This window comes from Mobula birostris, chromosome 4 (assembly GCF_030028105.1).
Source record: "Mobula birostris isolate sMobBir1 chromosome 4, sMobBir1.hap1, whole genome shotgun sequence".
NCBI lineage: Eukaryota > Metazoa > Chordata > Chondrichthyes > Myliobatiformes > Myliobatidae > Mobula > Mobula birostris.
In genome coordinates this window covers 161582436-161870793 of record NC_092373.1, presented here as the reverse complement: position 1 = coordinate 161870793, position 288358 = coordinate 161582436, and the positions used below count along the sequence as shown (strand labels likewise).

The window sequence follows — 288358 nt, the reverse complement described above, 5'->3', positions numbered from 1 at the left end:
TAGACCATTTAAGAGTCAGTCATATCACTGGTGATAAAGTTGGTATCCCATTGAGTTAAAATACTAATCTAGAGTATGGATGAGTGGGAAGTTTAGGCTAAAGAGGGCTAGACCTCAGCATTAAACTAAAGGCTAATAAGGATAAGGATGGAACAATCACAGAGGGCTGAAGAAGGAACTTGGACCACCCAGCGCTGCATCATTGTTTTACTGCGGCATCATTTTTCTTTTGACAAAGCAGAAAGTGAGTCACACGTTGTGACCTTTAGAAAGTATACTGCAAAAAAAGAGTGATTTGACCATCACTGCCCATGAACAGCATTGGCCAAACTTTTATTCAACACTATTTATTTTCATGCATAATATTTATTGTAAAATATTTACACTGCTTAAGTCATGTTTATGCGTTAACAAATTATTGCATATTCTGTTTTTTTTTCCACAGTATTGCGGGAATATGTCTACTTGTTCCATTGCAATCTGTATTTACGTGAATGGATAAATGGTATTAACAAGTTACACACAATACCATGAACTCTCATTGAGATATTATCCTTCAATTCTGAAATGTACTCCTGCCAGAAACCAAGCTTTATCCATACCTTCCACTTCAAACAGTAAACTAAGGAATGTTGTCCTGTTCAAGGAACTCTTCAAACTGTTTATATGACATTATGTAATCAAGGTTTCTGGGAAATGTGCACAACATTGGGAATAATGCACTTTCAATTCTCAAAACTTGCTTCCAACCTAGCTGGGATTTGTTGGACTGAAAATTCCTTCTCTCTACAGCGCCTGCTGGTTCCAAAGTGGAATGAGTTCAGTAATGGTAACTTCAGATTGCCTCTTAGAGAAGACCCAGAGGAAATACACTCGGTGGCCACATTATTAGGTACCTCCTGCACCAAATAAAGAGGCCACTGTCTGTATGTTTGTGGTCTTCTGCTGCTGTACCTGTAACACATCCACTTCAAGGTTCAACATGTCATGCACTTAGAGATGCTGTTCTGCACACCACTGTTGTAACGAGTTGTTATTTGAGTTGCAATTGACTTCCTGTCAGCTTAAACCAGTCTGGCCATTCTCTTCTGATCTATCTCATTAACAAAGCGTTTTCGCCTACAGAACTGCTGCTCACTAGATGTTTTTATTTTGATTCTTGCACCATTTTCTGTAAATTCTAGAGACTGCTGTACATGAAAATTCCAGGAGATCATTCATTTTTGAGATAATCAAACCACCCTGTCTGGCACCAACAATCATTTCACGGTCAAAGTCACTTAGGTCACATTTCTCTGGCCTGAACAACAACTGAACCTCTTGCCCATGCCTTTATACATTGAGTTGCTGCCACATGATTGGCTGATTAGATATATGCATTAACAAGCAGGTGACCTTAAAAAAGTAGCCTCCGACAACATAATGAAGATGTTGGGATGCTGAGTCAACCTGGATACAAGGTGACCAATGCATGAAGTTTTACAGTGCAGAAAAGGCTACTCAGCCAAAAATGAAATATGTTAGCCTTCACCCTCCAATTTTCCAACACTTCTGACACCTTTCCCTTCATCTACAGGTAATCTAATTTTTGACATATTTTCTGCTTTGATCTCTAACCACTGCATAGCCTCCGCTTTCTTCTGCATGAAGAGTTTTTTTTCTGCAGTCCCTTGCAAAATCCTACACCTCATTCTAGACTCCTTACTTACAGGGAAGAGTTCGCATCTACCTATCTTCCCCAGTTCTGATGAAAGGTCTTGATTTAAAATGTTGACTGTCCCATTAGATGCTGCCTGTCCCAATAAGTTCCTTCAGCACCTTGTGTGTTGTGTTCAGATTCTGAGGCTCTTGTGTCTCCACTGTGCAGATTCACTGTGGTATCCTAAAGTCTGGATTGACCTATCAGTATAGTCTTGAAGGACTACTGTGTCAAAAATGTTGCCTTCTAGATGTGATGTTAGATTAATGCTCTGCCGGTATTCTGAGTAATTATTTTATAGTTTAAGGGAGTTATCTTCAGATTCTACCGAATATTTGTTATTCTAAATGTATTTTCCACAAGTTGAGCAAGTTGCCAGATGGGACAATCAAAATGCTTAAAAGATATTTGGACAGATTGGCATAGAGGGATATGGCCTAAAGACAGGCAAATGGACTATCTCAATAAGGAAAACTGGTCAACTGGCCAAAGGGTTTCTTTCTGTGCTGAATAGCTCTATGAATCTGAAAATAATTCTAAAGCGCAGTCTCTGGTCTTTACCTCATTAGTTATGACTTACAAGATATGATGTGTACAAATTATTTGCTGGTTTCCTTCTATTCCAATAGTAAACATTCTCAATATTTCACTGAAAAATGTTTCTGTGCATCTTGAGTTAGAGTATTGTTTTTTCACATTAATGTGCATTTCAAATCCATACATCTGCATTGATGAGAAATGGGGGTTGGATTTATGTCTTCTGAATTGTATTTAGATATATCAATACAAGCAGTTACATGTGCTTCAAAAAATTTTCTCTGCTCCACATGCCTATCTTTAAAAATGACAGGTCTACCCTCCCTTGTATTTGCACCTGTAGTTAGAAATTGGATATGATTGTTTGGCATGTAAAATGGGTGTTGCATTTAGTGGAAATGATCAAAATAGAAAATGGCACAAAACAGGTGAAATTTATCTCTTAAAAAATCACTCATGTGTCTCTTGCTCTGAGTATTTTTAAATTATTGCCCGAACAAGTCTCAACAACAACAGTATGTTGATGCCCCATTACTTCTGCACTGACTGCTGGGAAATGAGTCATTAGCCTTCAAGGACAGAGTCCATGGGAACCAACGTACAGCAGCATGAAAACTTACCTTGGCTGTTGATCTTAAGGGCATATCCTTCTCCAGTATTCTAAGGTGTGAATGTGTGCACGTGCACACATCCTTTGCTACTAGTGCACAAAGGAATTTAAACAGCGCACAAAAGGTTGTCACTTTCTACCTCTCTGGCATGTTAACTATATTTCATGATCATACATAATCACATTTCCTTTTCCGGTTTCTGATTAGTCTGCAGATTTTAGAGCTGGCTTATTTATAATGTTTTTATTGAAGAAATCATTCATTCACTATGTCAAATTCCAAAGAAGCAAAGGGTATGAAGCGCAAAAGAAGTGCTAGTTCATTTAAAATGGAATGGCTTATTATCCATAGAATAGCTTTTGGTTTACTTCCACTTAAAAATTCAGTGCGCACATGTTGTTTTCACTGGGCAAAATGTTGCACAGCTCAAGATTTTTGCATACACAGATCATTACAAATTAGAGGGATCATTGATTCTTATGTCTACAGAAGGTGAAGCCTCAAGTGAGGAACATCCATCACCAAGGGGATCCCCACCATTCAGTCCATGCCATCTTTTTGAAGCTACCATCAAACCGGAGTCCTACACCACCAGATAAAAGATCATTTACTTCCGTTCAGCCATTCATTTGGGTCTTGAACTACTGTGGTTGGCACAACATTAATCTCTACAGTTTAGCAACACTACGACCCCTTTGATCACTTTGCATTGAAATGGGCTTTGTTCTGATTGTGTTCTTTCTTGTCTGTAACTTGTGTTTTCCTTGTGAATGCTGATAATATGATGCTATGTACCTGTGCCTTTACTGTGGCTGCAAATATTCTTTTCATTGCCCCTGTGGATACATACTTGCATACACATGAAAACAAACTTGACTTTGACTTGATCTTGATCTCACAGCCACTTTTGTCATTCTCTCAGATATTGTTTGTTCAGATAAGCAATTTCTCCCTAATTTTCAGAAGATAATTTCTATCCCTTTGTACTTCCACTATCTCCCCAATTGTCTGACCTATGGTGTGTTTCACTATACACCCTCTCTCATACTAACCAGATCACTTCTCCTTGAAGCTCTCATCATGAATATTTTCACTGCTTTCCTTGCCTCCCCTACTCATTCCTTGCAAATTCTGCCTTTTCTATTCATTAACCTTTCAGCAGAGATAAATTCTGTTGTAGAGTGTCGCATTTCCCTATTGCTTAGCTGAAATGCAAAGTCAATGTTTCATTGTAATATCTTACTGGCCTTCCACAATCTATTTATTCAAAACCTTCTTTATATTCAAGTTTACCTTTTCGTTTTTCCAGTTGAAGCTGGGTGGTAAGAGGAAGTGAAATGGTTCTTTGTTCTGCTGCTTTTCATGAATTGTTCAAACCTGAAAGATTTAATCTGCACATTATTTCTTACAACTTTTTCAGGGAGTCCATACGTACCAATGATTGAATTTCACACCTATCTTGCATTCCGTGGTGGAAAATTTCTCTAAATGCTTTACACCCTGCCACTACAAATAGCTGTATATTGCTACTAAGAAAACAGATCAAAGAACACAGAATAGTACAACACAGTACAGGCCCTTCAGCCCACTCTATTATGCTGACTATATAAACTTGTTATAAACATGAGAAAGTCTGCTGATGCTGAAATCCAAAGCAACACACACAAAATGCTAGAGGAACTTAGCAGATCAGGCAGCCTCTATGGAAACAAAGAAACAGTTAATGCTTTGGACTGAGACCCTTCTTCAGGACTGGAAAGAAAGGAGGAAGATGCGAGAATAAAAGGGTGGGGGGAGGGGAAGAAGGAGCAGCAGGAAGGTGATAGGTGAGAACATGGGTAGGAAAGGTAAAGGATTGGAGGAAAATTAATCTGATAGGAGAGCAGAGTGGACCACTGGAGAAAGGGAAGAAGGAGACGACCTGGGGTGAGATGATAGGTAGGAGAGAAGAGTTAAGAGATCAGATTAAGAAATAAGTGAAGAGTGGAGGGGGAGGATTTTTTTACTGGAAGGAAGAATTGATATTCATGCTATCAAGTCAGAGGCTATTCAGATGGAATATAAGGTGTTGCTCCCCCACTCTGAGGGTCTCATCATGGCACAAGAGGAGGGCATGGACCGACATGTCGAAATGGGAATGGGAATCAGAATTAAAATGCTTGGTCACTGGGATGGAGCAGAGGTGCTCAACAAAGTGGTCCCCTGATCTATGACAGGTCTCAGCAATGTAGAGGTGGCTGCATTGGGAACATCAGACGCAATAGATGACCCCAACAGATTCGCAGGTGAAGTGTTGCCTCAACTGGCCGGACTGTTTGGGGCCCTGAATGGAGGTGAAAGAGCAGCAGTTGTAGCACTTTGGCCATCTGCAGAGATAAGTGCCAGGAGAAAGATTAATGGGGAAGGACAGATGGACAAGAGAATCAGAGAGGGAACAATATCTGCAGAAAGTGAAGAGAGGGAAGGAGATAAAGATATGTTTGGTGGTGGGATCCCTGCAGAAAGTGAAAAGAGGGGAGGAGGATAAAGATATGTTTGGTGGTAGGATCCCATTGAAGATGGTGGAAGTTGCAGAGAATGATTTATTGAATGATGGGAACTCTATCACTGTTAAGATGGCGGGAAGAAGGGATGAGTGCCGATGTTTGGGAAATGGAAGAGATGCGCATAAGGTGGAGAAAGGGAAACCCCGTTCTTGAAGGAGGAGGACATCTCTAATATCCCGGAAAGGAAAGCTGTATCCTAGGAACAGACGTGGCGGACACAAAGGAACTGAGAAAAGGAAATGGCAATGTTATAGGGAGGATGGGAGAAAGTCTAGTCAAAATAGCCATGGCAGTCAGTGGGTTTATAAAAGCTATTGGCAGACAGTTTGTCACCAGAGATAGAGTCTGAGAGATTGAGAAATGGGAGAGAGGTGTCCGAAATGGACCGAGTGAATATAAGGGCAGGGTGGAAGTTGGAGGCAAAGTTGATAAAATTGACGAGGTCAGCATAGGCGCATGAAACAGCAGCAATGCAGTTATCAATGTAGTGGAGGAAGTGTTGGAGACCATTACCGGTGGAGGCTTGGAACATTCACTGTTCTATGTAGCCAATGAAAAGGAAGGCATAGTTGAGGCCCTTTGCGGGTGCCCATGGCTGCCCCTCAACTCTGCAGAAAGTGGGAGGGACTGAAGGAGAAATTGTTGAGATTGAGGACCAGTTCTTCCAGATGGAGAAGGGTGGTGGTGGAGGGGAACTGATTGGTTCTTTTATTGAGAAAGAAGCGGAAAGCTTTAAGGCCTTCTTGATAGGGGATAGAAGTGTATAGGGTTTGGACATCCATGATGAAAATGAAGCGGTTAGAGCCAAGGGATTGAAAGTTAGTGAGGAGATTGAGAGCTTGAGGAACGTGGGTATAGTTGGGAAGGGACTGAACCCAGGTGATAAAATGAAGCTGAGGTATTAGGACACAAGTTCAGTGGGGCAAGAGCAATTCTGCAGTTCTGACATAATATGTATCTTCTGGCTCAGACGTTTATATCTTTGTCCTTGCTAATAGTCTAGCTATTGCCTTTATATTTACTACACTGGAGTATTCTACATAGGACTCTCCTGTAATTTCAGTATCGCTACTTGTGTCCCCTCTTTATATAACCCTGCTGCTTAATGGACAATTCATGGTGTCTACAATGAAATGTTTTCATGTCTTTATTTGGACTCATGTATTCATATCTTTATTTGGAATCTGTCTAGCCACGTAATGTAACCATAACATAATTCTTAAAGGGTTGACTGTCTTAACACAAATTATTCACAACCAATATATCTACACGATCTACCTTTGTTAGTCATTTCTCTCTTCTCTCATAGTCTTTATCTTAGTATTTAAAAACTGTTAGATCGACTCTTAAGTATGCAAGGCATGAAAGATGTGGCCCTGTTGCAGGCAAATGGGATAATGTTTCTTGATAAAAGCCCTTTAATGTTCACTAATGTTCTCTAAGGAAGTACATCTGCTCTCCTTATTCAGTTCAGCATTTTGTGGCTCAGAACATAGCATTGAAGTCAATATTTTACTGCCTCTGATACTGGCTTGGTAAAGAGTTCCAGGATGATTGATGCTGCCATTTGTCTACATCCTATGAATACTCCTCAAACTATGAGGTTCACAAGGCCGATTCCAGGAATGAGGGGTTCACGAGGACGATTCCGAGAATGAAAGTGTTAACATATGAGGAGCATTTGACAGCTTTGAGCCTGTACTCACTGGAATTTAGAAGAATGCATGGTGACCTTATTGAAACCTACAGAATGTTGAAAGGACTGGATAAGGTGGATGAGGAGAGGATGTTTCCTCTGGTGGGGATATCCAGAACTAGAGGGCACAGCCTCAAAATTGAGGGACCTTTTAGAACAGAAGGAAGGAGGAATCTTTTCCGACAGAGGGTAGTGAATCTGTGCAATGCCCTGCCACAGACTGTGGTTGAGGCCAAGTCCGAGGGTATGTTTAAAGCTCAAGTTGATAGATTCCTGATTGGTTGGGGCATCAAAGGATATGGTGAGAGGACAAGAGTATGGGGCTGAGTGGGATCCGGGATCAGCCATGATGGAATGGTGTAGTGGACCTAATGAGATGAATGACCTAATTCTGCTCCTATGTCTTATGGTCTTATGTTCTTAATACATTAAAAAAATCTCTTTTAAACTGATCTGAATTACCTTATCTGTTAGTTGAGGGAAGCAACTAGGAACTGTGGTATATAGTATAGTATAACTATGGCACTGCAACACAGCAGGTAGTGTTGTGCGACCAGCTGCTGTAATTCATGCCGACAACTTAGGATCACTGCAGTTATCCCTCAAAGGAAAATATTACTTCCAATGCTGATATGAGTACCTGAGACACACTGGTAGTTTTCTGTATCCATGCTGTATAGTTTTGGCTCTATGACTCAATGAGTTATCTCCTCATTCTATCAAAAGCTTTGCATAATTTTGGCTTTATTTTTCCTCTTCAGTTTAACTTTCTTTGTGTTCTTTATTGCTTTACCTCTTTCTGTCTGTGTTGCACTTCCCTTGCTTTTATTGGTATCAGACCAGGCTTCCCTTTGACTATTACTTTGCAGCAAACTGATTTTTTTTTCCCTTTTTAATGACGAATTTTTTCCATTTTCAACTTCATCCTTGAACTTCTCATGTGCCATTCATCATTTCTATCAAGAAGATGGCTTCATCACCTGTTCTGTTGTTGTTCTGTTTCTCTGCAGCAATCCTACAAATGAATCACTCTCTAGATTTTCATCTGAGAGAACGTTGTTGGCCTGAAAGCACGTGCCATCATACCTTCTATCGTGCTTTTGTAAGACTACTGGAGTTCCTCTAGTATGATAAACTATTGAACTTTCAATCTAGCCCATTGTTGCCCTGTTAGTCTGCATTGCACTGAAACAGTAACACTTAATTCTGTATTATATTATTGTTTTCCCTTGTATTACCTCAATGTACTTGTGTATGGAAAGTTCTGAAAGGACGGTTTTCATAGAAAGGCTTTTCACTGAATTTCCTAAGCCTATTTACCAATTTTTCTGTAGTTGCTCTGAATGGAGTGCGTGGAGAACTGCCTTCAATCTTCTTTTCTATCCTGTTGGTTTCTTCCTATTGCCTTTAACTGCATCCCGCCACCGCATCCCATATTCTGCTGAATGCTAAAATGGTTGAAGATGATTTGCTTCTCCGCTGTCTCTGTGGGTTCTGAGATGTCTGAGAAGTCTGATGAGAGACCCTTAGACTCTGCACAGCTGGGACAGGCAAAGTTTGATGGTGTATTCAGCAAGGTTGCCTGGAATGTAGCGTGCTCACTATACAAATGTCAACAATGCTACAGTGTTGAATTCTGGGACAATCAAAAACTTAGGTGTACTTTGTGAAAAACAAAACATGATTTCTTATGTAATTCCAATAAATTCTTTGATATGCACCATAGAATCCTGAAAGGAATTCCTATCCATAAAAAAAACTGACATTAATTTATGCCAAAGCTTATTACTGCCAATTAAAAACCTTTCGAAGTGTACTGTCTGTGATAATGAAGGAAATTGTGGGGATGAAGTATGAATAATATTAGTTGTAAACATTGATCATCACTTTTAAAACATTTTCCATCACAGGCAAAGCCCGCCCCACTACTCAGTACATCAATATGGATCACCTTCACAAGAAAGCAGCCATCGTCATCAAAGACCCCCTCCCCTCCACCACCACTATCCAGGCCATGCTCCTTTCTCACTACTACCACCGGGCAGGAGGTACAGGAATCTTAGGTCGCAATCCACCAGGATCAGTTAGTCCCCAACAACCATCAGGTCCGGAACCAGAGTGAAGGCTGTTGAGTACCCCCACTTGGAGTACTGTGCTCAGTTCTGGTCGCCTCACTACAGGAAGGATGTGGAAGCCATAGAAAGGGTGCAGAGGAGACTTACAAGGATGTTGCCTGGATTGGGGAGCATGCATTATGAGAATAGGTTGAGTGAGCTCAGCCTTTTCTCCTTGGAGCGACAGAGGATAAGAGGTGACCTGATAGAGATGTATAAGATGATGAGGGTCATTGATCGTTGGGTAGTCAGAGGCTTTTTCCCAGGGCTGAGATGGTTGCCACAAGAGGACACAGGTTTAAGGTGCTGGGGAGTAGGTACAGAGGAGATGCCAGGGGTAAGTTTTTTACTCAGAGATTGCTGAGTGCGTGGAATGGGCTGCCAGCAACAGTGGTGGAGGCGGATACGATAGGGTCTTTTAAGAGACTTTTCAATAGGTACATAGAGCTTAGAAAAGTAGAGGGCTCTAGGTAAGCCTAGTAATTTCTAAGGTTGGGACACGTTTGGTGCAATTTTATGGGCCGAAGGGCCTGCATTGTGCTGTAGGTTTTCTGTGTTTCTATGTAATAAATGTTTATTATCACAACTTACCACAACTCTGAACTGATTCTATGACTTACAGACTCTTTACAACCCATGTTCCCAATATTATCTTTTATTTGCTCTGTTGTCTTTTTTTTCCCACATTGATTGTTTGTTAGTTTTTGTTTATGTACAGTTTTCATAGATTCTATTGCACTCCATTATTTTTCCTGTAAGGATTTGCAAGAAAACAAATCTCAAAGTAGTAAATGTTAACATATACAGAACATGCTTTGATAATACATTTGCTTTGAACATTAAACTTTGATTTTATTAAATGGAATGGATAAATTGGTTTATTGTGGTCAAATTTACTGAGTTACAGTGAAAAACTTTGTTTTGCATGCAATCCATTCAGATCATTTCATTGCACACAAGTACAGAGATGGTACAGGGGAAAACAATGACAAAATGCAGAATGAGTGTCCCAGTTAAAGAGAACGTGCAGTGCAGGCAGATGATAAGGAGCAAGGGATACAGGGCAAATTGTGAGATCAGGATTCCATTTCATCAGACAAGGGGCTGCTCAATGGTCTGATAATAGTAGGATAGGTGTGGTAATTGCATTCAGAATTTTTTATTTTCTGCCAGATGGAAGTGGGGAGAAGAAGGAATGACTGGGTTAGGAGGGGTCTTTGAGTATTTTGACTGCTTTCCCAAGGCAGTGAGATGTATCGACATGGTTTGTGGAGGAGGCTGGTTTCTGAGATGTGCTGAGCTGTGTCCATGTGTCTCTGCTGTTCTTGTGATCTTGGGCAAAGCAGTTGCCATGCCGAAATGTGATGCATCAAGGTAGGATGCTTCTATGAAAATTGGTGATGGTTGGCAGAATATGCTGAACTTCTTTAGCTTCCTAAGGAAGTAGAGATGTCAGTGCTCTTTCTTGGCTTGGTGTTTATGTGTTTGCACCAGGACAGGGTACTCATGATGTTCACTGCTAGGAACTTATAACTCTCAAGCCCCTCAACCTCAACACTCTTGATGTAAATAGGAGCACCCCGGTTTCTGAAGTCGATGAACAGCCTATCATTTTGCTGATATTGAGGGAAAGGTTGTTGTCATAATATGCTGCCACTAGGGTCTCTACCTCCTTCCTATACTCTGATTCATTGTTATTTGAGATTTGACACAGTACAGCGGTGCCACTTTATACTGTATTCACCTGTCTTCACTGCACTTGGGAAAAATGAGTAAAGACTTGGTTAAAATACAGTATATAAGATCTACAAGGTTTTGACAGGATGGATGGCAACATTTGCAAAATCTTACTTATTTTCACCAAGTGGAATAATCATTTTATAAAAATAAGAGTTTGCCCACTTAAGAGAATAATGTAACATTTTTTTCTTTTAAAGGGTCTTTTAAATTCACTTCCACACCTAGGCTATTTTCCAGTACCTCCCACCAAGAAGGAGAAGGACAAGGACATACGAACACCACCCCCTGCAAACTTCAACCAAGTCCCACATCATTGGAACTTAAAAATAAATAGCTATCTCTTCATCCTTGCTGAGTCTAAATCTTGGAAACTGATGCCTGGACCATTGTGGGAGCACCCAGACAACTGTTGCAATTCAAGGAGGCAGCTCACCACCACCTTCTGAAGCACAGAGAAGGATGGACAATAAATCCTGGTATTTGCTTATGATGGCCAAATATCGAAAAGTGAATAAATAAAAAAACTCCCCAAATATGTCCTAAAAATAAAACAGTAAATATTTTTGTTGAAGTGTATTAACATGACATTTTGAAAGCATAACATTTCAACTGAATGTCAACTGCAGGGAAGTATGCCGCACACCTTGAGATGGATTGATAAACTATTTGTATAAAAGGAACAATGTGACAGAGATGTGTAGGAGGGAAGGTGGGAGTTTATCCTCCCTGGATCATTTCATATATGGAGCAATGCAAAATATTGACTACAAAGTACATTTTTTTCATTCTGTAATCACTGGAGAAAATCAGAAAGCACACACAAGCAGAACTCTAAACAGCCTTGTCCTCATCTGTAAAGGGGGTCAATGCTTCATCCATATCTGAAACTAACTGCCACGATCAGAGAATTTAGGTGCACAGAGTTGTCTCTGCAGTTCAAAGGGTTTTCAAAAGCATTTTAAGCTACCACTCAAGAAAGTTTATACTCTGTTATTTTAAGCAGTTCTTAAAATCCTCTAACATAAGCAGTTGTTTCAATTTGCCTCAGATTTTAAATGTCAGTGTATCCCATTTCCTTCTCTCAAATATATACCATACATATGCTTGACTCACCAATAATTTTTAAGCACCAAACTTGAGCTGAAGTAGTTCCTGGACACTTCGCTGTCTCAATAGCATTTCCTGAATCATATGGAGCAGAATGCTGGAAGATATTCAGTGGGTCAAGCAGCATCTATGGAGGCAAAGAGCATAACTTGACATTTCAGGTACAGACCCTCCATTAGGACTGAAAGGAAACAGGAAAGATTGTCTGTATACAGCAGAATGAAGGGGGTGACATAGGTGGAACAACGTGGGGAAAGTACATATCAGCAGACAGGTGGGGAAGGCATGGGGGTGGGACAGAGGTTGGTAGATGATTGGTGAAACCAGAAGGGGAAGGGATGATGGACAAATGGATCCAGGTATGAGAGGGAGGTGAAAGCTGTTGACAGATGATATGTGGAAGCAGATGCGGAAAGGATCTTGGACAAGTAGATCCAGGTGTGAAAGTCAGGTGGAAGAGATTTTGGCAGATGATAGGTGGAAGCAGGTGGGAAGGGATAATGGACAAATGGATCTAGGTGTGAGAGGCAAGTGGTGGAAGAGATGTTGGCAGATGATAGGCAGAAGCAGATGGGGGAAGGGCTGATAGGTGGAGCCAGATGGGGAGATGAACAAAGGGAGACAAAAAGTAGGTGACACGGTAGTGTGTGTGTGTGGGTTACCTGGTGGGAAAACTCAGTGTTCTTACCATTGGGTATTAAGACACCTAGCTGGAATATGAGATGCAATATGAAATTCAGAAGGACTAAACCATATATTCACTACAACAATAAACTATCTGCTAGAGGATCAGCATCTGTGGGAGAAAAGGAACTGTTGACGACTCGAGTCCTGATGCAAGATTTTGACCCAAAATGCTGACAGATGCAGCTCAACCCACTAATTTCCTCCAGCAGATTGTTTGTTCCTCCACATTCCAGCATCTGCAGTCTCTTGCGTCATCATGAAGTCACTCCAGTTCGACCTGTACTACTGTACTCAGCCACTTAGAGCAATCTGTGCTGCACCATACCACCAGTCTAATGGTAGCTGCACGTTGGTACTATTAGCATTGTGGTAACACAGCGTTGTTGCAGTAACTGTACTGACTAGTACCTGTATAGTCTATGCAGCCATACCAACTTAGACCGCAGCAATCACACAGCTGGTGGGTACTCTGCCCACAGTTAATGAGCTATCACATGAATTGCTCTATAATAAGGATGATGATATAGTAACCATTAAATTAATCTGATAATCATGTCTGTGGGTCTAAGGCTGGGAGTATCCGATCCCTGTAGCTGAGGAGACACAAGAGATTACTTCTTGGGTGGGGGATAAAACACGGCAGGATATTACACTCAAAAAACAGTTACTTCCCCTAGTCCATCAGGCTTATCAACACTTCCATCTGTTAATCCACCCAACAACCCACTACCACTACAGATACAGCACTTAACATGCACATACGATGAGTCTATGTATGCAACAGTTACTTGTATGTTGTGTATTATAGGATTGTTTTTAGATTTATATTTATTGTGTTTTTGAGAGGGAGGGGATTTATTGCACTCTTTATGCTTATTGTGTTTTCCTATGCTGCATCCGGAGTATCAATCATTTTATTCTCCTTTTCATGTGTGCGCTGAAGAGAGACAATAAACAACCGTAAATCTCGAATATTGAATGCTGGCTACAGCAGGGTTTAGCTGCAAAGGGTGCAGGTCCTACCAACACAGTCTTCCTGAGAAGTACCAAGGTGAAATCACCAGAGCAGCTCAGGTGGTCAAAACTATTACTGGAACAAGACATACAAAATGCTGGAGGAAGCAGAACCAGGATCAGGTTTCATGTCATCGGCATTTGCCATGAAATATGTTGATGTTTTGAGGCAGCAGTACATTGCAGTACATAATAATAAAACCTGTGAATTACAGTAAGTATATATATTTATTTAAAAAGTTAAATTCAATAAGTAGAGCAAAACAGTTCTGAAATCGAAATGAATTGAATTGAACTGAATTAAATTGAATTGAATTTATTACCTACATCCTTCATATACATGAGGATAAAAATCTTTACGTTACGTCTCCGTTCAAATGTGCAATGTGCAAATATAGTAATTTACAATAAATATTAAGTACAACAGAATAGTCAATATAACATAGAAATATAGTTTCATCAGCATGAATTAATCAGTGTGATGGCCTGGTGGAAGAAGCTGTCCCGGAGCCTGTTGGTCCTGGCTTTTATGCTGCGGTACCGTTTCCCAGATGGTAGCAGCTGGAACAGTTTGTGGTTGGGGTGACTCGGGTCTCCAAAGATCCTACACACCTGTCTTTGTAAATGTCCTGAATGGTGGGAAGTTCACATCTACAGATGCGCTGGGATATCCACAATACTCTCTACAGAGTCCTGCAATTGAGGGAAGGACAGTTCCCATGAACATAGTTCATGGGTTCAAATTCCATTCATACATCTGATGGTGGAGGGGAAGAAACCGTTTCTGAATCATTGAGTGTGTGTCTTTAGGCTCCAGTATCTCCTCCCTGATGGTAGGAATCAGAAGAGGGCATGCCCTGGGTAATGGGTGTCATAAATGATGGATACCATCTTTTTGAGGCATCGCTCCTTAAAGATGTCCAGGATGCCGTGGAGGCTCGTGCCCTTGAGTTTATAACTTTCTGCAGCATATTACGATCCTGTGCAGTGCGCCTCCTCCCATACCAGATGGTGATGCAGGTCAGGTAGCTTCTATGGAAATGAATAAGCAGTCAACTTTTGGGACCAAGACCCTTCTTCAGGACTATTATTGGAGGTGATTTGTCCTTTGAGCGATAACTGTAGTGTTATTAAGTCAGGTGGGTAGTTGGAGCAGAGTAGCTTGCTGAACAACACTACCTGCTGTGTTGCAGTGCTGTTAATGTATTATATTAACTACCATAGTACCTATTTGTTTTCCTCATTTAACAGTTAAGGCAGTTCAGATCAGCTTAAAAGAGATTTGTTTTTATTTAATCAGCAAATGGCGCATTGATTACTCTTGAAATGTATACCAAGCCAGTATCAGAGGGCAGTCATCAATCCCATTGCTTTCTGTTTTGAGTCACTTAAAAGCCAGAATTGACAGAATTCCTTCCCTGGACCAGAAGCACAAGAGATTCTGCAGATTCTGGAAATCCAGAGTAACACACACAAGATGCTAAAGGAACTCATCAGCTCAAGCAGCATCCATGGAAGTGAATAAGCAGTTGATATTTCAGACCGAGACCCTTTATCAGCACTGAAAAGGAAGGGGGAAGAAGCCAGTATGAGGAGGTGGCGGGGTGGGGGGGGAGGTAGGAAGGAGTACAAGCTAAAATGTGATAGGTGAAACCAGGTGCATGTGGGGAGGGTGGGGGAGGGACGAAGTAAGAAGCTGGGAGATGATAGGTGGAAAAGGCAAAGGGCCGAAGAAGAAGGAATCTGATAGGAGGAGAGTGGACCACTGGGGGAAGGTGTTAGGCAGGTGAGGAGACGAGAAAAGATAATAGGAGAGCCTGAGTGGGGAACTGAAGAAGAGGGAAGGGGGAGCAGAAAAATACCAGGAATTAGAAATATCGATGTTCATACCATCAGGCCAGAGGCTACCCAGTCGGAATATGAGGTGTTGCTCCTCCGACTAGAGAGTGGCCTCATAGTGGCAGTAGAAGAGGCCATGGACTGACGTGTTGGATTGGGAATGGGGATTGGAATTAAAATGGTTGGACACCAGGAAATCCTGCTTGTTGCAGGCGGAGCAAAGGTGCTCAACAAAGTGGTCTCCAATCTACGTCAGGTTTGGAGCCAGAAGGGCTGTTTTGCCAGAAGGGTAATTTCATGACCAATGTTTTTAATATTTCACATTAGTTTAATCACATGAATTTCCATAGCTGCTGTATGGGATTCAAACTCATGTACCCTAAATCAAGACACTAAAACACTTAACAAGTTTAAAAAATTATTTAAAAATAATTTAATGAACAAATATAAAATAAGTGATTTAAAATGAATGGGAGTAATGTAAATAAATGATACTTGGATTTGGATTTTGTGTTAAAAGATTTATGAAATTTTTTGTTTTGATATGATGATTGACATCAAATATGTTGTATAAGTGAGAGGGATAGGCGTAATAAGCTGTAGCTTTAGCCTACACCCTTCGGTCTGTTTTAAAGAATATCTATGTTTTTTTGTTGTAATTTTGTCCTAGGTAATCATCATTGAAAATGATGCAACACACACAAAATGTTGAATTCCCAGCATCTGCTGAGTTCCTCGAGTTTGCGTTGAAAATTATGCTTTTTGTTATGTTTGTACTGACCAAAATAAATTTCATTCATTTATTCATTCAAGAGGCCAGGCCATCGGATCACAGTCGACCATGCAATGCATCCTCATATATTCCATTGCCAATGAAAGGCAGCCCATAAAGAGCTGTAATCCTTTGGAGATAATAATGACTCACTAATTGCTGTAGACCTATGCGACGCTTCGATTGTTTCAATGTTTCTAGGTGTGAAAGTTAAAACCAACCCTTAACTTAAAGCTGTCTGGAAACACCCAGTAAAGTGAAGTAGTAGAGCTCATTGTATGTGACTATGGAGTCAAGCCCACAGTGTTTTGTAAGCTAAATTCCTATTTCTCTGCATGAGTATCTGGTTTCTACTATGAAGTCAGCATGTACAGGCAGAGAAAGGTAAAGGTTACTTAAGTAGCTCCATTTTGTAAGGTGATTTCAAGATTACTAAGAAGTTAACGACTCATAGATTTTTATCTTCAGCTGCTGTTACATTATGCTTTGAAGGCACTCAAGATCTCAAAAACATCACAGGCACCAACTGTGATGTTGACTAATGACCGAGACTTGGTGTAAGATGGAGTCCAGCAGACTGACTCAAGCCCTGTGATACCCGATTATAGGTGCAGGGCTCAGGTCACGTTAGACATGTATACTCATAAACAATTCGCAGACAGAAAGAGTCACAGATTCATGCACCACAGAAACAGGTCCTTTGGCCCAAGTGATCCATACTCACTAAGGTTTCCATCTAGGCAAGTTCTATTTGCCCATGTTTGGCCCTTATCCCTCTAAACCTTTCCTATCCAAGTGCCTGTCCAAGTGTCTTCTGAATATTGTCAATGTATCTGTCTCAAATACGTTGTCTGGCACTTCATTCCATGTACTGATCACCAGCACCTGAGTGAAAAAGCTGCTCTCCAGGTTCCTTTTAAATCTTTTACCTCTTACTTAAACCTATGCCCTCTGTTTCTTAATTGCCCAACCCTGAGAAACAGACCGTCATCATCAAAACTGTCTATGCCCCTCATGATTTCATACACCTCAATAAGATCAGCCCTTATTCCTCTCTGCTCCAATCAATAGTCTTAACCTGCTCACTATCTTGCTATAATTCAGTCACCTGAGTCCTGGCAAAATTTTCTACCATCTTTCAGATGAATGACAACTTTCTTACCAAAACAGACCCAATATTCCAAATGTGGCCTCACCGCTGATCAGTTGATCAGTTTTGTGCAAGTTGGTTGGATATGGGTTGGGTCAGGCTCAGTCAGATCTTTTATTTGAGCAGAACAAGATAATATTAGTTTAACATAACCAAAGGTTGCTGAGCAGGATGGTGGAGGGTTGAACGTAGGAAGCTCGATCTACTTCATTATTACTGGGTCTCTTCAGAAAATGAATGCCTTTCAAATCAAGTACCACTGATTATACTAGCAAGTTATTGCTCTTTTATTGGCTCAAAATACAAAGTTGAAGAGTAGAACTGAGCCAGAAAGTTTGCAAACAGCAATGCATTTTCTTAATTAAAGAACAGGAAGATTCAAAAAGTGTAGTGAAATGTCATGGGAAGGTCCGGGGTTTGCAAGTAATGGTACAATCAACCCTCTTGTCTTTGTGCTCGCACCCATTAAGATTCTGAGTTCAACTAGTCACTGCCAAGTTCACTTACCACACAGTTATCATCGCTTCTGTTCAGCTGATCTTTATTTTGTTTTATCCACCCCTGACTTAGACTATACTGGACTGCTTGGGCTTAATTTGCATTTCCCCAAGAGACAATGTGCTGTTTCAGGAGTCTTGCTTATCTTTGCGATAAGAATCTGAAGAATATTTTCTGGGGTCTGGGTTCAAAACGTATGGTTAGGGTTAGGATGGTTTAAACTGAGGTATATATTTGCCAACCTGTCAATCATCAAAACCCCCTCCTGCAGCTATTTTATTGTTTGTTCAAGCCAGCTACTATAAACATGCTGATATAAACAGGCTCAGAATTAAACAAATCCAAAAACAACACAACCCATGACTTAATTAAAGTGACTTTTAAAAACAAACCCAGATACACTCAGTGTAAGTGGATAGAATCAATGATCTAAATTAGTCATGAGATAAATATAATGAAGCCTCCTCCCACTGTAGATCAGTCTTACCTGTGTTCACTGATAGGTAGTAGTGTACTGTGTTGTGCAAAAGGAACCCCATCAGAATCTCACCAAGCAGAACCTTAGCTCTTTCTTTGCCTTCTGGGCTTGGACACATTTTCAGTGAGTGGTCCTTTATAAGGCATTGGTCAGTCTGCATTTGGAATATGGTGAGTGGTTTTGGGCACCTTATCTAGGATAAGATGTGCTGGCATGGAGATGGTCCAGGGTCCAGACCAAGTTCACAAGGATTATTCTAGTATGAAAGGGTTAACATATGAGGATCATTTGATGGCTCTGGGCCTGTATTCGCTGGAGTTTAGAAGAACGGTGGGGGGCGGAGGGGGTGGATCTACTGCAACCTATCGAATATTGAAAGGTTTACATAGAATGGACATGGAGAGGATGGTTCCTGTAGTAGGGGAATACAAGACCAGAGGGCACAGCCTCAGAACATAAGGATGACCCTTTAGGACACAGATCAGGAGGAATTTCTATAGCTAGAGAGTGGTGAATCTGTAGAATTCATTGCCACCGACAGCTGTGGAGGCCAAGTCATTGGGTATATTAAAGATGGAGGTTGATGGGTTCTTGATTAGTAAAGGTATCAAGGTTAGTGGGGAGAAGGAAGGAGAATGAGGCTTAAGGGGATAATTAATGAGCCATGATAAAATGGTGGAGCAGAGCCTCAAATGGCTGACTGGTCTAATTCTGCTCCTACATATGTCTTATGGCCCCAGGCAGGGTTATCATTTGCCTAGTCAGAACTTGATGAGATTTTTCTTCTGTGAGATCTTTTTTTGCACATTCCTGACAATCTTTTTCAGTATGAAGCTGGGATATGGCTGAAATCAGCAAACCTGCAATTTATTGCTCATCCCTGATCACAGTAAGGACATCCAGAACCAACCGCACAGTTTAGAAACCAGATTGGATAGAGAAGGTAGGGAACCATTGACCTTTGACAACAGTCCAGGCACTTTTGTGTTACTTTCTCTCTCTTGAAGCTCACCTGAGCAGCACAGTGGTGTGACCACTTGAGATACTGCCTCACAGTGCCAGAGAGCCAGGTTCAATCCTAATCTCAGATGCTATCGTTGTGGAGTACATACATTCTCCCTGTGACAACATGAGTTAATTTTGAGTGCTGCGGCTTCCTCCCACAATCAAGGATGTAGAGATTGATAGGTTGATTGGCCACTGTGAGTTACCCTAAGTTCAAACAGTAGAGTCTAGGTGAGTTGATATGAATGTGAGAAGAGTAACAAATGGGAAAAATGTAGGATAAGTGTAAGATGGTGAATCATGGCTGAAGTTAATGTGTTTATTATTGCCACATTTGGATGGCATCTAGACAGATGATTCCATACATACTGTAAGTACACTGAGGTAGTACAAGATAAAACAGGAAAAGAATATAGACTATAATGTAACAGCTCCAGAAAAAGTGCAGTGCAGATAGACATATAAAGTGCAAAGGCCATGACAAGGTAGAAAGAGATTTCAAGAGGTCGTCTTTATCATACAAGAGGTCCATTCAAGAATCTTATAACAGCAGGATAGAATCTGTCCTTGAGCATGGTGGTACATTCTCCCTAGTGTTTGTATCTTCTACTCAATGGAAAGCAGAAAGCAAAAATATGGATTGGGAGGGGTCCTTGATTGCATTGGTTGCTTTTGCTGAGGCAATAGGATGCACAGATGGGGTCAATAGGGGTGGGGTGGGGTGGGGGAGGCAGGTGTGTGTGATGGATTGGGATGTGTTCATAGCTCTCTGCAATTTCTTGTGGTTTTTGGTTAAGCAACTGCTTTACGAGCCTGTCCAGTTTGTCTGTCTGAATCTATGGCTCTATAAATATCATGATTCATGGGTCTGAAGTTTAAAAAAAACTGCATTATGGGATCTGAATTCAGAACGACGAGAATGGTAGTCCAGGATCATTAGCAATAAGATATCAGGTTGAACTGTTCTCATTCAAATCCGAACTAATCGGCATCAATAGATGTAAGCATAGGTGGCAGATCTGAATCTTTAGATCCCTGCAAGGAAACTTCCAACAAGGATTTTGAGATGAGGAACAGGTGGAGCAGTGCCTAGACTAATTTCCTCACCTCACCCCAGGCATTGGAGTTAATTGTTTTAGAGTAAAGCCTGATTTATACTCCTGCGTTGCCACAAAGCCGACACGGATCCCTACGCCAGAGCCTGCGTTGCTGCGACGCGCACCTCTCCCAAAATGTAACCACGCGTTGCAGCAATGCAGACTGTAAGAACTGTGATTGGTCTGCTTGGTAGCATCACATTTCCTCCTACGCTGCAATAGCTTCCCATTGGGCGACTGAAGGGCAGGGAAGGAACTCTGGCTGCAATGCTTTCCATAAAGCTTTACAGACCTCCGAAATTATGGAGGACACATTTCGCTTTTATGAAAAAAGACGTTCGCTTCTTGTTTACCCCGAGAAAAGCTACCATGACCATGAAGCCTTGCACGGGCAGATGTGTGCGCATGCGTGACATGCGCGAATTGCAGAGCGATGCAGACACACCAGCGCACAAGTATAAATGCTCACAACACGTGTAGGACACTTGCGTAGGTTATGGCGTCGAGTTGACGCAGAGGTATAAATCAGGCTTTAGTCTTCCAACTCAATGTAGAGCAGTTTCGAAGCAGCACATTTCAGTTTGAACCTCATAGACACAACCGAAACATACTGGGTGAACTTTTTAATTGCTATTAGAGAGCCAGCCATTTAGGGAATGGACTTACAGGCGAATGGAAGAAAAAACCTGGAATCAATTAATTGGTGATAAGCAGAGGGTATCAGGATCTTTCCGTGCAGATGAACTGAATAAGCCAATCAGTATTTTAGCCCATGGAAAATTTCATAGGGTGTTGTAGCCAAGACAGACCTGATAGATAGGTCAGAGAGTGCATAAGGTGCTCAGCTCTAGAGAGAACTATCGTGTAAATACCATCCCGTGCAGTTTCTTCACAACAGTAACCAGATGCTGTTAGTGATTCCCTGAGTAAAACTAGAGCAATTATGAAATTGTCCCAATCCTGTTGCATGACTCACAGGATTTTACCTCACTACAGCGTATACCTGGTACTCTGCCTGCATCAATAAGCTAGTGAGTTGCTTGTTGCGCCATAACATGGGCTTATATCTACCAAAACCACAAGGGGGAGTGTCACTATCACAATCTCCATTGAAGTGTTACACACAAGAAGTGCTGGTGAACACAGCAGGCCAGGCAGCACCTATAGGAAGGTACCTCTTCCTACGGATGCTGCCTGGCCTGCTGTGTTCACCAGCATTTTTGTGTGTGTGTTGCTTGAAATTCCAGCATCTGCAGATTTCCTCGTGTTTGCTCCATTAAGCTATTGTTCCTTCACAAATTCTGCATGCCTTCAATGATTTTAAGCTCTAGATATGAGTAAGATCTCTCTTGAGTAACCTGCTGACGTCCTGAAGTTAGTAGTGTTCACATTGGCAATAAACTGTCGATGCTGGTTAATCTTCTTTTTACGCTCATTGACCTCAGAAATCCCATCCAGTTGGTCAAACTGTGTGCATCCACTGCTGATGCAAAAGTATTGAACAATCAAAATCAATGGAAGCTAAGTAGAGAACACAGAAGTTCACACATAGAATACCCACCACAAAATTGCCCCACACATCTCCTTTACACTTAACCTCTCTAACCTTAAAAGCATGTCTTCTATTAGAGTAGTAAGTGGGGTAAACAAGTATCCGTTTATTCCAAGATGCATTCATATTGGAAACTCAGGTTTACTTTTAGCTTTTATTATCCTCACAGTCACACACACAGAAACAAGACTCTTGGCCCATCAAGTCCATGCCGACCATTAAGCACTTGTTGATACCAATCCTCCACTAATCATATTTTTATTCTCCCCACATTCTTATCACCTCCCCCCAGATTCTACCATTCATCTGCAACAGCGGCAACATACAGAGGCCAATTACCCCAACCTCACGTCTTTAGGGATGTGGATGGAAACTTGGGCAGTGACAAGGAGAACCTGCAGGCTCCACACAGGCAGCACCCGGATTGAATCTGGGTCACTAGAGCTGTGAGGTGGCGGCTGAACAGATTATATTTCATTGATGGTGACACAAGAAATTCTGCATATGTTGCTGATCACAGAGGAGGAACAGTGAGAGAGCGTCTCACAGAACTCCCGTTGAAGGGAGGAGGAAAACTTCATCAGGGTAAGCATAACCATGGGCGTGGAAGGTGCTGAGAGAGAAAGGTTTTATTGACTATGCAAAGTATACCAAATGAGCTTTAGGCATTTTAGATCACTAAGTATGCGTATCACAAGTGCCAAATCAAAAATCACAAAAAAAAAACACAATGAAGATTCATTATCACAGTCTGTTCTCCGTCAGAGTTCCCCATTAAGTACCTCCTGTTGCTGCATCATTCACGTGTGAAGGTGGTCAGGGCACTCAAGGAGATTGCTCCACAGCAGTGCAACAATTAAGCAGAGTTCAGAGAAGAGAGGAGAGTGAGGGTCATGGAACTCTGAATGGAGAGCCTCGTCTTTCTCCTCAGGCCAAAACATGGAGCAAGGCTGACGGTGCCCCTTGATGCAGATGACAACTATTGGGTCTAGATGTCTGAGTGGTCTTTACAGCACTGAAACTTAAGAAATGAGCATGCAACTGGAACCTTGAGCAAAGACGTTAAAACACCAGCAATTTACGATATGCTCCCTATTTTATTGTGAGCTCTATATGAAATTCACTCCACATACCCATTGCATCTAATATCTGCCTCGGAAAAAAAATGAAATGGGTTATTATTGACAAGATAATTACATGTAGGAAGTAAGACAGGAAAATGATGCTTAGTTGCTCAATTTCCCAATGAGTAACAATGGGTCAAGAACTTCAAAACAGGCAAATTTTGTTTCTTACACTTGATTTGCATGCAAATTGGTCCAATTTACAGACAGCAATAACATTTCAGATGTCCACTGCATATTTTGCAATCGCCGTGGAGCTGATTAAAGTCATTGTTATTGATTCAATCAAATGCAAATTAAGACAGTTACATTCACTCACATCATGGGGCAAAATCATCCCTAGTGCTGCCCTTGCACCCTGCAAGTTCTTTCTGCTTGTTACAGAGCACACTCCTCCACAGGGAACCAGACTCCTCGCTCATTAGGAAGGCATAGGATGGCATTAGAGTACAAGGCTTTACTCAGTGGAATGGCTGGGCACACTCACAGAAAAGCTTTGACTGCCAGTGAAAAATTGCTATCAAAAGCATTCACCAAGAAGTATTCATCTGAACATTTGGGAAGTCCTTTGATGTGCACAAACATTTAAAAGCCCTTGTGAATTATTAAAAACAAATCTAATATTAATAGAATTAGTTTTAATTATAAAAACACATGCACATGCTTAAAAACAATTAAGCACCTTCAAATGGAATTAAATCAAATAGAAATTCTACTGACTATTCCCTCAACACTTGTTTCTTCCCTATAACTTTGAGTTACCTCCGTACTTGTGGCAGGTCTGAACTAGCAAAGGTTCAGTGAGATTTCCCAGCATGACAGATGATAGGTAGGCACATGCATAGATAGGAAAGATTTAGAAGGATATGGGCCAAATGTGGCAAATGGGACCATCTTGGATGCACATTTGGTCAGTATGGACTGGTTGGTCAGTTTTGATGTTGTGTTAATCTGTGATCTTTGACCCTAAGTTTGGGGGAGTTTGTACTGTTCCACCTGTGAGGCCACAAGAGAGGTGTTGGACTTTGAGTAAGTCCCAACTAAACTCTAGGTGATACACTAGAGTCATGAAGTCATACAGCAATACAGCATGGATACAGAGCCTTTAGTCTACCAAATCCACACCGACCATGGCGCCCACCCAACTAGTTCCAATTTTCTGCATTCGGCCCATATCTCACAAAGCCCAGTTCCTGCATTTACCTATCTAAGTGCTTCTTAAATGATACTATTTCCCCTGCCTCAACCACTTACTTTGGCAATTCATTCCATATATTCACTACCCTCTGCTTTACTGTGGCTGAAGCATTCGATGTTGCAGCTAACGATTTTCATGATTTCCAGTGGGCCAAGGGTTTATCCTTTTACCACCCACTGGATCACTTGGTCTGGCTTTGCTACAGTGGAGGAACTACCGCACGGAACATCCCCCCAAACATACAGGATTGACCTCTGGCAACAAACAGAAGCCAGAACCCCACCAAACAATACAGTGCAAGACCCCACAGAAATGTTGCCAGACGGGGCACTGCTTGACAGACGGAAGTGGTGCACTCTCAACAGAGCGAGAGCGGGAGTTTGAAGAACGGGAGACAATATGGTGAAGTGGGGTTTAAAGAGCAGCGAATCCTGTGAGTGTGGCGAAAGGATGCAGAACGTTGAACGTGTTCTGCGCAACTGCCCACTCTCACCTGATTTAGCCAACACTGACCTGCTCAACGTCAACCAAACAACACTAGAGTGGCTGGCTGCTGTGACAAGCTATGATGATGACTACCCTCTGAGCCAAGAAGTTGCTCCTCAGGTCCCTTTCATGCACCAGAATTCCATGAGCCAGTACTCATCAGAGGATCAGACGTGGAGAGGGTCAGTAACTTTAAATTCCTGGATGTCACTATCTCAGAGGACCTGTCCTGGACCCATTGTATAAATATAGTTGCAAAGAAAGGACGACAGCGCTTCTGCATCCTCAGGAGTCTGCAGAGATATGGCATGTCATCAGAAACATTGGCAAACTTTTATAGATGTGCGCTAAAAAGTGTGCTGACTGGCTGCATTATGGGCTGGTATGAAAAAAACAATGCCTTTGAGTGGAAAATCCTACAAAAGGTGATGGATTCAGCCCAGTACATCACAGGTAAAGCCCTCCAATCATTGAGCTCATCTAAATGAAACACCGCCATAGAGAAGCAGCATCCATCATCAAAAGATCCTCACCACCCAGGCCATGCCCTTTACTCATTGCTGCCATCAGGTAGAAGGTACAAGAGCCTCAGGACTCTTACCACCAGGTTCAAGAACACTTACTACCCCTCAGCCATCAGGCTTTTGAGCAAAAGGAGATAAATACACTCATTCTTCTTCTGGTGTTCTCACAACCATTGGTCTCACTTTAAAGATTCTTTATCTTGTAATATCATGCTCGTTACTTATTGCTATTTATTTACCATAAATTTGCATTCACACAGCTTGTTATTCATTGAGCCTCTTTACAGTTACTAGTCTATAGATTTCCTGAGGATGCCTGCAGGGAAGAGAAGTTCAGGGTCGTATTTGGTGACATGTATGTACTCTGGTATTAAATTTCACTTTGAACTTTGAACTACATCTATGCTCCCTAGTATATATAAACTTAGTCTCAAGGAGAACATATAAAATCCTTACAGAGAGCAGTGGGAATTGAACCCCCAGTCAATGGCACTGTAAAGTGTTACACTAACTGCCATGCTACCATGCCACACTATTTTTTTTACCAAAAACTTCCTCCGCCACTCCCTGCTTAAACTGCTTTAAGTTTATTAATTGCTACAGACAAACAAGCACATATGCATTCTTGAAATGTGACTATTATTAAGAATGCAAGCATTTATTACCTACTCCTGTTGGCCTGAACCACCTCTTTCAACCTCCATAGCCTTAGCAATATATATTGTTATGATGGGGTTAACTTTGGGTCATTTCAGGTGATAGTTTAGAGTCAACTCAAATATAAAGGAACACACATCAAAGTTGCTGGTGAACGCAGCAGCCCAGGCAGCATCTCTAGGAAGAGGTACAGTCGACGTTTCAGGCCGAGACCCTTCGTCAGGACTAACTGAAGGAAGAGTTAGTAAGAGATTTGAAAGTGGGAGGGGGAGGGGGAGATCCAAAATGATAGGAGAAGACATGAGGGGGACGAATGGAGCCAAGAGCTGGACAGGTGATTGGCAAAGGGGATATGAGAGGATCATGGGACAGGAGGCCCAGGGAGAAAGACAAAGGGGGGGAGGGAACCCAGAGGATGGGCAAGGGGTATAGTCAGAGGGACAGAGGGAGAAAAAGGAGAGAGAGAGAAAGAATGTGTGTATATAAATAAATAACGGATGGGGTACGAGGAGGAGGTGGGGCATTAGCGGAAGTTAGAGAAGTCAATGTTCATGCCATCAGGTTGGAGGCTACCCAGACGGAATATAAGGTGTTGTTCCTCCAACCTGAGTGTGGCTTCATCTTTACAGTAGAGGAGGCCGTGGATAGACATGTCAGAATGGGAATGGGATGTGGAATTAAAATGTGTGGCCACTGGGAGATCCTGCTTTCTCTGGCGGACAGAGCGTAGGTGTTCAGCAAAGCGGTCTCCCAGTCTGCGTCGGGTCTCGCCAATATATAGAAGGCCACATCGGGAGCACCGGACGCAGTATATCACACCAGCCGACTCACAGGTGAAGTGTCGCCTCACCTGGAAGGACTGTCTGGGGCCCTGAATGGTGGTAAGTGGGGGAGTGTAAAGGCATGTATAGCACTCGTTCTGCTTACAAGGATAAGTGCCAGGAGGGAGATCAGTGGGGAGGGATGGGGGAGACGAATGGACAAGGGAGTCGTGTAGGGAGAGATCCCTGTGGAAAGCAGAGGGGGTGGGAGGGAAAGATGTGCTTAGTAGTGGGATCCCGTTGGAGGTGGCGGAAGTTACCGAGAATAATATGTTGGACCCGGAGGCTGGCCAGAGAAAGCAGGATTTCCCAGTGGCCACACATTTTAATTCCACATCCCATTCCCATTCTGACATGTCTATCCACGGCCTCCTCTGCTGTAAAGATGAAGCCACACTCAGGTTGGAGGAACAACACCTTATATTCCGTCTGGGTAGCCTCCAACCTGATGGCATGAACATTGACTTCTCTAACTTCCGCTAATGCCCCACCTTCCCCTCGTACCCCATCCGTTATTTATTTATATACACACATTCTTTCTCTCTCTCTCCTTTTTCTCCCTCTGTCCCTCTGACTATACCCCTTGCCCATCCTCTGGGTTCCGCCCCCCTTGTCTTTCTCCCCAGACCTCCTGTCCCATGATCCTCTCATATCCCCTTTGCCAATCACCTGTCCAGCTCTTGGCTCCATCCCTCCCCCTCCTGTCTTCTCCTATCATTTTGGATCTCCCCCTCCCCCTCCCACTTTCAAATCTCTTACTAACTCTTCCTTCAGTTAGTCCTGACGAAGGGTCTCGGCCTGAAAAGTCGACTGTACCTCTTCCTAGAGATGCTGCCTGGCCTGCTGCATTCACCAGCAACTTTGACATGTGTTGCTTGAATTTCCAGCATCTGCAGAATTCCTGTTGTTTGCGTTTCAAATATAAAGGATCTGGATTCACATGTAGGCCAGAGATTCATCCTTTAAAAGGCATTAATTAATTAAAGCATGTTTATAACAGCTGTAAACCTGAAGTTATACATATGTCAGGCCAGCTAAAGATTGCAAATTCCTTTCTTGAATGAAATTAGGGAACAAGATGGCTTTGACAAGTATTCAGAAATTTCACGATGGCTATTATCGAGACCAGCTGATTATTCCAGATTTATCTAATTAACTGAATGTAAATTCATCAACTACCATCGCGGGATTTGAACTTATGCTGTGTTGAGACAAATCTGGGTGAAAGTGTAAATTGTGAAAAAGATGCAGAGAGGTATTAAGGTCATATTTGTGCTTGAGTGAATGGGCAAGAATAAAGCAACTTGAATACAATGTGAAAAAAAAAAACGTAAAGCCATCCTCAACAAAGAAAATAGAAAAACAAAGTAGTAAGAAGTTCTTGAAAGGCATTTATTTCCAGAGGGAGTTGGTTGCCCTTGAACATGAATCATTGAAAGTTAATATATGGTTAAAATGAGCAATTATGAAAGCAAATATGAAAGCAAATAGTATGCTGGCTTTATTGCAAGAGAACAAGAATGAAGATTTCTATCTGAAATTATACAGAGGCCTGTTAATAACACATCTGGCATATTGTGCAAGGGACTGGTCTCCTTACCCAAGGAAAGATATATACCCATGCTAAAGGAAGTATAACTATACTCTCTGAAACTGAGAAGAATGAATGAGGAGTAAAAGATAAAATTTTTACAGGGGTTGCCAGGATGGATGCAGGAACGATCCTAACCTGCCTAAAACCAGGGAACATAGTCTTAACACAAGGAAATGACTTCAAATTGAGATGAGAAAACTTTTTTTCATCCAGTATACTGAACCTTTGGAATTCTATATCCAAAAGACTCAATTGCTATTTTTAACAAAGAGGTTGATAAATGTGTGAACATTAAAGGAATCTCCTGATATGGGCTAAGTAGTAGAAAGTGACAGCAAGTGAAAAATAAGCCACAATTATACCTGAATGAGTTCCTCCTGCTTCTATTTCTTGGGTTATAATCCTCTTATATTTCTGGATCAATAGTTCAGGCCAGGGAGTATCAATCTATTAATTTATTCCCTAAGGTACCAAGTCCTCTAAAAACGTGTTTTGAGGACAGATATTGAATCCTGGCCTTGTCAACAATGCTAAGGGAATAAAAGAAAGTTCGTACATGTTCTAGTTTATCCATTCGGAAGGGCAGCATATCGCTGTCTCTTATAGCAGTTCCCTGACTTTTAACTCATTTCAAGGTTTTAATCTGCACTGCCCTACCCAAGAACTGATCTTTCATTTCCTGATGCATTTCCTGACAGATGAGCAGAATTCACCTCCCACAAGTTTGAGCCTGCTCTCTTTGTCCTCCTACCAACATGTAAATTGAAAATATGCCTTGGAATGTCAATTCCCCCTTAGTTTATTGCTACATACCCAGTGATGTATTTTCAGTCTACCTGGTATCTCAATGATCAAATCTTTACATTAAGTCAAGATGCAGTTTAAATTCAGATATGTACAAATAAGTATGACGTCATTTAATTAATACGAACCAATTACCTCCTGTACCCAATGAAGTGGCCACTGAGTGTATGTTAGCATACTTCCGCTGCTGTAGTTACTCATTTCTATGTTCAACATGCGGTGCATGCAGAGATGCTCTTCTGCACATCACTGTTGTAATACATGGTGTTATGAGTTACTGTCGCCTTCCCGTCAGCTTGAATCAGTCCGGCGATTCTCCTCTGACCCCTTTCATTAACAAAGTGTTTTCACCCACTGTAATACCACTCACTGGATTTTTTTTTTTTTTTGCCTTTTGCACCATTCTTTGTAAATTCTAGAGACTGTTGTATGTGAAAATCCGAGGAGTAATTTCTGAGATACTCAAAGCACCCACAGTCAAAGTCACTTAGATAACATTTCTTCCCCATTCTGATGTTTGGTCAGAACAACAACTGAACCTCCTGACAATGTCTACATGCTTTTATCTATTGAGTTGCTGCCACATGATTGAATATAGATGATTACAATATCTGCAAAAGTGCACTATTTCATTAACTCTATACCTGTATGTAACATGGCTATATCAGTGAGTAACTATGTTACTTACATGTCTGGTCACCATAGTCAACCCTACCTGCCCCATTGCCCTGGAGAACTGTTTCTCCAGTTTGTGCTGCCGGCTACTTTACACATATCTACATTCAGCCTCTTATTGACCAAATACTGGATTTCATAAACCAAATTACATCATCTGAAATGGGCGCCATGGTGGTGTAGCAATTAGTGTGAACCTTTACAGCTCAGAGTGTTCCAGAGTTCAGAGTTGGATTCCAGCTCCATTCTGTAAGGAGCCTCTGTATGTCCTCCCCTGGAATGCATGGGTTTCTACAGGACCTCTGGTTTCCTCCTACAGGCCAAAAACGTACAGGTAGATTAATTGGTCATTGTAAATTGTCCCATGATTAGGTAAGGATTAATCAGGTTTGTCTGGGGTAGCTTGGCTTGGAGGGCTGGAAGGGTCTACTCCATGTTTTATTGCTAAAATTTAAAAAAAATTAATACAAAATAAATAAAAACTGAAAATGCTGGGAACAGTCAGCAGGTTGGTTAGCATCTGTGGAAAGAAAAACTGTTGCAGTTAGAAGACCCTTCATCAGAAATGGGAAAAAACTTTAAAAACATATTTAGAGATATAACACAGAATAGGCCCTTCTAGCTCTTCGGGCCACACTGCTCAGCAACGCCCAACAAACCCAATTTAACTCTAACTCAATCACAGGACAATTAACGATGACCATTTAACCTACCTGCTACATGTTTGGATTGCGAGGAAACTGGAGGACACAGGGAAAACCCAAACATTCCAAGGGGAGGACGTACTCCTTACAGAGGACATTGGGGTTCAACTCTGAACTCTGAGTTTAATCAGAGCTATAATCGCGTCTTCTCTAGTTTTGTGTGATTTTGATTTAATTTTCCACATATTGGTTGCCTGATCTGATTTAATCCACACTTCCAGTTACTACATTTAGAAGTGAATTCTGAGCATCCTCAAGGCCTAAGAGTTGTTTTGAAAAATGGATTATTTTAAGGAGTGTGATTAATACAGGACATAATTAAAACATTAGTTTGGCTGCACTCTCCTTGTACTAAGAAGTTTTATATTACGAATTTGCAGGTTGTGGATTCCACCTCTAAAGTCTCCATTCATTGTCCATCTCTTGAAAAGTTGGTTGTGAACTGCCTTCTTGGACTTTTGCGATCTGCAGTGAAGATAGTTGTACCATGCTGTTTGAGTGCTCTAGAATTAGACCTAGAGATGAAGAAGACCCAATGATATTTCAATCTAAAGCTCCCTTTAAGGAGGAAAGAGTTGCAAAGTGGACTTTGACAGCTGAAATCATGGCCACTAATTTTCAAAAGGGCTAGAAAGGTAGGGGGTGGGGGACATTAGTCAGGGCAAGAGTACAGGAGTTGGGACAATATTTTGTGTTGTATAAGTTGGTGTGGCTGCACTTGGAATACAATACAGTTTTGATCACCCGGTTAGAGGAAAGACCTGGTTAAACTTCAAAGAGTGCAGAGGCTGAGTTATAGGGAGAGGTTCGCCAGGCTAGGTCCTTATTCCTCGGAATAGAGGAGAATCAGGGATGACCTTATAGAAATGTTTAAAATTATAACAGGCATAGATAAACTATGGTAACAGTTCTTTCCCCAGGATATATGAGCCGAAAACTAGGTGGCATAGATTGAGGGTGAGAGGGAAAAGAGTTAAAAAGGACCTGAGGGTCTACTTTATCAGACAGACGGTGGTGAGTATATGGATCAAGCTGTCAGAGGAAGTGATAGAGACAGGTGTAATAATATCATTTAAGAGACATGATCTTCATGCACTTTAAACCTTCACATAACATCTTACAGGGAATTAGTCACGGGAAAAAGTGGGAGTGAAGGTCGGAGGAGAGGAGGATCACTTACTAATTTGGCAGGACTGTGGGGCTGCTTAAAACAAGATATGGTGCTGAATATGTACTGTGTGCACGTCCTGAGGAGGCAAGGACCAAGCTGACTGGCAGTAATGTAATGGTGCACCAATATATGCATTGAACATATGTATATGTGGCCTTTCGCAATTGATTAATGTCCACTCCCTCAGCCAATTTGACTGCTGAATCTGATTAATTCATTCACTAATGTAATGAATTAAGTGAGCAATGGCAATAGTACAATGTGTTTTCTGTAATGCTGAATTGATGTAGTTATTTCTGGAACTGGCCTATAAGTTATCTCTGAAGGATGCATCAATCCTAAAGCAGTCTCTGACTGTTCTTTTGAAAATTTTGCTTTTGAAATGAATCAATTCCCTGGTCAGTTCTGCTCCTACAGAAAATCTGGGAGCAACTCTGAATAATCGAGCAATCTTTCTAAGTCGTTGGAAATTAACCTTGAAACTAGAATCACAACTGAACCATATTTATTTAATTAAGGAAAGTATCTGAAGTCGTTATGATGTGTGGGTTTGAGAAGGATAATCATGCTATGGGTGAAAACAAATCTGGGTTAACGGGTTGACAATAAAAATTTATCTATATTTATACATGCTAGCATCTCAGGGACATTTACTGGAAATACTTTCAGTTTAAGAGTGTAAGTGAAGGGAAGTAATTCACCGGAGGATCCTTCTTTCTGTAACTGATACAATCTTTGTTGTAACCTACTTTCTCATGTTCAACAAATAACCAATTGTACCCAAGTGATTATTCACATAATCTCATCAGAAGCTCCAGTTCCTGAGAAGTTTGAACAATAGTTCTTCTGAAATTTATTTGACCAAGGAGAAGTAAATTACATTTTTTTGGGATCAGAAGAGGCCCCAGAAAAGGATTCATAGGGACCGATTACATGGTTTTATATTCCCTGGTATGTGGAGTGTGAACTAATCAAAGATTCTTGGATAACAAAGGAATCATGAGAATAGAAAAAGAGAAGTTATTCTCTCTGATCTGGAACAAATCTTTAAATCTGCTATAATCTTAAAATCAGAGTCAGGGTATCACTTCTACAAATGCATCATGGAGAGCATTCTGACTGGCTGTATCACCGTCTGGTATTGGGGGTGGGGGGGTGGAGTGCTATTGCGCAAGACTGAAGTTGCAGAAACTTGTACGATTAGTCAGCTCCATGAAGAGTACAAGCCTCCATAGTATCCAAGACTTCTTCAAGGAGTTGGGACTTAGGAAGGTGGTATCCATCATTAAGAACCCCCGGCACCCAGGACATGCCCTCTTCTCATTGTTACTGTCAGCAAGGAGCTACAGAAGCTGAAGGCACACACTCAGTGATTCAGGAGCAGCCTCTTCCCCTCTGCCATCCAGTTTCTAAATGGACATTGAACCCATGAACATTACCTCGCTACTTTATTTTTTCTGTTCTCGTACACTGCTTATTTTAATTTAACTATTTAATAGACACATATACTTAATGTAATCCAGTTTTTTCATGCAATTCATTGTATTGCTGCCATAAAGTTAACAAATTTCATTTCATATGCCAGTGATATTAAACCTAATTCTGATTCTGATCATGAAATTAGCTTTCTTTGTACCCATACAGTCCTATATGTACCATTGCCAATTTAACCCACTTGCAGCCACTTTCTTCAAGTACACTCTATCAGCCTGTATCAGCTTACTTTCAGCTTTGGGCTTCAAAGTTCTCAGAGAGCAAATCCACAGCAGTAAATAACATTCCTGTACCACGGCATCTATCTATAAGAAAATAGTTCTTTACCTGTGTGTTGTGCCTGGAGCCCAAAAGAAGATTGTACTATATATTCAAAATGTTCTCTTCACTTGATAGTCTTGGATAGCTATATGGATAAAACTGGGTTTTTAGAGCCAGAGAGGTTGACAACAATCATTCAAGATTAAGCTATTTACATGCAAAAGTCCCAAAGCTTCTGTCAATTTCACTGTGTAATAACACCAAACATCAAAACCACGCGAACAGTACAGGTCAATGGATAACTATTAAACATGTGGTGAAATACAGTGGTGGAAATCTTTGCTATTTGAGCTGTTCGGAAAATATCCCTTCTCATCCAATCTCACTATTAAATTGAAAATGACTGTGAAGAAGCTTCCTTTCAAGAAACCCATGAAACCTCCAGTGAAATAAACGAAATAAAGGTGATCAAAGTTAGAAACATAGAAACCCTACAGCACAATACAGGCCCTTCAGCCCACAAAGCTGTGTCGAACATGTCGTTACCTGAGAAATTACCTAGCGTTACCCATAGCCCTCTATTTTTCTTGAACTCCATATACCTGTCCAGGAGTCTCTTAAAAGACCCTACCTTATCCGCTTCCACCACCGTTGCCGGCAGCCCATTCCACGCACTCACCACTCTCTGCGTAAAAAACCCACCCCTGATATCTCCTCTGTACCTACTTCCAAGCACCTTAAAACTGTGCCCTCTTGTGCTAGCCATTCCAGCCCAGGGAAAAAAGCCTCTGACTATCTACACAATCAATGCCTCTCATCATCTTATACACCTCTATCAGGTCACCTGTCATCCTCTGTCACTCCAAGGAAAAAAGGCCGAGTTCACTCAACCTATTCTCATAAGGCATGCTCCCCAATCCCGGCAACATCCTTGTAACTCTCTGCACCCTTTCTATGGATTCCACATCCTTCCTGCAGTGAGGTGACCAGAACTGAGCACAGTTCTCCAAGTGGCGTCTGACCAGGGTCCTATATAGCTGCAGCATTACCTCTCGGCTCTTAAACTCAATCCCACGATTGATGAAGGCCAATGCACCGTATGCCTTCTTAACCACAGAATCAACCTGCGCAGCAGCTTTGAGTGTCCTATGGACTCGGACACCAAGATCTCTCTGATCCTCCACACTGCCATATGTCTTACCATTGATACTTTGTTCTGTCATCATATTTGACCTACCAAAATGAACCACCTCACACTTATCTGGATTGAACTCCATCTGCCACTTCTCAGCCCATTTTTGCATCCTATTAATGACCCGTTGTAACCTCTGACAGCCCTGGACACTATCCTCAACACCTCCAACCTTTGTGTCATCAGCAAATTTACTAACCCATTCCTCCACTTCTTCATCCAGGTCATTTATAAAAATCACAAAGAGCAGGGGTCCCAGAACAGATCCCTGAGGTACGCCACTGATATCTGACCTCCATGCAGAATATGACCCATCTACAACCACTCTTTGCCTTCTGTGGGCAAGCCAGTCCTGGATCCACAAAGCAATTTTCCCCGAATCCCATGTCTCCTTACTTTTTCAATAAGCTTTGCATGGGGTGCCATCTACTGCTCTGCCATCATCAATGTGCTTAGTCACATCCCCAAAAGTTCAAAGTAAATTTGTTGTCAAAGTATGTATATGTCACCATATAAAACCATGAGATTCTTTTTCTTGTGAACAATCACAGTAAGTACAAGAAAAACAATAGAAGTCAATGAAGACTGCCCGAACATCACAGTCAACAGAAAAAGACAACAAAGAATGATGGAGCTTATGCTGTGGATGGGAAGTCCCGATTAAGAAATTCCTCCTCATCTCTGTTCTAAAGGAACATCCTCATATTCTGAGACTGTGCCATCTGGTCCTAGACTCACCCAGTATAGGAAACATCCTCTTCCTCTCTGTCTAGGTCTTGCAATATCTGTTAGGTTTCATGGCCACTTGTAATGAAACCTTGAGCTTACTGTTTCTTTCTTATGGTCTAGCCCCATGCACACCTTTTAGCACCTAATCCAGACTAGTATTTTGCTGGCAGCATTTCTACCCTGGAACATTTCATATGTTGAAGTGAAATGGGAAGAGAAAGGGCGAAGCAGTATTTGTACTAAATAACTCGTGTAGTACTGGGTACTCAATAATGTTACCATAGTTTCCAAATTCATCCATTGATCTGGATTTTGAGGTTCTAATACCTGGAAGTCCCAAAGTTGTCCATTTCATTTTCTAATGACAGCAAAAATCAACAGCTTGGTCTTTATCAAATTTGACAAGAATCCTAGATGTTGGTTTACTTGACCACTCCTGAACATTTAATTTACCTGAGGAAAGAAAGTAGTGGGGATTACAAGGCTGGGATGAGGTAAGGTAGGATGGAAGAGGGAATGGAGTGAGGAAGGAGGAAGAGAGAGGACAAAATGAAAGAAAGGACAGAAGGAGGAAGGAATGAAGAATGGAAGAGAGGCAGAGATGAAAATACAGCATTTCCTAATTGTTCCCAGAGCTTAGAGCAGAAAGGTTCTGGGAGTTGGCTCAAGCCTGAAGACCAAAAGTAAAAAACAATCTGCAGATATGTAAATAGAACAGAAATGCTCAACACAACAAATTGGGCGCAACCTTTACGGAGAGAAGCAGAGTTAGCATTACAAGTCTCATCAGAACTGAAGAGAGTTAGATAAACAATTTTATGTTTCAGTGAAAGTGGTGATGGGTAAAAAGAGCAAAGCAGAGGGAAAGCTTGTGATAATGTTGAGAGCAGGACAAATTAAATTATGATGGAATGTACTGAAAGAAGGAGGTAATAACTAGTGAATGACAAAAGATGCACCTGGGGATAACGCTTTATTTCGGTGATTAGTAGGTCTTTGTCCAGGAAGCAAAAGCAAGCAAATGATTTGAGGTACAGCTCAGCCAGGATAATGTTAATGAATGTGTGTGTTGCACATAATATCAGTGGGTATAACACAACTCTTGAACAGGTACCCAAGACATTATCTACATTGTGAGGATTTCCTTCCTTCATCTGGAGCACAGCCCTGTTAAGCTCAAAGGCTGCATTGATCCTGCCCAAGGGCTCCAGCGGATATTTATTCTAGGATTTTGCTTATCATTGCCATGGCCAGAAATTACTGGGGATACTGAACTGAGTTATATGTAATACACTGTAAGAATGATACACAGGAAAGATTACCGTTCAGAATCACTGGAACCATGCCAAATTCTTAAGGGTTAAATTGGGAAGAGTCTTTGAATTAACCTGATTCTTGGTTCCTTGAGTTTAGAAGAATTGTAGTAAACATAACACAAGGAACTGAAGAATAATAAAATGATTCAATGGAATATTGGCTGAATGAGCACTTCATCTCTACTTTCATGGTTAAACATTTGTTCCCCTTGTTCCAGATTTCTAAAATGAATTGTTCTCACCTAGCTATAATCAGTTAAAACATCCCTTCACAACCTTCTTGGTAAATCAATCCCAGAATATTATGTTTCAAAAGATACCTACCTACCAATTTTCTTTTATCCCACCCACAAGACCATAAGACATAGGAGCAGAATTAGCCCATTTGGCCCATTGAGTCTGCACCACCATTCAATCATGGCTGATCCTTTTTTTCTCCTCCTCAATCCCATTTCCCGACATTCTCCCTGTAACCTTTGATGCCATGTCCAATCAAGAACCTATCAACCTCTGCCTTAAAAACACCCAACAACCTGGCCTCCAGAGCTGTATGTGGCAGCGAATTCCACAAATTCACCACCCTTTGGCTAAAAAAATTTCGCTGCATCTCTGTTTTGAATGGGCGTCCCTCTATCCTGAAGCTCTCCCACCATAGGAAATATCCTTTCCACATCTACTCTGTCTAGGCCCTTCAACATTTGAAAGATTTCAGTGAGATCCCCCCATCCTTCTGAATTCCAGTGAGTATTCTTTTCCTCCTTTCTATCGTTCCTTCCTTCTCTCATCCTTCCATCTTTCTTGCCACTCTCCTAATTTCTTCCTTTCATCATTCCTTCTAGTCCTTGCTTCCTTTATTTCTCACCTTTCCTTTCCTTCATTCCCTCTCTTCCTTCCTTACTTCATCCCTTCTTTTTCCTTTCTTTTTTTCCTGATCTTTCCTTCCCTCCTTCTCCTCCTTATTTCTTCTTTCCTCCGTCCATCACTCATTCTTTCAATCCTTGATTCTTGACAAGTGAGCAAAAAGTTTTATGTCCCAGGGAGACTAGTAAAATTCAGAGACGGAGTAAAAAATCTAACTGTGTGACCAAATAGTGATTACCTGATCATCAGCTTATTCGCTGCCTGTAAATAAGGTGGCTAAGTGTTTGAATCCCAAGCTTATTTGCCTTCATTCATTGTTTACTTCTTTATTTTCTTAGTTTCTGAGTAAACAAGGATGTAATTCTAAAGTTTTATAAGGCATTAGTCAGACAACATTTGGAGTATTGTGAGCAACTTTAGGACCCATATTTTAAAAAGGATATGCTGGCACTGGAGAGAGTCCAGAGGAGATTCACAAGCATTGGCTGGCTTTGGGCCTGCACTTGTCGGAGTTCAGAAGAATGAGGGCGGATCTTATTGAAACCTACCGAATATTGTAAGGCCTAGATAGAGTGGACATGGAGAGGATGATTCCTATAGTTGGAGGAGTATAGGACCAGAGGGAACAGCCTCAGGATATAAGATTATCCCTTTTAGAGATATGGAGGAATTTCTTTTCCAGAGGGTGGTGAATCTATAGAATTAATTCTCACAGGTAGCTGTGGAGGGCAAGTCACTGGGTAATTTAAAATGGAGGTTGATAAGTTCTTGATTAGTAAGGGTGTCAACGATTACGGGGAGAAGGCAGGACAGTCTGGTTGAGTAGGGTGATAAATCCGCCATGATGGAACAGCAGAGCAAACTTGATGGGCCAAATGGTCTAATTTTGCTCCTATGTCTTAGGGTCTTGTAGTTCCAATCTGTGCCATACTTGCAGACGAAAGCAATTGAATGACAATAGAGTTCTGGTACTGAGTGCCTTCGGGACAAAAGCACACCTGACAGCTCCCCAACCATGAGTTTCACATGAGCATCTCATCCAGGAGCCATGGGAAAAAAGTTCCCTTCCTCTGCCACTGTTGCTGCCCTCACCTTTATCTCTTCCTTTACCCAGACATCTGCCCTGACCCCATCTTCCTGCCACCCTAACTGGGATAGAGTTCCTCTTCGCCCTATCTACCACTCAATGATCCTAACCTTCCAGCACACCTATCTCCACAACTTCTTCCACCTTCTACCAACAGGATCCTCAAACAAACACCTCCACTCTCCACTTTCTGCAGGGATCACTCTCTCGGTCATTCCCTTGCCCATTCATCCCTCTGCACTAATCCTCCCCCGCCTTCTGGCACTTATCCCTCCAAGCAGAACAAGTACACCTGCCCATTCAGCTCCTCCTGTTTAGGGCCCCAAACAGTCTTTCCAGGTGAGGCAACACTTCACCTGCGAATCTGTCGGGGGTCATCTACTGTATCCTGGTGTGGTCTCCGCTACTTCGCTGAGACCCGACATGGAGTGGCAGTGTTTTGCCAAGCACCTTCACTCTGTCTACAACTGGCAGGATTTCCCACTGGCAAAACCATTATAACTCCGCTCCCCACTCCAATTCCGACATGTCAGTAAATGGCTTCCTCTGTCACGATGAGTCCACTCTCAGGTTGGAGGAGCAACACCTTATATTTCGTCCGAATACCCTCTGACCTGATGGCACGAACATTGATTTCTCTGACTTCCAGTAATTTCATCCTCCCTCCCCTGTTTTGCCTTCCCCATTTTGACTTGCCTCTTACCTCTTCTCTTCTCCTCATCTGCCCATCATCCCCCTCTGGTGCCCCTCCCCTTCCCTTCCCTTTCTCCTATGGCTCACACTCCGCCCCTTTCAGTTTCCTTCTTCTTCAGCCCTTTACTTCTTTCACCTATCGCCTCCCAACTTCTCACTTCAACCCCTCCCCCACCTACTTTCATTCCCCCTCATCTTGCTTCACCTGCATGTACTCCTTCCTCTCCCTCACCTTCTTATCCTGGTGTCTACCCCTTCCCTTCCAGTCCTGATGAAGGGTCTTGGCCCAAAGCTTTGATACTTCATTCATCTCCATAGATGCTGCCTGACATATTGAGTTCCTCCAGTATTTGTGTGTGTTACTCTGGACTTCCACCATCTACAGAATCCCTTCTGCTTATATTCTTGAAGATATTTGAGGATATTTATGATGCATTATGTTGCATACTTGGACAATACTCCTCTTCTTTTTTGCTCTCTTTCAGATTGCATGACAATCTTTGTACCATTCTGCTGTTTTGAGCTTGCTGTTGTATTTATTATTACTATGAACATTGTTTACTCTGTGAGCTGCATGCAAACAAGAATTTTATTAGCACCCTGATGTAAATGATAATAAACTAATCTAGCTAAATCTAGACTTAAGCATATCTTCCGGTTCTCCTTTCTCCTTTTGTTTCAAGGTTCAAGATTGTTTAATGTCATTTCAGTACACAAATGTAAAGCAGAATGTAATGATTGTTACTCTGATCCAACACAGCATATGAAATACACACTAAGATAAAGAACACAATAATTTAAAAAACATAGTAAATATAAATACATCAGATAACATATACATTGATTATATGTACATAAATATCAAGTTCAAATTTATTGTCCTCTGACTGTACATATATACAACTAAACATACCAGCAATTTTCCAGCGCACAGGGCACCCACAAAACATATAACACACACATAAAAAAATATTGCCATAAATATGTAATAAAATCTGCAGAACTGAAGGGGGGGGCACCTCTTGTGGCTGGCATTGTGTTGCATGCCTCAAAGGTTTGCATAAAAGCTGTTTAGAGCATCACTGGTAAAATCAACCCTGTTTTTCCTTGTACAGTCAGTAAAGCCCTTGATGCCCAGCCACAGATGCCAGGGATCATTATCGTACGTGTGTTCCTGAACTTTGCCCTCTTGATGCTTAAGACAAGGTTTCTCTTGGCTGCTCTGAGAGCTGTTCTGTCACCAAACTTGAAGGCAGCATCCTGGGCTTTTAGTGGGGAGCACACCTCTGTGTTCAGCCAGGGCTTCTGGTTGGCCTGTGAGATAACCATCCCTGAGGTTCCAATGTCATCTACACACTTACAGGTGAGGCACGTTTCTCAAGGACTGTGTCTTCTCTGTTTGTGGCGGCCTCCCTGAACATTTGAGATTTAGTCCATCCTAAACAGTCCTGAAGAGGTTGCCTCATTAAGCTATACAGTGATGGTCCTGTTAATTGTTTTCTCTGTTTTCAGCAGCAGTCAGTATGCTGGAATTAACAATACAGAGATGTGGGCAGAGGGGTCAAGATGAGGGCATGAGGTGACTTTATAACCACCACACCTCTCTTCATAAATGTGGTCCAGTCTGCTGGTTCCCCTAGTGGCCATGATTGCTGTGTTAGTGGAATTTGGGTAAAATACAGGTTAATATGATTGAAGTCTCCTGCAATCACAAAAAAGCCATCCAGATGTCTGTTGTTTTGTACAGAGCCGATGATACCGTAAAGCTCTCCCAGTGCACCCTTGGCATTTGCGCTCGGGTTGGGGGTGTGCGGAGGGTGGGTGAATGTAGACAGCGGTGGTGAACACAAGAATAAACTCCCTAAGTGGCTAATGTGGCCAGCATTTAATTGTAAGATGTATTACTGTTTAGAGGCTTTGGAAATTTTTGGGTGCTCCTTAAGGAATCAGAGGAGGCGTATTTGGACTCAGATTTACGTGTGTTTTTAGAGTTCCACCCTGTTGTTTGACCACAGGGAAGATTGTCCTGACTATTTTTCTGTATAGTCACATACTGTTTGAAGAAACATAAATGAGTTTAATTTGATTGACTGACTGATACCCACAGCCAGGTTCCACTGGAAATGATCAGGAACCTGGGATGAGGGTAATATCATCCATTTAGGGGAATTAAGGGTTATGGGGAAAAGGCAGGTAGATGGAGCTGAGTTTACGGACAGATCAGCCATGATCTTATTGAATGGGCCAGATGGCCCACTCCTGCTCCTATTTCTTATGTTCTTTTTTATGAACAAGGGGTAGTGGTGAAATCTTGCATATTACCAGCTGAGGACATCTGGACTCCCAAGAGTGAAAGAGATACTGTAAATAACTTATCGGTAGGGTTTGACACTACTCCAGTTTCATAAAGCCACTTGGACGTTAAAGAAGCAAATTAAAAGATGTGAAATGACAATGTGCACACTCTGTAATGTAAGATTTGAGTGGAACTGTTGCAATGTTTTCCTTTCCAAGTTTTCTGTCCGTTATGTTAAAATAAATGACCTGTAAGAAATACCAAATTTGAAATACATAGTAGAAATTAAGAGTATCAAAAGGTTGATAGTTCATGCAAGCGATGAACTACAGTTGATGATTTGTCTCCTTGAGCCTGCTACACCATTCTGTATTATAACTGACCTGATCCTGGCCTCAGCTCAGATAATTCTTGATTCAAAATAGTCCATAGCTGTCTTGACTTCTCTCAATGTCATGAAACAAAAATAATAACAGCTTGCATTTATAAAGCACATTTAATGTTGTTTAGCATCCTAAGATACTACTACAATAGTAACTTGATCCTGGGCTTCACGTCCGAAATGTAAAACTTTGAAGGAGCACGGGAGGGAAGTGGTAGAGAGGTTCGGGAAGGCAAATCCAAAGCCCAGAGCCTTACAACTGAAAGCACATTTGCTGATGATGGAATGATTAAAATTGGATAAAATCTTGAGCGGTAGCAGAGTGACAGAGCTAGTAGAACAACTGTCCTACAGATCCAGTTTCCCTGCTTAAATTCTGACCCCAGTGCTGTCTGTGGGGAGTTTGCAAGCTCTTTCTGTGAGAGCATGAATTTCCTCCCAAACTGCAGATCCAGCTGTGTTGGTAGGTTAACTGACACTTTAAATTGTCCCCAGACTCCAGGTGAGTGGTAAAATCTGGGAGGGGGAAGCAATGGGAAAATGGGATTAGTGAAGGATTGATGTAAGTTCATGCTGTATGTATGACTTCTTTGATTCCACAAGTTAGAACTGGAACAGATTTCTTGGTAGTTCTGGGGTTAGAGGAAATTGTGGAGAAAAAATTGTCATCCTTTCAGGATTGAAGAAAAAGTTTAATTTGCATTTCAATCTAATGGAATAAGCCTTCTTGCTAATTTTGTAGGGAAAAGAAAACAGAAAATTGCTGAAATGTAGTAGAACATAGAAATCTACAGCATATTATAGGCACTTCAGCCCAAAATTTTGTGCCGATCGTATAACCTACTCTAGAAACAGCCTAGAGTTTCCCTACCGCATAGCCCTCTATTTTTCTAAGCTCCATGTACCTATCTAAGAGTATTAAATGACCCTATTGACAACAAAACAGACAGAAGAGATGCTTTAATCTTTTATAAGTCCTTATAGCAACAAGCAATATGACATACAATTGGCACCTTTCAGACTTTACACTGTTGTTGACTTTTTGTTGTTTGGAATCTAGTCAGGTCTGGTGAATTTGATCTAAAAGGAACATTGTTCTCATGGATAGGGGCTTAAACAGAACACTCTTTAAAGAAAACAAATTTAACTGATATCACAGATGAGGGATGAAAAGTCGCTTCAGAGCAGCCTTGTCTCCCTAATCATTGTGCATTCAGTTGCATTTTGAGACCTATCAGCATGATAAGGCTAACTATAATTAAATTATTCTATATTGTATTCACCTCTGGGTAAGTCCTGAAGTCTAAACTTAACATTCTTGTATCTAAAATAAATTGAATTGGTTGAGGAATCACAGTGCAAAGGCTATCAGGGAATGTTGGAACTTAATACCTGTTCTGATACCAGATTGGAAATCTAGAGACTTAGACTAATCAAAGTTGCTGGTGAACGCAGCAGGCCAGGCAGCATCTCTAGGAAGAGGTACAGTCGACGTTTCAAGCCAAGACCCTTCATCAGGACGAAGGGTCTCGGCCTGAAACGTTGACTGTACCTCTTCCTAGAGATGCTGCCTGGCCCGCTGCGTTCACCAGCAACTTTGATGTGTGTTGCTTGAATTTCCAGCATCTGCAGAATTCCTGTTGTTTGACTTAGACTAATGTTAAGGAAACATAAGATCAAATCCCATTATGGCACCTGCAGAATTTAAATCCAGTCAATTTAAATTTAAGTATAAGATAATAGCTAGAATCATCAATGGTGGCCATTTATTTCAGTATTCTCCTTTAAGGAAAGAAATTGGTTGTCCTTCCTAGGGTTGTTTGTATGTGACCCCAGACCCCACGATAATGTGCTTTGCTTTTACCTGCTTTCCTGCTGACAGCCAGATATCAATAATTAATGATGAAAGGAAACAGCTCAAAGGAAAAGGTAACAAGAAGAGAAATAAGCATTATGTGTTGTGGCTAATTTCCTTCTCCCATTCCTATAGCAACAGCACCTATTCCATCCCACCCACATTGCCTTGGCTCCTCCACCCCGTCTCCCCAACCCTCATAGTGAAATCGGTTCTTTCTCATGGCCTTGCACAAAATTTTTAAACTCCTGATTATATTCTTTTCTGCCAATTCTTTTTGTTCTATATTCATGGGACCTGAGACTTCTTTGATAAGCAGCACAATACACTGCCACACCTGATGAGACGCTGGCATTTTCAGGGGGTGTAAGGACAATATGAATATTCTTCCCCAAAACTCCGATCTTTATCAAGAAGGGGAAAGATAGCTGCAGGTAACATCCAACGTCTGATCAGAAACTGTGGTGTCATGAAAGTGAAAGTTAAAGCCACCCACGTATACTTGAAAGGAGCGGCCAACCCATCAACCTGAGTTTCGAAAAAAGCAAATAGTGAGATGCCTGTTCAAACGTGCTTGCTGCTTCCTGTACAGTGATCAATGTTATAACATGGGCTGGTACCATCTCCCCTCTTAAAGAGACAGCATTGTCCCTGTTTAAAGCCTTATTACTTTACAGTATAATAATCATTCCAGGAATAAATCTAAATAAGAATCCTACAAAAGAGATTGTAAATTTTACTACCTTCAGGTGGTACTACTGGATTAGATAGTCAGACAGTAATACACAATGGAATCACTTTAGCCAGATTCATCCATACCAACCAAAAGGCTCATCAAAGCAAGTCCTATATGCCTGTGTTTGGCTCATATCTCTCTAACGCTTTCCTATATGGGTATCTGACCAAGTGTCTTTTAAGTATTGTTATCAGGCTGCTGGGTCCCAATGCTCTTGGAGATGTTACCCAAATTCTGAGATTTATAGATTGCACTGTGGTTCATTTTGGCCACTTTCAATTCTATGTTTGTTCTGTGTTCTCGAACAATCTTTCTTGTTGCCAATTGGTGGGCTGGAGGTTTGGGTGATCCATTAGTTTTTAAGTGTGGGAGGGTTTGGAGTGGGCTTGAGGCTTGTGAGTTTTTGTATCTTTTTCTTTTCATCCAGGGGGATTGATGTCTTTCTTTCAGCTAGCTCTATGGTTTTCAGTATTTTATAAATACCTGGAGAAGACAAATCTCAGATTTGTATTCTGTGTACATACTTTGTTAATATAATGAACTTTTGTATCAGTCTCAACTAATTCCAGATTCCTTTCCTTTCTCCATGTTGAAGCAAAATGTGGTAACTTCTACCTTGAAAAAGGCACGCTACAACTTTATCTCGAACGTCAAAACCGTTATGTATACACAGAGGCTTTCACAACCCGTCCGGCATGGCAGGAACACTATATACAAAGCCCACCAGAAGTAAAAAGAACGGAAGTAAACACCCCCCTCCATTATCCTAATTAGTATTAACTTAATTTTAATAATGCTCACATTACAACACTTCTCCCCCTTTAAAATCCAACATTCCCCAAATGTAAAAACTAGGAAATAAAAACTATCATAGTGTTATTAAATAGTGAATAGTGTTATTAACTTGCATACCCCTGAAAACTTATACTAGTATCTCAGCAACAGTTTACCAATACAAAACATCTGGAAAACATGACAGATTCAACATTCACTCTAACAACAACAAAAAAAAACTGTCCTATCAAAGATTCAGTCTGTCAGGAGGTTTACGAGTGCGCTGTGATCTGTGCACTACCCCCAGTGACCCAGCAGGCACCGCTGGTGATGGTGTTTTGGGTGGGTCTGGTGTTGGAGGCATGAGAGGGTCTGTGTGTCTGCGTGAGAATGTCCATCCTCTTCAGGGGACCCTGACCCCTCTGCCATCGTCTCTCCCTCTGGCAAAGTCACTGGTTGACATGCTTCCACAGTAGTCTGTCTCACTTTTGCCTTCATGTCCGGGCGCAGCAGGTCCAATCTTGACTTGGGCCTACGCCCCATCAGCATTTCTGCTGGAGTGCAGGCAGTCGTAGTCTGTGGCGTGAGGCGGTATTTAAACAGGAAACGTGAAAGCCGAATGCTAAGAGAGCCCCCTGTCATCCACTTCAGGCCTTCCTTCACCGTCTGAACAGCCCACTCAGCCAAACCATTTGAGGCTGGGTGGAAAGGGGCCGTCCGAATGTGGTGAATGCCGTTCTGCTGCATGAACTCACTGAACAGCTCAATGGTGAATGTCGGGCCATTATCAGTTACCAGAGTGTCAGGCAACCCTTGGACTGCAAACACTTGCCTGAGTTTGTCTGTGGTTGAGGGGGCTGTGATGTTGCTCATGATGTGAGCTTCGATCCATTTAGAATGCGCATCTACCATTACAAGAAACATCTGCCCCATAAAAGGGCCAGCAAAGTCCAAATGTAGCCTAGACCTTTGGAAAATGGCAGGGTTGAACGCCACTCCAAACACCAGGCAATTGTACTTGAATAATCCCTTGTGCATATTAATTGTGACATACTCCTTTGAATCCTCATCGAGCAGCAGCTTTTGGTAGGCGTGGCTCATGTCCAGCTTTGTGAACAGTTTACCCCCTGACAGGGTTGCAAACAGGTCATCCACCCGTGGCAATGGGTACTCCTCCAGCTTAGAGACCTGATTCACCGTAAGCTTATAATCCCCACATATCCTCACCGTTTTGTCTGCCTTCAAAACTGGAACAATGGGAGCCGCCCACCTTGAAAACTGGACAGGCTCAATAACGCCCAGCCTGTGTAAACGTTCCAGCTCCTCCTCAACTTTGCTCTTCATGGCATAGGGCACCAACCCGGGCTTAAAAAAACATGGAGTAGCTTTAGGGTCGACATGGAGTTTCACTGTCACGCCCTTCAATGTTCCCAGCTCATCCCCAAAAATGTCACTGTAGCGCTGCAGAATGTCCTCCGTCGTGTGTGCATACTTAATTTCATGCCAGTTTAGTCGGATTTTGCAAAGCCAATCACGACCCAAAAGACTGGGCCCCCTGCCCTTAGCTATCACTAGCCTGACTTCAGCCTTCTGACCCCCGGCTGCAATGTCCACATATAGCACCCCTAAATGAGGTATGGGCTGCCCCGTAGAGGTCCTGAGTTTCAGCTTTGATGGTCCAATGGGAGGCAGGTTGGACCCCCATGTCCTCCTGTAGGTCTCCTCACTAATGACCGATGCCGTAGCCCCTGAATCAATCTCAAACTTAATGTCCTTTCCCTGATAGTGACTGTGGCATAATATGGATCAGGTGGCTCCTCATCTGTTTCCACTACGAACATGTTGTAGGCACATGCTGCCTCTTCATTTGCATCTTCTAGATGGTGTGTGGACTGCCTGAGCCTGTTGAGCTTTCCCCTGCCCAGGCTTAATCTTACCCTTTGAACTTCTGCAGTTTTTAGCTAAATGTCCCTTTTTGCTACAAGCATGGCAGACAGTGTCTTTGAATTTGCAATCATTTGCATAGTGCATTCCTGCACACCAGAAGTATTCCACCTGCTTTGCCTGCTTACCAGTATCCCTCCTGACTTGGTGCACTGCTGCCCACTGCGACCCCCCATGTCCTTTCTGGATATCCTTAACGTTATCAGCAGCCATCTCCATGCCTTGGGCAATCTCTAAGGCTTTCTTGAAAGTTAACGGTGGGGTTTCCCCTAACAGGCGGCGTTATATGCCATCATTATTAATGCCACATACTAATCTATCACAGAGCATGTCTTCCAACACACTCCTAAATCACAATGCTCCAACAACTGCCGAAGCTCGGCCACAGACTGACCTGGCTTCCTGAAACGGCTGTGAAACTTACACCATTGGACAATCACAGAAGGTTTCGCATTGTAGTGGTTCCCCACGAGCTTGACCAGTTCGTCATATGAAATGTCCCCCGGTTTCCACAGTGTGCCTAAATTTCTTATTAGTTTGTAAGTCTTCGCCCCACACACACTCAGGAGAATAGAGCACTTCTTAGCCTCCTCAATAATTCCATTAGCACAGAAAAAGTGTCCCAACCTTTCCTCATACTCCGGACAGTCCTCCATTGCCTCCACAAATTCAACGATAGTCTCAAAAGTAGCCATCTGAGCGTGAGGCCCCTTATCGGTGCTGCTGCTCCTGTTTGAAACGTGCCAACACGTCCACAAAACCAGTTTACCTCGCCAAAAATATGTGGTAACTTCTATCTTGAAAAAGGCACACTCGACAACTTCATGCCTGAAAAAACAACTTTAACTCGAACGTCAAAACAGTTATGTATATACAGAGGCTTCCACAACCCATACGGCATGGCAGGAACACTATATACAAAGCACACAGGAAATTAAAAAAAAACATTATCCTAATTAGTATTAGCTTACTTTTAATAACGCTCACATTACAACACAAAAGATAAATCTACCCACGTGCACTTGAAGAGAACAGCCAATTCACCAACTTGAGCAAGGAACCAAGGCCTTTTCCAGTTGTACGCTCAGCTTTTTCATTAGCCCGTGGAATTTATCTGAAATCTATGTTCCCCACTATTAGGGGGCATGTTGCACCTCAACCCCATCAATGAAATTTTGATACAATGCCATTAGTTTTGTATGAAGATAAAACTGCACTTGCTCAAAATCTATACAATAGTATCTCCTCGGCTGGTGAAAATAATCTTTGTTTTATTAGATCCTCTCTGTGCTTATAAACAGAAATGTTTTGGGAAAAGACAATCAGCTGACATCACGTCTACATCACTGGAAAAAGTGACACTTGTTGTCCATACCTATAGTGAGGAGATGAGAGTGAATCACGTTGGTGGGTCTGATGTCTCACATACTGTAGTTAAACTGTGTTTAACAGGGCAGTAGATTTTCCTGTTTGTAGGGTATTACCATAGAAAGCTCCCCAACTGAGATTTAGTTCATTGCTTGATTTAATTGCCCTAGCTGTCATACTGAGATGTGATTTCATGTCTTCAGATCAAAGGTCTAGGTGTCTTAATATTAATTAAGTTAAGTACTATACTCCTCTATCTTGGCCACTCTTTAAGAGAAATGGAGTACTGTGGGAGAAGCAAAGAAAGCTGAAAACACCTCTCTGATGACCTTACCTGAGTCAGATGTTGTTATTTTAATAATTATCAATTGATTCTCTATTCACTCAAGAACAATGCACCTTTTTTTCTCCTATTTTCTATTTACACTTATAGATATGATAGAGGATCAGAATTTTTAATCAGAAGGTTTTGTGGGTTTTAGTTTACTTTCTGCATCTTCAGAGATCTTCCTCCTTGGTGTAGTTTACATTCTCCATGTCCCTGGCCCATGTCTGTGCCAGCATTCAATAAAGATAACTTGCCCTTCATGTCTGTTTATTTCTGCCTCCTGAAAGGAGGAACTACATCCCTGACTGCCACTCTGCCCAAGATGAAATTCTAACTCACCTCTTTGAGAGGTACCAGACACAAGTTCAGCAAACTAGTGGACATGCCATATTGCTGTCACAATGTATGGCAATACTTGCTGGCTGCCCCCAGCACATCGTTAGGTTGTGTTGGTTGTTAATACAAACTATGCATTTCACTGTCAGTTTTGATGTACACGTGATAAATAAATGAATCTGAAGCTTCCATGGTGGAAACATCCAAGTGAAGGGGCTGACCTATTCTTAATACGGATTTGCTCCAGCTTACAGATTCTCTCCAGTATACAGATGGCCAATTGATGTACAGCCTGTAGGTTTCAGGCATTGTCTGATATGCTGGAATACTAATTGGCCACATTTCTGACTTGTGAACTGCTTGGGTTGAGAATATTGCTCTGGAATGGAAACAAGACGTAACCTGGGAATGACGTAAAAACTTCTTCAGAAAAACAGCAGAAAAGCGCAAAAGTTCAAATTTCAAGGGACTGCGTAATTTCAGTAAGCAGTGCAGAGGAAATATCTCATTGCTTTGTGAAAGGTAGCTATTGTATGCATGACCCATATTGTGAGCAATGCTTATGCAAACTAAATTTCATGGAAGTGGTGTCAAAACTTGTGATCTCTGCTCTCTAATGTTCTCGTCCAATGGCTTCTGTACAATAGTATGGCAAGTGTACTTTAAGAGTCCATTTACAGAACAGTATATTGGGTAAATAGAGCATGCTATTTTTTCCTGTTCAATTTTCAACAAAGTAGGAAAACTTCTCTCAGCATAACTGATGTTATCAGGGAGGAAAAATGCTTCGCGGGTTCAAGGTTGTATCATTTCCCTCAATGCAGGCAGATAGATATCAGGGTGGGTAGGCAAAGGAATTTCATCCAAACATTGAACACTTGTTCAGAAACCAGGCAGCACATCACAGAAAGCTGAAGCCACCCAACAAGTGAAATCATTCTTCATAATTCACACCGATGTCAATGACAATTCAGATTGTGAAGTCAAGCTCATAGGTTGCCATTAGTGCTTGGGTTTTTAATGTCAAAAAGTTTCACAATCTGTTTAACTCATCCTGTTATTTTATTTTCCAATTATTCTTTAATTCAGGGCAAGTTACTAAGTGGCTGTGAATTTCTGAACATAATCTTAGTCTAACCATTTGGATTAGTAGTTACACATCTGTGTTCAGATTAGGCACAGAAATAGGTCTCTCATGCCAGCTCCTCTATTTAACAAGATCATGGCTGGTTGTGGCTGACCTGATGTTAACCTCAACCCTGCATTCCTGCCTTCCTGCAAGAAACTTTCACACTCTCATTCATCAAGTATCTATTTGCCTTTACCTTAAATAGATTCAAGTACTCTGCATCCACTAACCTTTCAGGAAAATTATTCCAAAGTCTCACAATCACCTGAGAGGAAAAGTTTGCTTCATTCCTGCCTTTAATAGATAACCACTCATTGTTAAGTGGTTACACCGAGTTCTAGATTGTTCCACAGCAGAAAACATCCTCTCCATATCCACCTTGTTTAGACCCCTTAGGATCTTGTATGGTTCTGCCAGTCCCCTCTCAATTTTCTGGGCTCACTTGGTTGCAAGTGAAGCCTGTCCAATCTCTCCTCATGAGAAAATCTGCCCACTGAGTAACAAACCAAATACCTTCTCGCTGTTCACTGCCTGCCACGTTTCTACATATACAACCCGGAATGTATATGTAGATGAGTTCCTGTTAAATAATATTGATACCATAATTAACTTTGCCAGTTTACTTTTCTGCCCATACCATTGAAGTTCTTACTTTCCAGAGAGGCAGTACAGTATAGGTTTACCAATGCAATCCCTAGGCTGACGGAGCTGGTGTATCTGAACAGATCAGACAGATTGGATCCATACCATCTGAGCATTGAAGGGTGAGAAATGATTACATTCAGACATACATCATTCACAGGAGCCTTTCAGAACAGATGCTCTAAGGATGTTTCCATTAGTGAGCGAGAGGAGGCATGTCTAGAATGAGGGGCACAATCCCAGGATAAGAGGTCAGACTCTTTAGACAAATGAAGTGCAACTTCACTTCTCAGAATGATATAGGCTTCATAAAGGCCCTGGAGAGCTGGAATGATAAAATTTTGGACAATAAGGGAATTAACGTTGTGGGAATCAGCTAGAAAGTGGAGTTAGAATTAATAATCAGATCAACCATGATCATACTTGGTGGTGGGTCAGTGCTGGATGTTGCCTTCTTGAAGCCCCACCTCTTGATGCCAGTAGCTTCAAAGTAAATTTGCAAAAGGATAGGTCTGGTCCATGGGTTAAGATCCTAAATTGGAGCAAGGCCAATTTTGATGGTATCAGAAAAGATCTGGCAAGTGTGGATTGGAACAGGCTGGTTTCTGGCAAAGGTGTACTTGATAAAAGTGAGAGGCCTTCAAAAGTGACATTCAAATATTCTTCTGAAGCCTATGGAGGCTTCTTGACTCATTAAATCAAAGCTGACACACATTCCCATTTCTCAATGACTCGAGAGATTCTGGCAGTTTTGGCAGTTGGTTTGTGCAATCAAGTCAATCAAGATTTGAATAGATCAGCAGAAAGCCGTTGATTAGACCATCAAGATTTGAATAGCTCTGACTCAGCAGAAAGCAGCTGATTGGGCAGTCGAGGTCAGGTGACCAAGCATTTTGCAAAGCTCAAACAGATAAATAGAGGGATAGCTCAAGTGAAGCAGCCTATGGAAAGTGGCCAGAGCGTGAGTGGGCCAGTGAAGGAGTGGCACTTTGAGGCTTTGACAAGAAGAGGCGGAGGACAAGCTTGCCCGCAGTTAGTCTTTACAACGTCTCCTGAGACGGTGATGTGCCTCTCATGTGAGATGTGGCAGTCTTGGGGGAATGCTCCTCTCCTGCAGAGTCACATCTGCCAGAAGTGCATACGGCTGGGTGATCTGGAAGACCGTGTAAGGAATCTGGAACAGCAGCTGGATGACCTTCGACTCATAAGGGAGAATGAGGCAGTCATAGATGAGAGCTACAGGGAGGTAGTCACACCCAGGCTGTCGGAAGCAGGTCGTTGGGTGACAGTCAGAGCAGGGAAAGTAAAGGTGAGCAGACAGGTAGTGCAGAGCACCCTTGTAGCCATTCCTCTGAATAATAAGTTTACCGTCCTGGATACTGTTGGCAGGGACGACCCACCAGGTGTGAGCCACGGTGGCAGGGCCTCCGGCAATGAGTATGACCTGGTGCTGCAGAAGGCTGGGACGGAGAAAAGGAGAGCTGTCGTCATTGGAGACTCTATAGTCAGGGGAGCAGACAGGAGATTTTGTGGACGTGAGAAGGACACCTGCATGGTTTGTTGTCTTCCGGGTGCCAAGGAACAGACAATACACCAGATATGATTAAATGATTTGTAGTTTATAGATATTACTGGAACTATATAATTAAGAGAGAATAAAATATAAAAGGAAAATAAAAGGTGCCACACTTATCAAAGTTCAATCTCTTCGTGCACAAAAACCGTTGGAGCTCAAAACCCTTTTCCTTCACCCTGCAACCCTTTGGACCACCTCGACCGGCCGCCTGGGACCAACAACAGTGGTCGACCAGACGCTCCACACGAGTCCGTCTCCATCTCCTCTCCTTGCCGAACGCTCTCCTCGGGGTCTGACCCCGTTAGTGGACTCACAGCACCTAGTCCATCCTCTGTCTTTCTCTCCCTCCTTCTGCCCCAAAACCCCGTGCATACAGTATCTTCAAATACACCAAAAACATAACAACTATCCCAATTGGTTCATAACATCCTCTTATCAGTAACGTGATTCAACAAACTGCTAGCGGAAAGGATTTTCTCAGTGTTTAACATAACAAAGAAACATTCCCAAGTATAACATAACAAAGAAGCCATTTTAATTAGCCTACACAGTAACATAAGAGATGAAACTCCCTTACACTCTCCCCCCACCAAATAAAGTCATGTCCTCATGACTTCTAAATAGCACACACATACATAGGTACACAGTGACAGTGCTCCCCAAACAGTGGACCTTACGCCCGTTCCATGGGCGCTACATTGGCCAACCTATCTGGGAGCTTCTTAACCCTCCGAGACCTCTGTACCCCCTCACCTAAACCCAAAAGGCTCAGACACTACTAGGGAGACCTCAGGCCTGCTTGCCAACTCCTCTCTCACTCAGGCCACCATACAGCTCGGACCCCCCGTCCCATGTCCAGGGCCCCGCTTCTTTTCCTTCCTCCTGATCCTGCTGTAACTCAGACTGCCCACAGCTAGCCCTCCCAACTACACCTGACTCAGTGGGAGAAGGGCCAAAGGTCTCTTTCTCAATCACGGGGAAGTTAGTGAAAGGCAGCATGTACCACATGTCCAGCACATCATCATTCAAATCCGTATCCTTCCTCATTCCCTCGATCGGTGGCTGCTGTTTAAATTTCTCCAAACTGAAACATTTAGCTGGGGCTACTCCTTCAGCCTCCTGCAGTCAAGACGCCAGCTTCTTCGGGGATTCCTTCAACTCTCGCCACAGCCTCCGCAGTTGTGACTCAGGGTTTTTGGCCATCTCAATCTGGGACGCAGTTACCCCACCAGCTTCTTCCAATCTTTTCTGGATCGATGTCTTGAATTTCTGCTGATCCCTTCGAAGGTGGGTCATTGTTTCTTCTCACCGGATTAATTCATCAGTACATGACCGCAGTGTCAGCTCGGAATTCCATTGTTCCTTCTCCACGTTGACGAGCGTGAATTCCAAGTCTGCAATGGTCGCCCGACAAGTGTGGCATTCCGTCTCCGGCTGGCATTTCTGAGCACTCAGTTCAGCGGTGCAAATCCCCTCTCCCCCCTGTGTCTCATTCAGATTGATGACCTGGGTTTCCATCCCCAGGTCCACCACCGTCTGTCCCAACACCAGGAAGTTCAACTGGTATGTCGGGTCAATTTTCTCACATTGCACCAAATTCCTCCCGCCAAAAACTCCTCCACATTTGACACTTCGCTTCGGTTGCCCGGGCTCAGCCACTTGCCTCGCCTCATGGTCCCCCCAGGCGAATCCAAGCTCTAGGCGGTCATCCACATACGCCAAAACTCCACACGCGTTCACTTCCCCCATGGTCTTCCTCATGCCCCGCGGGAAGGATGCAGGGGCTCCGGATATGCCCTTGGGCGTCTTTTCGGCTCAGAAGAATCCTAGGGAACTAATAATGGCCGTCTTTAGCGCGACAGCTGCACTCCTCGAGATCTGGCAACATCCACTCCTCAGATCCAGCAATTAAACCATGTCGCATAATCCTCACACACGCTGCCTCCATCTTCCACGGCACCAGGGTACAGTTGCCGTGACCTGTCTCTCACTGAGGTGACTTCAGCAGTCAACTCCCCTCCCTCCTGGTAGTTCAAAGCATCTACTAAGAGGGTCTCTCCCTCAGCTATTTTCCCCAGGCCGTACCACTGCTGCGTCTCGCTTAAATTCGGTACCAGCTCAAGGCTGCTACACACGTCCTCAGAAGCAACTTGACACGCTGGGTGCCCAGACAATGCCCCTGTGAACTCCAGGGTCATTAACTGATAATCGTCTTCTGGATAACTACTGGCACTGGTACCCAAAATCTCCGGTGCCCTTGCGGTTGTCAAGGGTAAATGTTTCAGATACCGGTTGTAAAATGAACTATACAACAACTTGACATGTGCCCCGGGGTCGAGGATGGTTTTAGCATCGCTTCCCCCTATCCATAATGACACCCTGGGGCGTGGTCCCTCTAAGCCTTCAGGAATAGGGTCTTTTCCTTTCGGAAGTTCATTGGTACATTGCTGGGAACGTGCTTCCCCAGAGAGCCCAAGCCGTTCCCCCACTGGGCCTCCACGAAGTTTCCCGACACCTCTCTGATCAGCTGAACAACTGAAGGAGGGGCTGATCCCCTGAAATGATCCCCCTGGCACTGCAAGCAATTTAGCTGCCCTCCTAGCCAGAGAAGACATACTGAAAACTTACCCCCTCTTTCAAATAACTGATAGCTGTCACTACGGTGTAAGTGAACCTGCCAGCTCTAACACCGTCACCAGCCCGCCTACTCAAACTTTCAACCAATCCCTGTCGCTCTCCCTCAGCTGAGCACTGCCACTCATCTAACAACTGAGAGATCTGCTCCGCCCGCGTCTCGCACGCCTCCGCCCCTCTTGAGGTGTACACTATCCCAAACGCCAGGTAGAGTCTGCCAGAGCTAGAACATTTATTTGCAGACACTACCTCCAAATCAGACCACTCTTTCCTCTCTCTTCCAACAGCATGGACAGCCCCGAGTTCCACCTCCAACTTGTCAATGCTAGTCTAAACTCGAACAAAGACCTCACCCACCACACATACAGCAATAACCAGCAAATAACCCACAGAGACACACATTACTGATTTAAACAGGGCACCCACACAGCATACCAGTAGACCAATCCCGGACAAAGCCCCCACAATGTAGACCCCCTGGCCACCCTCAGGGTCGCTTGGCTCGCTGTCATCTAGGGAAACAGCCCTTGGCCCCGCCAAACTGGGTAATTAGTTTGTGTGGATGTTGTGTGATGTACTCCACCCTGCCCAATTAACAGACAATACACCAGATACGATTAAATGATTTACAGTTTATGGATATTAATGGAACTATATAATTAATAGAGAATAAAATATAAAAGGAAAATAAAAGGCGCCACACTTATCAAAGTTCAATCTCTTCGTGCACAAAACAGTTAGAACTCAAGACCCTTCTTCTTCACCCTGCAACCCTTTGAAACACCTCAACTGGCCGCCTGGGACCAACAAAAGTGGTCGACCAGATGCTCCACATGAGTCCGTCTCCATCTCCTCTCCTTGTCGAACGCCCTCCTCGGGGTCCGACTCCATTAGTGCACTCACAGCACCTGGTCCATCCTCTGTCTTTCTCTCCCTCCTTCTGCCCCAAAACCCCGCGCATACAGTATCTTCAAATACACCAAAACCATAACAACTATCCCAATTGGTTCATAACCATAGTCATAGTCATAGTCATAGTCATACTTTATTAATCCCGGGGGAAACTGGTTTTCATTACAGTTGCTCCATAAATAATAAATAGTAGTAGAACCATAAATAGTTAAATAGTAATATGTAAATTATGCCAGTAAATTATGAAATAAGTCCAGGACCAGCCTATTGGCTCAGGGTGTCTGAGCCTCCAAGGGAGGAGTTGTAAAGTTTGATGGCCACAGGCAGGAATGACTTCCTATGACGCTCTGTACTGCATCTCAGTGGACTGAGTCTCCGGCTGAATGTACTCCTGTGCCCACCCAGTACATTATGTAGTGGATGGGAGACATTGACCAAGATGGCATGCAACTTAGACAGCATCCTCTTTTCAGACACCACCGTGAAAGAGTCCAGTTCCTTCCCCACAACATCACTGGCCTTACGAATGAGTTTGTTGATTCTGTTGGTGTCTGCCACCCTCAGCCTGCTGCCCCAGCACACAACAGCAAACATGATAGCACTGGCCACCACAGACTCGTAGAACATCTTCAGCATCATCCGGCAGATGTTAAAGGATCTCAGTCTCCTCAGGAAATAGAGATGGCTTTGACCGTTCTTGTAGACAGCCTCAGGATTCTTTGACCAGTCCAGTTTATTGTCAATTCATATCCCCAGGTACTTGTAATCCTCCACCATGTCCACACTGACCCCCTGGATGGACTCCCTGGTCACTGGTACCTTAGCTCGCCTCAGGTCTACCACCAGCTCCTTAGTCTCTTTCACATTAAGCTACAGATAATTCTGCTCACACCATGTGACAAAGTTTCCTACCATAGCCCTGTACTCAGCCTCATCTCCCTTGCTGATGCATCCAACTATGGCAGAGTCATCCGAAAACTTCTGAAGATGACAAGACTCTGTGCAGTAGTTGAAGTCCGAGGTATAAATAACATCCTCTTATCAGTAATGTGATTCAACAAACTGCTAGCGGGAAGGATTTTCTCAGCGTAACATAACAAAGGAACATTCCCAAGTATAACATAACACAGAAGCCATTTTAATTAGCCTACACAGTAACATAAGAGACGAAACCCCCTTACACCTGGTACGAGAGGGAAAGCAACCAGAAGTCATGATACATGTTGGGACCAATGGCATAGGCAGGAAGAGGGATGAGGTCCTGAAGTGTGAGTTTCGGGAACTAGGCAGAAGGCTGAAGAACAGGACCTCAAGGGTGGCGTCCTCAGGATTGGTGCCAGTGCTACGTGACAGTGATAGTAAGAACTGGAGGAGATGTCAGTTGAATGCGTGGCTGAGGAGTTGGTGCAGGGAGCAGGGTTTTAGATTTTTGGATCATTGGGATCTCTTCTGGGGAAGGTGGGACCTGTACAGATTGGATGGATTGCACCTGAACTCGAGGGGGAGCAATATCCTTGCAGGTAGGTTCGCTGGCATGGTTCGGGAGGGTTTAAACTGATTTGCAAGGGGGATGGGACCCAGAGCGATAGAGCAGTGAAAGAAGTGCATGGAGTAAAGCCAGATCTGACATATTGAGAGGCTTTGAGGAAAGAGAAGTAGAATAAACAGTGTAAAGACAGTAAGGTAGAAGGGCTGAAATGTGTGTACCTCAATGCAAGAAGCATCAGGAACAAAGGTGATGAACTGACAGCTTGGATACATACATGGAATTATGATGTAGCGGCCATTACAGAGACTGGGCTGACACCAGGGCAGGAATGGATTCTCAATATTCCTGGTTTTCAGTGCTTTAAAAGGGATAGAGAGGGCAGAAATAGGGGAGGAGGGGTGGCATTACTGGTCAGGGATACTATTACAGCTACAGAAAGGGTGGGTAATGTAGCAGGATCCTCTTTTGAGTCAGTACGGGTAGATGTCAGGAACAGGAAGGGAGCAGTTACTCTATTGGGAGTATTCTATAGGCCCCCTGGTTGCAGCAGAGATACAGAGGAGCAGATTGGGAGGCAGATTTTGGAAAGGTGCAAAAATAACAGGGTTGTTATCATGGGTGACTTTAACTTCCCTAATATTGATTGGCACCTGATTAGTTCCAAGGGTTTAGATGGGGCAGAGTTTGTTAAGTGTGTCCAGGACGGATTCCTGTCACAGTATGTGGACAGGCCGACTAGAGGGAATGCCATACTAGATCTAATACTAGGTAATGAACCGGGTCAGGTCACAGGTCTCTCAGTGGGTGAGCATCTAGGGGACAGTGACCACCGCTCCCTGGCCTTTAGCATTATCATGGAAAAGGTTAGAATCAGAGAGGACAGGAGAATTTTTAATTGGGGAAGGGCAAATTATGGGGCTATAAAGCTAGAACTTGTGGGTGTGAATTGGGATGATGTTTTTGCAGGGAAATGTACCATGGACATGTGGTTGATGTTTAGAGATCTCTTGCGGGATGTTAGGGATAAACTTGTCCCAGTGAGGAAGATTAAGAATGGTAGGGTGAAGGAACCATGGCGAGGTGGAAAATCTAGTCAGGTGGAAGAAGGCAGCATACACAAGGTTTAGGAAGCAAGGATCAGATGGGTCTATTGAGTAATATAGGGAAGCAAGAAAGGAGCTTAAGAAGGGGCTGAGAAGAGCAAGCAGGGGGCACGAGAAGGCCTTGGTGAGCAGGGTAAAGGAAAAACCCAAGGCATTCTTCAATTATGTGAAGAAAAAAAGGGTAACAGGAGTGAAAATAGGACTGATTAGAGATAAAGGTGGGAAGATGTGCCTGGAGGCTGTGGAAGTGAGCGAGGTCCTCAATGAATACTTCTCTTTGGTATTCACCAATGAGAGGGAACTTGGTGATGGTGAGGATAATGAGTGAGGTTGGTGTTCTGGAGCATGTTGTTATTAAGGGAGAGGAGGTGTTGGAGTTGTGAAAATACATTAGGACAGATAAGTCCCCGGGGCCTGACAGAATATTCCCCAGGCTGCTCCACGAGGTGAGGGAAGAGATTGCTGAGCCACTGGCTAGGATCTTTATGTCCTCGTTATCCACGGGAATGGTACTGGAGGATTGAAGGGAGGCGAATGTTGTCCCCTTGTTCAAAAAAGGTAGTAGGGATAGTCCGGGTAATTATAGACCAGTGAGCCTTACGTCTGTGGTGGGAAAGCTGTTGGAAAAGATTCTTAGAGATAGGATCTATGGGCATTTAGAGAATCATGGTCTGATTGGGACAGTCAGCATGGCTTTGTGAAGGGCAGATCGTGTCTAACAAGCCTGATAGAGTTCTTTGAGGAGGTGATCAGGCATATAGATGAGGGTAGTGCAGTGGATGTGATCTATATGGATTTTAGTAAGGCATTTGACAAGGTTCCACACGGTAGGCTTATTCAGTAAGTCAGAAGGCATGGGATCCAGGGAAGTTTGGCCAGGTGGATTCAGAATTGGCTTGTCTGCAGAAGGCAGAGGGTGGTGGTGGAGGGAGTACTTTCAGATTAGAGGATTGTGACTAGTGGTGTCCCACAAGGATCTGTTCTAGGACCTCTACTTTTCGTGATTTTTATTAACGATCTGGATGTGGGGGTAGAAGCGGGGGTTGGCAAGTTTGCAGACAACACAAAGGTCGGTGGTGTTGCAGATAGTGTAGGGGATTGTCAAAGATTGCAGAGAGACGTTGATAGGATGCAGAAGTGGGCTGAGAAGTGGCAGATGGAGTTCAACCTGGAGAAGTGTGAGGTGGTACACTTTGGAAGGACAAACCCCAAGGCAGAGTACAAAATAAATGGCAGGATACTTGGTAGTGTAGAGGAGCAGAGGGATCTGGGGGTACATGTCCACAGATCCCTGAAAGTTGCCTCACAGGTATATAGGGTAATTAAGAAAGCTTATGGGATGTTAGCTTTCATAATTCGACGGATAGAGTTTAAGAGTCGCTATGTAATGATGCAGCTCTATAAAACTCTGGTTAGGCCACACTTGGACTACTGTGTCCAGTTCGAGTCGCCTCACTATAGGAAGGATGCTGCCTGGTTTAGAGAGTATGCATTATGATCAGAGATTAAGGGAGGTAGGGCTTTACTCTTTGGAGAGAAGGAGGATGAGAGGAGACATGTTAGAGGTGTACAAGATAATAAGAGGAATAGATAGAGTGAATAGCCAGCGCCTCTTCCCAAGGGCACCACTGCTCAATACAAGAGGACATGGCTTTAAGGTAAGGGGTGGGAAGGTCAAGGGGGATATTAGAGGAAGGTTTTTTACTCAGAGAGTGGTTGGTGTGTGGAATGCACTGCCTGAGTCAGTGGTGGAGGCAGATACACTAGTGAAGTTTGAGAGACTACTAGACAGATATATGGAGGAATTTAATGTGGGGGCTTATATGGGAGGCAGGGTTTGAGGGTCGGCACAACATTGTGGGCCGAGGGGCCTGTACTGTGCTGTACTATTCTATGATCTATGTTCAATGTATTTTCAGCAATCTGTTTTCTCTCCCAAGCAAACTGACCAACCCCACTGCCTCCTTCTCTCCCTGTCAACCTACACCGCGGGTAATTTACTTTTGTCAATTAACCCCCTAAACAGTACATTGTTAAGATTTGCGAGGAAACCAGTGCATTCTGGATCACAGGGAGAACAGGAAAAGTCCAAGTAGACAGCACCCAAGGTCAGGATGAAACCAATGCTGCTGGTGTTATGTGTCCATTGCAGTAACTGTATACTACTGTGTCAACAATCTGGCACACAAAAACATTGAACCAAAGTTGCAACTGGATTTCAGCACAGATATGTAATTACAGGAGTATGTAAAGCTTTGGTGGAAAGAAAATTAACATAGAAAATACATAACATGACAAAATCATACCAGGGATAAGATTATAAATGTAAGTGATATCTTGAAAAATCAGTATTGTTTACATTGGAACAGATAGAGCTAAAGAATCAGAAATCTGAAGAGCTTTGACAGAATAAAAAAGGTAGGATTATTTTCTGTTCAATGTAAAGTGATCATAAAACAGCACAGAAAACAAGTTTTCAATAATGAAATTTATACCCTGATGTCCTCTCTAAGTTAGACTTAACCGTTTGCTCCATCAGAGTGAAAGGTGACTGAAATACTGCTGAGGGATTCTGAATCAGAGCTTGGGATTAACTCCTTCAGTTTTAATCCTTCAAATTAATACTGTCTGATTTTTTGGTAACAAAATCAATAGACAAAGGAAAAGATTCATCCCTAAGCCCTTTACCACCCACGGCGGACTTTGTCATCAGTTCAACAAACAATCTGCTGGAGGACTTCAATGGGCCGAGCAGCATCTGTGTGAGAAAAGGAATTGTTGACATTTCGGTTCAGAACCACGCGTTAGGATTAAGAGTGGAGAAGGGAGATGGCCAGTATAAAGAGGGGAAGAAGAGTGGTGAAGCAGGAGTCGGAGGTGATCGGAGGACTGAGGTGGGATTTAGGATGACATTCAGGTTTAACAGGTACAGGAGGGAGCAAGGATATAGCTGGGGGTTCATTCTAGACTGAAATTTAGCAGACAGAAGCCAAATTGATGTTGAGAACAAATGACCGATGCAATGTTTGATTAAACAGGACAACTCATCTCCCTTCCTATGAATGCCCAGTAACACAGAGGACGCTCCACAAGATTTCAGTCTCCTGACTGTGCAAAGTCAAAGACTGCAGTCCTTTGTGATCCCTTGCACCCGGATTCATAGTGCACGTTTGGAATCAGAATGTGACACAGATTCACCAGAGGGTATCTTTCATGTTAGATGTCTGAGACATGATCTACCTGAGGTTTTTAGGTAGAGTCAGAGAGTAATAGATGGTATGTAATGGGTAGCTGAGCCCAACAAGTTCATGCTGACTATGATGCCCTCCAGCTAGACCCAATGTCCTCTGTCCAGCCCATCCATCCCTTCAAGGCCTAACCCTCCATGTACTCCCAATGTCCTGTGTCCGGACAATCCATCCCTTCAAGGCCCAACCCTCCACGTACTCCCAATGTCCTGTGTCCAGCCCAAACATCCCTTCAAGGCCTGACCCTCCAGCTAGTCCCAATGTCCTGTGTCCGGCCCACCCATCCCTTCAAGACCCAACCCTCCACGTACTCCCAATGTCCTGTGTCCAGCCCAACCATCCCTTCAAGGCCCAACCCTCCACGTACGTACTCCCAATGTCTTGTGTCCAGTCCAACCACCCCTTCAAGGCACGACCCTCCAGCTAGTCCCAATGTCCTGTGTTCAGCTCACCCATCCCTTCAAGGCCCGATCCTCCATGTACTCCCAACATCCTGTGTCCAACTATCCATCCCTTCTAGGCCCGATCCTCCACGTACTCCTAATGTCCTGTGTCCGGCCCATCCATCCCTCCAAGGCCCAACCCTCCAGCTAGTCCCAATGTCCTGTATCTGGCTCATCCATTCCTTCAAGGCCCGACCCTCCATGTACTCTCAACGTCCTGTATCTGGACAATCCATTCCTTCAAGGCCTGACCCTCCACGTACCTATCCAAGTGCTTCATAAGTGATACTATTGTACCTGCTGAAACAACTTCCTCCGGCAAAAAGGTTCAAGGGGCTAATATCCAGGAGGGAGAGTCGGGCTAGCCCAGGAAATCTTTGCCTATTGTGTTTCTCCTTGTACAGCTCCATTACATCCCTTACAAAGTAAGGGAGAATTTCTCAACAGAAGACCAAAGTGTGATCTTTCAAATGCAGAACTAAATTGTAACAGGATTCACCAGGCACAGAAAATGTACTATATAAAGTGGAACAAGTGTTTCATCTGTCCCTACACCTCCTCCCTCACTACCATCCAGGGCCCTAAACAGTCCTTCGAGGTGGGACGACACTTCATCCGTGAGTCTGTTGGTGTCATTTACTGTGTTCGGTGTTCCTGGTGTGGCCTCCTGTACATCAATGAGACCCGACATAGATTGGGAGTGCTTGACCAAGCATCTATGCTCCAGCCAGAACAAGCAAGATCTCCCAGTGGCCACCCATTTTAATTCCACTTCCCATTCCCATTCCGATATGTCCATCCTTGGCCTCCTCCACTGTCGTGATGAAGTCACACTTAGGTTGGAGGAACAACATGTTCTGTTCCATTTGGGTAGCCTCCAACTTGATGGCATGAGCATCAATTTCTCAAACTTCCAGTAATGCCCTCCCCCCCAACAACCCCCAACTCCTTCTCCATTTCCCATCCCCTTTTCCCTCTCTCACCCCCCTTCACCTCCCTCTGGTGCTCCTCCCCCTTTTCTTTCTTCCATGGCCTTCTGTCTCTTTCACCAATCAACCGCCCAGCTCTTTACTTCACCCCTCCCCCTCCAGGTTTCACCTATCACCTGGTAGTTCTCTCTCCCCTTCCCCCCACGTTTTAAATCTACTCCTCAGTTCTTTTCCTCCAGTCCTGCTGAAGGGTTTCAGCCCAAAATGTCAACTGTACTTTTTTCTATAAATACTGTCTGGCCTGCTGAGTTCCTCCAGCATTGTGTGTGTGTGTGTTGCGTAGATTTCCAGCATCTGCAGATTTTCTCTTGTTTGTGAATAAATAATGCCTGTTTTAAATAAAGAAGCCAGAAGTGCACAGATTGGGAGAAAACATTTCGTTGTTTGTGTGGGGAAACACTTTGCATCTAGCAATCATGATGCAATAAGTTTCAAACTAAATATGCAAAAACATAAACCTGGTCCACTATCTGAGATTCTAAATTGGAGAACTTTGATGGTAACAGAAATGATCTGGCAGGTGTGGTTTGGGATAGACTGTTTTCTGCAAAGTTGTACTTGATAAGTGAGAGGCCTTCAAAAGTGAAATTTTTGAGAGTACAAAGCTTGTATGTGCCTGTCAGAATAAAAGGTAAAGAGAGCCTTGGTTTTCAAAAGATATTGAAGCCCTGGTTAAGAAACAAAAAGCGGGTACATAGCTGGTATAGCCAGGCAGGAACTAATGAGGTGCATTTGGAGTGTAAGGAATGCAAGAGAACACTTAAGAAAGAAATCAGAAGGGCTAAAAGAAGGCATGAGGTTGCCCTAGCAGATAAGGAGATGGAGAATTCTAAGGAATTCTACATTATGTTAAGAGCAAAAGTATTGCTAGAGACAAAATTGGTTCTCTGGAATATCAGGATGGTAATTCATGTCTGGAGCCAAAACAGATGGGAGAGATCCTCAATGATTTTTTTGCATCTGTATTTACTCAGGAGATGGACACAGAATCTATGGATGTGAGGCAAAGAAGCATCAACAGAGGAGGATAGCCAATATCGTTATGCTGTTTAAGAAAGGCTCTAAAAATATACAAGGAAATTATAGGCTGTTGAGCCTGACATCAGTAGTGGTAAGTTATTGAAAGGTATTTTAAGGGACTGGATATATACTGTAAGTAGTTGGATAGACATAGACTGATTTAAGATTTTCAGCACAGCTTCGTGCATGGGAGGTCATGTCTAACTTGAGGAAGTTACCAGGAAAGTGGATGAAGGCAAGGGTGGATGTTGTCTACATGGACCTTAGCAAGGAATTTGACAAGGTCCTGCAAGGGAGATTGGTCAAGCATGTTCATTCGCTCAGCGTTCGATATAAGGTAGTAAATTGGATTAGAAATTGACTTTGAGAGAGAAGCCAGAGAGTGCCTCATTGACTGGAGAACTGTGACTAGTAGAGTACCACAGGGATTGGTGATGGGTTCATTGTTGTTTGTCATCTATATCAATGATCAGGATGATAATGTAGTTAACTGGATCAGAAAATTTGTGGATGACACCAAGACTGAGAGTGTAGTGGACAGCAAGGACGGCTGACATGGCTTGCAGCGGGATCTGGGCAAGCTGAAAAAATGGGCTGAAAAATGGCAGATGCAGTTTAATGCGGACAAGAGCAAATTGATGCAGTTCGGTAGGAGCAACCAGAATAGGCCTTACACAGTGAATGGTGAGGACTCAGGAATCTGGAAATACAGGTATATAGTTCATTGAAAGTAGCATCACAGGTTGATAGGGTCATAAAGAAAGCTTCTGGCATGTTGGCCTTCACAAATCAAAGTACTGAGTACATGATATGAGATGTGATGCTGAAGTTTCATAAGACATTGGTGAAGCCTAATTTGTAGTATTGTGTGCAGTTTTGGTGACGTACCTACAGGAAAGATGTAAGTGAGGTTGAAGGAGTACAGAGAGCATTTACAAGGTTGTTGCTGGGTCTGGAGGACTTGAGTTATAAGGAAAGTTTGAATAGGTTAGGACTTTATTCCTTAGAATGTAGAAGATTGAGAGGAGATTTGAAAAAGGTATACAAAATTATGAAGGGTATAGTACAGTAAATGCAAGCAGGCTTTTTCCACTGAGGTTGGGTGCGACTACAACCAGATGTCATGGGTAAAGGGTGAAAGGTGAAATGTTTAAGGGGAACTTGAGGGGAAACTTCATTACTCAGAAGGTTGTGAGAGTGTAGAATGAGCTGCCAGCACTAGTGGTGCAATGCAAGCTGGATTTCAATGTTTAAAAGAAGTTTGGAAAAGTACATGGATGGTAGTACTATGGTCCCAGTGCAGGTCAATGGGACTAGGCAGTTTAAATGGTTCAGCGTGAACTATATGAACCAAAGGGCCTGTTTCTGTGCTGTACTTTCTTCGACTCTATGAGTGTTTAAATACAAGAATATATATTGGAGAAAAAGGATTGGCAAAAGATAGCCAAGCTTATACTGCATATTGCTGAGTCATATACTTTATACTTTATTGTCGCCAAACAATTGATACTAGAGCGTACAATCATCACAGCGATATTTGATTCTGCGCTTCGTGCACCCTGGAGTACAAATCGATAGTAAATATTAAAAAATTTAAGTTATAAAATCATAAATAGAAAATAGAAAAGGGAAAGTAAGGTACTGCAAAAAAACCGAGAGGCAGGTCTGGATATTTGGAGGGTACGGCCCAGATCCGGGTCAGGATCCGTTCAGCAGTCTTATCACAGTTGGAAAGAAGCTGTTCCCAAATCTGGCCATCCAAGTCTTCAAGCTCCTGAGCCTTCTTCCAGAGGGAAGAGAGACGAAAAGTGTGTTGGCTGGGGGGGTTGTGTCCTTGATTATCCTGGCAGCACTGCTCTGACAGTGTGCGGTGTAAAGTGAGTCCAAGGACGGAAGATCAGTTTGTGTGATGTTCTGGGCACATTCAAAATTTAACCCTTAGGAAGTGGTTACCGAAGAAGGAAGATTACCAAAGATTGCGATCACCAAGACTCTTGACAATAAATTGAAACCAAATATTGGTCTTGTGACTGATTAATGAAGAAGAGGATGCTGAAGTCTGGCACACTGCCTATAAGACTTTTATCTTTTGCAAGAAATGCACAGAAGCCATACAGGAACAGTTCTTGGATACATGACTCTAAATTATGTAGATGCAAATGTAATCATTCACCAAAGGTTAAATACAGATCTTAAAAAGGCAAACAAGATTGCATTATGCAAGTATGATCTGCTCAGGAATGGGTTCTCCAAAAGGAAGACAAATCATTTCAATATATTTTGGCAAGCTCTCTACCTGAAGCAATAGGGTAGTGTAAACCAGAGTAATGGAATACAATCTCAAGTACACCTTGTTTTCAACCCTTTAAACTTTTACTGTCCTCACCGCCACAATATTCTCTGAATTTCCTCAAAGATACTGATGTCTGAAGTCATGGAGTTCAGCACTTTAGCCCAATGGTCTATGCTGACCAAGATTCCCATCTAAGATATTTGCCAGCCTTTAATCCATATCACTCGAAACCTTTCCTATCCAATGTACCTGACCAAGTACATTTTAAACTGGTTAATGTACTTGCCTCAACCTCTTCCTCGATATACAGCACATTCTATATCTGACCACTGGGTGAAAAAGTCACTCCTCAAGTTCCTATATATATATCTCCCCTCTCACCTTAAACCTTGCAAAGGGTTGAAACTAGAGTGGCAGTGGAATGGGAATTTGAGGTTAGAATCAAAAGGGAGAAAATCAAAGCAGGAAGTACCTAAATGACATAGACCCTCCCACCTAACTGATCCCGGGGAGAATCCCTTATCTGTGTGGCTCAGAAACATACCACAGAGTGATAGAGAGTGATGGAGAAATACACCCAAGCCTTCTAGTTTGTGCATGACAAAATTAACCCCATAGACACCAAATGATGAAACTAGCCAGGTCTCTGTTGATTCAATAGATCAAAAACTTGCATTTGGAGTTAGCCGCGCCTGTAGTGAATATCTAATTCCTGAAGAGAGCTTCATGCTGCTGAGAGTACAATTCTCATTCTTTGTGCAAGAATTGTAAAACTGCAACACCTAAAGTGCAATGCGTAGTACCTATGGTTTCAAATGAGCAGCGTTGACAACAATTGCGCCAATGAGTCAGAACTCAGTGAGACCACAGCACTTGATTAGTATAAGGGTCTCATAGCCTTTCTGATCCATAAACACTCTTTTTTCAAACCCAGTTATCACTGGTTTGGGAGTAATTTTGTCCAGAATCTTCTCAGAGTTCACTCCCTGCTCTAAAATGCAAAAATGCAACAGATATCCTATAATCCAGCAATGCTGAGTTCTCTTTTCAATGCTTAATCACTGCCCCCCCCACCATTGAATCTTATTTGTATCATTTCTTTATTGCAATCTTGTTTCTTCTGCAGCTTGAAACACAAGTAGCCTAAGGTCAGTTCACTCATATAAAATTCCGTCATCACAATTGTTTTACATCATGGTTACCATGGTGCTGGTCTTTAGAATGCAGCCTTGCAACAGACTTTATTGAAGTTTGTGTACAATCAAATTCCAAGAATGTGCATTGTCCTCCAGAAAGTCTCCATTTTGACATTAGAAGTTAGCTTAAAGCACATTTCCCCTTTTAGATAGTAGTGAGGGTAAGGGTTCTTCATGGGAGGGCAGCCAGGATCATAGCTCCAGAGAGGGCTCAGCTACAGAAAAGGGATTTTAATAGTCAGGTGTTTCTGAGATAGTGGACATGGCTCCAGGAAAGTGTAATACCTCCCTGGTGCTGAGGTCAATGATGCCATTGAATAGCTGCCGAGAAGCCTGTAAAGGGAGAAGCATCATCAAGAGTCATCATCCATAACAGGACGAAAGTAGAAGGAAGGATGAGGTACTCCAGGCAGAGTTCAGGGAGCTCGGAAAGAGAATAAGCAATTGAAGAACAGAAAAGGTAGCCATCTGCAGATTGCCACAACTGCCATGTTCTAGTGTGAATAAAGAAAGAACAATGGTGATGAATGTGGCGGCCGGTGGTGTTGCGGCATCCACACCGGATTTCAAGGCGCGTGGTCCCTGGTTTCAACCCCGCTGGCTCCTTGCACGCTTTCCATCCGCGCTGTGTTGTGTGTCAAGCTAGCAACCTGGCCTCGTAAAGGTCAGACAAATGCTAAAAAAAAATAATTGCAAGGTTGCTGTCCGATGCACCACAAGGCGCGGAGAGGAGAACAAGTAGTGATGGGTGAATGGGAGGAGAGATGATTTGGAGGAAAGAAGTTAAGCTCCTAAGGGATTTGAATAATTTCTGGGGGAGATGGGACCTATACAAGCCAGAGTTTACAGATTAGCAGGATCAGGGTTTCTGGGGTTCTTGGGGAGAGTTGAACCTAGAGCGGCAGGGATATGGGAACTTAAGGGTAGAACCAAAGGGGGAAAAAAATCAAATCAGGAAATAAAAGTTGGTGGGTCAGGTAAAAGGGTACTTTAGAAGGGCAAGAGAAATGAAAAGCCAAAACAACAGGACGGTAGCGTAGGTATTAAGTGTATCAGGAAAGGACAAGTCATACAAGCATAAGAAGGTAACAGTAAATAGATTCAGAGAAAGGGAAAATGATGAGATTAAAGTAATGGTTGTTTACCCAAATGAATACAGAACTTGTAATAAAATTGATGAGCTGAGAGCACAAATAGATATAAATTGGTACTGATCTGATATTCACTGCAGGTACATGGTTGGAAGCTGATCAAGGATGGAAACTGAATCTTAGGAGTTATTTGATGTTCCCACAGGGGAAGGCAAAAAGGAAAACAGAGTTAGAACATAGCATTTAGAATAGCACAGTACAGACGCTTATTCCTACTTGTCAAGTCCCATTCTTGCTCTCCAAAGTGCCTTCTTAAACTCCTTCCTTGCAGTCTTGTAATACTCTAGAGCTCTCGATGATCTTTGCTTCCTAAGCCCTAAGTATGCTTCTTTCTTCCTCTTGACTAGATATTCCACATCTTTGGCCAACTATGGCTGTTTAACACTACCATTCTTTCCCTATCTCAATGAGACAAACCTCATACAAGTGCTCCCTAAACAACCTTCTCACTTACGGTGTACATTTCTCTGAGTACATTTGTTCCTGACTTACCATCCCAAGTTCCTGCCTAATAGTGTTGCTATCGCCCTTCCAATTAAATACTTTCCCATACTGTTTGCTCTTATCCCTTCCACAGCGATGGGAAAGTCAGGGAGTTGTGTTCGCTGTCTCTGAAATTCTCACCCATCAAGAGATCTGACTCCTGACCAGGTTCATTGCCTAATATAATCAGCCTGTTTATAGATTGTGTCGGGAATCACTCATGGACACTCTAAGAAATTCAGCCCCATCTAAACCTTTTGTACTAAAGATGTACCAGTCAATATTAGTGAAGTTGAAGTCATCCATGTCAACTACCCTGTTATTTTTGCAAACTCTGCCTCTCGATCTGCAATTCAGCATTTCTGTTGCTTTTAGGGAGTCTATAGAATACTCCCAACAGAGTGATATTTCCCTTCCTGTTTCTGACTTCCACCCACACTGATTCAGTAGACCATTCCTCCACAATGTCCTCCCTTCTGCAGCTGTGATACTATCTCTAATTAGCAATGCCACTCCCCACTTCTTTTAACTCCTTGTGCCTTTTGAACCATTCATTAGCCATTCCTGCCCTTGTCACAGGCAAGTCTCTGTAATGGCCACATTGTTGTAAATTCCTGCACTGGTCCATGCTCTATTCCTGATTCCTGATACTTCTCACATTAAAACAGACACATTTCAGCCCATCAAACTCATTGCAATTATACTATTTCCACTCCCTATTCTTCCTCACATTCTCTTTACATGCTGCATCTACTTTTACACCAACTGCCCCATCCTCTGACCTATCACACTTGTTCCTATCCCCCTGGCACACTAGTTTACACCCTCCCCTACAGCTCTCGCAAACCTGCACACGAGGATACTTGTCACCCTTCAGTTCAGGTGTACAGTCTTTTTCTGTTTTCAGTGTCAAAAAAGCCAAATTAAATCCACTGTGATTCAATGTTGTAAAACAATAAAACATGAAACTTCTGTGGGGTGGGGGTGAATACTTTTTATAGGCACTGTAAGCTATCCCTTTTGTACAAGATATACCCCAGAAAAGTTCCACAAATCAGAAGCCCTGACATTACCCGCTCATTAACTTGCTAAATAATCCTTTTTTTTTAACCGTCACTGGGGTATGATACAGACAGAAATCCAGAGATTAGGTCCTGTTTTTCAGCTTCCCTATATTCTCTCTTCAGGACCTCATCCCTTTTCCTACCTATGTTGTTGATACCAATATGTACCATGAATTCAAATGCTTAGAATGTTGTGGAGCTGATCTGAAATGTCCTTGACCCTGGCACCTGGGAGGCAACATACCATCAGGGAGTCTCTTTCATATCCACAGAATCTCCCGTCTGTTCCTCCAACTACTGAATCCCTGTCATCACCCCTCTCCTCTTCTCCATTCCCCCTTCCCTTCTGAACCACAGAGCCAGACTCAGTGCCAGGGACCTACGTGCTTTCCCCTGTAGGTTGTCCCCTACCCCCCCCCCCAACAGTATCCAAAGTCATGTATGTATTATTGAGGGAAACAGCCAAAGGGGTGACTTTCTCTTTCCTGACAATTACCCAGCTACTTGCCTCCTGTAACATAGGGGTGCCTACCTTTCTGTAGTTCCTATCTGTTACCTCTTATCTATCACCTCCGCATTCTCTCAAATGGTTCAAAATCATCCAGCTTGACTGTCAGTTCCTCAACATAGCCTGTGCCCAGATGCATTTCTCAGAGTTCTTTTGATTATGGATGAAAAACCTGAAGAGCTGAGAAATAATATTGGCTCAGAAGCTCGTGATGCACAATGAATTTGGGTAGAGATAGGGAGAGCAGATAAAGGAAATATAAAAATGAGACTGGGGAGTTAATGGGAAATAGAAAAATGTAAACTATTCTCAATAACTGTTTTGAATCAGTTTTCATGGTTTAGATTAAATAATAGAGATTGGTTTAGATTAAAGCAATCTCTATTATAAGAGAAAAAAAAGTACCGGTGTAGAAATGGGCCAAAGGTTTGGGAAGTCCTTTGGACCTCTTGAATGGGAAGGCTGTGACTGTTGTTTTAGTAAATGTGTTGTCAACAATCTTGCAAAATTCACCAGGTTCTCAGCAATCTAGGAAACTTTTAGACACAAAAAAACTCCTTTTTGGAAAATCAGAAAAGTAACATTACTATTCAAGGAAGGAGGGAGGCAACAAAATAAAAGCCTATAAGCCAATTAACCTAACTTCTGTCATTGAGAAAATGCTAGAATCCAATATTACGTAGGCAAATGCATGGGTAGTTAAAAGAAAAATCATAAAACGTTAAAAGAATGTCGGTTGACCAGAGTCAACAAGATTTATGAAAGTTCTGCTCGACAAATTTTCTGGAGCTCTTTGAGAATGTGACAAATGTCATGGTTAAAGAGGAGCCAACAGATGTAGTGAAATTGGATTTTCAGAACTAATTTGGGCAGGGGTGCCATAAAATGTAACCACACAAGAATGCATAAAGTGGGAGTACTATATTGGCATGGAGAGTGACCAGCTAATGGGAAATCTTTCATTATCAGATTTGCAGCTAGCAACTGGTGGTGTGCCACAGGGATTTATGCTGCAGTCTTCAGCAGTTACAGTCTAGGAAGGAATCACAAGATGGGTAATTTGGGAAGTGGTGAGGAGGATTATAAAAACTGAAATAAATAAAGATAATTTGTCAGATAGAGTATAATGCTGAGAAATGTGAAGTTATGCAAGATGGCAGAAAGAATGAGAAAATATTTATATGGTGTGAGACTGCAAAATATTGAAGAACAAATAGGTCGGGGAGTCCTGGTTAACAAATGGTTAACCAGCGTGGGAGAGGGATTTGATGTTTTTGTTGACATTTATGCAAATTGTTTTTTTGTGCATGGGGGAGGGGGTTGATGCTTTTCTTTGAATGGTTTCCATGATTTTCTTTGTTTTGTGACTGTCTGGACTGTCTTAAAGTTGTATACTGCATACATATTTGAATAATAAATGTACCTCAAACCTTATTAGCTTGTAGATACAGAAAGTAGTTTGGAAGGATATTTCAAAATAATCCAGGTTGTTATTGCAAAGGGAACGAAGTGAAAAAGATTTGATGCAACATTACAGAGTGCTGGATAACTGCACCATTGTGTGGAGTTTTGATCTCCTTTGTTAAGGAAGGACGTGCTTGCATAGGAGATGGAATCATTGAGTATATACAAGGTGGAGACTTACAGATCTCAATACTCTCTTCTCATCACAGCCGTCAGGCTCCTGAACCAACATGGAAACTTCACCCAACACTGAACGGTGCTACGGACTCACTTTCAAGGACTCCATAACTTATGTTCTCAGTATTATTTATTTACTTAACAGTACTTATTTATTATGTTATTATTTTGTATTTGCACAGTTTGCCCTTTGCACATTGATTGTTTGTCAGTCTTTGCGTGTAGTTTTTCATTGATTGTGTATTTCTTTGCTCTACTGTGAATGCCTGCATGAAAATGAATCTCAGGGCAGTATATGGTGACATATACATGCTGTGATAAATTTACTTTGAACTTTGAAGAAGTAGTTCTGATAAGCCTACTCTCCTATTCAATGAGATCCTGGCTGATCCAACCTTAGCCTCAACCACCACAGTCTGCAACTGACCAATGTTATGCTATATTCTTTGCCAGCCTTCTACACTGTCCACAACACCACCTATCTTCATATCTCCTGCAAGCTTACCGACCACTCATCTACATTTTCATCTAGCTCATGTATATACATCACAAATCGCAAAGGTCCCAATACAGATTCTTGCAGGACGCCACTACGTCAACTTCTTTATGTACAGTGGCCAATAAAACCAACAACCTATACGCCTTTGGGATGTCGGAGGAAGTCCAAGCAGTTGAAGGAAACCTAAGCTTTCACAGAGAGAACATGCAAACTCCATACAGATAGACAGCACCTAAGGACAGGATTGAACCCTGTCTCTAGTGCCTTGAGCAGCACAACCATGCCATCCCTTAAATAAGTTAATATCTTAAAATATATGCTTCTTGCAAACTTTGAAAACTTATTCTTGAAAATGAAAACTTAAACATAAATGTAAATGGATGCATAGAGGTATTTTTTGTTGTTTATTCCACAAAGGGTTATTATTTATTAATGTTTAATTTACACCCAAACATAGTTTATAGCTTAGGTGAGGAATGTGTAAATGCTTAATGTGCTAATATAAAATTCTCACTAACAGAGACATTAGCATCTTTATTCCATGGAAATTAACACTTTAATGGCAATAACAAGAACTTGGTGCACACACTTAAGATCTTCATGATTACACTTTCCAGCCTTGGATCTGAACAGCAGTAGTGTATAAATGATAGGCTCATCTTCAGCACTATTGATTTCTGTGTGAATAAATAATACACTTTTCAGAGTGGAAGATCCACTCAAATTCTTCTCATGTTCGATCTTGTAGGTAAAATAATGCTGAATTCCTGATAATGGTCAGCATTACTTTACCTACAAGATTGATTATGCGAAGAATTTGAGCGGATCCACTCTGAAAATTGTATTATCTATTCACATAGAAATCGATAGTTCTTGATAATAGTCCATGTTTATCATCACTTATAGAAGTGAAAGGAGACTTACTCCCAAATCATAATATACTTAGGAACTTATGCACTTTTCTGTCGACAGTTTTCCACTATAAATTCTCAACAGCCACATTTGGTCACTGAAAATGCCTATCTAGTTACACTTCCAATGAAGGTCCTATAGCACCAAACAGTGGTATGAAGATGAAATTACAGTATGAAATAAGGATGGGCAAAAAAAAACCCATAGTGAACAAGCCCTGCACTTCACCTCAGACAGAACAGATGTATAAGGGGTATGATTCAGAATATCGCCACAACACTGTCTCGAATGTCAGGACACGAGAGGCAGGAAGTGTGTTATGCTGGAAACGTTGAAAAGAACCAATTGTGCCTCTGCCATTAGACTTCGAATTATATTGGATCAGTGTAGGATGAGGCCGAGGTAAATGGGTTAGATATGTGTACCTAGGGTATACTACCTGGTCACAGAATCAGCCAGATGCCAATGGGATGTGCACTTCATGCTCATCTGTACATAATTCAGTGTGAACAACTTAAAGATGGACATTGAGTAGCTATTTAAAAACAATTTTCCGCATTATTAAATGTAGAAATAAAAACTACTGCCACTTTTACATCTTTACAGAAAGTTCCATTTTAATATCCAATTATATATAAGTATATATTGATTTTATGGCTTTTAGTCGGTAAGTTTTTTTCCCATTCAATATTGGCTATTATTGAGATATAATTACAACGTAGGAATGTTTTTATAATATCATCACCGCAATTAAAACAGGAAAGGGCTCAACTATCACATACAATTTGGTATGAACTGAATAGGCTGTAAGTTCTTTTTCTTGCTATGCGTTCCATGGAATGTAGTTCTTAGTAATTCTTTATCTATAAAAGATCAGTTTTCCGTTAGTTAGTGTTAGTTTTCATTGTGATGAACATTTCATCTAGTAAAATAAGCAACTATAAACAGCTTGCTAAGAGGAATACTGCCACCAGCAATTAGTATGGTCTCCAAAATCCTCCATTCACTACTGAGAGACCAGTTGATGAATTAGCACCACCAAGCTCAAGGAATTTCCTTGTTGAGAACTTCAAGGGTCCTTCAACACCTTCTCATCTCAGTATTTCTTGATCATTCTACTCAATGCCCTCAGATAATTATTATCCATATAATACAATTATTTATAATATTAACATTCAATGCCATGTTAATATTATAAAACATTATCAGCCAATGAATTCTCATTTTGTTGAATGGTCAGGGCAAACTTTATTTACCTTCAACCAGTCCATATTATCTAAATGTACCAAAAGTGCTGGGTTTTGGCTACATCGATTTTTTACATCCAAGACCCAGTCTGGTGGGTTGAATGCATTCTGTATTGGGTACAACACGGATGTCTACTTAAACAACTGAATTTAGTGTGGAGATTACCATGATAATCTCACTCAAGTGGGCCATAAGGATAGTCTTGTTTGAGGTAATGTAAAGAGAATGTTACCCTGTAGACAGCCATTGAACAACAAACCGGGATGGATTAATGCTAATATCAAGCAATAAATTTGGTAAATTATACTATTGTTTATCATTTGCATCCTTTCCTTCAATAAGTATAGAATTGGTCCACCCCTCCAAAAACAGTGTTTTCCGTAATTATAGATCAAGAGCATGCAAGTGTTTGAAAGAAGAGTTAAACATTAAAGGGTAATAGCTCAGATCGGTTGATAGGGTTGTTAAAGTTTGTTGGCCTTCATTAGTTGAGGGATTAAGAGCTGGGAGGTAATATTGCAACTTTATAAAACCTGGTTAGACCGCACTTAGAATATTGTATTCAGTTCCAGCTGTCTCATTACAAGAAGGAAGTGGAAGCTTTAGGGACTGTTCAGAGGAGATTTACCAGGATGCTTCCTGGATGTGAGAGCATGTCTTATGAGGATATATTGAGCGAGCTAGGGCTTTTCTCTTTGGAGAGAAGCATGATGAGAAGTGACTTGATAGAGGTGTACAAGATGATAAAAGGCCTAGATCGAGTGGACAGTAGAAGACATTTTTCCAGGGGCATAATTGCAAGGTGCATGGAGGAATGTATAGGCGGGATGTCAGAGGCAAGTTTTTTTTTACAGAGGGAATGTTAGGTTGTGGTGGAAGTAAGTACATTAGGGACATTTAAGCATCTCTCAGATAGGCACACGGATATTAAAAACATGGAAGGTGTGAAGGGTTGGATTGATTTTAGAGTAGGATAAAGGGTCAGCACAACATCATGGGCCAAAGGGCATGAACTGCGCTGTAATGTTCTAAGTACTATAACACCTTCCACAATGTCAGGTTTCAATGTGGTGTTTTGCTCAGTGGTTAACTTTATTCTCACTTGAATGAAGAATTCATATCTTAAACTAAACCTCTTCTAATTTCCGATCAAGTTGGTAAACTGTTAACTAAGTTGTCTTGCGATTCAGATTGGCACTGCACTGGTCATTACATTTCAGCCCAATGTAAGGAGCAGAGTTTCATCTCATCAGTATGGATCCCAAAGTAACACTGCAGCAATGCAACTCACCTATTCACTCAAACCACACTGACTAATGGTGGCAGAGCGAAAGCAGTCTGTAGAATCTCAATTCCAGTCCTGATAGATAGTATCTGAGAATTACTTTCATCCCAGTGATGATTTGGCAATATGCAATAGTTTCGCTGATAGTCTTATCCATTGATGATAATCAACCATGATAGCTGCCACTACATGTAAAAAGTTGGTTTATAACTTGTTAAAATTTGAATCAAATGAATGGAGCTCTTATTAACCATTAATATTATCCAATTTAATTATTTTGAATATACAAATTAGGAGTAGCTACTCCATGTCCAGTTGCTTCTTAAATGTGAGATTACCTGCCTCCACCCAGCAGTTTAAGCCTAGGTTCACAACAGATCTAGTTATAACCTCAGCTCTGAATTCTTGTTACCACATAACTTTGTATCTTCTTATTTAACAAGAATCTTTCAACACCAGCCTTAAAAAAATATTCAAAGACTTTGCTTCCACCATTGTCCTTTGAGGAAAAGAGTACCAATAAATATAATTCTTTATTTTTAAACAGCGACCCCTCCGCCTCATTCAAGTTTCTCCCTTGAGAAGAAACATCTTCTCCAGATTTTATTTTTCTATCAATTTTCCTCGGACCCTTCTGAATGCAAAAGCCTAATGTATCCAATCTTTCTTCATTTAACAACCCAACCATTCTAGTCTTCCAAGTGTAAACCTTATTTGAATAGTTTCTATTGCATTTAAATCCTTTTTTAAATAAAGAAACCAGTTCTACATGCATTATTCCAGATGTGCTCTACATAGCTGATGCATAACCTCCCTTCTTTTATATGCAATTCCCATTGCAATAAACGATAAGATTCTGTTGGCTTCCCTAATTAGTTGCTTCACATGCCATCTAGCCTTTTTGAATTATACACCAGGACAACTCAACCCCTTTGCATTTTAGAGAACTACAATTTTTTTTCGTAATGTAGAGAATATATTTCTTTCATAGTTTTCTCAACCAAAATGGATAATTAACATTTTGCCATATTTAGAAGATTAAATATCTCTATGTCCTCATATTCTCTTCACAAATTGCTTTCGTTTGTATCATAAATAAATTTAGTAGTCATATACAGTAATTGGTGTCTTCACCTAAATAAAATACATAAATTGTAAAATGTTGAAACCCCAGCAATGATCCAATACATTAGATTACATACTCCCATCCTTAAGAAAATGCATTAATATTTTTCATTTGCCAGATAGTCTTCTTATCTCCTCCATTGTGAATTTGTACTCTGCTGAATAGCCTTTGATGTGGCACATTATCAAATGCCTTCTGGAAACTGAGGTCGCAGATGCCCGTCAGTTCAATTATATTACAGGAAAGGGGGAAATCAAAAAATTACTAGCCAAAGCAATAACTTCAGTACAAGGAGTTAAGTTATGACATTAGAAGGAAAAAGGCTCTAGTGAATTATCCAAAACATTCCCCACTATCCAAATGTGGCTAATTGAGAATCCAGATGTGGCTAATTACATTTCAAACTGGGAATAATATTGTTGGGCACATAATCTCAGTCGAATCCATGGAAAATGTTTTAAACTGTCATGAAGGAAAATAAATTCTCAATCTGCATATCAGTTGTACAATCAGGCAAACTAATCTTGAAAGCCACCTCTTAGGATTAGTCCAGATTCCAACTTCGGAAGTGAGACTGGTTTTGAAGTAATGGGATTTGTCTAATTTTCCTTTAAAATCCATGTTAAGAATTTGATAAGACACAAGCAGGATGTCCTATTCACTTACTTCCATCATCAGCCCCAAGCAGACATTTTGAGCAGATTATATATGAACCGTATTCTTCATTGTCAAGATTTTCACTGAAGAGTCAAAGTGAATGAAGCGAGAGTGGGCACTGAGCAACTAAAATAATGTGTGTAAGAATATCTTCAAAAAGGACAGAGTGGGTGAACAAAACCCATCAAACCAAGGAAGTTATGTTTTGTCGGGAGAAGATACTAGCTCCATCCCGGCTGGAACATTGCACCCCATTATGGACAATGCTTTACAGTAAAGGATTCTGAAATAGTTCCAGGGATGACAGTTTTACGGAGAAGATACAGAAATGAATGCTGTTGTCCTAACAGCAGTGGGGACCGTTCGGTAATTCGATAGCCATGAAGTCATAGAACACAGAAGCATCTTTGGCTCACCGCATTCATCCTGAATATCAAGTGCCTATTTCTAATACAATTGGACCAAACTCTACTATGCCTTGGTGATTCAAGTGCTCATCCAGTTGCTTCTTAAGTGTTGTAAGAGTACCTGCCTCCACCATCTTCTTTCGTCATGAAGTTAACACAGCATGGAAATGAACCATTTGGCCCAATTTGCCCATGCCAGCTAAGGTGCCCACCTAAGATAATTCCACTTACCCACATTTGGCCCACCACTCTAAATCTTCCATATTTATAAACCTATATTCAAATGATGTAGGGCTTAGAGCAGGAGTTCCCAACCTTTTTATGCCATGGACCAATGCTATTAAGCAAGGGGTCTGTGGAGCCCAGGTTGAGAACTGGTGGTTTAGAGGATTCCCCCCCCCCCTGAAGTGGGGCAGTCTGAAGGGGAGCTTAGCCGATGGGACACAGAGCCTCTCAGGGGAAAAAAAGAGCTCAGGAAAATGTAGTCAGTCAGTGTTAGTTGTTGGGATTGGTGAAAATGGTTTCAATAGAAACCATTAAAAGGATAAGTACTTGAATAAACGGTTGTAAAAACAAAGGCAGAGAGATTAATTGGGTTTATTTACAGGGGAGCTGCCTTGGCTGGAAGGGCAGAAGCATGCTGGAAATAAGTTCCACTCTGTATTTATTGGGGAGGCTGCGGGACGCCCGTGTATCCCCTGAAAGTACCTAACTGGAGTGTGGAAACGACATCTCATTGCGTGATCTGCCTCCACTCAGGAAGGAGTCTATGCTAGTGAGTGGGCAGGAGAGTTTATCAGAAGTCACTAATTTTCCTGTTTTATTTCGTGAACATCAAGCTATCTTTAAAAGCAAAACAAAACAAGAGAAATAAAAACAACAGCTGGAGTTTGGTCCTCTTATAAGATAATTTGGAAGCACATCCTCTCTCTGGAATAAGTAATGAAGCGTATACTCAGCCATCACCTCCCCCCCCACCCCACCCCACCCCTATGCGGGGTTTAATAAAAACACTGGCGTAAGTGTTAGTACTGGTGAGGTTTTACTCTAAGGGAGGGGCAATACGTGTTGGGCGCTTGAACAGCAAGACTTGGGAGGGAAAAAAAAACTTCACTCAGTCCGCTCCCGGCTGCTGAGCAAGTTACAGGAGGGACCAGAACAGGACCAGGAGATTCCGGGACCAGAGTCGAACAGTCCAGCGCGACCTCTAAGCCATTTCCTGGCGTACGTTCACCTTGCCGGCGGATTTTAACTCTCATTCCGACATCACTTTTTTTTAACGAAACAAAAAACCAAGAGAAAAATGTCCGAGGGGAAACAGAGGGGAAGAGGTAAAGGAAAAGGCAGAGGGAAAAAGGACAGAAACAGACCAAAAAACAAGGAAGAAGATCTGCCAGGTAAAAGTTTGGTGTTCTTTAAAAAAAACTTTGGGAAACTTTTGCGAGCTGATTTCTGAGCTGTCATTGTGAAAACGCCAGCGCTGGCGATTCCTTCAGTGCGAAAACCCTCTCCCGTCGCGTCTTCTTTGCTCAAACTTTCTCCTGAAACTGCTTATTTTATTTTTTTTGCCTTTGACTATTCGACTGTGGTATTCCTCCTCACCCCGGAGAATGGACTCTTTCTCTTTCGATTTCTTTTAAATTTCTAATCGCTTTATTTCCTAATTCTGTCCAGAGTGAGATACGGAGGTAGCTCTGTTTGAACTTATGCCGGTGAGTTACCTGGTTGCACCTGGGTCTAATGTCAGGGTAGCCCCCGTGTGGCGTGTAGACCTAGTCACTTACAATTGGAAATGCGCCTCACAGCGCGCTGACAGCACCCTCTGGACGTCCCGAGGGCTCCCTCTGCTGGCCTCGTCCGACGTAACCTGGTACTCACTGCTCTCTTTCTACCACCTGGCCCTCTCCTCAGTTTGGTGCATCCTCTTGCTTGCATCTCAGTAACTTTTCAAGGGGAAGCAGTGACTTAAAGAATTTTAACCTTGGAGTTGGCCCGACGCTGATTGCCTTAACCAAAATGTTGAGAAGGAGTAACAAGGGTAGATAGCGGGGTCGTAAATTGTCCAGTCACCCAATTCCTGAAACTTTATAATTGCATATCCCTCTCCACAGATGTTGCCTGATTTGTTGAGTTTCTCTATTATTTCATGAATATAAACTAATTACACTAACTCAAACTATAAAAGGTGTGGATATCAAAATAGCCCTTTAAAGAATGCTAGGGGTAAAGGAGTAGGCAAGGGGAACCCAGGGACTGGTGGATTCCACTGCATGTACACTGATGACCACTCTGAGCTTTGCAGTCCCCTGATCAACCTCAAAGATTTTTTTGGTGATCACAGCCCATAAAAATCCTGCTGTGATCAGAATGAGCTGACTCACTGGATGTTTCAAAGGGTTGAATGAAGGAAAGCCAAATGCAGAGGTAAGTTAGAGATGACGAAGGTGCAGTTGGATGGAATTTATAAAGAAACTAGAACGAGTTCAATAGGCTGAATGGTCTCTTTCCATAATTTCTATTAGTTGAGGAGTCGTACAGTAGAGAAACCAACACTTTGGCTCAACTCAACCTAGGTAACGGTCACCTCAGCTCTGTGCTAATCCCGTTTGCCCACACTAGGCCTGTATTCCAAGTGGAAAGTATTTGTACGAAGTACACTGAAAGAGAATATCAGTATGTGTAAATTGAGGCAATCAGTGCGTGGTATTGTTTTGATTTTTATTATTCAGTACAATCTGGAAGGCTCTGAGGATATATTTAACACCTCATCGTGAGTGACTTCGTTAGAGGGAGGAGATGAAATTACTGCTGGTGCTTCATGAACTGCTGAATAGTTTCCTGATTCCTCGAAACTGAGCTCATTATCATATCATGGTGATAGCTACCTTGATTTAGGGTGGGTCAGCTCTTCCTCGCTTCATAATAATGATCCCTGAGCTGTGCTTAAAAGGCTCCAGAGCACTGCCTGGGATACAAACTGTAATGATATTCCAGTCCAAATTAACCTTTATGGTCTCTTCTGCTGTGAATTACCATCGGCAGGATACACATCAGTTTAAGAATTTTGCTTTCGGCGATTGGTCAAAATAGGAACTTAGAGGACTAAAATTTATTCATTGTTTTCCACAATGCTTTGCTGTAGCCATTGTCATAATGTGATGGCTAGTTTGCACACAACAGGGAGATAACAATAGTAATGTGGTACCGATCAGCGATCTGTGGGTTGAGGGACAGAAGTTATCCAGGTCACTAAGAAAATGTGCCCTGCTGCCTTCAAAATAGTGTCACAAGATATTTTGCACTGAACCCGTGAGTCCTGAAAATAAACCTGATATTTTAATACAAGACCATTTGCTGAACATAGATATGTTAGAATGAGTAGGAAAGTGTGACAGATAACAAGCAAACAATAGATTAGCCAACCCTCAAGTGGAAGAACAACTTGAATCCACACTGGGAGACGAGCTATTTCTAATTAATTTAGTGGTACGAATCTCAGACAGCTAAATTTGCATACTGATCAATACACTGATTCTAGATCAGCAGATTATTTTTACTTTAAATGCTTACACCAGCATAAAAGTTTTTATACTTATGAATGTCAAACCACTGGTAAGAGTACTTACCGTGAAAATGAGCAACTTCAAAACCAATTTTGTATGGGAACATCCGTACTGACAAAAGCTTTCCTGAAAACCAAGGTTGTTTGATATATGTCTCAATGGGGGAATAAAATATTCTCCTGACTGCAAATTTCTTCATATTTAAAAATTGTAGAATAATTCATAAATTGTTGAGTAAAGGTATAGCGGGTTGACCTTCATTAGTCGGGGGAATGAGTTCTAGAGCCCTGAGATAATGTTGCAACACCATAAACCCTGCTTACCCCACACTTGGAATATTGTGTTCAGTTTTTGTCGCCTCAGTATAAGAAGGATATGGAAGCTTTAGAAGATATAGAGGAAATCTACCTGGATGTTACTTGGATTAGAGAACATGTCTTAATGAGGAAAGGCTGAGCAAGCTAAGGCTTTTCTTTTTGGAGTGAATAAAGGTGAGAAACAACTTTAGAGAAGTGTATAATGTTATAAAAGGCATAGATAGAGTGGACAGCCAGCAACTCTTCCCCAGGGTGGCAATAGCCAATACTAGAGGGCATCCATTTAAAGTTGATGGAAGAAAGTTCAGGAGAGATGTCTGAAGAATTTTTTTTATACTGATGGAGGTGGTGGTAGAGGCTGATACATTAGGGACATTTAAGAGACTCTTAGGCACTGAGCTGTTCTATAAAAGTATTTTACTTTGTCTGAATACCTCACTCTTGTGTCTGAGGTCTGTTGTCTCAATTAAATGATGTGCCCACTATTATTGGTTAAGATTGCTGTGCAGAGTCAATTATCTCTTTAACCTAATCACAATCTATCTGAATAAACAGGATTACTGGTTGTTAAATCCTGTTAATTAAATTAAAAGAGGCTTAGAGCCATTCAACTTTCCTTAAAAGAAAACCACATTTTATAAAAGTGTCCTTTAAAAAAATACTCAACTTTTAGTGATATCTGCTTCTTATTTATTTAATTTTAAGGGTTTAGCATTTCACATTAGCTTTTCAATTTTTTTTACTCTTTTTTTAGTTCTGTAATTGGAAATAAGTCAACCAATGAGATTAGGAGTTATTGTGCTTTGAAGACTGCAAGAAGCTTGATCCATAGTAAAAACTAAATTTTGCAGGGAATAAATTTGCCTGGATTACTTTACAAAGAGCTGGCATTAGTAAGATGGGTTAAAAAGCCTTTTTTTCCCCTGCTGTACCAGTTCAGTGATTCTAAATGTATAGCAATGAACATCTTACTGTCGTAGATGACAACTGTTTCTATACCGTCACTGGGTTATGATGAAGTTGTATTTTAATTTTGATATTCTTTAGCTAAATAGTTTTAATAATGAAAGCAAATTTAAACTGCTAATCTCTTGAAGTAACTCAAACTCTGAGAGAAGTTATTTTGGGTTTGCTTCTTTTGCTATCTTGACATCACACAAAATATTTAAGATTATGCTGGATGCTAGTGAGATTTTAAACCATCGTTGGTTTTAAGATGCATAAGTGCACTCAGTGACCACTTTAGTAGCTACCTCCTGTACCTAATAATGTGGCCACTGAATGTAAGTTTGTGGTCTTTTGCTGCTGTAGCCCATCCACTGAGGTTTGATGTGTTGTGCATTCAGAGATGCTGTTCTGCACACCACTGTTGTAACGTTTGGTTATTTGACAGGAAGGTTATTTTACTGTCAGCATCCTGCCAGCTTGAACATGTCTGGCCATCCTCCTCTGACATCTCTCATTAACAAGGTGTTTTCAGCCACAGACCGCCACTCATGGGTATTTTTCATTTTTGCACTATTCTCTGTAAACTCTGGCATGTGAAAACCCCAGGAAATCAGCAGTTTCTGAGACACTCAAGCCACCTCACTGACACCAATAATCTTTCCAAGGTCATAGTCACTTGGATCACATTTCTTCCCCATTTTGGTGTTTTGGGACAACTGAACCTCGTGACCAGGTCTGCATGCTTTTATGCATTGAGTTGCTGCCATGTGATTGGCTGCTTAGATATTTGCATTGATAAGCAGGTGTACAAGTGTACCCAAATGGGTGGCTACTAGGTGTATGTGTGAATCTGTTCGGAACACTTGGAATAAACTAGTGAAGCTGCTGCTCACAGCACCGAACACCTTTGTTTAATTCTGACTTCCAGTCCTATCTGTGTGGTATTGCATGATGTAGCATTTCAGCCCGAAACACCTGCCTCCACAGATGCTGCCTAACCTACTGAGTTCCTGCAGCAGTTTGCTTTTTGCTAGAGTTTGCATGTTCTCCTTGACCATGTGAGTTTCTCGAGGGTACTCTGACTTCATACCACATCTCTAAGACATGCTGGTGGGGAGGTTAGTTGGTCATTTAGGCTGTCCGTGGTGTGAATAAGTAGGAAAATTTGTGGGGAGTTCAATGTGAATTGAGGGAGAATTCTTTCCAGGGGAAAATACTGAGCCAGTATAACCACCTCCTATGCTGTAGGGAAACATGAAAATATGAAATGTGTGTGGGAGGAAAAAAAGACAACCTGCCTATTTACTGTTTCAATCGTTGAGTAGATCTCAGGCTTTGGTCACAAACTAAAAACTTGTCTCTCAGCTGTAACTCAGTACTATGGTGTTCAGCCTGTGGTTCTTGAGCACTGAGACTGCTCCAGGAGGGCTTGAACCAGGGAACTCATCCCCATGTTTGCATGCAGTTTTCACTTTCTGGTTTGTAATGACTGAGTTACACAACTCTGGAAACTGGCAATAGGGCCAATGTTGTGTCACTGGTGAACCGGAATGGGTGATGGTAGTTCTTTTCCAAGGCCAGAGACAAAATTCAAATCTGTAAGCATGAAAGCACTTTGTGGTTTCTAATAGTACTTAAACTACTGAAGTGCCTGTAACTGGAATCCACTCCATCGTTTGACGCTTCCAACCTCAGATGATACCGCCTAGTTATTATATTCCTCAGTTATGTAATAGCAGAGTTGACAATGGCAGTGATGTGTTAATCATTCACCCGCTGTGCAATTACATCTGGATTAACTACTTTTGCAAATTCCTTCCGTACAGAATACTATGAGAACTTCTGACACACTGTAGTATTTGGCCTGATTGCTCAGAAGGTGCGGGACTGTTGATAGCAACAGCACTTGGCTTGTGCACTGCTGTACTTCCTCTGATCAGGTGTTCCAATTGAAGGTCTAATATTCGTCCGATTCTTTGGTTGGTGGTGTAGCACGCTACCTGTTCCACTGCAGTAATTTTGTGGTCACATTTGTAGCTCATAAAATGGTAAGTATGTGAATGATCAGGAGAAGTGACTTCCTGAACAGTGCAGCTTCTAAAGTCTTCAAATCGATTCCAAGATTTTTATTTCACAAGACTATCCAATAATCTATTCCACACAAAGATCATTCTTTGCATGTGCAAGGCACCTTCATAAGTTTACTTTGTTATCTTGAACCCATCGACCTTTCATCTTGGTCTTTCAATTCAAAATACAATCCTGAAATTACCTTTAAGGACCTAAAATGTTAGCTGATGCTGCTTGACCTGTTGAGTGCTTCCAACGTTTTCATTATTCTCTAATTATTTTGAATTGCCTTTCCCATTCCCTTTACATTTGCAAGTACCTGAAAACAACCAACTATCTGGTGTTTCATAACTTCTAACACCAGGAATCTGCTCTTGAACCTCTCTGCCCTCTTCCTGGGTGTCAGGCACCATGCAGGGATGCAGTATGCACCAAAATTCAGAGACTTCTTGTTGACAGCAGTGCCGCACCTGTTTGACACAAAACAAACCACAGCCAAAAGGAGATTAGAAGAAATTCTGACACCCATTAGCTCTCAGTTGAGTAATGCCATGATTTTTAAAACTGTTATCCTTGATTACAGAGCTTTGCTGCTCCTGGTTCTTGTAACTTACTTAAGCCTCACAGTCCTCTTCCCCATTCCTGATCTCATCTCTCTGTCTCTGGAATGTGTGGCCATTAAACTATTAATTCCTCCCTAAGCAAAGACCGGAGCCCTCTTCAAATTGCCTATCACCACAATAGGTCTACAGTGGATGCATTCTCAATGTCTCACTGTTCGGCCTTGGATCACCTGGACAATAGTAATACCCACGTCAGGCTGCTGTTTATTGATTACAGCTCAGTGTTCAACAGCATCATACCCTTAGTACTAATCAACAAGCTCCAAAACCTGGGCCTATGTACCTCCCCCTGCAACTGGATCTTTGATTTCCTCACCTGTGCAGATCAGAAATAATTTCTCCTCACTGACAGTCAACACTGGTGCACCTTAAGGATGCGTGCTTAGCCAACTGCTCTACTCTCTCTACAGCCACGAGTATGTGGATAGGCGCAGCACAAAAGCTGATGATGCAACTATTGTTGGCAGGATTTCACTAGATGACAAGGAGGTGTACAGGAGTGAGATCTATCAGCTTGTTGAGTGGTGTTGCAATAGTAACCTTGCTCTCAAGATCAGTAAGGTCAAGGAATTGATTGTGGACTTCAGGAAAGGGAAGTAGAGGGAGCACACACCAGTCCTCATCGAGGAACCAGCAGTGGAAAGGGTGAGCAACTGCAAGTTCCCAGATCTGAAGATCTATCCTGGGTCCTTCATATTGATGCAATTACAAAGAAGGCATGGAAGTGGCTATATTTCATTAGGAGTTTGAAGAGACATGGTATGTCTCTCACATATCTCTGCAGAGGTACTGTAAAGAGAATTCTAACTGGCTACATTACCATCTGGTATGGAGGGCCACTGCACAGGATTGGAAAAAGCTGCAGAAATTTGTAAACTCAGCCAGCTCCATCATAGCCATTAGCCTCCCTGGCATCAAGGACACCTTCAAAAGGTGATGCCCATCACCCAGGATGTACCCGGTTCTCACTGATACCATCAACGAGGATGTACAGGAGCCTGAAGGTACAGATTCAATGTTTCAAGAATAGCTTCTTCCCCTCCACCATCAGATTTCTGATTGGGCAATGAACCCACAGGCACTCACTATATTTTTTCTAATTTTGGTCTCTTTTTGCCCTACTTATTTAGATGAATTATATATTTCTGATTGTAATTTATATTTTTTCATTATTATGTATTACAACGTACTGCTGCCACAAATCGACAAATTTCACAACATGCGCCAGTGATGTTAAAACTGATTTGGATGTTAAGTCCCTGCCAAGAATTCCCTTCCTTAACCTCCAGGTATCATTCTCCTACTTCAATAAACAAATTAAATAACCTGCCCAATTAAAACTTTGTCAAACTGCTTGGAATAGTCTATTATGTTGAAATGCATGGAAGTTGTCCTATTTTGATGATTTTGTTTATTAAATATGGTCCTGGCATGAAATTAGTTACATTTAAGTTGTATATCAGTTGTCTTATATACATATAAAATATAAGGTACTATTCTTTTAAAATGATTTATTTCTTGAGTTGCATTCTGAAGCAGAAATGACAAAAAAAACTACTCGCTCTACGCTGATTGTGGTAACTGGAATATTAACTTGTTAATCACTGTAATGCCACAGGAAACAATGTGATCATTTTGGAATCAAAGGTTTCTTTGATAGACCAGAGAGTTAGACAATTATAGCATGACTTCAGAATTGCAGAGTACTTCTCTAGATTTGAATTCAACATGAGCTGGAGAGTGAAATCATTTCCATCCTGGACCTGCTGCTGTAATTGAATTACCTACAAGTGCTCCTTGGCTAATTTTGAGGTGTTTCAATTAGTTGCAAATGGGTTCAGTCCACAGTACTTCTTTGAATCAGAGCTTATTGATAGTAGATCAATGGTTTAATAGGAAGCCTTCAGGATTATTTGCATTAGGAAGGGTACTCAAAATGTTGATTCTGGAGTGCTCTGATTGAATCAGAGATTTTAGAGCCAGCTGTGCTGTACTCTTGAGGAGTACTTGATGCAGATCTGCCATTAAAAGAAAGAAGGAAGGTTTTGCTTCAGAGAACTGAATTATTTCACAATGTGCATGCTGTATTTCAGGCCCACTGTTTTGTAATTTGTCAGACAATGGCTTTTGTAAAGAAATATGGTGGGGGGGCTAGCATGGACTGAACATATTGTTGGTACATCTGTTGGTGGGCAGGATACAAGGCAAGGTTAAATACACTTTGTAAGTGCTTTAATCGCAGCAGCAGTGGTGAATACTGAAGTGTAAACTTCCCTGCCCTGCAGCTGCCCTGACCCTCAGCCGCTTTTCTTTTACTATCTGAGCTCGTTTCAGGAATGGGTTCTGCAAACTTCTCCACTGACTTCTTTCAGTCTAAGTTTATGTGGTGTTACCAGTTCTTCAAATTAACTGTGCCAATATTTACACTCCTATTGCATTTGACTTTGAGTTGTCTTTTGGTTTTTTTTTATTCCCATTTCTCTCAAGCATAGAGGTTTTCTTTTCAAAATCACCTGCCTATTTGCCTGAACCAATACCTGTAATAATGAGTTTATGTTAAACCCATTTCCTCTTCCTCCTAACATATAGTTCTAGATGATAAGAACATATTTTAGTAGCTTAATTAAGAGACCATGTCCACACTATTCTCTGTAATATGAGAGGAAGGGTTTCATAAAGAAGTCTCATGTTGACCCAATGTATGGTTCATCCAATAGAGATCAGTGTTTAGGGCTTGTATGTGTACTAAATATACACGTGCATTTGCTCGGAGACATTTCTGAATGGGTGTCAGGGCTTGCTCCACTATTCTGCATGAGAGATGAAAGAACTAGGAATAACATCTCTGGAGGGATGCAGAATTCCTGAGGCTGGACATGGGAAGGCTATGGAGTCATGGGGTCATAGATCATGGAAATTGCCCCTTCAGCCATCAGGTTCCATGTCAGCCATCAAGCACACAATTTGACTCGTCTACAATAATCCTATTTTATTCTCCACATTTCCCATCAACTCCTCCTCTGACTCTCCCCGACAGAAACTTGGACGCAATTACGGTAAGATTAAAACAGTTAAGATTTACGTGATTGGTAGCCTGGAGCCTCAGCAGAGGGACGATGCTGAGTGGTACTTGGGTGCAAATGAGGAAAGGACCCTCAGACTTTGAATAAGTTGAGGCAGAGGTGGAGTCAGATGAAGTTACATGGGGGATAAGTAATCAAAGTAAATGATGTAGTTTCTAACATTACTGACATAAGGTTACACACTAAAGGTGCCAGACATAAAAGGTCTTAGTAACGGAGAAAATATGAAGGTTGGATACTCAGTTCAGGATCATATAGACAGTGAAGTAGTTGTCTTATTATCTGGGGAAGTGTCTGGGGGCAGTGTGTGAAATCAATGTCTGGGACATAACAATTCTCTTCAATGAAATACCACAAAATTATTCAGAGCAGGTTGCTATCCTGAGACTTTAAACTATGTCACCAGTTCAATTCTGAATTCCTCCTCCTTTTGCAACACTGACCAAGGTGTTTCCTGCTCCTCTGTAAAAAGAATGATGGTGAAATAAATAGCAGTTATTGACGTACTCTGCATGACAGAAACAGAATAATCTCTGCAAATAAGTTAAATTGTATAACCTGAACAGTACACAAATCAGAAACGTGGCTGCGGACTGAGTTTCCACCTGTCAGATGATGCCTGCTGCCTACAACAGCCAACAGATCCATTCCGCCAGTCTCCCACTCACCCATTTGTATGGACAAACTGTATATTAGTCAAGTGCTCCTGAGCTGAGGGGGAACTGTACCCTATCACTATTAGAAGTATCCAGTTGATCTCTTGAATTGCAAGGCATAAAAGATCATGGACCAAGTGTTGGTAAGTTGGATTGGAAGAACTGGATAATTGATGGCGTGCATGGATGTGATGGTACAAGGGAGGGGCTGTTTCTTTGCTCAGTGACCCACTCTTCTACATCTACTCTTGGCAGCCCAGGTAGGGGTAGGTGGGATTGTTCAGGAGAGCAGTGTGAAAGGTCCCACTCATGATTACAGCTGCCATAAACTGCCCGAGTTTGTGGACTTCTGCCTCGGATATGTGTTACTTCCTGTAGTTGATCCTGTTTGCCTAGGCTGAGGGAAAGATGTTCTGTAGGGCTGCTAGAATTACTTGGGAGAAGGTCACCTCATCAACAGCAGCAACGAGGAATTTGAGATTAGAGAGGGGAAACGAATCCTTTGGATCCATATTTAGTTGTAACCCCTCCAGTCCGAACAAATGAGAATCTCCGTGTTGTATGTTGCTGGAAGAGTGATAATATCAACACAAAAAAGTTGTTACAGCTCAGGAGCTGAATTACTTGGGTAATGCCTATAGACAGATAACTCGGAGATCTGTAGCTAGTCTACTGGAGAAATAAAGCTTTCAGGTCCTGCATCTGGAGAAAATCCAGTCTTCCATACAAATAAATGGAAACCACAGAATACAGAATCATTCCTTCCACTTATGCTTCTGTCCAGACATTCTGATCTTTGCAGAACCAATTCCATGGCTTTCTAAAACAGCAACATAAAAGAGAATGGAATATTTCTGTATTTACTTTATCTTGCTAACCTATTTTTCTGACAGTTGTGTCATTACTAAAACCATGCAGGAGGATATCATTGCCACTTACACAGGGAACCTCCATGAATCAAAGTCAGATATTTTTCAAAGGACTGAAGAGTATCCTGACAAACAACAACCAATAACTATGATGATTGAGAATGAAAACTGAAACTGTATAGTGCTCGGTCATATATTTTCAGGGCAGTGCACGGAGGGAGCAGCAGTAAGTGGAATTTCCAGCTGTGTCTTCTGAGAAGGTGAAGGCGGACACTTCTTGCAACAAGATATAGAGCATCAAAGTGTGTGAATGAAACATGTCACAAAGTTGTATGTACTTAGGCTGAACACTTACAATTAAAGTCAATCAGAGGTTTCGTAATGTGCTACATTAGGTGGATATCCTCAGCAGAGAAAAAAATCTCTTTGCTCATGAGGCTTTGTAGATTAAATTTCTGCTATTGCCCAAAAAGCTAATTAACAAAATTTCATGCAGTACTATCTTTAGTACTTGTTCTGCTTTGGTCATTTGCAATATGTTATAAATATCTCATGATATTTTTCCCCTTGAGAAACCTTTGTTTGTATCTATATTCCAAGCTATCAGAGTAATCTTCTCGTGCTGCACTATGCCCTTCCACCTATGGCATTGCTGTTGTGTGTCTATTTTACATTTCTGAGCCTGTGCTCCCAGATTTAAGAGAAACTTCTAATTCCAAGTCAGTGCTTCAATTTGTGTTTCTTTTTTCTAACTAACAATGAACCTGAAGTGTATAAGAACATATAACTATATCTGATATGCTGGTAGATAAGGTTACAATTGGAGTTTTCATCATGATGCTAACCTTCTAACTTCACCATATCTCACTTTATTACCATCTTCAGGTTTGCTTAGCCTCTATATCATGAGACATAAACATCAGAGAATATACAAAAAATAAAAATTGTCTTAAAATCGGCAACATATTAATACTTCGGATTGATTATAGTTTTTTTTATATTTAGGACATGTAACTCAACTTTATAAGAAATAAAAACTATCACAGGCTATCTGACCCCTCTCACTCAAGATCATGGATCATCTTCTACCTCCATATTACTCAGCTGTGTGTATACCAATTTTCAAAAATCTATTGTAAAATTAAAACTTGCTGACATCATTTAGAAACTAGACCATACTGATGATCTAAAATTTGTTGAGCATAACTTTTTTTTAAAAAGAAATTCAGTCAAATTAGTTTAATTGGGGTCTTTCTGCTTCCAATTCGACTATTTTAGTGGCTGACTCTGTTGATCGAGGTATAGGTGCCCTGTCTAGAGCTAATACTGATCTCACATTGTCTGGGAGTGGGTGGCAAGTACAAGCCTACTGTAAGTAAATTACATTTAGTTTCATACTTGAAGTGGAATAGCATTGTGAACATGACACAGGGGACACAAGTTCAAAATTGGTTTTTGACATTGAAAATGTGATTAACATTTAAAGTTGATATTAGTAAAGATGAACACGAGCCTGTCAGTTATGCACTGCAATGTGAAGGTTTCAAGGGCTGAATTCAGTTTGAAAATGCCTGGGCATATTCTTCCATGGGGAGAGCTCATTGGAAGCACTCTGAAGCAGGAGTCCCCAACCTTTTTTGCACCGCGGACTGGTTTAATATTGACAATATTCTTGCGGGCCAGCCGACCCGGGGGTGGGGTGGTGTTCAAGTAGGGTTAAACTCACCTCAACATGTCTTTTACTGTTAGGGTTGCCAACTTTCTCACTCCCAAATAAGGGACAAAAGTAGCAGTCAAATCCTGGGACACTTTACCCCAGGAAAGACTATCATAGCCATGAAGCCTTGCACGGGCACCTGTGTGTGCATGCATGACGTGTGCATGTGATGTGCACATGTGCCTACGTGCCGATTTTTTTTTCTCCCTACAAATCGGTTTTGTCTTCATCTTCCCGACTATACTGTACATACATTATTTCTACTTTATATAGGCTGTGTATTTATCATATCATTCCTGCTTTTACTATATGTTTGTATTATTTATTTTCGGTTTTATGTGTTATTTGGTATGATTTGGTAGGTTATTTTTTGGGACTGGGAACGCTCAAAAATTTTTCCCATATAAATTAATGGTAATTGCTTCTTGGCTTTATGCCATTTCGGCACGAAAGGTTTCATAGGAACGCTCTACCTTAGCGGGGAAAATACGGGACAAACCAATTTAGCCCAATATACGGGATGTCCCGGCAAATACGGGACAATTGGCAATCCTATGTTCAAGTTCAACAGTGCGTGACAGGGAACGAGGAAAGGTGCAGCTGACTTGTATCGTTTCCTTGCAGACCGGTAGCACATGCTTTGCGGCCCAGTACCAGTCCGCGGCCCGGTGGTTGGGGACCGCTGCTGTAAAGGACTGAAGGGAAAGAGGAGTGCCAAACATGTTCAGTTCATGAATCATAGGTAGTTGTTGCCCCACCACAATGCTAGGCACTGTACAAACTAAAGTGGAATCACTCCCTTGTTTTAATAGATTTTCACAGCCTCATAAGCTTCAGCAGATGATTTAAAATGGAAACACTGAGAATAAAAATGAAGAAATCCCCTATTGTGACAGGGCTTTAGAACTACACATCCATTCCTGATTTGTGTAAATCTATTTCCTTGTACATCCTATTAGACAGCATGTCTGGTAGAGCAGTAATCGTATACTTCCCATGAACTGAAGGACCAGTAGAGGAGGGAATTGCCGTTACACTGAACATCAATCTCCTTGTAACTTCAACCTTCTCTTAAGATATTTTCAAAGCTTTGTGGATGCAGCTGTGAATTGTGTGCAGCTTCAGGACAAAATGTCTAATTAAATTGCTGGGTTCTGTGGCGCACCTGTACTGGCCTGTACCTTTACCGTAGACAGTGTGGCTCCAGGTCTGACCTTGCATTTGTGTTTTAATTTCTCTTCTCCTCCTTCCCGCCCCTCCCCCCCCCCCACATCACCAGGGAAGATTGGTGAGATTCACAGTTCAGGGAAAAGCTGCATGAGGATTCTGCTGGGTCCTGGAGATGGGCAGTGAGGCATGGTGGAAGAAGAAGGGGCAATGTAATAACTTCAGAATAAATCACTTACAAGTCTCGGCCGCTGGAAGCATTCATACTTTGAGTAGTGCCCAGTGCAGTACTTGAACATTGAATATTGATATTCTCTTGCACTTGTTCAATTGCCCTGTTTTTAATTAACAGGAGAGGTCTCTGATTTGCATGAGCTAGATAATTCCTAGGTAACTCTGTGTTTACTGATTTGAGTGATTTTAACACCAGCTACTCACCAGTGCAGTTTGATCCGTCCAAATAGAAGATATGACAGTCTTTGTTCCTGAACAAAGATGACTCAATTTTTTTTTACCCACTTTGGATATTGTGTTAGATCCCCCGACGTAGTACAGTGTGATCTAATACATCAGCTACATCTGGCAAATGCAAATCCAGATGCGATTATATTCATGATTTATCAGTTAACTAGGGAGTAAAAGGCAGTCAAGGAGAGATTTGTGGAAGAATTGATTGCTGGTTATCCAAGCATTCATTTCAGCTTGGGGGTCCAATCAACTCATCAAATCTGTGGTATCTGCATGATTGGTTCTATGTTCCCTTTCCTCTCTCCAGAGATGAATGTTGGTGAACACGTGGACTGTGCACAGAGCCACTTATCTGAGAACTTAATATATTAAATAGAATCATACAGTTGCCATGTGGTGAAGAACTGTACACAAGTGGGAAATATTAGCCTCATGGTTAGTAATCAAACCTTCCAGGTTGAAGGATCATGGGGTTATGAATTTCACCCCTTCCCACAGATTATCTAGTGGCTCTCAAGGGAAATGGGATTCTTAAAACTGGGTGTCTTGACTTTCATCACCAATATAGAATGAGGTCTACACAGCTTCTGGCCACTTTCTGCCTAAAACTGCAACTGAGGTCTTAATTAACTTCAGCATCTGCCGATTCTACATTTAAAGGGGTGCATTTCCTTAATGAGATAGGCATGTTGAACACACGGCAACTGGCCTTAATAAGTTGTTAGTCAGGTGGTGAGGTTGTTACTCCCATTTTAAGGAGCTCATCCTTTTTATCACAAAGTTTTGAACCAGAGACTTCGGATCTGGAGATGAGACCTCTCCATAATTCCCTCCGAATGGATTCATAAATAGTGTTGCAGAACCCTGACTGCAGATCAGGCTGGTGACTTGAATTCTATCATCATTGCAGATTCCTTCAACAAAAGAAATAAATTCCTTTCAGAAGAGCAAAGGTATATTGGCATTCCTAAACTACAGTTGGCAGTCACTCACTCCAGTGCTTCTATTCTCCATATTGAAATGGACCTACGAGCTGGGAGAATCTGACGTGCTCATCCTTCTGAGGAATGAAAGCCTGATTGAATAGCAGCACTGAGGACTAAACTATAAGTGTCCTGCTTATTATAGGAGTCATAATGAAAGATGTGATTTCTGACTGGAGTACCAAGTGCATGATCACCTTTGATTATAAATGTGCAGTGTATCCCTGGCACTGCTAAGCTTTCAGCATGACTTTGCTAAATGTCAATTGATTTCAGAGCTTGCTGTTGTCAGGCCTTCCTGCATCTCTACAGCCTGTGTTCAGGTTACTCACAACAGCGAAGAACTGTTACAGTGCTTACCTGCCATTGTTGATTTGATCATCTTGTCTTCAATGAAGCAAAATAGGTCAAATGTATTCCTGTCACTGTACTCCCTCAGACTTGTACTTTGCTTATGTGATATACTCCACCCCAGAGGTGACATTGATAGTATGAGATACATTCTTTCTTGAAGTGAAGTTTCCCTTTGAGGGGTGCAATGTACAGTACTGAGCTACGAAAATAACAGATCTTCATCCCACTAGCTGGGGCTTAATTCAGAGGCTTGGTCCCAACAATCACGACATACTGCATCTCCTAGTTAGTTCCCAACTTGATGCATCTTTTTTTCACCCTGGTGCTGTTTGGATTAATTCAATATTTGTCATCGTCAACAGAAACCAGCTCATCATTTATTTGAAGTGTATGGATATTCTCACAATGTCAGAAGGACTATTATTGATCTCCATTAGATGCAGCAAACCCATTGGCACATAGCCATTCTGCTGCCCTTTGTCTTATTTCAATGCTAATGTTCTGTGACTCCTTCCTTCAGTTCCCCTCTGTTGGACAGGTGTTATCTTTCTACTATGACCCGGATATTAGGTTGACACAACCAAGCTGGTTCTCAGCTACCAGTCCCCAACATGTATTTCCCACAGGCAAACCCTTTCCATTTCACATGATGGAGAACAGTATGACACTTAATGCACTTCTGAACAGCAAAGTGGAAATGAGGTACTTCTTGCAGCAGATTGTCACAGGCTTGTTAATATGAGGTATTCCATGGGTCTTGTATCCTCAGTCATGTTTTAGATCATCAACCACTTTCCATTGGTGGAGCTTCTGGCCACATTGTGCATGGTCTGTGTGGATTCTGCTGTGGTAGTGACCTGATGCAATAGGCTGTTTAATCAAGAACTTGGAAAACCCTGAGCTGAGTCTTCAATGTTCCTGAAGAGAAAACTAAGTTGTGGGTTCAATCCTGAATAAACTTTCAGTGCCAGTGTATGGATACAGATGGAGTTGCAGCAGCTTTGCACTCTATTAACAAACAGCTTGTCATCTCACTGTAATCAAGTGGTCAACAGCCCAGATGTGTTCTACAACTGGCTGGGGCATGGAAGGAAGCTAACTAGGCAAACTTTGATTGTGAAGGTGACCTTCTGTTCAATACTTTGTCAGTGTTTCCGCAAAAACCAGTACATGAATATCTGGAAAACACAAGTAGTATGTGAGGAGCTGTTGGGATGGTGATGATGAGAGAGCAGATTATTCTGAAGAATAGAGGTGGTCCTTGGGCAATGAATGGTTTCTGTTCTTTTCAACTGTCCATCAGTCAATTTTGTCCTATGTTAGAAAGTACTGGAAAAAATACACACTCACACAATGTATTAACCACACCTCCAAATTATTGTAATGAATGACATTAAAAGCATATAAGGCTATCAATAAATGATTGGTCTTCATTTAATTGGTATTAAGTGGTGGCATTGGTGTATCATCAAGTCGTTGAAGCTTTCTCCTCTAGCACGTGCCCATCACAGGTCAAGTGCCCCTTGAGTATTGGGTCTAATTTGGGTCTCCCGGTAGGGCATCCACAAGAACACACAGCAACTCACAGAGAGGCACAGGTTATAGGTCAGCAGTTGAAGGGCACAAAGCACAGCTGTTGAAAGAATCACATTCAGGTTCATCTATTTGTCACAGGTATATTGAAACATACAGTGAAATGAATCATTTGCTCCATCAACCAACACAACATAAGGATGTCTTGGGGACAGGCTGCAGGTGTTGCCACACATTCTGACACCAACATAGTATGCCCACAATGTTCAGAATGATACAAACAGGAACAACGTCTTAGAAAGGACAAATTAAACGAGTTAAGCAAAAGGCACACATTTCACCAGAAGTAAGGTGTGTTTTATTTTTCCATTAGTTTTCAGGATTTGAACATTGGCAAAGCCAGCATTTATTTGAGAGTCAACACATTACTGTGGGCCAGTAGTCACATAGAGTTATAGACTCATAGAGTAGCACAGCACAGAAACAAGCCCTCAGGCCATCTAGCCCATGGTGACCCTAGTCGCATCTACCTGCACCAGGACCATATTCCCTCCAAAACTCACCTGCATACGCACCTATCCAAGCTCCTCTTAAATGTTCCAGTTGAACCTGCATCTACCACTTCCATTGGCACTTACTAGATACTTACACAACCTCTGAGTGAAGAAGTTTCCCTTCAGATTCCCCGGAATATTTCACCTTTCACCCTATGCCCATGATCTCCAGTCTCACCCAAACTCAGTGAGGCGGGGGGAGGACCTACATGCGTTCACCCTATCTACACCCCTCACTTTCATATATCTCCAAGGGATCTAACCTCCTTTCTCCTGTAAGCAAGTCAGACTGAGCCAGACATGCACACAAAAATAATTGAGCAGGTCAAGCAGCATCAGCTGTAGGGAATAAACAGCTGAAGTTTCGGGCCAGGATTTTTCGTGACTGGAACGGAAGGAGGGAGAAACTTGAATTAGAAGGCGGGGGAGGGGAAGGAGGACAAACTGGCAGATGATAGGTGACACTGTCCTCTCCTTTTAGATTCCTCCTTCAGCTCTCTATCTCTTTCTCTCTTTTACTTATCCCATTCTAGTTGCTTACTTCATCCCCCCCCTTCCTTCACCCACCTCCCCCTCCCCCCACCTGGTCTCCCCTATCACCTGCCAGCTTGTACTACTACCCTTTCCCACACACACCTTCTTATTCTGGCTTCTGCTCCTTTCCTTTCCAGTACTGATGAAGGATCTCAGCCTGAAATGTCGACTGTTTGTTCTCCTCTATAGGTGTTGTCTGATTTGCTGAATTCCTCCAGCCTTTTGTGTGTTTTGCTCAAGATTTACAGCATCAGCAGAATCTCTTGAGTTTTTGAGGCAGACATAATAAGCCATACTGAGCAACAATGCAAGACCTTGTGCCCTGAAGAACATTGGTGAACCAGATTGATTGTGACAACAACCCAGTAATTTTATCATTGCTATTGCTAAGATGGGCTGTTTCTGTTTAAATTCCAGCTAATTAACTGAATTTAAATTCCATGGCTCGCCTGGTGGGATTTGAACCTAGGACCTCTGGTTTCCTGTGCAGGTGACTAGGTTACTGATTAAGTGATCTAACTTTGTCAAGTCACTATCATCAGAATTATGTGTAATGAGGGAAAGGAACAATGCAGATGCACTCTTGTGGATTTCTAGAGGATCCAGGGATCCTATTCCAAAGACTTCACCAGGAGTACACAGTAGATTTGGATGTGTGCTTTCAGTTGGTTTGGACCCACTAGACGAGTACCTGCTGGCTGGAGAGTCTATGATAAGGGTTAAAATACTGAGGGTAAAATAATACACTTCACAGAACCCCATTATTGCCCCTCAACTTTCACCCTTCCTCCCCAACATCCTGATTCCTTCCTGACCCTTGAACATATTAGCTGCCCTCTAATATACAAAGGTTCTACTATTTAGATCATCTTTTACAGGCACTAAGTACTCCCAGGTATTCCTGGTGACCACTGATCATCTTTTATCTATTAGCTGCAGTGCTTTACATTAATAGGGTGTGTCGAACCACTGACAGAACTTGATCAGTGTTAGGAGACTTCACACAGGCCTCTCTGTTTATGAGACATGTCAATAAATCGAAATGCAGCATTGTACTGCAGTGGCTTTCAGCACTGGCTGTTAAATTGATAGCCAGTAAACTAAAGGGATGATGGGGTCTCTTGAAATATTGGATGGAATATCTGCAAATTTTTTTCACAGCTACTTAGCACCATCTGACACCTTTGTCTGCTCACCATGGTATAATTCAGACATTGTTTATCTTGTCCAAAAATGATGTCGTGAAGGAGTTAAAATGTGGTCTGTTTGTAAGCAGAAATGACTCACCATTTGTTAATCTCTGTCAACTTTCTTCTACATTCTTGCACAGTGACTATTTGCCGCTACAACTGATGACCCAGTCTACAGCCGAGAGCCGGGCAGTTGTCCGAGAGTCATAGACTGGGTCAGCAGACTTCCTCAGGTGGAATGAATGGGCGGAAAAAGTAGCTGGTTGCACACAATTGCAAAAAGTTCCCTAATTATTTACATTGGCAAAACTAGTCATTCAGCCCTGTCACGCTGAGAGGCTTATCTGGGCTCCAGAATGGTGTCTGGCCACGTGTCTGAACAGCTACCGTTTCCCCTGACCCTGAGAGGATGTTGTGGAATTGACCCGATTGTGTAAACTTGGTTTACGGGAGACAAAATGAAGCAATTTTCAATTTTCTCTGATCCTTCAGCTACTCTGCTCCCAAGCCATAGTGTATATCTCCAAGTGCTAGTATTCCTTCACTTCAAATCCATTTAAGGAATGATGTGGAGGCTTTGGAAAAGGTGTAGAAGGTAGTTAGCAGTATGCTGTCTGGAGTAGAGGGTATCATCTATTAGAGCTGGACAAACTTGGGTTGTTTTCTCTGAAGAGTCAGAGGCTGAGGGGAGACCTGATAGAAGTTTATAAAATTCTGAGAGGCAGATGGGGATATGAATCAGAATCTTTTCTCCCTGACGTAAAATGCCAAATATCAGAATATATGGTGAGGGGGGGAAAATTGAGAGGGATATGCAGAGCAAGTTGTTACGCAGTGGTAGATGCCAGGGGAGGTAATGGAAGCAGATACAACAGTGGCATTCAAGAAATATTTACATAGGCCCATGAATGTGGAGGGAATGGAAGGATCTGGGTCATGTGCAGACAGAAGGGATTAGTTTGCTTTGGCTTCATGCTCGGTACAGACAACATGGGCCAAAAGGCCTGTCCCTGTACCCTACTGTTCTATGTTGTACGTCCTCTGAACTAACTGACATGCTAAGCAGTTATTATTATGGGCCTGGTGTCTGAAATGGACCATGCTGGGTAATGGCGGTACATTTTCTTGCCCTAGGACACCTTTGAGCAGAATGATTTTATAATCTGACTCACAGTTTCACGATCACCCTTGCTGATACCAGCAATAATGGAATTGGGAGATAGCCCAAGTGCAGTGAAATGAGATGTAAGATGTTACTGCTAATGAGAATGACATTTTTCTAGGTTACTTGCATATTTTCTTATTCCCACTACTTTCAGGGCAGTTCAGTTAATGTAAGAGGCTGTATTTCTTTGACTTTCCAGTGAAACAACTTGCACACTTTGTGTCCTCAGGAAATTCCAATATCTATTAATTTCTTCTGTGGTGCTTTGCTGTCACAATGTAGGAAGAGCTGGCAGCAATGTATGCAGAGCAAGATCCCATGAAAGCAAAGGTTAATTAGTAAGTCTTCGCCAGCCTCAAAGGATGAGTGTTGGCCAGGATGCTTGGAGGAGCCTTTCCCCTTATTGAAGTAGGTTTTCATAGCCTACTTCACATAAATAATGAAACATTTAACATTCACCAGAGCAGGTGAATGGAGTTAACCTATTATCACACTGAAATAACACTGTTTCCAAACATGCATCATTCCCTCTGACAAACAAAAGAGAATCTGCAGATGCTGGAAATCCACACAAACTGCAGGAGGAACTCATTCGGCCAGGCAGCATCTATGGTAAAGAGTAGTCGATATTACAGGTCTCGGTCCGAAATATTCCCTCTGAAGTCCTTGCCTGGACTTCCACAGTGGTTCCACAGCTTGTGGTGTAACTCTGAGTTGTACTTGAATCAGTAATACTGCCAGAGCGTTTGGCTTCTCCATTCACAAATGACTGAGGGTTGATTTACTGCATGTTTGAAAGACTCTTAAAAGTCTCTATGGACTCACCTTGCCAGTGTTGATGTATTTCAACAGCGCATATGCCCACCTGTAGGGCCTTCACCTGGTTTACCTTGATGGTAAGCATGATGTTTACACAAAGGACGCTGAACTCCACAGTGATTGAAAATCTACTTAATTATGCATGGTGTAATTATTTTAATTATCTTTTAATTCTCATTTAAAATTCTGACACATAGTAACTGAATGTTAATGTGCAATTTGCCAACTAACAAACTATTACAATTTCACAAATGACCCCTTGTCCAGACATGGCACTCTGAATAATATTTGCTAATTTCTCCAGAACATTTTGCATAGTATTGTTTGCATACTGATGTAGTCCCTGGTTTCAGAAGGTTTTCCACTCTTGTGTTAACTTTGCACATCTTTTGCCTCTGGATATTCAGAACCATACATGTTGCTTTCAAAATTTATTCACTCCAACTCAAAAGGAAGTTAATCCATCTTTATTCTATTGGGTCCATAATAGAGTAATATTGAAGGCATTAAGGATATTGGGAAATATTAACATTTCAGATCCAGGAGGTTTCATCAGAAGTCGAAAGAGAGGAAACAAAGTGGGTGAGCAGGGTAGAGTGGATAAGGTGAGATCAGTTGGGTTGATGAGGACAGTGAGGATTTCAGATACAAGCACATCATGTTTCTCTGCTTATTATCAGTGGGGCTGTGGGCCATGCTTAGCAGGCCAAACTGTACTAATAGGAAAAAAAAACTCAGAGAGAGAGTCATGATGGATAGAAATGTCCAATTCTGATACAGAGAGAACGAAAGAGGCCACAAAAAATACAGACAAAAGATGAGATGTCGTTCTTTAAACTTGCATTGTGCCTTGTGGCAATCCAAGAGACCACAGACAAGAATACTGGAGTGGTTTGGTGAATTGTAGTTTTTGAAATAATTTCCTGGTTGATTTTTGTTTAATGAAGATAGTGCGTAACTAAATGTGCCTTACATTGATTAGACATGCTTCACAAGGACAGGAATGAAAAATGGAAGATGTTTCTCCAGTTTGGACAAAATAAATGCTCAAGTGGAAGGAAACTGTGGAATTAGAGGAAGAGAGTCAGCAAGAGGATGCACAAGATGCTGATCTATAGCAACAAACTGGAAGAAGCTAGTGAGTTGAGCAACATGTGCAGGCAGAAATAAATTGTCAATATTTCAAGTTGAAACCCTGCATTGCTCCGAGAGTGGAGTCATGTCTGGTTCTTGAAAAGTAACGGAACATTTTATAGATGCTGAAACTAGGTAGATGGTACCGTTTAGTGTGGTTAGGCAGAGAAGAAAAGCAAGATCTTTGCCTTCACAAAAACACCCATCAAGGCCTATATTCATAAAGAAACCTTAACATGATAAGAGTGCCCAAGACTCTTCAAAAGAATGCTATCATAAAAATATACCATTTAAGTTTCTGGTACAGGTGAACAAAAGTTGAGTCGTGCAAGTAGGGTTAAAATTCTGTCTAATTAGGGAAGAGGATGAGAAGGGTGGAGAGCATTATCAAGGGAACATCAGAGCTTGGGACTTTGGCAGCAAATGCAAGATGGTGAATCGTAGAGTGATTAGAACTGGTGATTATTAGGAAGCGAAAGCTGAATGAATGCCGAGATTGCAGATGGTTATAGGGCTGGAGGAGGTTTTGGAGATGGGGCCATCAGAAGGAAATGAGTAATTTCACCATTGAGATAAAACTAAAACACAGACACTAATACCTCTGAGAGTAAAGCTGAGAAAGCACTTGAGATTGTGTCTTGATCTCCACAAAGCAATTTCAGTATTCGCAGATTTAATTCATCCTGATGGCACTGCTGGAATTGAGCCTTTTTGAACCCTTTCCAACATGCCTGATCATCTTAAAGGGCGGGGGGGGGGAAAGAAAATGTTTTATTTGAACACTTTAGAACAATTAAGTTCAAATGAGCTGCATCCTTCAGTGCCGTACATTTGACCCAATCATTAATGAGGTAATGAGGAGTGTTTGGGATATTATTGCACAGATGTTAAGGGAGCTCATGGCAGCTGCAACAATAATGAGGATGATGCATGTAATTGGCTTCCAGGTGTCTTCATAATCAAAGTAATTAATGAAAGTTGAGCTTTGGCTTTTGAAAGATTCTAAACATTGACTTCATAGAATTTTAATCCAATATGATAGCTGCCATCTTTTTCCAAACTGTTTTTATTTTCGTACTTATGCACTATTCCAACTAAATACTGTTTATCTGCATTGTGTTTACAAATTGTTAATGTTCAAATTTCAAAAACGCTCCATGTCAAAAACAAAAAGAATGCAAAGGGCATAAACAGCCTATAAATGGTCCATGTGAAAGTCTGCTCTCATTCATCTAATATCAACACCCTCCTGTCTCTTAGACACATCTATTTTCGCTCCAACTATACCCAGTACATGTAAGTTTCACAACTGGACTGACCTCTTAGTAAAGAAATTTCTCCTGCTCTATTAGTAGCTATCTTGTATTTATGACGGGCACTAAAGAGCCAATATTCTTGGGAATTAGAAACACTGGCATCTCAGTTGGAAGTGACTACATTAGTGCCGAGAGAAACAGTTCAAGTTTCTACTTCACTCATTAACCTGGAACACTAATGCTTATTTCTCTCATATCAAATGTATCATTTTCCATGGGTCCTGAGGGGACATATTCCACAAAGGAAATCTAGAGCATAGCTTCAGAATAAGGGGTCATCTTCTTAAGAAATAAAGAGGAATTTCTTCTCTTTGTGAATCATGTTATCTGGAATTCTCAGAGCTGCGAAGGCTGATGCATTAGGGGCTGACAATGGCTATTTTTTTTACCATGGGACCCAACAGGTAATGAGAAGTAGTAATGGGAGCGAAGCTGAGGCGGAAGTAATTTTCTTGGGTATGGGGCCCAAATCTGCTCACAATAACCAAATGTGGTTTGACCAATGCCTTATAAAGTCTCAGTTTTATATCCTTGCTTTTGTTTCCTAGTCCTTTCAGAATAAATGCTAACATTGCATTTGCCTTCATTACTACTCACTCAGCCTGCAAGTTAACCTTCAGGGAATCCTGCATTAGAACTCCCAAGTACCTTTGCATGTCTGATTTCTGAATTTGCTCCCCATTTAGAAAATAGTCTATGCCTTTATTCATTCTACCAAAGTGCATGACCATACACTTCCCTACACTGTATTTTATCTACCACCTTTTTGCCCATTCTCTTAAATTCTCAAAGATTTTACACCACCTTCCTGTTTCCTCAGCACTGCCTGCACCTCCACTTGCCATTGTGTCATCTGCAAACTTGGCCACAAGAAAGTTAATTCCATCATCTAGAGCAGGGGTTCCCAACCCTTTTTATGCCATGGACTAATACCATTAAGCAAGGGGTCTGTGAACCCTAGGTTGGGAATCCCCAATCTAGAACATTAGCAGATAACGTGAACCAGAATTCTGGTCCCAGCATGATTCAAATGGAGCCCATCTCATTGGAACAGCTCCCTCCTTCCCCAATATTGGTGCCAATGTTCCACAAATTCAAACCCACTTCCCTCACACCGATTTTTGAGCCATGCATTTTGCTCTTTGATCTTATTAACACTTTGCCAATTTGCACAGGGCTCATGTAACAATCCAGAGACTAATATCTTTTTGATTCTGTATTTTAATTTAGTCCCTAGCTGCTTAACTTCCCTCATCAGAACCCCTTTCCTTGTTATTCCTATGCTGTTGGTAGCCCCATAGACCATACCAACTTGATCTTTCCCCTCCCACTTCAAATTCCTCTGCAAGCCAGATGAAATGTCCTGAACTGGGCACCAAGCCAAAAACATAGCCTTTAAGATTTTTGATCCTTGCAAGAGAGAATTGCGTCTGTTTCCCTGACTATACTCAAGTCCAGAGGCAGAGTCAACTACAAGGCACCCATTGACTGGATCTCAGCACATTCTGGTCAAAGTCTTTTTCCAAGTGAGTCGGTTCACTAATGAAAATGCAGGTGATTGACAGTTCCTGCCTTGTAGAATGGCACGTGAAGTACAGATAAAGGAACAGTCACCAGATAAAGTCATGTCCTTGTAAATGTGCTACCTTGAAGCATCCTAAAGCAATTCAAGCCCTTGTACTTCTGCCCATTTGATCTTTTATATATTCTTTCGACGCATTCCACACTTGTCTGACATTTGGACTTTACTGAGGGTGAGTTTGTTTTGGGCAGGAGTCAGGATGGGTGTTGTCGAATCAGGTTCCTGATAAAAAGCAGTGAAAAAGAAGATAGAGTGCAAAAAAGGCAGATAATTCACCAGGTTCATTCAGATCTCGGGCTTCCAAGACAAATGGCAAGGTTGATGTTGAGACTTGCTAATCGATGGATTTGAGAAACTTTTTATAAACTGCATTGCCTACTGATGTAAAGTGAAAAAATGATCAGTGAAGGGGATCAGGGTTACTTGGAGAAGGCATAAGAATGGGATTGAAATAGCAATCAGCTGTGATTGAATGGCAGAGCTGTCTCAATGAACTGAATGGCCTAATACTGCTCCTGTATCTTATGGTTTTGTGGTCTAATATCCATATGGCTTGCAGACTTAATCTATGGATATGTAAGACTACAACAGTTGAATATCACCTGAGAATATCGAGACTTCTGCTCTTGCATTAGTTGTATTTTTATATCTTTCTGAAACAGGTGGTTAACTGATAATTCTTCTCTTTCACAGCTTCAGCTCCAAAGATAAAACCACTGAAGAGTGATGTGGTGGTGAATGAGGGGAAGAAGCTTGTTCTGAGATGTGAAGCTATTTCAGGATATCCACAGCCCACCTTCACATGGTATAAGGATGGGAAAGAGCTGACTGTCAAAAAGTCCAAAGAAATCAGGATCAAGAAAAAGAAAAGGTATTTTAAATTCTGCAGGGACTCCTGTCAGGTTTTCAGCAAACTTTGCTCTTTGTGGTTACTTTGAATGATCCTTTCAAACAAAAATTTATATCTACCAGCTCATCGTCACATGGTATAAGGAGAGGTTGTGGTATGAGGCAGTAATTACATTAGACTGCGGTGTATTAGTTTGTTTTAACAAATTTAGAATTAATTATGGTTTTTATAACTTTAGCAGCTTTTTTTTAAAATAATGGTGTGCTCTTTCAAATGAATAATGCCATATCAAGAAAATTATAAATGTTCTACTTTTAGTAACTGCTTTTTAATACACAAGTAAGGACCCAGCAACAAGAGAAATAACTACCTGCATTTTTTCTAGTGTTTGTAATGATAGTAATACATCCAAATGTATTTCACAGGAATGCAACTGGACATAATGTGATATACAGGCTATTAGGCCAGCTATCCAAATGCTTGAAAAAATTTTAAAGTATCTTGAAAGTGTGACACAAGCTCATACATAGTCATCAATTATCTCAGTCCCTCTCTCACTTCAAATTCAATAGTGGGTTAGGTGATGATTTAAAGTCAACTTGCTGTGCTTCCAGCTTTATCTTGTGCAGTTGCTGGGGCTAGAAGCGTAAATGCAGCATTTATCAGTGTTTCCCAGAGTATTGCCTTATGTCTAACCCAATAAATGACTTGCTCCTTGCTGTTCCTTTATGACTCTTAATTAAAATTACTGATCAAAGTGGGGAGAAAGAAGCCTAAGTGTACTGTAGACTGTGCTGTTGAGTAAACAATCAATTGCCCTCTGCCACAACGTTTGTTGTTGAAGTACTTCTAACTACTCAAGAAGGATTAGTCATTACTTATGTCATAACTTAGTCATGTTAGCAGACGCTAAAGACTTGATCTTGTGTGTGTGTGTGTAATATAGTACTGTGTAAAAGTTTTAGGGATATGTATGTACAGGAGCAAGGATACCTCGGATTTTGTACAGTACTGTATTTGTCAATGTGGAGTGGAAAGTGAGTTTATAAATCTGATGGGAGCAAAGGATGTTGGGAAAGGCGACGGTGGAATGCTGCAGGAGGGGCAGAGAAGGAATGCCAGGGGCAGGGGGTGTTGCGGGTGAAGACCCACCCGGACCTTAGACACCAGGCAAAATCATCTGATTACAAACAATTGGTTTATTGATAGTTACAAAATATCTCCCTGGTGCTTCCCGCTCCATCCCCTCTTCCTTCCTCTTTTCCAAAGTATGATTCCCTTCTTGCTGCTTCCTTCTCACTCTTGGTCCACAATAGAGATACCTATCAGAATTGGATTTATTATCACTCTTGTATGTCATGAAATTTGTTTTTTTTTTACCACAGCAGTACAGTGCAATATATAAAATTACTACAGTAATTTACAGTAGATGTTAGGTACATATAGGTAGGATGCCTAAGACTTTTGCACAGTAATGTGTGTGTGTATATATATATATATATATTATTGCTATTGATTATGTTTAGTTTGAGATTATTAAATAAATTTAAATTCTATAGCTGCTATGCAGATTTGAAATTGGATCTCCACATTACCAATATGGTAACTTAAACTCTGCACCACTACTTTGTTTATCATTAAAAAACAGTTTCCCCTTGAGTGAGCAATGAAGTTATGGAATTGTACAGCAGAGAAATAGGACCAGAGCCAAATCTTTTTGGCCATCCACAGAATCAGAACCATGTTTGTTATCACTGGCTTATATTATGTGAAATTTGTTGTTTTGTAGCAGCAGTACAAAGTTGAAAGTAAATTTATTATTAAAGTCGGTATGTGTTACCATATACTACGAGGGGTGATTGATAAGTTTGTGGCCTGGTACAAGGAGATGATTCATTAATTTCAAACTTTCTGCATAATCACTCAAAGAGTTGAACTGCATGTGCATGTAATGACAGCAGTATAAATCATCTCTTTCTACCTTAGACCACGAGCTTATCGATCACCCCTGCAGTGGACACCTTCTGGAGGTCCAAGATCCGTATGCTCCATGACCACTGGACTAAGTGTGTAAATGTAGGAGGGACTATGTTGAAAAATAAATGTGCTAGGTTTTCTAAAATTGACTCCTTCTAGCTTAGGCCACGAGCTTATCAATCACCCCTCGTACCTTGAGGTTCACTTTCTTATAAAGATTTTCAGGAAAAAGAAATACAATAGAATATTATGAAAACTATATATTACTGGAAACAGACTGAAAACCACTGCCATCATGATGTGTTCACATTACCGGTGAGGGTTGTACCTGTGGATCTGGCTGAGTTTACAGTCCCCAGCAGCCTCATGTAACCCTGTGCTTTGGAGCCTGTGATGCAAGCAGCAGAATACTAAACTTATTTCTACTATCGCTCTGATCTCCAAGTGCCCCCACTATTTTCCTGATGCAGAGTCTCTATCGGAAATATCAACTATATGAAATCTCAGCCTTCATAGATGCTGCCCTAGCTATTGACTGCCACCAGCAGCGTATTTGCTCCAGATCCTAGCATCTGCAATCTCTTGCGTGCCCATGATTTTCCTTTTGAATTTCCACCTTTTACCAGTTGCTGGGGTAATGAGTAATAGAACATAGAATAGTACAGCACAGTACAGGCCCTTCAGCCCACAATGTTGTGCTGACCCTCAAACCCTGCCTCCCATATAAGCCCCCACCTTAAATTCCTCCATATACCTGTCTAGTAGTCTCTTAAACTTCACTAGTGTATCTGCCTCCACCACTGACTCAGGCAGTGCATTCCACGCACCAACCACTCTGAGTAAAAAACCTTCCTCTAATATCCTCCTTGAACTTCCCACCCCTTACCTTAAAGCTATGTCCTCTTGTATTGAGCAGTAGTGCCCTGGGGAAGAGGCGCTGGCTATCCACTCTATCTATTCCTCTTATTATCTTGTACACCTCTATCATGTCTCCTGTCATTCTCCTTCTCTCCAAAGAGTAAAGCCCTAGCTCCCTTAATCTCTGATTATAATGCATACTTTCTAAACCAGGCAGCATCCTGGTAAATCTCCTCGGTACGCTTTCCAATGCTTCCACATCCTTCCTATAGTGAGGTGACCAGAACTGGACACAATATTCCAAGTGTGGCCTAACCAGAGTTTCATAGAGCTGCATCATTACATCGTGACTTTTAAACTCTATCCCTTGACTTATGAAAGCTAACACCCCATAAGCTTTCTTAACTACCCTATCCACCTGTGAGGCAACTTTCAGGGATCTGTGGACTTGTACCCCGAGATCCCTCTGCTCCTCCACACTACCAAGTATCCTGCCATTTACTTTGTACTCTGCCTTGGAGTTTGTCCTTCCAAAGTGTACCACCTCACACTTCTCCGGGTTGAACTCCATCTGCCACTTCTCAGCCCACTCCTGCATCCTATCAATGTCTCTCTGCAATCTTTGACAATCCTCTACACTATCTACAATGCCACCAACCTTTGTGTCATCTGCAAACTTGCCAACCCACCTTTCTACCTCCACATCCAGGTCGTTAATAACAATCACGAAAAGTAGAGGTCCCAGAACAGATCCTTGTGGGACACCACTCATCACAATCCTCCAATCTGAATGTACTCCCTCCACCACCACCCTCTGCCTTCTGCAGGCAAGCCAATTCTGAATCCACCTGGCCAAACTTCCCTGGATCCCACGCCTTCTTACTTTCTGAATAAGCCTACCGTATGGAACCTTGTCAAATGCCTTACTAGAATCCATATAGATCACATCCACTGCACAACCCTCATCTAGATGCCTGGTCACCTCCTCAAAGAACTCTATCAGGCTTGTTAGACACGATCTGCCCTTCACAAATCCATGCTGACTGTCCCTGAACAGACCATGATTCTCTAAATGCCTATAGATCCTATCTCTCAGAATCTTTTCCAACAGCTTTCCCACGACAGACGTAAGGCTCACTGGTCTATAATTACCCGGACTATCCCTACTACCTTTTTTGAACAAGGGGACAACATTCGCCTCCCACCAATCCTTTGGTACCATTCCCGTGGACAACGAGGACATAAGGATCCTAGCCAGAGGCTCGGCAATCTCTTCTCTCGCCTCATGGAGCAGCCTGGGGAATATTCCATCAGACCCCGGGGACTTATGTGTCCTAATGTATTTTAACAACTCCAACACCTCCTCTCCCTTAATATCAGCATGCTCCAGAACATCACCCTCACTCATATTGTCCTCACCATCATCAAGTTCCCTCTCATTGGTGAATACCGAAGAGAAGTATTCATTGAGGACCTCGCTCACTTCCACAGCCTCCAGGCACATCTTCCCACCTTTATCTCTAATTGGTCCTACCTTCACTCCTGTCATCCTTTTTTTCTTCACATAATTGAAGAATGCCTTGGGGTTATCCTTTACCCTACTTGCCAAGGCCTTCTCATGCCCCCTTCTTGCTCTTCTCAGCCCCTTCTTAAGCTCCTTTCTTGCTTCCCTATATTCCTCAATAGACCCATCTGATCCTTGCTTAACGACAGTTGATATCGTCCCAGACAGGTGAGAGTGAACCTCAACTGCAATGGATATTGGAATAGCCTAGCTTCCAGTTGGCAGTGGGATGGATGGATCAGTAATGGGTTGGTACTGATGAGTAAACGCTGGCAACATCTACTAACAACAAGTAAATTTTTATTCCCTATGAAACTTACTCTATTGCAAATCCCTCCATCCTGTAAACTTTGCAGAGATGATTAAAACTCAGGTCAAAGGGACAAATTTTAAGAGCTGTCATAGAGGAGGATAGGGAGGCAGAGAGATTTAAGGTTGGAATTCCAGGATTTGGGTTGTAGGTAGGTTGTCAATGATGAGATGAGTATGAGGTTGGATAATACACCAGCTCTAGTAGGGTTGAAAGAGTTTAGAGAATGAGGAAAGTTGCAGGGGTACAGATGGATTGAATTGCAAAGTACAACAATTCAGAATTATGGATTTTGCATTCAAGAATCAAAGATCAGGGACCAACTGAAAGCACTGAAAAGGTGGAATCTTGAGGTGACACCTGGATCAAGAATTCACCAAGTTAGTTGAGGCTTGGCTTTGAAATGGCCATGAATAAATGAATAAAAAACACAAGTGAATAGGTGATCATCCAGATGTTCATTTGAAGTAATAAGTACTAGAAATGCAACTTCTCTATTTGTTATCTGAACCCCAAGGATTTGCTAATGCTTTAAGTCCACCTCTGCCTAATTTGTGAATGCTCATCAAAGCAAACTTTTTAGTAATATGCTATTATAGTGTGTTGTTCTTTCAGCTTGAAGATAGTGCATGAATAACAAAAATTATATTGATTTGCAGTGATGACTGCCCACACCAATTGGTTGTATTTTTCCCTTAATTTGAATTACAGGAACATTGAATACCTTTATAAAAAGTCATTAATATTAACATGCTTTCTTTAAAAAGGAACTTGTCTGGCTATTGATTTTGGAACGTGCTTGTTTGAACAGAGAATGCTGACATCATCACTGCAGGGCCATCAAGGGAGCAGTAGCGGTTAAACATTGCTAAATTTGACAAGGTGTGAAGCTAAATTAATCCACAGAATGCGGTCAATGAGCAAATCAGAGATAAATGATCTTTCTTTCTTTTTCTAATTTTCCATTATATAACTTGATGTTTTAATTCACTCTATCATACTCTGTCATATGGTTTTCTTCCTGAACAATGAAAACTAATGGCCAGTTGGATATTTAAATGTGGAAAAAGTCATTTTATTCCTGGACAATACCCACACACCTGTTCTTCCTGTCAGGTATTACTGGTTTGCATTCATGTGTTTCATTCCTTTGTTAGACGTGCACATTACTGGTGATGCCAGACATCCTTAATTGCCTTGAAAATAGAGTGATTATAGTTGGTGATTTGAATAGTTAGATTGCTCGGTGTGTAGAAGGAGGTTTTGGGATGGCTTTGAGATCCTTGCTACATGCATTGGTAGCAGAGAGAAGCCCTGCAGAAGTGGCAAGAAGAATGCACCATCTCTCGTAAGCCAACCACACACTTGCCTCATCAGACACCAGCTGCCCCTACTATGGAAGTGACTGCACCTCCCACATGTGGCTGCATCAGAACCCACAAAACCAGAAGATAAGCAAGTTGTGCCTAATCCTGAGGAACTTTCAGAAAACAAACCCTGGACTAGCCACAGAGACTCCCTTGTCACAGCTCAATACTGACCAAGGATTAAACTCGTTGCCTACAGTTGGATATTAATTATGAGCCATAATTCAATCAGATAATGAACTAGCAACTATTAATGATTTCAAAAGAGTAACATTTCTGCTGTTAAACAAATAAGAGATGTTTATTAAATGTTTTCCTAAGAGTTTCTCTGAAGTGATTTACACATAGTGCAGTTTGGAACTGTTGCAGCTACTGTGGTGCAGGAAGTGAGTACACAATTTGCAATCAATTCACAACAAGCATTAATGTCAAAATGGCCAAAAAAATTGATTTAAGCTAAAGGATAAATTTTGCCAGGGCACCAGGAAGAACTTCACTCCACCTCATAACCCCTCACTTTGCATCCGTCCTCAACATCACAAGCTTCAAGACATTTGGCCTCAATACATCCTTGCGCAATTAGATCATCAATTTCCTCACTTGCAGACCTCAGTCAGTTTGGATTAGCAACAACATCTCCTCCACGGTCTCGTTCAGCACAGGTGTACCATCAGGCTGTGTGCTTAGCCTCCTGCTCTGCTCACTTTACACTTATGACTGTGTGGTTAAGCACAGCTCCAAAGCCATATTTAAGTTTGCTGACCACACCACTGCCATTGGCTGAATCAAAGGTGGTGACATATCAGCACATAGGAGGGAGATTGAAACTCTAGCTGAGTGGTGCCACAGCAACAATCGCTTAATGTCGGCAAGACCCAAGGACCTGATTATTGACTTCAGGAGGAGGAAATTGGAGAACTATGAGCCAGTTCTTATCAGAGGATCAGAGGTGGAGAGGGTCAGCAACTTTAAATTCCTGTGTTATCAGTTCAGCAGACCTGTCCTGGGCTCAACACGTAAGGGCAATTATGAAGAAATCGTGGCAGTGCCTCTGCTTCCTTAGAAGTTTGCAAATACTTAGCATGGCATCTAAAACTTCGAGAAACTTCTTTAGATGTGTGATGGAGAGTGTATTGACTGCCTGCATCACAGTCTGGTATGGAAACACTAATGCCCTTGCATGGAAAATCCTACAAAACAGTGAATATGGCCCAGTTCATCATGGGTATAGACCTCCCCGCCATTGAGCACATCTACAGAGAGTGTCATTGCAGGAAGCCCACTCATCAACAGGGACACCCCCCCACCACCACCCAGGTCATGCTCCCTCCTCACTGTTGCCATTGGGTGGGAAGTACCAGAGCCTCTGATCCCACATCACCAGGTTCAGGGACAGTTATTACTCCTCAATCATCGGGCTCTTGAACCAAAGAGGATAACTTCACTAAAGCAACACACATAAAAGTTGCTGGTGAATGCAGCAGGCCAGGCAGCATCTCTAGGAAGAGGTGCAGTCAATGTTTCAGGCCGAGACCCTTCACTAACTTCACTAAACGTCACTTTCCCAATCACTGAAATGTTCCCACAACTATAGGCTCACTTGCAAGGGCTCTTCATCTCATGTTCTTGATATTTATTATTATTTCTTTCTTTTTAAATTTGCACAGTTTGTTGTCTTTTGAACACAGGTTGAATGCCCAGTTGGTGTAACCTTCCATTAATTCTATTATGGTTACACTGGACAACAAAGATTTTGCTTCCTGACTACCTTTGGGTGTATCTTATGAATTTTCATCTACTGATCATGAAAATCACCATGAAATTGGCCTATCATGCACCATTTTTTTGGAAATCACTTATGTTTATTATTTCAATTAATAATTCAAGTCAATTAAAATGTTGCCTACAATGTAAGCTGGAAAGTTTCCTATCTGGTACAGGCATGCTTGGGCATGCTTAGGCGGCGCAGCTGCTGCATGGCAGGACAGGTTTTAGTAATAATTATTGGGTTCAGGACTGTAAGGATGGAATTTGCTAACACCAGGCACAAAGAGTTCTATGAAGGATTTTGATATTTGAGACAGATGCTTCCCAGAATAACTGATGCCAAGATTAAGGAAAGCATTTTTGTTGGTCCACGAATCAAACAGGTCATCAATAACAGGGAATTTGAAGAATTTGTAGTGGGACCAGAGAAAATCACATGGAAGACATTCAAGGAAGTTGTTGAAATTTTTCTCGGCATCTACAGAACACTAAACTACATGCAGCTGGTTGAAAGCATGCTTCAAGCATATAAAACCATGAAATGCAACATGTCACTAAAGATTCATTTTCTGCATTCCCATTTAGACCTCTACCCTGCAAATCTTGGTGCTGTTAGTGATGAGCATGGTGAAAGGTTTCACCAGGATATTGCGGTCATGGAGAAAAGATACCAGAGCAACTAGAATCCATCAATGCTGGTGAATTATTGTTGGACACTTAAGCGAGAAGCCTCAGACACTGAGCACAAGTGAAAATCATTAACAAAATATTTTTAACTTAGTTGAACTATTGCAAAGCATCAGCACCATTATGCAATTAAACACATTATATTCAATAAAAGTGAATTTGTTGTTTCTCCAAATTCCTACGTGATACAAGTAGTCTGAATTTATATTTGTGTTCATCTTCAAGCAATCTATCATAAACAAAAAAAATTCTGAGAAAGCAACACTCTTGAAGAAATTTGTTGTCCAGTGTTATTATTCTATTGTGAACTTATTTTGTGTGCCTGCAAGAGAATGAATCACAGGGTTGTATATGGTGACATGTATGTACTTTGATAACAAATTTATTTTGAACATACTAGCTATAGGATCATTTACATCCACTGTACAGGAAAGACTGGAGGGGCTCTAATTCATTATCTTAGATAAAAGAAGACACCCTTCCTAAGAACTACCACCTCAAGACTTCAGATCACTGAACGTGAATGAATTTTTCTGAGATCATGTTCTCTCCTGAGGAGAAATAGCATATTAGATTGAATACTCTCAGTTTTCATTCAGGTCTGGAAAGACTTGGAGAAGTCAGTGGGTTGGTGGTGTCCTTTGTTTCAGATAAGGTATCAAGGATCTCAGTTCTGTCTCATCCAAGAAGAGCATAAATTTGTGGCCATATAGCCAAGAAGCTCTCATTGTTCCACACATTCTCATAGTGCTATTTACCAATGGTGTGAAACAAGATGCATTGATTCCACCAACTGATTTATGTTTCTCCCTATCGATTGAAAAGTTGCTTAATGGACAGACTGGATACCTCACACTATTGGGAATCACAACACAGAACACAGAAGAGATACAACACCTGACATGCAACACACAATTCAGAATACTGTACAGACCGTACTAGCTGTACAGTACACAAGGCCTACCACTAGATCTCCCAACTCGCAAAGCTTCACTCATTAAAGAGACTGCACATCACACCATTTACAACATGCAATACATAACATGTTATGAACACATACACCTGGCAATGTTATTATTGCAAATTACCAGGAAATATGAACTTCAAAGGCTTCAAGAAAGTGGTGAAATAGTGAGACACTCAAAGCCCTTATGACAACTCAGGAATCAGTTTAGGTTTTGCTTTTTTTAAAATTAAATATTATGCAATCATAATGTTTTATTAGTGAAGCTTTGTCCCTCTCCTCCTTATCCCTCAAAGTAATGCCTTTTTCATCTGTCATTCTTTCCATTGACTAAAAGTACCAAAATGATTCGCAAAAAACAATCTTCATTAATATTTCATTTTGCTTGTGGGCCCTTAATGTGTCTCACAGTGAAGTTTCTCACAATGTTTATTGAGCTGGTTCCCAGCATTCTGTCCTAGAGAGAGTGGGATGTGAGTTTGCTCCTGCCATATATTAGTACTTGTGTTTTTAATTGTTATGCACAGTATAGATACATGCAAACAACAGGAATTCTGCAGATGCTGGAAATTCAAGCAACACACATCAAAGTTGCTGGTGAACGCAGCAGGCCAGGCAGCATCTGTAGGAAGAGGTGCAGTCGACATTTCAGGCCGAGACCCTTCGTCAGGACTAACTGAAGGAAGAGTGAGTAAGGGATTTGAAAGTTGGAGGGGGAGATCCAAAATCCAAAATTTTGGATCTCCCCCTCCCCCTCCAACTTAAATATGCATTACCACCGCTGACTGGAGTGTGGTGTACAGAGTTGGGAAGTAAAGCCCCTGCTAGTTCTTTATCAAATGAAAATTCGATTACCCCAAAAAGCCCTGTGGTTTGTAAATAATGAAGGACAATATTGTGAGTTAAATTAATGTCACTTCCATAACTTAAAGTTTTAAAATGAAAACTCTCAACCCCCCAGAGATAGTAGTGCAGCCTGTATTTGCTTTCTTTCAACCTTGTATGCTTCACATTGTAAAAGAATGACAACACCTGCACACCCCAGAGTGATGTTTTTCAGCGAGATATAAGGAATAATTAAGCATAGTATGCCCAACTCTATGTCGAGCCAATGTAATTCCTCCCCTTGTTTTACCTCCTCCTCCCATCAACCTACCAGTTTGATGTATTCTATAAAGGGGTCTCCCCATATGCCCATTACCTCCCAAGTCTTGCCATAATCCCCTCATTTTTAGCCCCACTAAACCCTTAGCTTCTGATTTGCTGAGGTCTATATCCACAGTTCAACTTTCAACAGCTTTCTTGGCCAAGCAATCAACCCCTTCCTTCCCTTCAACACCTCTATGTGCAGGGATCCATAAGAAGTAGACATGTAAACCAATACTTTGAATATGAAATAAAGTTTGGAGAACTTCCAGCAGTAAGTCTGACCTACTGCTAGAATTACCTGTTTTAAGACTAGTCAAAACCGGGGAAGAATCTGAGGAAATTACAACTTTGCAAGGACAAATTTCCTCCACCCACTGTAAGCCCAAAATGATGGCAACCAGTTCTGCAGATTATACTGATAGATGGGTGCGTCTCTGAAGAAGTTATTGCCTTTTCTGGTAAGGAAGGTAAATTGGAAGGCAACCAAAACTTAACTACTTTAATTAACATGGATCTTGGCACTTGCCATGAAGCCACAAGGCTGCTAATGTTTCTTTTTAAACAAAAAGAACAAAACCCTAATGTCTTGGCCTTTGCCAATTTTGGTTACAAAGAAATTGAATATCAGGACTATGGAGCAGAGCATTCTCTACTTTGGCAGACTGTGTCATCTTTAAGCAACTGCTATTTGGTTAGATGTGGAACTTGTTCAGTGCCAACAAAATTCTTACACCTGAATGGTGAAGAGAAGAAAAATTAGAGGTATATTGATCAGCTGAGTAAGTGGGCTGACAAATAGCAAATGGAGTCTACTATGGATAAGTGTAAAGTGTTGTATTTTGGGAAGTCAAATGCAAGTAGGACTTTCAGAATGAAGGGCAGGGCCCTGGGAAGTGTTGTAGAACAGGGGTACCATGGAATATAAGAAAATTGTTTCCTGAAAGTAGAGTCACAAGTAGACGGTGTGATAACGACTTTTGGCACGCTTGCCTTTGTAAATCAGGTCATTGAGTATCAAAGTTGAAAGGCCATGGTGTAGTTGTACAGGATACTGGTGAGGCTGCATGTGGGCTATGTGTTTAATTTTGCCGCTCTCCTATAGGAAAGGTATTACTAAACTGAAGACAGTACAGAAAAGATTTGCAAGGATGCTGCTATGATTTGAGGGACCTAGTTATAGGGAAAAGTTGGGCAGGCTAGCCTTTAATTCCTTAGAATGGAGGAGGCTGAGAGGTGATTTTGCAGGGGTGTACAAGATCATAAGTATCTTTTTCCTTAAAATGGAGTGCCAAGAACTAGAGGGCATAGATTTAAGCTGAGAGAAAAGTAATTTATGAGAAACGTGAGGGGTAACTTTCTCACTCAAAGTGTGGTATCTGTGTAGAATCAGCTGCCAGAGGAAGTGGCTGAGGCAGGTACAATAACAACATTTAAGAGACAGTTGGACTAGTACATGGATTGGAAAGGTTTAGCAGGATGTGGGCAAAATTCTGGCAAATGGGCCACCTTGGATGTGCATCTTGGTCACATGGTACAGGGGTTGAAAGGCCTTTTTCCATGCTGTATGGCTCTATAACTCTAAACCTTATTGCACCAATGTAGTACCTCTCTTTGACCTAGACAAAAAGAGCAAAATAATATTTTAATCACTGCAGAGACATCAGTTCCCTCTACCGGTCAGGCATCATCTATGGAGGGTAAAAGAAAAAGCGGTCCTAGTGAAGGGTCTCAAACTGAAATGTCAATAGTTTATTCCCCTCCATAGATGCTGCTTAACTTGCTGAGTTCCTGCAACATTTTGTGTGTGTGTGTGTTGCTCAAGATTTCTATTAACTGCAAACTTTCTCATGTTTTGAATTCCCTCTGCTTTAGGGACCTCCAACCAGGTTCAGCATTCACTCCTACAGTTAGAACTGCATTCACTTCTACTGCAGGGTCTGCCTTCACCTTTTGCAATTCCCAAATGCTGCAGGAATGTGTGTCATCTCCCTACCATGTGGATGTCTGTTCCCTCAACAACTACAGGGACTATATTCATCTCTATTCCTAACATGTGGATCTATCCCTAATAATCTTCCTAACTCATGTCTGAGGGATAGGGTCTACCAGCATTTTGAAAAGAAGAATCTGATTAGGAGTCAGCAGGTTTTTGAGTATGGAACTTGTGCTTGACGAACCTTTTAGAGTTATTTGAAGAGGTCAAGTGCATGGGTTTTGAAAGAGTCATCACAGGTCGGCAAGGTGGTGAAAAAGTCACTTAGTGCTCTTACCTTCATCAGGCTAGGAGTTGGGACTTTGTGTTGCAGTTGTATGTCATTGGTGAGGCTGCACTTGGAGTACTTACCGCATATAGTTTTGATCAGCCTGTTATAAGAAAAACACGCTGACCTATAAAGAGTGCAGAAAAAAACGTCAAGTATGTTGCCAGGACTAGAGGACCCGAGTTAGAGGGAGAGGTTGACCAGGTTAGGACTTTATTCCTTGGAATTTAGGAGAATAAAGGGTGACTTTACAGAAATGTTTGAAATTATGAAAGGCATAGATGATAAGGTGCATGGTAACAATTTCTCCCCCAGTGTAGAGGCATTTAAAACTAGGAGGCGTAGAATTTATGGAAAGATTTAATAGGGACTTGAGGGGCAAAATTTTCATGCAAAGGATAGTGAATATTTTGGAATGAGCTACCAGAGGAAGTGATTTAGGCAGGTACAGTAGATTAGATTAGATTAGATTCAACTTTATTGTCATTGTGCCGAGTACAGATACAAAGCCAATGAAATGCAGTTAGCATATGACCAGTAATGCAAAGAATAATGTTACTTACAAAATAACTGCGAATGAAAAGTAAGTGCTACGGCACACATATATAAAAGTACTGAGACAGTACAATATGGGTGCAATACTGCTTAGCGCTGTGATGTGAGGTTCAGCAGGGTCACAGCCTCAGGGAAGAAACTCTTCCTGTGCCTGCTGGTACAGGAGCGGAAGCTCCTGTAGCACCTACCGGATGGGAGGAGAGTAAAAAGTCAATGGTTAGGGTGAGATGCATCCTTGATAATGCTTTTCACCCTGCTCAGGCAGCGTTTATGGTAGATGTTCTCAATGGTGGGCAATTGGGTGCTGATAATCCACTGGGCAGTTTTCACCACACGCTGGAGTGTTTTGTGGTCCAATACGGGACAATTGCCATACCACACTGAGGTGCAGTTGGTGAGTATGTTCTCTATGGTACAGTGGTAAAAGTCAGTCAGTATCCTGTGACAGAGGTGAGCTTTCTTGATGCTCCGCTGGAAATAAAGGCGCTGTTTAATTTACAAAACATACGGATAGGTATATGGAGGGGTGGGGCTTAGAAGGATATGGGCTGAATGCTGAGAATTGGGATTAGCTGAATGGGCACTGTAGGCATGGATGCATTGAGCTGAAAGGCCTGTATCCATGATGTACATCTCTATGACTCTATAACATAAGATATGCATTCAACTGTATGTTTGGAGACATAATTCATGACTTTAGTGTAAGGTCATTCTTTCAGTTCCCTACCTCTGGGAGATCCAATCATCTCTGCTCCAGGGCAGCTTAATCTTCTATCCAATTCAGGTGCATCTGTAAACTCAGTTTATTTTCCTCCCATCACCTCTTCAACAAAGTGAAAGTGTCTTTTATTGCTTTTTGCAGGAAGGAATCTGAACTTCTGATAAGGAAAGTGAAGCCATCACATGCTGGAAAATATACGTGTAAAGCTGTCAATCAGCAGGGTGAAGACCAGTCTGTAAGCAACATAGCTGTTACGCCTGGTAAGAGTGATTGAGTGATTCACATTGATGGTGTGTGTCTGTACCAGTTCAATCACCAGTTTGACAACGTACTGATCAGTATTACCTTAAGCAGGTGAATGTAAGCTCGCTGTTGACTCTGTCTTGGCCCAACACACTAATGTTTCCCATGATGGTGAGAAGTCAATGGGAACCAACCATTTTGCAACTGTAAGGAGCAGATGAGAAATAAGTTAAAGGCTGGAGGACAGTTCAAGGAGCTGAGTTGGCAAAATGCCTAAGTTGATGAAATGACTTGTTCAATAGTAGCAACATGCGTAATGCAAACATTTCTGCTGAAATTGTGCTTTTGGAATTTCTGTGAAGAACAAAGAAAGATTATTTGATGATAAATTCAATTTTATGCCTAACTATATAATATATATGAGTTTTAGAAGCCAATTTACTTTACGTTTTTGCCTAATGGTAAAAATATTTTATTGCTTCATTTTGCAACACAAGGCGAATTGCATTGATAGATAATTTTTATATCGTAAGTCATAAGAAAGGATGTAACCAAGGGCTAGCAAAGTGAATTTCTAAGTTAATAGTCATTTAGTATTGGGGCAAACAGAATTGGAGAGTTGTCTATAAGTATCTATAAGTATATTGTTGGTTATGTGCTGTGTTGTATGACATGGGTGATCGTGGTCTTTCTATGACCATGACTGTTGTTGGCAAATACTTCTACAGAAGTGGTTTGCCATTGCATTCTACTGGGCTACGTCTTTACAAGATGGGTAGCCTCTGTCGTAATCAATAGCACTTCAGAGGTTGCCTGGTGTCAGTGGTCACATAACCAGGGCTTTTGATGTGCACCAGCCGCTCATACGACCAGCCATCATCTGCTTCCATGGCTTCTCGTGACACTGACAGCAGCTGGGGGCCAAGCAGGTACTACACATACCCCAATGGTGACCTGTAGGCTACCGGAGGGAAGGGGTGCCTTGGACCTCCATTGGTAGAGACGTATCTCCACCCCATACAAGTATATAGTTATCTATTTTATATACATATGCAATAATTCCCAGCCAATTTACTTATCGGGTTTTCTACTGTGGAATGAAAATTTGACTGGATATGTAATTTGCGGCCAGTATGTTATCATCTGTTTCGTTTGTGCTGAAGTCCAGCTTTGCCAACAACTAGGCTCTTTAGAAATATCTGTGTTCACATCTATAATGATAACTTGTATGTAAACTTATCACATTTTAATGATCCTTCACTCTAAGCTTCCAATGACCTCATGTGAAATAATATGGTGACAAATTTATGCAGGAAGCTTCCAGTATAAATGGAAGGTTGAAAGCAAATATATAAAACAAGATGCTCAATGTTAATACTGGGCATATTATCATTCTGCTCTTTTGTCCAGTTGACCCTTCCTTTTTGACTCCTCTGCACTGAAAGGTAGTAATATCCTAATGGGAAAACAATTGAAGATCAATTAATGTAGACTAAAAGAGAAAAATTTGTTTTTAGTCACTAGAGCTAAATGAGTGTGATTATGTTGGCTAGATATTGAGTCATCTTCGTGCATCTGAATGCAATGAAACAGACAAAGAGACAATATGCTGATTATCAAAAGATGTCTGTTTCTCTAAATGCCAGTACCCAGGTAAATTATTTGCCAACAAGATGCCGTTGCATAGTTTTTGTTTACTTAAAATAGTAATAGGAAAATGATCTTCTACAAAATAGCATTAGTGCTGAGGTCATTTTCCATAGCAGAAGATCATTTTCCTCTTGATAGCACCTCCCTTTTTTTTTAAACTTTCTCAGCATAAATAATACAAAAAATATGGAAAGTCAGAAATTTTTGACCAGAAGTTCTGCACAATGCCTCAACATTAAAGCAGGTTTCATCCTTGCTGTTCAAAATGTCCATTGTCAAGGTTTAATGAAGTTTTTAACTTTTTCATTAAGGACAGAGACATCTGGGCGGAAACTTGCATGATTTCTTCCCAATAATGGAACAGTGAGCATGAATTTGAAGCCTGTCATTGGTGAAGCACAGTGGGACTTTGTAGCTTGTGATTGACAGCATCAACCAAAACTGTCAGTTGACACCCTATCCATGAGGCATAGGAACAGAATTGGGCCATTCAGCCTGTGAGTCTGCTCCACCACTTCATCATGGTTGATCCATTTCACTCTCAACTCCATTCTCCTACATTCTCCCTGTAGCCTTTCACACAACTGACTAATCAAGAAATTTATCGACCTCCACCTTAAATGCACCCAATGCCCTGCCCTCCACAGACACCTGGGGCAATGAATTCCACGTATTGACCACCCTCTGGCTAAAGAAATTCGTCCTTGTCTCCGTTCTAAATGAACATCCCTATATTCTGAGGCTGTGCCCTCTGGTCCTATACTCCCCCACTATAAGAAACATCCTGTCCACATCCATACTATCTAGGCCTTTCAACATTCAGTAGGTTTCAATGAGATCCTCTCTCATTCTTCTAAATTCCATTGAGTTCAGACCCAGAGCTATCAAATGCTATTCATACGATAAACCTTTCTTTCACAGCATCATTCTTGTGAACCTTTACTGAATCCTTTCCAATGTCAGCACATCCTTTATTAGGTAAAGGGCCCAAAACTGCTCATAATACTCCAAGTGAGGCCTCACCAGTTCCTCATAAAGCCTCAGCATTATATCCTTGCCTTCATATTCTAGTCCTCTAAAAATAAATGCTAACGTTGCATTCACCACTGACTTAATCTGCAAATTAATCTTTAGGGAATCCCACACAAGGACTCCCAAGTTCCTTTGCACCTCAGTTTTTTGTATTTTCTCTCCATTTAGAAAATAATACTTTTATTCCTTCTGCCAAGTGCATGACCGTACACTTCCTGACACTGTATTCCATCTGCTACTCCTTTGCCTATTCTCCGAATTTGCCCGAATCCTGCGGTCTCCCTGCTTCCTCAACACTACCTGCCTCTCCAGCTATCTTCATATCATCACCAAGCTTGGCTTCAAAGCCATAATTTCCATCATCGAAATCATTGGCATATAAAGCAATAAGAAGTAGTCCCAACATTGATCCCTCTGGAATAACGCTAGTCACCGACAGCCAATCAGAAAAGGCTCCCTTTATTCCCACTCTTTGCCTAATGCAAATCAGCTAATGTTCTATTCATGCCAGTATCTTTCCTGTAATACCATGGGCTCTTGTCTTGCTAAGCAGCATTTTGTGTAGCACCTTATCAAAGGCCTTCTGAAAATCCAAGTACACAACATCAACCAATTCTTGTTCGTTTATCCTGCTTGTTACTACTTCAAAGAATTCCAACAGATTTGTCAGGCAAGATATTCCTTAAGGGAACCATGCTGACTTTGACTTATTTTATCATGTGCCTTCAAGTACCCCAAAACCTCATCCTTAGAGGTCAGACGAACTGGCTGATAATTTCCTTTCTTTTGCTTCCCTCCCTTATTGAAGAGTGGTGTGACATTTGCAATTGCAATTTGTGTTTGCTATGTACTGATGAATTCTAATTTGTCATGTTCTCTGGCCATTGAATGATAAAAGATGCACGATCTCCAAACGCAAAACCAAAGGTGATTTCAAAATCATCTAAAATCCTGGATTTTTTTAATTGAATCTATTGAATAAAGTTGTGTGTGCTTTTAGAAAATTGGCTGAGCTTTTAAGTATTTTTGGAATTTGTCTGTTACAGTAAGTAATTCCCAATGATCTGGAGTAAGTATTGTATTTGGTGCTCATGTGTAAAGCTGTTTTTAACATCAAAATCCTATAACATTTAACTTCAATAACATTTACAGAAGCTGGCAACAGGTGTTTGGCTTGTGTCAGCAAGTCTGAAAATTGATCTGACTTTTTAAGTTTTGTAGTATTAAATAGATGTTTGGACAAGGTTCTTGTATCTGTAACATAGAAACATAGAAAACCCATAGCACAATACAGGCCCTTCGGCCCACAAAGTTGTGCTGAACATGTCTCTACCTTAGAAATTACTAGGCTTACCTATAGCCCTCTATTTTACTAAACTCCATGAACCTATCTAAAAGTTTCTTAAAAGACCCTATCGTATCCACTTTGGCATGTACTTTGGCAAGTTGAAATCTTTGTATAAATCTGCTGATGTTTCTGTTAAAGAAGCATCTCCTATGTTCTGGAACAGCTGAAACATAGAAAGGAAACTAGCCAGAATGGCACTTAGGTTGGCTGAATATTTCTTTCCTTTTGTAGGTTACCTTGGGCTATTTACATAAGCTTTCAGTCCCATTCCTTTTTAAGATTGAAAAAGTAGGTGTAGGATTAACGTTTAAGAAGACATGCAGGTCACTAATACTGAAGACGTGTTGGAACCCATTCTGTTACAATATGGTCAATAGTGCTTCTTCTGTAGTTAAAGTGGCTGACATCCAGTCAGTTTCGTATACGTGTGAAGTCATTCAGGTAGAAAATCCAAAGCTTTGTGTCGCTTATCTCTAAAGTAAAAAGTTTAATTGAGGCAGAATGTTCTCAATTTAAAACAATTAATATTTTTGTCAATTTTTTAAGAGAAAGTACATTTATATCTATATTCTCATAGAGTACATTGTTTCCATAAAACTTTTTTGTTTGGTAACATTTTTCTTGGCAAGGAGTTCCCAACCTGATATCTGAAGCGTAGAAACGTATCTTCAGTAACTGGACACCACTACGTATTCTCAATCAAGTCATAGTGGTTGTGTTGAAGCATGTCTGGGCTGTTGAGAAAGAAGAAGTCATTTTTTCTACATTATAGAAATTGGTGACCTGCACTTAAAATTGTCTGACAAACATTCGACTGGCTATTAACACCACATTTTCTATTCTTATGCTAGTTCCTGAAAAGGCCCTCTTAATTCTTCTTGCCCCATCTGATTTATTTGAAGTAGGGAATCAGCCAGTCACATCCAAAGTCATTTCAGAGGAGGAGTCTGTGAGATTATTTTAGATTTGGGATTGACCTGCAATTGGTCAATCCCCAGGTTTGAGTAAACTGATTTTGGATGGACCAAAATTGGAATTGTGATCATCAGCTGAGTGGGGGAGGGGGGCTTCCCAATTGTTATGCAAGGAATCCCAGTAAAAGTGGATGTGTTGGTAACTGCTGTGACCAGGAAACTTGCCAAACTCTAACTCTTTCAATATTGGACACTACCTGTTCATGCGAGGACCTAGATACTATACCTGCCCACCCAGGTAGAGAGGTAAAGTCGTTGGGGTGAATGTGAGGGGAATGGCATATTAAATGGACAAAATAACCAAAATCTGGTTCTTTTATGAAGATTAAACATAATCCATGCCTTTGAAGATTAGACCATGAAAGTTTAGGGACAAGTTCCACCTAAAGGCATCAGTTAGTCTTGCGAGACCATGGATCTGCACCTGGAAAGTCTTCACTCTGGGCAAGGTTGTATGGAAGACCGTCAGTTGCCCATGCTGCAAATCTCCCCTCTCCACGACACTGATGTTGTCCAAGGGAAGGTCAAGGGCTGATACAGCTTGGCACCAATGTCATCGCAGAGCACTGTGTGGTTAAGAGCCTTGCTCAGGGACACAACACATCACCTCGGCTGGGGCTCGAACTCACGACCTTCAGATCGCTAGACCAATGCCTTAACCGCTTGGCCAGGTGCCCATGCCTACAGACTCCGAAACTGAATACCAGAGACCCAATCATCAACCACCTCCTCCCCCCTTCATTTTTGACTTAGTTGCTCAACTAATTTAAAAGGAATATTTCTTCAGAAAAAGCGACTCAGGTACTTCCTCGGGATCAGCACTACCCAATGAAAGGCACCATGAATTAGAAAGTTCATTCCACCAAAGGCTATCTCCCACTCTGCCACATTTACTGTTCCTGCATGCTTTGCTACACTGCACTCCTTTAATAAAGTTAATTCTTTTGTATTTTTATCATGCTCAGCTGAGCATTTATATTACATTCATTACTAGTGTAGAGTGGGGCTCATTGGAGGCGGCTCCTTAAAGTGCTTCTGTACAGTTGTTGCAGCAGATTTTTGCCGGAATAAATAAATGGCTCAGATACTGAAAATAAAACAAATAATTGTTTGAGTTCCTAAATGTTCTCTGCAATTCTGAGATTGCAGAATTAGTCTTATTAAAATACAATAAATTGTTATTCATTTGACCAAAAGATTTGTTTTTGCCTGCCTTTAAAGTACATATGGCTGTAATTCGGAAACATGTCCTGACTGGCATCATGTGTGTTAAACATGCCTGAAAAATAGATTCAATAACCCTTTTCTGCTCTGACTTGTAGGCTTTGGACCTTTATGTGGGAACCCATAAAGCACAAATTGTTAATCTAACATGAAGCTGAATTCCTGTGTAGTTTCTTCATCAGAACAGCACATTGGAAAGAGTAACTGAGAGTCATACAATACAGGAGACCCACTGAATCATTGGTATCTGAAAGGCCTTATCCAGACCAGCTTAGATCTCCTTATTTCTTTTGTAGAAGTATAAACTCCAACTCCAAATTTACTTCCACTTCCTCTCACCACCACTTCTGAAGGATGTCTGAGGAAACCTCGCAAATCAAACAGAAAATGCAATATTGTTGGTTTGACTCAGACAAGCACAAACACCGTAATCGTTAAGAAGCAATTGGTTGCTGCATTGGAAATTCTCCAGTCTGGAAAACCTTGTCACCTCTTGCTCGATTCTGAGCATCTGATTCTCATCCTCTTGAAATGTCACTTCAATCATGCAGGAATAAAGAGAAAATGGCAGCACTCTTGTCAATTTTTGTTAACTGTTTTCTTTCCTCTCTACGTCACATGGAGTTGTCATCAGTGGTAATCCCATGCCACTTATCCTCAGCTAATCAGAAACGCCTACCATGTTCTGCAGTGTAAATTGTGGTGTTGGCACATTACTAGACTAGTCTATGCAACATACTGTATTTGAGAAGTGTCATGTGCAAATGACCTACTTCCTCTGGGAAAGGTCAGTAAACAGCAGTGCAAAACCACAGCATCAAATAATGGATGCTAGTGAAATTTGTTTACTGTTTTTTTTAAAGCCATTACCCTTTGGCCACACAAAATGGATGGTATTGTTTTGTATTCTGTTGTTCTTTTGCAATGAAGTAGAAACATAGAGCAATAGAAAGCTGGCAGTCAGGTATAGGGATGGGAGTTACCCTGCGGCCAAAGTACTCATAAAGATATCAGTGAACTTTCTCCTTCATCTCTCATTGCTATTCTTTGAGTATTTGTTATTTTGTATGAAGCATGACACTCTGTCACTTAATGGCTCTATCTCATAGTCAAGTAGGTTAAATGTGAAAGGATCATGCCTTCAGATGGATGCAGAGCATGCGGTTCAGAATCACATTAAATACTGATGACCTAAATCCTCAACTGAAAACCATTTTGAGAAGATGGTCTTGTCTCTCTTGTATTGTCTCATCATAGCACTGACGACCATTCCAAGTAAAATCAAAAGGTTTTAAGTCCATTGACTGGCATTTTATAATCTATCTGCATCCTGCCAACCCTGATGAACTGCATTCAGATTCCAATTCCAATTAGTTTATTTTCATATCCACCCAGGGTGCTATGAAATTCCTCGCTGATGTGAAGCTCACAGAGAGAACAGTATACACGGTAATAACAAATACAGCAATAAATGCCATGATGAATGCAAAGTAGCAGAATGGCGCTGCAAAAAGAAATGCTAAGGTGGTGATAGCTGAGATGAGAACGGATGTGGAATAGAGTCCGAGAATACAGCAGCATCACCAGGAAGGGGATGTGAAAGAGGTGAATAGTTCAGAAGTCTGTGAGCAGTGAGAAAGTCTGATCTTGCAAGCTTTCAAGCCCCTCTATTTTGCATGGCATGATAGTAAATCCACAAAGGATAGAAATATCTAAGTAAACAAATCTGTCTTCTCCTCCCAGCCCCAGCTCGGCAACTTCCTTTCAGCCCAGTACCCCAGCTTCTTTTAAATCTACTCCTCCTGCACAGCCCTGCTTCAAGTGTCTATGTCCTGAGGTGCAGAACTCCCTCATTAAATCCAATTGACTCTCCAAGCGGTCTTCCTCATGTCTGCCATTTTGACCGAAATTGGCTGGCCTCCAGTAATATCTCACATCAAAGTTGCTGGTGAACTCAGCAGACTAGGCAGCATCTCTAGGAAGAGGTGCAGTCGACGTTTCAGGCCGAGACTCTTCGTCAGGACTAATATTTCCTTGCTGTTGTTTGCCAGACAGGTTGGTAGACAATTGGATTTGGTTTCTGGATTTTTACAAGAGTGTGCTAAATGTGAAATAAAGACATGAGTATTACATAAAAAGTGGGTCAGAGAGCATTATCTAGGGAAATGGACAATTGATAATTCACCTGGATTGAAACCAGAGGGGAGATAGAAGAAGCTGAAGGAAATAGATGGAACAAGAGCTAGCAGGGCCAAAATATACTGGCTATCTCCCAGTCAACTTTCAGTCCAGATGAAGGCACTCAACCGAAAATGTCAATTGATGTTGCCTGACTAACTAAGTTCAAGTTTTTTCAATATATTTTTTACTTCGGATTCTGGCATATGCAATTCTTTGTGTCCCCTTAAACACAGAATTTATTGGAAATACTCAATAAGGCAAAAATAAAACTGCAGATGCTGGAAACTTGAAATAAAAGCATGAAATGCTGGAAATGCTTAGCAGGTTGGGTTGCACTTGTTGAGGAAGAAACAGTTTTAATGTTTCAGGCAAATATCTTTCATCAAAGTGCAATGATAATCTCTCTTGTATTTCACATTATGTGGATTTTTTCTCCATTATTTTTTCCTTTGTCAGCATTTTGAAATTAATTTATTCCACAACTATTCCCGTTCTCATGAAAGGGCGTTGACCTTTATTATTAACCCGGCTTCTCCTCTCTGCCAATGCTGCCTAACCTGTTGAACATCTCCAGTATTTTTACAGGTTTTCTATCTCCCATTCCAGATTGCCCATAGGTATGTCAAATATTAGTGTGTGTGTGTGTGTGACAAATGGAGGATTTCTCCCAACTGCCTTGGTAATGTGGGTTAGGTTATAGCTTTAGAAGATTCTAGTTTGTAGCTCCACAGATAATCAATGAACATAATTGGAGTTATTTTTCCAGGACACTAAAATATTTGCAAGGACTTGTGTTTATATTTCTTACATGTTTTATAATATTAAAAATGTAAAGAATGAATAATTACCAGCATTTATACTTCGTTGTCCAGACCATAGGACATCTCGAAGAGCTTTATAACCAGTTATTTACTTTTAAAGCATTTCTTGTCATGCTATGGGAAATGAATCAGCATATGCACACACATCAAACTCTGTAAAGAGCAATCTGATAATGACCAGATAATGTTTTAATGGTATTGCTTGAAAGATAAATACAGGCCAGAACTCCAGGCAGAATTCCCCTGCCATGCATGTTACAGAATGTTAGTTTTCTTTCTGAGAGGACAGACAGAGTCTCACATCTCCTCCAAGGAGCTGCACCTCCGATATTGGAGTTTCAGCCTAGATTATGCAGTCAAGTGCCTCAGTGGGATTTGAGCCCATAACCTCCCGACTCAACAGTTGAGAGAGCTACAGTATATCTGAAGTCCTATTATTATTACTGCCATGAGAGTCATTCAAAACAAGGAGGAAGATGGGAATTAACCTGACTGATGCTGGAAAACAGGGGTTTTTTTCCCCCCTATATTCTTCAGCATTATTTTCTGAAGCATGTACCGTTTGAGCACAAGGGCCCACTACTCTAAGATCAATTACCAAATAAAATGAGGAAAGTAAAACCTTGTGATTGTATAAAACCTGGAAATGTTTCCCATTAATATATGGAATGCCTTCTCAAGCCCATGACTGAAAGGTATTTCCAATGGATACAGGGAGAACATGAATATGACTGAGCAATATACCCAACGGTTATGATAGTGCTAAATGTGATTGGAATATATATTCTGCCCAGGGTAGAGCCTTAATGTCTGAGGGACTTCTTCCAAGATGCGGGCTAAAAGTTCATCTTATAAATTCATAAATTCTGTGTGCTCCCAAATTGTCCAGCATTTGGTAAATTCTTGTGCTAGAATAATTACAGGGTTTTTTTTAAATTGGCTTCTACTGCAGTCCACAAAGATTTAGTCAGCGGGTTATAGTGTTGAACAGCTCAGAAACAGATTCATCAGTCAATCAGGTCCATGTTATTCATTGTATCTATCTGCACTAATCTTAGTGTTAAGATAATATTATGCCTTTAAATCATATAAACTTAATGTAATATTTGAGGACATTTGCTTGACTAACCCCTAGTTAAATAGCCAAGCACAAGGTCAGTCCTACATGCTGCTGACTTTCACTAGCTACGTTGCATAGGCTTGGAACAGTGGATTGTTTTAAACAGTCTGCCACTCCTTACTGTAGCTCGATGTGATGTAATGAGGTGAAATCTCTTTTAGAAATCGTCCATCTACTTTTCAACTAACAGGGAACTAACAGGGCTCATCAGAAATGATCTGTTTGCAGTATTTGCTCCTGGAGTTTCATAGGTAGATGGGGAAATTTCACGAGACCAAGAGGCAAGGAAGTGCAACAGTAAGAGGTCAATCAGTCAAAGTTGAGTTTATTGTCATATACACAACTACATGTACAAATAAAGTTACTCGTGGTTGCAGAGCATCAGATGCACAATGTTCATGAGTAAAACATAAGTAAAATATAAATTATGCAAGAAAGCACACAATTAGACCAAAAAATAACCAATTTCACCATAGTACGAAGTGGTTAAAGTGTCGCTATACTGATGTGATATGGTTCTGCAGGTTGGTTCAAGAACTGAATGGTGGAATGGAAGTAGCTGTTCTTGAATTTGATAATATGGGACTTCAGACTTCTGTACTTTCTGCCCCATGGTAGCATGGTCCGGATGGTGAGGATGTTTGATAGATGTAGCCAAAAGAACAGCTCAGGTACTTCAAATGATGGATTGGCACCTCTCACTCCATTCCATTATGTATTTTGCCCATCACACACCCCTCTAACTTTATAGCCCCTATGATTTTTATCCTGCCTGTTATACATGAAGCACACAAAGAAGTTATTCACCCTATCATTACTTGAACTGTATCTTTCAAAAGGAACATGGATTTCCTATCACATCCTTGCTTTTACATCTATTATGAAGTTTATTTTTCCTAAACATGCTGAATGCACATCTACTCTTAGTTCATACAGAAATCAATCAAAAAGGTGTCTGCCAAAGATCAAAGAGGGGCACAATATAAATTTCCTAAAACACCATGACCCCTGTAGACTGGAGGAAATCAACTCTATACATATAAATATAAAATTGAATGTATTTAGTAGACAAATTATATACATTATTGCATCCCATAAATCTTACCCTTTCAGGAAATTACCCAGTTCCTTTCAAATATTCCTGTGGATCTGCTTTCTTTGCCCTTACAGAGAGTGCATTCACAAAAATAACATCACTATTAAACAGAAATCTACCTCCTCTAATCAAACATCAGTCAATCTTCAAGGAAGTGCTATTGGACATTGGTAGTGTGCAGGGATTTTATTTTGTCTCTCTAAGAAGCATGTTAAATATATCACAACTAGGAGAATCTATTGAGAGAGGAGTACAGAAGGGATTGTCATGTGTAGCTGTAGAAGGAAGTCAATGATAAAGATAAGGGTAGCACAGTCAGATTGTTTAAAGGAGTTGGGTCATTGTGAACTTCAATCCTAATGCTTCTGTGATCCCTGTCAATGGCATGGGTTTGAAAGGTTATTTAAACAATGGCCACAGATCCAGGAAGTACAATGAAAAATTGGCAGGCTTTATCAAAAAGAAAAAAAAGTAAAATAATGATTCTCCCCACAGAGCAGTGGATCTGTGAAATAGATTCTCATCTAAATGGAGTGATGTCTTGCCAGTCAATTGATTTAGAAAGAAGGAAATGACACTCCAGCCATGTAGAGATTTACAGCAGTGTGGTCAAGAGTATTTCAAGAACTAGTGCATGTGACAAATTTAGTTGGAGTTCTGTTTTTAACAAAGAATAGCACTGGCAAGCAAAGCTCTCTAGGATTGAATATTAATGATGTATATTATAATAGTGGGGGATATTTATTCAGTTAAGTTTTTGATTTTGAACAGACATTTCCATGAAGATTTAGCACCAGCACCAGTGTTGTATGGTCCAAGGACTGAGGATTATTCCCAAGTGGAATTTTCATTCTCCATTTTGCTTATTGGTCTCACTTGTAAGGAATATAATGCAAACCTTCATTTATATAGTACCTTTCATTAACTTTTAGATTTCCGATGTGTTATGCAGCTAATGCTGTGCTGAGAAATTGTAGACTATTGTATTTCAGGAGACCTAACGTTAGGGTCTTGCAAAGAACAAAGGGAATCACTATCTGATTTGGGCTAACAAACTAAGCTGCTGGAGGAGCTTTGATTGTTTTCTCTGGAGTGTCGGAAGCTGAGGTGCAACCTCATAGAAGAATATAAAATTATGAGGCATAATAGGGAAATAGTTGGAGTCTTAATCCTCCTGTGGGAATGTTAAGTCCTAAAGGACAAAGCTCTGAGGTGAGAAGGGGAAGGTTTAAAGGAGATTTATGAGACTTCTTTTTAACTCAGAGGCAGGTGCCTGGAATGTACTGCCAGGAGTACTAATGAGGGCAGATACAATAGAAACATGAACGGGCAAGGAATGGAGGGATATAGACTATGTTCGAGCAGATGTGAAGTTTAGATTGGGATCATGGTTGGCATTGATCTCATAAGGTATTGACCCTGTTCCTGTGTTGTATTGTTCTATGTTTTCTGTTAAGTCAATGGGACAAGCATCCATGGGGGCAAATAGTCAATATTTTTGTTTTGGGACCTGGCATCAGGACCATGATCTCAGGACTAGCAATTTTTTTTTTTTGCTCCAAACTGCAGCATCTGCAATCTCTGTGTGACCATCTGTTTGGGCACTGTGGAGGGTTGTTCTTCCTTCAATTGTGTTGTGGAATCATTGACTTTTAATTCAAATACAGTTTATTCTCCCAGATCTCATCAAGTCTTGAACCATCCACAAATTCATGTGTGCTATTTCTGACACCTCTCTCTATTTTTTGGAATTTTCTTGTCTCCATCTCAGGAAACAAACTATCTACAGACATTTGCTGTGAGCTAGCCAACTCTAACAGCTCCCAAGACTACACTTCCTTCCACAAGGTCTACTGCAAGGATACCATCCCTTTCTCCCCTTTTCTCCATCTCTGCCACATTTATTCTCAAGAAGAGGCATTCCACTCTAGGACATTTGAAATGCTCACCTTCTCTTCAGAAAATGTGGCTTCCTCTCTACCGTGACTGATGGAGCCCACACTTGCATATCCTCTATTTCCCACATCCCCCCACTCCAGACAGAATAGAGATAAAGCTCCCTTTTATCCTCATCTTTCACCCTACTAGACTCTACATCCAGAGTATTATCCTGATGCAGTGTCATGATCCAATACATCAGCTACTTGGCTTGCACAGATGCTGTTCAATCTGCTGAGTTTCTTGAACGTGATTCCAGCGTCAGCTGTCATTAGTTTTATCATCTGTGTTGGACACCGTGGATGGTTCCTTTGATTTCAATCATTTTGTAGAAATATTAACTTTCAGTTCATGATAATTTTATTGACCTATCTGAAACATACCCAAGCACATGGTCTTATGGTCTTTGAATTCCCTTGCACTGAAGTATTCTGCATTTGGTGTTCAAATGGGGACTTGAACCAACAACTCTGAGTCATAAGTGAAAATAAAACCAATCTGGGTCAAAGGATTTACAGCCAACAATGAATGGGAATGATCTTTATCTCAGGTCTTCAGGTATATTTATTTTCTTCCTTAATGGTCAGTTTCAAGGTCTTGCTGATACCACATCTTACCCAAGAAGCTGCAGCCTAGGAGCTAACATGGTAACTATTCCCTCCAGCTGAGATCCCCAAAACAATACTAACTATTTCCCTACTCAAAACAGGGAGCACTTTAATGTTATTGGAAGAGAGAATTTCAACATGCCTCTGGTAGCTCTAATTAGGATGAGGTGACTTGCATTGGTATGGGGCCTTTCATGATTCCGTATGTTCCAGAGACCCAGTGAGGTATTTTGAAGTATAATCAACTTAGTGATGTTGGCAACAGCAGTCAAAGTTTGGTATGGGAGGGAGGGGGTGGGTTTGTGCGCCAAGTTCCACAAATATCAAATGGCATAAATGACTCCAGAAAACTCTGTTTCAGGTGTTGGTATACCAACCAGGACACTGGAGACAACTTCAGAAGAGATCTGTGGTTCCTTTACTTTGACCTTAAAAGACCAGATGGGGCCTCAGTTTGATGTCTCATCTGAAAGCCAGTATCTCTGAGAGTGCAGCAGTCACGCAGCACTGCACTGAAGTGTCAGCCTGGATGATATACCTGGCCTGGATCATTTCCCCTATAGTCCCGAATGTCTCGGTTGGCATTGCCTGCAACCAATTACAGAGCAGCAGATGGTCAGGAGCAGGTGTTCAGCTTTAGTCAGTGGACTCCCAGATATAGGGATGAAGGATGAAAAAGGCAGAAAGACTGAGAACCACAGAGGGAGAGAAGGCTGAGGCTGTGTTACTTCAAAACAGCGCAACTCGCTTCCAGTTTCCATTCTTTTTTTGATTTCCTTTTGAAATTGATCCAAAAAAAAAACATAATTTGAAGTGAAAATTCTCAGTTGTTTTTGCCTGGGCATATCTGACAACTTGTGACCAGAAGTCAATTAATAAGGTACCAACTGTATTTATTAGCATCACAATTAATTGTCTTTCCATCACTAACGACATCTTCCAGTTTAAATGATGAACAGCCTGATTTTTTTAAAATCAGAAATATTCAATTCTGCAATCATTAATTAGAAAAGCAAGAAATAAAGGAATTCCAAACTGATAGACCGTAGTTATAAAGTAGCTCCTAACAAATCTATTAATAATTTCAGGAGAAACATCTTTACACAGAGATAAGTTGCTCTAGCTGGCATTATGCAGGGATTCAGAATCAAGTTTATTATCACTGGCATGTGACCTGAAACTTGTCAATTTAGCTGCAGCAGTTCAATGCAATACATAATCTAGCAGAGAAATAATAATAATAATAAATAAATCAATTACGTATATTGAATAGATTTTTTTAAAACATACAAAAACAGAAATACTGTAAATTTTTTTAAAAGTGAGGTAGTGTCCAAAGATTTAATGTCCATTTAGGAATCGGATGGCAGAGGGGAAGAAGCTGTTCCTGAATCGCTGAGTGCGTGCCTTTAGGCTTCTGTATCTCCAACCTGATGGTAACAGTGAGAAAAGGGCATGCCCTGGGTGCTGGAGGTCCTTACTAATGGACGCTGCCTTTCTGAGACACCGCTCCCTAAAGATGTCCTGGGTACTTTGTAGGCTAGTACCCAACATGGAGCTGACTAGATTTACAACCTTCTGCAGCTTCTTTCAGTCCTGTGCAGTAGCCCCTCCATACCAGACAGTGATGCAGCCTGTCAGAATGCTCTCCACGGCACAACTATAGAAGTTTTGAGTGTGTTTGTTGACATGCCAAATCTTTTCAAACTCTGAATAAAGTATAGCCACTGTCTTGCCTCCTTTATAAGTAAATAGATTCAAACGTGAATGCTGGAAAAGTGCACGCGAGAAAAAGAAATAGAAAGTTATGTTGATGTGCAAGATGAAGGAAACCAGCATATTTCTACTTTAGTACATTTGTTTTGAAGTAATATATTTGTATTTGCAATAAATCACAAGTTATTGCTGTTTAGCTTGTTTGCATTCCAGTAAAACAGCCAGCCTGACAGCTAATCATTACAGTTCAAATACCTCTGCAATCTACAACACATTCCAAGGTGTAGATGAGCTATTTGGACATTTTGGACATCGTAATCAAGCAGAACCAGGGATTCCCAGTGGGTTAGTGTGGTGGTGTTGGAATGAGGAAGCAGTGACTCTGCTTCCTTACACTAAACCTGGGTCTGAAGAATGCTTAATATTGTAAGAATGTTATAATGAAGTTCTTTTGTTGCATTTTGAAGACATTATCTTGGAGTGATTGGAGTGATAGGATTTTAGCTCCAGTTATCCTAACTCCTTATCCCACCTGAAATTGCAACAAAAAGTGACCGCAGACTACAGACAAGTGAGAAAATGAGATTGCAAACAGTGCTTCACAAAGAAATTGGTAGGCTAAATTACCTCCTAATGTGCTGCAAAGGTTCAGTTTCCTTGCAGCATGCAAGTTCAGACAGAATGAGGTTCAGCAGCGTGGTGTGGAGGCAGTCACTATTTTGTTCTCCAACTGGAAAAAGTCTGAAACCTCTGCACAACTGGGCAAGGGTGGTCTCACAGGCAACCCCACTGTGATTTGCAACCTCCATTCATACAAAGTGTTTGGCATCACAATGTTTCAAAGTAGGTAAACTGGCTGAAATTGTCACATCAATGAACATACCCAAGCATCTCTTGGAAGGAAATTTATTCATGTTATTTGAGTAGGGTGCCATTTATTGTCCTTAAGTTGAAGGTGATTTCTTACTTTTTTTAAACTTTATTCACTAGATGGGTAAGGATAGCAGTCTCCTACCTTGAAATGTTAGTGAGCCAGCTGTGGTCTTATGGCAATCCAGTTCTTTCATGGTTACCATTAGTTTTATTCCACCACCATCACCAGGTCTCTCCGTAACATTTATAAAGTGATATAAAAAGGAAGCAGGGCATTTGGCCTATTACATACATGCTGACTAATGGACTCTCATCTGTATTAATCCCATTTTCCTGCACTTGTCCTGTAGTCTTCAATGCCTAGGTGATTTAAGTGCTGATCTAAATGCTGTTAGTGGCTCTGCTTCCACCACTCTCAGTGGCAGTACATTTTGGGTACTCACCACTCACTGGGTGACAAAGGACCCCTTAGGTTCCCTCAGAATTGCTTACTCCTTAGTTTATATGTATGTCCTCTTGAATTTAAATTCCCTTGCTGCCATGGTGAGATTCGAACTTGTATCTTCAGAACCAAGCATGCTACTGTACCCATATTGCATCACCATAACCCATGTGTTGGAGGTGATCACATCGCTGAGGAGGGCCTTTTGGAATTTGAAGCCAGCAGGCATAAAAAAACAGCAATTATATTCTTATTTCAGGATGGTATGACTTGAATGGGAATTTAGAGGCAATAGAAATTGAGAAGTCCATTTCTGTCCCAGAAAGTGCTTTTGTAATTTTAGTGACGTCCTGCTCACATGGAGATGCAAGAGACTGCAGGTGAAAGAATCTGGAGCAACAAGCAATCAGGTGGAGGAGCTCAGTGTGTTGAACAGCATCTATGGAAGGAAAGGAATTGTCAATGTTTTGATTTGAAATTCTGCATCAAGACAGATTGAGTGTTTTGTCATTTATACCCTTAATCCTTTCTACACTCTTAAAAGTTTATTCTTCACATGGCTCTATTAAACACCTAAAGGTAATTGCATATGGGAGATGATATCAGGTCAGGATTGAATCCCTTCTGCTGCTTCCTAACTCAGGTTCTGTTGATCCATCCTGGTAACGATAGTTCATTTGCAGGTGCATCTCTATAGTATTGTTATCTCCTGCATGGTAGGAGGTCATTTCAATCAATGTTTTCTTACCAGTGACCACTTCCATTTAAAATGAAGAGCAAATCTGCTATGGGACCACAGTCAACTCCAAATTGCAAAGTAGTCTGTGCCATATATGTAGCTCTTCAACTCTATGACTCTGGTTGGCTGATTGCTCATTCCTCATGTTCATAGAACTAACTCATTGGAGGATTCCTTCTCCACCTCTGCTCAAGTGTTCCTCTCTCCATTTTGGCTACTGAGCATTAACAGACCATCTGACCATGGAGAGTTTAATGACTAATTCCAGTCATTGTTCTCATGCAGCATTTTACAAAGATGGGTCTTCAACCACCTGATATCCTGTCACTCTCGCTGCTCCTGCTATTCCAGCACCGCATGCATCACAGATTCTCCTTTGCATCAGCATTTTCAGTTTTGTCCTCGGCCTTCTATGCTGTAGGTTCATACCTTTCTTTTTCAGATATTGAGAGCTATCTCCTAATCGCAACTGCTCTCTTCCAATTCCAGGTTACTCCAAAATACTCCTTAACTAGTCTTTGGGTGCTATCATAATATGCTGTTATATGCATGGTAACGTGCCTGTAAAATGCCTTGGCTATTTTACCATGTTAAAGACACAATGTTAGTGCATGTTACTCTGTATAGATCAATAGCATGGCAGCATGTGCCCTTTCTGAAAGGACACTTTAGTTTCCATAGTTATATTTAAAAGTAAACTTGTTTTACTTGGTGGTGTACAGCAGATGTAAGACATGGTCTCTGAAACAATTGTTTCAATGACTGAACAAGTATCAGTGCTCCCCGGAGAGTTAGCAGCTTTTATAACTGAGGAAAATAATCAAATTTTACAGGGGATAACTTGGGGATTTTTGGATTAGCCATTGGGCTTTGAGAATAATTAGATGTGGATGGACTCCTGCCTCTTGTTGTGTTCTGACTCACTGACGGGCAGACTGTCACACTGGCTCAGAGTGTCACTCAGGCAAGCAGAATAGACACCTGGGTGATTGACAGGCCACATGGTGAGAGTGAGGCTAACAATGGTATTGCCAGTCAGCTCCTCTTGCACATGGCCAAGCAAGCCTGTGAAATTGTTGCATTACCACCTAGGCATCTCTGTGCCAGGCAAGCAGTGGCCAGAGGCACTAAACTGTTAGGAAGCTGTAAAACAGCAGAAGGCCCCTCAAATTGAAGTGAATTGGCTGCATTTCTCCTACTACATTTAGGACTGTCTCCAAGGCCTTAGGCCTTTCTGTTAATAAATCTTATTGCCGAGTGAACTGTGCCGGCAGGAATACAAGCTCATTTCCTAATGGACTGACAAACTTTCTTCAGCCAATAACTTGATCTTGAGCTGCATCCCCCAGCAACAATGCAAAATGTTATAGATTTTCATCAATATAAATAATACATATAGCTCCGTTTAACCATACATTTAAGGAGTGATTTATGCCACAGCCATTCAATTTAAAAACATCTGTTAGGGGTAATTGTCAGTGATTAGGATCTTGCTTCATCATTTATTTAACATCGGAGGCCTCATGCGGCAAAGCTCCTTTGTTTGGGGTTACATTTTGCAAAGGAAAAGGATGTTACATCATAGGAGGGGAGCAATGTTGGGCTTTCAGTGCCTAGGAGCAATATTTGTGGTAATTCTCTCACCTTCTCCTACTCCTTGAGTTCAGTGCACAATGACCCAGCATTCCCAGAAGATCTCACCAGTTAATTCTTGGTGGATATATGGGGTTGAGATATGGACCAACTGTGTTCTGACTAGCTCATTTCTATGCCTTGCTATGACTCACAAATACATTAGTATTAGGTAGTGTTAGACTCTCTAATGTGGAAATCCTTTGATTAGTATATTATGATATTGGCTGCGTTGTGCTGCTCTTCTGATATTTGGTTCCATCAAACTTAATTTTGTAAATGGAGTAAAATATGCATTTGGAGAAGCATTATGCATTCATTGCTGCCAATCGAGGATGACCTTCTCTCCCTCTTTTCATACCGAAGGGACAACCTATCTGGCATGGTTTTGTGGCTGGTTGAAACACAATCCTAGTGCCATTTGCTAGAGTTAGATTGAACCTTTCTCACATTACTAAGGTATGGACCAGATGGCTGGTCCTCCAACTCCATCCCAATCGTATTGTTTAGATGGTAAAGTGTGGGCTATTTTTTTTTAACCACTGCCCATCGTCCTCTATTGTGGAAACCAGTCTGACATCAGTAGGCAGTATAACTACTCTCTGTGTAGCAGAAGAAATGGAAGAAGTCACTCCGTAGTTTTACTTGGATTCAGCCCATTTTCTTCTCCTCTGGCAAAGCCATTTGAGGCCTTCTGTCACATTGAAGGCCAGTTGAAGAACATCACCATAGGAACGTACCATTTAGTCTCTTAAGCATGTTCCACCATGATCTAACTCCTTTAAGTCTGCCTTTTCCTCAAACACCCTTAATGAGTCTGATTATTGAAAATCTATCAAACTCAGATATACACTGATACAGCATCAAGTATCATTTGGAGAAGTATGCTTCAACCAGATTCCTTCCTCAGTGTGCAGAGTAGGAAGGCATACAAGTGGAATGCTGTTGTTAATCTGTAGCATGAAAAGTGCAGATTGATGACCACATAAAGTATTTCACCGTGATCAATGTTCCTCCAATTAACCAGGATGAAAAATCAATAATTAAATTTCTAAAAACATCTGTATGTATGGGCAGAGAAGCTGACTTCAGCTTATGCAGCCTGCCTCAGGTAGCCATAGAAAATACTCCCATGCAGTTTGACATTTGACCTTTAGATCTCCTGAGAGCAGAAGACATTATCCTCAACATTTCTTTAGGATGCAGCTGGAGCTCCACTCAAAGCTGCTCTCTGCCAAAGTTTTGATTGGTCTCATTAACCTTTTCCTTTTCCTTTCCTTTACCCCCGCTCTTCTATATTAATTCATTAAGATTAATTGACCCACAAGTGAATGGAAACATGTTCATCCACGTTCATTAAGCCACATTCACATTCATGGCATTTGGCCTGATTTGGAAAGAATAATAAACATTCTTTCTCATCTTAAAATGCTGATTGTAAGGAATGAGGCAAGAGCTTACCGTTTCATTGTAACATTTTTGCAGCTTGCACTAATATTCCCATTTAAATATAAATAGAGCCAAAGTTGTCTTTTTTTTAAATGATAGGTGCACCAGACACGCGACATGCCTGTTCTGTCATTCAATGGCATATTGTTCTTGATCCCCTACTCTCTCCACTTGATCCCCTTCTCCCTTTGTACCTACTGATCACAGCCGCAAATATTCTCCATAGGTATTCATCAACAACTCCCACATAAGTAAATTCCTTTTTAGCGTAATTCTCAGTGGCCAATGTCTGTATCTGAAGAACACACCATGATCTCACTTCCTCTGCAGATCCACTTGGTGCTTCACCTCCAACTAATTGCTTTTGAAGCACCACCTTCCATATAGCAAAATCCCACAAACAGCAGTGAGGTGGGGGGTCGAGGTTGCCTTCGTGGTGTAGTCGAGGGTTGAGGATTAGCCAGAGAGACCAATTTTCTCTGCATAGATGGGGTATTTGACACCAATATAAGGCAGCTCCGCTGACAGTGCAGCTCCTCAATACTGCAGTAAGGTGTTGGCCCATATTATATGCTTAAGGCTAGGACTTTGAGCTCATACCTTCTAACTCAAAGATCTGTATGTTATCCACTGAGCCAAACTGGGACTTAAAATAACACACATGCTCACTTCTTACCATTAACATAAGAAGGAGGTTCAGAAGCCTGAAGACACCAACTCAACGTTTTAGAAACAGCCTCCTCCCCTCTGCCAGCAGAATTGTGAACCAGTCTCCATGAACACTGCCTCACTATTTTTGCTCTTTTTTTGTGCTATTTATTTATGTATTTTTTCTTATTGTAATTTGTAGTATATTTTATGTCCTGCATTGTACTGCTACCAGAAAACAACAAATTTCACAACAAACATCAGTGATAAGGAACGTGATTCTGAAACAATTCGGTGAAGGGAATCCGCGGGTGGAGCAGTGTCTGTGAGGGCAATAGGATTGTAGACGTTTTGGGTCAAAACCTTGCATCGGGATTTAAAGTTGAAATAGATATAAAGCAGGTACTTGGCTTTTCTTTCCTCTGAGAGAATTGTTACTCTGGCTCGCAGTAACAGTGGACTTTCATCCTCTTTCTGCACATTAAATTTTGCAGTCCCATCAGAAATTCTAGTCATCACGTCAGCTTGGCACACACATTTAGGGAAAATGCACCTCATTCGACACAGGCTTTTAAACCATTTTCTCTCAAAGGCCTTGGCAGATGACTGATGTACAGTGCTTGAGCCAGCTGCATTGTAATAAGTGATACAACACACCTGGGAGCTTCTGTCTCACCAGCTATTCTGGGGGTCTGAATCAACCTTTCAAAGAACAGTTCACTGGGTGCTCGGGGGCTGCCAGCTGCTTTGATGCAGCTGCCAGTAAGCCAGTCACCCGGTGATGGTAAAACAGGAGGTCTGTCTCGGGGCCTGAAATTGGTTTACATAGGGCAGTCATAGATGGTTAGCATTTCAGAATCGGGTTTATTGTTACTGACATTAGTCATGAAATCTCTTGTTTTGTGGGAGCAGTACAGATCAGGCATAACAAATCAGTTAAGTTACAATAAACATAAATAATTGTACAAAACAGGAATAAGACCATAAGACCACAGACTTTAGGAGCAGAATTAAGCTATTCGGCCCATCAGGTTTGCTCCACCATTTCATCATGTCTGATCCATTTTTCTTCCCAGCCCCAATCTCCTGCCTCCTCATCACCACCCACCCTCCCCCCCCCACACACACACACATATCCCTTCATGCCCTGACCAATCAAGAATCTATCAACCTCTGCCTTAAATATACATTAGGGTTAGGGTTACAGTGAGGTAGTGTTCATGGGTTCATAGACCATTCAGAAATCTGATGGTGGAGTGGAAGAAGCTGTTCGTAAAATGTTGAATGGGTGTTTTCAGGCTCCTCTACCTCCTCCTTGATGGTAGTAATGTGATGAGGGCATATCCCAGATGGAATGGATGGTGAGGCTCCTTAATGATGAATGCCATATTTCCAGTTCATGTTGGACTTAACTATGTGAACATGTCACCTTCTAACCAATTGCCCTGTCCAACAAACTCAGTGTTACTCCAATATATCCATGCTCATAGTCCCACACCAATTAGAGATTATCATCCTTTGCTAGATGGAATGCAAATAGGTTCACAGTTAATTGGTCACTGCTTAAATGTCAATCTTTGCAAATTACATCCACTGCTTCTATAACTAATAAAAGTTTCAGGTAATGACCAGCAGTTTCCTTCAGCATCACCATGATATTTCTCTGGACTTTAATTATTAGGATCTCCAATGCTATTCTACATGGTTTGCAATTGGATTGGATACCAATCTCCTGTCACATTCCAATGAAAGCAACACAAGGATTGCAGCAGCAAACTTCAGAACCCCGCTTGAGACAAAGGGCTGGGGGGTGGGAGAGGGGGAATGAGGGCAACATAATCAATTTGTCAGGCCTGACTTACATAGCAAAATTATACAGTGTAGTAACAAGTACTTAATGCATGCTTGTTAAGACTATGGAAAGAGTGATTCGCAATGATATAACACCTATCTCATTACTTTTAGGATATCCCGAAGACTTTCACAGCAGTAGTTGTTGTGATGTCAGGGAGGATACTGATTCTCACAGGATAAACACAAGATTTAACTAACATGGGCAGTAAAATTGCTGAACATTTCGCTGCTTCTAAAGAAAAGCTTGTGTTAATATTGGTTGTGCACTGACTTCAGAATATCCTAAAATGATTTTATAATAAACCAAGTACTTGATACTGCTAAGCCATTGCTGATGACAGCAGCCAATTTACACAAAGCACTCTCACAAACAGCAGGGTGGTAATGATTAGATAATCTACTGATGTTGGTAGAGGAAGAGATAGTGACTCAGATAGTATTTTCCTTTTCTTCAAACAATTCTATATATTCTGTGAAATTCACCTTAGAGGACCCTCAGTTGATCTGAGCAATAGTGTTTCCCACAGAGCAACAGTCCCTCTGCTCTTCACCGGTGTAGGCTTTGAATTTGACCTTCAAACTTTTAGCTCAGAAGGTGAGAGTCTGACTAACTGAGGCACAATTGACATTTACTGTATATTTAGAGACTGCAGATGCCAGAATCTGGAGCAACACAGAAAGAACACTGCAGGTCTGGCAGCATCTATGGAGGGAAATGGACAGTCAATATTTTGGGTCAAGCCCCTTCATCAGGACTAAAAGAGGAAAGACAGCCAATATAAAGAGATGGTGGGAAGGGATGGAGCAAGAGTTATTAGTTGGATTCAGGTTGGCTGAAAGGTAGATGAGGGAGCGAGAACGAGACTGGGAATCATGTCACAAGCTGGAAGTGACAAAGATGATGGAATCTGATAGATGAGGAAGATGCAGCAAGGAATAAAGGGAAATGATGGGGTCAGAGAACTACTGGGAGGTACCCACTGGCTTACTGCATCCACTTCACCACAGGTTCCTCTGTTTGTTTGTCTCTTTTTTTTAAAGAGCAGATGAATTAAGTACAAAGTTCTTCCTCTTGTGCTTCCAATTTCCAAACTGTTTTCAAGAATAGTGTTGCCTTTGATTTGATTTCTTCCCATTCTGGTCCATACAGCATATTATGAGGGTTTTTAGCCCTGACCCCTCCCCCAAAAGAGAACATGTTTGATTTGCGTCTGGCCTCAGTTCCTGATCTGGAAAGGAAATAAGGAGGTTGCAGGTTTTGCTTGTGACACACTGTGCTTGAAATGAAGCCAGAAGACTGTGGATTCCAACACTTCTACATAGTCTCAGGTACCAGCTCTTCATTTGGAATTGCACTGTGGAAAATCCGGCTGGGAAGATGAGCTCAGCTTGCATCTCAAATGGATAGCAAAGGTCCCACAGTGCCATTTCAAGGAGGCTGGGATGCTCTGCCCGCCCATTATTTTGTCCAGAACCTGAAAAGGCAGATAACCAGGTGACGTTTCAAATGTGCTTAAGGGACAATACCAAACTTGCTACATATCCTTCTTCCACTGAATGTACTTAATTGGCTGTATAGTGTTTAGGATATTGGGAACTTGAGAACAGTTTATTTAAACATAAGCTCCATTTATATATGAACAATTTGTTAAAGGTTCTTATTTCAAAGTGGTTTATAGAAATGTTAGAAAACCCTTGTTTTAAATCCTTTTGCTGCCAAGTATGAAATTAGATTAATAAAATTAGATTAATAAAATTTTTTAGCAGTTGACTATAATGATTGATAGTTTCTAACCATCTCCAACTGTGCCTCAGTATAGGAGGAATCTTTGTCTCTACTCCACCTGTGAAAATGCCCTGTGCACCAACACTTTCAGTGATCACAGGCAGGGAAGCTAACTGTAGGAGATCTGGGTTTTTTCCCATTCAGGAGAAGCTGATGCTGACATCCCATCCAAGATCACTGCAGCAATAAGCGGAAAAATCACACCTGTAAAGGCACCAGCAGAGATTTGGCAGGCAGTTCAATCAAACCTTTTCTGTCATAGATTCACAGGTCTATACACTTTGCTAAATCTTGTAGAAGCAATTGAATGAGATGCCTCAAAAGCTGCCAATGCCTGCCTCAGCCACGTAAGGTGGGAGGTATGTTTATACAGGGAGTTGATTGGGTTAGCATGAGCCATGAATGTAGAGAAATTCATTATGTGGCGCATGTGCGTCCTCACAAGATGGTCAGAGAGTGAGAGGGAGACAGACAGACAGATACGCTACATGGTAGCGGAGCAGTTAATGCAACGTTATCACAACTTGGGATGTCAGAGTTTGGAGTTCAATTCTGGCTCCGTCTGTAAGGATTTTTTTCCGTGACTGCATGGTTTCCTCCAGGTGCTCCAGTTTCCTCCCACAGTTGAAAGACGTACTGGTTAGTAGGTTAATTTGTCATTGTAAATTGTTCTGTGATTAGACTATTGTTAAATAGGTGAGCCGTTGGGCCGCGTGGCTTGTTTGGGCTGGAAGAGCCTGTTCTGTGCTGCATCACTAAATAAAATAAAAATAAAGATATATAGTAAGAGAGGCAGATGCAGATACAGACATAGACAGAGAGACAGAAGCAGACAGACAAAAACAGAATAGCTCCTATTGATGGCTGACACTGTGAAACATGTCCTGTTTCCATGGGAGAACAAAGATGTGCACTGCGACCACCCACTCAGATTAGACTGCCTGTGTAGCACTCACCCGACCTCTAGCCGGAGAGTTGTGCACAGAGTCGACTCACTCAAACCATGATCGCTTCACAGAAAATGCACCCAGGTGGGTATCTTCTGGTCCCCTGAAATCCAGCCTTTTATTTATCTTCTTCTCTTAAGCCCATCGCCCATACTGGGGAATAGCTCACCACAGTTCTCTGCCCTAGGCCAGTCTTTCAATTTTTCCCCAGGTGTAGCTCATCTTCAAAGATCCTTCCTCTCCCATGGAGGTGGTCTTTGGAGCTTCTGTTGGTGTTTCTGTCGCACTGTTAGCCCCATGACCAATCCTCCTCCTTTCACAGCCTGGCTTGGAACCGTCCTTGACCGTAACTGGTTGAAGAAAGGATGCCTTGGAAAAGGACCTCTTCCAAACGTCCCTCATCTTGGAATCAAATAAAGCCTCATTGTATCTGTGGCAAAAAAATAACTGTGGAATGACTGGCCAGCAAAAAGGATAGATTTACAATGAAGCACAATATGGCATTTTGAAAGATAGCCATAATGAAGTTTCATTAAGAGGCATCCTCAAAGAAATCATGTACTGTCATACAGGTGTAGCCAGCATATTGTGGAACCTGATTAAAAGCTCTTCAAGACAATACTTTCAGTTGTCATCCAAAGAACAACATTCTAGAGAGTAAGATGATTTGAGGAGTCTGAATTTAAATACAATTAACTTTCTATAGCATATTAAGTCATCTTCGAGAAAAAGCACATGCAAGAACTTGCATAGGGCTAACTTTTAAAATCTAATATTTGGAGTGTTGATATTTCTTAGCTAGCAGGTGTTTATTGCTCATCTCCAGTTATCTTGAGGTGTTATTGTGAGCCACAGCCAGCATCCCTTCAGAAGCCAAGTGTATTAATGTGGACTGGAGTTACTGTGCATATACCCAAACAGATATCAGTGAACAAGTTTGGATTTTGTGATTTTATTCTGTTGGTATGATGACTGCTAGTGTTTTAGCCTTTAATTTTGTTAAGGCTGAACTCAGATTTTCAGAAGTTGAACTTGTACTCTGGATTATCAGGATAGGCTTCTTCATATAGAATGGTGTCACTGAGACTGGATAATAGAAGATAAAATGGTGCAGAGCATTAAAAGTCCCTTTAGCCCATGATGTCTGTGCAGAGAATTGTGAAAAACTTAAACCAAATCTCTTTTGCCTGTATTTGATCCATATCCCTCAATTGCCTGCATATTTAAGCATCTACTGTATCTAAAAGCTACTGAAATGCCAGTTTTATGTCTGGTTCCATCACTACCCATGGAAGTCTGTGCGGGGAGAAGTAATAAATGGCCCTCGATATCTTTAAACATTTCTCCTTTCACTTTGAATGCATGTTCTCTAGTGTTTGACATTACCAAAGTCAGATTTATTGTTATTTGAATTGAATTGAATTGACTTTATGATGTACATCCTTCACAGACATGAGGAGTAAAAATCTTTACATTTCCATCTAAATGTGCAATGTGCAAATTATAGTAATTTATAATAAATAGTACATACGACAGGATAGTCAGCGTAACATAGACATACACTCAGATCAGTGTAAGTTCATCAGTCTGATGGCCTGGTGGAAGAAGCTGTCCCGGAGCCTGTTGGTCCTGGATTTTATGCTGCGGTACTGCTTCCCATATGGTAGCAGCTGGAACAGTTTGTGCTTGGGATGACTCGGGTCCTCAATGATCCTTCGGGCCCTTTTTACACACCTGTCTTTGTAAATGTCCTGAATAGTGGAAAGTTCAGATTTAAAGATGCTCTGGGCTGTCCTCACCACTCTGCAGAGTCCTGCGATTGCAGTGCACAGGTGCAATGAAAAAAATAATTGCAGCAGCATGACAGGCACATAATGTTAAAGACACAACAATCACAATAAAAACAATAAAAATAAGAAAGAAGACATTTATAACAAAAAGAGTCTATTGTATGCAGCGTGGTCAAATTGGCCATAATACTGCTATACTGAGATTAGGGTTGTGCTGCTTGGTTCAAGAACTGAATGGTTGAAGGTTGAAGTTCTCTGCTGGGATAAAGGTTCTGACTGTCTGTCCTATCTGAGGGCAGCTGTGCTTTGTACAAAGAGAAGCACATTGCATTAAAGTATTTGTTTGAATTTGTACAATCAACTCCCGACAGGATTGCATTCCAATGTGGATATTTAATCATTTTTTTCAGTTACTTCCATATTTTGTTTCAAATCCCTTCAACTGCTGGGACTACATTTGCTTATTTTTCTTGTTGAAGGTGTTGCTCTGAAGCACCAATGATAAGAGTCACTCTTCTCTGACCTACTTTTACGTTGCTACTTTCAGCGCACAGCTGGTTGTGTGGGGCGAGAAGCATGATTTCTTTTATTAATTTGGTGCGGTGAGCAGAGAGTTAGGGTATCCATGTGGTAAATTGCTGCACTATTTATAGACTGGGTCCACTGTGCATACAGCTTCATCTTCCAAAGCTTACTATCCTCGATGGTAGCGGCGGGGATTGGATGATTTGTTAAAATGCTATATTAATAATAGACGTCAGAAGAGTCTCATTGTGCACAGGTGACAGTCCCTAAATGCGCACTTTTATAAAATGGCTTGTCTCTTAAGTGCGCACATTTTCTTACCCTCTCTCTCTCTCTCTCGTGTCTTGACTCTGCCTCTGTCTTTGTCTTCTGTGTCTCTTTTTCCCTCTCTCTGACTCTGCCTGCCTGCTCTATAACTTTCTCTGTGTCTGACTTCTTGTCAGACTGCCTTTCTCTTTCTCTCTCTCTGTCTATTTTAATCAGGCTCTCTTTAACTCAGTCTGAATCTGTCTGATATTCTTCCACTCTCTTAATCTTTCAATTTGACTAAGTGCAACTCAGTCTTTCTCCCACACGCGCTCTTTCTCCCATTCGTGCGCTCTTTCTCCCTCTCATCCTCCCACTCGCGCTGTTGTACCCCCCGTGCTCAGTCTCCCCCCATGCTCTCCTCCTGTGCCCTCTCCTGTTTTCCCCTCCTCCACCCTCTCCTGTTCTCCCCTCCCCTTCGTTACTCTGCCTCCCCATCCCTCCCCTTCACTTTTTCCACCCCTCTTCCTTTCTCCACCCTCTCCCCTCCTTCTCCTTCTCCTTCTCCCTCTCCCTCTCCCTCTCCCTCTCCCTCTCCCTCTCCCTCTCCCTCTCCCTCTCCCTCTCCCTCTCCCTCTCCCTCTATCCCTCAGTTTGCCTCTCTCATTCTTGCCCTCTATGTCTCTATTTCCCCCAAAAGTAGCTCCTCAGTATCCATCACATTCACATTGCACAGAGGGATTCTCACTTTGCTTTCCAGTGTACTTTTGCTCTTTATATGTCTGCAAACTGGGCTGTCACTAGGAGGTTAATTAGTTAAACTGAGGCAGGATTGGAGACTGCAACACTGGAGCAGATTAAGATTGCCTCCTTCAGAACTGTCAATCCTTCGTGGTTAGGTCACCTTACACCTTGCTGGACAGTAGCTCACTTCCAGATGGGCACTTTGACTAAGCAAATAAAAAAATACTAAAGCTTGACAGCCTGTCAGTTGTGAAATATTAGGACTCCTGTCTAGCTACCTGTTTGCTGGTTTTAAACTATTCTTGTTTCTTTACCATGAGAAATGAAACACGATGGTGGGATGAAATCCGATCTCCCAGAGCGTACAAGTAAAATTACTGGAGGAAACCCCATTCCCCTGGGATACTTGCAACGTCTGCCAGTTTCACCAGCCCTCTTCTGCCCCATCACATCCAGCTCCTGTGCATTAGCATAATCAATTGCTGACTCGTCTATATCGAGCCGAGGGAGGGATGAAGCCAGAGAATTTGATGCTGCCTGCCTCCTTCTGATTTGATGGCTCATTCCTCCTAATTGGATCAACTAGGAAGTTGCATGCAGACTCTGCAGTTCTGAATGGTGCGTGTGCGTGTGTGTGTGTGTTGAGTGTGTGTGTGCTGTGTGTAAGCGTGGGTGTGCTCTGATTCAGGAAGTGTGTGTGTGTGTGTGTTTGTGTGTGTGCGTGTGTGTATGTGTGTGTGAGTGCGTGTGTGAATTAGGAGGAGGAAGCTCAGTTTGGCCTCTCCCTCTCTCTACCCCTCCTTCCCTGCCTCCCACCCTCTGAGTTTTGCAGCATCCCGGTAACTAATGACCTCGCTTCCACTGTGCAGAGAAGAGAGGCACCTGCTGCTCCTTAATGACTTCAGCTTTTCTGTGTCGCGAGCAGTGCAGATACACTGAGAACAACAGCATCCCGCTGCTGCCGTGACTGTACTCGTGAAGGTGTTGGGCCAGCAACCCCCGCCCACCCACCCCCCCACGGCTCTGCAGGTGAGAAATTAGAGGAAGCTCCAAAAGGCGTCTGAGTGAGAATAAACACCACTCCCTTCATCCAGGGACTGTGCTGCAGAACCCGGGAATGACTGAACGTTTTGTGCCGAACTCCTTAAATTGACTAGAAGGGAAATGAAGCAGTGAAGAGCTGCCAAGCTGCCTCTAGTCCTTCCCCAAGCAAATGATGCTGTCATCAATGCCCGTCTGATGGCTCGGCTCCCCGCTCCTCCCTGCCCTCAGCCACTTGTTAATTGAAAGGCTTCAGAGAACAGCTAATGCAGTAGAACAATGACCGACGAAGTGGGCTCAAGCTCCCCCGAACTCTCCACCCCTCCTTGTCCGACCCCATCTGGCACGGCGGAGGACAGTTCGACAGCAAGCCAGGTGGATGGGAACGGCGCGCTGGGAATGAGTGGTCTCATTGCTACCTGCTGCATCTGCATGGAGGTGGAGCGTGTGCGAACTTGCTTGAACTCGGAGAAGATCTGCATTGTGCCCATCTTGGCCTGCTTGGTGAGCTTGGGGCTTTGCATTGCCGGCCTCAAGTGGGTTTTCGTGGACAAGATATTTGAGTACGAACCTCTGACACACCTTGATCCCAAGCGCATAGGGCAGGGTCCTATAATCCCTGCTGACCAAGCAACAGTGGCAGAATGGCCCCCATCAGCTGCCTTTACCACCACCATTCCGATATCTGATTTGAGCCAGACACAGAGCACTCCTGATGACTCTTTGGTACTCACCTCAACGCCCTTCACCGCCCCTTCCTCACATCCCCCAACCTCCTCTCCATTCTTCCCGTCCTCCATCGTTTTCGAAGCTTTCTCCCCCGAAACTGTAGTCACCAAAAGTCGTGAGGTGACAGAGTCGACATCTGTATCACCTCCCCAAATGACCGACACAAACCTCGTTATCGCACCAGCGTTTAGTAAGTAACTTAACTTTGTTCATTCTTTTCATTCTTGGAAGAAAATTCTTGCTGCTTTTTTTTAATATAATGTTGTACTTTGATGTTATAGAAACTATAGCTGGGAAAGCTAAGTCAGGCAAATTGAATATTTAACATGTCCATTTGCCCAGCTTTACAAGGTAAAGTATTCAATTATAAAAGGTGAATTTTGGAATTCTACTGAGGCTGTATTTAATTCAGAGCAATTATTGAGTGGTACAATTGTAACTCCCTTTCAGTTCAGTTCTGTGTGTTTTCAAAGAGAATGATTACTTCGGCTTCAATATTTGCATTAACAGAACACATACAATACCTCTTAAAGAAAGCTGAGGAAAAATACCCCTCCAAAAAATTAATGTCAATCAGCATTATTGTGCTGCAGCAAACTACTTTAAATCCCTTCCCCCACCGAAGACCACCTCCCCCACCACTTTTCCCATTCACAGCTCTTTGTGCTTAATGTCATTATAGGACAGAAACTGAGCCAGTGTTGTTGTGTTGTATAACCCCGTGAGTCTTCGTTAGTAGATCTTTTCATTTACCATGAACCATTACGTTGTAACAGGGATCCTCTGCTGATCGTCTGTGCTGGTGAATGAAAACTGTGGCATTTAAAAAGAAATATTTTGTTAACTCATATTCTAGCTTTTCTTTGTATAGGATCCTTTAAATTTGAAATTAGACCCTGTGTTTCATTTCAGATGACAAGAATCTGATACTTTGAAGTGAGTGATTAATCAAGAAGCAGTGTATATATTTAAAACAAATAATCATATCTTTTCTTTATCATTCTGTGTGTGTATGGGTGCCTGTGTATGTGTGCATGTCTCTGTGTGTGCATCCTTGCCCAATGATTTCCTGCTTGGTTTTGAGATGAATTTCAAGGTCATTCACTGCTTTGAGCTAATTAATTCTTGTCTCTTCCAGAGACTTACAGAAAGACAATCTTGTTAATGTTACCTTGTAGGTTACCCATTTGTACAATGACTTTGCAAGATTTTTTTTCCCTGCAAGTTTTTGGCTGCATGCCATGCCTTTGATGTTTCCTATCCCTACTTGTTTAACTGCAGTGGTGATAATCCACTATTATCCACAATTTTTGGACTCTGCATGCACGCACCTTTGATGGGAATTTGTGCGATTCATTAATACTGAGCAAATTACACAAGGCTGTAATTCTGTTCATTCTCAAAATCAATACAGAACAGTTGGTATTAAAGATGATGAAAATCAAGGACAGTTTAAAGACAGCCAAGCTGGTGCTTAGACATTGGTTAAAGATACATGAGAGCAAATTGTGGCTTTGCTGGGGGCGACTACCTCTCAAGTTTGTACAAAGGCATAGAGTTTACAAACACTAATAAACAATAGGAGTATTCAGTTGCCTTAACTGTTTGCAAAAATGTCAATGTTTTGGTGCTTTTCTTTAAAGTTTAAATGTGGGGTTACTAGATAATGATTCAGCTGATATAGGACATGAAATGTCCAATTACGTATTGGATCAGTCTGCGGTAGCTTTTGTCAACCAGATCTTCTCATCCATGACGAAATAGCAACCTCGGGATTCCTACTTATTCAAGATTGCCCCAGAATGTGCCTCAAATCCAACAGGCCACTGTTCAATCCCTTCCACTACAATAGCAAGATATTTGATTTCCTCCTTTTCACCTCAATCAGCTTATTTTCTGTCCCTCATTCCTTTTCTATGTTGCTTCCTGAACACTAGTGGAAGTGTGGGATGTCACAACCTTGTGGGGAAGGGGAAGTGAAATGGGTGAATTTAAACCAGAATTTCAGATAAATATATGAAGGACTAAGGAATGGGTTATATTAAATAGGGTGCAATGAAGAGGGATGGGAAGAATTGTGTGGGACCCAAGCACCACCACTGATCTTTTGGAGTGAATGGCTTATTGCTATGTTGTTAAATTCCATGTAATTCCATGGCCTAGTGTTGCTGAGCCTAATGTTACTTCAATTGAATAAACATGTCCACTGGAAAGTGAAACATTGAGTTAATAATTATACTAAGTAAGCTTCTTCTTACTGGCATATTCAGTACTATTATCCATCACAGCTGAAAGTTGATAGAGAAGTTTGCTTTATTAATACGATGTCCATAAACAATCAGAAATGGAATTTGGCAGCACAATTCCATCCCATAGTTGTTACTCCTGTTCATACTTTTATGACATCACGCTGCCCAAGTAATGCATTGTATCTGTACTCATTCAGCTCTCAATAGTGCATTGAATCAAATGATTTCCTTAAGTGTCATGGTTATACGTAGCAATGTGTCATTTGTAAAACACCAAGCAGTGTAATGAGACAAATGGATTTGTTTGCCAAGTTACTTCAGACTTACAGTGTGAAGAAACAAAGAGCTCATAAATCCTCCAGTCTATTTCTCCCCTTTTTCTGGAGCTGGATCAGGGTCAGGGTGAGTGGGGAAGAAGAACAGCTCATTTACTTGTGGATGCTTTCTGAAGAATACCATTGTTATTCTGATGTACCTGTTCTCCAGAGACTCTACAATACTCTCATGTCCATCGGGGTTCTGTGGTACATATTCATGCGAGCCAGCGATACCACAGTGTATACTAGTATGTCTGAAATGTCTGTATAACCCAGCTATGTTTTACAACTCTTAGCCACTTCTCTGTGAAACATACCTGTCTAATTGGGTAGCATGGTGCATAATCATGTGTTCCAAAATGTATCAAAACAAAGATGGTAAGCGTAGGGCTTTATAGCCAAGATAGATCAAAGGTTCATTGCCGAGCCATGCCAGATTAGTTGACCTTTGTTTGAGTTGTAATTGGGATATGTTGGTTGGTCTTGCTATCCAAAGGCAAACAAGGTCAAAACCTAACTATTTTCTTGCTGTTCATTACTATCCATGATGACCAATGGTGTGATGACAAATGATTTAATTTGAATGTGGTTGAAAGCAAGCATAGGCGTGATACCTTTCACTGAGACTAGTTTATCAGTACAGACTATCTAAGTATATATTTGAGGGCCTGGTTAATAGAGGCCTTGTGTAGTTCAAAAACTAATTTGAATTTTTTTTCTGGAAAGGTACAATGTATTTATGAAAATTCATAATTTGTTTACCAGAAACCAATCCTACAAAGCCTATTCAAAAATTGCAGCACAATTCAACAAATACAGTGTATTAGAGCAGAAGCAACCCTCTCATGCAGCACTGGTGTTTGTCCATCATATGATAAGTTAGACCTAATCACAGTCACTAACTTTATTCCTAAATTCCATCAAGCGTCTTCTTCATTCATGACCAAGCAAGTCTTAAATGCTAATATAATTTCTTGCTCCAATATTAACTTTGGGTGAATTCGGAAATCTTGGTGTGATGGAGATATCTGCAAACTTCTTTTTTTAAATCTGTCATATTCGAGTCTGTAAAGATGAAATTTGACCACAGGAAATATCCTGAGCCATGAATAGATATCGTATTACATTCCTGAAGCATGTCCACCTTTTCACTGACACCGGTGACATGACCAAAGACCTTCCCATCCTGTGTCATTACCTCAATGGACATTGGCACCATTTGACTCCAAAATAGGTTATGCATATTTGAATTTTTAGCTTTACAATGCTATTTTTCCGTTGGTATTGGTTATGTGATCTCATCTATAAAAAGAACCTCCTATATCGATGCATATACAACAGACATTTTCATTTCCTTTTTTTGTGAAGCATGGGCTCTTTAAACTATTCTATATCTATATCTTCCCATGAAAGGTTGATGGAACACTGAAGTTTTACAGGAGGGAATGCTTAATAGACAATTCATTATATTTTCATCCAGAAAAACTGGAGGTGGTTGTAGATACAAGGTGATTTCTCCTTTCAAATGTCTTCATAATTGGTAATTAGTTTATTATCTTCACATGTACTGAGATGGAATGAAAAGCTTGTCTGCAAGCCAATCGGATAGACCATTCCAGGCATGAGGAAATTGAATCACTTGAAAGAGCCCCTGCAGACACAGGAAGAGCAAACTCAGTCCGTTCAGACAGCACCCAAGGACAGCATCAGTGGAGCTATGCAGCACTATTTGCTATGCCACTGTACAGGCCTCAGTGAGGAAAGAACAGTCCAGCACACACTGGATGGCCTTTTCATAGAGAGAACCCATCATCTAATTGTATGATGAACAGATTGTCATGTTTGCAGAAGGCATATCTTTGATATGTTAGCAGTGCATCAGGAAGAAGCAAATAGAGGCATCTGTGAAATAAATCTCCAGTAGTTCAAATTCCCACTGTCTGCTAGTTTTGGTGTGCCAATCATATTCTTTTATGAGTTATACTATTTCAATCTGAGAGTTAAACTGTTTCTACAAATGAGTTAACAGGTTAGGTACAGAAGATCATGACAAATCCCAAAAGTGACAGAAATGGCCCATCACATTTTCAAGTAAACAGCATTTTTTCAATTGTAAAGACTGCATTGCTTGCTGCAGAGAATCAACCTTTTCATCCAGTTTGCATAGGGGTGCCAGTACCATTCCCAGATGCCGTGGTGGATGAGTCATCCATTCTCCCGTGGCAATCTCAGAAATTGCTTCATAATGATGACAAATTGATTTTTGTACTGGCCATATCGCAAGTGCGTAAGAGGACTAATGGACAGCTAGGAATGTGGTCAATAAATATGGTCAGCTTAGAGAATCCAAAGATCTCAGTTCTTACCCATGGAGAAGCAAACAAAACCAAATAATAATTTGCTTTCATAAGGAATTTCTGACATAGTATGTATCCCCATGATGTTCAGAATGATTGGGAAGCAAGATTTGGCAGCTAACTGGACAGATTACTAAGGATTGGTCAGAAAGGTGAGGTTTGAGGGAATCTTTAAGGAGATGAAGTGAGAGAGAGAGAAAAGTAAGTATTATATAGCAATTCCAGACCAAAGGTCAAGAATCTGAAGACATGGGGAGCTGTGGTGGAGTGATTGTAGCAGGCCATATTCAAGAAGATAAGATTAGGTCTTGGAAGAATTTGGGGCTGAAGGGAGTCTCAGAGGCAGTTTGAGGAGAAGCTGAAGAGAAACTGAAAACAGGGATCGAAACTGAGTCTTTGTTCACCCAGTAACTGTTGAGTGTTGTGATTAACATTGATCAGAAAAAAGGATCCAGGATACAGAGAGCTACTTAATTTAAAGACATTTTTCACAAGGCCAGCATTTATTGTCTATTCCTAGTTGCCACAGAATCGAAGAGGCAGTGAAGACTCAACCACAGTGGTGGAGCTGGAGTCACATGTAGGTCAGATTGGGTAACGTAGAAGATTTCCTTCCCTGCCAAACCTAAGATTGAGAGTTTTGAACCATTGATGGGGCACAGGTTATTCTGGAGGAGTTTGCCTGGCAACTATCAATGATCAGGAAATTACCATTCTACCTTGAATCATAGCGTCATACCAAATGCAAACAGATCATTTGGCCCAATTGGTCCAGGCTAACATCAGCCGGCTCTTCGAATCTGCTGAACACAAATGTCTAACTGTAGAGACTGATTTTGCCAAGACTTTCCATACATCTCCATTAATACCAGACCCTCCAATGTCACAGGGCGTGGATAAACAGTTGCTAAGATTGCCATTTGCTTTGTTTCTTTGGGAAGTGTCAATGATGGAATTGCTGAGCTTAATACACCTTTAATAAAGGTGTTAAAAAAAACTATGAAGTTGCAACAGAGCCCACATGTTGTTTACACACGATCCAGTTCCTCATTTGCACATTTTAAACCATCAACAGACTTAGGATTTTTCTTTACTAACACTGTGAAAACAATCCCAAATATAGAAAGGATTTAATGAAGAAAAGAATTGCTAAAGTGTGTAATGTTGCTGGTTAGAAATAAAGACTGGAAGTTTGGAAAAAGCACAAAGCAAGTAAAAGAGAAGTAGAGATCTAAACTTTTTAACACATGGAACAGTACAGCATGAGACAGGACATTTGGCCCATGATGTTGTGCCAATTTATATTACTTGTGTAGTCGCTTTTAGTGAACTATGAAAATGAACCCAGTCTGATCCCTCTGTATGTCAATGCAACAGAGATACAATTTAATTCTCCTTCCATTTGACCACCCAAACCGCAACACTTCATACCTGTCCAGATAAAGTTCATCTGCCACTTCTCTGCCCATATCTGTAACTGATCTATATCCCACTGAATTCTTTGATTGTCCTTCAAACTGCCCTCATCTTCATCAATCTTAGTGTCATCCGCAAACTTACGTTTTCAGCCAAATAATTGATGTATATCACAAACAACTGCAATCCCAGCACCGATCCTTGCAGAACACTATTGATCATTGACTTCCAACTAGAATAACAGCCTTCCATCCTTATTCTCTGTACTCTGTGGTCAAGACAATTCCAAATCCAAACTTGCAATGTACCCTGGCTCCCTTGCATCTCTATCTTCTGAATCAACCTGACATGAGGGATCTTATCAAATGCTTTACTAAAGTCCATCCAGATAATGTTCACTGTCTTATCTGTTTCAACCTCCTTTGTCACCTTTTCAAGAAACTCAATTGAATTTATAAGGCATGACCTGTCCTATACAAATCCATGGTGACTGTCCATAAGCAGGCCATGCTTTTCCAAATGTGCAGAAATCCAACCTTCAGTATCCCCTCTGATAGCTTGCCTACCACTGACATGAGACCCATTGGCCTATAATCACCTGAATTATCCCTATTTCCTTTCTTGAACAAAGGCACAACATGTGCTACTCTACAGTCCTCTGGGAACTTGTCAGTTGCTAGTGAGGACAGAAAGGCCTTTGCCAAACCCCAGCAATTTCCTCATTTGCTTCTTTCAATATTCTGGGATATATGCCACCAGCTCCTGGAGGCCTATCCACCTTAATCTCAAGATGTCCCAGCACATTAGCATGCAGCACTCTGCCTTCACTGTCTTCCAGTTCTTTTCCGTCGGTAAATATCCGGCCTGGATCATTTCCCAAAACTACATAGGTCCAGTATGTTTTCTTCTTTACATTCTGTTTCAAGGACCCCCCCCCCCCGCCACCTTCTGTCATATCCAGAATGAGAAATGCAAAGATATTTCCTTGCTGACTGATTGGCAGTGCAGTTTCAATATATCCTGTGCTAAGATCTAAATGTGTATGTGTCTGTTGTTTATGTGAATATGTGCCCGTGTATCTGTTTGGGTTTGCATTTGTGCCAATAAAAATGTATCCTTTTATATGAATTAATGTAAATTTAAATGCACAAAGGCATGCAAGCATCTGCAAGTCAGTACATGTACATTCATGCAAAGGAGTATGAGTATTTCACTGTGTGCCTGATTATGCAAATATGAATGTATACACATATGAACATAGCAACAGTAAGCCATTCCATGCTCGACTATTTAGGAAGATTAGAGCTGATATAATCATAACATTAACTTTCCATTCATACCCTTCACTTATTAAGTACCTAACTTAAAATTATTCAGATGAATAATCATGGGCATGAATATATTATGTGTACATTACTCTGAGTGTGAGTGTTTCTATGTATGTACATTAGATGTACATTTGCTTTGATTAGGTATCTGTTTGGGTGTCTGTATGCATACAATTATATACACACAGTGACGAATTTATTGAGTATATCCTATACCTAGTAAAGTGGCCACTGAGTGTGTGTTCATTGTCTTCTGCCGCTGAAACCCACACACTTCAAGGTTCACATGTGCATTCAGAGATGCCCTTCTGCATGCCATTATTGTAATGTGTGGTTATTTGAGTTACTGTTGTGTTCCTCTCAGCTCGAACCAATATTGGCCACTCTCCTTTGACCTTTCTCATTATTTGGCATTTTCACCCACAGAAATGCTGCTCAATGGATGCCTTTGTCTTTCTATAAACCCGAGAGACTGCTGTGCATGAAAATCCCAAGAGATTAGCAGTTTCTTAAACCACCCTCTCTGGCACCAACAAACATTCCACGATCAAAGCCACTCAGGTCACATTTCTTCCCCAATGTGATGTTTGGTCTGAACAATAACTAAACCCTCTGACCATGTCTGTATGCTTTTATGCATTGAGTTGCTGTCTCATGAATGGTTGGTTAGATACTTGTATTAATGAGCAGGTTTATCATTGTACCTAACAAAGTAGCCACTGTTTAATTGAATGGGTGTGAAAATAGAATATTGCTACTGAAGAATGGATGATGATGGAAGGGAAGTGTAAGAGGAACATCCAGACATCCCACCTCTCCCAGAAGTTCCGGGAGTCTCCCTCATATAAATAGTGGCTCCCTGATGCCCACAAATTATACACAATATCCCGGAAATATAGAGAGAGAGAGCAAGATATATATATATCTATATATATTATAGATATCTAAAATATGGCAGAGTGCTCTAAAAAAAGAAAATATAAAATGTACGTCACCCCAGACTACACTGAAGTGTACCCCTGCCTAATAGGGGTCAAAAATAATGACAGTGTTGCTCACTGCACTGTTTGCAACAGTCACTTTTCTATTGCCCATGGTGGGTTAAGACTGTAAAAGACATGTTGAGGTGAGTATAACAGGTGTCATTCGTTCATTAGCATAGCTAACATTATTTAAACTAGCTGGCCAGCTGCTAAAGAGCTACTCTATTGAAGACATCCCACCTCTCCCGGAAGTTCCGGAAGTCTCCCACAAATTGATAGTGCTACCTTCCTGAAATGAGTTTTTGCAGGGTGGGATGTCTGGGAACACCTCCAGTGAGGTTTCTGTAATGAAGTGGCCCCAGTGCTAGATAGAGCTCTAAGTACTGATATTCACTTACTCTGCCCTCATCAAACACTCACCCAGATAACTACAGTGGAAACAGTGCAAAGGGAAACCAGAGCAAGTTCATTCATTCAAAGGGCCTTCAATGATTTAGCTTGCAGCTGCTGTTACCTTATTGTGAATAATGTGGTATATGAATCTGATTTTGTTAAGATGAATCTGCGGTCACCTCCCACTCCTGCATCTCTCTCTATCCTTGCTTTTAATCGATATCTGATTTTCACCGATGAGCTCGATGCTCTTGGGAAGGCCTGAGGAATCGAAGCGATTTGTAATGGGGAAGGCCCGGAAACGAGCCAGCTTAATGCCAGACTGCCTTGGGGAATTGATTAACTCACTATCAGGCAGAGTGTGGTGAGCAGGAGGACTGCAGTGAGGGACCAGCAAAAGAAAATGTTTTTTTTTAAAAACAGAGCTAAGATCAAAAAGAGAGTTTATTTGAAAGGAAAAGCTAATTAAAGATGCACCCTTCCTTTAACTTAATCAATGCTGAAATGACTGTAGGGGTAGTGATAACTGAGCAGCCAGTTCCTGCTATTTCTTTCTAACACCCCAGGTTTGACTTTGGGTAAAATTCCTAGGTGAGACTGAGCAGTTAATTAATCTTTCTCCTTTCTTAACTCCTTCACTTTCTCTTCTCCTTCTTTGCTTTGTTTCTTCTTTTTCTGTCACTTCTCCTTTTCTTCTCTATCTCCTTCCCTCCTCTCCTTTAATTTTCTTCTTTCCTCAATGCTCTACCTTTCCTTCCTCCTTTACTTCTCCGTCAACTTTTCCTCATTCCTCTCTTCCTCTTCTTCATGTCCCCCACTGTGTTCTCTGCCTCCACCAGCTTTCCTTTCATTATTCCTCACGTCCTCCTCCTTGCCTCTCGCATCTTCGTTTTCCAATTCTCCACTTCCTTTTCTCCTGATGAAGCATCTCAGTCCACAATGTTGACTCTTTATTCTTCCTGACCTGCTGAATTCCTCCAGCATTTTGTGTGTGTTACACTGGATTTCCAGCATCTGCAGAATCTTTTCGCCCTCCTTCATCCTTCTCCCTTCTCCTCCCTTATCCCCTACCCCACTTCTTCCCCTCCTCACCTTCTCTCTTCTCTTTGTCTACTTCATACTCTCTGCCTACTCCATACCCCACCTTTGTCTACCAATATCTTTTCAAGTTTATGTTTGCTGCCAGGGACATACCAAATGCCCTCTGTGGTTGAGCTGGATAAATGTTACAAGTTTTGCGCAATATAAATGTTCAATGTATTCATCATTGCCCTGAAAGACATTCCTATGATTCTGGAGTGTGCAGTGCTTCCTTTAATGTAACCAGATTGCCTTTTCTTTCAGCCTCTTGAAATTAATCAGCAGACTGATTATTGGCTACCCACCTCCCAGTAAGATTTATAGAGCTGGATACTGGCAGTGAAATAGTGTTGTCTGCTCAGCATCTGGAAAATAACCCAGTTTAGGACAACTTATAGTCTCAGCATCTGGAAAAATTGTGATTGTACTTCAGATTCCTATGTCAATGATCTACCAGCAGAATGCAGGTACTGCATTGCTGACTGTTCAATGAGCTGCAGAATGGTGCTATAGAGCTTGTTCTTGGGTGGCTAGAAGATAAAACAAGACTCTAGATGCAAAATACTCCTCCTTTGAAAGTAGAGGGTTGTAGGGTAGACCTGTACCATATGCCTCGATTGCAAGCATGTTTTTATATGTCCATTGTAAATTCTCGGTTTTCATCTCTATTTCTTTCTTTTGTTAAGTTTTCATTCACTCGGGTTCAAACACAGATCTCTATAGCACACATATAATCACCAGTAGCCAACTGAAAAAGCCTCCTTTATTCCCAATCTGCCTCCTGCAAGTCTGCCGATCTTCTATCCATGCTAATATTTTTCCTGTAATACCATGGGCTCTTATCTTGTTGAGCAGCCTTATGTGCAGCACTTTGTTAAAGGTCTTCAGTAGATCCACGGACTCTCCTTTGTCTATGTCGCCTGTTATTTCCTCAAAGGATTCTAACGGATTTGTCAGGCAAGATTTCCCTTTTAGAAAACTGTGCTGATTGTGGCCTATTTTATCACGTACCTCCAAATACTCTGAAACCTCATCCTTAATAATAGACTTCACCATCTTTCCAACCACTGATGTTAGGCTATCTGACGTACAATTTATTTTCTTCTGCCTCCCTCCCTTCTTAAAGTGTGGAGTAACATTTACAATTTTCCAGTCCTCAGGAACCATTCCAGAATCTAGTGATTCCTGAAAGATCACTACTAATGCCTCAACAATCACCTCAGCTACCTCCTTCAGAACCCTCTAAACCAGGTGACTTATCTACCCTCAAGCTTTTCAGCTTCCTAAACACCTTCTCCTTGGTAATAGCTACAACACTCACTTCTGTTCCCTGACACTCTTGCATTTCTGGCATTCTACTAGTGTGAAGACTGACAGTGAAGACTAATGCAAAATGCACAACTTCCTTCGCCATTTCTTTGTCCCCCATTATTAACTCATCAGCATCATTTTCCAGTGGTCCAATATCCACTCTCACCTCTTTTACTCTTTATATATCTCAAAAATGTATTTTTTTTGTATCTTTTATATTATTAGTTAGCTTACCTTTATATTTCATCTTTCCTCTTTTTATATCTTTTTAGTTGTCTTCTGTTGGTTTTTAAAAGCTTCATAACCCTTGACTTTCTTACTCATTCTTGTTATATTATATGCCCTCTCTTTTGCTTTTATGCTGTCTTTGACTTCCCTTTTCTGCCACAGTTGCCTCATCCTCACTTTAGAATACTACTTCATCTTTGGGATGTACCCTTCCCGCGCCTTCTGAATTTCCCCCAGAAACACCAGCCATTGCTGTTCAGCTGCCAACCCTGATAGTGTACCCCTTACAATCAACTTTGGCCCGCTCCTCTCTCATGCCTCTGTAATTCCCTTCACTCCACCGTAATACTGACACATTCGATTCTACCTTCTACTCAAACTATAGGGTGAGTAGATATTACGATCACAGCCTCCTAAGGATTCCTTTACCTTGAGCTTCCTAATCAAATCTGAGTCATTACACAATTCCCAGTCCAGAATTGCCTTCCCTTAGTGGTCTCAGCTGCAAGCTGCTCAAAAAGCTATCTCATAGGCATTCTTTGAGGTCTCTCTTTTGGAATCCAGTATCCACTGGATTTCCCAATCTACCTGCATATTGAAATCACCCACGATGATCACAACATTTCCCTTTTTACAAATCTTTTCCACCTCCTGCTGTAATTTATAGACCACACCCTGTTTACTGTTTGGAAGTCTGTATTTATCTCCCATTGGGGTCATTTTACCCTTGCAGTTTCTTAACTCTACCCACAAGGATCTTAACTTCATTTATCACTACTTTGAACAGATTCTTTCAAAGATTCTTTATAACTATACAAACTCTGATAATAAACTTACTTTGAATTTTGTACCTTACCTCAGCTACTGTCTGTGTGCAGTTCGCATGCCCTCTGTGCCATTAAGTCGGTTTTATCTAGGTCCTCCTGTTTCCTCCCAGGTGTGGGGATTAGTCGGTTAAGTGAACCACATACATTGCTCCTAGATAAATAGTAGAATATGGGGGAGCTGATGCCATTGTTAAAACAATTAAAACAATAGGTTCATACAGATAGTTGCTATGGATTTGATGGGCTGAATGGCCTGTTATCATGATCTATCTTTCTATAACCATGTAGCATCATTGAACGGTGGCTAAATAGTCCAGTCCTCTTCCTTTGTTTCTATGTTCTTCTGCCTTTAGCTTTTGATTCCCCAGGAGGGTTGGGAGATCTGTTTCAAACATTCACCAAGGCCTCTCAGCAAAAAGGAACAGAATATTTCCACTGAGAGTTACTGACCTCCACTCTGCACCTCAGTCACGACTACATCAGAGGCTTGATGTGGTCTTTGGCACTTCTGCTGTCCTCTCAGTTGGTGGTTGGTACAACGCTTTACTGTCCAGGTGACTTGGGTTCAATTGCTGCCGCTGCCCGCAGGGAGTTTGTACGTCACTCCGGTTTTCTCCCACAGTCCGAGGATGTACCAGTTGGTAGGTTAGTTGGTCATTGGAAATTGTCCTGTGATTATGCCTGCGTTAAATTGGGGGATTGCTGGGTCGTGTGCCTCAATGAGCCAGAGGGGCCCACTCTGTGCTGTATCTCAAAAAATGAAAGGCAAAAGCTCCCAGTTCACTGACAGCCGCTCCTGCCACCATTAGACTGTCAGGCTGATCTGATCCTTTGCAAGTAAGCTGTTCTTCACTCCGACAGTAAGAATCAGCAAGAATAGTCCAACTCATTGGGAATCGGGGATTTAGAATACATGTGCAGGTTGTGTGAAGAAACACATTGCCTTAAACTTTTGACAATCCCAGTTCAAATCCAAGGTTATTATCAAATACATCTGAGGACATTAGGCTAGAAATTCATTCACGCAACTCTGAAAATAACCTGTCGCTGAAAAGTTCAGTTAATTTTGTGGTTCACTCTATTGGTGCCTTAGTACTCATTGTGAAATTGGTCTTCTCATTTATTACAAACAAGAGATAATCTCCGTGATGCTGGAAATCCTAGCAGCACACACAAAATGCTGGAGGAGCTCAGCAGGTCAGGTAGCATCTATGGAAAAGAGTACACAGTCGACCTTTCAGGCCGAGACCTTTCATCAGGACTGTGTCTGTGTACAGTACCAAAAAATTCAGGGTGAAGTTTTGAAATGAGCTTGCACCCATGACCTCTGAACCTGGGCACCACGATAGCTACGATAGCATAGTGGTTCGTGCAACACTATTACGAGTAAGATTTCGGAGTTCAATTCCATGTGTATTTGCCATGGGTGCTCCAGTTTCCTCCACGGTCCAAAGATGTACCAGTTAGTAGGCGAATTGGTCATTGTAATTTGTCCTACCATTAGGCTTGTGTTAAATAGGTAGGTAACTGGGCGGTGTGGCTCAATAGCTGTTTCACTCTGTATCTTTAAATAATAAAGAAAGAACCTGGCTGATGCTCCTGAATCACAGCTTTATATATTATGAATAAAGCTGACCCATAGTATTAAGAACTTTCTTAACTGGTATAGATTTCCCTCAAAGTATAGTCTAAATTATATCCAGAATCCCAGCAAGTGTCTGTTTTTTTAAGTTAATTGACTAGTTTTAATTCATATATTACCATAACCACAAAGCAGGTTCAATTGAAATGCCAGGGTTTCAGTTGATTAATTACTGTTGTTTCTCCATAGGACTTTGAAGGCAGCTAATTCACTTCAATTACTTAAGACAAGAAAGGGTGAGAGGTGGAAATTAATTGAAACTTGGCCCCAACTAATATGGTGTTTCATTAAACTGTTACATCTCACACAGTTGAGTAATCAAGTATGACATTCTCCATATTAATAAACTATGACAAAAAAATCCATTGTCACAATGCAGATGCTTCAGATTTCAGCCCTTAGTCATGCTGAAAATTTATCTTAGAATGACATTACAAATATGTTCCCTATAATTACTGAATTAAAATGTAAGGAATTAATTTTAAGGAGTTTTCACACTTATAACAGTTCCTGAATTTTAACCTGGTAATCGACATAAATTAGCTGCCTTCAAAGTCCTCTCTTCAGACTGTCTTAGTGGATCAATGGAAATGTTGACATCTCTATTCAAGGGCGGTTGATGGTACACTGCAGATTCTGCAAGATATTTACCTGGCCTACCCCTTCTAACAGCATGTTTGCACTGTGTCCTGTCTACTTAACCTCCTGATAGTCACACAGAGGGAAAACTTCCGTGATTTCACCATGTCCTTGAAGATAAAGTAAATCTCTTAAAATTTAATTTGGTAAGAAACCACCTGCTTCTGATGTAATTTAATCTCTGTTCCTTCTGTTTAATTCAGCATCATCAAAACTTTCTACTTATTTTCCAACATTTTGAAACATCACTGCACATATCTTTGTTTTCCAAGATTGCAAAATATTACGTCAAGGATAGTACGAAGGGGAAAGAGTTAGGAACCATGTGTTTCTACAGCAATCTACGTGTGTCTTAACTGGCTGGCTGGTTCTGTATTGTCACTGACTTTTAAAAAGCTGCATGTGTGTCTCCTGTAATCAGTGCTTAAAATTCTAGAGCGATTGAGCTTTCTACTTTTTGTCTGTTAATCCCTGAATACAGAGTTGCTGCATGCCCTGACTATCCTTCTGAACTTCCTTGTTATTTTATTTCATCAACATCACCTGCGATGAGATGGGACAAGACAATCGAGCCTCTGTTTTGTTGGATAGTCTAGTTATAAATAAGGAAAAAGAAAGTATTAAGTTTTCTGGCAAGGGAAGAGTTTCTATAACACCTGGTGAAATAAATTCTTCCATATTTCTCCTTTAACCTTCCTACTCCGTGCCCTAAAACATTAAACTCAAGTTTTAAGTGCCTCTAAAATGAGAGTTTTTTTCTACCTACACTATCCTCTGCCCCTTTATAATATGTAAATATTAACAACATCTTGTGGCCTCCGGTTCTCCCGCTATCCCTGCCTCCTATGCTTATCATGTTGGACTTTAACTTCAAATTCTACAGCTTTGTAGAATTGCCTTGAATTCCCCCAAAACACTATTGGTTGTTTTGGGACTTGCTTCTCCTGAGCCCAGTTTCCTCTCCCCAGTGAGTTCTTGCATGAAATTTATAAATATCTCTGAAATGACTCATGATTGGAATGTTAAAGATGATACTGGCCATTAACTTATCTATGACTGTAACGTAATAATAAAGCCAATCGGAATGACTGATGTAACCTATTCTGGTTATTGTTTAAACATAGCTGTTTGATACTGCGTAATCATCAGACATTCTGCTTAACATTTAATCTTTTTTTATTCATTCACCAAGATATGATCAGCAGTTTTTTTTTTCTGTACTTCAAACTGCAAAGTCTTGTCCAATAACTGATTATCAGTTTCTTGGCCCCTTTTCCCTGGACACTAGGTCCTGTATCCAGATCATAGCTTTCACTTTTCCCTGAAAATATACTGTATTCATAAAATATACGTTAATACAATCCATATCTCTTTTACTACCATCACCTCTTACAGATAGGTCAATGCACCCATGGTTTTACCTTAAATAATGCATCCAGGCAGTATTTGAGAGGCTGTTACGTAAGGCCCTGCCTCCCAGTATCCTTCATGTCAGAGCCTTTGTAGTAGCTGCACAGAGTTTCGTTGCATTATTCAGCACTTGCTCCTGCACCTTCAGATCGTGAGTCTCCATCCCTTTAGCACTTCACTGAGACATCTGGAGACGGTACATGCCAACGTTGGTAGTGGTCAGTAACCACCCTTGAAGTGAGGTTGGAAGGACTGTCTATCAGTTTCTACCTTAAATACACCCAGTGACTTTGCCTTCGCTGCCCTCTGCAGCAACAAAATCCACAGATTCACCACACTCTGGCTGAAGAAATTCCTCCTCATCTCAGTTCAAAAAGGGATATCTCTTTATTCCGAGGATGTGCCCATGGATCCTCAAGTCTCCCATTAATGGAATCATCCTCTCCATGTCACTCAATCCAGGCCTTTCAGTAAGTTTTAATAAGATCACCTCTCCGTCCTTCTGAACTCCATTTCGGACATGCCCCGAGATATCAGACATTTCTCATACATTAAACCCAAGTAGTGCCTAGTCTCTGGCCTATACTCAATTTGCTTACTTGACGGGTGTGTAGGTCACCTTGGAGTGCACTGAGGAATTTCATGGGAGCACCACATTGTGGATTTTCCAAGGCCCACACTCCCCTATCCAGGCCTGATCCTCTTGTTTGAATTGGAGTCCAATGTGGGCCAAGCCAAGGCTCTTGCCAAAACTCCATCTGGTCCAATTTAAACCAAAAACATCCCAGATGCTCTCTAGCTGAACAAGTATAAAGTACCTTGGATGCTGAGTTCCTAATTTTAGTGCGAAGATCAGAGGGACAACTCGAAAGCCCAGCCCCTCTACATAATGTTCCATGTTGTACTGCTTCTGAAGGCAGGCCATAAGATATCGATCTAGGCCATTCAGCCCACCAGGTTTTCTCCACCATTTGATCATGACTGATTTATTATTCCCTCTCAACACTATTCTCTTGCCTCCCCCACCCCACCCCATAACTTTTGACACCCTGACTAATCAAGAATTGAACAATCTCTGCTTTATATATACTGAAGCTTGTGAATTTTGTTCCATTGGGAAAGAGCTTGATGAGTGATATGCATGGAGATTACTGTCACCATTTAATTATCTCCACTACCATTAAATAAAAGCCACATGCAAAGGCCAAAGCCTGTGCCTGAAGGGTTAACTTGTCCCTTCATTATTAAATGGGTAACTAGACTTGAGCATAATTATTGTCACTGCACATGGACTGTTGATAAATATATTCAAAATCCACAATTATGCTTCTCAAACATGTATTGTGCATGCAAACTGTCCTTGAGCAGAAAAAAAAAGCTTTGCATCACCCAGGGAATTTTAAAAAAAAGCTTGGAGAAATGTTGGAAATTGTTATGACTGAATGAACAGCTGCAGAGGAATATCTTCAGGGGATTCTGAGAGATTTTTTTGGCCAACTGTATAACAGGGAGAGAAGGGGAAAGACTTCCCAGTGTTTTGTTTGAGTTTGAGACTCTCTACAGGGAAACTAAGAGGCGTCCCTCAACAGAAGTGGAAATATTGTTTTTATTTATAACTGTCTATTTAAATAGGAAACTAATGGGTGCCCAAACTAGCACTATCTTATTTAATCAAGGGGTTTTGATTGGAATTTGCTTAAGTGCCATTGCTGCTGAGCTAATTTTCTGGAAATTGCTACACAATGATTACAACAGATCTGAACGTGTGGCAAATTGAGCCTTTTAGTCAGTAAAGCCACGGTCTATTGAGGATCAAGTGTAAATGGAGTGCTTTACTACATGCTGAAGCTATCTGCATTCAGATGAGATTGGCAGAAGGCTTTGAAATTGGGTCTGTGTGATCAGTCACCACTTTAATACCTAAACTGCCCAGTTAATATAATCTCTGTAACAATCCATTGCATTTCCGAGCAAAGTCTGAGGGTACATTTACTTGAATTTATATGCCATGTAACAGTATATGGGTATGGAAATGATGACCTCATATTCCAGTACTGGATAAATTTATAAACCAAGAGAAATGTTGGCTAATTCAAGACACAATAAGCATTTCCAGTGGTGTGTATTAAATTATCCAAATGTTGTGAAACTGAAATCACGTCCCACTATGCATTGCTAAACCAAGCTGGTGTCCGGAGGGAGCAAAGTAGATCTTAGTAAGTTTAGACTCTTGAATAATGAGAAAAAAGTATTTTAGTTTTTTTTGAGAACTTTATTAACATATTCAGGCAAAGACATTATAGCCCTGCCACTGTGTTGTGTAATTAACGGGACAGAGAGAATAGGTAAACTTCCCTTTCCAATCACCCATCCATCATTCTCTGACCTGAAGGGCTGGTGACCTGTTCCAAAGCCATTTTACAGAGGGGTGTGAACACTCTTATTAGTAATATCAGCAACACTATAAGAGGGGGTCAGAGAGGGTGGGATGACATGGGGGTAGGGTTACGGCAGGTGTTGTTAAACAAAATATTGCCCAAGCAGTTATAGAAACAGACATAGGTCTCCCAAAAATACTTTGAATCACTTTAGGTGTAGCAAGTAGCCTTTATTAGAGAGAAATGCTGAGAAAGAGAGGGAATACAGCAGGTACATACTCATTCTGCAGACAAGATTACCAGCTGAATCATGGCCAGAATTGCTCAGAATGGAAAGTGTGATATGTTGTAGAGAAAAGCCTAGTTTTGGATAACGTTGCATTGGAGTAAATGCTGATTGATAAGTGCTAACTGTGCTGTGTAGCAATGACTAAGTGTTGCACATGCCCTTCGTAATTCACTCCCTCAATGTCAGTGTGATAAACCTCAGAGTACAAAATACTGGCACCCTTAGATGTGAACCACTGATTGAGAATGAGAACTGAGTCATGTGTGGGACTAGAAGGGATGTGCTAAGAGTAAATCTGTCTCTCTTCCCAGTTGCAAAACTCACACATCCCACTGAAACAAAGGGGAAGAGCAAAAGGATGGCATATTGGTGCAGCTGGTAGAGCTGCAACCTCACAGCCTGAGCAGCTCGGGTTCAATCCTGACTTAGCTGAGTTTGCATGCTCTTCAAAGATTCAAAATACACTTATTATCGAAGTATGTATATATTATACAACCTTGAGATTTGTCACCAAATAAAGAAACCCAAAAGAACCTATATTAAAAGACCATCGAACACTGAATGGACAGGGTGGGGGAGAAACCACAAGCAAGTAGCGTTCTGAAGAGAACTCTGCAAGAAAGTCTCATAGTTCAGCGCAGAGCCGAGTAAGCCTGAGCAATCTGAACCCCTCTCTGCCTCACCTCGAGCCCCACAACTCTGACCTTTTCAGTCTGGCTTGGCGCCTAACCCAACATCCAAACATCAGATTCAATTGTCTCAATATGCCCTGGGGCCTGGATCCTACCACCTCGATTCAGCATGTAACCGACACTTCCGATTTGATGTGGCACTTAAATCTCCATACAAACACCAAGTTCAGATGAATCGGTACACCCTGGTGCCTGGAGCCCACTGCTTCAATTCGGCCCACACCTGATCTTTCTGATTCGGCGCTGCACTTAAGTATCCGTCCAAACATCAAGTTTCATTGAATCAGTGTGCTCGGCTGCCCAAACCTCGCCGCCTTGATTCAGCCTTCGGCATGGTGCATATATCGATCGAACGTTGGGTTCTCCTCGCGCGCAGCGATGGACCCGTTGCCTCGCCTCGCCTCGGTTCTGTCACATAGAGCTGCCTTCAAGTCCAAAGGGAAGTTTACAGACTATTACTTGTGATGATTGTTAGCCAGAAAAAGTGTGATTAACAAAGTATTTAGTTGTTCTCTTTGTTTTGTTAGCCACCAACCAGAAGTCACTGAAGTTCCCCAGTGCCATCTTAAACTGGAAGACCTCGTAACCACATGGGTCTCCTCTGGAAGCTCCAAGATCCTCCCACATCCCTAAGATGTGGGTCAATAGATTAGTCAGCCACTCTAAATTGTCCCTTGTGTGGAAGTGGATGGTAAAATATCTGTGGAAATGTTGAGAAAGTAAAATGGGATTAGTGTAAGTGGGTGCTTAATGGTCTAAGCAGACTATAAAAGACATTTGGACAGGTACATAGGGAGGTATAGAGTGATATTGGTCAACCATGGGCAACTGGAACTAGTCTAGATGGGCATCTTGGTCATCATGCATGTGCTTGGCCAAAGTGCCTGTTCGGTGTTGTATTGCTCTGGAGGTTCTCTACAACCTTCGTGATCACTCTATGGCCGTATAAATAGAAGGTGTTAGGGACTAAGCTGACAGAATTCCAATAAAGGCGCAAAGAAGATTATGCTTCATGTGAAAATAGGTGCAGGGGTAGGCTGTTGGCTCCTCAAGCCTGTTCCTCCATTCAGTATGACCATGGCTGATCAACCCCGGATGTCAAATCCTCCTTTTGATCATAGAAGCTGACCATCTGTATGCTTCAGTCCTCCCATCGCCACGGTGAAACTCTTGGTTACTGCCTGTTGGCACTAGATCAGTAGTATGGGGCAAAGTGAGGGAATGAACCAACCCTATTATAACATGACTGTACCTGGAAGCAGTCCGTTCAGTTCATTGTTTCTGTGACATTCATTTTCCTTTTAATGGATTAGGACAGCTGCAGGCAAGACCAGTCATTAATTGCCTTTGAGCGTTTGATAGAGAATTACTTTCAGTGCTATGGTCTTCATGGTGAAGACTCCAATGATATTGTTGTTTGATAATTCTAGGATTTGGGCCCCAGAATGATGAAGGGCATACGACATTTTTCTAGGTCAGAATGACATGTGATTGTAGGTTCCCTTAATCCCAGGCTTTGCACTTGGCAGTACTGTTGAAATAGCCTCGGTAAGGTACTGCTACCATGGTCCTCAGGGCTGCAGTAAGCAGTGTCCACAGCCACTGACCTGTAAAATGTTCCACTGCTAAAGTGCATCCAGTCCCTTGTTAAAATGGAAGCATGGTAGCATAGCAGTTAGCACGCTGCGATTACAGCTCGGAACTTGGAGCTCAATCCCGGCATCGTCGAAGGAGCTTGCACATCCTCCCTGTTCAATGCGTGGGTCTCCTCCTGGTGCTCCGGTTTCCTCCCACAGTTAGTTGGTTAATTGGTCATTGTGAATAGTGCCCATGCTTAGTCTGAGGTTAACTTGGTGGGTTGCCAGTAGTGCGGCTCGCAGGCCAGAAGGGCCTATTCTGCACTGGATCGCTAAATAAATAGAAGTAAAATTAACAGTTGAATCTGCATCTTCCACCCTTCCAGCTCATCGCTCTTTGCTGGCAGTCAAGTCAAAGGAGACAGATAGAACGTGCACTGACACACAGACAGAATCGGAGGTCCAGATTAAACCCTGGTGAGGTAGTAGTTCCTTTAGCTGAACCACTCTGTCAACCCTCCATTATTCTGCTACCTCACTGGGTTTTATGACTGGAAGGGCAGCCAAATTTGCTGACACTCTTCTCTTCCAATCCCACATCTGACTCATTTATCATTCTCATTCATCAGTGCCTGCAGTTTTCTAAAACAACGAAAGTCCTTAAATCTGTCACAACCCTGTTGTGCGTCGGTGACTCTTACACGTTAGTCTCAGGATTACTGAGATACTCTCGAGCCCCTCCTTTATATCAGGGATGCGATATTTGTCCTGGCTGGCAAGGTTTTCTTTTTCAAAATAAGGAATATGAAACTGGTCCTGATAAAGAAAACAATGTTTTGTTCTGGCTAGGTCTGCTATTCAATTAAAAAACTCTTCTGAAATACCATACCATTAGTAATAGTCCTAATCCTTATTCCATTTAATGTTCTGAAAGCACAATGCAGTGACTTACAGGGACCTTGGAGGTTTCAGTGTTCTTCAGGAGGGTTTCGGGTTGGCTTGCCTCCTGACCGGCATCTGCATATTGCATCTTCGTGCTTTAATAAGCATGCTGAGTATTGATAAATGTGTGTGAGCTTTATTGCATATGAGCTATTCTCAGCAAAAATACTGCTGTAAGTGTCCTGGGCTGGAGAATCTGCAATAAACTGGCTCTGGACCTGTCAGCCTGCTGCATGCAGTTAAATTTACGAAGAGCTGGACTCCAGCCAGGGACTTAATGGATCGTGAGAGAGTTTTTTTTTCATTCACCCTCTTAGGAAAGTCAATAAGTGAGACAGCATAAAATTTACTTTCACTTGGAAAATTCTTTCAGCATTACCTTTGAGTACTGCTTTCATCTCTCCATCTGAACAGACAGACTGCATGGAGAGGAGTATTGTGTTCAGCTGTTTATTTTTACCACTTGAATTTGTTTATTGAAAAAAGCCACACATGGCAGTGTTAGCAATATACTGAAGTACCAGCAGAATAAAGTCAGTGCTGTAAAACATTGGTAGGCTAGAGTCAGCACAATGCAGTAGCTAGATTAAAGATCAATGCTATTCAATATCATAGACTGAAGTCAGCACAATGCAGTATTGGTTGATTAAAGATCACTGCTGTTCAGAATTTAATCAGTGATGAGTGGTTTTGCAACATTTTAGTCAGTGCTGTTCACTGATGATAGATTAAATTCATGATGTACCGTATTGGTAGATTAAAGATCAATGCTATGTAATGCTCATGCAATAAATATTAATGCTGTGCAATGTTAGTAGAACAAGGAATAATACTGTGTATCATCTGCAGAATAAAATCACTGTTGGTAGGTTAAATTCATGTTGTGCAGTTTTGCTAGATAAAGTAAATGCTATGCTGTGTTGGTAGATTAAAATCAATCCTGTGTAAATTTGGTGAATTGAGGATCATTTCTGTGCATTATTGATAGATTAAGATCAGCTCTGTGCAATTTGTAGATTAGAATCAATGCTGTATGGTCTAGGTGCATTAAAGATCAGTGCTGTGCAATATTGTTAATCTGAAGGTCAGTACTGTGCACTTTTGATAAAGTGAGAACTGTGTGGTGTTGATCAATTAGAGTCAATACTGTTCAGTATTAGAAGATTTTAGTCAGTGTAATGTTTGTAGACTAACATCAATTTTGTACTGTATTGGAGGATTTTAAGCAGTGCTGATAGATAAAGTCAGTACAATGCAGTCTTTATTGATTAAACTCAATGCTGTACCATGGCAGCAATCTCACTGCTGTTTAGGGCATAAAGTCAATTCTCCGCAGTGCTGGTAAAATTTAATTGGTGATAGAATAAAGTAAATACAATATGGAATTTGCAGATTAATGGCAGGACTGCTCGATGATGGAAGAATAAAGTTAATGATGTGCTCTGTGATTAAATACTCCACTCTGTTTGGTAGATTAAAGTTAATCAAATGCAATGCTTTTGGAATACTTTCTGTACTCTGCAGTGTTGATCAATTAGAATAAAATACATTATTGATAGAATATTGCAAGTGCTCTGAAGGAAGAATAAAGCTGGTGCTGTGCAGTGTGTTAGATTAAAGTCATTGCTCTGCGGTATTGGATTAAAGTTAATTGTGTGTAATATTCACACATTAATGTTACGCTATCCGTTGGCTGATTAAATTCACTTTTATGCAATGCTAGAAGATTAAATTTATTGGTAGATAAAATTCATTTCAGTACAGCTCTGGTAGTTTAGAATTAATTTTTGCCGTGTTCCTTAATATAGTCAGTGTAGTGCAATATTAGTTTATTAAAGTAAATTCTTTATAATTTTCATAGATTTGTCAATTCTGTATAAGGATGATGGATTAAAGTGAGTCCTGAGCTTTGGGAATAGAATAAAATCCAATGTGCAGTGTTAGAGTCAGTGTTGTGGAATGTTGGAATGAGTAAAGCCAATACTGCACTGGTTGTAGGGTGAAGTTTTACCAAGAAGTAACATACAAGATGCTGGTGAGACTTAGTTGGTCAGGAGAAAATGGGCAGTCAATGTTTTGGGTTAAAATCCTCCTCCTTGGTTGTTGCTCCAGATTCCAGCATCTGCAGTTTCCTCTATCTCCTGTATACCTTTTACTGTTAAGAGGACAGGGCTGTCCATTGTTGGTAGATTACAGTCAATAATGGGCTGTGATAAGAGTAGAGTCAATAATGTGTAGTTTGTGTACATTGAATTCAGTGCACTGGAGTGTTAGTTGTTTAGTGTTATGCAAAATTTTTAAATTATTGTCAATGCTGTGCAATGGTGGTAGATTACCCTCAGTGTTGTGCAATGTTGATAAAGTAATACTGCTCCCTGTTCGCAAATTTGCAGCTTGTGCCTGCATTAGTGAATCATATCTTCAGAATAATGCAGCTCTTTAGCACAGAATATGGTCGTCCAGCTCTTTTAATGGCTTCTTTCCAAGATGGCTCTAATTCAAGTCCTGCACTTCTGTGTATTTGGAAGTATAAGGTTCGGGTACGTAATCTAAAAGTTATTCAGAGCTTTTAATAATGTGGTGGGGTGCTGAATTTTGGGCTGTCTTCTGCAAACAGCTATAGAGGTTTGCCCAATGGCAGCATGTTGGCACAGCAGTTAGTGCTGCTGATCTCTTCTCCAGTGATCCAAGTTCAGTCATTATGTCAGATGCTGTCTAGTTGCAGTTTGCACGTTCTCCCTGTGTTTATCGGTGGGTTTCCATTGGGTGCTTCAGCTTCCTTACGTGATAGGTTACTTATCCACTGAAAATTACTCCTTTGTATAGGTAACTGATAAAACAAATACAGAGTAAGGAGGAAAGAGTAAATGGCAGCTGTAATAAACTCAGTGGACCAAATATCCTCCTCCTATGTCATCATAAATATGTAAGTGAATTGTTAAAGTTTAAATCTGAAATTGATGTTTTTTTTAAATCAAGGTATTAACTAATGTGGGGAACAGGCAGATGTGTGTATTCTGCAGAACTGTGTGATCACAGTCAATGGCATAAGAAACTAGAAGTCTAGATAGCCGAGTCTTGGCCCTATACTATGCCACTCCGAAATTTTCTATAAAATCTGATTCTGACATCCCGTTCAATGAGAATGATTGCCCTTAGAAATTTATCCTCTTTTCTCTTTCATTCATTTTACAGTTTAATTTAAATTGTGTCCCACTTACACTTGCTAGAGGGTCCAATTTCTCTTTGTACTTTGCACTTGACCTTAAACCTGAATTCTTTCTCTGTGAATCTTGTCTATTGAACTGTTATCTCCTGCTTTCTTCTTCATAGAGAGTGTTAGGCTGTTGATCAATATTTGCTACTATTTATCCCTTCCAATGGGACCAACAACGTACAGACCCTGTTGGCTACACAGGAACAGGACTATGTGACAGAGAGAAGCTTAGGCGCAAAATGAAATTACATTTCTAGGCATAACACTCAAAATGCTGGAGGACAGCACCTATGGAAAGATATTAGGAGTTGACATTTTGGGCCAAGTCCATCATGTGTATTAACATTCATCCAAGTGTATTATTCCATTCCCCAAAGAATCTTCACTCTAAGTTATTGAGCTTCACTGAGGATAGTTCCAGTCATTGATTATGCAAAATAGCTGAACAGCCAATTCCTGTTATACTGAGAGAACAAAATCTTAATTGAAGAACAGGGTATCTCTTAGCTCATGCCTGGACAATGTTGGCACCACCAGAAATTGAAGTCAGGGACCCTTCAAAAACCAGATGCCATCAAATCCTGTCAAGGAAAATGTAGAACAAGCTTCAAGTTATTTAGTAGCCTTTAAGTAAAGGAACAACAGAGTCTCATGAGGTTTTCATTTCAGCTAATAATAACGAAAGTTAAGTGGGTCTGTATTGATTGTGATACTCTCTTGCTGGTAAACATATGGTGGCTGTTACTGGGGAAGAGGATGAGAATAATCCATTATCTTAAGGCAATTTTAACAAAACTTTTATTGAGAGATGGTCATCCAACTTCAGTCTCAAGATAAACAAATATCACCAGCATAGTGTCACTGCAGTGGAAGCCAAGCCTGTGCCTGTATTTAAAGTGGAAGTTGATCATTTCTTGATCAGTTAGGGCATCAAAGGATATATGAAAAGGCAGGTGTATGGGATCAACCATGATGGCATGGTGGAGCACACTCGATGGGCTGAACGGCCTAATTCTGCTCCTATGTCTTATGGTCGTATAATATTAAGAAGTGCTGTGCTTTTGCTTGCTCATCCTATATGTAATCTGTCTATTTTTTTAACTGCATCACTGCCTTGAATGAGTTTCCAGATGCTATGTGTGTTCATTAGGTTACAGGGGAGTTATGCTCCTCAATATGAATGAAGCTCATCACGGGTTTTTCACCTCTAGTTTTCCCTAATTTCACATCTACAATCTTTCACATCTGTACATCTTTATAGTTTACTCTCGGTTGCTTACAGCATTCCCTCTCTTTCCTCTGGCAATGTGGTACTCTCCACTAAAGGCTGCCTGTCTATGTCTGGAAAGCCTCAGCTCAGTATATTGCTGGAGGAAAAAAATTGAACCTTTTGTTGAAGAGGTGCAAAGGAGATGGGGTGGAAGAACACTTGATACAATAACTACACTGGCCAAGTGACCTACCACATGGTTTAAACAACATTTGCATCCAGGACCAGCAGTAGAAATGAGAATATGAGTTGGTATCAGGGGAGGAAGGAATAAATATCGAACACATCCCGAGCAAAACTATGGCAAAATTGAGTCCAGTCCATGTAGCAATGCCTACACTGGATACCAAAAATCCAGGGTCTTTAATGACCTATTAAAGAGTCCAATATTCCTGTAGTTCTTTATGTTATAAAAATAGGAACCAGTGATTAAAAACTCAGGCAGTTCAGGTAATTATAGTTGATGTTTCAGGTTTCATCAATTGTTTTTGTTTGTTTCTGGACTGTGACACTGCTGTCAAAGCCAGAACATTGTCCTTCCTTTCTGCCAACTTGAAATGCAACAGACTTCATCATGAAGATACTCCCACAATGCTATCAAATAGGATTTCCAGGAGTTTGAGCCAATGACAATGAAGGAAATGCATTACGTTTCCATTTCAGATTGTGTGTGTACTGGAGGAGGCCTTCGTGTCTCTTTAACCTTTCTGGGTGACAAAGTTTGTAAATCTGGAAGCCAATGCAGCTGGGCGTTATGTACATGGTGAACAGCAGCACACGGTGAGACAGTCGTGCTGTTTAGTGCGGTAGATCAGAGTGCCAGTCAACCAGGCCATTAGATTCAGGATGAGGATAAGCTGGAGCTGTGCTCATCCAGGCTTTGGAATCCCATCTTGAGCCTTTGAGTAGTGAAAAGAGTTTGAGGAGTAATTATGTGAGCCACTCAATAAGAATTTCCAGCCATTGACCAGCTATTGTAGCCACAATGTTTATGTGGATGGTCCAGTTAAATTTCCATTTGATTGTGAATCACAGGATATTGGATGAATTGGTGAGAATTCCATTAATTATTAGGGAGTATGCAGTCTCTAGTTGGAATTGGTCATTGCGTGGCACATGTGGCACCAATGCTATGTAAGCTATGAGCCCATGCCTGGATGTCATCTGGGCCTTGTTGCATACAGGTGTGGGCTGCTTTAACAATGAGGAATTGTGAAGGAACAGGATATTATCCAGACAGCAGCAGAACTATTTAGAATGATGAACAAGGTGGTTTGAGCAAGATGATTGATTCCCTCAATAATCACAAGCTTTTTCCTATGGACTACATATAAATGGAGAGCCATCCTGCAGGAGGGCAGAGGAATCAGCCTGGAGATCTTTAACAAAGGCTGTATTCAACACAAATAGCTCATCAAAACACTTTGACCCTGTCAGTCTTAAGGTGATAAGGTAAACAAACACTGACAATGTGGCTGGCCAATGTCACAATCTTTAGATTTATTCTCCATTATAAAGTACTGGAAATGACATGCACTTGCTTTTGATATCAAGTGTTCAAAAATGCAACAGACTAATCAAACCTGTCCTGGAATAAATGATGCTAGGAAATTCGAGGTCCAATTTCCTGATTGGAAGGCCTTCAATAGCAAATGAGCTCAAACATTTCAATGAGCACAGTGATTTAAATACGATTTATGCATCAGATGTGGGTGTAAACAGGTGCAAACTCTAGTCAAATCTGTTTCTCCTAGTCACCTGTGAAGTTAATCTTTACTGCATGGAATAAAAATGTGAGGAAATGTAACTGCAGTTATACAAATTCTGGTGACATCAAACCTCAAGCAGTGTGTGGAGTCTTAGTCTGATCAAAGAAAGGGCATGCTTACCATAAAATCAACACTGTGTAGTTTCAGTTGATTGATTCCTGGGATGAAGGGATTGCCCTATAAGGAGAGATGCATGATGAAGTGATCTCAGTAACAAGTCCAAGATTCTGAGTGGGATTGCGAAGGCTGTGTCTTGTGACTTGACTCTCTAGAGACGGTAGTCATTGTTCCAGAGCAAGAGGTTGAGAACTGAGGTGAGGAGAACATTCTTCTCTCAAAAGACATGAATCTACAGCATTCTGTGCCCAGTGGGCAGTGGAAGTGGAGGTATCGAACGTATTCAAGACTGAGTTTGATAGACTGTTAGATACTAAGAACGGATGTGGCTTAGTAACTATATTTGTTGCTAACAAAGCGCACTTGTTAAATGGTGCAAAAACAGGAGGGGCCGAATGGCATACTGCTACTGTTTAGTGTCTTTAATACCTATAACCTCTGGATTCTTGACTAAATAAAACATGACCAAATTAATAGAAACATAGAAAACATACAGCACAATACAGGGCCTTCGGCCCACAAAGCTCTGATGAACGTGTCCTTACCTTAGAAATGGCCTAGGGTTACCCATAGCCCTCTAGTTTTCTGAGCTCCATATACCTGTCCAGGAGTCTCTTAAAAGACCCTTTCGTATCTGCCTCCACCACCGTCGCCGGCAGCCCATTCCATGCACTCACCACTCTCTGCGTAAAAAAAACTTACCCCAGATATCTCCTCTGTACTTACTTCTAAGCACCTTAAAACTGTGCCCTCTCGTGCTAGCCATTTCAGCCCTGGGAAAAAGCCTCTGACTACCCACACAATTAATGCCTCTCATCATCTTATACACCTCGATCAGGTCTCCTCTCATCTTCCGTCGCTCCAAGGAGAAAAGGCCGAGTTCACTCAACCTATTCTCAAAAGGCATGCTCCCCAATCCAGGCAACATCCTTGTAATGACTGTTTTAAAGAAAAATGTCAGAAAGAAGGATGCTAGTGAGGATGTAGAATTACTAACAGGAATTTATAGACCTTTTTAAAAAGTTTGAAATGAGATTTGCCTTGGAATATTTCTGTTTATTTAAAATCACCTTAACAAGTAAAGCTGAGGGATGAGCTGTCAATGTATCCTTACAATGTGTGCCTGGAGGTTGTTGTACCCTTGTAAAACTGAATAGGACATAATAGCCTGGCCAACACCTGCAGGTCGCAGGTCAATGACTATAAGCACCCCCATCCCCCAACCTTTTACCTCAGCTGCAAGAGCAGGACAAGAGATTACATCCTGCCAGTGAATGATGGATTGGGGTTACCTTCTGCCCTCATTATCCGCCAGGACGTCGGTCAACAGAAACAATGTGTTTACTTACAATATATGGAGAGGAAGTGATAGAAGTGAGCAAGTTTGCTTTGAAAGAACCTTACTGGTCAGGAGAATGAAGCTTCGGTAATATTGACAGTGATTTGCTTGTAAGCCAGCCAACCTGGTCACAGTGCAGATGAGAGTCAATTTGTCATAATTTTGGTGGTGAGGGTAAGTAGTTCTGCAAGCAATACCTTTGGATATCGAATATCATATCATCCTTTAATGACACTAGCAATATGTGACTAAAGCCGGCTTCTTTTGGTGCTCTCCATGGGTGCTCATTTCGTCCCAGTTTTAGTTTGCTGAAAATACAGTTTTCTACATATTTGCACTTATTGATGGAGAATTTTAATAAAAAAAATTAAGGGGTGGTCTGCCCCAATAACTGGCCATGCCAGTGAGTAACCTAGTCAGAAGCAATGGCAAGTGTGGTCACAAGTATTAGCTGGGCACTGATCCCAGGAATGAGTGGGGTAGGCAAGTGATGCAGAGAAGGTCCCAGTAAAATTCCAGGCAAGAATTATCCCAGTGCCAATCTCTTGATTACTGTAGCTGAAGTTCCATTCATTGAATAGACTGATGTTCATTTACTAAGCTTGTGAATGAGGCTGGAAATTACCTGAAATTTGTTGAAACAACGTGGAATCTATGAGAGAAAATAACAAACAGAAGCAAAAAATACTGAACCCTCAGCAGTTAATTCTCCATTTGTAGAAAGAGAGGCAGAATTAATGTTTCAGATTTGTTTCTCTTTCCACAGTTGCTGCCTGACTTGCTGAGTATCTTCAGCATTATCTGTTTTTTAATTTCAGATTTTATACTTTTTTTTTATTTTCAGGAAAATATATTTTAACATTACTGAAAGAAGCTATTAGTGCTGGTATTTAGCTTTATGTGTTATATCACAAAACTCTTTGATTTTGCTTATAAGTAACATTAATATATTGTGACCATTAGAAATGGGGATTATTGTGACTGTCAATGGTGCTGAAAGGAAGATCTTAATACAATTCAATAGTGGAGAATCTGAATATTTCCATAACTCTGTTAAAATCAAATGCAAAGTGTGAATGAAGACTTACACAGATGCCTAATCCCCCTGATGAGCAGCTCCTGTGGAGTGTTGGCATAGACTTTCTCTGCTACAAACAGGCCATTCAGCTATGCCTGTCTGTACCAAAGTTTATACTCAGCTGAAAATCCATACTCTAGACCACTTCAGTCTTACATCTATTAATAAACTTTATTTGTGATGGTATTGGGTTTGCTGACCGTGAAGTTCTAAACTCAAAGAAAGATCTCAAGCCCTATCTGATACAGATAACTAAGAGGGAGGGTATACTGTAACCACCCACTCCTCAAAGACTAGTTCAGTTCCCTGTTTATCCTCCATGGTAAGCTTAGCTGCCAGTACCAACTATTTGAATGGTAGGCTTCCCCCTCCCAAACCACCAAGGAGGAGATTCTTCCAGCTAACAAAGTAGCTTAAACACTGTTCATTTATTTTCAATGATACACGTTTAAATCCAGAAGGAATTCTTAAAACACATTCACAACACAGAGGATTTCTATCTTATAAAACATTTCCAAATTACAAACAATTTCTAAAACACAAAAAGTTTCCCAAACATAAGTACAATTTTAATAATCTAAAAAAAACTTACTAATGAGTTTTGTACAAATGAAGCATCCATCGCAAAAACGAAAGGCAGAGGAATGGATTCTAGTCCACCAAATCTCTGTCATTCTCTTGATGTTCTTTACCATTCCCAACAAGCCCGACTATTCCCTACATTTATACTGTTTTTTATCATTTGGGTGACCTCACATACATGATATTTTTCCGAATACCTTTTCACATGGGTGGTCTAAAAGCTTCTGGGAACAGAGATTCCCAGATACCCACAATTAATATTGTACAGCTGACTCTTTCAGCACACAAACCTTCCAACTATTAATAGATAAGCTATTTGATGTACTAATTGATAGTGTCAATCTGGTCTGCAAGCTTCCTTGAACTAAATATCTTGGACTGTGTTCGAATAAACTCATTTTGGACTACCAGCCAGGTATAGGTATCGATTTTAACTGACAAACTCTGTTTATTAATGACAAACTCTGCCACCATCATCAGGGATTCTATTTTTAGCCTATGTTGTCTGGTTTGATAAAAGCCCAAATAGCATAACACCATTCTCTTATGCTGCCTCTCTTGAGCAATTAGCCGCGTGCTCTGGGCCAGCAGTCTATCATATATGGACAGTGTGTTTGTTTGAAAAGCTATGAAGACTGATTATTGCTTGCCATTTACATTAAGAACTGAAGACTGGCTCCCATTTACAACAAGAAGCTAAACAAAGAATATTAGTTGGAACTTTAACATATAAGCAGCACTTTGATCTCTAGAAGCTCACCGCTGCTGTGTTTAATTAGATGAGATTGACAACAAAAGGCCCCCTGGTCTTTGACGGTAAATATCCATCACTTATTTATCTACCTGTGTTGTACTTTGTCTGTATTACTATATCCTGCAATTTGTTTACTTTTTTTTTTCCTTTTTATACTACCTCAATATACCTCATGTAACAAATTCTGTCCGGTTGGTACACAAATGAAAGCTTTTCTCTGTACCTTGGTACATGTGACAATGATAAATCAATTGTGAATTACCAATCACCTTTACTATCTTTGCTTCAAGAAGAATAACACAATCTTCTGCAGCATTTTGCTGTAGCTACATTGCAATAATCTTGACTACATTTTCTCAGACTTGGACACCCTTCCCAATATTAGTGCACCAAAATTACAGATTATACTCCACTTGTTCCTTTTGGGTAGGTTCATGTAACCTAACTGCTTTTTACTCTATGGCACTACTTATGAATACTCATAATCCTAGCCCTGCGCTTAACAGTTCCTCAGTGTTATGTTGGTGGTACTGAGAAGCTGGGTGGCCATGAATAACTCACATGAGAAAGAGAGAGGAGCAGCTGTTTATTTTGTTTGTAAGTCATCTACCCAGAACGCTCTCTCTCATTACATTCAGTACATAACACACAGGGAAGCCTGACAATCACCTGTAAGGGTCAAAATATATATGAACATATAACATATCCCTCCCCCCTTAACATAGTGGTTTCTCCCCCTTCCTGTACACAGAGCAGCTGCTGAAGTATTAACATTCAGTGGAGTAATCATCAAATTCAACCACAAACAAAAAAACATTTTTTTCTAAACTAGGGAAAGAGCGTAGACTGCCTCTATTTCCAGACATAACCCTGGGGATTGTTCTGCCCCATGTGCTGAGGGTTAGTCACTAAACTAGAGGTTCAATCTGTCTGGAGGCCATCTAGTCCTCTGAGGGTACCAGTGACCTGGATGATGCCAAAGTCATTTTATCTTGTGGTGGTGTATGTATAGATCTTGGCTTGGGTACTGTATTGTCAGTAGCAGTCACCTCAGAAGGCACAGGTGATGGGAGAGCACTGGCAACACACACAAAATGCTCACCTCAGGGGTGTGTGCTTAGCCCACTGCTCTGCTCTCTATATACACGTTGTGTGGCTAGGCAAAGCTCAAATACCATCTATAAATTTGCTGACGATACAGCCATTGTTGGTAGAATCTCAGGTGGTGATGAGAGGGCGTACAGGAGTGAGATATGCTAACCAGTAGAATGGTGCCACAGCAACAACCTGGAACTCAACGTCAGTAAGACAAAAGAGCTCATTGTGGACTTCAAGAGGAGTAAGACGACGGAACACATGCCAATCCTCATAGAGGGATCAGAAGTAGAGAGAACAGCTCCAAGTTCCTGGGTGTTAAGATCTCTGAGGATCTAACCTGTTCTCAACATATCAATGTAGTTATAAAGAAGGCAAGACAGTGGCTATGCTTTATTAGGAGTTTGAAGAGATTTAGCACGTCAACAAATACACACTCCAAACCTTCTACAGATGTACCCTGGAGAGCATTCTGACAGGCTGCTGCATCATTGTCTGGTATGGAGGGGCACGGGACTGAAAAAAGCTGCAGAAGGTTGTAAATTTAGTCAGCTCCATCTTGGGCACTATCCTACAAAGTACCCAGGACAAATTTAGGGAGCGGTGTCTCAGAAAGGCAGCATCCATTATGAAGGACCTCCAGCACCCAGGGCATGCCCTTTTCTCACTGTTACCATCAGGTAGGAGGTATAGAAGCCTGAAAGCGCACACTCAGTGATTTAGGAACAGCTTCTTCCTGTCTGCTATCTGATTCCTAAATGGACATTGAAGCTTTGGACACTACCTCACTTCTTTTAATATACAGTATTTCTGTTTTTGCACATTTGTTTAATCTATTCAATATGCGTAATTGATTTACTTGTTTATTTATTGTTATTATGTTTTATTTTATTTTATTTATTATTATCATTATTTCTCTCTGCTAGATTATGTATTGCTTTGAACTGCTGCTACTAAGTTAACAAATTTCACATCACAAGAGGTGATAATAAACCTGATTCTGATTCTGATTCTGAAAAAGCTGGATGAACTCAGCAAGCCAGGCATCATCTATGGAAAAAAAAAGTTCTGTCAACATCTTGGGCCGAAACCCTTTAACGGGGCTGGAGAGAAAATGCCGAGGAATAGATTTGAAAGGTGGAGGAAGGGCAGAGAGAAATGGCAGGCAATAGGTGAAACTTGGAGGGGAAGGGATGAAGCGAAGAGCTGGGACAGGAACAAGGGTGTCAGAAATGGTAAAGGGGGGAGAAGGGATTACTGGAAGTTTGAGAAATCAAAGTTCATTCCATCAGGTTGGAGGCTAGCCAAACGGAATATACGGTGTTATTCCTCCAACCTAGGTGTGGCCTTATCCCAACAGTGGAGGAGCCCATGGACAGACACATCGGAATGGGAACTGGAATTCCCACTAGTTCTGGCAGATGAAGCTTAGGTGCTCAGCATAGCGGTCTCCCAATCTACGCTGGGTCTCACCAATATATAAGAGGCCACACTGGGAGCACTGAACACAGTATATGACCCCAACAGACCCACAGGTGAAGTGTTACCTCACCTGGAAGGATTGTTTGGAGTCCTGAATGGTAGTGACCCACAATGGTCACCAATGAGAGACAGACCTTTTCGCTGAGACCAGTTACAGATTTACATCTCATACAGTGCACTGTCTCCTTGACCTCAGCATCAGTTGGCTCCGGATCAACCAGAAACCGGCACAGTAAGGATTTCTGAGCAACTTTATTCTTTCCAGTAATTGTACCTGATGCAGACATCTGCAGAATATTTCTGCTTGTGGCAGCTCACCCCACAGCAATTCATGGGTCTCATCGATCTCACTGCCAAACGTAGTTTAATGAATCCTTCCAAGTTATTAATTGTCTGCACAGGAATGTGATCCTGATATTGAGCAGGATGACACTGATCCTGCTACATTTTTTTTAACGGAAGTGAACCGGTGCTGTGGATGGATTTTAAAGTAAATCAGAAAAACCAGTTACGCAAATGTGAAAAGAAGGGTGTTTGCTCCGTAAGCACATACTCAGTAGCACTGCTGCTTTTGCAAGGCAGCCATTTTCATCCTTATCCTGTTTGTGCTGTGTGTTTAAGTAACAATACATGACTTGCCATTAACCAAGGGAGTTGTGAGATGACACAGTGTAAATCTCAACCATCATTCCTTCATGCTTACTTTGTCTGATTCCCTAGAGATATTTGAAATATTTTACTTCATGTCTTAGAAATTAGTTTTCATTTATCAGCACTTCAAGCATTGGTCAATGACTAAACGTACACACCATCTAAGCCCTCTTCTCCACCATCCATCAACACATTTGAAGTGCCTCATGTGATAATTACTGCTGGAGGTGACTAGCCTATCACTTTGAGTTGCAACTTGCTGATTCTTTGAAAGTATGAGAGGGCTTTTATGGTTATTGGTTAGAGTAGAATCCAATTGGATATTTACAGTAGAAACACCCTTGCTGTATGTAGGCTTTTCATAGACTTAGTGAAAAGATGGGTATAATTATTTTTTGTTTCAAAATCAATGCCAAGTGCCAGTCGAACTGCTGGAATTCCCACCCTGCAAAGCAGAAATTTCTGATGCTCAGTCTTTTCCTCACCTGCGGGTAAAAAATGCATTATCAGAAGGAATCTATGCTGTTTCTCTAGCTTTGAAAGGAAGTTCTTCTCAGAAGTTCCCATCTGGCACCAATCCCACTGCTGTTCCTTGTCCCACTGAGGTAAGACCGGGTCACATTATTCATCCTGAGTGAGAGTATCAGACAGCCAATTAAACATGTTGGCTGCAGATCACTTAAAAAAAAATCTTGCAGCATTCTGTAAGAGTTGGCTTGTGCAGATTTTCATCACGTGTGGATCGAAGACTAATAGGGACAATGTTCAAGGTCACAGCACAAGTAAAGATGCAGCTTATCTCCAACCCACAGACATGCAAGGACAGCGCGGTGTGATGCAAAGACTTGGTTTTGCCTCTGATCTTGCAAAATCTGTTTTTGACTCACAGCCATTCAGTTGTACCTCAATTTCCCCAATTTGGACTATTTTAAAAAATAAGCTTGCTGTTGAGCCTATTTATGTTTATACTGTTGAGCTTTTCCTCAAAGTAGAGACTGTATGTCTGTGAATACTGTCACTATATATCATATGTAGAAGCACCCAGCCAGGAATGAGGCCATTTGGCCCATTGTACTGGGTCTGTCTGTAAAGCAGCTATCTAAATGGTTCTGACCCATGTGTAAAAATTCAGTTCTCTTGAACATGATTTAAATTGTACTTTTTCTGTTAATGCTCTGGATAAAAAGCATTCTCCTCAGATCTTTCCAATTATCACTTGCCTTCATTGTCAATAATTTTAGGTCTGTCTCCTCTTGCTTCTGATCCAGCTGCCAATGGAAATGCTCCTAATATTTACTAGAAATTTCCCTCCTTATTTTGAATTGAATTGAATTGATTTCTTGCATCCTTCACATACGTGAGGAGTGAAAATCTTTACGTTACAACTCCGTCTGAATGTGTAATGTGCAAATTATAGTAATTTGTAATAGTATGTACAGTAAGATATACAAAATAGTCAATATAGCTTAGAAATATGATTGTGTCAGCATGAATTAATTAGTCTTGTGGCCTGGTGGAAGAAGCTGTCCCGGAGCCTGTTGGTCCTGGCTTAAATGCTGCGGTACCGTTTCCTGGATGGTAGCAGCTGGGACAGTTTGTGGTTGGAGTGACTCAGGTCCCCAATGATTCTCTGGACCCTTTTCACACATCTGTCACTGTAAACATGTTGAACAGTGGGAAGTTCACATGTACACTACACGGAGTCCTGCGATTGAGGGGAGTACAGTTCTCATACCAGGCAGTGATACAGCCAGTCAGGATGCTCACAATTGTATCCCTGTAGAAAGTCCTTAGGATTTGGGGACTCATGCCAAACTTCTTCAACTGTCTGAGGTGAAAAAGGCGCTGTTGTGCTTTTTTCACCACACAGTCAATATGTACAGGCCAAGTGAGGTCCTTGGACACCCCTTGGTAAAATAGTGCTGGACAACGGAATAAAATTATAATCATGAAGGTATACTGCAGTAGCCCATGCCAACCACCAACTACCCAATTACACCAATCCTATATTAATATTCCCATCAAATCCCCCCTGATTCCATCACTAACCTGCATTTTGGGGCATTTTGCAGTGGTCAATTAACCCACCAACCTGCACATCTTTGGGATTTGGGAGGTCACCGAAAGAACATGCAAACTCCACGCAGACAGCATCTGAGGGCAGGACTGAAGCCAGGTCACAGAAAGTACATGACAGTGGTTCTATTTACTGCAACACTGTATTACCCACAAAAATCAAAGCGAAAGATATTGGAAGCACTTGGCCACATCTGCGGAATGAAGAATGTTACAAATTTCTTCAGATTGGTAGAGATAATTAGAGAGGTGGAGTTGCATTTTGCAGAGGTTATGGTGTAGGTGGTCACATCCATCTGTGAGTTCATTGTATCAAATGATAACTGACCATACTTGTTTAGATCACACATTGAAACTTCAAGAGGAAACCTGTAAAATTTAACACTGGAAAATTTACCTTTTTCAATGTGATGATCATTGCAAACAGCAACAGTGTTCTTGCTGTTCCATTTCACACAAGGCCCAGTATTTCAATGGGTAGTTCAATTTACCTTTTGGAGAATTTCATATTTTGAATTCGTCCTTCAATGAACTGAATTAGAACTGTCCAGGACAATTTAATTCATGTCCATCTACCAGCATCAAGAGGTGACTTTTATCTTCATTCCAAGTTCACATTAAATTCAAAATGACAGTTTGTTACTTGGCTTTTTGTGTGATCAAAAGCTCTGCTGTCAAAGAATTTCAACGACCTTGTTTTGTTTGCCAGATGACATTTTAAAAATAGGAAATCTGACTGGAAGATTTTTTTCGTGACTGGCCTTCAGAAACTGAATTAAACCAAAACTCAGGGAGTAAATTAATGCCTGGAAGATTACAAAACAGTTGGTGACTATTTGGCCCTTTGTGTATCTCCATTGTAAGAAACCAAACCTAACACAATACTCCATCTTCTCACAGCCTCTCAACCCTCTTCAGTCCCAAATAGATGCCTCTTAAAACTTCCCTTCGTCTGTCTAATGTCTATTATATGCCATGACCTCTTAAAGGGTATTTTCCCTACCTCCTCTCCTTGTTCTTGTATCACTTTTACATTGATTGAGACACAAAATAACTGGGATCTGGAAGAAAACAAAATCCTGCAGGAACTCATTTTGCCAAGTAGTACATGTTTGGGGGACTGGCAGCAGAGGAGGAATTGATGACGTTTTGAATTTTAAACAGAAACACCAACATTCCTACTCTCCCATAAACCTACTGAGTCCTAGCACTCATTTGTTTTTCAAAATGATGTTCCCCATCTTGCTGAAATACAGCATTCACTCTATCAAAACACTTTGTAGTTATCAAATCCTTGTTAATTATTCACTTACCCTGTATCTGAGCTTTCTCCTACTACACAGTGACCTGTACTATGTAACATGATTCCACACAGTATCAGGAGACTGCTAAATGTAACCTATGCCCTGCATATCCTGTCATCTAGTTATCTTGCGTATCACCAAATGTATCACACAAGCTGCATCATTCCAAGCTCTGCATTCAGTTCTCTACTTTACTGCATCCTGAATTTTATTCATTAATGTGCACATTATGTCTCATCTTTGTAGCTGCTTTAACAATGTAAATCATGTCCTGAAAACATTTAATGAAATGCACATTCCCTTCAACAAACGCTCACATTAGCAAGCATTTGCTTTTTATTTCAGGCAAGTTCAGCATTTATTGCCCATTGAGGAGGTAGTGGTGAATTGTTTTCTTTTCTTAGATATTACCAGGAGATCTACACTTTGCTTATGTAAATACATCAATCTCAATTTCCAAAGGGGCAATTATCCTGGGCATCCATACCATTTTTTTTTGTAGGGGAGGTGTGCTGGAAAAACAAAAGAATTTCCAAAGACGGCCAGAACATTGTTTTGTAAGGGTTCCTTGTTGTGATTTTATATAACTGAGGCGCTTTGAGTCTTGTAAGGCTACAGTGCAGTTAAAAGTCATACCATAATGCTGAAATCTGGAGTGAGCTGAAGACCAGACTGGGTAAGGATAGTGAAGAACATTAATAAACCGGGTGGTTGTTACAGAAGTCCAGTAGTTTCATTGTCATCATTGCTGATAATTTAAAAAAATTATTCCAATTTTACATAATTAACTGAATTTAAATTAAGTTGTTTTGGTGTGATTTGAACCTTTGACTCTGGATCAGTAGGATGGAAATGCCGATGACTCCTAATGCTGGAACCTGACACAAAAAAATAAACTGCTGGAAGAACTCAGCTGGTTGCAAAGGGATGGTCAACATTTTGGGATTGAGGGTATGGAGAGAAGATTGCCAGTATATAAAAGTGGGAAGCAAGAGTGAGGCAGGGGCCGGTAGGTGATAGGTGGAACCAGGTAACAGAGGATGAAGGGCAGGTGGAGGCAGGTAGGGGAGGGGACTGTTGAGACAAAGACTGGTAGGTAGCAACGTAAGTAAAAAGTAGATTGAGCCAGATGAGGGAGAGGAGAGGGAAGGGAGGGGAGAGAGAGGGACTGGTAGATGATCTGGTGATCATTCAATTTCTGCACTGAACTTATCACCATGTACTTACATAAATGAGGTCAAAGTGCATGAGGGCAAGATCACATGTTGATTGCATTCCCAAGTCCAGTAAAATAATTTCATGACACTGAGAAAGAGAGCAGTGAAGCTTTCATCTTGTTCTTATAATGCAGCTGTACTTCAGTGTAGATTCTGCAACAGGCCCTGTGATTTTTGGTGTAGTACACGTGACCCTATGACACATTTCACTGTACATTTATACGTGAGACATCAAGGGTTATCAAGCTCCTTGATGTTTCTTAATTGGATTTGTTTGAGTGAATATTGCAGCCTACAATCCTGCAATGAACTAAATTTTAAAAAATAATATACTGTTGGCCAGAGAATTGGACAATCATTGTTTTATTAAGAATGAAAAATAAATACAAATATGTGGCATCTTTTAGGCTTTGCTATGGGTTCCCACCAGGGAGGCTGGTCCAAAAGATTAGACCCTGTGGATCGTGGGCAATTTGTCATATTGGAGCCAAAGTTCGCTTCCTGATAGAAGGCAGTGGGAGATGGTGGATGGTTGTTTACATATTTGAAAGCTGTGGCCAATGAAGGACTACTAGGATCGATTCAGGTTATCAAAAAAGCAAATCAAATGCCCTCCGTACACATCCAGATATTAATAACCTGGATGTGAATGCAGTGCATAATGCTAATTTGCTGATAAATTGAGGGGGATGGTCTTTGGCTACTGAATGATATTGACGAGTTGGTAAGATCGGCAGAGATATGGCTGATGTGATTCGATCCAGGAAAATGTTCTACAGTTAGGTACATGACTCTGCAGAGCATTGAGGGATAAGGACATTGTGTAGACAGAAGGGATTAGTTTAGTTAGGTATTTTTAAAATAGTTTAATCAGCCTGGCACACCATCAAGGGCCAAAGGGCCTTTTCCTGTACTATATGTTCTATTGTGACGTGATGCATTTGTAAGGCTAGGATACAGACAATGAATGATAAGACCATAAGAAGTACCAAGGAACAGAGGAATCTTGGTCTACTGACGGAGGATGCCTGAAGGCAGAAGCACAGTAGACAAACTAGTTAAAACTGAGTGTTTCAGTTACAATGAGATACTGGGTATGCTGTTTTTTTTTCTTTGAAGCAGAGATGCTTGCAGTGTTTGCTATTTGAGGTATATACAATTATGAGGGATATAGATGGTGAGAAGCATTCCTTTATAGGGAAGCACTTAAGGTAAGGGGTAGGAGATATAGAAGGGGTTGATTTAGTGTGTATGGAAATCTAGAGTGCATTTCCTGAGGGGGAGGTGGAGACAGGTACTTTCATATCATTTAAGAAGTATTTAGAAGGCCACTCTAAATAACATGGTATACAAGACTTAAGATCAAGTGCTAGGAAATGGGTTTAGAATGAATAAGTATTTGATGGCCAACACAGAGCGACATGCAATTTGAATATGTAACTCTATCCTTTATTGTAGGCAAACAGAGCTCAATAAACCACAGAGGCTGATATTATATCAAAACTCAAGCTGCATGATACACCCAGTTCTTCAATATAGAGGACAAACTAGGAGAGAGACAGTAAATAGAAATTAATAAGTAAAATAGATTTATTATTGTCATATGTCCTGAGGTACAATAGAAATACTTAGTTTTAAATAGCTTTTTATTACAACAGTGCATTGAGCATGGACAATGGAAGACAATAATAGAATGCATAAAACGGTGTTACTGTTACAGAGAAAAGACAGTGCACACAAACAATAAGATAACAAGGTAATAATGAGGTAGATTGTGAGGTCAAGAGTCTATCGTAGTAGGGGACCGTTCAATAGTCTTCGAAAAGTGGAACAGAAGTTATCTCTGAGCCTGGTGGTACATACTTTGAAGTTTCTGTACCTTCTGCAGCATAGGAGGGAGAAGAGAGAGCATGTTAGATGGGTGGATCTTTTTTATCGTGTTGGCTGCTTTGATGAGTTTACAAGAAGTGAATGAGACCATAATAAGGAAATATCAGTCGTATACATCTGCCAAGTCACCTTTGAATCTTCTGCCTAAACAGCAGAAATTGAGGGATAGCAGTGTCTAGCGGTTCCTCCTCAGCGGGAGATGTAAAAGATACTATATCATGGAGTCAGCATTTTAAACTCTGCCTCTGAGATTCATTTACAGTGCCTTGAAAAAGTATTCAGCCCCCCAAGCTTTGTTCACATAAATATTATAACCAGAGATATTGATCAATTTAACTGAGAATTTTTATTTGTGAATCACATGCTCTTTTTTTCACAGCAGAACCTCCCAAAAAAAGGAAAAATTTTAAAGCATGTACAACTAAAAATTCAAGAACTGAAATGTCAGCAACTCAAAAGTATTCACCACACTTTGCCCAGTACTTAATTGAACCAATTGACCACCTCTCACAGCTATTACAGCCAGTAGTCGTTTTGAATAAGTCTCTATTTGCTTTGCACAATGTGATAGAGCAAATTTTGCCCATTAAACCTACAATATTGTTCAAGATATGACAGGTTAGTTGGGGAGCAGAGGTGAACAGCAATCTTGAGGTCTTTCCACAGATGCTTGATCAGGTTAAGGTCAGGACTCTTACTGGGCCACTCAAGGACATCAATTTTCTTCATTTGAAACCATTCCATGGTTGCCCTGGCAGAGTGCTCTGGGTCGTTGTCCTGCTGGAAAATGAACTTCTTCCCCAGTTTAAACTTTCTGGCAGAGGCAAGCAAGTTTTTATCCAGGATCTCAATGTATTTAGCAGCACTAATCTTCCCATGAATTCTGACTAGATTTCCATTCCCTACTGCTGAAAAGCATGATACTACCTCCACCATACTTTGCAGTAGGGATGGTGTTAGGTTTACGCAGTGTTAGAGTTGCAGCCACTGACTTCTGCAGCTCTCTGAGTGACCACTGGCATCACAGTAGCTTCTCTTACAAGTGCCATTCTTCTCCAGCGACTAAGCTGAGGCAGTGACTATGCAGTGTGGCTGTGGTTTCGTATTTTCACACCTTTTCACGATGGACTGCACTGAGTTCCGTGGTATGTTCGGTGCCTTTGAGATGGTCCTGTAACCTTCCCCAGATCTGTGCTCCTCTATTATCATTTCCCTGACTTGTCTTGAATGCTCTTTATTTTGGTTTGGTCTGTTGATAATCTACAATACTATTTGACCTTATAGAGAGATAGGGTATTTTCTACATCAACAAATTTGTTGAGTTGGTAAAGTAACATTTCACCTCAGGAAAGTTAGCGTAGTAATTACAAAGGGATATACCTTTTCAGCCTCACAATTTGGGTTTATAATTTTTAGTAAATTGTTGACGGGTTTTGTAATTTTTCTTTTGATTTGACTTGATGCACAATGTTTTGTAGATTAGCTCAAAAATCCTACTTCAATATACTTTAAATATATTTGAAAATGGCACAGTAACATGTCAGAATCAGGCTTACTATCACCGGCGTGTGTGTTGTGAAAGTTGTTAACTTAGCAGCAGCAGTTCAGTGCAGTACATGATAATATAGAAAGACAAATAAGTAAATCAATTACAGTGTGTGTGTATGTATATATATGATCAAAGATAGTGCAAACACAGAAATAATATATATTTATAAAAAAAAATGTGATGCAGTGTTGATGGGTTCAATGTCCATTTAGGAATCATACGCCAGAGGGAAAAAGCTGTTCCAGACTTGCTCAGTGTATGCCTTCAGGCTTCTGTACGTCCTTCCCCTGATGGTAACAATGAGAAGAGGGCATGCCCTGGGTGATGGGGGTCCTTAATGATGGACGTCACCTTTCTGAGGCACTGCTTCTTGAAGGTGTCTTGGATACTAGGGAGGCTAGTACCCAAGATGCAGCTGACTAACTTTATGACCCTCTGTAGCTTCTTTCAGTCCAGTACAGTAGCCTCACCACCGCGCCCCCCCCCATACCAGACAGTGATACAACCTGCCAGAATGCTCTATAGAAGTTTTTGAGTACCTTAGCTGACAAACCAAATCTCTTCAGACTCCAAATGAAATATAGTTACTGTCTTGCCTTTTTTTAGCTGCATCAATATGTTGGGACCAGGTTTGATCCCCAGAGATCTTGACACCCAGGAAATTGAAATTGCTCACATTGTAGTTGTCGGGGCTGAGTACGTTTCCAAGGCACTGTATTAACTTCAGTGGAGGAAGATTACAAGTTATTGAAATGGAAAAATAGAAATGTAGAAAAATTAAGCCTGCTCCACCATTCAATGTGACAGTGGCCATTTGTCTATCTTATTCCCCCTGGTCTCCTATACTCCTTGATGCCTCCAACATCTAGAAGCCTTACTTAAATACTCAGCAACTTAGCCTCCACTGCCTTTTGTATCAGAGTGCTACAGGTTCATCTTTTTCTGTGGGAAGGAATTTCTTCACATCTTTGTCCCAAGCATGCTCAGTTGCATCCTGGCACCATGTCCTCCTAGTTCCAGATTCCATGGCTGCCAAGCCTGGTAAGAATTTCTTTATTTTTTTAAAAGTTCAAAATACTATGTACGACCCTGAGATTCATTTACTTGCAGAAACCACTCATTTCTTCCACTTGTAGCCAATAATCAGCTCTTTGGTTTTGCTGACGTTGAGTGAGTTGTTGTTGTTGTGGCACCATTCAACCAGATATGCATTCTCCATCCTAGATGCCTATATTTCTGTGTGTTCTGTGCTACCAGCTCCCAATTTTTTAGCTGCATAGTTTCCCCATCTGTTTGTTAAGCTTCTGCTCACCTCTGCTCGAATGTTTATGTGGCTCATTGTCAGTTTTTGGATGATAAACTCTTTTGAAGCACCATGGGACATCTTTCTCCAATAAACACAAGTTGTTTTCTGTTTCCCGCCTCGGTGCTCTGAGCTCTGTAGGAGATGCGTTTTGCAAGAAGCAGCGCAGTTCGAAGCTCCTGGAAATACCCTTCCAGATGGCAAACAGCCTTGTTTTCACTGGACACCCACAAGGTGGGAAAGTTTCCAATGAGCTCATCGACCAACACCTTTTCAGTAGACTTCACAGTTCTCCGTGGGAAGCTTGATGAGCAATTTTTTAAATAGATCCTCAACTCCTGAGATGTGTTGTGAGTTAAACACTGCTTTCAGAAACACTATAATCACAAATGGGTTGATTAAAACTTTCTCAAATTTCTTTCTCTTTCTCGCTCCAATCTTCAGCCTATCTCTTTGCTAAGAGTATAGCCAATTGCCTGACCTGGGATTCAACAGCCAGAATAAAACACAAGAATTGGTGGGAAAATTCAGCAAGTCCGGCAGCAGCTGAGGAAAGAGAAATGGTTGATGTTTTGGCCTTGGGACCCTTCTTTAGAACTGAGAAAGAGGAACAAGTTTTGGTATTGGGATGGAAATTGGTTTAGTATTGTCACATGTACCAAGATACAGTGAAAAGCTTCTGCTTGCAGCCATCCAGGCAGATTGTGTCATACATATATCGAGGTAGTAAAAAGATAAACAGAATGCAGAATATACTGTTGCAGCTACAGAGAAGGTGCAAAGAACCTCGGCAAATTCAGTACCACTCTGCACCATTTTACAACTGAGCCTGTACAGAAACGATACTAAATCCTTGGGTGGCCCAACATGTGCAAGCTGTGTGAGTAGCCATTGTTATTTCTATTGATAGTGTTCTGCATGTTAGAATGGTATTCCAAATGCAATAATATCTTACAGTGTAAGTACGAGAGCGCACACAGGTTTGCATTACTCTGAGGTTACCACAGACTTTCCTTAGTGTTACCTCATTGGCTAGCTGAGATCAGGAATTCAGCACAACGACAGAGTGTTCATCTCGCTGCACAGAAATACACCTCCACCCCTACCACCATCTGTACCTCTCTAAATGTAGAATCGAAAAGTATTAATTCAGTACAAAATTAACCTGTCCTTATTACAATTTATTTCTGAAAGTTTAATGTCACTTAAGGGGAACTTGAAACTTTAAAGTATAAGACAGACAAAATCACATTGGAGATCTGTTAGGCAACTCTTCTAATTTTCATATGTAGAGGAAGCTTATGAGAGGCATAGTTTGATCAAGACCATTTTAAATGTTCAGCATGTTAAGTCATCCCAGATGCCCTGTGTAAGAGTATTCTATGTCCTATTTGATTATTTTGTATTTTGGGGAACAACAGGTTAAATGTGTTGAAACAACAAGACTTATTCTTTTCTCTTCCGCTACTTTGGATTTCATTCTGCCTTGGGAAAGAGTGCTCAAAGTGCATCACAGCCTAGGTGAGCAGGGCTGCTCCATACCTCCTGCTGTTTTGTTTACTGGTACCCTTTATTGCATTGCCTAAAATCTGTCAGCCACTTCAGTCTTCTGCAAATCCCAGTGAGAGTTTTGCTTTAGGGCAGGAAGAAGCAATAGGGCCGGAAAAAAAGATCTGCAACAGCAGCCAGAGCCACAATTGACTCTTGAGAGGAATGTATTGCCAAAGGCAACAACATGTGCCCAAGGACCGGCACACCAACTTCTGTCCATCTGTACTTAATCTGTTGGAAAGTGGCAGTCTTGTTAGAAGTGGGCCAGCTCAGAACTCGGGTCAGAGCAGGTCAGTAGGTACACTACAGATGTTGCTCAGTAGAGAGTGGCTCTTTTCAGGTCATCTCTAAATCCTTAAAGAATTTTACTTCTGTAGGTTCTCAGCAAAGGCACCTTCTAAACAAAGTATAGCTTATAGTGAAACCCTTAATGGTGTTTGGAAATCATTGATCCAATAGAGAATTTGATACGTGTATTGAGGGCAGTTCAATAGTTCCATTTAATATCGGAGAATGTATACAATATACAACCTGAAATTCTTGTCCTTCTCAGACATCCACAAAAACAGAGTGCCCCAAAGAATGGGTGACAGTAAAAACAGTAGAACCCCAAAGCCCCCCCTACTCCCCCTTCCCATGCACAAGCAGCAGCAAAGCATTGACCATCACCCTCCTCCACTTCAGCAAGAACCATTGGCACCCTCCACCTACCAAGCAAGCAATAACAAAGCCCCCCAAAAAGACGACAATCTGCTGTACAACAAAAGCTAATTGTTCGCCTGAAAATTGATGTACCAGAGGTGTGCCCTCACCCTCGCCCTCTCCTCTCCCCTCTCCCCTCTCCCCTCTCCCCTCTCCCCTCTCCCCTCTCCCCTCTCCCCTCTCCCCTCTCCCCTCTCCCCTCTCCCCTCTCCCCTCTCCCCTCTCCTCTCCCCTCTCCCCTCTCCTCTCTCCTCTCTCCTCTCCCCTCTCCCCTCTCCCCTCTCCCCTCTCCCCTCTCCCCTCTCCCCTCTCCCCTCTCCCCTCTCCCCTCTCCCCTCTCCCCTCTCCCCTCTCCCCTCTCCCTCCCTCTCCCCCCCTCTCCCCAGTTTAAGATAATAAGTAAAAGAATCAAAGCAATGATCCAGTAATTTTTTTTCATAATGTTGATGAAAAAGCCTTATAGAAGCAGATTAATGAGCAACCTTCCAAAAGGGATTGGATATATATTTAAATACAGGTGCTCCTTTGAGTTCCATTCCTAAGAACTGTAATCCAAAGTTTCCAAGTCAGAAATGCAACCACCTAGCATTATATTTAGGTAAAAACATAGGCCAACGGAAGGCAAAGTGTAGTTCAACCAGGGCGTCTAACTTGGCCATTCAGATTTCTCTACAAGATGCAATGATATTGCTGCAGTCCGAATTCTCAGATGGCAGCAGCCAGCACATCCATCTCAAGCACTCGTTCATTCGTCAGGTTTGGAACCTGGGGAGGATCTGTTGGACAAAAATTACTTTTGGGAAAGAGCATGGAAGTAGAACTAATAGGAAAGCTTTTTCAATCAGCTGGCACAGGTTTGTTAACTGGAGTAGCCCTCCAATGCTGGCGGATCCAAGGTCCATTTTACAACAACTGCTAGAATCACGGCTACATCAGAGAAATGAGCACCTTTCAGAATAAATTTAATGCTAAAAGGGGAAAATCTAGCATTGCCTGAAAATTGCTGTTTGCCTGTCCCTGAGCTACTGTGTCTGTAATGGAGAGCTCTCCAGGGCAGTTTTCTGCTGACAGACTGGTTTCTGGCATTTTGGCATGGTGGAGAAGAGCCTAGGAACTGTATCAGCACAGATGCCACTAACCAGATGCACAAACAGAACGGCTTCGACAGCTGGTGAGGCCCTGTTCCTGCCGACAGACAGAGTTGTCACTGTTGTTTGTGAAAAGTTGTTGACATTCGCTCAAAAATAACTTTGGATTGTCTAAAACTAATCCAGGCTGTAACATACCTGATTAAGGATTATATAGCGGCAGACAGGAGAGTGAGAAGGCCTGCTGTATGTAGGATACACAAAATAATTCTGTTAGAATGTTTTAAAAATATACAGCCTTAGAAACAAATTAAACATTCTCTTTCTCCCCCTCTAATTGGGCAGACGATACAACAGCTTGAGAACACATACGACCAGGCCAAGGACAGCTTACATCCTGTTGTTATAACACTCTTAAGTGGACTTCTTATACATAAAGCTGAAGTCTTGATCTCTCAGTCTACCTCGCCATGGCTGATGCATTTGATTTGTCTGCACTGCACTTTCTCTAACTGTAACACTATATTCTGCACTCTGCTTTTCTTTCTTTTGTAATTGCCTCAGTGTTTTTATGGAAGGGATCATCTTTCTGATGACACGCAAACAAAGCTTTTCATTTTGTCTTCAGTGCATGTGACAATAATAAACCAATTACCAATTAACTAACCTAATATTTATAAAAGAAACTCCACTTTTACCCCAGTTACTCATTTCTGCCACTTATGCAAAGAAATAGAGCTGTATAACTAAGTGCTTGTTGATTGGGCAGAGTTCCCAGTCTGATAATTGTAAATTCTGGAGGTTTGTACTGCCCCATTGAGCTCATTGAAGAACACTGAGAGACATCACAGGCATTAAGGTGGAAGATGCTGGCATCAGCTCAAGGCCCATGCCAATGCTAGAAACCTGGACCTCAGTGGAGAAACAGTGCAGGCCTCAGCATTAGCCCTGATGTTCAATCAAATAATGTAGCTCACTAATAAATTTGACTCATTGAATAATTAAAAATCATTAGCTCATTAAAGTATGCTCCATATATAGAAGGAGCTCTAATTTAAATTTGAATATCTATTATTACATTAGATATTTGACATCATTTACTCATCAGTCTCATTGCAGCCTCATTTATGGAATCAGTTGACCTCAGATTAGTGGAACTGAAGCAGAGAAGGAAAAATTAATCTTATGACAGGAACGTGGAATGAGAAAAGTGCCACCGTTTCACACTTCAGTAGCATTGCCCCTCAAACCAACTTGGGACATATATGTTTTAATGTACCTCATCATTTATGACTGTATGCAAGGTGGGACATTATTTCCTACAGAACTACTTACAACACATTTCAGCAGGCTCAAAGAGAGTATTGAGAATTTGTGCTGTGTTTGCACTTTATTCATTTTGCTGTGTGTGTGTGTGTATTTTCTAGAATCCATAGCTGGTATTATAATGTGATTCCATAATATGCCATGCAGTCTTAGTTTGATTTTATCAGGATCTCTTTTGGCAGATAGACGTTTAACAGCTCTGTTTCATAATTTAAATATGCATAGCCACAAGCCCTAAAGAACAAAATTGAATCTCTACTGGAGACAGGAAAAGGTTCCCATAAATGATTGAGACAGACGGATACAAATCTCACTGGCATCAGTGTCATGCAGTGCAGGTCTGTCCTAGGAAAGAATACTCCATCTTGCAGTCCATCTGCTCATTTGTGCAAATGGAATTTGAAATTGCCATCTTGGAGGCACTCAGCAAACAAGAAACCAATATTCTGCAGGATATCACAGTATCTAGTTAAATCTAGTTAAGCTAAAGGAATATTTGAAATTGGGTGTTCAATTTGGCATGGGCAGTGAATCCCAGTCACTGTGTTGATGAGTAGAGTGTTGGTGGTCTCCCAGTCACCCACCACATTCCCAGGAGCAGTTCAAACATTGTTTCTGCCAGTGTGGCCGCTCAGCTTATATTTGGTTTGGATCAAGGCAAAAATCCTGTTTGTCATTAAGGAAATACTTTGACTTCGGGTAGGAAAGATGCTTTTGGTCTTGGAGGAGACCCAGCACAGTTTCATCAGAAAGACATGAGGGCAGAATGGGTTAAATTTTGCAAACAGGTTGTGTAAGTGTGGAAATGAGATTCTGTAGCTGCTGGAAATCCAGAGCAACAGACAAAATGCTGCAGGAATTCAGCATCTATGGAGGGAAATAAACAGTCAACATTTCTAGTCGAGACCCTTCGTCAGTTCCGGCCCAAAACATCGACTGTTAGTTACCATCCATAGATGCTGGCTGGCCTGCTGATCTCCTCCAGGATTTTGTTGTTGCATAGCTTTGGATTGCATTGCTTTCCACTAAGAAGGAGGACGTAGTTATGCAGCATTCATTTTTAAATGGCAAAGGATTTGATAAGATCAATATGGAGATAACCTTTTCTTTCCTGTGAGAATCAGGACTGAAATCTCAGACTAGATGTAGGCCATCAAGAAGAGAAATTGGCAAATACTTTTCTGTATGAATATAGAATTACTTCCTTTGAAAGGCTCCAGATGCTATGACAAGGGAAGCTTTTAAGACTTGAGGTCAATAGATTTATATTGGTAACAAAGGTGAGGTACACCTAAATAACAGGTGCTGAATGACTTGACCCTGGTCCAATGTCCACTATTCCATGCACTGTGAAGAAAGTAGTGAACATGGCAATGTTCTCTAATGTCCAGCTGCTGCATTAGTTGTGAACACAGTTGTCGTCATCTTTCTAAACACTCACTCAGGATGAAGGATGACATATCTTCACTTTTATACACAAGAAGTTCTGCAGATGCTCGAAATCTTGAACACACAAAATGCTGGAGGAACTCAGTAAGACAGTATCTGCAGAGAGGAATAACCAGTCAGTGCTATGGGCTGAGTCCCTTCATCAGTACTGGAAAGGAAGGAGGCAGAATCCAGGATCCATTCCTATTCTAAAGGTTCTCAATTGGTTGATAAGGCCGGTGTGGGATCTTTAGACTGGATTCGTATTTATAAAGCACGGGAACGGGTACTTCAGCCCAGACTGCGAACAAGGCATCCATTTACACTAAGTCCATACACATTCCATTTTACTTTTCTGTTAGTCCCATCAACAGATCCCAATTCCACCACTCAATCAACAAAGTGGGCAATTTACAGTGGCCAATTAGCCTACCAATTAATGCACATGTCTTTGGGATGAAACCAGCATACCTGGAGGAAATCCACACAGCCACATACTCCATGTGGAAAGCTTCACAGGTGATACCAAAAAGTAAGATCGCACCTAGGTCACTGGAGCTGTAAGGCAACTGCTCTAAAGCTGTGCAGCTGTGATGCACCATGTGCAGTGAATGCCTAGATTATGATAGCCTGTCACTGTTGGTGCTCTTTAAATTTAAGATGGTTTATTATTGTCACATGTACTGAGGTACAGTGAAAAACCTGTCTTGCATATCATTCCTACAGAGCAATTCATTACGACAGTGGACTGAGGTAGTACAAGGTAAAACAATTACAGAATGCAAATAAAGTGGTACAGTTACAGAGAAATTGCAATGCAGGTTGACAATAAGGTTCAAGTTCGTAGCTACCATGTTCATGAATGTCCTGAGTTTCCAGGTCCCAAATTTACTTTATGACTGAACATGTCTTGAGGTGGCCATTGTTTATCAGCTCCTGTACATGTGAACACATGGCCCAAGAGGCAACATCTTTAAGACTCAGGGCTCAGTGGGGAAGTGCATGATTTTCTTTAAAATTTAATGCAATAAAGTCTAGCGACCAAAAGTAAAAGAAAACCTTTATCTTAAAAAAAAAGGAAATCCTCATTTGATCTCTGTGCTAGTAGTTGTGGAAATGTGATGCCTTGATGAGCCTTGGCAGGAGGCAGACTTCAAGTGCAGCCTCATCAAACAGTTAGCTTCACTGCTTAGACACAGTCTAAGGATATATAACCGGTTTTTCCCCAAATCCCTTCCTATTTCTGATTAACAATCTGATCAATTGACCTGCAATCAGTGGAAGAGAATTCCTGACTCTCATGTTCCTTTTAGGTGTAGAAATGTTTTTCAACTCTTGAAAGACTTGCCTGTGATATTGAGTCCTACTCTGAGACTCTCCAGTTAGTAGAAATAGTTCTTATCTCCACTCATTCTACTCCCATCATTTCCATCTGTGATGAAGACAAGTCTTCTTTTTCTAAATCCCATGGAATGCAAACCCAAATTTTTTGCAGGCTCCTTGAAACTTAGCTCGTACTTTTACTTGGACATCTCGATGCTTTACTGTCCTGGGTCACTACAACAGCAATGAGATCTGCTGCTTGATGGCACAATGTAACTGTGCCCTGCTAACTTGCGTGAAGAATACAGTTCCTATTCATGACTGTGAAGGACCATCTTGGACCATAGGCCACAATACCATCTCCAGCAAATTCGCTGAGTTTAACCAACTCAAATTAATTGAATGAGCAAGTCTTTTCAGTGGAGTGCACTCCTTGAAAAGTCATCCACAGCTTGTGGAGTCAAATGACCTGCAAACCCCAATGAAATGAGAAAAGGGCAAAGGGCCATTTAATTTTGTAACCTGCCTGCTTTATTTCGTGGAGCATCTGGCAATATTGATAATGGCTGTGCAGTGTGCAGACCTTCTGTGTACACATCACTGTTTTCTATATTTAGCAAGCAGTCTATTAAAACTGGCCTGAAGGCCTACACAGGCTCACTTAATCGCAGCACAAACCTTTACACCCAAAGGCCCAGAGCTGCCAAGAAATACTGGGTATCAGAATCAACACAGTTGGTTATTTTGTGTGCTCTTGCTGCAGTATAACCAGTCATCTATTTAAAAATAGCTCAGATATTGTTGAATATTAAGTAATTTGAATCCCTAGAAAATTATTGATGGCTTCTAACTCAAGTGAAATTATCCTAGTAATATAGTTTAAGGGCAACAAGTATTTATATCTTTTGTCTTTCCTTCATACTGTCAGCAGAGACTTGGGCAGAAGAGTAATTCTTGAGTAGTTACAAATGATTCTGCACAATGCTGGCAAGAGATCTGATTTCTCTGTTACACTTTCAGGAAAGTATTGGTTGTCATTGGTAAGACAGAATTTTTCCATGTCCTTGTCCTCTTCAGTAAGACAGCAAGTGATAAATTCCATATCGATTGATAGCTGCGTTATATTCCATGACTATATATTCAGAGTGAGTATGAGAATCACATAATACTTTAAATAATTATTACTTTTTTTCCAAACAGAAATAGACTCTCCAATCCACCAGGTACTTGTTGGTGGTTATGTTGGCCTTTACTTTGAGATGATTTGAGCACAGGAGTAAAGATGTCTAAGTCCTATTAAATGGGGCCTTAGTGAGATTGCATCTGGAGTATTATGTGTGGTTTTAATGCCCTTACCCAAACATAAGAAATACTTGTCATAGCGGAGTACAAGGTAGATTCACTAGCCTCGATCCAGGATGATAGGACACTGAGTAGACTTGGCTTTCATTCTTTAGAGTTTAACAAAATGAGGGGGGATCTCACTGAAGCTTGCAAAATTTCTGCAGAAATTAGCAGGCTGGATGCAAGAAAGATGCTTCCCCTTTCTAAGGAGTCTTGGACTTAGGGACTCACTACCTGAAAACAAGGAGTTGGCCATTTGGATCTGAGATAAGAAATTTCTTCACATGATTTGTAGTGAAATTCTGGAATTTTTTGTTTCACCAAAGGACTCTGGACGTTGAGATACTGAGTTCATTCAAAATGGAGATCAATAGATTTCTTTATGTTAAGTGAATTAGGAACATGTGGATTTTGCAGTAAAATGGCGATGGGGCTGGAGATCAGCCATGATTACAATGAATAAGAAATCAGATCTGCTCCTCCTCCAGTTGCTTATGCTCCATGTAAGACTTCTCCTATCTTACCCCGTGCCACCTTTCAAATGACCCTTCTACAAACGTTTGTATTTCCGTTTATTATACTTATGCATTTAGAAAAGGAACATTTTCCTTCTCTACTGAGCCATTGAACATGAAGATATTATTGAACTGTATAAAACTTGTTCTTTCCACGCCTTCTTGCTCTCCTATTGCAGCTGTTTCTGTGATCCTCTCCCAACACTGTTTTTGTTCGGTTCCTGCTTGCAAACTGTTCGGGTTACAGATAGTTCTCAGGAGAGGAACCCTGTCGTAACCGCGGGAGCACCTGTACTGCTGACAGATATCTATATCAATGCGACTGACTCTGGGTTATATTCAATGTTTAACAGTTCCCATATTAATGACAGTGCTGGGAAATACCCACACTGTGAGCTTTCATCATGTATGTTTACAATACACTGTTGTGTGGGGCAACTGAAATATAAACATTCATCCTCCTCTAAAGTAGGAAAACATGCTAATAACCTTTGCAGAGTCTTGATTGAAACTGGATAAAAACCATGGGGAAGACAGATTGGATAATGATCTGAACTTTGAGAAGGGTCTTCAGCTGAAGTCAAGTTTATTGTTGTTATAGCAATAGGGGAAGGTGGAGAGGGTTAGGGAGAGTATTTCAAAGATGGGGACTCACCATTTGAGACTGAAAATACAACTGAATGATAGATTTTGCATAAAACCTTTAATAGCCTCAGAGCATTCAAAAGCACTTTACAGCCAGTGAAGGGTATTTCATTTAAAGAAACTTTCTGTTTGTGTTAACCCTTACAGACAGATCCAGAGTATTTGTGAATTTTCACTCTTAGAGAGCAGCATATGAAACTAAAATCCCTAGATCAATTAGTGAAATCTGTGAAGCATCCCAGTTGGTAGGGTATTAGGCTTGTAACGTTAATATACTGTATAATCTCAGAAAGGGAATATTAAAGTTGTTTTCCTTGTTCATTGTGACTTAAGTACTTTTACTCTCTGTTTGCCTGTGACATTTTCACTCTTTTTTTCAATAATTTTTTGCTTACTTGCAAATGATCAAAATACAGGAAATAGCAAGTTAGGAACTTATCTATATAATTCCCCCCAAAAAAACGCAGATGAATTTTGCATGAAAGTGGACTTAAAATTTTAATGGTTGATGAGGATGATTTTATTAGCATGGAAAATTTGTGTGGCTTAATACTGTTTTGACATCAAAAGATCTCCAATACAAAGATTAATTTGTGGTAATAGAAATGAAATTGGAGCTGGTCATTTAAAAAATGCTTTTACCAATGCTGAATATTCCAAAGCAATGCAATTTGAAGGAGAAAACACATTTCTTCTGCAATTATATGCTACAGTGCTCAAGTAAACTGACCCAAAATGGGTCACCAAATCCCCTAGGTGTTTTTAGCAGATTACACTTAAAATGTTAGTGGCCGGAGATGCCAGAAGAAATTCCATAAGGATAGAAGTGGTCCCAACTTCACAGATCAGAAATAGGCTGCAAAGAGAGAAGAAAGATATCTGACCAAATTAGTAGCACTAAGAACCTTGACCACTTTTCCTCACAGTTCCTTGGAGGTGGCAGAGTTTGCCCAAGAGAGAAGAGGAGCTTGCAAAGTGTAAAGTGCAGTCATGCAGGAGATACCCGGCAGATGCCTCAGCTGTATGCACTCTCCATGAATGGCTGAACTTTTAAGAGCCCACCGCCCCCCCACCGCCCCAGACACACAATTCTCCAGAAGCCAATACAAGACCCTCTACCCCCGGAATGACTCTGTCTTTCTCTTTCATCAGCAAGGCATGCAAATATCCTGTGGCAACATTCTTCAGTGTTTGGAACAGTGCTGGCTATGTTGTAGGTTGACCCTTTAAGTCTGTTTCTTCAGCTTAGGACTGTGAGAAAACAGCCGACTAACATCAGAAATACATCCAGTAATACCCAGTATTGGTGAAACAGAGTGGCATTGCTGGAGGATTACAGCAGCACTGATCTCAAATAAGCACCAAGGAATTAGAGCTTTTCAAATGGCATTAGTCAGGTTGCTAATACTGTTTCAACACTGGAAAAACGCATGGAAGAATTTCTCAGTCATAAACTCGATTTTTAAAGGATTTAGAAAGCATCGAAAGACTGTAGAATTACCTCATGGCAAAAGGAGGATTTGATATTTTCTTTTTAATCAAATGAAGCATATGGACAATAATTTTGCATTGAGTATAAGATTATTGGAATACACAAAAAAAAACCAGAGTTGGGGCTCGGATCTCTACATGGTGGCTGCAGAATTTTCAGTGATATTGCCTAGTGTGTGACAGATGTTGGCTGCGTTTATCTTCTAGAGTTTTTGGCCAACTATTGAGTAATTTAACAATTACCCTTGAGTAGCTGCACTCTAATTAAGAGGGGCTTTTGCTCTTTCTCCTCTTATGAGGTTGGCTTAGTGTTTGGAAGTTTGTCCAGCTGACTGAGCATAGAGGCTGTGTCTGCTGAGCTTAATGTGCACTGGTTATGTAGATCTGCGTCTCAATTCCTCCACAAGGAAAGCAGGCTGCAGATCCCTCCACGTGCATTTGAAGACAACTGCTGATAATCACTGCTGTGATCGTTTCTTTTAGTGAACATTCTGAGGTCTAGAGTATTGATTTAATCCACATAACAGAGAGATGAGATCTCTTGCCACTCCCCCACTTCCAGGTTTTTTTTTTCTGATCGGCTGAGAAAGTCATGAGGGGTAATTTATTATTCCTTTTTGAACTTGAGTCTCTCATTTCATACAAATGCTATTTCCCGGGAAGGTATAATTTCAGCTTGAGCACTGCTACGGGATCTAAGAATTTCAATCACCTCAGGAACTATTTCCTACATAACACAATGTGCGTATCTAAAATTAAAAACCTTTTGTCCATCTATTAAGCTGCATCTGCTTCAGTGGACACCAAAACATGCCATTGAAATATGGAACAGTTGGGATATTGTACGTGGGGGAAAGAAATGTCCTGCATTTACATGTATATTTACATAGCTCATTTGACTGTCAGATGAGGACCAGTGGTTAGCATTTTTGTCTTTGCCAAGAGTTCAAGACTTACTCCAGAGATCAGAGCTCATTTTCCAGACCAATGTTGTCACTACAGTATTGAAGGAGTGTTGGCCTGTCAGAGGGAAACCAAACATTCAAACTGACCTCCCCAGTGTCTTTATTCTAAACAGCCATGTCACAATCAAAAACTGGTTCCCCATCTCTCTCACCAAATAACGTTCCTTAATCTCATTCCTCAGGAGGATAAGAAGTGACCTTACAGAAGTTTCAAAATCATGAGGAACATAGATTAGTGGATGGTCATAGTCTTTTCCCTAGGTAAAGCAGTCTAAATCTAGGGGGATGAAAGTAGAAAGTTTTAAGAGATCTAAGAGGCAAGATTTTTTTCCCCACTCAGTGGGATTTGGGTGTATGGAACAATTTGCAAGAGGTAGTGATAGAGGTGAGTATAGTTACAATATTTAAAAGGCAGTTGGATAGGTTTCAATTACAGGGAGGAATCAGAACCATTGCGACAAGCTCAGGATTGGCATGAATGAGTCGGGCTGAAGGGCCTTCTACCATGCTGTATAAACCTGAGACTTCGTAATCAACATAATTGAAACAGATAATCTTGTGCCTTTCACCGTGCTGTTGATGGAAACGTGCTGTGTCCAGATGTCTGGTTGCTCTTTTCATTATATCAATGACTACATTGAATACAAGACATTACCTACTGGGTTCCCTGCTAACTGCACACAATCCTAAATTAGAGCTGTTCCTTAATTGTTGCTGGGTCTAAGTCCTGGAGTGCCCTGTTCAGTCATGCTGTGGGATAAAAAGGACTATCGTGATGAAGGAGGTGGTTCAGTGCCACCTCTTCAAGGGCATTTAAGGATAGAAGAGAAGTGATTGCTTTGGCAATGATATCTGCTTTCTAAATGATCAGTTAAAAAAAAATGGAATAAAAGTTCAGAGTTCATGACAGAGACCTATATGAATACATATTGTGGTTCTTTACTGATTTTATGCTGTTTGATATATGCATGTTTAATTGCCACATACAGTATATGTAACTTAAAAAAAAGCTACTAACTTACCTTTTGTGCTGCCTGGGCTGATGCACTGCTCTGGGTATAATCTACTTCACACAACAAGCTCTGGCTCTGATTACAACTACAATGGTATCTCACTTGTGTAAACTAACAATATTCCCTAACAGGAAGTGTAAGCCAATGGTGAGCCAGTGATTAATCAAATGGATGTCGCAATGAGGAAAATTAGCCCAAAAGAAGATTGAAACAAGTGTTACAAAAAATAATTCATGAGTTCCATTTAAATCTGTCCTAAAATTCCCTCCTAAAATTCTGAAATCTAGATGAAAGGGATGTTATTCACAAATTAACATCATCTCCCACAGTTGGGAAGAGCAGGACACATCAAGCATGACTTTGGGGAGATCAGGGAGATCAAAGTCATGACCATCTTTACAAATCCATTTGTAGTAATCACAGAAGGACTTCCTCTTGTCTGCCAGAAGGAAAATTACCATCATGGTCCTCCTAAATTAAGTGTTCCCAACATAGGGTTCATGGACCCCTTTCTTAATGATATTGGTCCATGGCATAAAAAGGTTGGAATCTCCTGTCCTAAACCATCTTATCTAAGAGACCAAAGTACTGCTCCCTGAATCAGTGTGTGGTTATCATCCAGCTAGAGCACAATAGGCTTCACTATGCATCAACTGCAAGAAATGCAAAAAGCCACAACACTGGGTTTTTATACTTCAAACCACGTTTGAACTTATCAGATGAGAGGGACGGTGGAGCATCTTTCTCAAGCTTGATTATCCTCAGAAACTGCTCTTCAGGTCCCATCTGCTACATACTTTCATGCAAGACCATGATCTTTACCAACAGTCCACTTAGACCATGAGATATAGGAGCAGAATTAGGCCATTTGGCCCATCAAGTCTGCTCCACCATTTCATCATGGTTAACTCAATTTTCCTCTCAGCTCCAATTTCCTCCCTTCATGTCCTGACCAATCAGGAATATATCACCCTCTGCGGTAAATATACATAAATACTTGGCCTTCACAGCTGCCTGTGGCAAAGAATTCCACAGATTCACCACTCTCTGGCTAAAGAAATTCCTCCTTGGCTCTTCTGCAAGGACACCCCTCTATTCTGAGGCTGTCCTCTGGTGTTAGACTCTCCCCGTAGGAAACATCCTCTCCACATCCAATCTATCAAGGCCTTTCACTATTCGATGGGTTTCAATGAGGTCACCCCCCCCCCCCATTCTTCTGAGTTCCAGTGAATACAGGCCCAGAGCCATCAGCAACTCTTCATATGACAAGCCATTCAATCCTGGAATCATTTTCATGAACTTACATTGAACCCTCTCCAATTTCAGCACATCCTTTCTTAGATAAGGGGCCCATACCTGCTCACAATACTCTTAAGTGAGGCCTCACCAGTGCTTTATAAGTTTTCAACATAACATCCTTGCATTTATGTTCTAGCCTTCTTGAAATGAATGCTAACATTGCATTTACCTTCCTCACCACAGATTCAACCTGCTAACTAACCTTTAGGGAACCCTGCACAAGGACTCCCATGTCCCTTTGTGTCTCAGTTTTTTGTATTTTCTCTCCATTTACAAAATAGTCCACCCTTACATTTCTTCTACCAAAGAGCATGACTATAAACTTCCCAACACTTCCATTTGCCATTTCTTTGCCCATTCTCCTAAGTCCTTCGGTTCCCTCTCTACTTCCTCAAAACTACCTATCCTCGTATCGTCTACAAACTTACGGCTCAACCTCAGTCAGAATGATGTCAGTCACGGCTATTTCATCATTCCAGTGAGGCTCCTCAGTTCCCACATGCTTCTTGCTGTTCAACCTACATCTGAGACACAAGTGCTGCTAGCTGATTCCAGGTTATTGCCATGCTGTATCTAGCAAGGGTGAGCCAGAATGTAAATGCACTGCTCTCCTCCATACCATTTCTCAGTGATCAGCTGGCGCAGGGAATGTTTTAAGTCCCTGTAAATCTCTGGTCTTCTGCACGTGCTCTGGACAATACCCCTATACGTCCACAGCGACAGACATTAAAGAGGCCTGCCCCTCCCCACCATTCGTCCCTCATTCCTTTCTCAGTAAAAGCCAGCATGCGGGCTCACATGAAAGATGAAACTGTGTACATCATGTGCTGCTTCATTGTCAGGCTAAACGAGCAGAGAAAGCCACCCAGCCTGCAATAAAGGCCGAAGCTCATGGGTTGAAAATCAGTTCCAGAGTACAATCATTTTAAGTGCAGGAACTCCAGCTGGGAGACAAGGGAGATTAATAATTTTAACTTCCAGCCCCTCACAGGTGTCTTGGGCCCTGTGGGTTTCAGTATCTCACAGCTGTCTGTGGTCTGCTGCTCCAGGCAGCTGCCGATTTGAAGTGACTGATTGAGTAACAGCTCAATGGAGAGGAGGGAGAGTGGTAAAAAAATAAATATGGTGATCTGTTTAGTTAAAGCTATCCTGATTGGCGTGTGTGCATGTGTGTGTGTATTTATATGTACATGTGCGCGTGCAGCTATCTGTATGTGTTTCAATGTATGTGCACCTATCGGCATGTCCCTTTGTCCGCACTTGCACGTGTCTGTGTGTGTCTATGTAGGTATGCTCATGTTTTTCTGCGTGTGTGGCTGTGTTTGTATGGACACGTGTGTGTGCATTCATCTGGGTTGCATATTTGCACATGGTGTCAGTGTGTGTGTGTGTGTGCACAACTGTGTTTCTATGTACGTGTGTGTGTATATGTGTGCCCCCTCCTGGGCTATCTGTAGCAATCTCCACCATTGTGGATGCTTCTCACTGTGGTTGCTATATCGTCCACAAAACCAGAACCTCGTCTCTCAAGGTCATTCTAATGACCAACATGTTTTATGCCTATGTTGCTACCCACAGACCCTAATCTCAACTCCACTAACTGGATTTAATACTTGACAGTAAGGTGCGTGTGACTCAGGTTGTTTCCCTTCCAGTTCAAGCTTTGTGTTTTGCTGTCTGCCAAGCCCACAGCAAGATTCACATCAATTACTGCTGGAAAGATGATGAGCTCAGTGAAAGACTCTGTGATTCATCCAAAATCTGCAGGTTTTCCAGCAGAAGGAACTATCTGCAGCCTCCTGTATCAATCCAAGAGTTTGAGCTGCAGAATGCACTCAGGCGAAGTATGCAGAGAAAAGCCCCCTGCCCCACCCCACACATACATTTCCTTGGCACTCACAGTGTGAAGGAAAAAGCCATGTGGTATTTCCATAACAAAATAAAAATCCTTAATGTACTGAATCTGTTGACACTAAATGTATCTGAACTGAGTATGTACTTTTTATTGAAAATATTTTCGAAGAAATGAAATACGCTTGTAAGTTTTAAAATATTGCTGCAACATGTAAAGCTAATGCTGAACAGGTCCCTCAGCTGGAATAACCGAAAGTCTTGCTGAGAGTAGAACCTGAGGCTTCAAGTGTTAAATACATAAAATAGAGTCATAACAGCACAGAACGGATCATTTCTGAGTTACAGTGAACTGTTCGTAAGCTGGACTATTCGCAAGTCAGAAATGCAGTCATGAACCAAGTTTTCACTGGCAGAAGACACCTACAGCCCTTCAACATTTGGACGATCCATCTGCTAGTCTCCCAAACACTTTTTCATATGTACAGAATGACTTCCATTTGTAACCTGGGCAAGACCTGTAACATACAGTTGCACGTTCAATACTATAATGTACATACAGTATATCGAGGTACAAGGTTTATACGCTATATCTGAACATGTACATCTCAGTCTGAAACATCGACTGCTTATTTCCCTCCATACGTACTGCCTGGCTTGTTGAATTTTTCTGGTATTTTGTGTGTGTGTTGTGCAGGGTTTATACTTCCGAGATTTTGAGTACCATACCAGCATGACTTTGATAGAGGAGTGGCCCAGCCTCTAAATTCCTCCTACCCGCTGTACCTGTGTTGTCCTCGTTCAGAGTTTAGGCTTGGGTGAAGAATTTCATTTGTGGCAACAGCCTAAATCAATCTTCTAGGTGTGAGAAGTGGGAAAGGAAATTTTGCCTCTGAATGCCAGCGTAGCAGAAGAGAAAGGAAGTATTAGTTTTTCCCACACTAACTGCTAGATTATCTAGCAAGTCCCTGCCTCTTCAACAGAGGGGTGACATCGAACATAGCTCATTAATGGTGCTTGGAGATGACTTGTGTTCTGCTGAGTCATTAAGTCATATTGTCTTATAGCATGGAAATGGGCCATTCTGACCAAATTGGTCCATCCAAGTTAGTCCCATTTACCTACATTTGGCACATGACCTTCTAAACCTTTCCTATGCATGTGCCCCTTCAAATAGTTTTTAGAAGTCATTATTGTACCTGCCTGAAACACTTCCTCTGGTGGCTCATTCCACATACTGACTAACCCCAGTGTTTTTTTTAAAGCATTGTCTCTCAAGTTCATATTAAATCTTTCCCCTGTCACCTTAAACCTATGCCCTATAGTCTCGATGCCCAATGCTGGGAAAAAGACTGAGTACGTCACTCTATCTATGGCCCTCATGATTTCTTATATTACAATAAGATCATCTGCTGTGAAAGAGAGTGGGTGGAGAAAGAGGGTGCTGGGGGTAGCAGAGAGGGAGTGGATCTAACTGTAAATATTTACTTCTGTTGCAGTCTTTGGTTGATCGCCCTATAAGGCACCCTACTTACAGTCTAGACTTTATTACAGCCTTCCAAATCTTAAAGTTGCAACAAAACTTAGTGCACTATGAGGTTTAGATGAGTCACAGAACTCATTCTAAACTGTCCTTCCAGCAGCTAGTTGATAGATCAATCTGTTTGTATTTTACTTTCAATCTTGAAAGCCTGAAGTAAGGAGAGCAGCTTCTGCCTTTGCTGATTCACTTCAGCTGTAAGCAAGTGAAGCTGATAGGATCTTACTGGGTCTGTGCTCAGCACACTGGATTGAATTCAGGCATCAGTGGGCTGCTGGTAAAAGAGCCAAAACAATGCTACCACACCCTCAGATTTATTTCAATAGGATATCCTGAAAAGACAATAAAGGCAAAATGTTTAGCAATCAATGCACTGTATAAATCAATATATGTTGTATCATTTTCTGGGAATGTATTAACACAGTGGTTTTTCTGCAGCTGGGTATCTAAACCAAAGAAAAAAGTAATAAGATAGTTATGAGGGGCTGCATCATTATGGAGCCCTCGTTTTCTCCTAGCCCTCTCCATCCAGTTCCATTTGGGTGTGACTCCATTTCCAACACTTTAGTGCTTTCAAGAAACACCTTAGTGCATCGTTTACAGATGATCTATTAGAACCTTTTGCGAGTGCTACCCATACCTCATGATCATTTTTTCGTTCAATTTGTTCAACATTAATGACCTTTTGAATCAAGGTTTCATTACGTTCTTGCCAAGCAAACTATCAAGAACAAATCCAAAATTACAGAGTGGAAAATATGTGCATTTTGTTGTCTCCAGTTATCACCTCTCGGCCTCACTAGCTTCAACCTTTCCTCCCCACCTAGCTCCATCTGCCAACTGAGCTCCGGTCACCTGGATCCACCTGTCAGTTGCCAGCTCCTGCCTCACCTGTTTATGCTGGCTAGCTCCCCTTTATACTCAGTACTGACGCAGGATTTCCACCTGTAATGCCAACTATCCCTTTGCTTCCACGGATGCTGTCTGACTCACTGAGCTCCTTAGTAGCTTATTCTTTGCTCCAGATTTCAGCATCTGCACTTTCTTTTGTTGACGTCCCCTCTGTTGTGTGGTAACCACGTAGCATCTACAGAATGCTTCAGCATTCTCTGCTTGTATTTACATTCACAATTGGATTAGATTCTGAGGGAGTAAGGAAGCTGGCAGGGCTGTTGTGACAGGGTAGAGGCAATAGGACGAGTTTTGTAACTTGTTCAGAAAACTGGCATGGACGCATTGGACCGAGTGTCCCCCTTCTGCACTCTTTGGTTCTTTTCTCTCCTGTCCTCTTTCAGCCACGGTATTTCTTTCAACAGGGATGCAAAATGCATAATAGAAATAGCTAATCATTTCCTTTGGGCTCTGTGGGAATCCCATGATGTGGTGATATATAGTGTGAAAATTGCTCCAAATGCATTCAAACTAATGAAGGTTTTATTATACTGGTGGGAGCAAGGGAATTGTTGTCTCTATTTTATTCCTCTTTTTTTATTGTGCTCCCAGTCCACAGTTGAACACTTATCTTTGCTCTGTGGGTAATGAGCAAGTGAATCAATTTTAGAATATCATGCTCTCTGGATAGCATTACTCAGAGCAGAAAATGTAGTGTTAAGTAGGTGGCCCATTCATGCAATGTGCCTGAGTGTCTTGCTGTCCAGTGTGTTTGGTCTTTCACTAACTACATTCAGTGATTTTTCAATGCTCAGTGCAGAGAAACAGTAATGAGATGATTATACAGAGCCATCAGTTATTAATTGTCTTTAAACTCTGCTCACAGCCTCCCCTGCTTCCTGCTTTCTCCTCCTTCTTCCTGTCACAATCCTGTTTTAAATATTGAGAAATAAATCAGCACAAGCCTAAACAGGAACAGAGATTCTTCACTGAATGGATCTAATTGTTGACTGGCATGGTTGTGTAGAGAAATCCCTTTCTCATAATAATATACAACTATGACTGTCATATTACAGCAAGGCTTTGATAGCACTAGTGTAAATGGGTGCTTGATGGTCAGTAGGACTCAGTAGTCTCTATAGTATTGCATATAATACTCTTGCACTATGGCTCAATCTGTGGCACTTACTGTAAGGAAGGCGATTTACAGGAATATTTAGCAATGAAGGAAGTTTTGCTTTGGCAATGATTGTTTTCATTGTAACAGGGAAAGCTGAGGGGAGGTTAATCAAGCTGATTAATGAGAAAGGCCTATGTTATGTGTCTTGACAAGATATTTCCCATATAGACAGTCAATAAGCAAGGGCCACTAAGGAACTTGAGGAAGTAATAAGCAGGAATTGAAGTGAAACCTATGGAGTTATTGTGTGAGTCATAATATAACACACCAAGAGAACAGCCCTTTCATCAATACCAAGTCTTTGCTCACCACCAAGCACTATTATACTACTCTCCCCCACATTCCCATCAACATGCTCCAGATTCAAATTCACACCGACACACAAAGGGCAATTTGCAATGGCCATTTAGTCTACCAATGATGGCTCTTTGGGTTGTGGGAGGAAATCAAGGAAGCCACGGGAAACTCACCTGATCACAGGGACAACATGCAAACTCCACACAGAGAGCACCGAAGGCCAGGATTGAACCTGGGTCGCTGGAGCTGTGAGACAGCAGTGCTACCAGCTGCACCACTTCACAACCCTCATCGAGAAGCTGCTGGGCCCTGGTGTGAGATGGTGGAAAGAGCAGTTACAAGAGGGGAGAGCTCTTGATACGCCTTAATGTACAAATTATTCTGCACAGAAGGGCGAGAAGAGGTTGTAAACCGAGTACTATTGCTCAGCACAAGGGCTGCAAGGCCTCCTGTTCATTCATGGATTTCCTCAATTTCTATAAGTAATCATCTTTGTGAATAGCAGAGTATTTGATTTTATTGATAACAGCTGTGAGTTTGCAAATGTTTAATTTGCCAAGCTAGCAATGCTTTCTGAGAGGCCTTGACAGTGAGCATAGAACAGTACTACACAGGAACAGACCCTTTGGCCCATCGTGTCTGTACCAGCTGTCATGACAAACAAATCTAATCCCATCTGCCTGCATATAATCCACATCACTTCATTCCTTGCATGTTCAGTTCCTGTTTAAATATCTCTTAAATGCCACTACCTTATCTGCTTCCACTACATACCCTGGCAGCACGTTCCAGGCACTTAACACTTTATACAAAAAACTCACATACAGTATTTCCTTTATGTGTCTCCCACTACCCCCCCCCCCCACAACATTAAATGCATATCCTCAAGTATTTGATATTCCTGCTCTGGGGGAAAAAGACTCTGACTATATTTTGTATCTATGCTTCTCATAATTTTATAAGTGTGAGAGATGAGGAGAAATCTTATACTGTACTTTAGGAGATTTGTTAAATGTTTAAAAATTTCAACCCAGCACACTGTGGATGCACAGTTAGTTTATTTTAAATGAACCTTAGGAGAGTTCAAGGATTCAGGCAAGAAAAGGTGTGGGATTAGTCAGCAATTTCTGAAGGCTGTTGAACCCTCACAAGACCCTGTAGCCAATTCTTGCTTCTATTTTTTTATGCCCTTATTTTTGTTTTAAATGCACCAGAGTGACAACTCCTTACCACAAGCCTTACAGCCACTTCCCTCACTGCCAAGTCCCCCAGACAGTCTGATCTATGTCCAACCTTGGCTTCACATACCTCCCTGCCCCCACCGCCAGCCCATCTCATTTTCCCGCAGGAGGATAACTGCAGTGTCACGACAGACCTTGTTGCTTTTCCTGGATGTGTGTTCTATTCTCCATCTATCGATTGCCATTTACTTTACTCCAAAAACAGCACTAGAAAGTCAATGTCAGCTTATCCGAGCTGTAATATAATAGTGCGGTCAGAATTCTGGAAGCCAAGTCCTTCTCAAGATCATTTGTGGTTTGGGGGGGGGGGAAGGGAGGGAGTTGTGGGGAGGAGGGACGAGCTGTTGGTAGAGGAAATAGCTATGACCTTCCTCACTCTAGTGCCCTGTCAATGGGATGATCTGTTGTCTGGCCCACTGAGATGTTATCCTGCAGCTCGGCAGATTATTCCATTTGCCTAAATGGGGGTTCTTTCCTCTTTGCAGTTACAGTAAATTTAAAGAGGTGATTTTACCAGCTGGACATTGCATTCTGTGTTTAAATACTGAATTTCCCTGTCAAGGAAGTGATGTTGAACCCTGTTACCGGGATCATGGAGACACAAGCGACTGCAGATGCCAGAATCTTGAGCGATATATTTCAGTGAGCAAAAAAACAAACCGCAGGAGGGACTCAGGGCACCGGACAGCATCAGTGGAGAAAAATGGACAGTCCGGGTGAATGGTCTGAACTCAAAATGTTGACCGTCCATATCCCACCACATACGCTACCTGATGCTCTGAGTCCCCCTAGCTGTTTATTTTTCCCCACTGGATATTCTCAGTAGATACTTGGGGAGAGGTGATGCCACAAGTGACAGTTAAAGCCGTTGCCTCACACTTACAGTGACCCTGGTTTGATTCTGACCTTGGGTGTTATGTGTTGTGTGCATGGAGCTACCTTGTTTTCCCTATAATTACTTTGGTTTTCCCCAGTTGCTCCAGTTTCTTCCAACATCCCAAACATCTCTGTGTTGGTAGTTTAACAGGTCATTGGAAATTTCCTCGTCCACGAGGTTAGGCAAGGAATGGGGAGTTGACAGGCACGTGGGTGAGAACAGGTGGGTCAGTAGGACTGATTGGAATGCATTGAGAACCAGCATTGAATTGATAGACACAATGACCTCATTCTATGATGTGAGGAAGTGTCTCTGTTTTAAATATTAAAAGGAGAACTTTTTGTATTGTGCAGAGCGCAGACATGGAGTTGGCATCAAAGCTCAAATGCTAGACAGCAGGTAATCCTGAAGAAAGGTCTCGGCCCAAAATGCCAACTGTTTATTCATTTCCAAAGATGCTGCCGGACCTGCTCAGAATCCCTCCAGAGTTTTGTGTTTGTTGTTTAGGATTTCCAGCGTCTGCAGACTTTCTCATGTTAATGATATAGCTGTTGCTCTGTGTCCTAAAGCCAGCTTGGCTGAACACTAAGCGTCCAGCTGACGAGAGGAAATGGGTGGCAGGGGTTGGGGGGGGGAGTAATGGTGGAGGATATGGTACCAAGAGGGGAGGGCTTGTCTTCTAGTTATTATAAAATTAAGTAATCCAGCCAGCTCTCCAATTCAATGGGAATGTGGTGCCACTGGGGACTTCACAGGCTTGGAGATATTGGCTAAACTTACCTCACCCGTGCTCTAGTCCTTCTTGGCATTTTGGCGGTTAACTATAGAAAAACTGAAATTGCTATTGTTTCTAATGTGATTTATATGGATTTAGTTTGGGTTGGCTCCATCCATACTTCAGGCTGCAGTACCACAGAAAATCCATAAATATTATATTTGAACTGGGATAGAGAATTCCACTTTAAACCGAGTCGTGAAGTCACCCACCGCTGTTGAAAGCTTCACTGTGGTTACTGTGTAAATCAAAATGTTTCCTCGGAGAACCTGCAGTGTGAGACAGAATGGATAATCATGCCATTGGCAGTGTCCATACTACCAGCCAAAGATAAAATTGTGCCTCTGCAGTGGACAGCCACTGATAAAATATTCTAGGCAAGAGGATACCTTAGCAATTCAATAGCAGTGCCCCCAGGGTTGTCCTCTGGATATTGTGAAACATTTGTCAAACACCTGAGTAATGATTTGCCATTCTCAAAGATGGGAGAAGATCAGCCCCATGCCGAGAGCACCCAACTCACACGGCAGACGCTTGCTGGATCTTATAAATGGGATATTACAGGCCTCTGCCTGACCAGTAAAGCTAGACCTTCTTGAAAGCAATAAAACCAGGATGCTGGAAGCACTCAACAGGTCAGGCAGCAATCTTGGAAAGAGAAACAGTTAATGTTTCAGGACCTGAAATGTTAACTTTGTTTCTCACTCCACAGACACTGCCTGATCTATGGTTTCCAGCATTATCAGTTTTCCAGCGTCTCTACTTCCTGCATTCACTATTTGTAGCAAAGCACCACAAGCGGCTTTGGAGCGCAGTTGCACGTGAAAGAAGTGTTGAAATGGAGTGATTAGAAACTGAGCTATGGGGTGGGATGAATATTCTGGTCAGCGATAAGTATCAGATGGTGAATCGCTGTTTTCAGTTGGCAGTGTTGTTCTGCCCATTCACACTGAAGGCCAGAATTTGGAATTATTTTACATCGGAGGAGGTTTCAGTCAAGAAGTGAATAAGGATCTTGGCAATTACCCTCTCAGAGATGGTCGCTGGAGGGATTAGCCTTTTTGAAGCAACCACAATAAATTCTGGGATGGAGGGATTAACTGTATGAAACAGTGATCATGGTGTCAGCTTTGGCTCAGTGGGCAGCATTCTTGCATTGACCCCCAAGGTTGTACAGTTGAGCTACAGTCACAGATGACTGCAAAATGTAGCCTGGTACTAAGTACTGCATTGCCAGATAAATCTGTTTTTGGAGGCCAGCTATTTCCTTTTACAATGCTTTGCACAGAACTGGGGAGTTCTCTCTGATGCCTTGATACAGGTGTAGGCTTTAATCAGCATTGTAAAACAGGTTCTGTTGAGTATATCTGGTTCCTTTATGCCCCTTTACTGGAACAAGAATGGTGGTGTTACACAGCACTGAAGCAAGCCCTTTAGCCCTGCTCATGCCTCCTATCAAGCACCTATCTTGCCTATTCCCACTGACCAGTTCATAGCGTTTCTTGGCTATTTAGTTGCCCGTTTAGATACAATTGGTCTGATCGTGCAGCTGCCTGCATTCCTTGTCACAGTTCTCATGCTGTGGCCTGGCATGAAATTTCCCAACATAATGTGGGAGAGGGCTTTGTGTTCTGTGCAGAGCTCTGTACTTGGAGTGAGCTGGAAGAGATCAATGCCATAACTCTGCGTGGCAGTATCTAATATAACAGGGCATGAACTCCTCTGTTGAATCATTGCATGAGAAGATCCCAAACTTGGCCCTGGTGATGGAATACACTGATCAGCTGATTCTGTCAATGGACAGGGAAAGGTATTTCAGGGAAAGGATCCACCCACCTTTCCATTGGCCAAAAGTGCAGGGGAGCAAGCAGAGGGAGTAAATTCCATTGATTGGAGATCAGTAGATAAATTGAAAGCCAAGTGTTATATTGCAATGTACAATGTAAAAAGCTCAGGCACGGATTAATATCTGCTGCTGGAACCATCTGTCAAAAGTACACGACTCCAACTATACCTGCAGACGCATTAATCTGGCTTCTTTTATTTAGCACCTATTGAGAAAATAAATCCTACCTAAAGCAGCTTTCTCTTTAAAGCGAATGCCTGGCAAAATACGTGTTTTGCAATTTGCTTACAAATGCAACATATGTGTCTCTGTGAGGGTCGATTTCCTGCCTGTACCCACGTACATTTTCAGTTTCTAACTGATTTCCAATATTTTTAATCGAACCGACGATTTTCCCGCAGAGAAAGTGTAACGTTTCCCCGCCAAATCGCAAGCACAACTTCGGGTTAATGATAGATGTATAGGATGTGTGGGCAGAATGGCCTCATCTTGCTCAGCCTCTGGGCGAGGAGGATTTATTGATATTACCTCCATAATCCTGTTGTTGACGGCTCAATAGAGTTGATGCCTCATTTGTGTAACAGACTCTAATGACTTCCTTGTAAACGTGTCGCCCTTGTGAGAGAGCTGTGCCTCCAACTCCCCAGCGTGCCGTATCCTACCTCTGTAGTCACAGCTCTGTGTGTAAGTGTGTGTGTGAGCGAGAGAGAGAGTGGGTGGCTGGGCAATGCCACTAGCCCTGCTTGGCGTGCGTTTTCACGGGCAAACTGCTTCCTTTTAAAATTCATCTGGAATTAAATCAGCGAAGTAAAATAAAGGCGCGCAGTTAAAAAAAGAATTCTATCAATTTAATGATCCTGAACTCCCAATTAAACCCGGCCATCTGTTCATCCTACAAAGATCTTTTCCTGTTGGATGCGATCAGTAGCACTTACGAACACAAATCTGGCTTATTGCTTTAAAGTTCGCTTTACGTCGATCAGGCTGCCATTCACGAGAGCGAAAGAGGGCTGGTATAAAGTACGGTCTCTGTGCTGGACAATTGTTCAATGTAAGCGGAAAATAATTCGTAGTGCCAGCAAGACTAGCATCATCACTCACATTTCTTCCCACCTCCACCCCACACACCCCCACCCCCCTCATCCACCACGGCATGGGATTGCTTCAAACTCTGTAGCTTCTGATGAGTGAATGTCACTTTGTGGTTGGTGTCCTTAAGCTGTTTTAAGTGTTTCGTGTAATTACGCCAGTGATCCTGCCTCGCTGAGCCCAGGAGGCGGTACGGTTTACAAAGGTGACATTTGTAAGAACGACCAGCCGGCAGCTCGCTGCTCCGTCTTTTGAACTGGCTTCTCCGCATTGGAGGGGAGGGAACCCCTATAGAGCCCGGAGCTCAGTGACAAGCTCGAAAGAAAAGGCAAGAGTTGTCCTTGGTACTGAAATATCCAACTGAATAAACGAGCCTTTGTGTTAAAAAGCAGGTCACCCCACAGTGAGTGTTTGGCCCAGCCACTGTTGGGAATGAGACTTGTGTTGCTATATAAGTGTAAGCTCTCTGACATAATTTGTTATTAACCCTTAGAATGCCAGAAAATCCAGGGAATCCTTTGCTCTGCATCAACTGATCAACATTCTAATTCAAACAAATGATTCGTTTCACATGACAATGATAAAAATGTCTCTAAGTCATATGTACCCTTACAACTAAATTAAATACTCAGAAGTCAGTTTATGATAAAAATATTTTATTTTCCTTTTGGTTCAATGTTCTCTTCCTTTTTGCAAGCTGTCAGGTTTAAGTTATGTTAACGGAGAAATCCAAGCACATAATATGCTTTTGTTTAGCATTATGTAAAGATTAATTTTACTTGGAGTGAAATATATGAACACTTTCCCGGATGATTAACCCTCGTGTACCTGATACAATCTCTTCATTATCTGTGGATGACATTGTTCAGTGGAACTTTCTGGGGGGAAATTGGACCAAATTGGACATTATTGTGCAAACATGGCGCATGTTTCAACATTGCAGTGTGGCATTGTTATTCCTATAAATCCCACATTGGTTTATATTCCTTTAGATCCTTCCCACCTTCCCCATTTTCCAGGTCCTCCCTACCTCCCCATTTCTCCTTGTCCTCCCCTCCCCCACCTTCCAGCTCCCAATAATCTAACACTCAGGTCACCTAAAGTTCCAATGTCCCTTTCAATAACTCACAAACCATGAGCACTTACCAACCTTACCACCCCCCCCCACCACCCCTTTGCGTCCTGATCCTTAGCTGCTCTGTTTCCTTTAGCACAATGACATATCCCATTTCTTTCACTGATTGTAAAGCATGTCGGATTTCTTGGAGAAGGTATCAAATGTGTGTCTACATGCATCTTTGTTTTTTACACTGAAAGGATTGGTAAATATGCCTAAGGATAATCTATGCTTTATAAATGAGACAATGCATCTGGGTCACTTTTTAAATTTCGATGTATTAGTATTTGTAAATTGCTCCAACTTAGAATTTGAATTTTGTTTTTTTCTAATTGTTCTGTGCTAGTTTCATCAAATTTTCATTCACGTAGTTAACTGGAGTGGATCAGCACTAAGTATCACATCCCACAATAAACATCTAATACTTCAACACCTAAAACTGATCATCTAAGAAAGCAAACAAATACACCTTCATATTGTTTAAAGTTTGTCACTATAAATAGATTTAAGCAACTTCAAACAACAGCCTATTCAAATTTAAAATGAAAGTTCAATTAGCAATGTTAAAGGATGGTGTGAGTGTTTTAGGCCTGGATTTGCAAATAATCGCATACGATCCTCCTGAGGCATGAAAACAGGATGAATAAAGAATAAAGATGCAGTTGAGGAACACTTAATTCCATAAAGTGCATCCATTTAATTTTTGCTGAGCCCACTTAATTCCAAAACATGCATTTGTTTGGCATTAGTCGGTGATAAAGTCACAGAAGCTGAATATAAAAATCTATGCAGTTGGGAATACGAGACATGTTCATTTACACTTACTACTGATTGAAAACTGTTTCAGACTACAAACTTTAAAATGGTCTCTAAATGCTGCCAACTGGTTTGCTGGGAAATTGAAACAATCTTTCCAGCCAACTCACCTCAGTATTCTGCTGAGTTTTTTATGTATTTCTATTATTAATTCAACTTCCATCTGGTAGCATGATTCAGCATTAGAGTGGCCTGGTGTAATAAACAGCTGACAGTGAGATATGGACAGTAATTTAATCGAGCTTTGAGAGCTCAAAGGTGAACCTTATGGAATGTCAGCAGATTTTGGAGAGTGAGCCTCTTGCTTCGCCAGCCGTTTGCTACCCTGACTGATGGACAAGCCACTCGTCCTCTTAGTGCATCAGTGCTGACTCCACCAGTTGTGCTGAAGCAGAATTTAGTTTGGCACAGCTTCACTCTGCTGAATTAATATTCCTGAAGCTCTTTGGACCATGTCCCACTGTCCTCTTGTCATGAATTATGCAGACTTTCTGCCAGTCCTTTCAATTCCATAAATTATGGGACTATGAGAAGGTACAGGGAGGAAATGATCACATAAGGTGCAAAAGTACTCAAAACAGCGTTGACCTTCTCTGCAACCAACACTAAGATTAATGTGTGAATTAATTATGCGCTCATTGAGACAGACAGCATTTTGAAAGGGATTGGCAGTATATAGATATTGAGAAAATGTTTTCTTAGATTGGTAATTCTAGAACTAGAAAGAGTATCAAGATGTCAGGTGGGGGCACAATCATTCAGTATGGAGATGTAGAAAAAATTATATGCTAGATTTTGTAGATTTTGGTAGTGGCAAACTAGAGGATATGGGTGTTGAAACACTGAGCATATTCAAAGCTTGATATGGTGAATATTTGGACACCATGGGTGGATGAGGCGTGGATTTACAGTATTTCAATGGCAGAGCAATCTTGAGAGGTGGCATGACCTAGTTCTATTTTCTATGGTTTTATTCAGCACTTAGAATAATCTGGATATTTTAAACTGTAGAAATAAGTGGGATAAGATCAAGAAAGCTCTGGATCTTTCACTGCTGGTCAATGAATTCATGGCTAGTCTGTTCCCTGACCACACTTATTTGCCTTTGATCTACGTTCCTTAATTCTTCATGGATTCCTACAACATAAAAGGCCATTCAGACTATCACACCAGTGCTGGCTCTTATCTCACTCTCCAGCTTCTCCCCATAAGCCTAGAAATTTATTATAAGAGGCTATCCATTTGATATTGAAAGTTGTTTTTTCTTTTCGTCCCAGGATCCAGAGCTTTATAGATGTAAGTTTCGAGATACATCTATACTTTGCATGGAAAAGTGAGGTTAAGATTATTTGTTCTCAGGTGTGACATGGGTATTGGGTACAAACCTAGCATCTAATGTCTGTTACTTATTACCTTTGAGAGGTGCTCATTGTCTGTTCTCTTAAACTTCTGCGGGCCAGATTACATGGGAACTGTCATGGTGTTGCTCAATATAGAGTACCAGGTATGGTGATGTTACTCTAAATCAAGATGGTATGTAACTTGCAAACAGATTTGAAGTAGGTCCCATTCTCATACATCTATTGTCTTTGACCTCCTTGATGTTAGGAATCATTGAAACCATCTCAGTGAGTAACTGGAGTATGTTGCATGGATCAGTGGTGGTGGACAGAGTGACTGTTCTGCACTATGAATTGTGTCCTAACCAAGCTGGTCACTTTGCTCTGGACAGTTGCTTGAGTGTTATTGGACTTGCACTCATTCAGAAGAGGCGAGATTATTTCATCAAGTTCAAGGTGGCAAGGCTTTCAAGAGCCTGGAATTTAGGAAGTTGCTGCTAAATGCAACATTGAAAGTTGAAAGGCCTAGACAGGGTAGAAGTGGAAAAGATGTTTCCCACACTGGGGGAGTCTGGGACAAGAGGGCTCAGCCTCTGGATAGAGGGGCGTCCATTTAAAACAAAGGTGCAGAGAAATTCCTTTAACCAGAGGGTGGTGAGTTTGTGGAACTTATTACCACAGGCAGCTGTGGAAGCCATGTTGTTAGGTATATTTAAGGCAGAGCTTGATAGGTTCTTGATTAGATGTGGCATTAAAGGTTATGGGGAGAAGGCCAGGGAGTGGGGTTGAGGAGGGGAAAAAAAGTATCGGCCATGATTGAATGGCAGAGCAGACACGATGGGCCAAATGGCCTAATTCTGCTCCTATGTCTTATGGTTTAATGGTCTAAATACCCATCCTCTCTCCAGCTTTGTTCTGGTCAAAAGAGGAGCCCAGAGTGTTGATGGTCAGGACTATGGCAAGGTGGCTGTACTCTCCCTTATAGGAGATAGTGTTGTCTTACTGTCATGTGATATAAAAACTCATGGTGTAGATTTATGAGTATATTTTACCTTAAAATAAATAATTTATCTGCTATTTTTTATCAGTTATTTATCTCTCTTTTCTGGTCTAATGAGTGCAGCAATTAAGGGCACTACAAATAATATTGACATTGATGTGAATAATTAGTCTCTTAATTATATTTTCTCATGATGCATCAAAAGCATGTATTTAATAGCTGAAGCATCATTAAAGCTCTGATGAAGAATGTAATGTAAGCACCAAAGTCAAACTGCACCTACGTTTTTATCAGTGTTGGTTTTGAAAGAGCTTAGCTTTCATTTGGGAACCTACATGCTGAGCTTAACAGACAGCTGTTCAGATTGTTAATGGAATTATCACTTGGTTTCCGTGACAAATTAATCAGGACTTGGTGTCAATTATATTATTCCAACTTAGTACAGTCTTCCGCCAATTGTCCTAACTGTGGACTCAGTGTAGAATGAATTTTGGAAAGTTGAGTGTCCAGCAGGGTCATTGCCTTCTTCTCTGACAGGCTTCGCTATGAAGGATAGAAACATGCTGACCTGTTTAAGGATCGATTGCACTCAGTCTAGTCTCACACACGATGCTGTACTGATAAGTTGGCAGAGCTTCTGGTCTGTGTCCTGTTGTTTAAGCAACAGACCCCAAGGAAACATTGAAATATCTCGTGCCTCATCTCAGATGGCATGAGAATTCCTGATAAGTGTGTTGAGCAAATAAGAAGTCAAAAGAGACAGTGTTGAAGCCATGGCTTTTGTGCAGTTAGAATGCCAATAGACTGGCACTGTGAAGTGCCAGTGTGAAATAGCTTTGAGGGAATTGGATAGCTCTGAAATGAATATGCTGCCTTCTCCTGTTGTAAAATGGTCTAATTTGCATGAGCAGTCTCATTTTGTGTTCTCTTTCACATGAGTCAGGAGGTCTCCTGCTTGGTTTGATGGTTGGATCTACTATGACAAGGTTTAATGTCAGATTTTTTAAAATTTTTAAAATCCATGTTCCTTATGGAGAAAAGGAAAGAGGAGCGTTTTGATGCAGTGTGTGTATGTGCTTCGTGGTTGAAATTTATTTGAAGACAAATGTGTCTTTTTTTTCTAAGCTAAGCTCCGCCGCATTGCTCTGGTATTGGTGCTGGGGTCACTGAGAGCTGACGCCTCACCTGCCAGCCTGTGCCAACGTATGATAATTGACAGTGCAATGACGTGGACAAAGAAGCATATTTAAACCCAAAAAAAAGAGAAGGAGCCTTGATATTGTTTTAGAAACTACAAGAGCAGCTTCTGACTGCAGCAAAATTAGCGCAAGGTATTCTGTTCGCGAGTGAAAGATATCTTCATATCTCAAGGCTTTTTAAAAATGCGCACCTTCCCAGGTAAGGTTGATACAATGAGGTGGGCTGTGCTCTTTTACTGGTATTGAGCAAATGTAGCAAGTTTAATATCACTGAAATATTGAAGTTGTTCTGTCTGGGTGGATGAGCTCTGATGTTGACGTGGAATCCTGGTGTTTGCTTGCTGCAGATCCTGTTGGGAAATGAATCACTGTTTTCATCTGTGCAGTTAGCTATCGGTGTGTTAGAAAATAAAACAAACTTTTGAGTATATTCCGAGAATTGATTTGTGCTTCAAGAAGTAATGCGAAGGATTTATGCCTTATGGCATGTGTAATATTGTAATATCTTCAAGTAACAATTTTCAAAGCTGAAATCACAATAGTTGAAGTCCACTATTAACCGTGAAAGTAATGAAGGAACGGCTTATTGCTACAGTGCAGCACAAATGTATTTTAGAACCATAGGACGCTTTTTTAAAAAAGCCATGAGGACAATTCCTTTCAGTTCTTTTGCATCGTGACTTCATTACAATCTCTATCCAGATTGCTAATGCATGCTTTGGTCTTTGTGTGAGTGCTTGCGTGTGCACACACCTTTTACCAATACTTTATATCGGTGTGAAAGCCACTTATAGAGTGACATAAAAGAAGATTCTGGAGCTCAAAGCAATGCTTCCAGCAGAGGCTCCAGTTCAATTAGAAAAGTTAATGGAGTTCCTGGACCTGAAGCAAAGGGATCACAGTGCATTGAAAAAAGATAGTGGGGTAAAGGTCAATATTTAGTTTCAAGCTGATTAAAGGTGGCAATCTATTTCCTGGGACTAACTGATTTAAATATATTGAAGATTCTCTTGCCTGTAGGTGAGATTCTCTTCACCTTGGTTCTTGCCTTCCCCCAACCTTTATCCTCCCCATCAGTGACTGCACTGTGGGCACTTCAACCCACTTTTATAATGCTGTTTACAGTGTAAATATACACAATGCTGTTTTTTATCTATTTTACTCCATATCCATACTTAAACCTCGAAATAAATTTTAATAATATTCTTCTGTATAATTATTGAATGGTATTGTTTTTCATTGAATTTTAAAAGAGAAATAGATAACGAATCCTAGTACAAAATATTCCATGATGCAACTATAACGCATTCTGTGGTGTATTTCTCATTACACTAATTTAGCTATACACTGAGTACTAATATGGTAGGATAATGAGAGCATCCTAGTGCATGACACAATTGCTACCACCTCTATCTCAAGTACCATTTTTCCTCCTGTTTGTTAGGTCTTCAGGACAGAAACCATAATTTAACAGAGTAAGGTTCAAAGTAAATTTCTTTTCAAAGTAGGTAAATGTTGCCATATACTACCTTGAGACTCATTTTATTCAAGCATTTACAAGGAAAAAATAAATACAACAGAACTTATGAAAATCTATTTATGAGGAAACACTGACAAATAACCAAGGTGCAAAAGAAGACAAACTGCAAATTAAAAAAATAATCCTGAGAACACGAATTGTAAAGAGTCCTTGAAAGTGAGTCTGTAGGTTGTAGAACCAGTCCAGTGCAGTGGTAATTGAAGTCATCCATGCCTGTTCAGGAGCCTGATGATTGTAGGGTAATAATTGCTCCTGAACCTGGTGGTGTCCATGGGGCTGATAAGTGGACTGGAGCTCGCTAACCTACTGTTCCTGGCTAATGGGAAGTATTGCCCTGAATGCAAGGCCTGTGAATAATTTGTGAAATACATTCTTTCACTGATGTACAAGATCTTGTTTTAAAGGGTACTTTACAAGGGGTGACATGTAAAGAAGTTCAAGGAGTAATTTCCAAAACTTTCTGCTAAAATGGCTCAACATATTATCATCAATTAATATAGGGAATAGGGATGCCCAAGTGGCCAGAGCTGGAGGAATGCAGCATTTCCGGGGAGATCTGAGACAGGAAGGAACAGGGTTGCAAAGACTATTGAATACCAGGCCACAAGGTTAAATTATGGATGCATCCCATTCTCCCAATAGTAATTTAACAATTATGATATCCCAAAAAAAAGACAGTATGGTACAATACACCAGAGTACAAATTATGCAAATGATCTTCATGCTTTGTGATGTTTGCTGTAAATAAAATAATGGCAGTGCCCTTTAATCTTGTTCTTCTTCCTATTTGCAGCTACCACATCACCAACACCCTGGTCAGGCCATGCAAGGCCATGCAACGAGAGCAATCGGCACTACTGTGTGAACGGGGGACAGTGTTTCGTTATCAATGGTATTAATAAGCTCTCCTGTCAGTAAGTGAAACAAACCTTCATCCACTCCTTTCCACAAGTCACTGCATGTCATTGTACCTTCTTGGTTTCTTACCAGTAACATTGAGGGAGTTGTGAGTGATCTCTCATGAACTGTAGTCTGTAGCTTCTATACGACAACCATCAGAGTGTAAGGATAATTGAAGCTGCAGGAATAAAGTTCCATTTGGTTCAGCTCCTGCATCTCCGAGCTCATGAGATTCAACAGTTAGAGTCTCTTTCAAATGTGACCTGAGAGAAATCCTATTGTGGTGGAAAGTTTTGTGACTCTTATACAAAACAGCAAATTCCTTCAAGCAGGCAAAACCCTAGCACTTGTCATATCTCAAATTGCTCACAGCTACTGGGACCAGACTCTTTCAGCAGACCTGCATCACAGTTTCAAGCTTACTGCAGTTGCAATCTTTTTCAAAATTGACCATGTAACTCCAGTTGAATTGTACAATATTGAATTATTTATGCGGCAATAACTGCAGAATTTACCCAATGAACTTATTTATTTTAACTCTAAATTTAATGAACTAGTTTTAATTTGGCAAAGTTCACCCATTTCCTTTAAAAACCTTTTAAAGCAGCTGGCTGTTTTGTATTCAGGATCTAACTGGATGAATGCTCTCGCATGTCTATTCTGCCTTTCGATCTCTACTGTTGGGCCTGATATGTACTTTCAATGTACTCATTTTTAAAGCATCGGAGCCCCACCCAACTGAAATTTATTGTCCAGAAATCATAGCTTATTGGGTGCAAAGTTGTATTAATGAAAATGCACCTGTTGAAGCACATGCACTAGTTTTGATTTTAATTGCTTCTCTCTCCCATTCAGAACACACTGCATGTTTAATAGATCATAAGATGCGTTCTGCACAGTGTCTATGTGCAAGGCACATGCACACGGAGAGACATACTCTCACTCTTTCCCTCTCTCATATACACCCATGTACACACATACCTGCAGCAACATTGCACAAACTCCTACACTGATGTATGTATTTTTCTTGCCTTATCATTACTGACATAACCTCGCACACATACCTAGTCTGTAGATGGTGGGCTTTGGAGCAAAAAGAAAACTGCTGGAGAAACTCAGAGGATTAAGAGCATCTGTAGAGGTAAAGGGATGGTCAACCTTTCTTGAAGTTAACATGAGGTGAGAGAGAGGTAGGACGGGCAGTTTGGTGATGAGTGGAACCAGGTGAGGTAGAGGATGATGGTCAGATAGAGCAAGATAGGGGAAAGGAAGGGCAGAATAAAGAGTCAGAGGTTGTTGGATGTAAGTAGAACCAGGTGAGGTGGGGGATGATGGGCAAATGAAACCACAATAAGGAGGGGAGGCCAAGAAAGAAACCCAGATCGATAGGTGTGTGAAAAATGGAAGCAGGAAAGGTACTGGTGGAACTGGGAAAGAAAAACAGAAGAGTCATTTTCCTGAAATTGGGAATTTCAGTGTTGAGTTCTAGGCCAGCAAATTGGAATAGGAGTTGCTGCATTGACACAAATTTGCATTTTGTCCCTTCCCCATTCAAACCAGTGCACATGCACATCAACACATATTTCTCTTGACCACTCATCATCACTCTTACATACTTAGTGACACATTGTGAGGTACATTTCCTCTCCTAACAAAATTATGCACATTTACTGTTTCACACTCATACACCCTAATGTGGATTCTCTCTTCTCCACTTGCATTTCCTGTCCACAGTCTCTTCCCTCCTTCACATGCGTGCACGCATAAGTGCACCTGATCGCGTGTGTACTCTTACGCACGCCCACATTCACACACACAACCACACTCACACACACGTCAACACTCACACTCTCACCCACACATATGCCAACACGCAAAACTCTGCAGCAAGCTTTGTTTCATTGTAGCTGGGGAATTTCCATTGTGGGCATATGATATCAGTAGATAGAGTGGGTATCATAGAGTGAGATGAACTGAAGATGCCATTCTCCACCTGCTGTGTCCAGGTACATAGCTAAGGAATTCTCTTCTGGAACATCACTAACAAAAGGAAATGTACTATGGATTAGATTTAGGACAATAAAAAGCAGAAGCAGGACATTCACCCCATGTGCCTCCTCCACCATATACTTCAGCACAACTTTATTTACTTCAGCACTACTTTCCTGCACAAAACCCACATTTCTTGAAGCCCTTAAGATTGAAAAAATTATAAGTGAATAAAAGGTGAGAAACGGCAGATGCCTGAAATGCCAGATACCGTCTGGCCTGCTGAGTGTTTCCAGCATTTTCGGTCTTTGTTAAAACCTTATCAACTCCATCCTGAATATGCTCAACAATCAAGCCTCTAAGGCAAGCTTGAGCAGAGAATTTGCAAGATTCACTGGCTCTGAGGGAGTAAATTATTTACCCTTCACCACTGTGCTGTTGAGAACCAGAGACTATCAGCTTAAGGTGAGAGGCAATATTTTAATAGGAAACCGAAGGGCAACCTTTTCACCCTGAGGGTGGTCAGATTATGGAATGAGCTGCTGGAAGAAGTGGTTAAGGAAGGTATATTGTCATTTTAAAGGTAATTAGACAGGTACATGGATAGAAAGAAATTAGAGGGTTATGGGACAAGCATAGGCAAATAGGACTAGCTTAGAAAGGAAAGACATGAACCATTTGGGCAGAAGTGCTTACTTCAGTGCATTATAGCTATGACCAAACCCATATTTGGAGATGGTAACCCCTAGTTTGGGACTGTCAGCCAGAGAAAACATTGACTCCACGTTCAGCCTGTTAAGTACAGTACACCTACACATAATGGAGGGGTTGGTTTCCTAGAAAACTGTCCCAACACACTTTTCCCTAATATGAACACTTGGCAAAAAATTATTACTTTTTTTGCATTTTGCATTTATTTAGTTATATTCCCTCACATAAATTCCGTAAGATTTTTATTCCGTGTCTCAAATTTTTGGTGGTGACTTATGAGTTTCCATGATCCAAATTGCCATCATGTGGGGTACACTGTACCCAAAGGAATTCTGGGTATTTCAATAAACTAACATCTCATTCTTCTAAACAGTAACAATATAAGCCCTGTCTGCTTAATCTCTCCTCAATGGACCTCTACCCCTACCTCTACCGAGGTGTGAGTGTGTGTGTGTGTGTGTGTGTGTGTGTGTGTGTGTGTTTGTGTGCGCGCGTTCATATGTATCTGTAGGCATATTAATTTACATTGTCCCTGTGTGTCTACATACATGTGCATACATAAGTCTTTGCAGAAGAGCTTGGTTTCCATCATCTTAGACCTTTCTTTTAATACATGTACATGTGTATTTTATGTGAGCCTGTGCTTGCAACTATTTCTGAACATCAGTGGAGAGTCTGTCCATTCAGAAGACAATTTAGGCTGATGACATCTCCAACATCACATTCCTCATCACCGTTTTGTAGACCAAGCCCTATGCTCAACAATGAAATTATTTGCCTTATGAAAACTCATTTATTCCATACCCACAGTGAGAGTAGTTTCCCCATTTGACTTGAGGTGTACATTTATATTGTTTCAAAGGGAGGAAGACTGGCCCTGGATTCTTGCTTTGTAACTTTGGATACCTCTGATGCAGGCTATGAAAGACAGGTTCTTGGATAATGTACCACATTTAAATTGGGCTTGTATCTGTTGTTGCTGTTAGAGTCATACAGCGTAGAAATGGGCCATTCAGCCCATCACTTCCATGCCAACCAGCGGGCACTTATCCATATTAATTGTAACTTCCAGCACTTGGCCCAAAGCCTTCAATACCTAGGCAATTCATATATTCATCCGGACACCTCTTAAATGCTGTCAACGACTCTGCCACCACTCTTTCCAGCAGTGCATTCCAGGTACTTGTCACTCTCTGGGTGAAAATGTTCTCTCTCAAATCTCCTCTCAATTTGTCACTCCTTACTTTAAATCTATTTCATCTAGTGCTATTCACCTTTGGTAAGGCAAGAAGATTCACGTGGCCTGATTTAGTTATGTACCTCATAGATATATATATACCTCAATCATGACCTGTTTTAACCTCCTCTGCTCCAGGACAAACAGACCTAGTTTCCCCTAATAACTGAACTGATCCATGTTAGGCAACAATGCACCTTCTATGGCACTAACTCATCCTTCCTATAGTGTGGTGGCTACAATTGCACCCAATACTCCAGATAAAGTTTGACCAATGTTTTACAAAGTTGGAGCATAACCTCCCTGTTCAGTACCCCAACTAATGCACTTATATTCATTGCAGCATTCATTTGCTGCCTTAAGCACATTTTCCACCTGTGGTGTCACCTTCACGGATCTTTGGACGTGCACGCTAAGGAGTCCTTGTTCCGCAGTACTGCCAAGAACCTTGCCTTTCAGAGCCTCACTAGTACTCCCAGAATCCATGCCTCACACTTACTGGATTAAGGTCCATCTGACATTTTTCAGCCCATTTCACCCATACAGCAATATCACCCTCCAAGTTATCAACAATTCTATCAGTCCAGCTCATCTGAGAACATACAGATCATGCCTTCTACACCACATACAAATCATTCTAATTTAATATTATTGATGGCACTGTAGCAGGACCTTCTTCATGTTATTGAATAGCACTGTCTTGGGGTTTAACATCATTCACATATCTGAATCAACAGATCAAAATGATCTGTTCTTTGTGTATAACTTTTAATGCTTAGGTAGAAAATCTATTCTGTCTGTCTCTAGTTTTGACTTGCTTCACAGAGGAGACTACACAATATAGGGTAACATTAACTACTCTGTTTGCCTGACAATCCACCCTGCTCTTCTGCATTGCTGTGAAAAATGAGGGTTTAAACTGGAAAATAGTAGACACTGCAGCTGAAGTATTAGGATCACATCTCACTGACGTGAAAAGAGTGACACTATTGACTGCAGTTTCATTAAAATGTTGATGCCCTAGAGTATTGTTAAATTCTATCAGCATGTGACAGTTTACGTACACATAGACACGCAAACACACCCACCCACGGAGTCTGGAGTAACATAACCAGGAAGAAGGCCCTTTGGGCCAGTCTGTCCATGTTGATCATGGTGCCCACCAAGCCAGTTCCATTTACCCACACTTGGCCCATATCACTCTAAACCCCTCCTTTCCAGGCATCCACCAATATACAGACCCATCCTCTCCAACCACCCCTCCTCACTCCCTACACATACATGGATAAAGAAAGAGTGAGAATAATAGCTAAGTACTTCCAGAAGTCACTTTATTTATATTCAGAGGACTTTTGCAAGCCTTTAATTTGCACCACATCCAGATTTCCATTTCTAATCCCTGCCTTTGCTGGTCACTCTTAAATTCTCTTCACACTTACATTATAGCCTCTGAGACTCACTGGAATCAGTTGTATCACAGGATATGTTAGGAAGCCCCAAAGATAGTGAAATAATAACGAGACTATTTGAAAGTAAGTGACAACCTGTGTGTAGCCCAACAGTAAATGAGAATGACATCACACACAAAATGTTGGAGGAATTCAGCGGGTCAGGCAGCGTTTATAGAGATGAATAAAAAGTCAACATTTCAGGCCAGTCCTTCATCAGGACTTTGAAATGGGTGTGTTTTTAGGGTTTAGCATGGTGCCAGAGCAGATTTTTTTAAACCAAAGAACCACTATTGTTCAGTTCAATTTTACTCAAGTATGTGTAGCATTTTAAATATATAATCATCTCAAAAATAATGAAGTTTCGACCCTTAGATTTTAAACATAGATTATTCATTTGTTTTCCATCCTTAGCTAGTGTACTGTAAATTGCACAAAAGCAGTCAGCCTCCATGGCTGTTATAAGCATTTGGAATAAAATCAGATACAGATGTACTGCTTGGCTTAAAGCGTGTTGAAGCAATATTCACAGGCACTTCCATCAATCAACTTGAGTATTCCCATGTTATAATTAAAGTGTTGCATTGACACAGCATAGCAACTGGATATAATAGCAGTAATAACAATCATATTTACATTTAGCAATTTTCGACCCAAGCAACTCCTCCCCCACCTGGTTGAAGTGAGCTGGTTGCTACTGGAAAGAAAACACTGGAGGGATAAATAATCACAAGGCTCAAAACAAAACCTGCCTTAAGGTGTTCAAGACAAACAGTGACAGCCCATTGGTTAATTAGGAACAGGCACGATAGTATAGCCGTTAGCACAACACTTTACAGTACCAGCGACGCGGGTTCAATTCCCGCTGCTGCCTGTAAGGAGTGGGTACGTTCTCCCCGTGACGGTGTGGGTTTCCTCTGGGTTCCTCCCACAGTCTTGAGACGTACTGGTTTGTAGGTTAACTGGCTATTGTAAGTTGTCCCGTGATTAGGCTAGGGTTAAGTTGGAGGTTGCTGACAGACGCAGCTCAAAGGGCCAACTTGCTCTGTATATCAATAAATAATATTTAAAAAATCTTATTGTAGACAAGCATCTGAAAATGGTTTGGTCACATTTTCCTCATAATGTCTAAATATAGGGGAGATCACTATCATTACCTTGAAGTAAAAATGTAGGCTGTTACAGATTTGTAACAGAAACCAAGCAATCGGCCATATTTAGGCATTGCACAATACTGCACCTGAAACTCAAATTGCCATCCTGTCATTGCATTCAGAAGAGAAACAGAAGGAAAAAAATGATAAAAATAAAGAATGACTTCAGATTATCAATGGTATGGCCTGTCATGCTGGCACATGTTATAATGAAGTTAGATCCCAATAAATGTACAGATCCATCGACAAGAAACATTGTGCTTGGATAACATTATTTTTGTATCAGAAGAATATCTTTTTCCAGATTCCTTCAGCTATAGTCAGTTTTGATATCAAAGCTGTTTTACTTCAAAGATAAAAAAACAGAAATTATCTCAATTAGCAATTAGTGCAGGGCAAAAGGTATGGTTGGAGAAGAATCCATTTGGTCAAGAACCCGATTTCTCCTGCACACCTCACTAGAAAATTACGTCAATTGGTCTGGATTTCAGTTGCTCCGGAACGTGACAGGACAGTTTGCAATCTGTGAAGTTATAATAAATTAACCATCTTGTGAATTGATAGTTTGATTGTAAGTTCCCCAAATTACTTACATTCAATAGCCCCGAATGCTTAAAATTCAATCAGCTCACTGATGCTAAACTTTCCTCACCCCAAGAGTCTGGTCTGAGCTAAGCTGTTAACTGATTTTTGTTCTCTGGGATATTTTGATACAGTCAATTGGTAGCAGATGCGGTTTTGATTTAACAGCTTGTGTGACCCAACCAAACAAATATTTATTCAGTAACAATGTGGCTATTAGACTTGTGGTGACAGAACTCAAATCATTGATTCCTCATGGGAATAAACAATAACCAAGCATTGTGGAATGGTCTCTCATTAACTTTAAAAATTATACCCTACAATTTTCTTTACTAATGAGTTAAAATTAAGTTCAACACCTTAGAGTAGTTATTGGTGAATTATCGAGAGAAGTTAAAACTAACAGATGAGATAATCCTGCATTGTACATTGCTCATTAATCATTTATGTTGAAAAGCTTTTTGAAGGATTGGAAATTTAAAGTTCCTGATAAACTATGAAGTTCTATCTGTATATGTGAACAGTGATACCTGAGTGGTAATGTTATTGTGCTTCTATTTATAAATTAACAAATAACTTCACGAAAACTGCCATGATCTTCAAAGGAGAGGCAGTCAAGCTGAAGGGGTAATAATTGCCCATTGGATTCTGGCTAATTTCACCAAGTAACTCTCCTTGGTATTGATTTGTTTGTTAATGCCACAAGTTTTGTCGCTTTTAACCATGTGCATAGACCTGCCAAGTATATTTGTTCTGTTTGTTTATGTCCCATTTCTACCCTCCAGGTGTGATCGTGGATTCACTGGAGAAAGATGTGCAGAGACTGTACCCATGAGGGTCTTTATACCTGAACGTATGTGAAGATATAATCATGTCTGGGTTTTTATTCTCTCCCCTACAGCTCAGAAAAAAATCCTTGGTGTTGTCACTGATATGAAAGAAAGATGCTATAAAATATAACTTTAATCATTTGGACAATTTCTGAAAATGTGACCAAGCATGCCACAACCATGTACTTACTGACTGTTTTCTTAAAGCTTTTTTTTGCACAGTGTCTTTCACTTTGAGAAACAGTGCAGTAGAGACTCAGTTGCCTGGTAACCCTGGGTTGAGTTTACAGCCATTGAGATTCTACCTCTGTCTGTATTGGCAGTTAATGGTCTTAAAAATTTACAAACAATTCACAGAATTGTAGGCTTTCTTTTGTCAGGATGTAAAATGTCCACTGTGTATCATGTGATTAACGTGAAAAATATCCAAGCACATCTCAAAAGCTGGAAGTTATTTCTAAATTTGTAAGTATATAATTTCCAACCTGCAAATCCAACAAATAGAAGTACCTGTATAAAACATTTACAGAAATCTTCAGAACAAGTGAAGATTTTTTAATGTTTAATGTCCCCTTGTGTAAACAGGCTGCCTTATTTAATTTTGATTTGGTTCTGATAAACATCTCCAGATAAATTCAAGAAATGGATTTTCATGGCTTGTGACTGAACCCATGGAATAATTTTTTTGTTTTGGTTGTGTTGCAATGGTAATTATTGAATTTGGTCAGGGTGATAATTTACAGATAAGCAATGACCACACCAAGGTGATAAGGCCTTGTGCCATCAGTGGCTCTATCCTGACAATTACTTATCTTTTCTTTCCTCTCTTTCTCTCTCATTTTATTTGTCTTGTCAGGTGTCCAAATGAGTTTACTGGTGATCGCTGCCAAAACTACGTAATGGCCAGTTTCTACAGTACGTCCACTTCTGTCTCACCCTGATTTGAAGCATGCTTAGTCACACTGTTGATTCCTGCTATTGGTGTTGCTGCTAATGCTGTCAGTGTTACTGTGTTACTGCTGCTGCTATTTCCCCTTAATCCCAAATTTTCATCTTCACTTGGATGGTATCCCTTTACCAGGAAGAGAAGGAAAAGACACAGACTGAAGGACAACAGCGGGCCATGGAACCAAACGCAGGAGTTACAAACGAGTGGTTAGCATAGGGTTGGTCAGTAGCTGCAGAGGTGGAAGAGAGAGGCTGACAGTAAGCCAGTGGGAGGTCAATTGAAGGTTGCAAGATGTTAATGTTCTGTAATGAGGGCAGTCCACTGGTGTGGCATTTAGGCTCAGAAGAATCATAGAGCATTGTCAAGGAGGAACGAGACCATGTTTAGCCAAAAGCAAAAGCAATTGATCACCATTCTCAGAGATGCTTCCTGGTATAGTCAGTGATACTGGAAAAGATTAGAGTTACAGGTCAGGTAAATGTGGTAAGAGAGGGATTGCTAGTAGATTTCAGTAATAAGAAAGCCCAGTCTAATGACGTTCAAGGCAACCATGATAGGAAATCATGTGTAGTTCTTTGGAAGGTAATTGTGAGCACTCAAAGGTCAAAGGTTTTTTATTGTCAAAGTATGCATGTACAGTACACCTCCGATATTCGTCTTCTCCAGATAGCCATGAAATACAGAAAAGAGAAAAGCCGTCAACCCCCTTCCCACATGAAAAAGAAAAAGAACCAAAACTCGCAAACCCCAACACCACCCCCCCCACAAACTTCCCTCACATAACAAGCTAACAGATCACCAATATGGAAAATGGTAGCTGCAACATCAAACCCCAAACTCCCAACTGCCTCGCTCGCAAAAAAAACTGTGACAATAACGTCAAACCCTAACCCCACCTCACAAAATAACCAGTGACAAAAGCATCAAACCCCCGACACCCTCTCTCATACACAAAAGCTAACAGATTGCCCACACAGAAAAACCAACAAGAACATCAGACTCCAAATCCCCAACCCCTCCCTTGCACAAAAACTAAGATATCCCCCAGACGGAACCCAACCCACCAATCAGCAACAAGAAAGAAAACACAGAAAACTGAAGGAGAGCAATATAAACTAGAGTCCAATAATCACATGTCTCTTAGAATTTTGAAAACATCCTCTTTGGCAATGACGTTATATCTTAGCTAAGATCCCTTTGACTAATATCATTTACTGTTTGCCTGATCACTCAGTGTTATTTCAACATTTTTGTGTTGGCATAGGGAAAGTGATATTAAATTTTCCAGTTGTTTTGGTCTCATCTGACGATTCTTGCTCTTCACTTCACCATTCTATTATCATTGTCAAATATTAAATTAACCCTTGAGATTTACCTGGTGAGATTATATACTCATCCCATAAACTGTGCTGTCTTTTAATCTCAGCCTGTATTTAGTTCTTTTATGTCACTTTTGTGAAGTTTTTGGGTAGCCAACACTTTTCATCAGTAGTGGATGTCCTTTAGACCACTGGTAAATGAACAGAGGACACTCAAAGACGAAGTGCCCAATTATTTTCACACAACTGTTTATCACTTTCTCCAATTTGAATGTCACTTGGCTGTGCTCTAATGACTTGTTCTGAAATGATTCCATGTGCCCCAGTTTCTCTGACATAAACAAAATCCAATGCTTTTCTCATCGACACTAATAAGTTCCTTGCATTGGAAGTTTTTTCATAATACTCCCTATTGTATCATAGTATTAATAATTTTTTTTTGGGGGGGGGATGTGGATATTCCTGGTGAAGTCATTGTTTTTTTTTTGACATTTTCCAACTCGATGGAGAAGGTGATTGTGATCACCTTCTTCATCCAGGGCAGTATTTCTGGTGATGGTACTCCAGGTATCGTTGGAAGAGTAAGTTCCAGCAATTAGATCCAGTGATGATGAAAGAACACTACTTTAGTTCCTGCCATGATCTTTTGACTGGTTAGCCCTGGGTAAATTGGTACGTAATTTGTTATATTGGTTTGTTATTGTCAAACGTACCAAGGTGTTGTGTAAAACTTTGTTTTGCATACCATCAATAAAGATCTTTTCATCACATCAGTACAGTGAGGGTGGCTCCTTCACAAGGAAAGTGCAATGACAGGGTGCTGTTTTGTAGGATTCTTGATACTTACTGGGGGAGAAAGGAATGGGAAGGAGGTGAAGTAGGAGAAGGTAGCATTAGGGAGACTTACTCTCTACTCTGTGGCACACACCAGAAAGCAAAGGACTGTGGTATTGAAGGTGCACAGGGAATGGAAACCCATAGTTAAGTAATGGCATGATAAATAGCCTTCCTCTGTACCATCAGCAGAGCAACATAGCTCAGGATTTGTGACTCTCCATGTAGCAAGCACAATGATGACTGATGGACTGATGAAAGACCATTTTCTGTGACATTATAAATCACCTCGGGGCCTCTTGTTTAGCGTTAGCTCAATCAATAAAAAGCCAAACATGCGTTTGAGGAAAATGTAGTATATACTACACTGGGGAACTGTAGGGATCAAAGAGAAGAATGATGTGTTAGTGACAGTGTGCTTTGTCACCATCGCATTCTGTAGTCAAGGGCTGGAGTCCTACTGGGGCAAGTTACAATGAAAAGCTGAAAGAAGAGGACTGGAAAGGAAGGCAATGATGTGATTCTTTCAAGTTTTTGTTGGAATTGTGAATCATTACAGGTTGAATGGACAAAAGTTAAGTAAGAATAGAACTTTAACATGGTGAATCTTAGAAATGCCAAAGCAGGATTAATTATTTGAGTACAAATTTGATGGTAGATGAATGTCTACAACTTGCCCCATGCAATAACACACTGTTCACAGCACTGATACACAGTTACTTATTATCCTTCACCAAGAAATGACCATAAAATTCCCAGATTTCAGTAAAAACTCATATGATATATGCTTACATCCCTCAGGCATGGAGCCCGGATGGTATGTGTTCCCAGTCCCATATACTATACCTGATTCTTATTTCATTTAAGGGAAACTATGGGTGCATAAAATATGTTATGTTTGCAAGGACACTCTAGTCAAGGATAAACAGGGAGAGAGAGTGAAATGAAAAATAAATAAAGAAATGTCATGCAGTGTAACCAGAGACCACAAATGAATCCATATGGAAGGACTCCATCACACCTCTTCCTTGGAGGATAGTCTCCATTAGTTTTCTGCCAGATCCTTTATTGTACCATTACAATCCTCAATGTGGCCTCTATCTCGTTGCATAGTGAGTAGTCAAAAAGCATCCTTTAGCTTGTTTTTACTTTCCCCTGGTAGTGGAAAGATGACAGCTATCAAAAGCAATCTACTGTAGCAAAACAGCAGAAGAAAAATTGCGAGGATCTAATGGAGTCATACATTCATAGGCATACAGCTTGGAAGCAGGTGCTTCAGCCCAAATGGGGCATGCCAACCAAGCTTGTCGCATTTACCCACATTTAGAGCATATCCTTCTGAACCTTTCCAATCCATAAATCTATCCAAATACCTGTTGAATGTTGTTAAAGTACCTGCCTTAACCACTTCTTCTGGCAACTCGTTCCATATACAGACCACCCACTGGATGAAAAAGTGCTTCTCAGGTTCCTATTAAATCTCTTCCCTCTCACCTTAAACCTAAACCCTCAAATCCTTGATTCCTTGATTCCCCAATCCTGGTAAAAAGTCTATGCCCGTTGTCATTTTATAGATGTATATAAGACCACCTTTCATTCCTCTACACTCCTTTCATACTGGGAATCCAAATATCAAGAAGACCTACTAGTTCTGGCTCAGAAATTTGAGGGAAGGGTATTGTGAAACACTGATTTTTGCAGCAGATAGATAAACACCATTCAATGCAAATTTAATTACACCCTGGTCTCCCAATGGAGAGATCTTAGCTTTCTTTTTGGAAAGTAAGGCACAGATCTACAGCATTGTTCCAACAGTAGCAGACTTGGCAGCTTAATCAAGAACTGAGCAATGCAGGAGAATAGGCAGTGTTTTGACAGTTTAAAGAAAAGCAGGCTGCCTTATGGCATGATTTATTGTAATGATATTTTATTGTTTAGATTAGCAGAAAGACAAATTGTGAAGTAATGGACAAAGTATCCCTTATCAGGACTTTAAAATGGCTCCCACTGATCGAGGCTAATGCGTCCTTGTCCGATTTTAGCTTGCCACCTGGAACAGGAGAAGGATATCATTTATTTAAAGCGATGCTTTTGCCAATCAGCCATCTGAAATGCTGTTGTAACATTTATACTCCTAAAAGCTCAGGCCATTTAGAACAATAGACTCAGTATGGTCCAGAGGAATGAAACAGATAAAGAAAAGTTTTCAGGATGAGAACACCTATGGAATTGTCCCCTCTGTGCAAATGATATGGGAGAACGGGGCAGTAGGGATTGGTGTGGAGAGGCAGAGCAGGCAATACAAAGTCAAATAGAGAGCATAGAAGCTTTGGGACGAGGAGCAAGAATAATGACAGGATTGAGGGAGGAGGGGAAGATAAAGAGAGACAACGAGGGAACTTTGAGGTACAGGGGTTAAAATGGGCAAAAGAGGAAAGAGAGACAATTTCTAAAAAAATCAAAATACAGTGATCTGATGACAGCCTGAAGTGAGATAACTCTAAAGAATCCACCCACTCCAAACCAATATCCCTACTCGGATGAACAGATGCCTCCTTCCTTGTGAGAATCATATAGGAAGATTATTTTTCTCATTTAGCAGTGACATTCCCAATTACCAATTATATTTTAGATCCTCCACTATCTCGTGAAATTGCAGCTGCATCAGAGGTTAGCAGTTCATAATGGATTGCTTGATACTTAATTGCTTTGGATTATGGAGGTGTAGGAGACAAAGGGAGTAATATTTTTCTAATGGTTGGTCTGTCTGATTAATGCCAAGTTGCCCCTTCAAAATGAAACTACATTACTGGATAAAAAAAAAGGCCTTTAATTTTTGTCCCACACACTGAGTTGCAAAAGAACTCAATTACTTTTAGTTTGTTCATGGGATATAGGCATTCTTGGCCAGGCAGGACTTTTATCACCCATTCCAAACTGTCCCATTGAAGGCAAGCTTCCTTCTCAACCATTGTTGAGATGGTGCCCCTACTTTTGTCAGGTAGAAGATCCCAGCATTTAAAAAGCAAAACAAAGTTCATTGAGCAGCAGACTGACTGGTATCTGACTAATGCCTGAGGAAGCATTAAAGATGCTGATAGTGCCATGGAGGAAGCAACAGCTCAGACATGTCGCTTCTGATAGCGCAAAACTGCAGCTCCAATCTTCCTGAAGGACTCATGGACAAAATGCTGTGTTGCTCTGACACAACCCAAGGCAATATCCATTCCACAGAGTGCCCAAAGAATGTGTTATTACAAAAAACAAAGGGAAGAGGATATGATAACAGCTCACTAGTATCAGCCAAACGCCACTGATAATTCCAAAAATGCACATTCCAGAGCTCCAATTCTGTATTTATTTATTTTCTAAACAAACTCTTTTAACTGATAAAGTCTAGGCCCATTTGTTTTTGATGGACATTTGCGGGAATTGATTCAGAGCTCTTGATGGCCATCAAATGCAACATTCCTTTTTAGATAAGAAAGTTTTAAAATCAGCACTTCATTCCTAAAATGTGTCCTAATCTAACGTTGCTACAATGCATCTGCAGCAACCTCTTGATACTTTAATGCTTTTAGAAATTATGATGTCCAGACCAGCATTAACAACTGTTTTTGCCAACTTGTCACACTGTAATCATGTGCTTCCACCACTGCAGACGCTGTAGCACCTCTGCCAATGGGAGTATGCCATTCTAGGATTCAAAAGCTGCTGACAATTGAAATGCCAACATAAAAGTACACAGCAGATTAGGCAGCATCAGTGAAAAAGAGACAGAGTTAATTTTTCAGGTCAATAACCTCTATCAGGTTAATGACCTGAAAATTTAACATTCTCTCTCCACAAATGCTACCTGCCCTGCTAAATACTACTTGCATTTTATGTTTGTATGTCCTTGTAGGGGAAAGAGTTTAAATGGACGTTTCCAAATTATAAATATGGACATAGGAATGTAAAATGGCAAGATTAAAATAAGGACAGTATTATGTTACAATCTATTCACTTATTGCCTGTACACTCAGCTGCCATTCATCTGAAGGCTTTACATGGCCTAGTCTTCCTGTGAAGAATGCCAAATGGACTGAATTTCAATACAATTCACCACCCTTCCACTATTCACATATTAAAATGATAATTAACATTAATGACATTGTACTGTAAGGTACAGAGAAAACTATTGTCCATAAGCAGGCAATTAAAGAATAGGGTGTTTAGAGTCTAGTGATAATGGTTTTAAAATCTCCTTCCCCAGTTAAATACGTATACATCTCAATGGATGTTTAGACAATGTTAATTAAGAATCAGAATACAGTACTCCCATCAGTTTGCTAAATTCTGGATATGTTCTGCTCCCTTTGTCATGTTTAGGATTACTCTGCTGGCTAAACTAATGTTTGATAGTGAGAATTTTATACTTGTTTGCCGTATCTTTTAAAGAAAGTTGTACTCGGGCAGTATCACTCTCAAGTACTGGGCATCATTATTCCCATATTGTGTTCCTCCTTCAGTTAGAAAGCCAATTTCGCACAGTTTACAGCATTGAAAATATTTTAAGTGGTAGCCTTACAATAACCAGACAACTTTAATAGCTGCAGTCAGATCTGTAATGCAACAGTCTGCATCCTTTAAGATGGTTAAATGATGAAGCTTGGTGGGGTGCAGTGGGAGATTTAGGTGCCTGTGGATTATGATGCATGTTGAAGCTATGTGTTCCTGTTTTGTGTGCATGCATCTTTAATATTGTGGTTTTCACTCCAATGTTTGTATAAGTATATGTTTCTTCTCATTTTCTCTTGATTGTAATTTCACCTAATATTGATTTCAGTGTAAATCTGCAATATGATTGTAACAGTCTGCACACTTGAGCATGTATGCTATTTTAACTCTTGCTTTGATTCTCTCTTCCAACACATCTAATGTATGGTATTAGCAGTGCTCATACAAGACTGTGTACTGATTTCCAGTGAGGAAAACAAAGTCAAACACAGCAGATTGTCCCTCCAACCAGAAATTAGAAGAAATTTATAATTTACTTGTGAAATTGTGTCAGTATATTATTTGTATTTAAAGAAAATTTATTACAAATGTATAAATTTTAAATTAAAAATAAGTTTGTGAAGGCTTACATGATGCCTTTTTGAAGTTATATGAAGTTATATAGTGTTTGAAATTAGATTCAACTTTATTGTCATTGTGCCGAGTACAGATACAAAGCCAATGAAATGCAGTTAGCATCTGACCAGAAATGCAAAGAACAGTGTTATTTACAAAATAACTGTGAATAAAAAGTAAGTGCTACAGAATGCAGATATTCTGAAATTTAAAGTCTGTTTGGCTTCTGTAAGACAATTTCCATCTTTCAAACTGGAACAGAAGGCACTTTTTGATTTCAAAGCAACATTTTTTGATGTACCTCCTAGAGAGAAGTGTCTTGCTGTGCCTGGCTTTACCTGATTGTAACTCTTATTCATTTAAAATGTTCCTGTTTTTGAGAACTCCAGCATAAATAATGCATCTTTTAAGAAGACTGTTTACAATGCCTGAACATAGTCTGACACTGGGCTGGTAAATTACGTTGTCACCTTCATATAAATCACTTAAAGGCATCATTTAACCTCACAACTTGAAAAAAGATCACAACATGTCTGCTAAACAAAAGGTTGATTTCATCTGATATCCCACTAAGTTTTTTTGTAATGTTACCAAAATGGTTTGAAGTAATTTTCTCACCAGTAACTAAATTATCTTATATATTTTAAACCTTTGGTTTGCACCCCAACTATTTTATGGCTTTGTTATTTATTATTGAGAAAAGTATGCACTTTCCAGAACACCAAATCAGCTTATGTGAGCACTGTTTCTTCTGGAATGTGGCCACTCATCATTGTCTCTGGTTTGCAAACACAGGCTAATCATGTTATTTGTGTGATTTTCCCCCAGTATGTTGAACTGCTCTTCTCTGAAACTTTATCTCCCTTGTTTTTTCCTTTCCTTTTTGTCAACTTTCTGCATTGGCAGAGCATCTTGGAATTGAATTTATGGGTATGGACAAATCATTCCTTTTAATCTGCAGAATAGAGCCTGACACCTATGACTTTCCTCTGATTCCTAACTCAGTCTCTCTTCCTCCCTGCTCTCTCCCTTCCCCACCCCCCTTGTTCTTGTTGCTTTTGGAAGGGATGATCCAGCCATAACAGCCTGTCTGCCATGGTTCCACACCTTTTGCGGCTAGCACATAGGAAACAGACCATGCGCCTCACCCCAGCTGCAGCCAGAGAACTTGCTGTGTATTTAGGAGAAGACTGACCTGCTCATCTCTAGGCTGCTCCTCCGTTCACACAACTTTTTGCTCGATCTGAAATTGAGTTTTGTTTCTCACACTTGGTGTCATGAGCCTTTTATCATTTTCTTGAAAGCTATTCAAACTGCTCAAAACAGCTGCCATTAAAACAATTCACTGATTGTCTAATAAGTGCACATGATAGCATAGGACATACAATCTAATACTTCCAATCACTAGATATAGGTAAGATGAATGAAAAGAAATAGCCTGTGCAGGTATTAAAGTATTTCTCCCTTGATTAAGCCACAGTAAAATCTTTTCACAGTCAGTCCACAAAATATTGTTGCCATTTAGTTCTTAAGTCTCATTTCTCAAGCATCACAAAGACTGGAATAAACTGTCCAAACTGCTGGTGCAAAGTCAATTTAAGATTGATATTATAATTGAAATATAAAACTCAGTAGCCTTCAATCGAACACAGCATCTGTTCTCACAGAAGTCAAAAGAGGTCTCCAGACTTGCCTAATATATAGCTGATTTTCAAAACTCCTTTTTCCTACTTTGGGAGAAAGCTTCCTACATCTTAAACTCTTTGCAGCTTAGCTGCTAATTCCGATGTTTAAAAAGTGAATAAACAAGCAGAAAGCCTCAAGATTGAAGAGTGGAACTTGTGAGGGTACAGCATTCCTACAATAATATACTATAAATGTATATCAACTCAATTTATAGGGGGTGATAAGTATTTCTGCCAAAGGTTAATGATATTTGTGACGGCAAGCTGTGAATATGGAAAACCATCTTTACTAGCAGGATTCTTGAGACAGAGGGTGTTAAGTGTACAACTATTTATCTATGGTTGGCCAAATGACTGCTGCTCTGGAGAATACAAAAAGGTCGCTCCCTCCCACCTCCCCTTCCAACCCCACTTCCCCTGTTTAATTTAAAGTTAAAATATCTATTGCTTGCTTAAGCTAATGGCCACTTATTTGGGCCAATTTGAAACCACTTTAAAAATAAAACTGTCTTGCAATTAGAAATTGTTCTCACCATGGTCACTGTATGATCTTAATGTTCTGTGAATTTGTTAGGTTATTCAGGGTTGTGGTTAGCCCCTTGTAATTTCTCTCTGGATTTCCATTTGATTGTCAAGGGAGGAACATTGTATTCTGACTTTTCTGGCCTTGAACATCACTGGTGGATTAGTGTAGATGCACAGGACAAGGCCATTTCCCCAACAATTCCAAAACATCTGCAGCCACAGATAATGGAAAAATAATGAATGATATTGGCTAAATCCCCTTATGCTTGGAGCTCCAGGTTGCAGTAATTATATAATAAATTGTATTTTAATTGAAGACATTTTCAATGCAAACTTAGACTTGCAAGTTAAGTTAATTCTCTCCTCCCCCACAGATTCATAATTGGGGAAGACAGAAAGTTGGGCTGGGGTTGTTGGGACAGGACAAATTTTTCTGTAGCATCAGAGTTTGAAAAGAGGTATTCACTCAAAAACCTAATAGAATCTATTGAGATCTGAATTGCTTCTAACAGGGAAGTAGTTGTGAAAGATGAAATTAGTGAAATTATAAGAATAAGTACCATAATTAAGAAGGAGGTTGGAAAATGCAGAGCCAATTAAAACGTATTTCATAAATATTCAGCACTGTTGTACTAATGGCAAAATCAACCACATTTGTCTCAACCAATCTCTTATTATCCACAACCATCTCAGAGTCTGAATGCTAGGAAAGGAAGCAAGTAGATTAAAAAATTACAATAATCTGAGCTCTAATCCATAGAAGCATGGGAAAAAGAAGTACATTACTTAGTGCATGAGCTTTTTACTATCCAAATCAGACTAATCTGAAGCTTCGCTTCATCTGAGAGCCATTAGCCTAAATCCTCTTAAAACCTTTTGTTACCAATACTCCATCAAATTTAAATTCATAATTAATAATTGGCCAAATAATGATTACCACTTGCAGAAGAGAATGACAAATTTAATCATTCTCCTGGGCATAGAAGTGTTTCCTATCTAAATTTTCTCTAATTTTTAGATCATAATTCTAGTACCAGATTCCTAAGCTATGTTTTGAGATTCATATTCAGATTATGATTCCGATTTGTATACCAAATGTATATTGAAACATACAACCCCCATCCCCCAAACCATTTTTACTAATTTATAAAAAAAAACAAGCCTGAGCCACAATCTTGACAGAGACTGCAGCTCAGTGCCATCTTGACCCTATATCGGCTCTCTTAATTTCCTCCTAATACTAATCACTATCAATCAAATCACCCTTAACTTTTGAAAATCCAATGACTACCATTCTAGTTTGTGTAATCTCACCCTATTGTTAGAGTCCAGGAATCATTCTGGTAAATTTATACTGCACGCACTTGAATTCAAATGTAATTGTTCTCATTTTTATCTTTGTTATATTTTTTTTATCATTTCAAAAGTACCAAGTAAGTCGTGATTAAATTTTGTGCTGGTTCAGTCAGTCGGTGGTTATGTTGTGTGGGACATCCCTTCACACTTTGCTTCAATCACTTTCTTTCCCAGGTATTTCTCTATTTTGTTTTCCTCTATCAAGCATGCTATACCAGACCTACAGTTGACTTTCTAACCTGAAACTACTGTTTATAAGTTAAAATTTCTACTACTCTGTAATCCTCTTCATTGTTCATTCTTTTAAAAAATTGCTCGCTGTTTTGGCGAGTCTAGGTTTCCTAAATTATTCCAGTTGAATTGATGTTTGGTCTTGTATGGACTTGGTGTTGATCCATCTGTTGTGATTGTCCTATGTTGTTATTGTAAATAGCAGAATGGCTATTGGGCAGCCAGACAGGAAAGAGGTACAAGGCATGTTAATAATGTAAACACAGACACAGCCAGCTGTTGAGATAACATTTTCCTTTGTATTTATAAAAATCATGTAGAATTTGAAGTCTTTGCACTATACTTGAACTCTCTTAAATTTTTCTGCATATTATGAATTTTACTGATGATTCTATGATGACTTGTCGAGTATCACATTTTTTACTTTTTGTTGCTTTAACCCCTTAATTATATATCTCTTGTCACAAACAAATGCAGACCATATTTGCCTAATCCCAGAAGCTAATGTTATGTGCACAAGGAATTAAATGGTCTCTTCTTTGCAAAGGACACACCTGCCTGGTATTAAAGTCCAAAACCACCTGCCAGTATATCCCACCGTTAAGCTTGAATCTTGACAGATACTTTTGATTTGATAAGACTGAGCCTCTTATTTCTCACAGTGTGCTATGTTTAACACACACACATATTCTGTGGCTTTAAAAGAAATGTCAAAACAGAAAAAAAAAATGCTGGATTTCGCCATTCAGCGTTCCAGTCTGTTCTGCCATCCAAAAGCGTCATAGCTGATCATCTAACAAAACCATAATCCCACTCTCTCCCCAAGCCCACACTTTATTTTGTATCTTAAAAAGTGTCTATCTCCCTCTTAAATATCATCAGTGAGTTGATGAGGCCTTTTGTGGTAGTGAATTTATCAGGTCCACCACCCTCTGAATGAATAAATTTCTCCTCATCGTAGTCCTAAATTTTGTGCGCTGTGTCTTAAGACTGTGGCCCTTGCCTCTAGAGACCATCTTCCCTCCCCTTCTGCCCATCTGGCCTGTTCAGAACTTCACAAATTTAAATCCAAATCTTCTAAACTCTACAGAATACAAACCTAGTAAACTCAGTCTCTCCTCATTCAGCAGTTCAGTCATCTCAAAAATTAGTCTAGTGCAAGAAAAACTTCAGATTTTACTACAGATTTTTCATTATGGTTCGTTCTTGTGAAGAAAAATCTGGGAAAAAATTTACAGCTTATTGGTAAAGATATCCTGGTCCTGTCAGCTGGCCTCTGTTCTGAAATTTACCTTGAAAATGGTTTACACAGTGATGTTTCTCTGCCAGTGAGGTTGAGTTTGGGTCAGATGGAAAGCATCCCAATGAACAATTTCCCTCTTGCCTGATCCAAGCCTTCATGGAAGTAGTGAAGAAGTGAGAACAAGCATGTTCAAAATTAGAGCAATTAAACCTTTTTAAACTCGTATGCATTTTTTTTTAAAAAAAAGGCCAATAAATTAACTACAATTACCTCTAATATGGCATTATGCTGCAGGAAACATCAGTGAGTAAGAATCCAACAATAACTTCAGTGTATTGTAGAGTTGTGAGGCACTTTTTTAACGCACTGCAGGAGTCTGAAAAGGCAAAGCCTGGCTTATATCATGCTTTTTGTTTTCTTTTAATACTATACTTATGTAGTAGAATTGAATCCACTGGAATGGAGAATTGTGGCTTAATATGCAAGGAATATCAGAAGTGATATTTATGATTGAGAATATTGCTGTATGTTTACCCATATGTGGCAATGCTCATCGTTAAAAGGATGGGTGGGTCTCACAGTAAAGCTGGAGCACATTGTATGTCACTATTTGCATTATTGCATCCCCTTGGCCATTGATGCCTACAGATATCCATGCAGCCACCACATCTATAATTAATAAAAAAAATAGGAAGTACACTCAGTTCTATACTTCTACTTAGACACAGCATGAATCCAAAGAAACATAAAATGAAACACAAAAGCTTAGCTTAAGCCAGGAGTTGCCTTTTACTCAAAACAAAATACATTGCGGAGAGTTTCCATTTTGTGCATTGAACTGAGAGCTCAATGCAGGTGGAAGATGGAAAGTGTGCCAGCAACATCTCCTTGTCAATAGAGTGAAATGATTACATAACCTTGTGTGCCAAATGGCAAGCCTCAGACTGTGACCTGCTGCCTTCTGTTTCTCTTTGCAGAGGCTGAGGAGCTCTACCAGAAGCGAGTACTGACGATTACAGGGATCTGTATTGCTGTTTTGGTGGTTGGCATCATGTGTGTGGTGGCGTACTGCAAAACAAAGTAATCCAAAGTTTCATCTTTTATCATAAATGCTGATCAACACCAAATTGCCTCTTCTCTTATTTCTATTGCCCAGGCAAATTTGCTTTGTAAATATAAGAGACTGCGAATGCGTGAAACTGAAGCAACAAGCGATCTGTTGGAGGAACTCAGCAGGTCCTGATGCAAGTTTTGATCCCAAAACATGAACAAATTCCTTTCATCCCACAGATGCCTCTTGACCCATTGAATTACTCCAGCAAATACATGTTGTTCAAAATACACTTTGTGTTTGAAAATCTGCATTATTTAAAATAATTCTTTCCACAATTAATATTTAAAAGTGAAGCACCTTAAATAATTCTTAAGTTGCAAAGGAATGTTTTACCCCATTTGGGTAGGGATTTTTACTAAACTACTGGGGTAAAATATGATATTCATAATTAAAAAGAAAATTGGTGTGTAGATGTGATTGGCTTAAGGTGTCAAGATTAAACACAACCCAATATATGGGTGTGGCATATCGACACTGCCTGACCTGCGGAGTTCCTCCAGCATTTTATGTGTGTTGATATGGATGTAGATCTCTCTTTGCTTATTGGAAAGGATCTCTAGGAAATGTCTTCAAAAAAATCTAAGCTCATCTTTTTTTCCTAGCACAAATCCAGAGCTCAGGACCTAGACTCTAATCTTATATTGATTGATGGTCTTTTACAGAAAAGCTGTAATGATGGACAGTGGAGCAAATGCTGATAGAAATATTAATGCTCTGGTTTCTATTATTGGGTTTGTTGGGAACATTGATGGAGTCAGCTGACACTAGTTCTTCTGAATATCATCCGCTGATTAAACAATATACAAATGTGCTTTTCACCCAACTTTGACAACCTTCTTCCAGAAGAGCATAACATTCAGTAACCCAAGGGGAAATAATTTTGTCTTTGATCACTGGTGTATCATGTCAGTTGTCACTTGTATCCACACTAGATTCCATTAACTAGTGGATGCAAATGTCAGGAGTTGACTCGTGTGCAGCAACATGTGTTTAACACTGTGAACATGGGGAAAATTTCACATCCTTAATGTTTGTTTAAATGAAGAACAGAAAGAAAGCTATGGTTCAATGAACTAAGCCGAGGAGGCAAACTCTTCAAAAAAAAAAAAAATTGGCAGTGACAGAAGCCTGGAAGCAGGGATGCTATTCAATGCATCTGGCCCACCCTCACCCACGACATCTCTCAATCCCAAACAAGTGTTTTGTAAAGTTAATGGGAATAAAATTCAGCATTGGCATGGTCTCAAGATGGGATCAGCCATCTGCTGAAATCCATTCAAAGAAAGTCAGACAGGTTTAATAATGGTTAGCTTTTGCCAACTTGTTCATTTGGCACCAAATGCCTAAAATAACTTGACCTGCAGTGTGTCATTTAGAATATGAAGAATGCTCAAAATGCAATGATGCATACAATGATTAAAATCTCTCTTAGAATTAGTGACAGTGTTACTTGCATGCAATACTTAGTAACCTATTTTTTTCATTTGAGTGAGTTTATAGAATCACAGAGTCATATAGTAAAAAAAAATCATGGAAACAGGCCCTTCTATCCAACTGGCCCATGCTGATAACTGCATCTTCCCTGCTAGTCCCAGTTGCCAATAATCCTCCAATCTTAACTGCATTACCTTGCAGGGAACATGCAACATTCCTGAGGAAAGGAATGAAGGTTCGAAGGCTCTCTTGGAGCCATTGATTGCCATCAGTCCAGAATTCTGCAAGATGGTTCCCACACAGCTTTTCAGCTGCATCTTGCGTACTGTCAGTAACTGAAGGAATTGAATTGAATTGACTTTATTTCTTACATCCTTCACATACATGAGTAAAAATCTTTACGTTACATCTCCATCTAAATGTGCAATGTGCAATCATAGTAATTTATAATAATTAATAATAAATAGAACAGTCAATGTAACATAGACATACACTCAGATCAGCGTGAGTTAATCAGTGTGATGGCCTGGTGGAAGAAGCTGTCCCGGAGCCTGTTGGTCCTGGCTTTTATGCTGCAGTACCATTTTCCGGATGGTAGCAGCTAGAATAGATTGTGGTTGGGGTGACTTGGGTCCCCAATGATCCTTCAGGCCCTTTTTTCACATCTATCTTTGAAATGTCCTGAATCATGGGAAGTTCACAACTACAGATGCGCTGGGCTGTCCGCACCACTCTCTGCAGAATCCTGCGATTAAGGGAGGTACAGTTCTCATACTAGGCAGTGATGTAACCAGTCAGAATGCTCTCAAGTGTGCCCCTGTAGAAAGTTCTTAGGATTTGGGGGCCCATACCAAACTTCCTCAAACTTCTGAGGTGAAAGAGGTGGTGTTGTGCCTTTTTCACCACACAGCTGGTGTGTCCAGACCACGAGAGATCCTTGGTGATGTAGATGCTGAGGAACTTAAAAGCTGTTTACCCCCTCAGCCCCAGATCCACTGATATCAATAGGGGAAGGAGAATAAGAAGAAAGGCTCACTGCCTACAAAATCAGGATCAATTTTCAACTTGTATAATGTTTTATTTTGTCCTCACAGTTCTGCATTATGTGAATGTCTATAAATTAAACTCAAAGTACAGCATCTGCTTCAGAGTAGAGAAGGAAAGGTTTTAACCAATTGGATATATTTACTGAGGAAAGTTGCTGTGGGGGTAGGGGATCGAAAGCCAGAGGACACAAGGATAAGGTCCCAGCGGTTTGTCCTTGGTCAGTAGCACTAAATAAATAAATGCTGACTACATGTTGTGCACTGTTCCCAATATTCAGTTCTATTACCTTCACTACAGCAGAGAATATTTGGGGCTACTGATCTAGAATGATCTTCTCATGAATGATAAATTATCAAAGGGAATTCAGTAGAAATTCCAGGCACATCATAGATGGTGGAAAAGCTGAGGTAAATAGTGTAGATGCATAAAGAAAGGGGAAGAGCTGTCAAGGTTTGAGGTGTAAAATCTGCAGCATAATCCTGGTGCAGACCATGTGGACTTAGAATACTATCTCTGCATTGTAAATTGTACGTTTTTCTACTTAATGCGATATTTGGGTTGAAGTTGATTTTAAACCTCTCATTTACAAATGTATCACATAACTTGTGCCATGTAGGAATGGCTGCAAACGTAACATGTTTTCAGTCAGTACAACCTTTCATTCAGTTAGTTCGTTCTGTATTTATTTTTGGAAGCACTTGGTTTGGACAGGATGCAGAGGAAGGATTAAATAAGACCAATATGTGAGCCATATGTAAAGGGTTGGCCATTCAGATTGAATGCTACCCTGGTGCTGAATGAAAGGAGTGCTGAAAATTCATCCTTGGAAATTTACTGCTTCTATGTAAAGAAATTGTCCCAAATGATATTTATTTTTGCCCCTCATGCATTGCTTCTGCTGCCTTTCACAGAAAACAGAGAAAAAAGCTGCATGATCGTCTAAGGCAAAGTCTCCGCTCTGAGCGAAACAACATGGTAAATCTTGTAAATGGACCCCATCATGCAAACCCCCCAGCAGAAAATGTTCAACTGGCAAATGTAAGTTCACCAGGCATCAATATCCATTAAACGTGTACACAGCTTTGTGTGTGCATGATACAACTTATGCTTCTGAGCAATAAGCTAGTGTCACTGCTCTTTGGTTCTGTGTATTACAGGAATGCCAGAGATGTGATTTTTTTAAATTGCCACTTATTCCACAGATTTATCAAACAGATTTTAAGCCAGAAGCAGCACCCAAAAACTGCAGTCACACATGCAATGAAAACAGAATGTTTCAATTTCCCCCCCTTACACATTCTGGACTATGCAACCATGCAGAGTGAGTGCAAAGGAAATGATGCTAAATCAGAGGTTCTGAATAGATTCAGCCATTTAGGTGGTTTGAAGTACCTCTTAGATCTAATACAGGTTTAAAGTTAGACTGCTATCAGTGGTATCCGTACAACAAATGTAGATCAGCAATGTCATTAGTAGTTACACTGCAGATTTAAGGTCAAGTTCAAGTTTAATTGTTGTTCAACTATACATGAATACCCATGAATACAGCTAAACAAAACAATGTTACTCCAGGGCCAAGGTGCAAAATATAGTAGCAATAGTCATACACAGCACAAAGTACACATAGACAGCAGTAAGATGTAGTCATACAATAAAAATATAGTCCAAGTACCTAAGTCCATGAGTATTGAAGCAATCTGCAGTCAAACACAATACATCCTGTCTTCTGCTGAGCGAATACTGGAGAGCTGCACCACACCACCCCCAGCACCCTGGTGGAGTGTACCAAATCTGCCCCTCTCCTGGGTGGCTGCAAATAGGCAACACTGTGGTTTGAGGCCTACTCCTTGATACCACCAAGGCCACACAGCACCCACACTGCTCACCAATCAACCAGTGAACTAGACTTGCGGTATTCCACATTAACAATGTTCTACAGGGTCTTTCAATCACAGGAAAAGCGACTAAGATGATCACTCGCTGTTTGACTGCACAGCTCTTTCATGCACCCGGTCAGACGCCTCTCTGACACAGGCAGCAGCATGATTTGCACTAAGTCTGAGTCCTTCAGTTTATCTGCCAACAAGCAACTCACTGATAGGATTGACCTGCAGTACTTTATGTCCAGCAAGGTCTTGTGATCGTAAAAAAAAATACATTTATAAAAGACAATAACATCTTTGGTTGGCCTTGTAGAAGCCACTGCAACCAAGTGCATTGCCATCTTATCAGAAGTCAACACGTGATATGTTATCATAAATCTTGTCAAAAATACCTGACCCCTTACAGGAATGTGTCAGGTTTAGTGGATGCAACATCATATTTACACCTCGCGCCAATGTAATCTTATATAACATATAAGATAAAATATCAGTAGATGAAGTACATAATTAACAGTAATGCTCAATATATCAGAACCAGGTTTAATATTACTGACATATGTTGTGAAATTTGTTGTTTTGTGACAGGACTACAGTGCAATACATAATAGTATTGTATTAGAATATTTAGTTCTTGATTAATGGCATTGTGTTCATGTGTCAGTACATTCAATGTAAAATTATAGTTTTGTGTTAGTGTCAAAAAACATATTTAATAGCATCATATTAAGAGATAATGTATCTGTAGTATTGTGTTATTGTGTGAATAAATATACCACAGGATTAATGTGGCAGTACTTAATAGCATTAACAGTACTATGCTAATGTATCAATGGATATAATATGTAAGATTAACACTTCCAGTACTGTCAATACTGTCTGTATAATACATTATAACATGAATTTAAAGTAGCTGACTTGTAGGATTAACAATTATTTTATATTTGTGGAGATATTATTAAACTAAAAAAATTCTGTCAGTGTGTCAGTATAATTAATACTAAGCTACATAAGGAGATGAGTTTGCTAAGTTAATTAGCCACTGTGAGTTAGTGTGCACACTCTTGAGGGAGGATTGAGGGATTGATGAAAATGTGGAGAAAATTTTAAAAATACAGGATTGGTGTAGGTTTAGTGTAAATGATGGTTGATATAATTGTGAAGTTGTTGGGTCAAAGGCCTAGCTCCATGACCAAAGGGTTTGGTTTTACACAACCTTAAAGGAAAAAAAGTGAGGTTGAAAGGTATGTATGATTAGGAAGAGGAACCCAGAGCTTAGGGCTTCTGCAACTGTTGTGACTGAATGAAACTCAGAGATGACCAGAAAGAGTCAGAATCAAAAGTAAGTGAAATCTGGAAAGCACTACCTGAGAAGGTGATGGAGATGGTAGTTGTCCTTACAGCATCCAAGAATCATCTGGATGAGAACTTGGATCTCCAAGGCATAACTAGTTTAGGGACCAGGTAAATGAGATTTGTGCAGATAGTTATTTGATGGTCAGCAGAGACGTATTGGGACAAAGGGCGTGTTTATGTGCCAAATGGCTATGTGAGGGTTTGACTCAAAAGTAGACACCAATAGTTTGAAGCGGGGGAACAAGCCCTTGGGCAGGAAATTAAGTCTACAAATTGGGGATGCACTTCAGAGCTGGAATCAGAATTAGGGTTATTATCACTGACACATTGTATGTCATGAAATGTGTTGTTTCATGCCACCACTAAAGTGCAAGATTTTAAAAAATCACCATAAATTACAACATAGAGCAAAAGAAGAATAGTGAGGTGGTGTTCATGGACCACTTAGAAATCTGATGGCAAAGTGGGTGAGTAGTTTGGAATAATTTAGTGAGACAGTGAAAATTAGGATAAAGTTAGAATAGGACAAATGAGGTTGGTCAGGATTACATTAGAACAGTGACAATAAAGGAAACCTAAGTTTTTCAATTGCCAACAGATGAACAGAGCTGAGGAAGAATTAAACAATGTTACAGGATTTTATGAATAAAGTTGGCGTGTCCTTATAACGTAAAAGACTAAGAATATTGTGCTCCTTTCAGTTTTCATAATATAGTTGTCACTTGGAATATGCACAATAGCATTAGCAGTAATTTAGAACAGCTCCATCTTGCCATTCCTGTGCAGGAAAATGGGACTAGCTGGATGAAGAGCAAGGCTGCATGACTTGTTGGGCCAAGGGGTTTATGTAAATGCTGTATTGCTCTATGACTTAAAAGCATACTGTTCTTGTGTGTGAAGATGCAATATAGGAGAAACAGTATTTTGTCAACTATGCTTCTAAACACATGAAATTAACAGAATAGTATTATTATTTTGGCATTATACAACATTAATGGTGTGGCATGAGCTTGTCAAAAATGTAATGTGGAATTAATGATAGAGCATTTGTTTTCACAAGTGCTGTACAGAGTTATCAGAATTAGTCTGTTAGTATATGAAACATACAACAGAAGCTAGTGTCATTATCAATAGATACCATATGGAATTAGCAGCACAGAGTACTTTCAGAGATACATTGATTAACAGTAATATGACATGCAATTTGAATTTTGCAGCAGCAGTACAGGACATAATCTTACTATACAGGGCATAATCTTACTATAAATTACAAAATACATATTTAGTGCAAAAGAAAAGAAAAAACAAGATCATTAGATATCTTGGTAAATTAGAAGTAAAACATTGATATTCTTGTGATGGAAGTTTTATTCCCAAAGAGAACATAAGATCATGTTTGATGTGTTTAGAGGTAAATTGACTGAGGTTGCAGTTATAAACGAAACATAGTCAGGTGACCTTGCAGATCGTCAGTAACTGCTATGATTATAGGTCAAGTTGTAGCATCAGACATATCAGTGTCCCAGTCTATCCATTATTTGCACTCTGTCTTGATTTAAACATTCAGGGAACTAGACACTTTGGCCCATTGAGCCCATGCCAATCTATTTACACGAATCATACCGTAATCCCAATATTTATTTTCCCCATATTCTCAGCAGCTCCCCTCCCCCAGATTCTACCACCAGTACCTAATTAGCCGACAAAGTAATCTGTGTTACCAATGGGGAGAAAATGGGGAATGCCGTACTAGATCTAGTACTAGGTAATGAACCGGGTCAGGTCACAGATCTCTCAGTGGGTGAGCATCTGGGGGACAGTGACCACTGCTCCCTGGCCTTTAACATTATCATGGAAAAGGATAGAATCAGAGAGGACAGGAAAATTTTTAATCGGGGAAGGGCAAATTATGAGGCTATAAGGCTGGAACTTGCGGATGTGAATTGGGATGATGTTTTTGCAGGGAAATGTACTATGGACATGTGGTCGATGTTTAGGGATCTCTTGCAGGATGTTAGGGATAAATTTGTCAGGGTGAGGAAGATAAAGAATGGTAGGGTGAAGGAACCATGGTGACAAGTGAGGTGGAAAATCTAGTCAGGTGGAAGAAGGCAGCACACATGAGGTTTAGGAAGCAAGGATCAGATGGGTCTATTGAGGAATATAGGGTAGCAAGAAAGGAGCTTAAGAAGGGGCTGAGAAGAGCAAGAAGGGGGCATGAGAAGGCCTTGGCAAGTAGGGTAAAGGAAAACCCCAAGGCATTCTTCAATTATGTGAAGAACGAAAGGATGACAGGAGTAAAGGTAGGACCGATTAGAGATAAAGGTGGGAAGATGTGCCTGGAGGCTGTGGACGTCAGCGAGGTCCTCAATGAATACTTCTCTTTGGTATTCACCAATGAGAGGGAACTTGATGATGGTGAGGACAATATCAGTGAGGTTGATGTTCTGGAGCATGTTGATATTAAGGGAGAGGTGGTGTTGGAGTTGTTAAAATACATTAGGATGGATAAGTCCCCGGGGCCTGACGGAATATTCCCCAGGCTGCTCCACGAGGCGAGAGAAGAGATTGCTGAGCCTCTGACTAGGATCCTTATGTCCTCGTTGTCCACAGGAATGGTACCGGAGGATTGGAGGGAGGTGAATGTTGTCCCCTTGTTCAAAAAAGGTAGTAGGGATAGTCTGGGTAATTATAGACCAGTGAGCCTTACGTCTGTGGTGGGAAAGCTGTTGGAAAAGATTCTTAGAGATAGAGTCTATGGGCATTTAGAGAATCATGGTCTGATCAGGGACCGTCAGCATGGCTTTGTGAAGGGCAGATCATGTCTAACAAGCCTGATAGAGTTCTTTGAGGAGGTGACCAGGCATGTAGATGAGGGTAGTGCAGTGGATGTGATCTACATGGATTTTAGTAAGGCATTTGACAGTGTTCCACACAGTAGGCTTATTCAGAAAGTCAGAAGGCATGGGATCCAGGGAAGTTTGGCCAGGTGGATTCAGAATTGGCTTGCCTGCAGAAGGCAGAGGGTCATGGTGGAGGGAGTACATTCAGATTGGAGGATTGTGACGAGTGGTGTCCCACAAGGATCTGTTCAGGGACCTCTACTTTTTGTGATTTTTATTATTGACCTGGATGTGGGGGTAGAAGGGTGGGTTGGCAAGTTTGCAGATGACACAAAGGTTGGTGGTGTTGTAGATAGTGTAGAGGATTGTCGAAGATTGCAGAGAGACATTGATAGGATGCAGAAGTGGGCTGAGAAGTGGCAGATGGAGTTCAACCTGGAGAAGTGTGAGGTGGTACACTTTGGAAGGACAAACTCCAAGGCAGAGTACAAAGTAAATGGCAGGACACTTGGTAACATGGAGGAGGAGAGGGATCTGGGGGTACATGTCCACAGATCCCTGAACGTTGCCTCACAGGTAGATAGGGTAGTTAAGAAAGCTTATGGGGTGTTAGCTTTCATAAATCGAGGAACAGTGTTTAAGAGTTGCGAGATAACGATGCAGATCTATAAAACTCTGGTTGGGCCACACTTGGAGTACCGTCTCCAGTCTGGTCACCTCACTATAGGAAGGATGTTGAAGCATTGGAAAGGGTACAGAGGAGATTTACCAGGATGCTGTCTGGTTTAGAGAGTATGGATTATGATCAGAGATTAAGGGAGCTAGGGCTTTACTCTTTGGAGAGAAGGAGGATGAGAGGAGACATGATAGAGGTATACAAGATATTAAGAGGAAGAGATAGAGTGGATAGCCAGCGCCTCTTCCCCAGGGCACCACTGCTCAATACAAGAGGACATAGCTTTAAGGTAAGGGGTGGGAAGTTCAAAGGGGATATTAGAGGAAGGTTTTTTTTACTCAGAGAGTGGTTGGTGCATGGAATGCACTGCCTGAGTCAGTGGTGGAGGCAGATACACTAGTGAAGTTTAAGAGACTGCTAGACAGGTATATGGAGGAACTTAAGGTGGGGTGTTATATGGGAGGCAGGGTTTGAGGGTGGGCACAACATTGTGGGCTGAAGGGCCTGTACTGTGCTGTACTATTCTATGTTCTATAAATGGACCCAAAGAAAGCCCACATAGTCACAGGAGAACATGCAAATTCTACACAGGCAGTTACAGAGCTTAGGATTGAACCCAGACTTCTGCTGTTGTGAGACAATAATTCGACTGGCTGAGCCATTGTGTCTCTAATAATATGAAAGTTCAGTTTATATTGTACTTCCATAATATTAGTTTTCATTGAGTACTATATTGTAAAATAAATGGACAAGCACAAGTATTTCTGTACTGACCAATCTGGCTTGTAATACCCAGTTAAATTTAAACATCTCGGGAAGGTGTGAAGCTGCAGTCAACATTGGATCATTTTATTACCTTGGAATAAAAACTGAGAGTGGGCCATTTCTGGACTGCACCAATGCCTTCCAAACCCTGACTTCCAAATGGTTGCAACTTTCTTACAGTCAGCCAGTGAACTGAGACTGCTGAAAGATAGATTCATATCTACCAAACAGCTTGTTGTTCTACAGTAACATTGGCTAAGATGCAGCCAAAGTTTCCTTTCACTTCTTCACTAACATCATCACACACAGCTGTTTCTCTCTTCAGAAGATGAGGAGCTGTAGCAGAACTGAGTATCCCATGAGAAGCTGGTCCTTAAACCTTTGCTGAGCCAACATCCTTCCACAAACCCTCAGCCCCACAATATTGGTCCCGGTGTAAAGTGGATTACATGATGCCATATGTTCTCATGAGTTCCAATGTATTCTAATTACTCCACTGGGTATGAAATTGGTATACCGTATTGTGTAATTTGAGCCAATATTCTAGCAGGGATTTCCAAGCCAATTACCCAGAAAAGTTGGTGGTGATATCATAGCCAGCATTCATTAATCATCAGATTATAGAAATTTGTAGTCTAGAGGGAGACCATTTCACCCATTCTGTTCAGCCTGGCTGAGACTAATCCCACCTTATAGTTCTCAATCCCTGTTGGCTTTATTGTATCAAGTACATATCCATGTATTTTAAAAATGTGATGAAGGTTTCTGCATCTACCAGCTTTTAACATAATGAGTTCCAGACCACCACCATTTCTTGGCTGAAGAAAAAAAATTCTTAAGTTTCCTCCTATTCTTTACCACATATCCGTGCCTTTGAGAAATGGAATGGCTTATTAAGGGAACTAGATCAGTCTTATTGATATACCTTGATTAAATCACCCCTAACCTTTATCTGTGAAAGATCTTAATACTGAGGAAGCTAACCCTACCTCTAAAATAGACTTTCTATCCTTGGTAGATTGCCTCTGAAACATTTCTAGTGCCTTCCAATCCTCCTCTAATGTGACTAGAGTTGTATGCAGCTGAAATGCATTCCAAATGTTTCATTGGAAGCAAATTTCTTGATTCACAATGATAAATACAGTCTCTATTATGTTGCCAAGTACATCTCAGGATGTTACCCAGCGTGGAGAAAAATACTTTTGCTTATTATTACTTTGAACAGCTATGCAGGTTATAAAATTGGCAGTAAAAGAAGAATCTGCTCTCCAAAGAGATATGCAATTAGATGGTGATACTTACTGAAAACTTGCCAGGGTTTTAACAAGGAAATGTAAGGTAGCATTTAATTCTTCATTACAGTTCACTCACTATATGACATGGGAGTTGGGGGAAAACTTTAACACCTGCATTATGATACCCAGATTGCAAGTGAAATTAATGTCCACCTAATTTCTGGCTGGGTGTGTGCAGTAATATCCAGAATGCATTTGAAACACAATATAATGAGGCACATTACATTGAGACTCTATTGTATATCAACTTCTAGCTTTTGTATGTTGATTTCCTTTTATTCCTGTGATATTTTAATACCCCAAAACACAAAAAATTGATCAGCTCACCAAAATCCTGGGTGTATCATGATAGAGAAAGGCAGAATTTTGAAAAGTGAGCAAGAGTTTTAAATTTGCTCACTCATCAATGGACTCCTGATAGTTTGCACTGTATTGTAGCTATTTTAATTGATTTTATATAATTCTTAGAAAGAGAAGAGGCAGGTCTCAGTTGAAATGTGATTTCAAGAATAATGCTAGGTAAGTGTGGTCTATGAGTGATGAGATGGGCATCTTGTTATGGTTCTTACTTTCCACTGTTCTAACCTTGTGTTATTTATTTTCAGCAATATATACTGAAAAACCCTGGATCCACTGAACATGTCATTGAGCGAGAGACGGAGACCTCATTTTCAACAAGTCACTACACATCGACAGCCCATCACTCCACTACAGTCACCCACACCCCCAGCCATAGGTAAAGAAACCAGGATTAAATAGTGTTCTTGAATCAGTACCAAAGATCTGCAAGGAACCATATGTCTTTCAAAGGGAGGAAAGCACTGCCTTTCAAAGCACTGACTAAATGGGCTAGAGTACTGAAAATTCTCATTGCAGTCAGATCTTCAGCAAAATAGGCTGTGGCCCCATCCACATTACCCCTGGTGATAACACATATGGTCAGTACATCCGACCAACATTCACAATTCCCCAAGAAAATATGAACATGGAAACCTCAAAGTTAGGAGTATCCACCAGCCACCATGTCAATTCTCCTTGATTTAAATGCCAAAATCCTTTTAAAAGGCAGTTAGAAACATGGAACCTGAACAGCAGAAGCACAAAGTTTGGCCTTTAAATACAGAGTATGATAGCACCATGCTGATAGTATGGTTTTCCAGTTCAAAGTTGGAAGCAATGAAGTTTTGTAAAATTGACACAAACCTTGGTTGGAGAACTCTCCACATTTCAAACAGATCTCGAGGGCTCAAAAAGAAAATGTACAACTGTAGTAGCAGTAAAAGCAAGAGCACTGAGCTATTAGGAAAGAATACACAGACTGAGGCTCCTTTGTTTAGAAAAGTGAATGTGTAAAGTGATGTCCTTGTTTAAAATTACAAACAGACTTAATAGGCAAGTTATAGAGCTGAAGAGTTCAAAGTCAGGGGTTAAAAATGTACAATAGCAGAGAATAAATTCAACAGAAAATTCAAGAGAAGCTCCTTTATACCACGAGGATGGTGAGAATGGCTGATGCAAGTAGCACTGGCCCACTTTAAAGGAAAACTTGATAGCTGCTAAAAAAGAGAAAAGACTGAAATTATACCAAAAGCAAGATAGTGCAGATGTTGGGCCTCTGAAATAATACTTTAAGATCCTGTAAATATTCAACAGGTTAAGCCATATCTATGATTAAACAGCAGAACTTAATGTTTCAGAGTAAACTCATTGTAAACTTCCAAGCAAACTCATTGATCTGAAATATGAAACTTCAATGTTTAAAGTAAATTTATTCACAAAGTATGAATAAGTCACCATATACTATCATGAGAGTCATTTTCTTTCAAGTGTTCACAGAAGAACAAAGAAATATAATTGAAATCAATAAAAGAAAACTACACATAAAGACTGACAACCAACCAAAATGAAAAAGAAAACAAATTGTGCTAATACAGGAAAAAAAACTCCCTTTCTCTCTTTACAGATGCTGCTTGATTTGCTAAGCATTTCTAGCATTATCCGGTTTTATTAAAAGATAGAAGTACAGTATATGCTGATATGATTAGAGTACTGTAGGGTGAAATAAGGCTTATGCAAGCACAAACTTATACCAATTGGCCCGAATGAATACTTTCAACACTTTCAGTGTTGTAATTGTTGTGCAATTCTGTACAATAATGTGAGCCCACAGGAAGAGCCTTGAATTTTCATGGTCAATGAGGGAAGTGGAATTATAATGGAGTAGGTGCTAATAATATATTAAGACCAATGATTACACTTCCTATATCTTACTTATTTCAAATTAATATGATGTAGTCAAAAGTTTGATCTCCATTTCCCTCCCTTCCTTATCAACTTTTAAATGGAAGGCAAGAAACTGATTGTTATGACATAGCCAGATGTAACCAATGGGCAAGACTCAATGGCACAGTTTTCTCCAACTATATTTTGATTTTTATAGTCATTGTGTCAACAGTGTTCCTCATACACCCTTTCTGAAGATGTAATAATACATCAGGACTGAATATTTCAGAGAGCCAAAATGTGGTCTTTGGCCATCTCAGAGCTGGACTGAAAGAAATTATTCATAAGACATAACAGCAGCATTTATGGGATGGAGTGGATAGGAAGAAGAGCAGGAGGAGGGTAGGCTGAAGGATTTAATCTTAAGATATTGAACCTACCACTTAGGATTTAGATGAGCAGATATTTCTGTACTCACTGTTATCATACTTGTATTGCTGGCTATCCATTGTTGTTCAGGGCATTGTGGGTGGTATACCTGCTTCTGTCTCAGAGTCTGTGAGTTTGAACCCAATCCCACAACGTGAGCGCATAAACATGGTAGTACCATTGGAAGAGTGCCATACTGCCACAAGTTCCGTCCTTTAGATCAGTTGTTAAACCGTGACCTTTGTTCTCCCATGACTGTTAAAAATATCAAACAGCACTATTTGAGGAAAAGCAGGGAAATCATGCAGTTATACACCATGGAAATGGGCCAATCAGTGCAACTCATTCATGCCGAGCAAGTTGCTTAACTGAGTTAGTCACATTCAGCCTATATCCATGTATAGTTTTTACGTCAACATAAAATTCAGGTTCTTCTATGAACGTCCATTTTTGGTCACTGATCATGAAGATGTAAAAATGTGTTTTAGTGGGTGGGAGGAGGGGCAGTACCATTATAGACTGATCTTCCTGTCTTCAGCAGGAAGCTGCTGTACCTCCCTCCTGACCTTCTTGAAATTTTGCAAAGTTGGGGCGGTGGGGGGGGGGGGGGGGTCAGGACCATTATCAAATCTAAGCCACACCAAATTTCCTTCCCCACGGGAGACAGCTGAAGCCCTCCCTCTGTGATCTTGGCACGGGTACACTTGCTAAGAGAGCTGAAATGCTTTCCCTTTATGTTGCTGACAGCTGGAGTACGGGCCAGACGGAAAGTGTCATCTCAGACAGTCACTCAGTGCTTGTGACATCATCGATGGAAACCAGCAGGCAGACCAGCCCAGCCAATCACAGAGGTCGCCTCAATGGGGTGGCAGGTCGGCGGGAGATGCTCATCTGCGTGAGGAATTCGAGAGATACTCCAGACTCTCTCCGAGATTCGCCGCATAGTGAAAGGTAGACCTTTCGGGCACTTGTGTACGTAAAACACACTGTGGGTGTAGAAAAGGTGAGGGCACGGCTCTGTCTGCTGGGGGAAGTCATCCTGATATCACAGGCACTTGGGATACATTTCTGAGTGCTGGGGTTAATGGATTTGTTCTAATGGTAGGGACAGGCAGCCCAGTTCTGACTGAGGAGGGAAGTCTGTCTGTAGCTTTATGAAGTGAGCCCCAACTACAATTACAGAAACACATGCACTGTAACTGTAGGGACTGAAAGTTCAACTCTTGCTCTAGGGCAACCCAGGGTCAGTAAATTTAGGATTCGGTATACTCTGACTGCAGGCAGTGATGGAGTACAGAGAACATAGGGAGCACAGCACAGGAACAGACTTCAGACCACAATGAGGAAGGATAACTGTCAGGATAGAGGGCTCTGAGTTTTAGGTCAGTTTGACTGTAACTGCAGGGACTGAAAATGTGTACTAGACTGTAGGAATAGAGGGAGCGGTCTGACTGTAGGGTCATACAGTTGTAGAGTTATACAAGAGTTATACAGCACAGAGACGAGCCCTTGACCCTAACTTGTCCATGATGACCAAAGTGCCAACCTAAACTAGTCTCATTTACCAGCATTTGTCCCATATCCCTCTAAATATTCCCTATCCCTGCACCTGACGAAATACCTTTTAAATTTTGTAATTGTACCCTCCTCTGCAGCTTCCTCTGGCTGCTCATTCCACATACCAACAACTCTCCGTGTGAAAGAGTTGCCCCTCATGTTCCCTTTAAACCTTTCCCTTCAGTCTGACTGTAATTGCAGGAACTGAGTGCACAGACTAGACTCTGGAGAGTGAGAGAGCAGCAGTGACTGGATGGCAAGTCTGACTAACTGAGGGCACAGTTCTGACTGCATGGGCAGACTGTAACTGGATGGACTTGGGCAGCTATGGACTTGGACCCCAAGATCCCTCTGCACATCAATACTGTTAAGGGTCTTGCCATTACCAGTGTACCCTCTCATTAGATTTGATCTCCCAAAGTACAACACTTCACATTTGGCTGCATTAAACTTTCTCTGTTAGTTCTGCATCCCTCTCTGCAACTGAGTTGTATCATGCTGTATCCTTTGCCTGATTTCTACGGTACCCATACACCAACAATCTTTATGTCATCTGCAAACTTAATAATGTGTCATAAACAGCAGAAGTTCTGTTACAGATCCCTTTGAAACAGCACCAATCACAGACCTCAGTCAGAACACATCCCATCAACTAATATCCTCTGTTGTCATCTATGTGCAAGCCAATTCAGAATCTAAGTGGTCAATTCACTTTGGATGCCATGGGTAAACCTTCCATGAGGGGCTTTATTAATCACCTTACTAAAATCCATATCAACAAAATCCACATCTCTACTTTCATCAATTATCTTTGTCACCTCTTGGAAAAAAATCTCAGTCAAGTTAGTTAGACAGAACTAGCCTTGCATAAAGCTATGCTGACTGTCATAAATAGTCATAGTTTTCAAAATACCCATAATCCCTATCCATAGTCATCTACTTCAATAATTTCCTTACCATTGATGTGAGACTCACAGATCTAAAGTTTCCAGGGTTAACTCTATTCCCTTCTTGAATAATGGAACAACATTACCTACTCACCAGTACTCTTGGACATTGCCTGTGGATAGAAAGGACACAAAGATATTGGTCATGGCCCTGGCAATACCATCTCTTACCTCAAAATCCATACTTAAGGAGTTGTGACCACAGTTCCCTATCTGTTCTCTTGCTGAAAGATCAATCATTGGGCTAGGGTTACTATCTGAAATCAGGCTCACTATGGCCCCTCCTCTTGTTCGGCTGTTTACATATTGATTTGAGAAACGCTCTTTGACGCACCTAACAAATTCTGTCCCATTTAAACCTCTTGAGCTAAGGAGTTCCGAATCTAACAGGGAGTTGAACTCATTCACTATAACAATCCTATTGGCTTTATACCTTTCTCTAATCTGTCTGTATACCTGATCCTCAATGTACTGGTGGCGTTTAAGGGGGTGGTGCTGGCTGTGAGACAATCAATGGATGAGCCCTCCATTATGTCCTCTCTAAGTGTAGCAGTCTCTAATTAATAGTGCAACTCACAACCACCTCCCATCTCTCTTTTCTAAAAAAAAATTGAAACCCTAGAACATTAAGCACCCATTCCTGACCCTCTGCACATGCCCCCACCCTGGGGTCCATGGATCCCTTGCTTGATAGTACAGTATTGGTCTATGACATCAGAAAGGTTGGGAACCCCTGTTCTACAGGGACAAGTGCAATTCTAACTATAAGGATGGAGAGCCCAGCTAACCATAGGGTGAGAAAGTGGGCATCAGAAGGGCTTATCAATGAATGACCAGGTCTTCCTCTCAACTTTTATTGGTTCTGTTTATCGTGTTACAGGTTCGTCTCTGCTATGACCACCCCAGCTAGAATGTCACCTGTCGATTTCCGAACCCCCATGTCTCCGATGTCACCCGGTTCTGAGATGTCGCCACCAGTCTCCAGCCTGACGATATCCATGCCCTCGGTTCCTATCAGCCCTTCGATCGAAGAAGAGAGACCCCTTCTCCTGGTGACACCGCCCCGGCAGAGGGAAAAGAGGCAGGATGCTTACAAGCAGTACCGTGGTTCAGCCAGGGACAGCGCCAGTGTCCCAGCCAGCCCTCAGAGGGTGGTCGAGGACGATGAATATGAGACCACACAGGAGTACGAGCTGGCCCTTGAGCCTCCTAAGAAAGGGGCCAGCAGCAGGAGGGGGAAAAGAACAAAGCTTAATGGCCAAATATCACACAAAGTGGAAAATGAGAGCAATCCAACCTCAAACAGCAATAGCTCTGACAGCGAAACTGAAGATGAACGAATAGGTGAAGAGACGCCATTTCTGACCATACAGAACCCCATAGCAGTCAGTGGAGAATCAGCCCCTGCATACCGATTGGCTGAGAACAGGACTAACTCTACCAATAGGTACTCAGCACAGGAAGAGTTGCAAGTCAGGCTGACCAATGTAATGGCTAATCAGGACCCTATTGCCGTTTAACACCACATTGATGCACCAGTAAAACTTTATTTTATATAATGAAGTACTCCGGATACTTTACTTTAAATTAAACATTTTATTTTATTTTAGCAGAAGAACCTTGCAGCTGGTAGAGAGTCTACAAGTTTTTATAGATTAAAATATATATATGTAAAAAGAAGTTAGCATTCACAATACTAATGTGCCATATGTAGCGTTTTTACAGTATTTCAACACAGAAAGATATCAATGGTGCCTTTATGTTACTTTATGCTGAGAACAACTAGTGCATCAGTTTCAAGCAACTTCTATCCAGCCTGAGGGATTTCCTTCAGATATCCAATGTATTATCTCTGAGCACTAAAGCTTGGGGTATCTGTAGTGTTTAGTGTGGGATATCATAAGTTGATTATCAACAACAGCAAGAGGGAATAAGACTTAAGAAACACACATGGGAGGGAGTGAAGAAGATGTTTGACTCTGAGATTTTAATCTTGCTCAATAGTATTTCACAGCTGTGATTTCTGGTGGCACCTAAAGTTTATAAAGTTAAACTAAAGCTTTCCTACAGAGAGATCTGAGCCAGAGACTTGGAGGGAAAAAAACATCAGAACCTTAGAGCTCTCCAACTGGGGATTTGTCTCAAGAGGAAACCTGTTACAGCAACTAATCACTTCACATCTCGGAACGCAAACTGATGTAAAGATTTTGCAAAATACAGAGCATTATATATGTGTAGGGGGACACAGTTAGATGAAATTAGTTCCATGAAGCTGCTCGCTTTGACTGAGGACAGGCAGTTTATTTGGTGTTTTTTGCTGGTTCCATGCTGTACTCTGCAGAGTAGCTTTTTTTGAAAAGCCAACACAGTATTCCCCTTCAACCCACCCTTCCCATCCCCCAACTTCTATCAGACACCAGTAGATCTCAGTTGAATCTGTCTGCTTCACTTGGAGGAGTTTGGGTGAACTTTGAGCTGCACAGTTAGTTGAGTTGCTGTTGAGATGGCAAAGAAAGATCAGGAGTGGGTCACTCAGAATGAATAGTGTCTTCCATTCCACAATTTGCTAATGAGAGGACAAAGGATTCTGGCTGATGGCCTGTATTCTGGAGTATACTAGAAACCTATAGTTGGTCTCCACTTTAGGATTCAGTAATGATACCAAATCATTTAGAACAGTGTGTTATACATTCTTCTTGATATCAGCTTAGTGCCATCAGCTATAACGAAACCAGATTTCTGTGTCACGCAGTGTTTACCTCTCATGAACTGACACTGTGGCAGTATTAATCCTTTAATATAACACCAATTGGAGGAGCAGATGACTGCATATAAAAGTTTAAAATATTAAAACATCTAGCAAAAGGACAAAGTTTCTGATATCTTCCTGTGTTTGTGAAACAAACGCATTTAAAACCTCTTTCAAATATTTTTTCTGTTCAATTGTGTACTTCATTATCACTCCAGTCGATGTAGCTGCAACAGTTTCAGTTACTTCTTTGCAATAAAGAAAGCCGGATGCCTCCTGAATTCTCAATCCGTAACTCTCTGATTTTTAAGGCTTTATAAGTTCAACTGTTTAAAATGCAGGGAAACCCCAAAGGGTACTGTGCTGTCAAACCAGTTCTTTGAACTTACTGAAAATCCAAATTATTCAAAATTGCAATGGTATGTTTCTAATCAGCATGAGTCCATTCTATCATTATGATAGAGATGTGACAGAAATGTCAAGTGTGTCAACCCTATATTTTCATTACCTTTAGCATTGCATCGTTTTAAATCACTGGGTGCATGTTAATTATACAGAAGCAGTGATGTGCGATGTTAACCCACTTGTGACTCCAATGGCATGTCTGTGGCTTTGTAATGAAAAAGGATAGTAATATTTGACAGCTATGCAAAGCATCTGGCTAGGCTAGACATTTCCCACATTCCTTATCACAGTTTCAAATTAATTTTTATGCATCTGAGGCAATACACCTTTTTAAAAAGGCAAAGATAAAATATTTGGTGCATTTTCCCAGGTGCAGAGGAATAGGATATTACTGGCTGTTTATGCAAGAAGGGGAGGTATCAGGTATCAGCTGAAGTGGCTTAGCTTTGGGCAGTCAATAAGAGCACTTGGCTTCTGAACTTCAAACCGGACAAGTTCTGATGTCCAGCAATTAATGGAAAGTGTAGTTGCATATCAGCTCCTCCCATCCTCTGGAAAATGACTCCCTTCAGGGAAAGGTAATTGGTTTGATTTTGTTTAACACCAGTCATCCTTACCCTAGTGAAAATGGATTTTACATCACTACTGAGACCTTCCACAAGCTGTGGTTTCCAGTGGGTTACACAAAATGAAAACAGCAGGGGTGCACTCAAACACTGTTATTTCCCCTTTAGGTTTGGCTTGGAGAAAGTCTGCTCTGAAATTAAGTAGGAATTTTGTTGAGGTGCTTCTAATCAAATGTTTCCACCACGTTCAATTTGCAAATATTGAAGCACCATTGAATGATAAATGATTGTACCAAGTGTTCACTCTTCTGACATACAGTGCGCATGCTACACATCCTAAACTGCCAGGTGCACGCGCATGTGATATAATAACTGTCATTTCTAAATGTGCATGAGATATAAACAGTATACCGAAATCAGCTTTTGGTTAAATCAAATGCAGTTTACATCTTTCGACTGCACCCCTACAGTTTTCAACAGTACTCTTGACGGCTTTTCATAATTCACTGAAGACATTACCCACATTATTAGCTGGTATTATTTAGAGACGCATGCTTACTATGCAGTTAAATGTTTAGGTAGGACACTGGGATATTATGGCCAGATTGCTTGAAGCAGATAACAGCTGAAGGGGGGACAGATTTTGAGCGTGTCACAGACAAAGGGCTTCTTTGCAAAAATCACTCCAACTAACTTGGAACAAAAAATAGAGAGAAAAATAAAAGCTGGGGTGGGAGGAGGGATTGGGGGAAAATAGAAGTGGATGTAGATCAAAGGGAAAAGAATATGTGCTGAATCTTGACGGTGTCTTATTATTATTGACTGGTCATTTCCATAAGATTGGTTTACAGAAGCTAATGAGTTCCAAGAAAGAGATTTTGTATTCAGACCAGAGGACAATTGATGCCTGCAAACATTTGTCTGTATTTTGGCACTCCCCTATTTTTATTTTAATTGTTTCATTTTTATGTATGCAGGGGAGAGAGAGGTAAGACTATGTATGGAACCAAAGCATCTTCTTTGGTAGTGGCTTTATTTGTCCTGTACCTGTTATTAATAATGAACTTCCCTGTGAAAACTGTCCAATGTTGCTCTGTGAATATCATGGCAGTAGAATTATTATTTATATCACAACTTTATGGCAGTCAGTGAATTTTGTTTCACTTTTATTTGTAAAATAACCTCTGAAAAATATATGTTCTATGTTTCACATTTTTTTCTGATTTTTTTGGTTTTTTAAAAAAAATTAAAAACATATAAAAATAATTTATTGTCAAGTATAAAGACGATCTATATCTTTCTTGTGAAGAAAATATAATCCGCATCTAATTGTTAGATGCTGCAAATCCAGTATGTGCAAATTGCAAAACATCTTGATGCATTTTTTGTTTTTGATTTTCAATGTGGCTTTCTAAGAAAAAAAAACCCTGCAAGTTATATTTCACTTCAGCTGAAGCTGAATTTGCAATTGGTGGAACAGGAGTGGGAATGTACTTAACACAAGTTCAAATATTCCATATGATTTTCATTTGTGAAATTACATTTTTTTAAGAAAAAAACATTAAACCATTTCATATTAGACATAGGCATGTTGTGTTTCTTTATCCAACTCATTTTGCTGTTTATCTTTGTGTTTTACTAATTTTCTTACCTGCCCCAAATAGTTGACTTCACAATCTTAGAATATAAATTGGCGAGACTCAATGTCAGGTTGTAGAAACACAAGCAAGGACCCTGTAATATTAAATAACCATCAACAAAAAAATGCAGAGGCTGGAAACAGAAATTGCTATGAACATTCAACAGGTTTATCAGCATCCGTGGAAAGGCTAGTTAATATTTCAGGCCCACTTCACTTCAATTTTCATTTCTTTCTTTTTTTCTTCATTTTTTGAGAAGTTCCAGACCTGAAATGTTAATTGTTTCCACTTCCACAGATTCTGCTGAGTATTTCCAGCATTTTCTGTTTTTATTTTGGTAGTGCTTTAAACCAGTTTTGCCATTTTGTAAGATCCTGTTCCCTACTCACTTTCCTAGCTGATCCCCGTGTATCCTGACTCTGGAGCATCCAGAGAACCTGGCCTTGAATATACTCAACAATTGCTCAAAAATTGAGAAGCCTTCTGACATTGGGAAACTGGGTGTAAAAAAAACTTTCCGGATCCCACTGCCAGATGGCCATCCTCTGTTCTGAAAGCATGACCCCCCCCTCGCTCGGGCTGTCCAGCCACAGAGCATCTGAAAACAAGCAAAAAAACCTGCAAACTTGTTGGAAATGAGAAATAAAAGCAGAAATTGCTTTAAATACTCAAGAAGTCAGACTGCTTCTGTTGAGGAACAGAGTTAACATTTGAAATCAATAACATCATCTCATTCTGATGAAAGTCATCAGACTGAGATATTAATTGCTATTTTTTTCTCTATGGTTGCTGCCTGAAATGCCGAGCATTACCTCATATCATCTCCCTCTGTCCTGATGAAGTGTCTCGGCCCTAAACAACAACCGTTCATTCCCTCTATCGATGTTGCCTGACCTGCTGCGTTCCTCCAGCACATTGTGTGTATGGTTCAAGATTTCCAGCATCTGCCGTAGCTCGTGTCATCTCCCTCTCAGATGCACAACGAGCTCAGCTCAGTTCCATGGCTTATAAGCTATTCTTCCTCATTCGTTAGGAAATAATCTGTCTTTGTTATGAGACAATTAAGTTGAAAACCTGACTCTATAATATAGTATCACTTACAGTAAATCTATCAATGTGGTACTGCATCGGTAATTGGTTTATTACTGTCACACATACTGAGCTACAGTGAAAAGCTTTTGTTTTGTGTACCATCCAGACGGATCATTCCATACGTAAATACATCAATAGAATACAAAAAGAATAAAAAGTAAAGAAAGGAAAAAAAATCAGAGTAGTTTTAGAGCAAACTGTTTTAATGTAGCTTCCTTCATCTATAAGAGAACCTATACAGTTAAATCTATATGAATATGTACCCATGTGCAATTTTAGAGCCCTTTTTAATCTTTTAGGACTATTCTGTTGCTCTTAAAAAGGTTTTTCTTTTATTCAGAGTAACTCTACCACTGAGAGATAATCTTATGCAATTGACATTTATTAGTTGACTTGGACTAATCAACTGATTTGCATTTTTCTCATATTCAGCAGACACAAAAGCACTGCCTTGTATTCATCTTCATTAGTGATATCATTGGGTATTAGATACAATGATGAGGGTAGGTTGTATAAAGGTGATCAGGATGAGGTAATTAAAATGTTAAACTGATCCATTGGAGTAAATTTAGTGGGACTATTTCCTTTTGTGGGGACTTTCAGAAGAAAAGCCACAATCGTCACATTGGAGCAAAGCCTTGTGGGAGCAAAATCAAGAACTGGTTTCTTAGTGACTGCTGGATACCCTATCTCTTCCAAAACAGAAGTAGGCTTTAGAATAGAGGGATCACACTAGCGAGATTGTGGGGGTGGGTGGGGAAGCGTATAAAAGATATGAAGCAAATGGATTTGCCTAGAATCTAACTGAAAAGCAGAATAGCTACTGGCCAATCCTTGCCCTATTGTGACAGAGTGGTTCTGAGAGAGAACTGAGAATTCCCTGAAGGGCTTCTTCTCTATAGGAATTAAATAAATCCATTCATTCCAGTTCAATGACATGAAGGAGCACTATCTAAAAGAGAGGGAGAGTATGTAAAGGAGGCTGTTTTATGTTCATCAGTTTGATACCAGTAGGACAGCAATGTACACCATTACATTTTCCAGTCTTTATTTTCCCCATGGATAACTGAATGCAGAAATAAATATTGTATTTATGGAGCTAGAGAATATCCTTACATCTTAAAATTATAAATGTACAAAAGAAGCCAACATACATTTTCGTTGCAGACATAGGAGAAGAAATATTTCCTTTTCAGAGAATAAAATACCCAAATTCTTTGATTCTCATATTAATTGATCAATGTTTTGATGATGAAATCAGTTCCAAGCAATAGAAGCAAATCTGTTACCCAATAGTGTTATTTCCACAAAGGAAGAGAATCATATAGCTGAAAATAAAAGGGCAGGTCTGTATCAATATTTGACTTCTAGTGCCTGACAGTATCCCTGACAAGTTAAAACGTACTTTAATTTTTTAATCTTTTGACAGCAATCATGTAATAGCAACAGGGAAGGTACACTAATGTAGTGTTTAGCACAAAGCTTTACAGTACCAGTGACCAGGGTTCAATTCTCACCACTGTCTGTAAGGAGTTTGTACGTTCTGCCCGTGACCATGTGGGTTTTCTCCAAGTGCTCTGGTTTCCTCCCACAGTCCAAAGATGGATCAGTTGGTAGGTTAATTGGTCATTGTAAATTAGACTGTTATTAGGCTGGGGTTAAATCGGGGGGGGGGGGGGGGAGGTTGATGGGCAGCATGGCTTGAACGCCGGAAGGTCCTATTCAATGCTTTTCCTCATTAAATAAATACTACATTATCTAACATCATAAAAAGTGCTATGGTATTTCCCAGGAGAATTGCCAAACAAAGGTTCATAACTAGCTATGTAATGAGCTTTTAAAATAGATTGAAAAATCGCTGTCAATTTATATTAATATGGTTTAAGGATTTTCTTAAAAGAGGTAGGAGAGGTATGAGAGTCAAAAGGTACAGGGTAGCACAGTGATGCAACAGGTTGGTCTGCTTCATCACAGCTCCAGAGAGTTGGTCATCTTGACCACGGGTGCCATCTGAGTGGAGTTTGCATATATTTCCTGCATGGGTTTTCCCTGGGTTCTCAGGTTTCTTGCCACATCCCAAAGGCATGTGAGGAGGTTACCTGGCTATTTTAAATTGTCTGTCATACAGGTAACTGGTAGGAAAATCATGATGAAGTTGGTTGGTTGTAATAGAGAATAGGAGAAGTAAGTGAGGGAATGGAACTGATTGATATGCCCTGAGAGCTATCATAGAATTAATGGCTGAATGGCCTCTTACTACATTATACAAAGAATTACAGAACTTTGGATCATTGTAACTGAAGGTAAAGTAATTTAGTCTGGGGATATTCAAGAGCCTAGAACTGGAGAGCAAAGAAGTTGGAGAGAGGAAGATAATTAGATAGCAAGGGAGAAGACAAAGATATTGCTGGTTTTGAAAGTAAGGATGGAGGCATTCATTCTAGTTTCATCTCAGACAGCTGCCAGGGAGAGCACTGGATCAGTAACTCTTGACTGAAATTATAAATCAGGGTAGCAAAGACAATGGATAATTGGGTCTTAGCATTTAGTTAGTGAGAGTTTCTGTTTGTGTTGCCAGATGTCACAATTATAGTCCTTCAGTTTTAGTACAGTAGCAAGGTCAAGAGGAGTAGTTTTGAAGTGAGCAAATGGATGGAGAATAAGGAGGAGCCAAAATCAACTCTTCAGGTGCACAGGAAGAGAGAAGAGATTTCCTGACCCAGGCTGATAGGTTAACTTGGAACCAAATAATTTCAGTGATTGGGTAAAGAGGATGGGATCAAATTTAGGACATTCAAAACCTTAGGAGAAGGTGGCAACTTTGAACATAAGGTCTTAAAAGGGTTGAAGGATTTTAGTTTCAGGAGTTTCATGATGCTGGTAGATTTGTAGATATGTAGGGTTGTATTTGAGGAACAAAACAATATTCACTAATATTAGATCAGGCAGGAAAATAGACCTTTGGAGTATAGTGAAAGGAGCAGACAGCAGTCTTCAGGGGTCAACGAGAACTCGGAGAGGCCCTGACTGGAGGCAGGAAAGGAACAAAAGAAATGAGAGCTCACAACTAGACTGGGGTGGAAAGGCCAGAAAGGGGGAGTCAAAAATTCAGTCTTGCAAACAACACAAGCAAGAAGCTTGTGTTGATAAAATTCTGCTAGCAAAAACCTAACAGAATTGTCCCAAGTCTTCAATGTGACTTCTGGTTGGTAGATATAAATATTGGGTTTACTTGAGTTTGAGTTGGGCCTCTTTTTGGCTGTTAATTGGTGCTTGATACAAACTGTACTGAGACCAGCCAAACTGTTTTCCTTAGGAGTTAAAGTCAACATGCATCTGATCCAAATATAAGAGCATTTTCTCAGTCCTTTCTGTTGAAGTCTCACCGTACCATGGATGATAGTTAACAAATTCTTATTTATTGCTACTGAATGTATTTGTTAAGTAAAAGAGAATCACATCACCTTTATTCACTCAGAATTGTAGAATCATAGTGATTTACGCAAAGAAAAAAGACCCTTCTGTTCTTGTATGTAAAGCATTGCTTATTGGAACAAGAAATGCGTGGCATGGTAGTGTAGTGGATAGCACAATGCTTTGCAGTACAGGTGAGCTGAGTTCAGTTCCCACCGCTACCTGCAAGCAGATTGGATGTTCTCCCTGTGACATGTCGGTTTCCTCCCACGGTCCGTAGGCATACAATTTGGTAAGTTAATTGACCATTGTAAATTGTCCCATGATTAAGCTAGTATTAAATTGGGAGATTGCTGGGCATCATGGCTCAAAGGGCCTACCCCACACTGTATCTCAATAAAAAAAAATCAGCAAGGCATAAAATTGACTTATTTCTCATCCAGCTACAAGTCAATGTGAAGCTACTCTCAACAAACGTAATGAAACACTGCTAATCACTATCTCGATCAGTGACAGAGCTTTGGTATCTTGCTGCTAGAGACAATTTTAAGAACTGAGCAAAGGAAAGTAGGTCCCTTTAATTCCAGAAGGTGACCTCAACCAGGATCTTAAATAAACAATTCTTTCGATAGATTCCTAAAGGTAGCCCCATTAACGGATATTGATTACATGGCCATTTCATAATTTATTCATTTTCAAAAACACTAGCTAGATCGGCATGCGTAGTCCATCTCCACTCTCTCTTGCACATTTCAAAAGGTATGTTGAAAGTCGAAGTCTTTGCTGGGTCTCAAAAGAACCAGAAGGGTTTTTATGACATTCTGGTGGTTTCATGGTCACAATAAATGGCACAAACTTCCAAATGCCTTTGAGAAGATAAACACTGCTAGAAGCATACTCAGTAAGTAGAGGACAACAAGGACTGGTCAAAGCCAGGCAATATAGATACACTACCACTGGGCTCAATGCTTCACTCCCCATTAACATGTGAAAAAGCAGCATCAATGGTTTAATTAGTTTAGTCTGTTTATGATTCTAGTTGATTATTTTTATTGGATCATCATTATGGACATAACAGTAGCATAGTTGTTAGTGCAATTGTTTTACAGTGCCGGCTGTAAGATCGGGGTCTGATTCCTGCCACTGTTTTTAAGGAGTTTATATATTCTCCCCGGGCTGCATGGCTTTTGTCCAGGTGCTCCAATTTCCTCCCACATCCGAAAGACACAAGTTAGTGAGCTGTGGGCATGCAATGTTGGTGCCAGAAGCAAGGCATGTAATTCTTGCTGATTTGTCTTGACACAAAAAAAAATGCATTGAAATGTATGTTTCAATGTACATGTGAAAATAAAGCTAATCTTTATCTTTAAACACCTCTAACCAGAAATTTAACTGGACCATCCATATAAGTATTGTGGCTATAAGAAAGGCTGGGTATCCAGTGGCAAGTTACTCACCACCTTCTAGATTAAAGCCTTTCCTTCAGAGCACTGGCAAGAGTATGATGGAAAACTCTCTGCTGGCCTCGAAGAGTGCAGTTCCAATAATGCTCAAGCATTATTTCCATTTGATTGACAGCCCATCGACCACCCCGAACAACTACAAGCAAAATGTGGCTAAAATCTACGACATAGAGTTACTCACCAAGAATGCTCCAGCAGTATCCCCCCAAACTGTGACCTCTACCACCAAGAAGAAAAATAAATGTAATGGAACATCACCTGTAGGTTTCCCTTCAAGTTGCGCACCATCCTATCTTGGAAATATATCGACAGCCCTTCAGCATGGCCAAATCTAAATCTTACGAATCTCCTCCAACATCTTTGTTGGCGCACCTTCACCAGAAGAGCTGCAGCGGTAGACAGATGCTCACCGCTATTTCCTCAACAGCAATCAAGGTTCAAAGTAAGTTTATTATCAAAGTACATTTCTATCAAATAATACAACTATCAGGTTCATTTTCTGGCAGGCATACTCAATAAATCCATAATAGAATCATAACCAGAATAGAATCAATGAACGACCACACTAACTTGGGTGTTCAAGCAGTGAGCAAAAGACAACAAACTGCAAATACAAAAAGAATGAATAATAAAAAATAAATATGCAATAAATATAGAACATAGAACAGTACAGCACAGTACAGGCCCTTCGGCCCACAATGTTATGCCAACCCTTTAAACCTTGCCTCCCATATAACCCCCACCTTAAATTCCTCCATATACCTGTCTAGTAGTCTCTTAAGTTTCACTAGTGTATCTGCCTCCACCACTCTCTCAGGCAGTGCATTCCACGCACCAACCACTCTCTGAATAAAAAACCTTCCTCTAATATCTCCCTTGAACTTCCCACCCCTTACCTTAAAGCCATGTCTTCTTGTATTGAGCAGTGGTGCCCTGGGGAAGAGGTGCTGGTTGTCCACTCTATCTCTTCCTCTTAATATCTTGTATACCTCTATCATGTCTCCTCTCATCCTCCTTCTCTCCAGAGAGTAAAGACCTAGCTCCCTTAATATAATCATAATCCATACTCTCTAAACCAGGCAGCATCCTGGTAAATCTCCTCTATACCTTTTCCAATGCTTCCACATCCTTCCTATAGTGAGGCCACCAGAACTAGACACAGTACTCCAAGTGTGGCCCAACCAGAGTTTTATAGAACTGCATCATTATCTCGCGACTCTTAAAACTCTGTTCCTTGACTTATGAAAGCTAATACCCCAACAGCTTTCTTAACTACCCTATCTACCTGTGAGGCAATTTTCAGGGATCTGTGGACATGTATTCCCAGATCCCTCTGCTCCTCCACACTACCAAGTATCCCAACATTTACTTTGTACCCTGCCTTGGAGTTTGTCCTTCCAAGGTGTAGTACCTCACACTTCTCCGGGTTGAACTCCATCTGCCACTTCTCAGCCCACATCTGCATCTTATCAATATCTCTCTGCAATCTTTGACGATCCTCTACACTATCCACAACACCATTAACCTTTGTGTCATCTGCAAACTTGCCAACCCACCCTTCTACCCCCACATCCAGGTCAATAATAAAAATCACAAAAAGTAGAGGTCCCAGAACTGATCCTTGTAGGACACCACTCGTCACAACCCTCCAATCCGAATGTACTCCCTCCACCACGACACCCTACCTTCTGCAGGCAAGCCAATTCTGAATCCACCTGGCCAAACTTCCCTGGATCCCATGCCTTCTGACTTTCTGAATAAGTCTACCTTGTGGAACCTTATCAAATGCCTTACTAAAATCCATGTAGATCACATCCACTGCACTACCCTCATCTATATGCCTGGTCACCTCCCCAAACAACTCTATCAGGCTTGTTAGACATGATCTGCCCTTCACAAAGCCATGCTGACTGTCCCTGATCAGACCATGATTCTCTAAATGCTCATAGATCCTATCTCTAAGAATCTTTTCCAACAGCTTTCTCACCACAGATGTAAAGCTCACTGGTCTATAATTACCCAGACTATCCCTACTACCTTTTTTGAACAAAGGGACAGCATTCACCTCCCTCCAGTCCTCCAGTACCATTCCAGTGGACAACGAGGACATAAAGATCCTAGTCAGAGGCTCAGAAATCTCCTTCCTCGCCTCATGGAGCAGCCTGGGAGATATTCCGTCAGGCCCCGGGGACTTAACCATCCTAATGTATTTTAACAACTCCAACACCTCCTCTCCCTTAATATCAACATGCTCCAGAACAGGAACCTCACTCATATTGTCGTCACCATCATCAAGTTCCCTCTCATTGCTGAATACTGAAGAGAAGAATTCATTGAGGACCTCGCTCACTTCCACAGCCTCCAGGCACATCTTCCCATCTTTATTTCTAATCGGTCCTATCTTCACTCCTGACATAGAAACATAGAAAATAGGTGCAGGAGTAGGCCAGTCAGCCGTTTGAGCCTGCACCGCCATTCAGTATGATCATGGCTGATCATCCAACTCACAACCCTGTACCTGCCTTCTCTCCATACCCCCTGATCCCTTTAGCCACAAGGGCCATATCTAACTCCCACTCCCCCACCCCAACTCCCAATGAACTGGCTTCAACTGTTTCCTGTGGCAGAGAACTCCACAGATTCACCACTCTCTGTGTGAAGAAGTTTTTCCTCATCTCTGTCCTAAAAGGCTTCCCCTTTATCCTTAAACTGTGACCCCCCCCCACCCCCAGTTCTGGACTTCCCCAACATCGGGAACAATCTTCCTGCATCTAGCCTGTCCAATCCCTTTAGAATTTTATACATTTTAATAAGATCCCCCCTCAATCTTCTAAATTCCAGCAAGCGTAAGCCTAGTCAATCCAACCTTTCATCATATGAATGTCCTGCCATCCCAGGAATCAATCTGGTTTTGTCATCCTTTTGTTCTTCACATAAATGAAAAATGCCTTGGGGTTTTCCTTTACCCTACTCACCAAGGGCTTCTCATGCCCCCTTCTTGCTCTCCTCAGCCCCTTCTTAAGCTTCTTTCTTGCTACCCTATATTTCTCAATAGACCCATCTGATCCTTTCTTCCTAAACCTCATGTATGCTGCCTTCTTCCAACTGACTAGATTTTCCACCTCACTTGTCACCCATGGTTCCTTCACCCTACCATTCTTCATCTTCCTCATCGGGACAAATTTATCCCTAACATCCTGCAAGAGATCTCTAAACATTGACCACATGTCCATAGTACATTTCCCTGCAAAGATATCATCCCAATTCATACCCGGAAGTTCTGGCTTTATAGCCTCGTAATTTGCCCTTCCCCGATTAAAAATTTTCCTGTCCTCTCTGACTCTATCCTTTTCCATGATAATGTTAAAGGCCAGGGAGTGGAGGTCACAGTTCCCCAGATGCTCACCCACTGAGAGATCTGTGTCCTGACCTCAATTAGGTTCGTTACCTAATACTAGATCTAGTATGGCATTCCCCCTAGTTGGTCTGTCAACATACTGTGACAGGAATCTGTCCTGTACACACTTAACAAACTCTGCCCCAACTAAACCATTGGAACTAATCAGGTGCCAATCAATATTAGGGAAGTTAAAGTCACCCATGATAACAACCCTGTTATTTTTGCACCTTTCCAAAGTCTGCCTCCCAATCTGCTCCTCGGTATCTCAGCTGCTACCAAGGGGCCTATAGAATACTCCCAATAGAGTAACTGCTCCCTTCCTGTTCCTGACTTCCACCCATACTGACTCAAAAGAGGATCCTGCTACATTACCCACCCTTTCTGTAGCTGTAATAGTATCCCCGACCAGTAATGCCACCCCTCCTCCCCTTCCCCCACTCTATCCCTTTTAAAGCACTGAAATCCAGGAATATTGAGAATCCATTCCTGCCCTGGTGCCAGCCAAGTCTCTGTAATGGCCACTACATCATAATTCCATGTATGTATCCAAGCTCTCATGATTCCTGATGCCTCTTGCATTGAAGTACACACACTTTAGCCCTTCTACCTTACTACCTTTATACCCTTTATTCTGTTTTTCTTTCCTCAAAGCCTCTTTATAAGTTAGATCTGGCTTTACTCCATGTATTATACTTGCAGCTCTCTCATGACCCTTATCCTCCTCCACCTCATTATCTGCTCTAACACCCTGGGTCCCCTCCCCTTGCAAATCTAGCTTAAACCCCCCTGGAGCAGCACTAGCAAACTTTCCCGCAAGGATGTTAGTCCCCCTCCAGTTCAGGTGCAACCCATCCTGTTGGAACAGGTCCCACCTTCCCTGGAACAAGGCCCAATTTTCCAGAAACATGAAGCCCTCCCTCCTGCACCAACTCCTTAGCCACGTATTTAGCTGCATTATCTTCCTATTTCTAGCCTCACTAGCACATGGCACAGGGAGCAATCCTGAGATTGCAACCCTGGAGGTCCTGTTCTTCTACTTTGCACCTAACTCCCTAAATTCTCTTTGCAGGACCTCCTCCTTCTTCCTATCCACATCATTGGTCCCTACATAGATCACGACATCTGGCTGCTCACCCTTCCTCTAGAGAATACCGAGAACTCGATCCGAGATATCACGGACTCTGGCACCAGAGAGGCAACAGACCAACCGGGATTCTCGATCTCTTCCACAGAACCTCTTATCTGTCCCCCTAACTATTGAATCTCCTATCACTACTGCTCCCCTCTTTTCCTTCCTTCCTTTCTGAGCTGAGGGTCCTGTCTCGGTGCCAGAGATGCGACCACTGCAACTTGTCCCTGGTAGGTTGTCCCCACCAACAGTATCCAAAACAGTATACTTAATATTGATTGGATTGGCCACAGGGGTGCTCTGCTCATTCTGTCTATTCCCCTTCCCTCTCCTGACAGTCACCCCCTGCCTCCTGACATTTAGGGATGACTATCTCCCTGTATCTGCCTCTGCCTCATGAATGATCCGAAGTTCATCCAGCTCTAGCTCTAGTTCCCTAACTCGGTTTGTCAGGAGCTGCAGCTGGATGCACCTTTTACAGGTGTAGTCATCAGGGACAACATCAAGAACATGAAATGAAGAGTCCCTGAAAGTGTGTCCATAGGTTGTGGGAACATCTCATGATGGGGTATGCGAAGCTGAGTGAAATTGTCATCTTTGGTCCAAAAGCCTGATGGCAGAGGGATAGTAACTGCTCCTGAACCTGGTGGTGTGAGTCCTGAGGTACTTGTACCACCTTCCTGATGACAGCAACGAGAAGAAGCCATGTTATGGGTGGTGGGGGGGGGGGGGGAGTGGTCGCTGATGACATATGCTGCTTTCCTGTGACAATGGTGGGGTGGGTTTTACCTGTGAATAACTGGGCCATATCCACTATGCTTGTAAGATTTTCCATTCAAGGGCATTGGTGCTTCCACACCAGGCTGTGATACAACCAGTTAATATGCACATCTATAGAGGTTTGTCAAAGTTTTAGATGTCATACAGAATTTATGCAAATTCCTAAGGAAGTAGAGGTGCTGCCTTGCTTTCTTCATAATCGCACTTACGTACCGGGCCCAGGACAGGCCCTCCAAAATAATAATAACTGAGGAATTTAAAGTTGCTGACCCTCTCCACCACGATCCTCTGATGAGGACTGGATAATGGACCTCTGTTTCCTCCTTGTGAAGTCAATAATCAGCTCTTTGGTCTTGTTGACAATGAGTGCAAGGTTGATGTTGTAGCATCACTCAGCAAGATTTTCCATCTCCCTCCTATTTACTGATTCGTCACCGCCTTTGATTTGGCCTCCAACAGTGTTGTCATCAGAAAACTTGAATATGACATTGGAGCTGTGTTTAGCCACATAGTCATAAGTGTAAAGCAAGTAGAGCAGGGGTCTAAGCACACAGCCTTGTGGTGCACCTGTGCTGATGGAGATTGTGGAGGAGATGTTGGTGCCAATCTGAACTGACTGGGACCTGCAAGTGAGGAAATAAGAATGCAATTGCACACGGCTTTGAAGCTTAATGATTAGACTTGAGGGAATAATAGTATTGAATGATGAGCTGTAGTCGATAAAGTGCATCCTGATGTATGCATCTTTGTTGTCCAGATGTTCGAAGGTTGAGTGAAGAGCCAATGAGATGGTATCTGCTGTGTAACTGTTGCTCCAGTAGACAAATTGGAGTGGATCAAAGTCGCTTCTCAGGCAGGAGTTGATCATGGATGGACAATAACATAGAACTTTACAACACAGTACAGGTTCTGCAGCCCCCAACGTTGTGCCAAACTTTTAATTTACTCTAAAATAAGTCTGAACCTTCCCTCCCACATAACCCTCCATTTTGCTTTCACTAGGAAGTGCTGGCTTTGCTTATTGATGCTTTCTCAATGACAAGATGATTGGGTAATAAATGTTGGCTATATTAATAACACCCAGATCATAAAAGATGAACAAAGAAAAATTAAGTTTCAAATGCAATTTTAGAATCTCACCACATTGCATGGAGCAGGCAGACACACCTCTTTGAAGGAGATGCCAACTTGAATTATTACTTTTCCTCATAGCCCTGCAAGTCATTCCATTTTGATTATGTATCTTGAATGTTTCCTCTGAATATGTTCTCACCACCCACCTTGGCATCTCTTCCAGATCCTGACAACTCTCTGTGTGAATCTTTGAAGTGCCAGTGATCACTGATCGGGATTTGATTCCCACTATTGTGTGTGTGTAAGGAGTTTGTACATTATCCTTGATCATGTGGGATTCCTCTGGATGCTCCAATTCCCTCCCATATTCCAAAACTGTATGGCTCGGGTTCGTCAATAGCAGACATCCTGTGTTGACACTGGAAGTGTGGCAATATTTGCGGGCTGCCCCCACCACAATCCTTATTGATTTGATTCGATGCAGTCAACGCATTTCACTGTACAGATATATTTCAATGTTCTGATGCACATCTGACAAATAAAGCTAATCTATTACCCCTTCAACCTCCTCTTCTGTCATTTCACTAGTTACCTAAAAACCCCAGCCTCAGTTGTCAACCACAGATATACTTACTGTCAACAAGTTTCATTATT

At 41.1% G+C, this 288358-nt stretch overlaps 1 protein-coding gene across 6 annotated transcripts; it reads left to right on the top strand.

Annotated features, from left to right (window-relative positions):
• The first annotated feature begins 80305 nt into the window (after positions 1-80305).
• On the top strand, positions 80306-275211 carry nrg1 (neuregulin 1). 6 transcript variants are annotated; one of them, XM_072256361.1, is made up of 10 exons: positions 80306-80604; positions 106546-106723; positions 121024-121142; positions 231112-231232; positions 240026-240084; positions 253404-253506; positions 256933-257059; positions 265442-265572; positions 268236-268439; positions 270873-275211. In XM_072256361.1, exons 1-10 carry the CDS (start codon positions 80511-80513, stop codon positions 271510-271512), a joined length of 1776 nt encoding a protein of 591 aa, XP_072112462.1. In that variant the 5' UTR covers positions 80306-80510; the 3' UTR covers positions 271513-275211. The 6 variants fall into 6 exon arrangements, with proteins under 6 accessions (XP_072112462.1, XP_072112461.1, XP_072112463.1 ...); XM_072256360.1 differs by lacking the exon at positions 240026-240084 and adding an exon at positions 239125-239192; XM_072256362.1 differs by lacking the exons at positions 80306-80604; positions 106546-106723 and having other exon boundaries at positions 121055-121142; positions 231112-231210.
• Positions 275212-288358: the final 13147 nt, after the last annotated feature.

Bases quoted from the DNA above. Each gene is read 5' to 3' on its own strand.
- nrg1 (XM_072256359.1), top strand. From the start codon at position 151,829: ATGACCGACGAAGTGGGCTCAAGCTCCCCCGAACTCTCCACCCCTCCT. The intron at 253,507-256,932 runs GTAATCCAAAGT...TGCCTTTCACAG, and splicing joins GTGGCGTACTGCAAAACAAA to AAAACAGAGAAAAAAGCTGC. The intron at 265,573-268,235 runs GTAAAGAAACCA...TGTTGCTGACAG, and splicing joins ACCCACACCCCCAGCCATAG to CTGGAGTACGGGCCAGACGG.